The sequence below is a fragment of the Lissotriton helveticus genome, chromosome 8, assembly GCF_964261635.1.
Source record: "Lissotriton helveticus chromosome 8, aLisHel1.1, whole genome shotgun sequence".
Lineage (NCBI taxonomy): Eukaryota > Metazoa > Chordata > Amphibia > Caudata > Salamandridae > Lissotriton > Lissotriton helveticus.
Window position 1 is genome coordinate 1,425,478,378 of NC_136069.1, and position 288,358 is coordinate 1,425,766,735.

Consider the following 288,358-nt stretch of genomic DNA (forward strand, 5'->3'; position numbering starts at 1 on the left):
GTATAATATTTTCTAGGGCTGTGTGTAAAATGTCCTGGTGATGTGTCAGATGACGTATTAAAACGTATGAATCTTTCTAGTCAGACCCCCCAGGATAGAGTGCATGGATTTGCAAATTTAGCGGCACAAATATGGAAATTTAGCAGCATTTTTTAGGCCCTTTACATTACTCATAATCATTCATTTTCGGCCTTAAATCAATGGAATTCCATTTTGAATAGGCAACCTGGCATATGGAACAGAGAAAGCAGCCCACAGGTGTAGGCTGTTATCCCTTGGAAATGCAATTCTCCATTTGCTTTAGTATAGGTTGGTAGCAGTTATCACACCTTTTAACACATTGCGGGACTGGTGTTTGGCACATCCTTAACGCTTTTCTAGCCTGAGAGTCTGAGGGCGCCTCGACACCACTATCGTGGACAGGCCATGGCCCATTGATTAGGTCCGAGAAGGCCCACTGTAAGAAAAATAACTGATTTTGTTAGTATGCAAACCTTTTGAAATCCTACCTCTGCCCATTTATTTTAAAGCTCGAAATTATTCTGGTATCTTCTTCCCACATCCTAAAGCTAACTTCCTGATTTGCAGAAGGAAAGAATATTTGTAAAAAATCCTCTCACGTATGCCTCAATTTGTAACAAACTAATATACAGAATTTAGCACACAATCCCTGGTAACCCCTAGTTTTACTGCAGAATAATTAAAGACACGGGTTATATCTGGCCAGGAACGATATTTCTATTAAGCAGAGGTTACCCAAAGGGTGTGTACACATACATGCCCCCCCTTCTTGACCAAGGTAGGAGCCCATATTTTGCTTTTCTCGGAAATTAGTGATAGCCCACCGAGTCACTGCTTTACATCCCATGGCATGGAGTCCTGTTTATTCAATGATAAAATCAGGACTACAGGTACCACCGTCCAGAGCACACCCTGAACTGGATGAGCTCCCCTGACATTTTTCACACAGAAAACACCAGAGCTCTGCAACAGCCATGCAAGGCCTGCATGCGTGGCTTTTATATTTAAATGTGTTGAGGGAGGTCGCCAGCAACGAAGTAGGGTGAGAGAGGAAGGATGGTGGGTGTGTGGAGGGTGGGAAGCGCAAGGCAGATTAAATAAAGTAGCAGAGTGTTGAACTAATACCGGAGTGAGTGGGGTAAAAGGGACATAGACGAAAAAGAGGCAGAGCTGAAAGTCTGTGTGGTGTGCAGAGGAGAAAGAGAGGAAAGACTAGATCTATCTTGAGCTGTTCTGAAGAGTTGTGATGGGAACAGCAAAACAGATCTAAAAAGAAAACAATCTGGATAACAAGTCAGCAATGCACAAATACATAAATAAAAAAAAATATTTGGAATTTTAGAGCGTGGCTGATTACCCGTGAGGGTATCCAGGCGCTGTTCCGAGAGGTAGGGGGGAGTTAAGTGATCTGTCCAAAACCACAGGATATTGAGCCGACGCCTGGATCCTCAGTTTCAAGGTCGACAACTCTGGTGGTTATGCCACATCCTCTCCCTTTCGAGCAGGTAAAATGACTGCAGACCAAAACAAAATTGAACACAACTGCTTAAACAAACCTAAGGACGTTTACTAAGACAAGAGGGCAGACATTGTATAAAGAACAAGTAAACCAACCCGACCTAATGTAATGCATTAACAAACTTGGCCAACCCTTTGGACAGCAAGGAAGAAGAAACCTAATATAACTGAGAACACACAGACAAGCCTAACCATAAATAACTCTGAGCAAACCCAGTTGACCTGGAGTAAACCATCTAAATTAACCCGGCCATGTGCCAACTAACTAGGCACCCTCTGGCACAACACCAAAATACCAGCCTAACCCACCACCCCCTAAAATTATCTAAGAAAGATACTCAACGCTGTGTAATGCACAAATTACACAACATAACTCAATGGACTGCATAAACATACAAGAGTGACCAGATTGGCATCATCAATAAAACAGCCCAACCCTGTGGATATCACCCCAACCTACGGAATAGATAAAGAACCTACCAATCATGTGGAATGCATGTGGAATGCAAAAGGCAATCCAACCCTCTGAACACAAGCAAATCAGCAGGACTCTGCAAAATACCCCCAAAAAAGTCACACACTCATTAGAACTCAGAAATGAACCACTCTGACCCGGTGAAACAGAAGGTCAGCCCACCTTATAGAACACAAAGTACTAGATGGGAGTCCCACAGTAACCATGATTCATATAAACCATTAAAAAATCAAGTAATTAAAATTGAAAAGGCAGTTTCACCATATGATCAGATGATATTTGGCAAACCAATGAACCACAACAAGGCTCACTTACAATCAGTTCAATGGCGAGCATTGGTGTCAAGCAGCTATGAGTTGATTTCTCAGGCACTTTTGTAAAAATTGCGGCATTTTTACAAAAGTGCCGATTTCGCATGCACTTTTGTAAAAATTGCAGCATTTTTACAAAAGTGCCGATTTCGCAGGCACCTTTGTAAAAATCGCTGCATTTTCACAAAAGTGCCGATTTCGCGGCAAACCGCGAAATCGCGAAATCCTGGAGGGTCTGTCTAGTATATACTTCTCCTTTGAATAGTTTTTTAGCAGTAGTGAGTGCAAGGAATAGGACCTCAGTGCGGTAGCTCCACATGGCTAGAAATTTACAAAAAAGAAGTTACATAAAAAAAGTTATCCAACAAACTACCACCTAAAAATAAACGGCAGTCCCACCGAAGATCATGAATGCTATTAGGGGCAGGGGCTAGTTCCCATTATTCATGAGTATACAGAATTGGAGGTAAATGACCGGGGGTACTGTAGGGTATTCACGATCAAGTAGGGTGCAAACAGTGGCACTACTCTAGCTTAACAAGTGATGTCTCAAACATAGTGTAGATGTTTGGATTTTTGTCTATCAGGTGCCCCTCATGGAATGAGGGACCCTAAGGTGAAAAAATCGTTAAGGTCTTGACCCACTTGTGATATCCAATTTCAATATCTCAAGGACTGGGATGACTCAAACAATGATTGAAATTTAATAGGCATCAGCCAAGGGATGCCAACCTAAGCCCTAGCATGAAAAAAACAGTGTGTCCTCACACTGAAGATAAACAGATAATTTCTGTTTGTCATAATTCTTTGTAATGTGTGTCTTGTTAGCAACTGTACTGGCACGTGGTTACATTAGACCTAGGTAGAAACAACATTTTCAGGCTCGCTCTCTAAACACAATGACATTTGACACACATTCATTTGCATGCACATAGAGGATAATGTTCTTCTAACTCAGTGTGCTTACACTGCCACTTCGTAGGCACTCTATCAAAACACATTGAATGTTCTGTACAAGGGCTAAATTCATCAAGCAAGATGTTGGTATTTGTTTTGGCCACTTAGAGACAGAGCTTTCATAATAGAATAAACAATAGCAGACTGACTGTGGCTTAGGCACGGTAACATAGATGATGTTATTATATATATATATATTCACAGAAAAAAACATAGGTTATAGACCATATATAGTTAGGAATTAGCATTTACAAAACCTTGAAAATTCACTGAAAAAACCACAGGTTATAGACCATATATAGTTAGGAATTAGCATTTAGAAAACCTTATTTTACTCACACAAAACCATTGAAATTCCATATATAGTTAGTTGCACTAACTATATATCGTGCACCCGCAATCCATTGCTGATGATGTCACATATTACATCATTCATGACATGGTCAGTGACATCACTGATGACATCACTGATGACATCTCAAATGACATCACTGATGACATCACTGATGACATCATCCAGTGACTGTGTGTTTCTGTAAAGTTTAAATATGTTTTACATATTGAAGAATGAGTAGATGTATAAGTGTCTGGACGAAGGATTTAGTAGGTGCAAGACTGAATGTATGAGTCAGTGATTAAATGTGTCTCACTGAGTGCATGGGTTAGTGACTAAACTGTCTTAATTTGTGCATCATTATGTCTGTTGTTCTGTAAACTGCTGCATGTGTTGATCAGTAGCTATATGAGTAACTATATGGGTTATTGATTGATTGCCCAAGTATTTGTATGGGAGACTGAGTGTGTGTGTGGCTAGCTCGGAGGTGTGTGACTCTGTGCAGATCAATCTGTACTTGTATCAATGATTGTATAAGAAGGTAAGTATGTGTTAGTATATGTTTGAAAATGTAAGGTGCTCTATGTTTAACTGTATAGACAAGAAAATGGAAGTGTCATTGATTCTTTACAGGACTGACTAGGTGTGTGAGTAACTCCATGGATGAGTGGCAGACTGTGAGTGTCTGTATAGGTGTATGAGTGCATATGATAGTGTTGTAAAGATGAGTGATTGTATGTATGAATGATTGTATGGGTGAATGAGTGAAGGTGTGTGTAGACGTAGCAATCAGTGAGTGCGTATGTAGTAACTAGTATTGGTGTGTCAATGGTTTCAAAAATTATACTCTCTTTTTAACACTGGGTGAAACAGAGGTTATATTAAAATGTGAGGAGATGCATTGTATTGTCACATGAATGATATCATCAGTGATGTGGTCATTGATGTCAAATGAGATGTCATCAGTGATGTCATCAGTGATGTCATTTGAGATGTCATCAGTGATGTCATCAGTGATGTCACTGACCATGTCATGAATGATGTAATATGTGACATCATCAGCAGTGGATTGCGGGTGCACGATATATAGTTAGTGCAACTAACTATATATGGAATTTCAATGGTTTTGTGTGAGTAAAATAAGGTTTTCTAAATGCTAATTCCTAACTATATATGGTCTATAACCTGTGGTTTTTTCAGTGAATTTTCAAGGTTTTGTAAATGCTAATTCCTAACTATATATGGTCTATAAACTATGGTTTTTTCTGTGAATTTCATTGGTTTTTTAACAGCTAATATCTGTAGCTGTAAAATGTATTCTTCTTTAAATCCAAAAATATATTTTATATGTTTATGAATAATTTTTTTTTTTAATATTTTTTTTTCTTCGTTCCCGCTTCGCGAATCGGGAAGCTTCCCGTTAGCTGACCTTGATGCCGCGAAATAGACCGCGAGCCGGTAAACGTTTCTTTACCGCAAGTGCCGCGTTAGAAAACAACATCGTGACGCCTCCCGTCCGCATGACGTTTCACGTTGTCGCGTGATACGTCATATGACGTGCTACGTTAGCGAACTGGTACGCGAAGCGAGTCGCAAAGCGCAGGTTTCTGGAAGCAAACCGGGAGGCCCTGCAAAGCGCTTAACGTAAACACAGCAAGTCATGTGACTTGGTAATAACACTTTTCATTGGTTCATTTCACTTTTGGTTTCCTAATGATGTAAGACTAGGTCATATAATCTAAAATGAACACTTTTGATTGGTTGAGAACTCTTGTTTTTCCCAAATGATGAAAATCCCTCCTTCTTTCCTCACTCTGACTTTCATCATTGTGAGAGAAAGACCCTTTGTGATCACTGAGCAATGGCTTCTTTAGTAGCTTCAGCTGGTGCTTCCCCACCACCTCCACCACATCCAAGGAAGAGTGGACCACCTGCTCAAGTTATAATTCAACAAGAAGAAGAAGAAGAGGAACAGGACGACGAGCACGAAGAGAGGCAGTTTTTGCCTGAGCAGCCCAGGACGTCTCACCGGAAAGAAAACTTCATTTGGCAATTTTTTAAAATTCCCAAAGGTCAGAAAAAAGTAAATGCAAGATACGTAACTTGCCTTATATGTCAAGATAGACTGTCCAGAGGAACCGAGAAAAATACAGTTTCGGAAACTACACAATGCATCGCCATATGACTAGGTGGCATCCTAACAACTACAGTGCTGCACAGTTTCGGAACGACCTAGATAATCTCCCTATTATGGTCAGAAGATCTGTTGTACCGGAAGTAACGGGACCAGAGGGCAGGGAGATGGTGCCAAATATACAAATGAAATTTGGTGAAGTAAAACACACCTGCGTATTTTGCGATGGATTCATTTCCTACGGAGAAAAAAGCATCACTCTGATCAACAGAGCTATTGACTATCATATGCAAGTTTGTACGAAACGCCCAAAATAATAAATACTTCTTTTTTTGTTTTGTTGTTCCTGTTGAGCCCTTTACAATGAATCGTTTTCATTGCCCCCTCCAAGAAAAACCCAAAAAAATATAAAACTTCAGAAAAATTCAAAATAAGTAAAAAAATGTTCCGAAAAATAATAAAAAAAATATAAAACAACAAAAACAATAAAAAAAAAAGTTCTTTTCAGAACTACCTCCCCGTTATTAAAAAATTGGTACAATATTTGGAACTGTGCCAACCTCTATTTCTCTTAGTTCGCTTCCCAGTTCGCTCGCCGGTACGCGAACTAGAAGCGAACCAAAAACAGTAAGTATAAGGGAAGGAAACAGACACTTATGTTAAAAGAAAGACAGCTATAGGGGAGTAAACTAGAGATACTATTACCCGTAATCCACTGCTGATGATGTCACATATTACATCATTCATGACATGCTCAGTGACATCATCAGCAGAGGATTGCGGGTTTTTTGGCAACGTGCCTTATCCACGGTTTAATAACGCTGCCTTTTGCTTTATATAAGTTTTCAAATTGTATGAAATATATACCAATAGGTCGTTATGAACCTTTAGGTAGTGCTTTTCTTCATGAGGTCTGGTCGCTTCCATACACATACAGATGTTTCAAAGATGATCAAGAAGTTTATCTGAATGGAGAGGAATGCACTGAGACGCCAGATCATTCACTAATGTGTAGGCACATACAGTTACACGGTTCATGCAACAAACACCGACCAAATATGGCTTGCGTGTTGCAAGGCACGCCAGTTCCTGCTATCATCCCCACGTTCAAGTTGTTGGAAAATGGTAGTTATTTGATGCTCAATAATGAAGATTGTTCTGAGTTAATTGAAAAGGGTCTGCACCTCTGTACGGGTGTTCGCTATGTGAAGCACGAAAGTTTCCCGGGCCGAACTCAAGGCCACCTCTCTCTGAGACAAAAGAGCTCTTATTCTTGCCATGCCGTTGAAATCTGTCCCAAGGTTGGTATTTGTGGCCAGATTGAAAACTCCCTATGTTCATGTGTGGGAGGAAATAGAACATTTCTGCAGCAAATAACCCGTTCACTTACTGTTACGATAAAAGGAATACTTTTAATTCAGATTTGCCTTTCAATTTCAGCAAGATGGTTCCGACTATCTTTAACGCATCCTCCACAAAGACCCTGGCGCACTTTTTTAAAGTTGTTACCAGTGGTCTCGTGACTTCATTTGAGAAAATCTTTGGAGTCATCCCTGCTTCCTTTCATTCCATTTTCTCCACTCCGGTTCGTGGATTGGCATTTTTACTTGCATTACCAGCGGACGCTCTTGTGCTTTTTTACATTTTTAAATATGGATGTCCCTCCTATGCAACCTCCCACCCTGCAGCTGCTGACACTGTTCCGCAATCGCATGCTAGAATATTATGGCACAATGCCGTTGGCGATATTAAGCACGGCATATGGATTATCTTTTCGATTCTCCTACTTCACCTGTGTCCAGCCTGTATTTCACTGCCTGACCTGTGATTTCGATTGGGCCATTGATTTGTGTCTCTGCGGACCGGTTTCTCCTGACGTCGACTTTAATCAGCTGATGACTCCTATCATTACTCACGAGTTGGTTTGTCCTGGCGAAAGGATTATGGCTGTGGCATTGATGCATGGACTACTTGGTCCCTGGAATTTACTGGCGGCAGCACAGTCTTTCTTGGAACAGAGCTTTCTTGAAAACCCACCGAGCTGTCCTCTGATGGTGATAGAGGATCCGGTGCTGGGAGAGCACGTATGTTCTTTTCCGCTTTTAAATTGGATGGCTGAACTGTTTTCGGATGAAGACGGTGACTTCCTATTGGAGGCTGTTGCAGCTTATTTTGCATACACAGTTATGTCATAGACCTTTTTCATGTTTGATATGCTGAGTACTAGCATTTCATTGACAATTCATTGACTTATTTGTCAAGTTTTTATTATTTACCTTGCCTATTGGCTTAAGACTCGATAAAGTACTTGGCTGTTTTATTTTTCTTTAGCATTAAATTTTCCTAGTTTTTAATGCTTTACCTTGCGGACCGTCCACATATAAACTTGCAATCTGCTCTCATGAGATGGCACTTCTATTATCTTATTCAGTTCGTTTCCGGATCATGGGGAGGTGTCATCTAGGTCCTGGATATCTTTACACCGTGTTAAGTTAGCATGGGCTCATTACCGGTTTAAACGCCATTTTTCCTTTTTTGCAACTTCTGCACACGACACTTAGTTGTTGCTTTAGCTTTCCACCTAGTAGTTCATCGTGGTTTACATGAGAATAATATGTTATTGCTCTACTATCTGCTTTGCTTGTTAAACTATATCTGTACAGCGAGTGCTAAAGTTTCAAGAACAACACGATACAGAATTGTTATGAGGTCTGATCTCCACGACTTCATACTCATAACATAAGTGCAACTTCTGCCAATTCTGGGCATGAGGCGAGTTTTATATTGCTTTGCCGAACACACATACACAACAGTTGATGCGGTTCACATGAAGAGAGAGCTGGTGTATGCTGATGTGATTCCTTCAAATCTAAGACACTAAAGTATGGGCACGCCCTAAACCAACACAAAGAGACCTTCTTAGCAAATAATATAATATGTGCATTAGGGAGGGTGAGATATAAGCAGCCGCGGGCCGTGGAGGGAGTTACGGTGAGGCAGGGAGGCGGGGAGGGGGAGAAGCAGGGTGGAGCCCTCTCTACCTTGCCCCTCCCCCTCCCCGCCTCCCTGCCCCACCGTAACTCCCTCCACGGCCCGCGGCTGCTTATAAGTGTTGCTAACTCTTATTCATTTACAGCATGTTAACATACTGTCACCATTCGCTTTTTATGTACTAGTAACTATGCTGGTAATTTTGCTACTGATAATATGTGTACTTCTATTATCTAAGATACTACGCCTGAGAAGACGGCATTAGTAAATAAACATTTCAAATACACATGTGTTCTTCTTAACTCCATGTTCTGGTTTCTAAGAAATATATAACGACCGACTGTTCATGAGTTCCACGTATCCTGAGGTACTATAAGTTCATATTCTGGATTGTCTAAACATTGAGAGTTTGTTATATCCAATGTGACACTGTACCTAGCTTGCTAAGGAGTTTTTGATTACTAACGTGAGTTTTGGGACACCCTAATTCGCCGAGGTTCCAATCCTCTGTCCACAGTTCTGTGTGAGAACAGAAACCCTGCGACAGGGGCACCCCCGACCCTTGCTGGAGCTTCATCACACTTGCGATACAACTCCAGCAATGCGCCACCTTTACGGCACAGATACATCACGCATCTGTGCTGTTTTTGCCCCATGATGCGCCGCATTGTAAATGCAGCACACCATAGGTGACGGAACAGCGGCACAGAATGACTAACACATCCCTGGTGATGCGCCAGTCATCATAAATGTATCCCTATGCTTCTTATCTTGTTAGAGATGAACCGCCATATGTATCATCAAAGTTTTTTGCATTTCCTAAATAGCGAACTTTAAGGAATAAATAGCGATTCTTTACCATTCCTAGTTTGCGATTAGCTATTTGCTAATTACAAATTACCCATTCATTTCCTTCATTTCCATAGGGCGGTTGGACTCACTTTTAGCTCGAACGGCTGAATGGATTTCCACGAAACTTGGCAAAATTGTAGGGACTGGTAGCCCGATGTGCCTTTGCTATGTCTCAAGATATATGCTCCAGTGGTTTTTACGAAAATTAACTTTGAAAAATATATATTGGGCTACATTGGCCTATATATATGTTGGAGCCCAAATGTAGCCCAATGTAGCCCAATGAAGCCCAATGTAGCCCAATGTAGCCCAAAGATGGCCGCCAGACACACAAAAAAACAAATGTAGCCCAAATATCAGCCAGATGTAGCCCAACTATAGCCCAGTGACAGAATGACCAATCAGCTTCGCAAACCTCCGTTACGCAAAGCGGAGCGCTGTTACAGATATATATCTTTTTTTGAACGTTAATTTCTCAAAATCCACTGGAGAACATATATATTACAGACCTAGCAAAGGCACATCGGGCTACCAGTCCCTAATATTTTGCCAAGTTTCGTGCAAATCCATTCAGCCGTTCGATTATTATTATTTTTTTTTTTTTTTGCCCCGCGGGGCCCTTTTAAAACCTCCACATCAAACCTAGGGGGTCAGCGAGGATCTACTATGCCCCCTTATAGTTATTTCCCCCTTTGTTTTGACCTCCTCTTGTCTCTCGATCCTACCGAGAGACAAGATGGCGGCCGCTACGGACTTTTTGGAATGTTGACAGACGCCGGAGAACCAATCAGCTTCGCTTCACAAAGCTCCGTTGCGCGTAAAGTACGCGAACCGGAGCGCTGCCTGGTCCGCTGTTACAGATATATATCTTTTTTTAAACGTTAATTTCTCAAAATCCACTGGAGCACATATATTGAGACCTACAAAAGGCACATCGGGCTACCAGTCCCTACAATTTTGTCAAGTTTCGTGCAAATCCATTCAGCCGTTCGGGCTAAAAGTGAGGCCAACCGCCCTATGGAAAACTCAATGTTAAAAACACGTTTTGGGACCCCCCTTTTTTCTCGGCCCCCCCTTGACAAACCCCCCCCCAAATTTTCAAGGGCTGCTCAGAAACAAAATGTGCAATTTTCCTGAAAATTTCAGCCAATTCGGTCCACAAACGCCAAAGTTATTAGACATAGAATTTTCAAAAAACCCATAGAGAAAAAATCCTAACTATATATACCTACTGGCGACCGCCAGTAGGTAATATATAATATTGATCCTTGTTTTGACAGAGAAATAGTTCAATGGCACTGAGAGGCCGAGCCATGCCGGAGTTCCAGCACAGCTGATTCCTGTTACCTCATGCAAGGAATGCTGCCTAGCTCTCCAGCAGGACAGGCAGCTTGATGACACTAACCCACAGGTAACAGGGAGTTAGATCCCCCTACAGGGATTAGGCAGATGCACTCACCCTAGACATGATAGGTTGGGATGAGCTAGTCAGGAGTACAATACTTTACAGTACTTACATGCAAGCATGTATTTTCTGTAATCAGCATAATGGTTGAACTGTTTATCTTTTTCACTGTTCTTGTAATGTTAATCAAGATTCAAGATTCAAAAATACTTTATTCGGTTAAAAAACAAGATAACCATGAAAGTAGCATGAAAGGTACAATTTACAAGAGGTAGAATGAACTTTTTAAAAATCACGAAAAGGAAAAGAAAAGCAACAGAATTGAATTCATATATACAATAAAAACAATCAATCTATTTGAATTGATTTACGGCACTTAAAAACTAATTTTAAAAATTCTGCAATCGAGGCAACCATAAAAACAGTTTCCATTTTCTGGCACTCTGTGAATGCTAGGCGGCATCTATATACTTTTAAATCCTTGAGGATAGGGATGATAAGTTTCTTTCGAGGAAGAGTATAAAATTTACAAAAGAATAATATATGTATATCGGATTGTTGGGATACATCATCACATGGACAAAGACATAAATCCTTCGACCAACAATTCATCACGGGGAACGATAATGTCCTAAAGACAATATTCAATCTAAAACGGGTCAAAAGATAACGTTCATGATTGGACATGTAGAATGAAAGATATGGCTGCAATTTTTCTCCACATAGAATGTCCTGGTGGATGGAAACAGTCTTTTTTCTCGCCTCTTCTATGTGTCTCTTTTCCTTGAGGTACGCCATACACAGATTTTTCAAATCTCTTCTAGATATATATTCCATTGATTGTGGGTCCTCAAAGTATTGGAGGCAACTTATTTTTTCAAGAAAGTTTCTAACATAGCCTATCCATTTAAAATCGCTGATATTGTCCAATGCCATAATATCCTCTAAAATAGCCCGATTGACAACACATTCATCATTTGTCCAAACCCTATGCCAAAGGAGAACTGGCTGAATTTTAATGGTATCGGTAACATAAGGTGTCCCCAATTCAGCATGGCATATCATCGTTGCAGTACTTTGGGGTACGGACAGAATGTGGCATAGAAACTTGTTTTCCAAGATCTGAATCGCACTGATGTTTGAATACCCCCATAATCCTGCACCATAGGTAGCTACAGATATACAGGTTGCATTATAAACAGTTAAAATCTCCTTTATGGGTTTTTTACCTAATTTTTTCATAAAGCATTTTAGGGCCATAATAGTCTTAGAAAATAACAAAGATCTAGCATGAATTGCTGTAGTCCATGAGCCACTTTCATGGAACAATATCCCCAGATATGGGAAGGTAGGGGTCCTTTCTAGGGGATTGGAGTTTATAAAGATTGGCTTCACGTGCTTGCTTGTTCTGGACCCACAATACATTGATAAAGTTTTAGAACAATTGATTTTCAAATCTAAACCAAGCATAAAAGTGTTAAAGGCTGTAACCAAAGTTTGTAAAGCCATTGGTGTGCGTGCCATCAAAACAGCATCATCAGCGTACATCAGTGCAGGGACAGGCCTACCTCTCACCATAGGCATGTCTCTGCCCTCCTGCACGAGGTGCTTCTCCATTCCATTTATATATAACAAAAATAGAAAGGGGGCTAAGACGCACCCTTGGCGCACACCCCGACCAATCCCAAATTGTCTGCTGCATTCGCCATTATTCCCGTATCTGACACTAGCAGTGGCCCCAGAATAGAGCTCTCTCAGGAAGCATATAATGGCGTTGTCTACCCCCAATTCGGCCATAATTGACCATAATTTAGTGTGTGACACACAGTCAAAAGCTGATGTTAAATCAACAAAAGTGAGGTATAGACGTTGTTTTTTAACCTTTATATACTCCTGTTGCAAGGTGAAAAGGTTCAAACTTTGCTCTATGGTCCCTAAACCCTTTTGGAACCCAAATTGGAAATCGCTTAACACCCCATTATCCTCCGCCCAGCTTTGCAATTTAGCTAAAATCACTCTCCCCAAAATTTTTATAGAAGAGTCCAATAAGGAAATTGGCCTATAGCAAGTACAATTTAGCCTGTCCCCTTTCTTAAAGATTGGGACTATTACCGATGTAAACCAGGTAGGAATTGGGCTATTTACCAGAGCGGCATTGAAGAGCTGAACCAACAGTGGCCCCCATAATTCGATGTTAGCCTTATAGAGGTCGGCTGGAATACCGTCTGGTCCTGCTGCCTTGCCCCCCTTAGTCGCCTTCAAGCTTGCTGTAACTTCAGGAAGGGTTACAATTAAAGTTCTGGATGTATCTAAATTTAGCAACCCCGCATCCTGGTCTGTTTCAGGGGTTAGTTCCACAACCTTATAAAGGGAGGAAAAATGAGCCACCCACTCATCTTCTGAGATGGCAATTTCTATGCGTGCTTTTTGTTCATGTAAAAGGGGGGTATTAATGACCCTCCAAAAAGCAGCCGGATCCTTTGATTTTGAGGCAGCGCATAGGTTGTCCCAAGCCTCCCTTTTTATCGAGGCCTTCCTGTCCTTCAATGCTGAATTATAGACCTTCCTTGCAATTCTAATTAGGATTACGTCCCGTGGTCTTTTATGAATTGCATGTCTGAGCTTTGTCAAGGCTCTAGTGCAATTCTTATCAAACCATTTCCTATTGGACTTTAGGGAATTTTTCCTTTCAACCCACAAAGCTTCCTTAATTGTACTAGAGATGATATTAAAATGTGTTATTATATCACGATTCTCTGCGTGTTCATCTAGACAGATCAAGAAACTACTCATGCATTTACTCAATATTTTATACTGGAAATCATCCGGGACCAGTCTGCTCCATTTAAGGTTGTAGCCATTTTGGGCACCCAACCTCACGTCCTGGACCATTTGGTTCGGACATTCTCTAGTATCGACTACAGCAAATAGGTTCTCCATTATTAATACTTGTGGCAGATGATCACTCAGTGGTAAGTCCATGATGTTTGCTCTGATCAATCTGCTCGCGGAGCTAAGTGTACATAAACTAAAATCAATAATAGATGAGGCACCCCGCCCAACAAAAGTTGGGGCAAATGTCGTTGTATGATGTGCTAACTCATTTGAAAACCCAAAATTAAAATTAAAAATCATCTCATTTAGTGAGTCGCCTAGTAGGGTATGTTCAAAATGCGTCAAATTGACATCTTGTTCCAGCATTAAACCACAGATACCCTTTTGGCCCTTTTTGCAGAGAGTGCAATTAAAATCACCCCCCCATAATAACATAACTTCAGCCCTCTTGCTCTTATCAAGTTCGTCTTGCATTTCTGAGGTTAGTGTGTCAAGTACGTCCTTAATCATGCTATCTGAACAGTTATTGTAAAAATTAAAAAGAACCACCTTTGGACCCTTCCTTGTATGTATCACTATTTTTTGATAGTAACTAGATCCAGGGGAAAAAGAAATTTTATCGTATACTAGGAGATTAGATATGTATACAATCAACCCCCCCTTGGGTCTCCCATGTACTCCACCCACCGCCGGGGTAAAGTAAGTTTTGTAGCCATTAAGATGTATCGGCGTGGTGGCCCAAGTTTCTTGAAGGGCTAATATTCCCACGTTGGTAATGGCCTCATCCCAGGTTGGATTGGTAATCTTTTGTTTTAACCCAGCCACGTTCCAAAAGAGCACCTTACAGTAATCTTTACCTACAGGTGAAATATCTAGGGTATCCCCTAGACTTCTGACCAGGCTCCCTTGTATAGACACATCCCCCACCTGTATTTCTGGGGTTTCCTCAGACCCTAGACAACTTATAGAATCCAAGCCCACAGGATTGTTAAACAGCCGGACATCTTCCTTGTTCTTGGGGAGTCAGTCCACTGCTTCCAAGCAATCAAACCGGTTATAACACGGAAAAAATGGAGGAAATTGCAGATTGCCTGTCCATTCAGGGTCACAACCTTGTGGATAAAAATAAGGAGGCCTCCCTTTGTGTTTCACAGTGTTCCAACCATCTTCATGCCTCCCATTCCACTGTGTGTTGTGGTAGTTATTATCAAAAGCCTGACCAGTATTACCACCATGGTGTCGTTTGTCCCTGGTCCAGCTCCACCTATTATCCGGTTGTTCACCCTTAGGGTAAAAGTAGGATAGTGACCTAGCCACAATAGACAAACCATAATTTCTTGGGGGCCTCGATGTAATAAATTCTGCGGTGCGAGGATTCTCAAATGTTATCACCACGCAGTCACCGTGTGTCCTTTTTTTATTATTATTATACCCCACCCAAGGAGCCCTTTCAACCATAAGGATGTTACTTTTAAAGGCTGGTGGGAGAGGGTAATTATCATTTAACCAATGTATTGTTTTATTTACAAGTCCCCCATTATTTTCATTTGATTTATTATCAGGTTGGGGGACTCCAGTAAGGACCACAACATATGGGGAGGCTTCTGGTGGTAGATGTATGTTTCTACGTGTCTCCCTTTTTTCAGCATTAACTTTATCCTTGGGAGTTTGTGTGGGTGGCACTACTTTATCAGCTGTGGTTGGGTTTTTAGATGTTAGTGTGGGTTTTGGGGGTGGATTAGTGGTGGGTTTTGGAGGTGGATTAGTGGTAACATCGCTTTTAGCAGCTATGGGTGGTTTGTTCATAGTTTGTTTATTTTGTGAAACTTTATTGTTCGAGTCGAAGCTAGGGGCACTAATATCTTTATGGATGTTAGTCAGTATTTTTTCCAGACATCGTAGCCTAACCTCTATAGGTTCTAAGAGAGTTTTTAGCATAGCAAAGATATCATTATTAACCATGCTTAGGCTACTACTGTCCTCACCCCCTCCAGCTTGATTGTCAACTACCCCACTTAGTTCCAAGATCCCCTCCAAGCTAATATCCAAGATGGTTTCCTCTGGCAGACTTAGTGTTATACCCACACTTGCCCGGGGCCCACCTGCAGTATCATTAATATTGGAGTGAGCATCTAGGTTGGTGCTCACATTCAACGGAATCGGAACCAACTGAGTTGGGTCATAGGTTTTACTAATCTGGGGGTTTTTCCCTTTTTGAGTGGTCGTTTTAATGGGCTTTTGTTTAGGGATTGCCCCCTCCTTCCTCCCCCTTTCAATTAGGGTACTAGCTGTGGTTTCATTCTCGGTTGCAGCCGGGCCATTTTCCAGCAACAAGGAGAGATTTGGGGTTGCCTCCAGACCTTCCTGCGAGGCTGGTAAGTCACAACCCTGGTCCTTATGTACCATTACAAGTGTTTTTGGAGCGGATACATTATTAGGTGTGCAAGCTAGTGCAATATGGCCCAGAGAGGAACGCTTTGCCATAGCTAAGTCTTGAGACACCCTTCTATCCATCAGTATGATCCCTTCATCAATAAGGGCATTTGTGCGTACTATAAAATCATCTAAGGTACCAGTTAGTTTTTTTGCCCCAGCGGCTGCCATGCTTCTGGTCTGTGGGTGGGTCATGGCAAGCCCGAAAAATAACCCACTGTACAGCAGGAAATGTTTATGGCCAATATCCAGTACCAATCTCAGTACAACAGGAACTCAGGGGCTCACAACGGTATGTTACAGCAGGAATTAGCCAACTTACAGTTATGCAGTCTCGATGTCCTTTGGCTACCTGCAACCGGACAGGGTGTCTGGCACAGGCCAGGCTCCTCGGGCCTCTGAGGGCCTAAGAGGGCCCGCCCTTTGCCCGGGCTTCGCCCCGGGTGTCCCGCGACGCGGGTCTCCTTCTCCCTTTATCGGGCTGTCGCTGCGCCCTGCGCCCTGCTGGCGCGTTCCGCGTCACTCCGTCGCGCCGCCGCGGTGCCTGCCGGGAGTTGTGGTCCTCCCGGAGCGGCGGCGCGGTTTGCTGTACCCGGTGTGACTCTCGGTGGTGGGCGGCTTCCTTGACTGGACTGTTGGCGTGGTGTGACTCTCGGCGGTGGCGGCAGGTAAGTAATGGTAGTTCCCCCCGCTTTGCCGGTCTCCTTCTCCCTTTATCGGGCTGTCGCTGCGCCCTGCGCCCTGCTGGCGCGTTCCGCGTCACTCCGTCGCGCCGCCGCGGTGCCTGCCGGGAGTTGTGGTCCTCCCGGAGCGGCGGCGCGGTTTGCTGTACCCGGTGTGACTCTCGGTGGTGGGCGGCTTCCTTGACTGGACTGCTGGCGTGGTGTGACTCTCGGCGGTGGCGGCAGGTAAGTAATGGTAGTTCCCCCCGCTTTGCCGGTCTCCTTCTCCCTTTATCGGGCTGTCGCTGCGCCCTGCGCCCTGCTGGCGCGTTCCGCGTCACTCCGTCGCGCCGCCGCGGTGCCTGCCGGGAGTTGTGGTCCTCCCGGAGCGGCGGCGCGGTTTGCTGTACCCGGTGTGACTCTCGGTGGTGGGCGGCTTCCTTGACTGGACTGCTGGCGTGGTGTGACTCTCGGCGGTGGCGGCAGGTAAGTAATGGTAGTTCCCCCCGCTTTGCCGGTCTCCTTCTCCCTTTATCGGGCTGTCGCTGCGCCCTGCGCCCTGCTGGCGCGTTCCGCGTCACTCCGTCGCGCCGCCGCGGTGCCTGCCGGGAGTTGTGGTCCTCCCGGAGCGGCGGCGCGGTTTGCTGTACCCGGTGTGACTCTCGGTGGTGGGCGGCTTCCTTGACTGGACTGCTGGCGTGGTGTGACTCTCGGCGGTGGCGGCAGGTAAGTAATGGTAGTTCCCCCCGCTTTGCCGGTCTCCTTCTCCCTTTATCGGGCTGTCACTGCGCCCTGCGCCCTGCTGGCGCGTTCCGCGTCACTCCGTCGCGCCGCCGCGGTGCCTGCCGGGAGTTGTGGTCCTCCAGGAGCGGCGGCGCGGTTTGCTGTACCCGGTGTGACTCTCGGGGGTGGGCGGCTTCCTTGACTGGACTGCTTGCGTGGTGTGACTCTCGGCGGTGGCGGCAGGTAAGTAATGGTAGTAATCACATTATTCTGTTTCCTTCTATTGATTATTGCAGTTGAAGTATTTTACTCAAGAAACACAATGCTTCAATAAACATTGAAAAGCTTTACTGTGGAGTTCTTGTGTTTCTCTTTGGATATGCATAAGTTACTATGTGAAACATTTCTAGATTTGTTACCACAATTTCCTTGGGAAGTCAGGGATATGATATTCTGATGCTGCACATTTTTTACCTTGTACGTTTAGGGGTACAGGTAGGGCACTGAAAGCTAGCAAAACTTCAGCCAACATATCCAGATGGTGTGCATGGAATCAGTTTCACACAGTTCTGATGGTTATGTTGTCCAACAAATGCACAGTTTTACGAGAGAAAGTATAAGGCATACGATAATGAAGGGGCATCACTTTCATGGACATTCAATATTCTTTTCATTTCATTTACCTTCATTATGCACAGATATTCTTGGTTCTCGTCTGGTCAGCTGACATGCAAGGTTTTCATGGCAACTGGCCAACTCACTCACCTGTGGTGTACAGGGAAAAATCCCAGTTTCTTCCAGAATTTGGCATTTTCCAGCTCACCGGCCTATGAGCATTCTGGTGTCAGAAAAAAAGTAAGTGCTGAGCCATGAAGTCATCACAGCATGTAGGATAATGTAAACATCCCTTCTCTCTTTTCCCAAATGCAACTAAGCTGCTGACAATATACTGAGCAAACAATAAAAATGAGTTGGTAATTGCACCACGTGCAAGTGACTGAAAAAAAACACTATGACAAATTTATAATTTCTCACAGAATGCAGCAAGCCACCTTGCTCCACTGTGTGAAAGGGCTGCATTTAACATGATACAGCACATTCCTGTCCTTTCATTGTGCTGGTGCACAACGTGATGCCGAGCGCCAACACTGGCACCCTTGCACCTTGGTGCAAGGGTGCCTATGTTGCAGACAGGACTGCTTTTGTGCAGGAAGGGACACCTTTTTCCACAGAAATTATCTTCTGAGGCATTTTAATCTTTCTATGTCTTCTAAAGAATGCATCACTCAAGGAAAAAAGGAAAAGATTAAGAGAAATAAATTGTAAATCAGGGAATCCATGGGTGCAGGCATAGGGACACCCACTCTCCACCCATGGAACCATCCGTCTGGCAGAGTAATACTATGCAGCAATTTTCTCTGCATTGGATTTCTCTAGATTTATCAAGGTGGCCTTGCGTGGCTTGATAAATCTGACTAAGTCGTTTCATCGCCCTTGTGCGCCTTTGCGTGACGCAAGGGTGATGCCACTCAGTGATCCATCTGCCCCCCAGTTTTTTCATGCAAAGAAACTGCTCAGTCATGGTTGAAGAAGGAAAGCTCTCTTTTTAAGTTATTTAAAAAACAAAATGCAAATGCAGTTATACTTTCACATTATTAATAGCATTAAAAACAGAAAAAGTCTAAAAAATTTAAGTTTCATATGACCCATGTGTTATTTCAAGCTAAGCCCATTTACAACACTCCCTTACTCAAAAGAGTGTGTTGAAAAGCGATGAGGGAGCAGCAAAACACCAGGTGAAAAAATCTTTATTTGCTCTAAAATAAACACTGTCTTTATATGCATTTAATCAAACATCACACAGCCCTGTCTCTGAAGGCTACTGGTCCAATAGACTGTCCCTACTTGTCTATCTTTTTATGGTTTAAATGTCTTTATTGATTTTCAACACAGAAACATATCCATGTACATTTAGCTATCATGAAGCAGTAGCGGAACAACAGCACTGGACAGAGCCAGCTGAGGGGGCAAGCCCTGCGTCTGAAATATATGCAGCCAACATCACGTACAAGGAATATGCAGTACAGAAAAATAAAAAAGAGAAAAATAACCCCCTCACCCTTAGAACCCCCCTCCCCTCGTCCAGAGCCCCAGTGTCCATCCCCATCATCACATGTACTTCCCCAATCCATGCATAGTCCTCAACGACCCTCCTTACATTCCGTCTGCCTTAGCTCCGTGAGACGCAGCAGTCTGAGATATCGGGGGCATGTGATTTCTCGTAATTCAGTAGCCAGAAGCAATAAGAATGGGTGCCACAGGTCGTCGTAGGTAGATCCCTCCCCGCCATTGTAAGTGCCAACTTCTCCATCCCGAATACATGCCACAATCGGTGGAGCCAACCTGTGAAAGAGGGTGTGTTGAGAGTGCGCCAGTGTATAAGTATATTTTGTACCGCTGAGCCCAGTGCGACAGCCATCTGTCTGCCTCTACGAGATCTTAGTGGGTAGGTCAGAGTATTGGGAAGACCTAGAAGCACATAGGCCGGGAAGCTTGGGATCTCCGTCTCAAAGTGCTTGTCTACCTCGTCCAACACCTGAGTCCAGTAGGGTCGAAGGTGTACACATTCCCACAACAAATGCACTAGTTTGCCCACCTGGCCACAGCCTCGCCAGCAGGTCACCTCTCTACCCTTGTCTATCGCATGTAATCGCTCCGTGGTATAATACCAGTATGTCACCACTTTCGTGAATGTCAATGTGAGTCCCATGTAGTACGCAGAGTGCCGGGCCTGATAATATATCCCCTCCCACTCCTTGTGGCTGAGCGTCCTGCCTAATTCTCTCTCCCACCGTTCCCTGCCAGGATTATGTGTGTGTGCTTGCATAACCTGTAACATCTTGTAGAAATCTGAGATAAGCTTGGCATCGGACATGCGGGTGAAAAGCCACCTTTCGTATGAGGAGAGGCGTCTATCTGCGCTTGTGCGAACTTGAAATCAGGGTTGTAGACCAACGTAGTGAGTGGAGATGGGAAGGTTGTGAGCTCGTGTTTGATGTTGGTGGCGTCCCATACCTCGAGTGGTACCCGCGTTATGTGTGAAGCATTAAATTAGGGGGCCTATGAGGCTTACGTAGGAAGGGGATTTCCTGCAGTGGTCTGTGTGCCACCGCCTGGTCCTGAAACAACCAATGTTTCTCTGATTCCCATCTACCCCACTCGACCAGATATCACAATTGAGCCGCCTGGAAGTATAACTGGTGATCAGGAACACCCAACCCCCCAGCCTCCGGGGATAGGGTAACCAGCGTTTGCCGCATTCGTGGCTTCTGACCATTCCAGATGAACTGGGCTAAATCGGACTGTGTCTGCCTAATCCATCCGACAGGGGGTCAGAGAGGGAGAGGATCTGCGGCAAAATAGTCATTTTGACCGCCGCTATTTGGCCCAGCCAGGAGAGAGGCTAGTGCTTCCACCATCCCGGTTCGTGCCGAATCTTCCCGTGCAGTATAGCATAGTTAGTATTGAGCATAACGGGGAGAGAGGAGGCCATCTGAATCCCCATATAAGGGATTGTATCTGCCGCTCACTGGATAGGGAACACATTCGGTAAATAATCTCAGGTGGCATGGAACAGCGAAAGGTCCAGGGCCAGTGATTTCCCTGTATTCATCTTAAATCCGTCACTCTGGGCGAAGGTCTCTAAATCCGCCATGGACGCCTGAAGGGCTCTCCTCGGGTTGGTTAGTGAGATTAAGACATCATCCGCATATAAACGAATTTTATGGGTACAACCGCCAAACTTGATCCCTTCAATCTCTAAGTTCTGCCTCATCCTCTGAGCTAAGGGCTCCATGTATAAGGCGAAAAGAAGGGGCAACAGCGGACACCCCTGCCTAGTACCCCTCTCGATAGAAAATCTAGAGGAGGTGTATCCGTTCACTCTCACCGTAGTCATAGGGAATCTATAACAATTGAGGATATAGGTGCGGAACTTCTCCCCCATCCCTGCCCTTTCCAGCACCAGCTCTAGATAGGGCCCGTGGACGCGGTCAAATGCCTTTTCGGCATCTATGGCTAACATCATGTACTCCCCAGGCACCCGAGTAGCCTTCTCAATGACGTGGAGAATCCGTTTGGTGTTATCTGACGTCTAGCGATCCGGAATGAAGCCCACTTGATCTGGGTCAATAAGGCTGGGCATATGGGGGGCAAGACGAGCGGCAAGAATCCCAGTGTACAATTTAAGGTCAACATTAAGAAGGGATATCGGGCGATAGAACTAAATACGGGGCCTATCTTTCCCGGGTTTAGGGATTACCGCTATCGAGGCCTCTAACATGTCCTTTGGTATTGCTCCCAAGTCTGCAAAGGAATTAAATAGTCAAGTAAGGAGCGGGGTAAGCATAGCACAAAACTTTCTGTAAAAAATGGCGGAGAAGCCGTCAATCCCTGGGGCCTTCGCCAACTTAAGACGAGATATAGCGGCCATAACCTCTTCGGTTTGGATGTTCCTATCAAGGTATTTGGCCTGAGCCGCTGTCAAAGATGGCAGGGAAACCGAGTCTAAAGAGGCCACCCCTTCCGAGCCAACAGACTGGTCCCCGGTATAGAGTGCAGCATAAAAGTCGCAAAACAATTCCGCTATAGCGGCATCCTCTGATACGCTGATGCCGTCCGAGCAGACAATCTCTCTAACCCCTTGTTGTTGACGGGCCTCCCTCAGTCTATTGGCCAAAAGGCGCCCACATCTATCCCCCCCATATAGTAAGCGTGTCTTAGTCTCAGGGTTGCAAATTCTGCTCTATCTTGGTCGAGTGACGCTAGCTTGTGGCGTACCGTCTTGAGCTCTCACAACACCCTCAGGGTTCCCATTCTCTGATGCATCTGCTCCAATTCACGGACCTGTTGCGTGAGTTCCTACCTCTTGCGCTGGCGCTCCCTATTGTCTGCAGTAGAGAGAGCAATACATTCTCCTCTAACCACAGGTTTAATCGCTGCCCATTGGGTTGCTAGGGTTGTGTCTGCGTTCACATTATGAGAGAGGTAGTCAGTGATTGTGCCTTGTATGTGTTTCACTACTTCAGCCCTGTGTAAGAGAGTGTCCCTGAGACGCCAAACCCTGGAGGGCTGTGATATGGGTGGGAGTGACGAACACCGGAGCGTGGTCTGACAACAAGGCCACCCCTATCTCAACTGTAATCGTGAGCACATGCATTGGGGCGGAGACCAGCAGATGGTCCAGTCTGGCGTAGGTCTTATGTGTTGGAGTAGTAAGAGTATTTTCTGTCGAGGGGATTGAAACTGGACCAAAGATCGTGAAGTCCCAAGTCATTTAAGCGACCACGTCTCTCTGCCAAGAGCGCACCTATCCGGCGGGAGCTTTGGCAGGATCTGTCCAAAAAGCTGTCAAATACCAGATTCAGGTCACCCCCAGAATGATGTTGCGGTCTGATGTGGCTGTGGCTTCAGTAAGTGCAGAGTGCAGGACCTTCTCCTGGCCGTCATTCGGGGCATACAGAGAGCCAATAGTAAACGTCAAGCCCCCTAAGGCGAAGCGGTAGGTCAAAAGTCTCCACTTAATCTCAGCAACTTTGTGTAATACCTCCCCTTTAAACCGTTGTGCTACCAAAATCGCCACCCCAGCCTTTTTAGTGAAACATGAGGAGAAAAACTGAGTAGGAAACCTGCGAGACCGCAACCCATAACAGTCTCGTGCCAGCAGATGAGTCTCCAGGAGTAAACATAAATCTGCTTGTGTGTTCTCCAAGCATGACAATACCGCTCTGCGTTTCACCGGGGTGCTAAGCCCCCTCACATTGAGAGTTACAATTTTTAGGGTGGTGTCAGGCATTACTACTGTCTATCGGGGTTAGGCTTGTATGTAGGGGACCATGTGTGGCGTCCCTCGTGTTCCTGACTGCTAGGCGGGGACGGCCTGCATGGACATGTGAAGCTCTGCTGGCCCTAGAAGAAAGTCAGACGTGGAGCGCTGGACACCCCCCTCAATCCCCCCAACAATTCCCAAACTGTGCAACATTCTAAGGAAATAAAAGGAAGCAAAAACACATAGTCCATCAACCATGGTTGATCAGAAAAAGAGGTATGGGGTAGATTACCAACAGGAATGTCATCCCCCTCCTGCCAACAACCCAAATCTTAGGAAATCAGACAGTCAGTGTCAGCCCGGTTGGGTGCTAGGGAGGTCCGCGGATAGACCCTCCAAAGCTGACCTCCTGCCCTCCATGACCTCTGCAGCTCGGGGTTTCTTGAGGAGGTGCCTGCGACCCTGTAGGCACCATCTAGGTCTGGAATCATCCACTTCCTCCTTGGGGTCTTCATCTCCACCCTCCAAATCTGACAGTTACACCCCCAGCAGGTGGCAAGCCTCGGACAAAAAACGTAGCTGGTACAGTTTGTTGTTCATGCGAAACACTATTCTAAATGGGTGGCCCCAGCTGTAGGTGATATTGCGCTGCTGGAGGTGCATAGTGATGGGCTTGAAGGTTCCCCTCTTCCGTAAGGTGAGGGCGGACAAGTCCTGATAAAGCACTGGAGTGTGATCTCAGAACTGCAGGGGATGCATCTGACGTGCTTTCTGAAGGATAGCCTCCTTGGTGCGAAAGTCCTGGACACAGACTAATATATCTGGTGGCGGGACGATGGTGCCCTCGGGGGACCCACCCTGTGCGCCCATTCCAGTCGCAGCTCCGTCTTCATTGGCCTACCCAATATGTGATTGAAAAGCTATCTAGAGAAGGCGAATACGTCCTTCGAGTCCGCGCCCATCTTCACTCCTCTGATGCGTATGTTGTGGCGTCGGGACCTGTTTTCCAGGTCCTCAACGTGCGTTCGAAGATCTCCCTGCTGGTCATGTATCCTGAGAATTTCTTACTGAAGAGCCGCTATCTCTGTGTCCTACCCATCGCTTTTACCTTCTAAATCTGCGACTCTCTCTCCAATGCTATCCATATCCCGTTGGAACTCCAGAATGTCTGACGTGAACTCTTGCTTGAGGGTATGGATGTCACTTCTTAGAGCGGCAAACATAGATTCAAGGAACGCCTTGGTGATAGGTTCAGATCTGTCTTCTTTCCCCGGTTTGGGGCCCGAGGACCCAGCCACCGCATCAGAGGCCATTTGATCGGCTGGCGCCTTACCGAACAGGTCTTTAATGGTCTTGTCCTTACGATTTCTGGAGGAGGACATAGCACTGCCCGGCATGGCCCAAGAGAGCCATGTAGTGTCCTCTTCCTCGATCGCCACGATCAGCACTCCCTCAGCAGGTGGCGTCACACAATGTCTCCCACCGATCGGCCAGGGAGGCAAGACTCTCGGGCGCTCCCGAAGGTGCTGTGTGAGGCGGTACCTCCACCACCTACCCTACGTGTAGGGCTCCTTGCTCCGCCGAAGTTCACTTTGGGCCGACATCCGTCCACTCTTCTTCGTGGCACCCTGTCGCTCTCAGCTCGCCCGGACTCCGGCCCCCCCGCCTGCCTCCGTCTAATATCGCTGCCTCAGGTCATTATGGTCACACTCTGCCGTCAGCCCCTGTCTCCAAGGCTCTGGCCCGGCGGTCTCCGATGCAAGGCCAGGGAGCCAGTAGTCCTCAAGCCACGGTGGACCTCGCCCTCTCCTTCATCTGCCTCAAGAGTGCCCGGGGCTATGAGCGCCCGGTCCTGCAGCTCCCCGCCGACCCTCTAACCCCAGGGGGATCTCTCAGGCACAATCCAAGCTGTTTCCGCCACCACTGTCACAGGCAGCCGCCGCACACCCCGGAGGAGAGGCTCACTGGCCGGTCCTCCAACAACACGGCACTGTTATTCAGCCAAAAGCTAGCGGGTCCCCTGAAGCAACTCTGCTCTCCTCTGTAGCGCTCAGTCCAGCAAGCGGCGGCTTCCCAATCCCGGACGCTGCCCAAAGCCTCCAGCCAAACTCCGCTCCACTCACCGGTATCCATCACAGGCCCCTGCGGTCGGTCTCCTCTGCGGTCTCCGGCCCCCGCTAAGCAGTCCACGCAGTAAGACTCAGCAAAAAGGCGCTCCGGGCCTCACTCATGCCCCAATACCAGCCAGGTAGTCTAGTCTCGCTGTGGTATCTGGCCACTTCTCAGGCGCTGTTAGCTCAGATCTCCCGCTCACCGGCAACTCCACCAGGGCCTGCACTTGCCTCCGCTTCTGTCCGGTTTCGGCGGGTCTGTCCCAAAATGGCGATACCACCTCACTTCCTCGCCGTGTTGCCCCGGCACCAGAATAGCTTCGAATCACCGCCGGCCGTACCTCCACAGGGGAATCCAAGGCTTCGGCGCTAGTTCCGGCACCCCGCAGTTCACTAGCCGCGGCGAGTTGTCCCGCAGGCCCCCTCAGTCTGGGCAGGAGCTCCGGAGCAGTACGTCCGCTCACGCCGCCATCTTAGCCACGCCCCTTGTCTATCTTTTTATTGCTTAACTCTCTGTTTGTGAAAGGCTTAAAAAATAACTTGTGCCTCAATAAGTTTGCTGAAATGCTACTCATACACATAAGGTATTGGAGTATCAACCGATCTCTCAAGCAACAGACAACAAGCAAGAGAAAAGTCTAGTAGAATAGGGTGACTACTGCAGGTCGGTGGATAGCAGCACAAGCACCCTGACTGCTGGCGCAGTTGGCACCAGCATTCCTCTTTTCCTCCTCAGTATGTGTTTCCTGGAGTACACTGCATCACAGAACAGGACATGGTATGGCTTCCGGTACCACACACGAGTCACAACTCCGGTGCCCAGCAGCTGTACCTCTCTGTGCACCTTCCCTCGCTGTTGTTCACAGCTGAAGCTCGGCTTGGCAAACCTGCTGCTCTATCCCTGTAGCTCTACAGCTAGCCTGCTCTGCCCACACTTCCACTTCTGTTCAAGAATTGTGAGTGGAGACTTACTAAGGTCCTTAAGTTTGGGTACGCTAGACTGAAGAATTTAGTAAATTAGCCTCCTTTTGTGATACCTTTCGGTTAAAATGTTAAAAACCCTCACCCAGGTCCAGTGGCATGCTTTATCTTCTAGTTCCTCTTCCACCAGGGCCAAAAGCTTTAGTAAAGTTGCAGACCTGCCCACTTACACTGTGCCAGAGTGTGACACACAATCAACCAATGATGAGCAAATAAGATACAGTTGCCGTTAAAACAAGCTGAAAACCAGTGTAAACAGTGGACTTTCAGCTCTTTTCCATAGGGTTTGAACTGTCAATGTCCATTAAGAGGTGATAAAACACCACAGGACATCATCACAAGACTCAGCAACGTTTTTTTCATTTTCTTTGGAAGAGGGAGTTTGGGGCAGGGCTGGGGCAAAAGAGCCTTATAGGTATATCTGGATATGATGCTCTGCCCCCTCCAAGGCCCCGCCCCTTCCTCACATGGTGAATATTTTGTTTGTACTGGCTGGTCCAAAGTTAGTCTTTTACGAGAATACTTTGTGAGGTTGTTTGTGTGTGTTTTATGATTGTTGTTGTTTAAGAAAATCTACCCTCAACTGCTGTAAGTTGAGTGAAAGTTCAAATCACAAAGAAGGCACCTTAAAGTGTAAATGTATAAGGGTGGTCATTGGCTTGAATATTTTATTCTTTACCTACCTGGTGTGTGATTATAGATTAAAGAGAAAATAGGGTGGAATGTTGTGATGCAAAACCCCTGGTAGTCATCTACATGCAAAACACACAAGGTGATGGACGGAATGTTGCACGTTGACAAAACATTCACCCCAGTCACAGATCTGGGTTTAATCCATCAATATTTTGCTCACCACTCCATCCCGGTTGAGACATGGTCATATGCAAATCAGTCTTGCCCCTGTGCCTCATGGAAACAGTCCAGCCCGAACTGCCAAGCCATGTCTTCCCTGGAACGGAATAAAGCATCCTCGGACCAGTTTCTGGCTATCAGCCATCATCAGCCAGGATAGCTCGACTCCAGTGGCATAGTGAGCACGGGACCCATGTCTGGACATACCCTACGAACATAGGGCGAACAGCAAAACAGACAAGGTTATGGACGGAATGTTGCATATTGGCAAAACATTCACCCCAGTTACCGATCTGGATTTAATCCATCCTTATTTTGCTCACCAGGCCACCCCAGTTCAGACATGCCCATATGCAAATTAGTCTTGACCCTGTGCCTCAATGGAACAGTCCAGTCCGAACTGCCAAGACATGTCGTCCCTGGACCGGAATCAAGCATCCTAGGACCGGTTTCTGGCTATCAGCCGTCATCAGCCAGAATAGTTTGACTCCAGTGGCATAGTGAGCACGGGACCCACGTCTGGGCATACCCTTCCCACATAGGGCGAACAGCTAAACACACAAGGTGATGGACGGAATGCTGCACATTGGCAAAACATTCACCCCCAGTCACGGATCTGGGTTTAATCCATTGTCTGCCTGCCCGTAGTAATGCCTAAAAGGGTCAAGGTCAATCCTCAGGATATTTTCCAAACTTCAACCCTAAGCTGCAGTCAACCAGTCAGAGTTGTCAGTCAATAATGAAGGAAGGAGACATGAAACAAAGGCATGTTATTTTTTTATGTTGCATGAAGATGGTCAGTTTAAACATTCTGTAGTACTGTTCAGTGTCAAAAAGAGCACATTTCTTTCACTCACACTTCATCACATTTTATTGTTGACTAAAATCCTAAAGCATATAAAGCTGAATGTTTTTTATGAAAAACAAATCTTTCCTTCTAGCTATGTAGCCAGTACCTGGCAAAACAAATCATAAAACAGACTTCCTAATTTCAGTTCTAGCAGGAAGCAGGAATATTTCTAGAGATGCACAGAAAATAATGTTTCCTGTACTTGAATAAAATCTATTATATACAATCAGTAGAATGTACAAGTGGTCACTGAACTTTAGCACAGAGAAGCATTGATTTCTCCTCTCACGTGATAATTTAGGATATTCATCTTCTGCTGGAAAAGGATTCAAGTTGGAAATAATCTCCAACAATAAGCTCTGCCGAGGCAATCAACTTTTGCGGGGCATTTTGCTGAGTGAACCTACCTGACCTGTTGCTTCCCACGGGGTCATTTGTCGCTGGTCTCCCCTGCCGCCGCTACTCCTTCTAACTACGCGGCCACCGAGCGGGGAGACTTCAGCTTCCAGGTCTCCCTGCGCCCGGATGCAGCACACACCCACTTCCGCGCCCGGAGGTGCTTAAAAACAAGACTGTGCTTCGGTGGAGCGGGGTCTCTGCCGAGGCAATCATCTTTTGAGGGGCATTTTGCTGAGTGAACATACCTGACCTGTTGTTGCCCACCGGGTCATTTGTCGCTGGTCTCCCTTGCCGCCGCTACTCCTTCTAACTACGCGGCTGCCGAGCAGGGAGACTTCAGCTTCCAGGTCTCCCTGCACCCGGACGCAGCACACAACCACTTCCGCGCCCGGAGGTACTTAAAAACAAGGCTGTGCTTCCGCGTCGCGGAATGTGCGCAGGCGACGCTGGGAGAAGCCCGGGACAAGAGCGGGCTGTCTGTGGCCATCCGGGGCTGGGGGAGGCCGGGCTGGGCCACCCCTCTTGGTTGAACGGATTCCAATTGATTTAATTCCTGCCCGGGGTAACCATCCAAATGTCGTTACTGTTTGTGACTTTTCAATCGACATTTTGAATTAGTTTAAGTCTATATTAATTCTTAACAATTGACATTTTTTAGTCCTACTTGTATTTTTCATTTATTTATTATTAGGACCATTATATTAATTTGTCGCCGAAATAGTTGCTCATGCTATTTTACGATTATGAGGAAGAATATCCCTTTGCAGCCTCGCCCTAATACCAAGCAAAGTGCACCCTTAAATACTCCTCTCCCAAGTTTGACAGCAATAGATAAAATGCTGCAGAAAACTATAGGGGTGGTTGCATCTGCCATACAAAATACAGAAAGGCGCCTTTCGCTCCCAAATGGTATGCTTCCTCCCTTGCCCTCTGTGAATGCATCTACGCTCAAGATAAATTCTCAGGACTCAATGTTAGCACCTTCATTTGTTAGATTGCCAAGTGCCCAGTTTATTCCAGCGGACAACGAAATTGTCCCCACACACCATAATTTGTCCCTTGAACCCTGCCTCCTGCCAACAAGATTATCCTTGACACCAACTATATTGCCAACGAATGCAATTGTTGAGCCCCCGCTCTTAATAGAGGATTCTTTAGGGCAGGTGGTGTTGACCTCTCTTCAAGCCCTATCTCTGTATCATTATCAAGGTCAAATAACACCAGCCCACATCTAACTACGAGAGGGTATAAAGCGAGGCGTAAACAAAAGCACATAAATAAGGAAGAATTACCTGTAAAAAACTATAAAGGGAAGGGTACTTCTAAACAACGTAAAATTTCTGTAAACTCAGCTGGACTGAAAGTAAATAGTGGCAATGGTTTGACAGATAATGTTCCTGCTCCAAACATTATAGACAGCTCAGAAGCTGACGAGAATTTCTGGGGAAGAATGGAGACTTTGCTAACAACACTCCTTGAGCCTATTTGTGCAAAAGTTACAACTATTGAAGCCCTGGTAACTAGGATAGAGGAAAAATTGGTTAATAATCCACAGTGCATACAGGTAGAACCTCCAAGACATTATAAAAATCAAAGGCAGTTAATGTAGGTGAGAATTCTAAAAGCATACCCTTGAAGTCGGCCACCCAAGTTCAGCATAAAAACGGGGAGGTTAGTTGAAGATCGGAACCTAAAAACACAGGGGGTAACATTACAACTGGAGTAGCAGATCCAATAGGCCCAATCCGGGGAGGTAGTGATAACAGCAATACTACAAGTATATAAGAAGAGATCGGCTTTGCCTAGAGGATAATGCAAACCTACCCTTACCAATCTTAAATTTACCTCCTGAAGCTACACCAGATACGGTTGTCTTAGCTAATGTCCCAGTTTTGCCTCCCAATGCTTTTGAACATTGGTCGACATTGAGGAATAAATCCCTTCATTTTCTATCTATGAGTCTTGCTTCTGATAACCCATTATTGTTTTCTGAATTTAAGATGGTCAGAAGGGTTAGATGGATAGGCACATTTGGTAAATTTCTGAGCGGCGACTGTGTAATTTTAACATTCCGGTCACCGCTACTGGTACGAAACATAATTGAGAGGGGCTCTACTGGGGCAGTTAATACTGGGGGTATTAACATTCTTATCCTCGGTTTCTTTTACTGCCCCATGCAGCCTGGCAGGCTTCCAGCATCTCATTGCCAGACAACAAATTATATGGGTCCCAACCAAGGAAGATATTGTATCCCGACTTCAAATCCCTTTGAGATCTTGAGTGGTTTAGAGAACAATGATTGACTGCAACCAGTCAACCTCGTCAACATTTCTGGCGGAGTAGCTTATTCTATGTCTGTCTTGAATCACGAGTATATTGGGAATGAGTGGGTGGAAAAGTTTAGTAGCCCGGGGATCAAGGATATTACTTAGGGGTTGGAGGCTTTGGAACCTGGTGGTGAGTCAGTACTCCTGAATAGGACTGGACCATTAACACTAGGTGTTAGGCCCCCTCTTTATGTGCCACCCCCCTTGTATCCCCCTTTATGCAATATTACCTCTTGGAATGTTGCTGGAATTAAGTCTAAAATCGACAACCCACTCTGGCAGGACTTTATCCAGTCACAAGATTTGATCTGTCTCCAGGAAACCTGGAGCAAGGAACCAGTCCACCTTAATGGGTATAAGACTTTTCATACTTCAGCTGTTGAGGTTATGCATGGGAGAGCCAAGGGGGGGTTGAGTGTTTATTTGTCAAACAAACTGAAAATAACAAGGGTCATTGAGCCAATTAAAGATTTTTATTTTCAGCTTTTGAGCTTGGTATTGGACCCAGATATCTCAATTGTCCTGGTTAATCTATATAATAACATTTCTTTGGATGAAGTATCAAATGTCCTTAACAAACTGTCCAAAGCACTATCTTTACAGGCTAAATGTGCTAGGCAAGATATGATGACTCTTTTGGTTGGAAATTTCAATTGTATTTTATGTAGTGTGGCAGAATTTATTTATTTATTTTATTTTATTTTTTACACTTATATGGCGCGCAGCTACCCAAAAAGGGTTTTCCGGCGCCTGTGGCATATGGATGAACGAAGGTATAAGATGGGCATGGTATTTAGCATGTTTGTTTCTGGAACAGCCAAGCTTTAATATTTTTTCGGAACCTGGCGTAGTTTTCTTCTTTACGGATGTGTAGGGGAAGTGTGTTCCACAGAGTAGGCACTTTGACAGAGAAAGATCTTCCACCATTCTTGTCAATCTGAACCTAGGAACAGCGAAATTTGCTGCAGTTTGAGAACGCAGATTTCTCGCTGGTAAGTATGGAGTGGCTAGAGCTTGTAGATAGTTTGGTGCCGTTTTGCATTTGACTCAGGGTTTTAAAGCTGATGCGGTTTTCTACCCTGAGCCAATGTAGGTCATTCAGAAGTTTGGACACTCTGGCAGTTTTTGGTATACTACACAGTAGTCTCGCAGCTGAATTTTGAATCAGCTGAAGCCGTTTGATGACTGCCTGATTTGAGCTGAGGTAGAGGATGTTGCCGTAGTCAAGACGTGATGTAATTTGTGCGTTGACTACGGTCTTTTGGGTGGCGGGGGTAGCATCCATATAATTTTTTTCAGCCACCTTATTATGGTGAGGCATAGGCCTGCAACTTTATTTGCCTGTTGTTTCATTGACAGGGCATTATCAATGATAACCCCTAAGTTTCCTACCTGAGTTGCTGGAGTGGGGAGATTTCCCAATTCGGGGGGCCAATGAGAGGAGTTCCATAGTTCTTTATTTTTTCCTAGTAGGAGGATCTCGGTTTTATCACCGTTTAGTTTCAGCTGGTTGGTGGTCATCCAGCTGAAATTTTTTTGGAGCCCATGTTTGAGGAGGGAAGGAGCTGAGGCTTTTGAATCTGACAATGAAATAATTTGGGAGTCATCCGCGTAGGTCATGAGGGTGAGTCCTACGCTGTCAGCTAGGTCGGCTAAGGGTCTGAGGTACAGGTTGAAAAACAGCGGGCTCAAGATGGAGCCCTGCGGTACTCCATGTGGGGCGTAAAAAAAGATAATAATAAAAGAAGATAATAGATGTGGAGTAGTATGGGAACAGGGCCTGCCTCAATCACATTTTACCCACACTTCTCTGGGTGAACAGCTAAACAAAGTATTTAGTAAGTTTGACCTGGGATTTGTGAACGAAGTTTGTGTGTTACCTTCCCTTTTACCCCCAACATTAAGTGGGAGGGGTTGTTCCTCCACTATCAACTATGCCCTTGTAACTAATAATCATGCTGACAGAATGTATTCTTTTAAGGTCTCAGATGTTGCATTAAGCGACCATTTTCCGCTTTGTATGACCATTTTGTTGCCAAGGGAGACCCTCCCAAGGAGTAACCTTGAAAAAGATAGGTGTGAAAATGTGTCTATTGGTAGTATGAACGGCTACTCGCTACGATGGGCCTTGGTCGATCAAACAAAAATACTTAATATACTAATCGGCAAATGCACGTCTGAGCTAGCAATTTGCTTGGGGGACGATTCTACCCCTGAAATTCTCCTTGCCTCCTTCTTGACCATCTCTATTGAAATTAGGACCTCTCTTACGAGACGGTGTAAAAACAATAGAAAGAAGGGAGGATGGTTTAATTCTAACTGTACTCGAGCTTATGCACTTCTAAAGAAAGAACTGCATAACAAACCCAGAAGTGTCTCTGAGGTTAGGAGACTTAGGAAAGAATATAAACTTGCTGTTAAAGATAGGAAGAATACGTTAAAAGCAGAAGCATGGGAAGCATTGCACTCAGCGTCTGTAAATAATGACAGTGCAGGCAACTGGAAGATTATTAGAACCCCTTTCTTAATGGAAGAGTCCGGCCCTAAAATAGAAATTGCGATCGCAGAGGCGGATTGGATTGAGCATTTTGCTAAAGTATACGAGGGAGAGGTACTCATAACTCCTCCTTGCTCTCCTACTTTTTATCCTGCATCAAGGAATCTGATGTTTACTTTGGAGGAGGTTGAAAATGCACTTCATGCTAGTCAGGGCGGTAAGGCGCCTGGCCCGGACGGCGTCCCCATAGATATTTTTAAAGCTATTATTCCTCTATGGGGTTCCCTTCTGGTCCAGGTGCTTAACGCTAGCTGCCTTACAGGATTTTTGTCCGCCTGGGTGGAGTCCATAATCATGCCCATCTTTAAAAAGGGGGACAGACACGATCCGGGATGTTATAGACCTATTTCCCTGTTGGACTCCTTTACGAAAATAGTTGGGCGGATAATTCTGGACCGTCTTTTAGACTGGGCTAATGACATTTTATTGGACTTGCAATACGGTTTTCGTGCCGGCCTATGTACAGTGGAGCAAGGCTTAAACCTTTTAATGTTGGTGGGAAAGTACACGAGGGCCAAGAAGGGGAGTTTGTTCCTGGCCTTCGTTGACCTCTCGGCCGCTTTTGATTGTGTGGTACATTCCAAATTGTGGGCTTTGCTAGGACAACTAGGGGTTGATGAAAATATTATTTATTTTCTTAAACGTTTTTACAGTAATGCGTCGGCTCGTGTTCGTTACGGTCTGAAGCGGGAACGCACGGAGAAAATCCCAATTAGGAGTGGAGTCAGGCAGGGATGTGTCCTGGCTTCGTTCCTTTTTAACTTTGCAGTGACAGTTTAGATTCCCCATATGTAGCTGGTTGGCCAATTCCGGCACTTTTGTACGCTGATGATGCTGTGCTAATGTCTCGTACTCAAGTGGGACTTCAACGCGTGGTGGATAGGTTTTCCCTTTTTATGAAAGATCTGGGGTTAAGGGTAAACACGTCAAAAACATTCATCATGCGATGTGGTAAGGATTGTAAGACCAAAAGGGCGATTTTCATTGCAGGACAGAAGCTTAAGGCAACTAAACAATTCTCTTACTTAGGTATACTATTCACTTAGAATGAGTCTTGGGTTCAGGCAGTAGCAGCTAAAAACCTTGCGATGCTCCGTTCTACTGCTGCCCTTAGGACTTTTGCTAATAAACTAGGTAGGAGACCGCCTGTTGAACTAATTAAAATATATAAAGCCAATGTGTATCTGGTGCTACCTATGGGAGCGGGATATGGGGTTTTGCTGACCCTAACCCCATCCAGGTAGCCGAAAACTCTTTCCTGAAACATTTCCTCGCAGTTCCTAAGAGCACTCCTAATTATAACTGCCACGCAGAATTAGGACTCCCATTTATATCTGACTTGATCAAGCTTGAGCCTGTGCTTCTATGGCACAGACTGTGGACCAAAGAAGAAACCAAGCTGAACAGGGATATTGTGTCAGATATTTTAAAATTGGATGGAGCAATGAGGATGCCATGGCTGAGTTATATGTTCAAGTTTTTCACTGATATTGGAAAGCCGGAATACTTTTTAAAACCTCTTACTATCTCAGCCATCTCAAGAAAAGATTTGAGGAAGAATGGTTTGTCTTTTCTGGATACCTTAAGGATAACAACAGAGGTTTTAAACCCAACTGTCCTACAACATCAACTGTTATTAACTTCTTTTAAAATTCAACCCTATTTGGTTTATGTTCCTGGCAATCATGATACATTTTTATTAATACGCTTTAGATTTGGAATTTTCCATAGACTGGTTAGTTTTCCAACTATAAATGACTGGTCGCATGATTTACAGCCTTGTCCCTGTGACGACGTGTCACCCCAAAGTACTATTCATGTCCTTTTGTTTTGTAAATGTCATGATTTACCTAGGCGTAGGATTTTACTTCCTCTATTGAGACAGATGGGCCTGCACCAATGTCGTCTGGCCATGTTAAGTATACAATATTTGGACAATGAGCTATGTGTAGAAACAATGACAGCGTTTTTGAAACAAGTGATATTTTTTAGGAAAACATTGATTATGTAATTTATTTTTAATTATAGGAAGGATGTTTTTTATTGGAATTTTGTCACCAATGAATTGTTTTGTACGACATGTAAAATGTATTGAAATGTAAAACATTTTAACGTGTACGCTTTTATGATTGCTTTTGACAATCAAATAAAGCTGTATTTGAATTTAATTACAACAATAAGCTGTAGATTAAGCTAATTAGTCCCCCCACCCACTGCTTTGAACATCTGTTAGTTCTTTTTAGCATTAATGACAAGGAGTAAATAACTATCTTGATTGTTTTGCCACATTTCAAAAATTTACCCAGATTTTTAAAATGCTATACTAGATATTTAGTTACCTTTATTCCGCTCAAGCTCCCACTTAACTTTGGAGATTTAAATCTTTAGGACAGGGAACCACAGCTAAATAAAGCCACCAACTCCTTTGAACAGCCTGGATGTAAATAAAATGTGCTGCCTCATATGCATATAAAAGTATAATACTTTGGACTAGTTCAATATCCACATTTGAAAATAGGCAAATCTGTGTGATGCCAACAGACTGATTTATCATTAATTACCTGGAAATTAGAGTCAGTGTCATTCACACGCATGTTGGCTCTAAAGTTGTGAAATATCACAATTTAAAAAATCTATCAGCTGACAAACTGTCCTCTTTTATTCAAAGGGAACTCAGTAACTGGTAAATGGTAGATTGATATATTTATTTAATTTGAGCTAATTAAATATTCCAATTATAGCAAATCAAATAAATATAAAGTTTGGTTTACAAAGGAGCTTGACCCTTTACAAGACAAGGTGCTTTGAAAGGATAAGATAATGTATATTAATTCCAGAACCCCAGATATATGTAAATTAGCTGTGGATCTGCCAGTCATTATCAGTTCAGTTCATGAAGCTTTATTCGGTGCATTCAAAAGTAATGACCATAAAAGCAGACAAGCAAAATGTTAACAATACAAAAACACATAAGTTAAAAACACATACAGAGTTTTAAAAAATCATGCTCTTCCTGAGTTGAATGGACTTACATAAAAACATTGCAAGAAAAAAGCATTTGTCCGGAGAGTTCAATTCATAAATCATTTTCATGGCATCTTCCACATTAAAAATAGAAAACTTTTTAAAAAGTGGTTTTAAATAAACAATCCTCAAGTTCATGAATAGTGTGCAAATTAGTAAAAAGTGCAGGGTGCTCTGTTTCGAGTAGCCATCGCATGGGCATTGTCCAACCGGCTGTCTCTTTAGTTGTGGAAAGGCCACCAACCCGTGGGCTATCCCAAGCCTAAGCCTCGTCAAAACAAACCTGTGGGCTGGTTTGGTTACCATACTCAAGTACATTTGAAAGCCGTCACTTTGCATGTATTTATTGTTCGAGATAACCGATGTAAGGCGCCCAGTTAGAGCTTCATGTTTTTGAGCTCGGTATGCCAAAAAAATACTCTTCAAGTCCAACTTAGAGTAGTTTCCCACAGAGCCGGGGTCTGCAACTATGTTTAGTCCAAATATCTTTTGAAAGCTATCCACAATATAACCGAGCCATGGTATCTTAAGGAAATTGTCCAATTTCAGGCAGTCCTCAATGACAGACCGGTTAAAAGCTCTCTCATCTATGGTCCAAATGGCCCTCCATAGCAACAATGGTCTTAACGTAATCAGGTCGCTTAAATAAGTAACTCCGACTTCCCTATGGGTTAAATCAGTGGAGGCAGAGACGGGGCACAAAGCAGTTTTTTAACAAAGCAATTTTCTTCCCTTTGTAGGCAGTCAACATTTGAATTACCCCATAACCCCGCCCCATATAATGCGATCGAAATTTTTTTCGCTTTATATATTTGCATCATGTCATTAACTCTTCTATCACCAAGCTTTGATGCAAATGTAAAGATACCATAGGAACTTTTCTTCATTTTAGACCTAACATTCAGTAAGTCATGGGACCAACTACCATCATGAGAGAAAATGACACCCAGGTAGCAACATTTTTCCACATCCTGGACTTTCACCCCATCAATATAAAACACATAGTTTTTCCTATTTCTAGCACCACATACCATGGTATGAGTTTTACTTTTATTAATGACCAGCCTCCGCCTTCTAATTAAATCAGAAAACTGGTCCATCAGCCGCTGTAGACCTATCGGGGTCCTGGACAGGAGCACAGCGTCGTCTGCATAAAGCAGAACTGGGACACCTGTACCACAGATCTGGGGGGCATCTGCTTGGACTGTTTTCAGGGCCCGATCGACTGCATTAATAAATAAGGTAAACAAAAAAGGGGCTAGGACACAGCCCTGTCTTATACCACGTTAAACATCAAAGTTAGGGGTACACTCTCCCCTACCCCAAAGGGCACACAAGTCTGCATTTTATCATATAATCTAGTTAGGAAGAAAATGATAGTCTCGGGTGCGCCAAGTTCCAACAGGACATGCCAAAGAATGGAGTGGTCCACCAGATCAAATGCACTGCTCAGATCGGCAAAGCAAAGATATAAGGTACCAGGCTTAGCCCTGGTATACTTTCCGATAATTAATTCTAAGTTCAGGCATTGATCTATTGTACCACGACCCCTTCTGAAACCGTATTGAGGGTCAACCAGAATCCCCTTTTCATCTGCCCACTCTTCCAGCCTGTACAACAGCACTCGACTCATAATTTTTACTGAGGAGTCTAACAAACTGATCGGGCGGTAGTTACTTGATGTCGCCTTGTCCCCTTTTATGTAAATTGGGACGATGATGGAATCCCCCCAGGTAGATGGAATCTGGGTTGTGACAGCTGCATTCAACGCCAGTGTTAATATGGGTCCCCACACCCCTGGAACTGTTTTATATACGTCCATGGGTACAACATTTGTACCCTGCGCCTTACCCCCCTTACTCAATTTAATGCTGTGTTACACCTCAGCCAAAGTAATATCTAAGGGGACTATGGGCCAGGAACTTAAAACAGTATTAGTAGGAACCAGTCATTATCAAACTTCACCCCCCCTGTAACTTTAGAGCTAGGTCTCTTGACAAAGTCATTTCTATGACTAAATCTATGACGCCTACTGACTGCCCAGGACATCTATACCCTTCACTGTACTTATGAAGAGCCACAAATATCTGGCTACCTGTATTTAGGAGGTAGTGAACTACTTTTTGAAGAAACCATGATACCATTCACATTACATAAAACGTGGGTCACTCGTTTTCAAAACAATGTTCCTGATATGCTTTATCCCTCCAATTACCATTGTTTATCCACTATTCCATGACTTTCCAATGTGTTACAGAACCAGGCTCCCTCAAGTACATGTAAAGGTAAATGCCATTCTTGGGGATAGACAGTTGGACTTCCACCCTTAATAAAGGACTGATATATGATATGGCTGTTGTTCAAACTAGCATTTGTACGTTTATGGACTCAGGGAGTCTACTGCTTTTAATGCTGCTAGATCTCTCAACAGTCTTGAGTATAAAGAGGTCGATAGGGTGAGACATCCAAAAATGGTTGAACTCATGTATTTCACTGGGGTGGTGGTTTTGTTTTCTTTGTCACTGGGGTCCATTCTGCTATGGGTCTGCAAACTGGGCCAAGTACGTCCTTTCTGCACCTGACTCCTAGGTTAGCAATCATTCAAAGGCTTCTCAGGGAGGTAGCGGGATGGGTGAGCTCAGAACTCAATAGTCAAACAAAAGGCACAATAATGCATTGCCCATCCCAGTTCTTAGCTTCATAAATAAGTACTGTAATAACAAAGTGTGAAAGCTCCCGTACCCGATCTCCATACTACCTGATGGTTTGCCTAGAACACAATGTGAGAAAAGAGGTGGAGCCAACGCCATTCGAAAAACCAGAGACATTGAAAAAGGACTCTTTTATTTCAGGACCAAGGGGGCAGAGCCAGGTCAGTAAAAGTGACAATGGACCAGGCAGAGGGACAGTGGGATCCAAGAAGTGATGCAGACATCGAAGTAGCAAAGGAGTAGAGAGGACATAGAGACAATGCTCAATCTGGGCAGCGACTTGACAATGTGGATACCGTGATGACACACGATATCGGGAAGAGGAGAGGAGAATTTGGAGAAGCCACCTCCACTGAAAAGTTGTGAAAAGTGGTGGATGCTGCCAGTGTATGTGCAGAACCCCGCTACAACTCAGGAGAGTTGTAGCTCTGTAGGTGAATGATGCAGGGAAAGGGATGAAAGCGGGTTCTTAGAGAGAGAGATGTTGGGTTTGCTGATTTTTCTTTATTTCTTTAAGTAACAAGTAAAGATCCACTCGAGAAGCACTTAAAACCCGCGGGCATGTTGGGAACAAGGGAAAAGGGCTATTTTATGAAATGGGGGATGGAAAAGAAATGCCACAAAAGAGAGCAACAGACAGCTGTTCTTCCTCATACTATAAGAAACTACCCCAAGATACACTTTACATTTTTCTTTAAGATGACTCGGCCTATCAATCTTTGAGTACTCACTTGTCTCCTCGGGTATACAGAGGTGCTGGGTGATGGGATCTCATTACATATATTACTTACTGTAAAGTTCTCCTGTTTCTCTGAGTGTGCTGGTGCAACCACCTTGCAGTACCTTAGGAGAAAAGAAAAAAGAAGTTATTTCTCCTGCTGCAACCCTCCTCAGGAAAGACGACCTCAGGTAGTTGATAATGACATTGTTAAGACCATTCCCTATCCCCTATATCTTGTTTGAAACCCCTCAATGAAGTCACCATACGAAAATCAGCAAAGGCTCCCAAGCCGTATTTGTGCCAACCCCTCCACACAATGCACTATATTATATTACATATGTCAATGGGGCTTATATAAGGCATTGTGATTTTAACTAGGATTCCTTGGTAAATGTTTACACCATCTCAGGCACCTTCTCCTCGTTCAAGTCGTTTCTCTATTATCTCTGTGATGTCTACCTCAGTTTAGGCATATACATAGGTTAAGCAGTTCATTATGCTAAGTGTTTTGCAGTTTAGTTCAACAATGAGATTTTGTTAAGTAACAGTCAATGTTCCCGTTGCAAGTCATACATGTGTGTTTTGCTGAGTCAATCATGTGTGTGGACCCATTACCTGATCATTTTGCTGGGTATGAGCAGCAATGGAAGATGTTCTCCTGGCCTAGGCCCAGTCTTGTGTACACCTGCTGACACAAGACTGCATGGGCAGCTTCACTTAGGACTTCACCTATGGAGGATGAGCATCACAACCAGCCAACTACTCAGGTGACTGTCCTGGTAGAACACTGTGTCGGAACCAGCAAGTGCTCATTGCGGGCATTTGAGGACTCTGGGGCCAGATCACGAGAGTATGGCCTACAGACTGGGATCATGCTTGTACTTTGACAGCAACAGCATCTGCTCTACTGGATTCCCTCAGACTTGGGCAGTAGCAGCACAGGGCCTTCAGGCATTGAAGGAGTGCGGGACAGCATGTGATTTCTTCTCAGGCTAAATTCCTGCGTGTGTCCCTGTGGGGACCCGATGGGATAACAGGAAACCTTTTGCAACAACTTTAGTCTTGCTCACAATGCAAGTTAGCAGTGTCTAGATGTTCATAATTATGATATACATAAGATGATCAAGGTATCTAAAGATCGTACTTTAGATAAATAGAAGATAGCATACGTTTATGAAGACATGATGTGATGTATGATTGTGAATATGCTAAACTTAATTCTATCTAAAATAGAATGCATGCTCATTAGTGCTGACCACAGGTTGAAGAACTGTGCAAAAGATTAACATCTCTTTCACGTGAGCACAAATGATGTTGAGGTGGAAAACACGGCACAAACCTTAGAGGTGTATATTGGTGAATCATGCATTGTGCAGTCTACCAGATTATTCATTCATTGAAACATGATCTCAAAATTCTGTGCAAAACCTAACATCTTTTGTACTAAGAACACCTTACCACTATTGCAAGACTAGTTATCCGTTGTCAAATAAAGTATAGACATGTTACACGTGGTACGTCTAAAACCAATGTGAGCAAACTACAGACTTCAAACATTCAGCTGTGCAAGCAGCTCCTATTATGCCCAAGAAGGCACATATCTTCGAGGCCCACTTCAGCCAACATTGATTTCCAGTGACATGCTAAATCAAGCGTAATGTGTTGTTACAGACATTTTATTAGGCAAAGCCCCTATGCCTCGTGACTTGTCACACATTTGGGGGTGTTATTGCAAGGTGTAAGTACTAGTGGCAATTTGGGAACAATATTTTTGCAACCAGAAGGTTATTTTGTGAACCAACCTATGCACAAACAGATCAGTATACAAAAAAGGATATTAAAATGGTAGGCATTGGATCTACGTCGAACATATTTATGAGGTAGTTCGCAAATTGCGACTCATTCCAGTTTGAGAAACTCATATGAATGATGGCCTTATACGGTCAGTAGATCACCCGGTCTGTGGCTGACTTTAAAGTGTGTGTTTTTAAAGCAGTCCCCTTTTACAAAGCAAACACCTTTTTATAAAATTCTGTAAGGGGAGGGTATACCCATTGGACCCCTTCCCATTTGCAAATGGGTGGCCAATTGTTTGGGGAAATCATTATGTTTTCAATAGTTTGTACAAAACGTTGATACCTGTGTATTGTATTACCATTTGAAAGAGATGCCGATAAAACACCCCTTACAACTAGTGATTCGTATCTGCAAATTGGTAAATTGATTTAGTCGAGGGTTAAATATACTTAGCGATCTCAACCCCACTAATTTAGTGCTTTGCAGAGCTTGCAACTGCTAAAAATATTTGTACATCTGAAGCTATGTCTTTTATAAATTACATTTGGAATTGGAACTGAAATGCACAGCCAGGGTTGATTGCACAGCCTTGCCTTATTCTTAAATCTAACTGCTTTCTAATCAAACAGTGATATTTTGGATATGACACAAAGTTCAGATTATGAGATCTTCAAATAAAAGACTCGCACCGACCAGAAAATCCCAAATCATGTTGATTATATGAAAGAGAGCCTGAAATTTCTATAACGCTAAAACGTTGATGCAGACACATACATAATACACTTGTGAATTCATTTCATCACTGTATAGGAAGTGGTGAATTTCAAGCATAATAATTTCAACTGAAAGCAATTTTCAATTATAAGATGAGGTAGCTAAAACTGATAGGATTTTTCTGCAGAAAGCTATCCTAATAAGTGAAAGTAGTATTGTGCATTTTAGAGATATACATTCATTCACCAATTTCTTTGCATGGAAATTACCAAGAGTGCATTCTTTTATTCCCAATATTTACATGCTGTATGTTTCACTGCAGAAGGATAAAATGCAAGGAGCGTATATTTCAGATCAATATGACCGGTGCCCAATTTTTTCTCCTTTAACTCACGCCATCCACTTCAACAATTGTATCCTCACTAATTGGAAAACATATTCTCTTTTGATAAAATGTAACGTTTTAGACTCTTCTTTCTAAGGTATATTTTCACTGCCACATGCAGCAAGCCAAAGAAACCATCAGGTGATCTACTGTCACTACGTCTGACTCGTGAAACTGCTTAAATATTGTTGTTGCAACAAATTGCAAGTTATATATTGTTTATCTTCACAGCACAGTTTTCACATGTATTCTATTTTTCTGATGAGCTCTTTCGAAATCAGATGGGCAAGAATGAGGTGTGGAGTCATAAAGCGTGTTACATGATTGGCTACATATGTTTTAACTGTCTGTGACTCATAGAGATATCCAATTCTGATTCACAAAATAATTTCCTATGACTAATTGTATCTTGTTCAGGAGTGGTTATGACTCATTCAAGAATTTCAAGGAGTAAGACGTACTTATTCAAGGTATAATATTAGCAATTTGCAACACTGTTTATCTGTGAGTATGCATGGCTTACTCCTGAAACAAATCAGTAAGTTACAACTGAGCATTGTCCACGCCTACTCACTGAAAATGTATTGTGAATCAGGTATTGATATTCAGGTCTAATTTAAATTTAAATAAGCAATATGGTGCACCTAACCAATTACATGTATTTAATTGGGTCCAAAGTTTGAAAAGAGGCTTTGCGTAAAGGTAAACCTGCATCACGAAGCACTAGAAAACCTATCCTTTTTCTTCCCTTTCCTAACAAACCATTAACAGAATTGCTGCAGTGCCTCAGAGTTAATTAATCTTGTAAAGGTACAGAGCCTCCATCACTGTCCATTTACATGGCTAGGTAACAGCTTTCCAATGTCATGGTAAGATTTGGTGAGAAGTACTTCCAGCAAATCTTCCTTTTCTTCATGATCATCACAGATTGTATTTTTCTGGTTCCTTTTTTTCGTGACTTAGAACACTGTGGGTTTTTACCCCTTCGAAGCAGGAATAAAGTGTCTGTGCTCCCCTTTAGACATAGTTAAATTGACTTACCTCTGGTTGACATAGTAAACTTGCCTACAAGACCCTAGTTTATGGTGTAGAAAATACACCCAGGGTAAGGAACTTAAATTACACCTATTGACTTTAGCCCCCATTAATCTATCCATAGAGGTCGCTAGTAAAAGATACCCTTAGTCTTACCATTTGTAGCCTGACTGCAGCAGCCTAAACATATGTGGTGAAACCTGTCAAAATTGTTATTTTTGACATGCATGAAACCAAACTTCTAAGTATGATTATGTCACCCCTGAATACACATTAATGCACAAAACGTAGAGTGCCTAATATTTAAAAGTGGCACATGTGTAAAATTAAAGTTGACATGTTCCTCTATTGACTAGCACCCACAAGCTGTTTTCACTGGCAGTGTTGGTGTTGAATCCTAGAAAATGTCAAAGTATAGAATATAGACGTTAATCTGTAATTTTTTATAGGAATTAGCTACAAAAGTAATTCAAATGATAATTTTTTATATTTATTAAAAATCCATTGTAAAGGTAAAGATCTCTAATAAACATTTAGGAAAAGTAACTTTTAGAACGTTTCCTATTATTTGTTTGACCCACAGGTAGGGAAATTTGTATTAGCTTACTGACAGCTGATCTGCCATTGTGTAACCATAATGAGCTGTGAAAACTGCTTTCAGAGCAGAAAAAATGACCTGGGTGAGATAAGGTGTGTTTCTTTGCAGGACGACCAGTTAGGGTGTACAGAGGAACAGCATTAACATGTAAAGGGTATGCTCTTTCTTAAGCAAATATAAGGTGAGACCTGGTAAAGGCAAATATTTGTTCCCCAGCCAGGTTGGCTCCAAAATCCAGTGGCAAGACAGCTACACTCATAATCCGTTTGGAGTAATCACAAAGTAGGGAGCAACTCATTACCCTAGGCGCACTTCTGGGTCTTCAACCTATTGGTTAGGGAGGAGCCAGAATTCACCCCCCTCCATCAGTTAGTGCCATCCAAAAATGTGGAGCCTTAATGCACCCTCTTCAGAACACATTTTTGACCTGCGGAAGATTACAAGACAACTGAAGAGAGCACTGATTTCTGTAACCTGAGAGGTGTTCTGAAAGACTAGACGACTTTCCTCCTATACTCATGACAAAAATGTGGATTCCAAGGTTAAGTGTGCTGCCCTCCTATGTGGCTACTTGGACACATCAAGCTGCAGAACTACTTATTTTCCTGGATGACTAGCTGTCTACTCGCAACTGGACCTACACTGAAACCTGCAGAAGGCTTTTGCTGAACTAATCCTTGAAATTCTAAAAGTCGAACTAAAGTTGGGTGAAGAGCTGAGGAAAAAGGCACTTACCCCTGAAAAGATTTGAGATTTATAAAAATTCTAACTTCCAGCCTCCAAAACACTGGGATCAACTACCAAACCTGATCCGGTGAAGGTGCGACTTCACTTGGTTGAAGAAACTGATTTGTCCCACTCGGAGCTTCTCTGTGGTAACAAATCCATTTCAGCGAGCCTGCATCGAGCAGGTATCTGACCCCGCAGAACTCTCTTCAGAAACAGCTTCTACCTTGGCCCACTGGAGAAGTTTGAACTGCATTTAGAGACTTAGCCCCAGGTAGAAATCTTGCTCAGCCAAACGTGCTGAAAGTATCCTTCCAACGAAACCATGTCCCTGGCTGTTAAATTTTACTTTTCCTGATCACTGGCTTAAGCAGATCCTTCCTCGGTTTCTATATGACTTTGGGGAGAAGTCCCCAGATCAAGCCTGCTGCCTTGCCCTGCTGAGAAATTCTGACTTCCATTCAGCAGAATAAGGGGCATATTTGTAGGAATTGTGGTGCAGGGCAGTGCAAGCTACCTTGAAGCACTGTCCTGCATCACAGGGAAAAGGCAGGAATACACTGTATTCAGACAATATGACACATTTCTGTCCTATTACCCTGTTCTGGCACTGTTTTCGTAGCCTACCACCAACGCAGTCACACTTGAACCACAGTGTACGGGTGACTGTGTTGTAGGCAGCATTGTTTTAATGTAGAAAGTGGCACCTTCCTGCAAAAAAAACAATCCATAGAGGTATTTTCCCCTTTCTATGTGTGCTGCAGAATACAGAATGAAGAAAAATAAGGAGAAATAAACATATTTCTCCTCATTAGGCCTCTCCTGGTGAGGTGTATCTTTTTGGCGCATTCCCAGGTTTACCAGGTTTGGTAAGTCAGGAATGCATCAAAAACCATGGGAGTTGTGTGGCAACACCCACTGCATCGCCCATGATATGCCTCCCGTGCACATATTAATGCAACACAGTGATTTGCGCTTTTTTTACAGCCATTCAGAGCCATGCAAAGTGGCTTTGCGTGGCTTCATAAATATGGCTTAGAGGTTTGATTCGTGCATGTATCAAATTGCATGGTGCAAGCATGACTCGAAGCCCTTATAATATGCTCCTAAGTTTGGAGGCAAAATCCTTACTTGGGTCTTCTTGCACTGTGAATTCAACCTAGGGAGTCCTTGTTTGTCCTCAAAGTATGTCTAAGTCCCGGACTACCATGACTATAAATATCATTGGCGCTTAATGCTTTTTGGGGCTATTTTCATTTGAATTCTTTTTTAAAAATGGTATCTCTGTCTTCCCTTATAGGATGTTTGTAATTTTGAAATCATTTTATAACAAAATTACTCTATTGCTCTAATTTGGTTTGGGATTTTCATCAACTGTGGTTCTGACGTTATTCCTGTTTTGGTTCTACATAAATGCTTTACACATTGCCCTAAATTAAGCATGTCTGCTCTGTGTCATTGGTACACGAAGTTTTAGCTCTTAGGTTAAAGTCTTGACTTTTGGGATCACCCTGACAGGATAGTTTTAGTATTTCTTGAGGTGGTCAACCCATCACCCTAAATAATAAACCCCTTTCTTGCAGTACTTTGTCCAAGAAATATTTTGAGAGCATCATATTAAGCAATAAGGCAACAGGAATAAATGTTGAGATAGGTTGCAATCTAATTGAATTGAATTGATTGCTCAATTCGGCCAGTTGTTCTTATTGTATTGGCACGCTGTCGATAGTATCTAGTTACATCGTACTATAAAGAATTACTTTTATAACTTCTCTGACACACCAATGCTGAGTGATTGACATGAAATATACATGTTTTGTATATTATGAAACATCTTTTTATGCATTGTTTCTAATGGCGGCGTATCACATGACAATATCGACCTGGTTGTGCTCTAAAAGGTCGCGCAAAGCATTTAGCGTAGTAGTACAATTCACATAAATAATTTTAAGTGACTTTCTCTTATAAGGCATGGGAGCCCACATACCTTCAATACGAAAAGCAAAACCTATATTCATCCCTTGCTGCATTGCAGCACTTGACAAGAAAAAGCCTCGCTAGCACTCCGTTTTTGTTTATTATTTCATATCGTTGGTCCGCTGCCCGCCCTCCCTTCAGAGGTGAAGTAATCAAAGCTTGTATACTAAGTGCTCCACTATGTGTTTCTCTGTTTACAGTCGATAACGCAATAAAAAATAGTCACACAAACTAAATGACATTTTACTGGACAGCAGGAAAGTAGTACAGCTTAATATAAATCATGTGGCTGCGCAGGAGATTTTTTTTTATCTACAAACACTTGTTGGAAGCCCCAGAGTTTACAGAGAAATTGAAAAAAAATCCGTGTGCTCTTTCTAGCTGAGCATTTTAAATTTAAATGTTAAGCAGATGGCATTTTCTATGAAAGAGAAGGAGCATGTAAATGTTATAGAATGATGAACATCACCTTATCTGCTACTGGCATTTTCTGATCTTTGCTCTGGAAGAAATAATTATTCATCAAAGGAATATTTTTGCCTTGATTTTTATTGCAATTTCAATTTTATTATTTAATTATTTTGATTCCCAATACTTTTAATGATATAAGAAAGAACCATTACAAATTAATCCTGGAACAGATTTTCTTTTATACATTTTTAATTTTGTTTGTATAACCCTAAACTAAGCCACATTAAAAATAAAGTTAATATTATGAATATTCTTATCCCAGGGAGGTATATTTTGTGGTACAAGCAGGCCTTTTGAGCTTTCAATTCGCAAATCTTCCTATCAGCCATTTACTAAACCCAAATAATGTCGGCCTGGCAACATTCCTTTGCAAAAATTACATTAAATGTCGCCCTCCGCAAAAAAATATTTATGCAGAATTGCACGTTATCACAATAAAGGACGATTTTGCTATTTTGCATGATTTAATGGAACGAAATGCAACCTTTCCCAGTTTTGGTATAAGAACGCATTTCGCACGAAAATGTAGCGCAATATCACACATGATTTGAAAAGAGTTCGCTTGAGTGCTCTTCATTTGCATTCTTACCATGCTTCTGCAATAGAATTTTCATCCAAAATCTCAAATAAGCACCTAGGAGTGATGGCTTAATTTTAGCCATATTGCATAATGAACGTAATGAAAAAATCCAGAAATTATACCAGAACTCACAAGCATAAATGAAATTCCGTCTTGTCCTAATAAATGATCATTGTTGGAGAACGCCATTATCAGTTCACGTAGCATTATAGTCCTGTGACTAGAATTCGGCGCAGCATATTTATGAGCACTTTGAGCCCACGTTGCATTTCTTTTTGTGACACAACGGCGGTGCAAACAAATCATATTTATGAGGCCATGCAAATCCATTTTGAGTGGCTTTGAATGGCCTCATAGATATGGAGTAAGACAAGGCAGGCCAAATCGCTGCATTGCTATACTCTGCACTAGGAGCACGGTCCATGGGCATTACAAGAGTTTTTCCACACAACACCCATAGATTTTGACGAATCCACAGTTTTACAAGGGGAGGCGCAATGAGGAGAAATAACTTTTTTTCTCCTTGTTTCTTCCTCTTTCTATGTGTGCTGCATTCTGCAACACACACAGAAAAAGGAAATAGCCTCCCAGGATTTTTTTGGGTGCAGGACGGTGCCCTTTTCTTACACAAAAACAATCCTGAATGCAACGCAGGCACCCTTGTGCCTTGGTGTAAGGGTATTGGCTTTGGCTCTAGGCTGCTCTAAAAGTGGCAGCACAGTGGAAAAGGACAGGGATGTGTCGTATGCCCATAGATTCAGCACATTCCTGCCCTTTCACTTTGATGCAGGGCAGCACAGCAAGGTGACTTGCTACACTGAACTGCGCCAAATCGCCATAACCAGGGCCAGATCTGGGGCGAGCGATCAGTGCCACTGCAACGGGTGTTGACTTGGGGTGGGGGCGTTCATTTTGCAAGTGTATTAACATTTTAAAAGTACCTGCTGCTGTGTTCCTCGCCTCCACCAATTTTCAGGCATCAATTAAAATGTCAAGATAACCATGGGCCCGATTCATAGAACTAATCTGAGACAAAATCCTAAATTTACTACTTTTGGTATTCACAGAAGGCATTTACTACTTTTGGTATTCACAGAATGCACTTACTACTTTTGGTTAAACTTACTACTTTTGGTTAAACTTACTACTTTTGGTTGATTGATTGAATTCGAGCTTCATGCTCTATGTCACTCTTTACTCTCAAACTTGAACTCTTTATGGGTTCCAGGTAACACCATTTTTGCCCCATTCTAAGAATAGGGATTATTTCCTTTCTGGAATTCCAGTCAGCAGTTCAATCCCTAGTTGTCTCACGCTTGGAATATGGGTTGGTGACCCTTGCTTGGCTACCTAAAGCTAGTTTGGTTAAGTTGTCAGGGACCGAGTGGAGGTCCCAAGCGATAATATTGGCGGCAAGAGTCACATTAGTAGAAGAGCAGGAAACTACGGCTGCTAGTAAGAAGACTTGATGAAGAGCTGGGCAAGTGGTGGGACAAATCACGGGACCTCCACTCCGTCCCTGACAACTTACCCTTGGTACGCCTAGGGTTTCCTATGACCTTGGGCCCATCCACCCCAGACTTCTAACGGTGTGCTGCCACACCACTGCCATACATTATCGTAACCTGTCCTGATGATGGCCTAAACACCCCTACAGGCCGAAATGCCGTCGACTTTCACAGCAGAACTCTCGGCGCTCCCCTCAAGGATACCCTACTTGATTACTTTTGTATTGATTATCATTTATTGCTTGGCTATCCTTTACTAATTTTAAATCTCACTTATCCGTTGTTCCGCCCTTCACCGTCACTGTACATACTACCTCACGTGCCACTTGCGCCATCACAATCCTTCACGAGCACTTGTGCACAGTATCCAACAGGTTACATGTCATTCAATGTAACGTAGTGCAACTCTTTGTTTGTTTGATCATATGAAACTGAATATGTCAAATGTGTAATTGCACTAATACAATTTGTTTTGCAAATAATCTCGTCTCCCTGGTATTCCACCCTTCTTGATTTATTTCTCAGCAATTAATTGTGCTAATTGTAATTGACCTCCTACTGACACCCTTTTGAGAAATTGTTGTACGTTACAGATGTTTGCCCTGGGCTCTTTAGGGTATATGGAGTACCTCCTGTAGTCTGATATTTAGGTAAAAACATGAACAGACCAATAAAGTTCAAACTAACTTTCTCCCGCCCAAATATGCATTAGATATGTGCTGGTGATTGTCGTGTGCACCCACTCCAACCCTCAACCTCTTCTAAGAGTTTTTGCATTCCACACATTTCTCAACCCACAACTTGACATCAATCTCCATCTTGGGCCAACAAAAAGTTTCTTTTAACCTTTTTAACATGAAGGTTTGTTCCATTTTACCCTTGTGTGCCAATCATACCAACTTGATCCTTATTGCTACTGGAGGTAGAAACCTCACACCCATCACCATGAGTTGGTCTCCTTTTTAAGATCATTCCTCCACTATCTTAAAATAAGGCTTGACGGCATTAGAATACGTGCTTTCTCTTCTAACACCCCCTTTAATCAACTTTGCTACTCCTTGAGGCTCTTCATCCTTGTCCATGGATTCCATCTATTCCTCTCTAGACACCGCACTGTGCAGATCTTTTAACAAGTCTTCCACACTAGCTACTACCTCCTCAGTAACCAATTCCCCATCTCACTAAGTTTGTCAGGCAACCTGGACAAACAGTCGGCCATTTCAGTCTTCCAACCAGGAAGAAATTCCACTGTGAAATCACATTCCTGCATCTTTACCGCCAACCTAGCAACATGTGCAGTACAATTCCTGATACAATTAGGTGCCAGAATTTCAAGTAATGGCTTATGATCAGTCCTAAGGAGTATCTTCAAATCCTATATTAATGTGTGAAATTAACTGGTAGCCAGCTCTTTAACTAAGCCTGCCTGCTCAATGACAAAGTAATTTCTTTCCATATCTGTCAAATAACAGGCCGCAAAGGCTACAGTCGTTTCCACCTTACCATGGAATTGGCATAAAACACCACCCAACCTGACTGCACTAGCGTCTACTGTCAGGATTGTCTTGAGATTGCACTAGAAAGGCACCAATATCTCTGCAGGTCAAAAGCTCTTTGCTATGAACACCCCTAATCAAACTTCCTACCTTTCCTGAGCAACTCTCTCAGTGGTTCAGGCTTACTTGCAAAATCTCTTACGAACTTAGAGAAGTTTTCTATGATGCCCAAAAATGAACACAATTTCTCCTTATCATTTAGGGTTCCCGCATTGACTATGGCACTCACTAGATTCATCTTTCGTCTCACGCTTCCCTTTGAAATGAGATACCCTAGAAACTCTACCTTGTGTACCAAAAACATATACATTTCTTTCCGCAAGGTAAGACTTGCATCTAACAATTTGCCCAACACATTACACAAAGTGTAAATATGTGTATTTACGCTGTCACCAAAGACCAAAGTGTCATCCTGGAAGCGTATGACATTTTTGACATAAGACAACACATTTGAAATAAGCCTTTGAAATTTGCTGGCTGAGAACGACAAACTAAAAAAGGTAATCTGCTGAAATGGAACACCCCATCAGCGGTAACAAAAGTGATTAGGTGCTTCGAATCTGGGTGCAGCATGACCTGATGATAGCCACTCTTGAGATCTAATGTGGAAAAATAATTACCCCACCAACAAGAAATCTAACTCCATGATGTTAGGCAGGGGAAACTGATCCATGACCACATTCTGCTTTAGCTACGGAGGTCATCACAAAATCTCAAAGACCCATCCACTTTTTTTGTGATCACAACTGGAGATAGCCAATGAGTGTCCTCTACTGGTTTAATGACTCCTTCGCTAATCATTTGATCACTTACCTTTTTAGGTTCATCCCTTGTAGCGACTGGATCCTTTCTGGCATGATGCTTCACTGGAATGGCATCTATCTTCAAGATTTTTTGTGTGCTTAATTTTTAGCTAACCCCAACTTGTTGTGGAAAACTGGTGCAAACTGTTCCAATAAGCCACTCACATCACCCTCTTCTGCTACTATCACCTATTCCAACATTCCACCTATTCCAACATTCCACCTATTCCAACATTCATGGGTTCACAACAGTATTTAAGTCATATTGATGGGACCATCCCAAAATAGGCAGGCCCTCACTTGCTACAAATTTCCCTTGCTTGTGTCACTGCTGTAACTCAAGCCTTGCACTGAAGAACCCATCACACCAATTTTAGCCCCTTGATATTCTTTCAGTATCACATCTGTGGAATCCAACACACTACCAGGCCACACTTCATCATACAACTCTTTTGGAATGATGGTATACAAGGAGCCAAGGATCACCATCAAAGTCATAGCCTTATCATTCACCAAAAAAGCTGCTTTGGGATGTGAACGTCTTTTTGAATCTTCAGATTCTTTGGATTCAATTCCTCCAACACCCTCTGAGTCCACCATAAGAAGTCTGTGATTGATGAGTTTTGCTGAGCCCTCAATTAACGCTCACCTTGCACGTACTAGCAATTTTGTCCTTTTTTCCCACAAGAGTGACAGTCCTTTCCAACGGCAAAACAGGACTTTGAATGCCCTAAATGGAAGTTGCTACCATGTCCGGTGGACCCTGTGGGTCTCGAATTTGAACTCTTGTTGAAGGGCGTGGCTGAAACTCCTAGTTTCTTTTTCACTAGTGCTACTAGCTCCGAATCGCTATCCACCTCTGACATATCTGTGTTGCTTCTGCTGCCCAATTTTTGCATCTCCTTCATACATTTACCTGACTCCTCTACCTCTTTGGCAATCCTAATAGCGTCCTTTAGGGTTGTGTTGGAAGCTGCCCACAGACGGTGTTGTATTTGATTAATATTCCACTGGGTGTTCAATTGATCCCTAATAAGTTCCTCTGTCATGCGTCCGAATGAACACTTCGTGGCCAATTCTCCTAATCTGGCCACAAATTCATCTACAGATTCACTAGGTCTCTGACGTTAAGTGTAGAACGTGTGCCGCTGCATAACAATATTCACGGACTTTGTAAATCCTTTATGCATATGCAACTTGGCTTCTTTATGCATGTCCTCCATTACATATATCCTCAAATACTTGTGGTAGATATTTGAAAATATGTTGACCCTCAGTGCCTAGACATCCAGTTAATAGGGCTTTCTTCCTGAGCAGTGAAAAATGTGATCTCCCTAGTGCCACAACACTTATTTCACAAGTTTCCACCCAGTCTTCCCATTCAATGTTTGTTCATCTTGTTGCATTAAAAATGATGGTATCTCTACTACTGATTGATCAATACTCATGGTAGTTTGAATGAGGAAATAACGGATTGCAGAACATGAAACTATTAACTGTTCTTCCTTTTACTTGTGTGCAATGAGCAGAACCAGCTTTAAACAATTGCAGAACTTATTTTACAGTGTAATCAAAACACATGCCACAAGATGGCAGGTTGGACTCTGCATTTACATCTGTATGCCGAATCTCTAAGGTAATTGACATGGACGTAGCGCTGCTGTATATTGTGGCGTTCAATGCCTTAGAAGAGAGCACACAAGAGGCAGGAGTGAAAGGGCTGCCAAAGTTCTAATGAATGCTGTGGTACCTGAGATGCATGCGGCATGAGCGGCAGAAGGGTGTGGGGCTCCGTGCAACTTCAGCCGCATTGACACATATTTTTTCAACAAAAAAAATACAGTCCAAAATTCACCAGCACACGACGCTGGCTGAGTAGTGGTAGCCGAAGGTTACAGTTTAATGACACACTTGAAAAGTTTAAGGCCTACCGCACTCATCACTGTAAATTGAAGAATATCGATCTGCGACACAGGATTTTCGCTGCGCCGGACACAGGCCTCTGCTTGATCCCGTACTGTCGCCAATAAAATGTTGTCTTTGGTCGTGGAATGAACACAGGGGCTTTGTTTTATGAATATCTTCAGGTTTACTCAGCAGTAGAGAACTATGTCCGTACAGCCAGACACAGCCAGACACCAACAGCTCCAAGCTTCCCAACTGCCCTGGAAACCTCATAGGTCACAATCCCCTGACCATTCCACAACCCACAAGACACATAGAGGAAAGACTATGAAATAAAGTTTAGCCCATTTCCACATGTTCCTCTCTAGAAATGCTAATTTATTATACAGTGTCGAAATATTTAACAGTCATGGGCAACATCAGGGTCCTTGATACCTACATTGGTTAAGACGCCATTATGGTCCACAGTTGCTTGCATATTGATGGAATAGTTGAGGTTCTGACTGTGGGAATTGCATGCAGTAGTTGCAAGTGGCACCAATTTAACACGGGGGCAATGAATTGCTCAAAGTACAGAGGACATTCTTTGGTGTTGTAAAATTCTTGCTTGGTGGTGAATTGTTATTTTTGATGGCATTCAACAAAGATTGCATAAAAGCTGAAAAACACCCTTTGACATACCAACCAACATAGCAGAGGTCTTTGGGAAAGAGCCAGAGCACAACATGTTTAAGAATACCATCATTTTGACACATGAAGGGATGGCGCTTTACCATTCTTTTGCTGGTTGAAGACTTGATAAGATCATCTCCAAAATCTCCAGGATGCTTGGCTTCTTCAAAGGGTATAGCTGAATCATCTCCTCCACCTTGAGATCAATGAAGGTGATCCTTTGTCTGAATATCTGCTCCTTCCTCCTTCGCTGTCGTTGTTGTCATCTCACCAACTCTCAATTGCAAAATAACTGCCATCATATTCTATGGTCCAGTGAACAGCTCAATAACTACTGGAAAGATGTCTGCCACACATCGCATAGCTCTAGCAGTTTCCATTTCACAGAATCCACAAAACTGGCCATTCCACATGATCTAGCAGGTGTCGAAGAGGCCAACTCATTGTGAACTAGGTGGATGGCAGTGGCCCTCATGATAGCAAAAATATGTATTCTCAGACACTGGCGTAGCCCTCTTACCCACACACACTTAGAATAGACAATGGAACTCTTCCGTTTAGCTACCCATGAAAAGATCGTATATAATCTGCAAGACAGGCTCCAGGCATTGGTGGAGGTGTGGGGTCCATGTCTTCATCTACATTACCCCTAGCTGATGGATGTGGGGCGCTATCCAGTTTTCCCATGGATGAGGGTCCAGACTCTCATATTATATGCATATCCAGAAGAATTTGGTGGAAAGGAGTAACATACGGTTGTAGACTGATGATACCATAGGGGACACAGTGGGTAGGGGAATCTGAGGCGCGCATGGAGGACTTAGTACTGTACAGACAGACGTGTGTGAATTCTGCAACACATATAAGAGATACTCACATGTGGTCCAGGGGTTGTTTGACCATATTTACCTTTAGACACACTAGGAAATAGTGGAACCACGCATGTGTACCAGCACATGCTGCTCAGTCAGGACAGTTGGGTGGATGAATGAACTATGGATTGACATAAGGAGGATTGGAAGGAATGTGGGTTGAGCCATCAGGATTTTTTGTGCGAGGGATAGACGTGCCAGCAGTGCATGACAACACCAGATATGGATATGGACAAACAACTATATGCCACGAGAGCTGTGGACATGTTGATTTTGTTCTGTTTTATTTCTGTGTTTGTTTTTGTTACTGCTGTTCAGACTTTATGTTCATTCTGTCTGATTCACACTAAATGGCCAGCGATATGTCTCTTTATCCATTGTATAGCCGGTTTGCAGACTTAATAAAAACATGCTTAACAAAAAAAACAACTCCTCCAAAGTCAAAGGAACCTATTGAGCTCACAAATCCGAAAAAGGCCTCATGGCGCTTGCAAAGTCTCCTTATGAGCTGGTGATCTGGTGTAACAGCGTTATTGATGGTTGAATAACCCCGTTTTTAATTCCCTTTGAAAGTCCTTGTGATCAGAGATGGAGAGAAGCTGGGGCGGGCGCTTGATCCAAATGGCGGATGCAAGAAAAGAGAAGGATCGACCACCATTTCTTGCAGTGCGAATTTGTCGCGGCATAAGGAGATGTTTGGTGCTAGATCTTAGTGGTATGCTTGGATGATACCAGTTTAATTTCTTAGCTAAGTAGCTTGGTCCGGTTCAATGTAAGCTCTTGTGGGCGAAACATAGAATTTTGAATCAACCTCTCTTTTTTTACCGGGAGCCAGTGAAGAATCCTCAAGCTAAAGGCTGATGGGGCACTTGGAGGAAGATTTAAGATAAATCTAGTAGCTGTGTTCTGCAAGATCTGAAGTTTTGAGTGGAGGTCTTTGTTTATGGAAGCTAATAAGGCATTACCATAGTCCATCATGCTTACAATGGGCCCCTGTACCAACAGTTTTCTGTAATCGATAGGAATCCATTGAAAGATTTTGCTTAGTTTCCGCAAAATCCCATAACAGATGCCTATTACAAGGTTTACATGATTTTTCATTGACAGATGATTGTCAATTGTTATTCCAAGGTTGCACATTACTTGTTTGAGGGAAGGACATGGGCCTAGGGTTTGGGGCCACCAGTCGCTGTACCAGTACTTATCAGCTTAGATGAGCTTGCCAGGGTGTTTTAGGTGGAAGGTCTTCTACTACCGATGGCCTAGCAGCATTGCATGCACTTGCGTTTGCAATGTGCAGCATTCTGACTCATTTCCATTGATGCTTAAACTCCGTGGCGATGTATCACGCATTGATGTGTCGGTGAATTCCACTGCATTACTGGTGCCTTGGGATTTGCGAGGGAACAACCACCTTGCATACATTCATTCCTGCTTCATGCAGGCTAATGCAGTGCAGCAATTGCATCATTCAAGTAACAAAAAACAACACAGGAAGGCTCCTGAGTCGCTTGAAAAGTCTCCTTTAAGCCCTTGCATTGCCTTGTGTCACATTGCATTGCTCAAGGGCAGCACAACGGCTTAGTAAAACTGGCCCTCAGTGCATACTTGTGCTCAGCTCTTTTTCTTGTGTAATGCAGTTCCATATATGTTTTCTTGTACGTAGTAATCTGAAGAAGCAGGAACTTTTAGATAAGGTCATCATAAAATACCACTTTACAGGTCGAAACCTTAATTACAAATGGATTTGACAACACAGGGTACAGACTTTTCTTTTCATATTGTCTGAATGTGGCAACATGTCAACAAAGGTTGAATCTCCTGAGCTCAATGTAATAGAACCTTTTTTATATTTTAAAACATTGCAGTACGTGCCAATTAGCTATCTTTGTGTAATTATTTGTTCAAAGCAGTCCACTTAGCAACCCTTAGGGAAGGTACCCAGAACATCAATAATGATTTAGACTTGGAAATGGAACGTTTTCCTTATCAAATCCAGGGTGCTCAGTTAAGCTTTAAAATTCACTGTTAGGTGTGTATTATTATTATAAATTGTCTATTGGGAACAAATGTTAGAAAATGAAAAATACTTTTCCCAAAACGAAAGAAATTGCTCTGATATCCCTTCGGTGTTCTTGGGCTTCTCAGTGAAAGTTATGCATTCCATTGCACTGTGTACATTTACATTCAATTAATCCTCAGCCATTCCTGTGCAATATAAATACCATAAAGTCTCTGACCTTAAAGCCCCAAGCTGTGCTCATTGAAACTGAATGCAATTCCAATTATCAGGAGTGCACTCACTTTTAAGGAATGTTGACAAGCAGAAGCTTATGAGCAGACCGCGTTATGTCTTTAAAAGCATACCTTAATGCTTGATATCGAAATCCATCGTTCACTAATAAGCTTTGCAAAGAAGATGATGTCTGAAAGACCATCTGCAAGACTGGCTGAGGCGAAAAGCCAGCATAATGTATAGGCGTCTATTTGAATAGTATGGCTTATAAAGACACAATCAGGATAATGAAGCTGTAGCAAACAACTAATATAGACATATGATAGAGTGCAGGCTCACCTGCTCGAGATTTTACCATGCTCACCTGGGCCCATAAACCATACACACTTTGAATCAGGTAAACCTGCGCTAAATCAGGATTTTATTTGAACCTTTTAGGACCTATACGTTTGACTTACCAATCCTAGTCACTGGTACCTAGAGTCCTAAGGGATCAAGGGAGTTATCAAGAAAATAGGCAGTAAATAATCATTTGCACTGTTAAAATAACCACAGACTCGGAAAAGATTTAAACACTTTATCTATGTAAATCCTCAAATGTCAGAGTCCATACCAATTTGATTAAAGCGCATTCAATTAGAATGAATATAATCATAGCAAGATGATGCAAAAATATTATGAGACTTTCTTTAAGTATTGAAACATAGGAAGGGTAAGAAAAGGGAAACAGCACAATGACATACCCACATGTACTTTATATTTACCTACAATGGTGTAAAGACCAACCCTCGGCCACGGGGCTGGGATAAAAGGCAGGACTTCTTGTAGTTCAGATGCCAGTAAGACGGCACAGGTGTAGATCCGGACCAGTGAAGATCAAATTAGGATGGATTCAGGATGGAACCAGGTACCCTCGGCTAAGAGCAACGCCAGCGTTACACCCCTCAGAGTTGGACCCCGATTGGGTTAGCGAATCTTCTCTTTCAGGAACCCTGATTGGGTAATCAACCTTCTTCCCAGAACCCCGATTGGGTTATCGATTCTTCTGACACAGTGCTCTGCCAGCACCTTTGCTCCAGAATCTTCTGACAGTGCTCCGCCAGCACCTCTGTTCTTGATCGCCTATTGAGTGTGTTGGGTCAGTGACAGGTCAGCTATTCGGACAAGTTGGACAATCTAACTAGCTAATCCTACCTTAGTATACAATTTTTCAGGGCAGTGTACCACCCCTGATGTTGCTAATGTGTGTATTCCCTTAATTTGATTGATCAAAGGACGAGGAAAGGTCATCACACCACACTAGTTATGAGGTCATTTCATTCAAATATCAAAATTAATGTTCCCTCCCACGATTTTATTTTCCCATGCACTTTTATTCCTCCCAACAATAAATGTTTCAATAACAAATACAATGTATACGAAGATTGGTAAGTTGTTCTTTCCTTTTCGTGGGTCAATAGTTCACTTTCCCAGGCGCATCGCAGGAAAGACTGTCGTTGGCATAGATTCAATGCCATGGCATGTGGACTCTTGAAAATGCAGTTCATGTGCAGTCGCAGGACTCAAGATGGAGTAACATTGTACTTGATTGGTCCAAACATGACCTAATAGCAAAATCAAATAAGAACAGTTTTAGAACAAAGAATACATGAATGCACTGTATACCACTTATCTCTATTCTATTCCCATTATTTTGTTATAACTACAGAGTAAGGTTTTAGGGAGAAGGAACAATTTAGTAAAAGCTGAAATGCAAGCATTAGCACATGAAAACATAGAGCACCTATCTTTAGTTCTAGTGCACAGAAGCAAAGTTTTCCCACCAAAGCAGAAAGTATGTCATGTGAGTGTAACAGACGCATGCGCAGAAAAGTTCCCGCGTTGCGGCGGCCATATTAGGACACTCGAATTACGGTTAGTAAAAAGCACAGAGGAAAGCTTCCCCTGGAAACTAGAAATGACGTGCGGTGCATTATTAGTAATACGAAACATGTTTGTTAGTGTATTACAGTTTATTTCAAGAGGGTTGAATCCAAGCAAGTCTCTTTATAAGTGAAACCTTGCTCCATCACATATATTGCGTATTAAGTAAGCATGGGCGCAAAATCCGTTCCGCTCGTGGATTTTTCGGATTTTCGGTAAATCCGCAATCCGCGAACTCTCGCGGATGTGGCGAAAATACGCAAATCCGCGCGCGGCGGATTTTTTGCTTATGTTCGCACTGCTCGCGGGCCGCGGCGCGGGCAGCAACAATCTCGCACTCGCGAAATTACAAAAATTACAATTGGGGAGGGGTGAAGGAAGTGACCCAGTCTCCAACTTCCTCTTCCTGTCCAGCAAGCTCCTCCCATTGCTTAGTCCATTTCCTGGCCACTTTGAATTCGATCTTGACTGGGAAGGATTACTTTTTGTGGATGCTGCTGGAGATTTGGCTTTGAGGCCTTTTGGATTACTTTTTGATTAGAAATTTGATTTACAAGTAAGTTGATAAGTTGATGTTGTTTGTTTGTGGTGATTTTTGTGTGTGTTTTTCGACTTTTTGGGGTGGGTTTGGGGGCTGGCTATGTGTGGGAGGCCATTTTGAGGCATGGTCCTGCAGGTCCTGGCCATGTGGATGGGGTCAATCGGCCATTTTGAAGTCAGGCAGTGTGTTTTGTGCCCTATGCCCACCCAGTCTGCTCCGATTGCTTTCATTATGCCCAGGGGGCCTCTAACTTACCCGAAAATCGGATTTTAAAAAACTTTTTTGCCTGTGTTCGCACTGCTCGCGTCCCGCGCAGCAACAATCTCGCACTCGCGAAATTGTAAAAATTACAATTCTGCACATGAATTGAAAACTACCAGGCTTAGTTATGGGTGCATGCATGATACAACTGTTTTCTTTAATTTTAACATTATTCTGGCCAGGGCATGGATGGCATTGGATTGTTGTGATTTTTGTGTGTTTTACGACTTTTTGGGGTGGTGTTGGGGGCTTGCTATGTGGGTGGGGGCCAGTTTATTGCCTGGTCCCGTGTGGGTGGGGGTCTAGGGGCCATTTTTAAGCCAGTTTGTGTGCTTTGTGCCATAGGCCTGCACCCAGTGTGCTGTGATTTTATCATGCCCAGGGGGCCCAGAATCCGTCTGTTCGCGGATTTTTCTGGTTATTCGCCACGTTCGCGTCGTGAAGCAACAATCTCGCAATCGCGAAATTGCAAAAATTGCAATTTCGCACCAGAAAACCACCAGCAGGCAGCATAAACCTTCTGAAACTTGATGGATGGCATTGGATTGTGGTGATTTGATTGGTGTTGTTTTTTTTGACTTTTTGGTGTAGGGGTTGGGGGCTGGCTATGTTGGTGGGGGCCATTTTGAGGCATGGTCCTGGCCATGTGGATGGGGGTCAAGTGGCCATTTTGAAGGCAGGCAGTGAGCTTTGTGCCATAGGCCTGCACCCATTTTGCCTTGCTTTCACCCATTTAGCCCAGGGGGAGTCAGTGGTACATGAAACTATAACCCTCTCTGTGTGTGCTCTCTTGGATCAATGTTAAATTCCTGTTTCCCAAAAATTTGGCAAATCCTAATTTTGAAATTTCCATATTGTGTGGTGTGCATGTGTGTATTCATAAATGCCTACTTGCAAACTATTTATTGAAGCGCTACATATGCAACATATATTTACTGATCTTCTTCTGTCTTCGTTTGCTTTTAGGTGCACAAAGTCAATAACTCCGCATCATCGTTGAGCATCAGTGCCAGGAAGAAGTCCTGCTGCGGCCTGTTGTTCCGACATCTGAAGAAGATGGCTCCAAAAAGAGGTGCCCGTAGCTCCTCTTGCAAGAAAAATGTCTCTACTAAGGAGAAGAAGAAGCAAGTGGCACCACTTACCAAGGAGACTGGTGGCTCGACCACTACATTTTGGGGGAAAAAACAAAGGCCCACCATGAGTGCTGCACAGGTAGCCTGTTTAGTAGTTCAATCACCAACGACCAGTGATGTTGGCTCATCGCAAGAAAGTAGCAGCACACCATCAACACAGGTTGTAACTCATCTCACAAGTACTATTCAACAACCAAAGCCGCAACAACAACTGCATGGGCTACTAGTACAAGCACAAGTACATGCGCAAGGAGCTGTCCGAGAAGGAGCTGTCCGAGAAGGAGCTGTCCGAGAAGGAGCTGGCCGAGAAGGAGAAGGCCGAGAAGGAGAAGGCCGAGAAGGAGAAGGCCGAGAAGGAGAAGGCCGAGAAGGAGAAGGCCGAGAAGGAGAGGTCCATGGAGAGTTGCAAGTAGAGGTCAGTGAAGAGGCCCATGTAGCGGCGCATGGAGCGGTGCAAGTGCCCACAATGGTTGTTCTTCCAGAAGTAGGGGCATAGGAGGAAATTGACTTTGGAGCCGGGGTATCATGTCAGGAAGACGAAGGCATTCCTCCTGATGATTCATTTTCTCCCAGCTCCCCACCAAGGAAAAGATCAAGGAGTGTGTGTAGAAGTTCCTCTTCAAGCCCCGCTCCATCAGATGATGATCTGGATCTAGATTGGCAACCATCTCCGACGTCTGAGAGGGAGGCACACCATGAGCAGCGAGAGGTATCAAATGTTAAAAGGAAGGGCCCCGGAAAGCTCATACTTATGTTGTGTATTCCTATAGGTTCTGAATCAATCCCCCTATTCCTGACCCTGTTCTGGTTAAACTAACTATCAAGTTAACTAACAGTCAGCCCATGAGGCAAGACAAGCCCCCATGATGCAGATACCGTTATCTGACGCAGTCACACTACGGCACAGGAACGTGTTATCTGATTAGGTCATAACGCTTGAGATCTAATTAGACAAGCGACATTCCTCCAGCCCCTGATAAGGCATACGACGTTCTCATAACAAATCAAACCTATGACAACCTGGGCAAAACCCTGCGGCCATTGTTTTGATTTCACCGAGAACTTCAGTAAAAGAATGTGCTAACGAGCAAGTCGTATGACATCTTTATTGACGTATCTATGTCCATCCTTACGTCAATCTCGGCACCTTTAAGGTATAAATATTACCGATCTTGCCCTATGCAAACACACGCGTGGTGACGAGATGGAGCAGCCACACTTGCCGAAGCCCAGAAGCAGAGCAGACCCCGCTGGCAGCAGCCCCGCCTTCCTGACGCGCTGAGAGACGCGCTGCTATCTCAAGCCGAGAGACCCAGCACCGGCGCTTCCGGGTAGCCCTCGCAGGCAGCCTGGAATATCGAGACCAGAGAAAGAGATACCATTCCTCATTCATCCTAAATTCCAGGTACAGAACTGAATAACCCCTCACAGAGAATTCTTTAGTTATTCAATTGGCAAAAACAAACTTAACTTAAACTGTAACTTTCTATTCCCGCCCACGCATTAGACTTAGGTCAGGTACACGGGGTAGGCGTATTTAGAAACACCAGTTGAGTACGTTTAGTCAAATGTATATGTGTATGTAAATATATTTTAATCATTTTTAAACATCATATGGCTCAGAAACCATATCAATGTTTTTACAGTATTATTTTATACTATTGCTTTTAATGTATGCACTTTACTTAACTATAAGTATTGCAATAATATCGATCCATTTCTCATGTATGAGAAAAGAGACTGATCAATAAATAACACCTTTTATTGAACACGCCCGTCTCTTCCTTTTCTCTACATTCTGATGAGACTAAGAATGCACGTACTGACTGAGTAAAATAATTGCCTTGTGCTCACACGACTCTCGAGATTGACTCTTGATTAGGGGAGAGCAAAGTTGTCATGTTCTATGGTTGTCAGAAACTAAATCCCTTCTTGTCTAATCAGGGAAGTTAAGTCCTCCTTGAACATTCGAGAAAGTTTCTAGCGAACTCTGAGCTAAGCTGGAAACCCAAAAATTAAGTCTAGTATCGACAGTAGTAGACCTAGTTAACGTCTGGTCTAGGCCTTTACTGCTGTAGGTATTATTCCAATGCGCAGAGCCTATTGGGAAGATAGGAGCTACACTACATGGCGCCCAACGCGTTTGGAAAGGGCGATAAAACTAACGTAAGACATTTAAAGTAACTCAGTCGTGCTTTCTCACTCAGACCCCTTTTCCCATTATACTCCAAAGACGTCTGGAGTGGGTGAAAGGTTATATCCTCCAAAACCTCGCAGGAGGGAACTCCTATGTATGGTTCTTGGTATAGTCAACGTTGAAGGATACACTGTTCCAAAACATTGTGCATCTAATCTCTGTTTCCATAAAGAAACCTGATCTGCAAACAAACATAATACCATCCTGACAGTAAAATGTCAGACAATGATGAAGAAAGAGAAGCAGTTAGATTAGCAGCTGAAATAGCAGCAGCTGATACTGCAGCACTAAATGCGGACGGGGATATAATACTCATCCCGGTCACCAAAAGGAAATCTATAACCTTAAAACTTATAGAAAATGGACTGACACCTAGAGGTGGCACAGTCATATTCGTAATTGAGGCACACGAATATCGGGAGACAGAGGTATATTATTCATGGATACATTTTCCAGCAACTAATGCTGTAACAAAGTACTTCCACTATTACAAAATAGAGGAACCTCCTAATGAGTACACTCCTTTCGAGGAGGTGGAAGTACCACTCAAATTCCAAGAGCATTTGCTCTTATTTGATGGCGCCCTAAAACACAATAATCACATCACCAGGCTCGGTCCTTTAGGTAGACCAGGAGCAACGTGGCCGGTCTTAGCCGGATACACACCACACCCAGACATCGAAGGGATGTCTACAGGAGAGCTGTTAATACAGCTAAAACAATTACTAAAAATTCATAGACAATTAGTACAGTATGTAATGCGGACTTCAACAATTCAGCCAGCGATTAAACTTCCACAGCTGACCCCTCACCAGGGGAACACAATTAAAATTACACCACAGAACATCCAATCCTGCCTAGGTAAAGTTCCGGCTAAACGGGAACAAATACCATTCTGGTTGGCACAGAAAATTACCCAAATAGAGGCGGTGTTTCCTGACACCACCCCATTAGAAAAACACAGGATACTGACTATATGTCTCCCAATGGGAATCGCACCACACATTGAGGACTGTGACACTTGGGGTACAGTCTTTGCTTCCATCTACACAAAAACGCACGGTGTTCCATCCATTTCGGTAATACCAGATGTGCTAAAACAAATTCAAGATGAATACGGTCCAGAACCAGCTTTAACTCTTGGTATGAAATTACTGAAAGACTTCAAGCAGGTCTCGGCTATATTATTAGCCAATATAAAAGGTGAAGCAGCAAACGTGGCGATCCGCCAGAGGTTAAAAGAGACAGATATAGCAGACCAACCAGCTGAAATTGCCAGAATCATAGAAAAATCCTATGAAGAACTAGGTAGAGATAGTTTAGGTGGAATACCAGTAAAACCGCAACTGACTGAAAGTCCAGAAAAAATATTTTTTAATAATAATTCACCAAAAAAGAACTGGGATGGAAACAAACAATCCAATCCTAAAGAAAAGAAATTCCAGTCCCGAGGAAGGTCTCCTAGGCGAAGAGAAAAATCTCCAAACCGAAGACAGAGGTCACCGCAGAGTGACCCATCTGGGAATAGATATAACCTTAGAAATAGGGATAATATTAAAAAACCTGATAGATATCAAGACATTGATACACGTCCCTCTCAATCTTTTCAGACTTCCTCGCAGAAATCGGAAAGAAGAGGACGATCAGAAGAGCACGCCAAGTCCAAAGACAAGGAACCTGCTCAACTAAAAAAGAAATTACAATTTCCAAAAAAGAAGGTAGCCAGTATCAAGGTAGTTAACAATGCCGAGAATACTGAGGACACAACTGAAAAACGGAGAGTGGGCTCAGACAATGCTAGACAGCGCAGCAGAGGTGAGCATAGCTCGCAAAGTCCTTATGAATCATCTGGAGACAGTGGACACGAATGAATATCTTCAAGTGGAAACTGCAGACACCAGAGTTAGCAAACCCCACAAGATATACGAGATAACATTACGTATAGAGGGAGATAAGACTAGGAAAATAAGGGGACTATTTTGGGATAACCTCTCCAAGGGCTATGACATCCTCCTAGCTGAAAAAGACTGGCCACCTGAGTTTGTCAGGGAGTGCCCTCATGGCGAAGAAGTAATTATGCCTGCCTTCTCGAATCAAATCCCGATTCATAAAAAATATACACTTGCTAGAAAGTGGGCAGTGGCCTTAGCACCTGCTTTATATAAAAATCATGTAGGATGGGATGAGGATTCTCCTCCTCACAAAATCCAGTTAAAATCACAACCAACTGCACAAAGGCAGTACCCAATTAAGCAAGAAGCTAATAAACAGGTAAATGAAATACTAGATCAGCTAGAATACCAGGGGGTGATTGAAACTTGCACCTCACAAATGAACAATCCTTTGTTTCCGGTCTCCAAACCAGACAATTCATATCGTCTAGTTTTGGATTACCGACACCTTAACACATGTTGCAAAACTTTTGCAGTGCAAAACTCACACAGTGCTGCACTAATGAATAACATAGTGCGCAAAAAATACAAAACAACCTTGGACATCTCCAATGGATTCTTTTGTCAAAACATAGCACCAGAGAGCAGATATTTAACTGCATTCTCAGTAAATGGCACTCAAAAACAATTCTGTCGGTTAGCCCAGGGGTACAAGAACAGCCCGGGGGTATTCTCAGCGAGAGTAACAGAATTACTACAACTATATGATGATGAAGCATTATCCTATGTCGATGACATTTACTTAACAGATGATGACTTGGAGACTCACTTGAAAAGAGTGAACACCATAATACTTGGGTTCGCTGCAGAGGGTTACAAATTCAACTTTAAAAAGTCCAGAATTGCCCATCTGAAAGTCCTGTACGTAGGATATGAGTTATCAAGTGAAGGCAAAAGCCTGGCTGACAATTTTCTAGAGAAATGTGCCGTACTCCAAGCACCTAGAACACTAAAAAACTTACAGTCAATTCTAGGCTTCCTAAATTTCGGAAGAACATACATTGCAAATTACGCAGAAAGGGTCAAACCTCTTTATGATCTAATTAAACCAGACTTTAAAAGATCCAGTTGGACTCAAACACACACAGAAATTTTGAGATCCTTACAAACAGACATGCTAATTAAAACAAAATTAGAAACACGTGATAACACACGCAATCTTGTGATTCGAGTCATCCCAGGGAGATGCGGATTCACATACCTAACCTCTAATGAGGGAGAAAAGGTACCAATTGCATTCAAATCACACTTGTACACTAAGGCTGAAATGAAATTTAGCCCAACGGAAAAAATTCTTACAGCAACACAGACAGCTATAGCAAAAGAACGAGCCCTGGCACAAGGTAAACGAATAATAATCGTGACACCAATACCAGCCTTAGAGGCGGTAACAAAAGCAAGCATTCCAAATGCTAAAGCACTCCATCCGAGATGGATACAATGGGCTAACTCTCTTGCTGCAACAGACGTGGTGTACGAATTTGATCCCTACTTAAAAACACAAGAATTTCTCCAATATGAATTTGAATGTCCTCCGCCAACCGAAATTCTGCCTCTAGATCACTACGGCTGTATAATATATACAGACGGATCAGCACAACCCGCAGTAGGGGGTAAACAAGCTTACAGTGCTGCGTGCGCGATTGTTAAAGGTCGTTGGCACGAAGGGAAATTTAAACCAACCCTCACTAAAACACAATCCCTAGGAGATTGTACAGCTCAGCGAGCTGAACTACTAGCATTCAAGATGGCGCTTGAAAATACCGATCGAGAATTCCCCACACTCATAGTGTGCGATTCGTATTATTGCGTTCAGTCTTATAATGAATACTTGCAGATCTGGCTTCAGAATGGTTTCAAGGATGCGAAAGGTGGCACAATCAAGCATAAAATGCTCTGGGAACAAGTAGCTCTTTTACAAAAAGAACTACCAAAGACTCACGTGATACATACACTGAGTCATCAACGTGATGGCGTTCACGTTGCAGGGAATTCATTGGCTGATGAGGCCGCGAAGGCAGCTGTGCAAACGGCTTCCGTAGCTGCCGTCACCCGGTCAAAAACAAAAATAGACAGCGAAATATTACAAGCTGTCAGCGCTTCAGAAAAGGATTCGATAGAACCACTCCCTAAAGGCTTTCCAGTAAAATACTCATACATAACTGATGCAAACAATGTTCCTTTTGCTCGAATCCCTGGAGTGGGGGATAGGGCAATTCCAAACATGGAACATAGGTTAGGACTAATAATAGCGGCACACGAAGGGCTTGCTTCTATCCATGCTGGCGTCTCAGCCACAGTATCATTATTAAAACAGAGATACTGGTGGCCACAAATGAGAAGACAAACAAGGAACTATGTTCTAGAATGTGAAATATGTCAAAGAATGAAAGTATCAACGGTGAGACGTCCAGCGCAGACGCCCCTTCTAATCTCGGATAAACCATTAGCCTGTGTTTATCTAGACCACTGCGGTCCCTTACAAAGGGATGGTAACTATAAATATATCTTGGTTGCAGTGGACTGATGCACGAGATTCATATGGATGTGGCCCCAGCGAACGGCTGACGCCAGAACTGTTATAAAAGATTTGCGAGTCTTTATCGGCACATACGCAATTGGCATGCTGCATTCGGACAATGGTCCTGCTTTTAGCTCTCGGGCTTATAAGGAGGCCATGGTCAGCATGGGCGTGCAATTGCGGTACTCTTGTCCATTTCACCCTGAGGGGAACGGAATTGTTGAAAGAAAAAACCGTGACATAAAGCAATCTATAACGGCAAAGGTATTAGGTTCGGGAGCTGGGTGGGTCAAACATCTAATAAGTGTCCAACGTAGTCTAAATAACTTGCCAAGAAATTCTCTGAAGGGATTCAGTCCGTACGAATTATTATTTGGAACTAGGATGATGATCTCTGACCTTGATAGTCAGACTTCAGTGGTGAAAGAAAAAACCTTTGATATCAAAGACCGTTTGGCTATTTTGCAGGACTTAAACAAAACAAGAACAGACCTGAGCAACATACAGTTGAAACAACAGCCAACAACCACTGAAGAATCACCACCTGTCCCAGCAAGACCTGTCTGGATTCCAAAAGTCGGGGATCTAGTCAGGGAGAAGATCGCGGTAAAGAAGGAATTTGGGCCTTCTTACAGAAAAGCAGTTCCTGTGTTGTCTGTCAACGGGACAAGATCAGTTGTACTACCGCCACTTGCTGGAAAAAAGGAGAACCGAGTTGTATCCATCGACCTGGTAAAACCACAACATGTGGCCGATAACAAACAGTAGGCCAAGTGGACTCCCAATAAGTAGCAGAACACCAAGGTTTGCTACCAGTACAGAGGTCCTAACGAAGAGGCTCATCACATTCGAAACGCCTACAGAACAACAAGAAGAACTATGCAACAATGCAATAGAACTCAGACCTCTGAAAACCCAAATAAAGACATTTAGCAGAGACACACCAATCTACAATGAAGTACCAAGTGAAAATGCAAGAAACAAAAATCCTGAACCAATTGGAACAATTGACAGAACTGCATCCGGCTACTTCATAAACTTCGATGATTCCTCTGAAAGCCTCAGTGAATCAAAGACACAGCCATCATCAAAATCCTTTAAAGACAAAGCTAAAGAACTTTTGAACCAACTGAAAGAAACATATCTGATTTCTCCATGGATTGAATTTTGGGTGGGTTTTGGTGCATTTATCCTCATACTTTGGCTCATCATGGTACTTACTTTGGGACGCTTCATTGAGGGAAAATATGCTAAAATGGACACAGCAAGTCAGAACATCAACTTGGTCCTCAAACCACACACATCTTCACACGTCGAGAAAAGAGAACTTTCTTCAGCCAACTTCACAGCCAATCCGATACCTGGTGGGGTAGCCTGGGACAACAGTGACTATGAAATTTATGGTCCGGTCGAGATCCTGAAATATCCACACCAAATTAAGATCTCCTTGAGTGACTTTGCAAAACCAAACTCATTTGCTGATGATTGGGACTTCGAAAGCATTAATAACATGATGTCTGACTTAGTAATGTCTGCTAAATTTACAAAACATGATTATTTGCAAGGTTCTACAAATTATGATAGTATGTATTGCTATAACCACTATGGTAACCATTTTTTGCATAAATCTGCACAACCTAGAAATGTTTTAAATTATAATCAATGGGAACATTGTGCTACACCTCCAAAAGGGAGCTCTAGAACCGTATATGACAAATATTCATACTTTTCAGGTTTTAACACAAGTAATGCTGAAACATTTTATTTTAAATTGTCAAACAAGACAGGGATGAAAACCATGATAACCAACACAAAATTGATTTATTCAGACTCGTTCTTTGAACAAATGAATACTTTTGGATTTGATTATTGGGACAAAAATGTTGATTTGAAAAGTGTTTGGGGTACTAAAGAATGGCAAGTACAGGGTATAGAAGCTTTGTTTAGAGCCTGCATGATCCCAGAACAAATGATATTTTTAAATGACACTGTTCAACAAACCACCTGTCTTGGCTTAGCCAAAATCAAAGATTTAAATAAACCGTCTATTCCAAAGCCAACAATGTTTAGCAATAGCTCTGATACAGATGAAGAGATAGACGTAAACCATATATTAAACCAAAACAGAACACATCCTGATTGGAAACAATGGTTGATCTGGCCCACAGATACAAATAACTGTCAAGACAGATTCCTGAATAAAACACAGGGGTTCAAAATGACCAGGCCAGACCCTAGATATCCCCAAAGACATCACCCAGGGATAATAACAACCTACAGTGTGGGCAAATTATGCCTTCAATGGCTTCAAACTTCCACACTGCCTGAAATTAAGCAACACCTAACTTTACTTACTGATGGTGCTGACTTGCGTGATTTCATTCTGGGACCACGCAAACAGCGTCAAAAGCGTTTCATAGCAGCCTCTGTATATGCAGCATACATTGAGGCCTGGAAGGTTACTCAAATTGAAACAGCAGAAAGAATACGGGAAATTGACTGTATCAATTTGGAAAAATCACTTTCTGTAGTGGACAATGGGTTAATGACTCTGTCCTCCAGAATTTTTTCATTGGACAGCATTGTGTCTTCAGCAATCGATATATTATCGCAAGACTTACTGTTATTACAACATGGTCAGTCACAATTGCGTTCTATTGTACAGCTTGGCTGGACGTTACAAAATCTGCGTTCAGGCTATGTGCCTTGGCGTTTAATCAACACAACGTCACTATTCCAAATCTTTAACCTTACTGATAGACAAATCGGTATGGCGCAAAAGGGTGCTGATTATACAATCTTGAGCATTGAAAAACTTGAAAGATTACCAATGACAATGTCAGAACGACCTGTCAGTGAATGGATAATCCACGGAATCATAAATATTCCTATCTCAACCTTCAGGTTTCAATACTGCCAAAAATATATACAGGCTGGCATGTACGAGAAATTGGGAAAGGGGTACCTTAAAACAACATGGAACCTGCCCTATTCACATGCATGTGTCAGTAATAAAGGACAGAAAGTGTTTCTTAGTGGCAACAATTGTGCTATGTCACTAAGCGGCACGCTTCTGTGTAACGGAATTAGTTTGCATGGAGCCTGTGAAGGGAATTCATACAACCTTTCATGTCACCAGCAAGGCGCACCTGCAACAGAAATAGAACCATTCTTTCAAAGACTCTATAATGGGAGTTACATTCTTATTGTAGACCGCAGATGTTGTAGTCTTATGCCCGGGACTCCTTATCTAGTCACTACGACTGCGAAGGTCAAGTGCTGTGGACGTTCTTTGTTCCCCAGCTCCTTTCCAGACAGGGAGGCAAGGGCATGGCCCAATTTGAAAATTACTTCTATTCGAATAGATACTTTAAGCAGAATGAAAACAGTGCTTCTTCAGACGCCTACAAGGCTCACGTCATCAAAAGAAACGTATGATCTACAAGTCGCAAGGACGACTGCAGAGATACATACATTATTATCAACTAATTCCCCCGTACATTTCGCGGAAATCCTGAGCGAAATCTTAAATATTTCTGATACCACAGGGGTCTCAAAGGTATTTAAGACAGTATTTTCGATGGAATTAACACCATTCAAAGCCATACTGGGTATTTTTCCAGATTTCGTCCATTCGATTTTTGGCGGACTTCCCCTGATCCTGGGACTAATTGCAGGAATCCTATTCTTAGTCCTTATTTTTCGTTATGGCAACCCATGTCACAGATCAAACTCTCGCGACAATGGAAGATACAATCCTAGCCATTGGATACCGGGACCGGATATCAAAAATCCTGGGACTCTCCCGGCTTAGAGACCTGAACATGACTTGGTTTCTATCATTTCGACCAATGTGGCAAAGGTGTGTTTTACCTGTACTAAGGTGTCTGCTATGCGGAGAAGAATGCGTGTTAGACACCTGTCTGACGCTACAATCAGATGCGCCGGTGGATGCAGATACACTGTTGGTTCCTACCAAGGTTCACGCTTTGTGCTGCCCTCAAAGGCTGCCAATCCTGATGACGGCATTCGTGGAATCTTCACCACTACGATTGAAGAGTAGTGAAGTTCAAGATGAAAGCAGCATCGAACAGGTACGACCTTCTGTCAGTAATGCAAATCAGAATGTCAATGGAGACAATCATGCGCACGAATGCATGGTTACACCTATTTCCGACTTAGTGGAACTTTCCCATGAAGCTGTTGACAGTTTTTTCGAAAGCCTTAATGATATGATGTTCTCTCCAGAACAGAAATAGAGACTTTTGAGCAAGCTCGCACACGGCGTTCCCTGAATTCGGCCTTCAACTTTAAAAATAAAGTCACATGAACAATTTTTCCCACCAGTTCACGGACAACAATTTTTTAGCAAGCCCCAAATTATTTTTTAGAAAATTTTCGGGACACTTGTCTTCTGCTTAAAGTAAGAAACTATTCCTAGAGAACTAAGATTTCTATTTTTAGATACTTTATAAACTTTAGTTGCCCGCTGGTATGTTCATAAATGTTTTATTATGTGATGAAATGGTCTCGGACTTCCTTTCTGTATAGCCATATTAAGAGCCATTTCATGTGTATTTCTCAAATACCAAATTAGCAATAATGCATACAAATGCGTGTTTACTTTTGCATTTAATTCATAGCTTAAGTGCATACAATATATATGACTGCAATTTTTCAGTATATTTGAAAATTTCAAAATGCTTTTATGTATTTTGGGGTGGTAAGGTATACACTATACTCTGTAGTATGTTGTACTATGTTATACTATGCATAGATTAGTAAATATGACCATAGTTAGCGTGGAGTGGGTGTCGTGTATTCCTATAGGTTCTGAATCAATCCCCCTATTCCTGACCCTGTTCTGGTTAAACTAACTATCAAGTTAACTAACAGTCAGCCCATGAGGCAAGACAAGCCCCCATGATGCAGATACCGTTATCTGACGCAGTCACACTACGGCACAGGAACGTGTTATCTGATTAGGTCATAACGCTTGAGATCTAATTAGACAAGCGACATTCCTCCAGCCCCTGATAAGGCATACGACGTTCTCATAACAAATCAAACCTATGACAACCTGGGCAAAACCCTGCGGCCATTGTTTTGATTTCACCGAGAACTTCAGTAAAAGAATGTGCTAACGAGCAAGTCGTATGACATCTTTATTGACGTATCTATGTCCATCCTTACGTCAATCTCGGCACCTTTAAGGTATAAATATTACCGATCTTGCCCTATGCAAACACACGCGTGGTGACGAGACGGAGCAGCCACACTTGCCGAAGCCCAGAAGCAGAGCAGACCCCGCTGGCAGCAGCCCCGCCTTCCTGACGCGCTGAGAGACGCGCTGCTATCTCAAGCCGAGAGACCCAGCACCGGCGCTTCCGGGTAGCCCTCGCAGGCAGCCTGGAATATCGAGACCAGAGAAAGAGATACCATTCCTCATTCATCCTAAATTCCAGGTACAGAACTGAATAACCCCTCACAGAGAATTCTTTAGTTATTCAATTGGCAAAAACAAACTTAACTTAAACTGTAACTTTCTATTCCCGCCCACGCATTAGACTTAGGTCAGGTACACGGGGTAGGCGTATTTAGAAACACCAGTTGAGTACGTTTAGTCAAATGTATATGTGTATGTAAATATATTTTAATCATTTTTAAACATCATATGGCTCAGAAACCATATCAATGTTTTTACAGTATTATTTTATACTATTGCTTTTAATGTATGCACTTTACTTAACTATAAGTATTGCAATAATATCGATCCATTTCTCATGTATGAGAAAAGAGACTGATCAATAAATAACACCTTTTATTGAACACGCCCGTCTCTTCCTTTTCTCTACATTCTGATGAGACTAAGAATGCACGTACTGACTGAGTAAAATAATTGCCTTGTGCTCACACGACTCTCGAGATTGACTCTTGATTAGGGGAGAGCAAAGTTGTCATGTTCTATGGTTGTCAGAAACTAAATCCCTTCTTGTCTAATCAGGGAAGTTAAGTCCTCCTTGAACATTCGAGAAAGTTTCTAGCAAACTCTGAGCTAAGCTGGCAAACCCAAAAATTAAGTCTAGTATCGACAGTAGTAGACCTAGTTAACGTCTGGTCTAGGCCTTTACTGCTGTAGGTATTATTCCAATGCGCAGAGCCTATTGGGAAGATAGGAGCTACACTACACTTATGGATCCGAACGTCGGACTTGATGAAGTGGTGCATTCTGATGTTGTTGAACAGGATGACAGCAATGACCTAGTCATCACACACGTCATTCCAGCCACACCGGCCATGCAGCAGACAGACATTTATACCCTATCCCGACGTCATGCTGAGCGTGACCCTGGCGACGTGGCACTGGTAGCACCACCAACGCAGTCAAGTAGTACAACAAGTTCAACAAAACCTACAGCTCCCATATTTTCTCCCCAGAGGGGGACTCCATCCAGCTCGACTCCCTCAAGTAGGGTTGCTGAAATAATTGCCCAACCCAGTAGATGTCTGCAAGGCTCATCCACCACTGCTTCATCTGGCATTGGCAGTATCATCTCGTGCGGCAAAACCAGAAGTTTCCAGTCCCCAGTTTGGAACTTTTTTAGTGTCCATGCAAAGTATGATAACATAGCCGTTTGTTGCATTTGTAAGACTAGAGTTAGCCGTGGTAAGACTGGTACCAACTATGGAACCGGAGGCCAGATAGGTCATCTTCAAAGAAGACACGCTATCGAATGGTTTGCGCACCTAGCAAACATCAAGGGAAAGCAATCCCAAAGGGCAAGTGGCCAAAATATACCCATACTAGGTGTTTCATCTGAAGATGACGGGGAGGTAGAAGAAGCGTCAGACATTTGTCCGGTTGCACCCAGTACCCCTGGCAGCACCACACCCTCCGGAACACATAGGAGGCACACTGAGAGTCTGGGAGACACACCAATGCGGAAAATGTCAACACTGAGCAGAAGTGGGTCGAAGAAGGCATCAGCATCATCCAGTAAATTTGTCCAGCGCACCATTTCAGCCATGTTCTCCTCAGATGCGCAATTTCAACGCAACCACCCAACTGTACGCCTGTATAACACTAAGCTGGCTAAAATGCTAGCGGTGGACCTTCTCCCTTTTTCGTTTGTCGAAAATGTGGGTTTTCTTGAACTCGTGGCAACACTGGCCCCTAAATGGAAGGTTCCTAGCCGGTTCTATTTTGCCGGGGTTGCTGTTCCAGCACTACATAAAGAGGTGCTTGAGTTGGTTGGGGCAGCTTTGCAGAAGAGTGCAGTTCACACTATACACCTGACAACAGACATGTGGACCAGTTGCCAAGCCCTTGATTACATGTGCATCACTGCACACTGGGTCTCCTTTTCAGGGGTTGCACAACAGATAAATGCAGGTGGTGACTTGGTCGAGATTTTTAAGGGTGCTCGTAAACATGCAACATTAGCCATGTTTGGCATGGAGAAAAGTCATACTGCAGTCAACATTTTGGATGACTTTAACAAAAAGGTCTCACAATGGCTGCCCCCAAGAAATTGCAAGGTTGGTTATGTTTCTACTGATAGTGGCAGCAATGTAGTTAAGGCCATGGAGAACGGTTACTATTTCAGAGTGCCGTGTTTGGCGCACTGTATGAACCTTATCGTGCAAAAGTTCTTGAAAAAAGAACTTGCAGTCGACCAAATACTGACCATCTGCAGAAGAATATGCACACACTTCAACCATTCTTTTAAGGCCCGGAAGGAGCTGAGGCGCCAGCAAAATGTACGTAGAATGCCAGTGAAAGCACTTATCCAGGAGGTGGCAACACGTTGGAACTCAACCTTCTACATGCTTGAGCGTCTGCATGAGCTGTTTCCAGTAGTCAATGAGTATTTCTACAACCTGGGTGGTGATACGACAGAAATGATGCTAGCGGTGGAGCAATGGCAGCTAGTTAAAAGCCTGACAGACATGCTTCGTCCTTTTGAGGTCTTCACGCGTGACGTCAGCAGGGAGGACTGTTCTTTGAGCAAAGCTATCCCATTGTTGCTGAAGCTCGAGCACCAAGTCAAGGTGGTGTCTTCAGAATTAAAAGATGCTGGAAAGAATGAAGCATATGAGTTGGCGCAGAGATTATTACATCGCCTAGTTAGCAATAAACGGCTTGTAAATATCAAGAAACAACAGCACTACATTTGTGCTACTATTCTGGATCCACGTTACAAAAAGCCATTGTTTGGCAAAGTAATAATTCCTTTTGAAACATCAAATGTTACAGAGTACAAAGGTTGGCTAGCTCAGTTAGCCATTCGTTTTGAAAGAGAGCGGAAGGAAACTGTAGGAGAACTTGAAGACAGTACTACTAGTGAATCAGCCGGCCATCAGGCGTCCCAAAAAAACACTTCTGCATCTGTGCCTGTGGCAGAAGTGAGTGACTTTTCCTCTGAGCCGTTAACCACACCAGCAACCGTATCATCTGCACCAGGCCCAGGGGATATGTCTGAAGCGGATTGGCTAAGTGAGCTAGGGTTTCCTTGTCCCAGAAAGGACACAGAAGTGCAAAGTACAGGAATTCGGGAGAACATTGTTTCTATGGTGCAGGCCTATCTGGATGACTCAACAGCGGTCAATATTACTGAGGACCCATTGGCGTATTGGCATGGGAAAAGAAACATATGGCGAGAGCTCACCAACCTTGCTATCAATTACTTGTCTTGCCCACTCGCAAGCGTGTCTTCAGAACGTGTTTTTAGTTCTGCTGGTGGCATTGTGACTTGCAAAAGGTCCCGCCTCTTGCCCGCAAATGTGGAGCGGCTCACCATGATAAAGATGAACCAGCACTTCATACCACCAGATTACAAAGTACGAGATTGCACGCAGGAAGAAGACGAGGACACCGACCTACCTGAGGAAAGTTCTCCTCAGTTACCAGAAGTACTACCGACTCAATTTGCAGAGTTTGAGGACGAGCTCTGCTTCCCTGACAGCGAGTTCTGAAAATGAGTCAATAATTAATTAACTTTAACATTAGTCCTTATTCACTTTTATTCCTGTGTGTCTGTCTTTCTTTGTTTAGCAAGTGCTTGATCACATTCACAACAAAACTGTAATCACCCCATCACAAGCAACAACAAGCCCATCAGCAGAACTGTCTTGATTTTGATGCCGCAGCATTCCTCAGGTTCACAACAGTTAGTTGACAAGAACTCAGCCCTGGTCGTCTATCCTCCTCCTCCAGACTCACCCTATCCATTTCCCATAATGCTGATGCCTTGAATCTGCACAATGAAGAAACTTACGTTGACGAGTCCCCTAAAGAGGGACTGTCTGGAAGTAGTGAGTCCTCATTTAAATACATTTTGCTAAGTGTGACTTTTTTGCGTTTGGGTTTACGGGTCTTGGCTGGGCCATTGCTGGCAAGGTCTATTAAGGGATGAAATTGGTTAAGCATTTACTTTGGAAAACATTTGGCCTATTACACGTGAACGTTTAGGCGTTATTATTGCTCGCTTGCCTGTCTTAGGGGTGCTGTCTGTGGGGCTTCTAGGATTTTGGGGTCTGTGAGCACCGCTGCCATATTTCTAATGTTGATATCTTTTGTTTTGCAGAAAATCCACGCCGGGAAACTCCAGTTGGGGCCCTGCTGCAGAACGCTTTAGGACACTGTGAATTACAGGTGGAGCCAGCCCTCAAACACAAATTACAGGTAAGATAAGCGTTTGAATGGGAGGTAGTATAATGGAGTATTCGGAGAGGCGAGAGAGTGACAGTGGTACTAGTAGTAACGTCCTAGGGCTCTTGAATTAACAAACTCTGTGACAGGCATTTACTTTGGAAAACATTTGGCCTATTACACGTCAACCAACACGATGATAGTGTTCAGTTAAATGAACTTACTGCAAAACCACCACCCACCAAGCTCAAAAGTAGTAAAAAAACAGGTATGCTCAGATAAAGTTTGAAAAAGTATATTTTTATATCCCTAACAAAATAATCTCCCGCAAGACCCTCCCTAACCCCAACAAATAAATAGTCATTAAAAAGTCCCCAAAAAACCCAACTCCCAATTCCCACCCCCCAAAAGTCTCTAAAAAAGGGGCAAGGGACACTCTAGGGATGCACAGTGTTGAGTTTGGCCTCCAGGGCATCATGCCTTAGGGCCAGGGCATCGTACTTCTCCTGGAGGGTGGCGTGATCTAAGCGGAGGCCCTCCACCACATTCTGATAGTCTTTCCATTTCTGGACCTCCGCCTCTAGGTCGGACACTCTGCGGAGTGCTCGGCGCAAGCGAGCCTTTACACTGCTGTGAGGTGCAGCCTTTGCTGCTTGGCTGTGGCGTCTGCCAGCACGGCTCCGTTTGGCTGGAGCACTGCGCTTACCGGCAGAACGTGGGGTCACGGAGGAGGATGCAGATGTTACATTTGATGCACTGGACTGCGTGTCGTCCCCCTCCAGTTCCACCAGCCGCCGATATTGGGCAACAGTTGCTTCCAGCCTCCGTTGCCGGGCCAGTACAGCCAGCATACTCCTCGTCGGTTTTGAGGTTTTAGTATCACCAACTATATGAAGAAAGAAAGACATAATATGTAACCAATGCTCTTTAAGAATATGATTAACACAAAATAATTCAGCAGGAAGTTGTGTCACAGTACAACTAGCAACTAGCCAGCGCAGTACAAAACTATTCAGGCCAGTATCATGGGCGTCCGCAGGGAGGGGCAAGGAGGGGCGCTTGAATCACCATTTCCCTTCCCACAACTCACTTGTATCCTTGGTTTGATGCTCTTTCATATGAAAGAGATCTGGCAGAAGCCCAGGCAATATGTCTGTTTCCCTCTTTCTCTCTCTCTCTGTCTCCCTCTTTATGTCTCCCTGTGTCTCCCTCTACCTCGCTGTCTCTCTCTCTCTGTCTCCCTCCCTCACCCTCCCTCTGGCTCCCTCCCTCTCTCTCTCTCTCCTTCTGTCTTCCTCTCTCTCTGTCTCTGCCTCTATCTGTCTGTCGGTCCCAGCCTGCTGTAATTACCATATTGTAATTTGTCACTGGGCCACCACTGGATACACATCATATCCTATCTAAGAGTCAGATAGTACCATGATCCAGCTTACCTGTACTCGCCACCGCCACTGTCTCCTTCCTCACAGTCTGTACTTCTTGGTCCGACTCCTCTTGCGCCGCATTCTCCCCAGAGCTGTCCTCGGACTCAGAGTCAATGATCACCACCACATCCGAGCTGGCCCCGCCACCAGATTTTCCACCTACAAAGTAGATTTAAGAATGTTAGATTACACCACTCACTAGTATTTGGTCTATGAATGAAGAAATGTGAAAACAACAGAAAAATTAATTGACTGTCTACTCTAGTCTAAAGTAAAAATGTCCCTCCTTCCAGGGAAGGTTGTTGTCTTGCTGCATTTTTTTGTCATAATTGATGAATGCTTGATTAATTTTAACACACATCATTTTTCTCTGAACAGACAGAAACTGGACTTCTAAGGACAAGAGCAACATCAACTTCAAACCAGGTGAAAGCTCGGCTCGACCACAAGAAATGTGTTCCATTACTCATCAACTCAGCACCAAGCACTTTTCCATTTCCAACTAACTTTATTTTAATATATGTGTTTACTTAAACTTTTAATAAAGCTTTTAAACTTGAATAGACTCTGTGGTTTTTGGTCCTCCAGACTAGAGTGACTGAGCGAAAGGTTTTGCAATTTTTGCAAGGAGGAGTCCGTGCCGCTGACACTACCAGGTTTATACAGTGTGCCAAACACGCCACTCTGAAATATTATTACTCTGGTCTTTGGTGTCCATAGTTCGCTTTGTGGAGAATTGTCCCTGCAACAGTAGTATTATTGATTTTGCTCCTATCTAAACACTATTTCGAAAAAATTAAATTTTGAACGCTTGGACAACAATAGGTCCTCTATATTTAAATGAAAACTTACTGGGGCCAGCAAAGGAGCACTCGCCGCCCTGGCCTGCATCCTCCTCCTTTGGAGCCACTGCATCCGCTTTTTCTGTCCGCTTGCCCCTGGGAGGACCTGACGTACAACATGAAAGAATGAACAGAAAACATTGATGATTGCTGCTTGCCGATGTCCTTGTCAACCAAATCAAACATTTAGAAAGAACAAGAACCAACTATTTCAGCCAAAATGAGGGCTACAAAGGAAGGACTGCACCTGAGCCTCTACTCTAGGGGCAGATTTACAAGCCCCTTGCAGCTCTTTTGCTCCATTCTTGCGTCAATTTTGTGACGCAGCGCCACAACAAGAGAGGCGCCATGGTGTGGTGTATATTAACAACGTGACGCATATGGGAGATGCATCCCATTCTAAAGCCCTGCGCCATAAGGGAGCGTTCCAGCGCAAGGGAGGGCGTTCCTGTGCAGGAACGCATGCTAAAAGTGGCTATGGGGAATATATAAAATTTCAATCAGTCATTTAGGACAATGATGCGTCACTGAAACCATGCGCCTGCATGAAGCAGACTTACGGCTTGACGCAGCATTGCTGGAGCTGCGCCATCGTTGAAACGCAACTCCATCAATGAGCCGCCTTTACGGCACCGATGCGTAACGCTTCGGTGACGTTTTGGGACCATGGTGTGCCGCATTGTAAATACGGCGCACCATGGGTGGTGCTGGCGTGCCGCACACTTTGCAGGGATGCGCAGGTAATTGCTAATCTGACACTTAGGGGCATACTTACGAGTTCTGAGCTGGACACCTCCAGATGTGCACCAGAACAAATGCGTAACGCAAAACTAACCTTGCGTCACGGCAGATGCGCCGCAATTACAATGCGGCAAACCCTGGCGCAAGGGTAGGCAGATGCGTGACGCATCTCGTGACGAAAGAGAGGCGCATCTCTAGAGTCGCGTTGCAGGCGCGATGCAACTATAGCAATGCTCAGGGCTGCCCAATACTCAACATACCGCATCAGTCCTTACGCCTGCTTCAAGCAAGCAGGCATAAAGAATTGACGTAGCAGCGTCGCGGAAGTGCCTGCGTTAAATCTTGTAGATTTCACGCAGGCACTTTTGCGAGGCGCACAGCTGCCTGACCGCCACCCCCCACCCCCCACCCCCCCTGCATGGGAACGCACCCATTGTGGCGCAGGCCCAGGCCTTAACGTGGCGCATCTCCTTAGATGCATCACGTTGTACATGACTCGCAGGGATGCGCCACGTTTACGTCACTGTGCGTCAGGTAAGGCAGCGTAAACGTGGCACAAGGGGCTTGTAAATCTGCCCCTTTGTGTCTAGCATTACGCAGTTCTGTAAAATACACTCATACATTACTCAGCCCAATTAAATGAACACAAAATAGAAAACAAATAAGCAGTGGCACCGCCACAGAGAAGGAGAACAGTGCACCTGAAATGCACAGAAGATTTTGAAATATTAATTTACCTCTCTTATCAATGTAATCAGCAGCATTATTGCTCTTTGTAAAAAAGTTAAAGCAAACATTTGCAATATAACACAGTCACACAGAGCAGGAGAAAAAACAGAGTAGTGAGTGATGAAAAAATTGCTACTACTACTCACCAAGCCCGGGGACCTCCACTCCCAGCACGTCTAGCAGGTCGCGCTCTCGTTTCAGGATATCGGTCCAGCGGTGGGTCACTTGATTGTAGGTGCGCTGGACCCCCGTGATGTTAAAAAGGGCCCGGCACACCTGCCCCCACCGCTTCCGTCGCTCCTGGCTGTTGGTATAACCAGCAGCGATCCTGCCGCCTGCCGCGATGGTCCTGGGGAGACGGCGCTGCACATAAAAAACGAGTGCGCCCACCTCCTCAGGGCTGAAGATCTCCCGGGGCACCACCATTTCCGCCCTCAAGCGGCCACACGGGAGCCGGGCACGGGCTGCGGTGCCCGTCTTGGGCAGCTTGACAGCTGTCTTCACCATGTTCTGGGCAGGTGTTAGCAGTAAGGAGACAAAATGAAAAAGAATAAGAGTAGGGAAGAAGGAAATAAAAGTTTAAAAAAGTAGTTGAAAAGTAAACAAAAGTAGCCTAAAACACAAAAATATAAAATATAGACCTAGAAAAATAGAGGGATAGAAAAAAAGTTAAATAGATCAAAAAAATATTAAAACAAGCAAAGGATGGCAGAGATATACAGAGGATAGAAACACCATAGCCAGACACATAGGAATGAATGAAAAACAAGATGGCGGCCCAAACACGTGCGTGTAAGTAAGTTCGCACGCGATTTCTCTCGCGAACTCGTGCGAACTTGCATTCGCAGGGCGCTCATTGCGCGAGATTACACATAGCGGGCGGAAACGGAAATACGTCACGCAAACAAAATGGCAGCGCCCATACTCAACCTTGGGGTAACTCGCACGAGTTCGCGGCTTCCACGGTCGATTTCGCACGACGCCGCGCCTCGCGAATAGGGCGAAATTACCGAAAAACGAGTTTTGCAAAAGCAAAACCAACGAGCAGGTGCAAAAGTTCGAGCTCATCATTTGTAACCATTTACCTGTAGTGCTTCCTGAAGGGGCCCTCCAGAATACGGTTGCCTACTTGCAACTATTGTGTGACCCTGCTCTGACAGTCACAGAATAGTTACAGGTATGCCATTGCATCCTGTTATTGCAACAAAAAGGAAAGGGAGCAGACAAGCAGGTGCCAGCCTTCATTAATGTCAGTTGGGGCAGGGCAGGTGTTGTTGTTTGCAAAACTTAGTGCAGGTGATCGTGGCTTTGCCACAATAATGTACACTCACTAGTCAATCAGAGGGTGCTGTGATGACACCGAGGGTGGCATGGGTGTGCCAGCCAGAGGGTGGCATGGGTGAACCAGAGTGCCAGTGTTGACAGAGGATGGCAGTGCTTTGCTTTGCCCCAATAATGTACACTGGTGAACCATAGGGTGCTGTGATGACACAGAGGGTGACATGGGTGAGCCAGAGGGTGGCATGGGTGACCAAAGAGAGTGCCAGTGGTGACAGAGGGTGGCAGTGATGAAGAAAGCCTTGCAAACAGGCTGGGCACGTAGAAACAACAAGTTAGCAAAACTGGCGACCCGACAAGTAAGTTCGCAATTTGCGAAATTGTACAAAACCCTCGCGAACTTGCAGAAACCCGTGCGAACACACACCCCAAAAAAATCCGCAAATCCGCGAGAGATTGCGGATTTTGCGGATTTTCGCAATCCGCAAATACGCAAATCCACAAATTCGCGGATTGCGAATCCGCAAAATCCGCCCATGCTTAGTATTAAGCATACTTGACCTAATCTGTGCATACAATACCACTAGGAGCAGTACAAATTTAAGATATGTTAATTTGTTCTTGCATATGTCTTTAACTATGTGTACATACATAATTAACCCCTTCGCTGCTAGGCCTTTTCCCCTCCTTTGCTAAGCCTTTTTTTGGCGATTTGGGGTAGTGCGCGCTTAGGCCCCTGTAACTTTTTGACCACATAAGGTATCCACGCCAAATTTGCGTCCTTTTCTTCCAACATCATGTGGATTCTAAAGGTACCCAGGGTTTGTGGATTCCTTGGAGGGGTCCCAGAAATTAACCAAAATATAGTGAATTTTTTTTTTTTTCAGAAAAATGGGAAAAACGGGATGCAAATGAAAGCCTCTGGGTTTTCCCTGCAAATGGTATCAAAAAAGGGTTAGTTGGGCTGAAATCTCCATTTTCTCAGCTTTTAGGGAATGACAGTCTTTTGTCAGAGAACCAACATTTTTCACACAGTTTTGGCATTTTTCTGGGACATAGCCTATTTTTGCTATTTTTAGAGCTTTTCACCACCTTCCAGTTAATGGTAGAAATGAGTATAAAAGCAATAAGGGATCCTGGAAATCTATACATTTTCGAAAAGTAGACAAAATTCTGAACTCAAAAAGGGGTCATTTGTCTAAATCCATGAAGGTTTCTTTATATAAACTAACAGTTAAATATTGGAATATTTGAAAATTTGTTGAAAAAACAGCCTTTTGTCTCAACGTTTTCACCTATAACTTCTTGTAATTTCGACAGCTCTTAGAAAGCAATGTACCATTACATTTGGTAGACCTTCCTGGTGTGGGGATATATAGGACTTGTAGTTTCTCCAAGAACCCGATGAACCCAGATCCAAAAACTGAGCAGCAACTTGCAATGATTTTTTTTTATTTACTGGGTATAGAGCACTTATTCTTGGAAAATGTATATGTGGAAAAATCGGTATGAAAGACAACTATGTATTTCTGAATTGGGTACAAATTATAGAGTCTAGAAACAGTATATAATTGCACATTTTAAAAATTGGGAATACTCAGACTAGCATGAGAATTATTGGTCATTTTTGAAAAAGATTTTTTTTTTACACAATGTCTTTCATTGGGAAGGGAGAAATGCATGAAAACTTAATTGGTAATAACAGTTGATTTACAAATCTGAATTACCCTAAGTCTCCCGATAAAAACGGTACCTCACTTGTGTGGGTCGGCCTTGTGCCTGCGACAGGAAACGGCGCAAAATGCAACGTGGTCACACCTCAATTTTGCAGTTAAAAATTGACCCTTTTATGGCAAAGTGCCTACCTGTAGTTTTTGCACCCTAGCTCTGCCGGCACCTAGGGAAACCTAGCAAACTTATACATTTTTGAAAAGTAGACACCCAGGGAAATTAAGGATGGGGGGACTCAACTGCCTACCACTAGGTTTTGTTACCCAGAATCCCTTGCAAATCTAAGAATTTGACAAAAAAAACACATTTTCCTCACATTTCTGTGGTGGAAAGTTCTGGAATCTGCGTGGATCAACAAATTTCCACCCACCCAGCGTTTCCCCAGGTCTCCCCCAAAAAATGGTACCTCACTTGCGTGGGTAGGCATAGTGGCTGCGACATGAAACAGCGCAAAACGCAACGTGTTCGCACCTCAATTTCCCAGTGAAATCTTGCCATTTTTGGACAAAGAGACAACCTTTTGTTTTTGAGCCCTAGCTCTGCCAGCACCTAGGGAAACCTAGCAAACCTATACATTTTTGAAACGTAGACACCCATGGGAATTCAGGATGGGGTGAATCGACTGCCTACCACCAGGTTTTGTTACCCAGAATCCCTTGCAAAGCTAAGAATTTGACAAAAAAAACACATTTTCCTCAAATTTCTGTGGTGGAAAGTTCTGGAATCTGCGTGGATCAACAAATTTCCACCCACCCAGCGTTCCCCCCGGTCTCCCAAAAAAAATGGTACCTCACTTGCATGGGTAGGCATAGTGGCTGCGACATGAAACAGCGCAAAACGCAACGTGGTCGCACCTCAATTTCCCAGTGAAATCTTGCCATTTTTGGACAAAGAGACTACCTTTTGTTTTTGAGCCCTAGCTCTGCCAGCCCCTAGGGAAACCTAGCAAACCTATACATTTTTGAAAACTAGACACCCAGAGAAATTCAGGATGGGGTGATTCTACTGCCTACCACCAGGTTTTGTTACCCAGAATCCCTTGCAAAGCTAAGAATTTGACAAAAAAAACACATTTTCCTCACATTTCTGTGGTGGAAAGTTCTGGAATCTGTGTGGATCAACAAATTTCCACCCACCCAGCGTTCCCTCAGGTATCCCGAAAAAAATGGTACCTCACTTGCGTGGGTAGGCATAGTGGCTGCGACATGAAACAGCGCAAAACGCAACATGGTCGCACCTCAATTTCCCAGTGAAATCTTGCCATTTTTGGACAAAGAGACTACCTTTTGTTTTTGAGCCCTAGCTCTGCCAGCACCTAGGGAAACCTAGCAAACCTATACATTTCTGAAAACTAGACACCCAGGGAAATTCAGGATGGGGTGATTCTACTGCCTACCACCAGGTTTTGTTACCCAGAATCCCTTGCAAAGCTAAGAATTTGACAAAAAAAACACATTTTCCTCACATTTCTGTGGTGGAAAGTTCTGGAATCTGCGTGGATCAACAAATTTCCACCCACCCAGCATTCCCCCAGGTCTTCCGAAAAAAATGATACCTCACTTGTGTGGGTGCCCCAAAGCAGAACAGGCTAAAAATGAATTTTAAAAAAATGTAGTTTTTAGGTTTGCCAATTTAATAACCCCACCTTAGTCACAGGCCTTTGGCCCACCCACACAAGTGAGGTACCATTTTACTCGGGAGATCAAGGGGAACGCTGGGTTGTAGGACCTTTTTGCCCGCATGGAGATTCCACGCAAAAAAGTTAGGAAAAGTGTTTTTTTTACCTAATTTTAACGTTTGCTAGGAATTCTGGGTAGGAATACATTGGGGGACCCATGCATGCCATACATCCCTGGACTCCCCCGGGTGTCTAGTTTTCAGAACTGTTTGGGTTTGGTAGTTTCCAAAGATGCCCGCCAAGCCCCGGGCCAAAAACTCATGGGAACCCCCTTGCAAAACCAAATTGTTTTGAATGAATTCAGTTTTCAATTGGAGAACGTGCGATTCTGGGGACAATATCGCATGGAAATTGTCACAGACAATTTCAAGTGTGCAAGAGATTGTGGACAAAAAACAACAATAGAATTCACCAGAAAGACATGACCATATACTACCATGATTTAACAATAATATCTAAATTTAGAAAGTTATTTATAGCTATAATATACACCTTAACAGAGTTACTCAAAAGTCAAAGATTCAAGCACGGCTATCTATTCCTCAAAGACACACACATACAGGTTGGATTTGGCACGAGGGCGAGTGATGGTTCAGTACATAAAATTTTATTAACATGATATTTCAAAAAAATGAAATGCTCTGTCAATAAATAAATGCATAAAAACCGAACCAGTGACTCGCAACTCGTGAGCTGTAAAGCCACGACAAGGCACCAACAGTTTTACAGGCCATTCACGCCCCTTTTCATTCATGATACAAACCAGACCACTGACACCATCTGGAAGGAAAAGCAACACGTTACAACAATCACAATAAGGGACAAGGTACACCCTACTGCAGAAACAGAAAAAAAAACAAATATTACTGCACAGCCATCTAATCCGCAAGCACACACACATACTGGTTGGATTTAGCACGAGGGTGAGTGATGATTCAGTACATACAATTGTATTCGCAAGTAATTTCACAAAAATGAAATACACTGCGTATAATTGAAAGTATGATTAACTGAACCACTGACTCACAGTTCGTGAGCTGTAAAGCCACGTCAAGGCACCAACCTCTTTACAGGCCATTCATACACCTTTCGTACGTGTGACACATACAAAACATTCACACCGCCAGCCACGGACCCATCACATTTCAACACTCACACCAGCAATCAGCGCCATTCAAGGGCCCATCACTTTCACACACCCACATTTCTGACACTGCAACTACACAAAATGATGGACTGCGTGGAGTGTCACTCAACTAGCAGTGTGTGTAGTGACCAACAGAAAGTAACTACTCACACACCGCCAGCCGAGCGCCAGTCCACCCCCACCACCATCCAAGCACCAGACCATGCACACCGCCAGCCAAACACCACTCAGCGCACACCGACAGCCAAGCACAACTCCGTGCACAGACAGCCAAGTACTACTCCACACACACCACCAGCCAAGCGCCACTCCACACACACCACCAGCCAAGTACCACTCCACACACACCGCCAGCCAAGCACCACTCCGTGCACAGACAGCCAAGTACCACTCCACGAACACCACCAGCCAAGCGCCACTCCACACACACCGCCAGCCAAGCACCACTCCGTGCACAGACAGCAAAGTACCACTCCACGCACACCACCAGCCAAGCGCCACTCCACACACACCGCCAGCCAAGCACCACTCCGTCCACAGACAGCCAAGTACCACTCCACACACACCACCAGCCAAGCGCCACTTCACACACACCACCAGCCAAGCACCACTCCGTGCACAGACAGCCAAGTACGACTCCACACACAACATCCAGCCAAGCGCCACTCCACACACACCGCCAGCCAAACTCCAGCCTGCACACACCACAAACACATTTAGAATTCTTTTTTTCAAAATAACACTAAACAAATGGAAATACCTACAAATCAGCTAACACAAATTCTAAAACTAAACACTTTGCACTAATGCCAATCCTTGAAACAAACTAAAAAAATTTACAGAATGCAGACCAGGCAATTCACTTTACAGCTCATTAAAACTCCCAAAACTTCTTTTGCGTGTGGTACGATTTAAAACAAGGGGACAGACACAATCCAGGCTTAGAAGGACAGTCAGGACAGTACATACGAGACTCCTTCCGCACCCCTCTTCGCCAACAGACTCTGCATCTTCTAGTCGGAAAGTCTCTTGCGGTAGTGGGAGGAATGTATTCAGGAAAGTGGCGATCTTTCAATCTAGCCACATCCTCCACCACTCCAAATCTAGGAACACTTGCCTGCTCCACAAGTACAAGGCTGCCTATTATAGACTCCTGAAATTTAACAAAAGGCATCTTCGTCTCAGGACAATACTTCTGGTACACAACAAAAGCATTAAAGGATGCCAAGTGGAACAGATGGATATTGAACTTCTTGTACCAAACGTACGCCTTTCGAAGAGCAGCATAAGGTTCCAACCTCTGATCTACTCTGTCAACACCACCCATGAACTTATTGTAAGCTAAAATGCACACAGGTTTGCGCACTTCAGCACCCTGACTCCAAACAGGCACAGGTACAGTACTTTCATCGTGGATAGTAGTCAGCATGTACACATCTCTCTTGTCTGAAAACTTCACAGCTAGAAGCTCCCCACATCGCAATGCAGTAGACTGTCCCCGCACAAGCCTTTTGCAAACAAGTTCCTTTGGGAAACCTTTACGGTTACTGCGCATTGTGCCACAAGCAACAGTGCCCACTTTGGCCAACTCCTTGCACAACCGCACACCAGTGTAGAAGTTATCTACATATAAATGGTGGCCTTTGTTAAATAATCCTCTACCTAGTTCACACACAATTTTCTCAGTCACTCCAAAAGTAGAAGGACAACCAGGAGGGTTAATGCTGGACTCCTTACCAGTGTACACCCTGAAATTGTAGACATATCCAGTCTCACTGTCACACAGCATATACAGTTTGATTCCATAGCGTGCCCTCTTAATAGGAATGTATTGCCTAAAAACCAAGCGGCCCTTGAACAATAGCAAAGACTCATCCACTGCAATTTCTTTACCAGGGGCAAAGATCTCAGAAAAACGATCAACAAAGTGATCAAGGACAGGCCGAATTTTAAACAAACGGTCACAATCAGGGTGATCGCGTGGCAACGCTAAACCATTATCAACAAAATGGATCATCCGAAGAAGAAGCATATACCGATCACGACTTATGACTGCTGGAAATATAGCTGTTGCCATCAAGGGACTAGTGGACCAATATGAAGACATTGATGGCTTCCTTAGCAAGCCCATCAAAAAAGTTAATCCCAAAAACTTCTTAATCTCTTCAACATTTGTGGGAGTCCACCGGGTTGCTCTAGAATGGGGCTTGAGGCTGCCACTGTTGTCCCTCAAAAACTGTTCTGCATACAAATTAGTTTGATCAACAATCTCTTGCAAAAACACATCGTCAAAAAACAACTGAAAAAAATGTATTGGCAGAAAATTCTCAGTATTCACTCTACACCCAGGAACACCAGTGAACTCTGGCAATGCCAGCTGCACCATGCCAGGGGGAACTCAGAGGCCATCCCTATCAACGGGGGGAGCAGCCACCCCAGCCTGCAGCCCAGAAGCCTCTTGCTGCTGTTCACCAACGGGAAGCCTAACAGCCACAGATACTTCTGCCTGTACAACACCAACAGAAAACATAGCATCCCCAGAGGGCTCTTCCTGCACTACACCAACGGGAAGCCTAGCAGCCTGAGATGCTTCTTGCTGCACTACACCACCGGGAAACCAAGCAGGCCCAGATGCCTCTTGCCGCTCTACACCAATGGGAAGCCTAACAGCCCCAGATGCCTCTTGCTGCACTACACCAACAGGAAGACTAACAGCACCAGATGCCTCTTGGCGCACCACAGCAATGTGAAGCCTTTTGGGCGCAGGCTGCAGCCCACATGCCTCTTGCCGACGTAAAAAGAAAGGAAACCTTGCGGCCCTAGGCAGCAGCACAGATGCCTCTTGGCCCACTACCGGCACATCAATGTCCTCCTCTACCATAGGCCCTTCATCAGCACTAGAAGAAGATTCATCATCCGATGATTCCATGCGAAGAGAAAACTCACTGCCTGAATCTTCTGCCCCTACCTCTGGGTCCGAATCGGAGTCAGTCTCTGAACCATGGTCAGAGGAAGACTCAAAAAGCAAACCAAGAACCTGCTGAGCAGTAATCCTGCGACTAGCCATTATCCTTACAAAGCAAAAAGACTGCACACACAAGTGAACAACAACCTACACTGTGCAAAATAAGAAGTAAACAAGGTAAGGCTTTCACACAAAGATCTATACAATCCAAAACAATTTCACTCTTACAAAATCTAGCAACACTCACCAGCACCTACTCTGCTGAGACACAGCAAAAAGAAATGATATCCCACTAGAAAGAGAAAAAAAATTACACATTAGAAAAAAAGTGCACATCAAGCGCTAATGCAGAAAAAAAAACACAGAGCCACACAAACTGCTATAAGTACACCGTTTTCAAAAAGACAATCATCTAGGGAAAGTAGTACAAAATACATTCACTTACCAAGCACATGCAACTACACAAGCTGCAAAACCAGCAGTAACAGAACCGCAACCTACAAGAATCCAAACAGCAAAAGCCTGGAACAAGAAAAAAATGGAGAAGAAAAAAAAATTACTACCACATTTCACAAACAATATAACAATTAAAAAAACAACACACAAATTTGCCCCCCAAATTTACAATCGCCCAGATGGGCCATCAAATAGGGCTTAGACCAATTGGTATTAGGTGAGGGTTTCCATCAAGACACTGGTTAATTTTTTGAAAGTTTTTTACTGCCTGACACCTTTGGTGTCAGTCGGTCTTTTGGTCCTAACAGTACCCCCCTCACACGGGGGCAGTAAGAACAAAAAAAGACCAACTAGCACCAAGGGAGGCGGCCAGTAAAAAAACAACCAAAAATATAAGCATTGGAAGCAAGCCTTGCCCAAGGGCTCACTTCCACACCCTACAAAACTCAATTCCTAGGGGCTAGTGGGCCAAAAAACAGAAAAGAAAAGGGCCAATTCGCCCCAAGGGGGGTGGGGGTGAAGCAGAAAAACAAAGCTAAAACAAGTTCCCTCTAAGAAGCAAACCTTGCCCAAGGGGTAGCCGCCATTACAAAAAAAACAATTCCCTGGTGCCTAGTGGCATTTTCTGCTCCCCCCCTGGGGGGCCTATTTGCCAGGGGGGGCAGAAAAACGAAAAGATATTCACAGGCTGCCTGGAAGCGACCCTTGCCCAAGGGGTCGCTTCCTAAAAACTAAATTTCCAATTCCCTGGTGAAAGTGGGCATTTTCTGCCCCCCCCCCCCCCGCTGGGGGAAAAACGGCCCCAAAAAATGGGCCGATTTGCCCCCAGGGGGGACAGAAAATCAAAAACATAAATTATGGCCACCAGGATGCGACCCTTACCCAAGGGGTCGCTTCCAAAATAAAAACATTGCGCCCAAAATAAACCCTGGTGCTAGTGGGTAATTTCTGCCCCCCCTGGGGGCAAAACGGCCGAAAAAACGGGCCGATTTGCCCCCAGGGGGGGGCAGAAAAAAAAAGATATTGCCAGGCCGCCTGGAAGCGACCCTTGCCCAAGGGGTCGCTTCCTAAAAACTAAATGTGCAATTCCCTGGTGCTAGTGGGGATTTTCTGCCCCTCCTGGGGGCAAAACGGGCAAAAAAAATGGGCCGATTTGCCCCCAGGGGGGACAGAAAATCAAGAACATATTTCATGGCTGCAAGGAAGCGACCCTTACCCAAGGGGTCGCTTCCAAAATAAATACATTGCCACCAAAAAACAACCCTGGTGCTAGTGGGGAATTTCTGACCCCCTGGGGGCAAAACGGCCAAAAAAACGGGCAGATTTGCCCCCAGGGGGGGGGCAGAAAAACGAAAAGATAATTACAGGCAGCCTGGAAGTGACCCTTGCCCAAAGGGTCGCTTCCTGTAAACAAAATTTAAATCCCTGGTGCTAGTGGTGGGCATTTCCGCCGCACGATCGCGACGCTGTGTGCGATCGTGAGGCAGAAACGCCCTGCAAAGAGACATCAGGGGAGAGGAAAATCTTTTTCCTCTCCCCTGATGCCTCTTTGCGGCCCTAAACCCCCGCCAGCCACGAGAAACTCCCCTTTTCTCCAGGCGCGCAGGAAGCAAATGGCTTCCCGAGCGCCTGGGAATCCCTGATGACGTCAGCGCGCGCTGTGCTCTTCCGCTGCCATCCCCGTACTTGGAAAGAAAATCGCAGACCCTCGGGGGGAGCGCCAGCGCTTCACCCGAGGGTGGGGCTCATGACGAGCTGGGCTCGTCATCAGCGCACGACCGGTGTGCACCATGACGAGCCCAGCTCGTCATCAGCCCCGCATTTCTCATTTCTTATCATCTTAATTAGCCATATTGTATAAGCAAACCTTGTAAAGCGTGATGAAGGGATTGGCAGCAAAATAATTAATCAAGCGGATGTGTAGATTTAGGAGATTATTTGCAGTTGGGCAGATATTCTACATCTGACAACATTTGGCAGGTATTGTACCTACTGTTTAATTTGAGCCAGTGTTTGCAGGTGGGGGCCACCGGCACTCATTTTTAGGGACTGACACATATCTTTGATCAACAAAATTTGATTGGGATCAATGGAGGAAGAACCAAAAGGCGGAAAGGAGGAGAACGATAAAAAACGTGGCAAAGGGAGATATTAGAGATGAAAGAGAAGATACACGAGAAGAGATAAAGAGGCAAGGAGGGTCTTGTGGTAAATGAAGTGGCCAGCACACTGACCTACGATAATGTCGGCTACGCTGTTGTACACAAACCTTTGGTCCTTGACACCTATTATTTTACAAATTAAGCACTTATCATGCCCAACAAACTTTAAATATATCCCTTTCTGCAAATATGCACCTATAAATCAAAAAGGTTCATCCTAAATGCTGCGATAGCAGAGTAAAGTTGGAGCAATAAGAATTGTTACACTCGTTTTTTTCCCAATTATTGCAGATCACAGGTTTCACACACACTGTGGTCTCGCCTTGGTCCTTATAACTACAGTTTCCACCAGGTTCTATCTTGAGGAAGGCACTTGGCCAAAACAGTATTATAAAGAGCCATACTGTGCACAGCATGTGATTGCAATACCATTTTGGACATTGTTTCGCATTGTATGGCATATATAATAGATTGTATATGGTGCAAAAAGTGAGTTGATACTGTGGACAAATGGCATTTCACCGGGCGTTGTTTGCACAAAAGACAGCAGCTGTAGACTGGAATGTAGTTATTTCTCCTGATCCAAGTTCACATATGGCCAATTAAGCAGAGAGAAAATATGTTACAGCCAACAAATTTCTTAAAAAACTTAATTGAATCTGAAAAGCATGTATCGTTAGGATCAATGGCTTATTTGTATCAGAGGTCGAAGTGGCTGAGATCTGAGGGGCACGGTATACCCATACTTTTTTTATTTTACAAAAACAATTCTCCTACTTTATATGAAAATCAACCCTTAATTCCGACATCTGAGATGTCTCAGCTGAAGTGCAAGAGGAGAGAATTTCTTTTTCTGTGGAGACGAATGAGGGGCAGACAGCTGAACAAGAAACAATCTTGCTTGCCAGTGTGAATGCTGCATGAAAACAATGTGTGTACATTTCGTTTATCTGCAATGTAAAGGCTGAGTGGGAGCCTACAATGGTTAAAATAGATGGAGGCACTCAAAGAGTATTTTTTGAGAGGTATGGTTAAGGTGAGCTGTGGAATGCGTGCATTAAAGGGACAGTTAGAAAAAATGTTTGCACTAGTACAGATTGTATATTTCGTAGTTCTATATTTTGGAAGCACTTTGTTACCTTAAACCAAATCTTTTTGTGCCTATCTTATAATGTGTGTATCACGATACATATTTACAGTGCCTCCTGTCACAGGCTTGGACTTGGTAACAATGAAAAACTCCCAAGTCACAATTCCCCACTTTACCAACCAGTATTCATTGATGTGGCTCTCTGGATACAAACACAGATATCAGCAACAGAGGTTTTGCAACATAAACAAACACTGGCAAAGCCAATAATTCTCATCTTTGAGAGTATTAGGCTTTGGCAAACTTGTATAGCACTGCTGCAAAGCAGCACAACTGGTTTGCAGTGTGACACAAACTAATTTAAAAAAGCACTCTAATTTAGCCAGGGCTAACACGCTTTTTTATTTAAAAGTGCATCAATGATGGTTACAAATTTGTCCTTTTATTATTATTTTTAGACATACTGCAGCAGCCACACTGCTATACAGCATGGCTACACATCATTGCCAATCTTCACAATGCTGATGCTGAACAGCATGAACAAAAGGCAGCAGTATGGGGAGTAGTCTCAAAGCAAGACCTATTGACTTTGCCAATGCTTCTTAGGTCTAAGCACAACATCCATGTGATTCTGAGAAACTCAATATGATGTTTGGCAAACAGTGCAATCACATAAAGAGAACAATTGAGAAGGAAAGGGCTTCTTTAAAGTGTATGTGCCATAGGATAGCACAAAATAGCTAGAAATGTCAAGATATTCAACAAGGATTACAGGGAAGAATGTGTTTTAAAGTAGTTGCTCAAACACAGCACAATCAGCAGAAGGACAGCAATCAAGCTGAAGCAATCAGTACTTGGTCCTTGCTCCAGCCGAAGGAAGAGAAAGTGACACATGCTGGTCAATTAGAAAGCAGCAAATAGGAGTGAGAGTGAAGCTAACAAATGCACAGCAATGGACGGGCCGCAAGCTCCTTGTTCTATACACTATATTTTTCAAGCAAGAGCGCAAGCAGTGCATGCGCTGATGCAGGTGAGAACTAAAATGTGGATATCTCACTGATTAGTTTAACTTGCATTTATTTTTCTTTTGTGGTGTGTGTTATTTTATATGTGGTTACATGAAGGTGAAAGACTAATAAAAATAGTTACAGGATATTTTGTACTTGTTAGCCACATCTTTGATCTCGCCCCCGTTTCCATCCATTTTAAATGAACATTGATTCAAAGTATGTTATGTGGCTGTGAAGTCCGTCCTGCATACACACTAAAGAATCATGAAAAACTTTCTCAATTCCTGGAGGGTAGAGAAGATACTGGGTCGGAGTAACACCTCCCACGTTACATAAAGCCACGAAAATTTACTCCAACTGACCAGGCGATGGTCAATCAAAATGCACTTAAATGGGTGGACGTAAAGAATGAAGTGTAAGGGAAAATGTGTAACTTCACCATCAGGTGAGCAAGGAAGCAATTCCTTTTCGTTTAATTACCCTCACACACCCTAGTGGTGTCAGGCTTCATCATCGGGTCACCCCGACGCCTGTAAGTCGGGGTGGGCTCAAACACAGTTTTGGGAGCTCTTTGAAGTTATAGAAGACCAGGGGGGCTATAAAGATAAAAAACCTCAGACAGATCCCCAGTTTCCCTTTATTCTTGGGTCTGTCAGGGTTATTAAAAACTCTTATAAAGCGGGTCAGAATAGTAGTAATATTTTTTTAAGACCCTAGTGCCAACATGTTTCAGTCCATATGTGGCCATAAATTTCCAGGACTTTCTTCAGGGCAATGGTTGGCCTACCTGGGGTACAGAAAGGGTGGTCCCTATCCTGTCCGTGAATGAAGGGCAGAGTAGCTGCTCCTTGTGCATGTGACAGACAAGTGTATCTGTCATATGAGGTTGTCCATCTGTAAGAAATCAAACAAAGAAGAAGGAAAAAACAACATACAAAATTGTATGAGCAAAAAATGTTATTACCATGTTCTTGTTTCCTAAATACGTGCCATTTGAAAGAGACCGAGCTCACGAGTGCCAAAGGGCTGTGCAACTAAGTAGTGGTCAATCTCTTCCAATCATGTGCCACTCGCATCAAAATCTATACATGACATTGCTATGTGACAGAATATAGTGGGGTAGGGATGTTGCTCGCATACTGACATTAACTGCATGCCAGACTGTGCTTGTTACCAAAGTATCAAACACTATGTCCCCATCTCATTCATCACTCGTGCCATGTCATTAGTTAAAAACCTTTTGCAATGTTGAAATAGCCATAATGGTCATCCTCTCAGATATATATATACATCAGACAGGCATGAGCTCTTACCCAAATTTTGGAAAGTCACCGTTTCTCAAGGGACCGCATGGCCTTTTAGGAGTAGCTCTGTAGTCAAACCCTGTGGTGTGCCCCAAGAGGGAGAAAACAGGCAGTGTAAGGGTCTGATGTAAGGTAAAAGCTCGGAGTGAGGAATCTCACTCTGTGGCGCTAGGAAACAGGGAACCATTGTGACCCCGCATCCCTCCGCACTCAAGATTACTTACTTCTTTAAGAGTCCTGCCCCGCCTCCTAACCTAGTTGGTACCGGTCCCTGGCTTGTGCGAGTAGATATCGGTGACCGGCATATTTGTATACTCATGTAAAGCGTTAAATGGCGTCTGATTGCCAATGCCGCCCACTGCGTGTTGTCACCGCATGCGCGTGACGTTGCGTACGCTGACTAAAAGGATCTTGGTAAATGTAGTAGAGAGCCGGACCTCGCAACTACAGTCTGTATTGTGTTGAGTACACTGATTGTAACATCATGGCCCGGATAAACGTTTCATCTTTCATGATTAATGGAAGGGTCTAGGCACAATATACATATGCATCTGCATATTTCATTCTAGTACTTGAAAAATGCTACAGGCTGCTCCCAATGTGTATATGGAGAGTTGTGTTGTAACTCTAACTGTATTTTTGGAAGAACCCTAAATATGCTCCCTTTCACCAAAAGAAAGCGGGAGATGTAATTATTGTGGGTGGTGTAAATATGCATAGGTCTATATGGTTACTGAACCCATATCTTAGGGTTTTATTGAGGCGTATGTACCCAAACCTTGGGGGAGACCATGGTCATGTGATGGTCAGTATATGCCTAGGCCGAACAAGCGGTAAGAGACATCACTCAGCCAAATAGGACATAAGGTCCCTGGTATATGGTGAAGGGAATGTCACTGGTGAGTGGAGAAAGTTCATCAATTTAATTGACTCCAAGGAAAGCAATCATTGAGATCTACTTCATACACCCACCGTTGTTCTCTTTCAAGGAGTCTGCGCTGCAAATTCCCAGTGCCTTTGACCTATTCTATTATGGTCCATTTCATTTCTGTGTCTTTGTGCCCCTTGTATTTTTAATATGCAGTGAGTTTGGTCACTAATATTGCACAACGTATTGTGCTTCTGTGTTCGCTAATAAGAATCTTGCCTTTGCGGCTGGTCATTCCAACATATGCCAGATCACACGGACACTTGATTAGATATAACACTGCCTCGGAATAGCAGTTGGTGTGTGATCTCTGTAATAGAGAAGGTCAAAGGCACTGGGAATTTGCAGCGCAGACTCCTTGAAAGAGAACAACGGTGGGTGTATCTAGCGCCAGCTAGATACATTAGACACTTTCCCGAGGCTCAGCCGGGAAAGCGAGGAGTGTGCATACATTGTTTTATAAATTGATTGCTAATTTTAATAATTGTGTGCTTTTAAAAATTCTATCACTGTTTTGCCCTGCATTTACCCCACGCGGTGTGTTCTCCCTCCCACACTGCTACCGCGAACCCTGCAGCCGACTAGGAGCTGTTCAGGGACTCACGCGGGCCTAGGCGCCATTTTCAGACCAGTTTGGGGTGACGGTCTAGTTGTTTTTAGATGCCCGCCTCCCTCTCTCCCCTACTTATGGCCACCATCAAACGCCCACGCAGCGGGCGGGCGCAGCGGGTGGGCGCAGTGGGCGCGCCGGCAAGCCCGTCTGCGCCCTTCATCGCCAGGACATCGCCTCTCGCCAGTCCCCCTGGTCGAGTGCTGCCGGAGCCACTTGCTTACGACAGAGAGGTACTTTTAACTCTGAACCCAGGTGGGGAGATGTGTGGGACACTGCCAAAACAACTAGGGGTGACAGGTTTGACCTGTACCGTATGCAACTTTGCTGCCCCAGTACCTGGTTGAGTGAGACTCGCCAGGGGACTGGAGACTCACGTACAGATTACGGTTTTCCAATTAAATGTTAGATCACTCGTTAAACACCATCTGGAAGTACAGACACTCATTGCTGAAGAATCCCCTGATGTGTTCTTTATCTGTGAAACCTCACTACGAGATGACGATATGACAGGAATAGTGAATCTTACGCTCCCCGCAGGATATCTGATTGAGACGCTAAATTGGGATATCAGAGGCGGTGGTATTGCAGTAATTTATAAAGCTCAATACCCCTGTTCCTTTATTAAGGAAGATCTATGTGGCAGTGAATGTGCCCGTTTTAAGATTGCTATTAGTGCACAGTTTACACTCTCAGGCTGTATATCTACCGCCCACCGGGGCCTGCCTCAAAGTTTATTGAGGTTTTGCTAGAAGCAGCTAACTCGCTAGTGGTGGGATCTGCCAACTTTACAATTTTGGGGGATTTGAATCTCCATTTCGATCAGATCCAGGATCCCACTATCCGCAACCTGTTGGCTGACCTGGCCGCCCTACAGCTAGATCTGCTGATTAGTGATGCCACGCACTTGGCCGGTCATATTTTGGACCCAGTGTTCTCTAATATTCCGCAAGTGAAAGTGGATTTGCCTAAGCCTATGGGCTGGACTGACCACTTTCTGGTCAGAGTCAGTATGGAGACTCCTGAGCCTTTCTCGATGGAGGAGGTGAAGAGGGTCTTGAAAAGGTCCTGGCATAAACTCAAACTGAAGGATTTTCATGCTTTCCTAGGGACGTTTTCCCTGGAGGGCTTAGCTGATCCGGAGGTGGCGTACTGTGCCTTTTTGACTGGATCGTAAGAGGTTTGGACGCTCTCATTCCAGTCAAATGGACCAAGGGGAGCAGGTCCATCTCTAATCCATGGCACGGTGAGGCTCTGGGAGCATTGAGGAAGCAATGCAAAAGAGCCGAGCGGACATGGAGAAGGGATTATAAAGAGGGAGATAAAGTAATCTATTTGGCTAAAATGAAGTTGTATCATAAAGCGATTTGTTCTGCACGTGCTATATTCTATGCAGAGGAAATAAAAACTAGCCCTAATCCCACTAAATGCATTTTTAAAATTGTGCAAGAGCTAAAGAATTCTAGATGTAGAATATCTAATCTATCCTCTGCACAGCAGTGCGAAGAACTAGCCATCTTCTTCGTTGAAAAGGTGCAAAAAATCTATAAGACCTTTTCGCAGCACCTTCCCGGTCCATCTGTTTTTTTTTATACTAGGGTTGGTGGCACCACCTAAGCAACTATCCCAGAGATCTCTGGGGATGAGTTAGCTATATTATGCAGGAAAGTGAAAGCGGGTTCTCCATTGGACCCTATGAGGCCGGCTCAATTTATGGAGTCCCTGGTACACTTTCAACAGCCGATCCGCGCCATACTTAACCTGTCCTTTTCCACATCTATAGTCCCTAGGGCTTGGAAACAGGCATGGGTAGCCCCCATTATTAAGAAGCCCTCCTGGATCCGTCAAAACCAGAACATTTTAGGCCAATCTCCCTCCTCCCGTGGGTGGCGAAGATTGCGGAGGCTCATGTGAATAATGTTCTATCTCTGTACATGAGCCAAAATGACATTCTGGATTCATCACAAAACGGGTTCAGGCCTGGCCATAGCACGGAGTCCGCTCTTCTTGCCTCTACTGAATACCTAAGGATGATCCTTGATGCCGGTCAAAGTGCAGCGCTGATCCTGTTAGATCGCAGCGCTGCCTTTGACACGGTCTCACATGACATTCTTCTGCACCGGCTGGAGGCAGTTGGCATTACGGGATCTGCCTTAGAGTGGTTCCGGTCTTTCCTAGAGGAGAGATCCTTTCGGGTTTCGGCACCGCCATACATCTATCAGTCTCACTCTATTGGCCAGGGGGTTCCGCAAGGCTCTGCACTCAGTCCATCTTTGTTCAATCTGTATGTGCAACCTCTGGCAGTTGTGGCAAAAGAGTGGGACCTAGCGCTGGTGTCATACGCGGATGATACCCAGCTGGTCATCACCCTAGCTGAAGGGCCATCTACATCAGCTACTAGGTTTAGAGATGGTATGGCAGCTGTCGCCCAGTGGATGGCAGACAATTGTCTACAGCTCAATGCTAGCAAAACAGAGGTTTTGCTAGTAAGGAAAAACACCGCCCTCTGGAATGAGCATTGGTGGCCGGCTTCGCTGGGCACGATGCCAACACCAAAGCCCCTAGTTAAGAACTTGGGAGTGTGGATGGATTCCTCACGTAGCTTTCAGACCCACACAAAGAGAGTGGCAGCTACCTGTGTGGGCCTGTTGAGAGGCCTAAAACCTATCCTGAAGTATTTTGAGCCATCAGTACGTCAGCTTATTGTTCAAGCCATGATTATCTCTCGTTTGAACTATGCCAGCGTACTGCTCCTGGGTGCTACCAAAGCGGAGGTACTGCGACTCCAACGGATTCAAAACCTGGCAGCGAGAACTCTGATTGGGCTCCCTCGCAGATGCCCTGTCAGAGCAATGATTGGAAGACTGCATTGGCTCCCGATTGCTTCTCGGATTAAATTTAAAGCCCTCGTCAGGGCGTTTAAGATCCTTAAAACCGGGAGACCGGTCTTACTGCGCCCATTGTTGACCTGGTACGTTCCCCGGCGTAGCTTGCGCTCGTTGGGACAACATCTGGTGAATGTACCACGAACCAAACTATGCGGCATAGGAGGGAGCTCCTTCCGGGTGTTGGAGGCTACACTATAGAAATCCCTGCCGGCCCACATCCGTGGAATAGAGAACCTGTTGGCTTTTCGGAAAGCCATTAAAACTTTCCTCTTCTCATCATCATAGGCTGTTGTTTATATCTGGCTAACCTCGAGTACCTGTCTTTTTGATCTAGCAGCGCCGGGACGCCTCTTTGCTGGGGCAGCTGTTGCGCTTTACCAAACCCCTAACATAATCTAACATAACATAACATAACATAACATGAAGTGGGTCTCAATGATTGCATTCCTTGGAGTCAATTAAATAGATGAACTTTCTCTACTCACCAGTGACATTCCTAAAAAGTAGATAAAGCAAAGAAAATACTAATGTTGCACTTTAACAACAATTTTCAAAATAGATGAGACAAAATATTTAAAAATAATTTCCCAAAAGCCAAATGAAAAAGTATAATGTTACTGAAAGTTTGCTATACAACAAGATTCACAACAAGGTGTGTGAAAGTACAACCGTAGAATTTCAAAACTGCACACCGTAGTAAATCTGTAGCTGGAAATGCAAATGGAGACATGATTTAAGATCTTGTGTATGGTGTACAATTTTTTTTATTATTTGCCTATCCATATTTATGCAGGATTATAGCATATTTATGTGTCTTTGCTCCAGTCAGTGCAAGGTCAGTGAAGGCCTACAGGAAAGTTTGTGTGTCATCGGCTTGAATTGTTTTGATAAAGTCAAGAGAAGAGGTACTGTGCAACAATGTGACACAGAGCTGTCATTCATACAGGACAACAATGCTAAAGGCAGTGACAAACAGGTACAGAGAAGCACTAGAGGCCAAGCTAGCCAAGTGCAAGGGAGCGCTAAATAAATAAAGATTTTAACACTAAGGAACAGTACAAACAGGTACAGAAAGCTCTATGAGTGGTGACAGCCAGGTGCGAGAAAATTCTTTGAGCAGAAGCAGGTAAAGCAGATAAAACATTTGAGGTGGTGAAAACCAGATATAGAAAATATGATCATGCTTACCAGAACCTCAGCAAAGAGAGTCCTCTGACCTCCGTGTCAGGCACTGCCACCCAAGCAGAAGCATGGGGTTTGTGCTTATGCGACTGGTGAATCACATTAGACTGACTGAAAGGCTATCAGCAGTGGTCGTAATAATGTCATTTTTCAATGGCTGCTGAAAGGAGTGCAAAGTATGGCACTGCCGCCTTCTTGGAACCACTGCCTTCCTTTAATACTGACAAAAAGCAAGTGGCGACAGATGGACTTCTGGGTCAAAAGGGTTGGTGAATTTATTGATGTGCTGGAAGAAGCAAATGACAAAAAGACCATTAGATATCTAAAATACACAATATAGAGCACAGCAAAGTTCTTTAGGAGACTGACAATTAAATGAAGAAAAACAAATATGTGCACAGTCTTATATGGTCCAAACATAGAACAATCCAAATGAAATATTGTCCACATATGAACATTTCAATAAAGCTTATAGTATCATTGAAATGTTGTAGTCACGTTGATGCAGACAGCCGGCGCATGTTCTTCAAGGCTGTAAAACAAGATGCGAAGTGCAACACCAATGCTATAACAATTGTCTTTGTAGATGGAAACAACTTGGCTAGTATCAAACACACTGTCTATTGAAATTCGTTAATGGATAGTCCGTAATAAAAAGAGAAACAACAACCACCCCCATATTATCTAATCAAGAGACAATACAACTTAGGAGTGTAGCAAGAAAGAAAGTGGATGAGAAAAAGGAAACATGTTTTTCCATCACCAAATTGTTCTATGTAGTTTGTGTAGCGAACATCAGAAATTGAAAAAAGGAAAAGATATCCCCAAAGTATAGTGAAACCTGAGGGAATTAAATACAGTTGGTACCAAAACCAACACTGTGGAAATGATACAAGAGATCATAATAGTGAACAGAAGGTCAGTACCTCGAACGTGGACTGAAGTAGGCACAAATAAGGTCCTTATTCTTCTAAACATTTCGTAGAAGAGTAAAGTAAATCATTGGAAAGGATTGCACTGTCAAGCATCTAAAAAAGAGGAATCAGAAATATACAGAAACACTGTTTATAATTCTGAGTAAAAACAAGTAAGTGCATTACTATTAGAACCCATTCTGTCCTTCAAACAGTTAAACGGTAAAATGTAGTTATTTGAAAATCTAAAACAATACTCTCTTTGAGATAGGTACCAAAAAGTCATACTCAGGGATAATCATATGACTAATACCGAAATTGAAATATGCCTATACCGTCTCTATTGAAAAATCCGCTGAAATATAAATTACATAGAGCATGCCTCAATATGAGAAGGTATCTCCTACCTTGGAGAAGCTTGGGAGGAATGTGCCTCGTAAAATATAGGAGATCAAAGATAAGTAGCTAGAAGGCACACTGCGTGTCAGTAGATGTTTGTGTAGTCTTAGTGCCCATATGTATCACATTAAGGAACGGGAACAATCTGCAAATATTACCAAGATAGTAGGCAATAGAAATACTACATAAAGATCTACTCAATCCCAATGCAAACCCGAGTAGGTGGCCGGAGAACAGCAAAGGGCTGAATGTGTATAGACTTAGAATTGTATGAGCTTGAGCTAAGATTCCTCTTCAAAAGAAGTAGAAAGAGGGTATGTATGGAAAGATTAAAATCAGAAATCCCAATTGAGCCAATTATTCAAAGGACATACCTTAAAAAGTTTAGAGTCAGAAAATTTGTAGACAAATCCAAAAAAAAAACGATGTATAGTAGCATTAGTGGCCAATGAATGCCCCAAATGGGAGACACCCTAAAATAAGCACAAATCTCAAAACACAAGTCACTAAACACATTTAAGATCCATTTTATCGCAGCAGAGCCCTCGCATGGTCTCTGGAGCTATTTCAATATCTAAGATGGAAGTGTCTAAAGGTACGTCGATGTGAACATTAAAACTTGTAATGCAATTGATAATCAATTACCGGAATGCGGAGAGAGCTAAATGTTATGCTCCAACAGTATATCCGTAGTCTGACAGACTCCCACAGTGAAACCCGGAGTGAGGATGTAGTTAAACCCTCATAAGCAAAGTAAACAGACATTTACACTGGTATAGTTTGAAACCGTACTGCCTCTTGGCATAAACATTAACAGTTCCTCTGAGTCATTATAATAACTGTTAAGAAAAGAGAAACCTACTCAATCCGTAAATATGGTCCAGCACGGTAGAACGAAATCCTCGAATGTATGGGGCCCACATGTAAATGTGCATGGACATTGAAAGAGGAGGTGCTGCTAATCAGAAACGGCAAGTGAAACCAGCGCCATTTTAAGAGTGGTAGTGTTCCTGTGTTGTCACCATTAGCAACACATAACTGGCAAAGTATCACATAGGTCCATAAATGTTTGGCATGCAGCAAGCCTATTATGACTAGGCATGCAGTAGAATCACATATTTTAAATAATCCAGTTCCTATTCATAATCTGATGCAGAGTGTTGCATACGTGAATACGTGCAACCAAGTGGCTAGTGCCCATCGGTGCAAATTAGACGCATTAAGACAATGAGAATAGTAGGAACCCCCAGTTTAGGCAAAATCCGGTGTTAAACTGGATTTAATTGAAAAGCAGTGGTGCAGGAGTCCAACGACAAACTCTCAAGCCAGCTCCTTTCCAATTTGTTTGGAATTTCAGTCACAAAAACGTAACCTCATCGCTGCGGCGCGAATTCCGCCGCAGTGCTGAGATTCCAATAGCGGGCGTGGTCATGACGGCTCCAGGCCGTCATCAGCACACGCCCGACGTGACTCATGATGGCCGGGAGCCGTCATGAGCATGGAAGAGGTTAAGTTCCCTACCAGGCTTTTACTTTTAGTCATTTGGACTCAGCTTCTAATGAAAAATGCAGATATCACATTGTTAGACCTGTTAGCCTCTTGATGGTCTACACCCAAATGTTTTCCCTTTGCTCCTACTAATTTGCTGGATTTGTTTTTGTTGGCCCTAGGACTCTTTGCAATGCACTGCTGCTGACTAAAGGGATGTGCACACTCCCTGAAACATAGTCAAATTGCTTTACACCATATTTAATTTACTCATCTATTCCTAGTAAAGTGGTATATCATATACCCAGGGCTGATCAAATAAATGCTACTAATGGACCTGCAACACTTATTATGTCACCAACTTAAGCAGCCCCTTACAACATGTGTCATGCCTGTCACTGCAGCCTGGTAGCAGATCTAACTTTCAAGCTGGCTTTGCAAAATGGCCCCCTTGCCAAGTTGGAAATTCCATTTTTATTACATATATGTCACCCCTAAACCCTATATACCCTAAACCATATATGTGACCCTAAACAGCCCATAGGCATTTGTAATTCAAAAGTTGGACACGTCCTTCTTACGTTTTACATGTCTTGGGAGTGAAAAATTCCTACATTCGTTTTTCTCTACTTGAGGACTAGCTCTCCCTTAGGCTAACATTGGGTTACATTATTTCATTAATTAAGTGGTAACATGAATTGGGAACAGATAAGAAAGTCATGTTTGGAATCTGAGGAATCTGAGGAATTGTGGATTAAAATTCTCCTTAATGGTAAAGCCTGATTTTATGTCACAATTTTGAAATTGCCAATTTTCCTGTTCTGATTATTTGGTGCCTACATGCTGCTCTTGGGTCACATGGCTAGGTGCAGTTGTCCTTAGAGTATTCTTTCTAGACAATATCACAAAGGAGCGTTTCAGTGTTGGCAGGTGGGGCCATCGCTGACTTCATGGTGGGGACAGAAGTGGCACTTTAAAGCCACTGGCTCAGCTTACACACACAGGACTTCACAATAGCCTAATGTGTATAGGAGAGCACAGGACCCATAATGTCTGGGCATACACATTCCACTCGGGAATTGTTCTTTTTTTACAGCTCCACTGTGCAATACACATTGGTACCCTAAATACTAGGGAATGTTGGGACGTGGAATCCTGCCCAAGGTAAGCCCAGGAGAAATGCCTGCCATGGTCAACTCCACTCCATGCAGATAATTCCTCACAAGCTTTAAGTGAGACCTGATGGTCCCCAGGCAAAGACACTTCTGCACCAAAGATCAGCACTCCACTGGAGGCCACACAATATCCTGGGCTCCCAACCCTCCTCACACTCAGCTCCTTCTCCACAGGGACAGGCACAGCTCGCCTATGTTTCTGTGCTCATTCTCCCAACAAATACACCGCTCAGCATTAAAAATAAGCAATTGCCTCATCATATTCGCCAATAGAGCAGCAGCGAGAGCACCAACCCTCCCCCATCCAGAAGACCAAGGACCAGCCCCGTCTAAACAATGGACCTCGGTCCAACCTCCAAGCCAGCATCTCGCAAGATCTCCATGAAAAAAGTGCAGACAAGAAATAGAAAGGATCTCTATACATCCAAAATTCAACCGGGTGCGATTCCCTTCCTTTTCCCCTGTAAAAAGTACTCTCACCAAAGTTCCGGGAGTCGCATTCACTATGATAACCTTCGCACTTGCTCCCACCTCCCCTTCTTGTAACATCCACCATACTGCATTCCCCTTATGGCAATTAAATAACCAATACACACTTCTTTCTTGTTGTGGTCATTTATTGGCCACAGTTTTTATTTTGGAATACAGTTGCAATATACATAACTTTAGCACTTTGTTGGTTTCTCTGTCTCTCTTTCTTTTGGTAGGTTGAATTTTTTTGGTCTCCACTTTTGTGGAGGAGGGGGGGGGGTAGCTTCTGTCCACGGAGTTAGGCTATGCCTCGCTACCTTTCCGGTTCTGGTTGTGGTCTGCAATCCGGCGGGGGCTTGGCTGCGAGCGCCGTCTCCGTTTTCGCTACCCCCCTTTTTCGGTAAGCCACCTCACCCAGCCATGAATCATCTGAAGGTGGGTGGTCTTACCCTCTGGCCAGCTCTCCCAGCCGTGAAGCATCCAAAGGTTAGTGGTCCCATCCTGGCACACCACCCTCCGGTGTGCCTTGTTAACAACCCTAATCCGCATAGTTCTCCGCCAGGCCGACTGGGAGGCTTCCATCTCCCTTCAGTTCCCCCTCCAACTACGCCGTGTGTTGCGCTCCTTGCACCCTGCTAACGCTATGGCGCCCCAGAGGTTGCTCCAAAAGAAGCCCATGCCCTCACTCGTCAGGTGTACGCCGTCTTTGGAAAATAGTTCCGGGCGACCAGTGTGGATGAGCCCGTGTCTTACTGACGCCAAGCCGTTGGCCCTGCAGTATTTGCTCACCGCCAGATTACATTTTTTGCGGGAATTATCGACTGCCTTTTATGAATCCGCCCCGCGTCATTCGTGTCGGCTGATTACCTCAGACCACACTACCGCTGAGTCCCTGAATGTCTTGGCTATTTCCGTGAGCCCTCTCTGTATAGTCTGCAGCAGCGTCCTCCTCCCGAGCTGTGCCGCCCAGGTGTATTATCAGTACGTCTGGGTGCCAGGCCTTTTCTGCCCTCAATTCCTCGAGGGCAGCCGGCAGCTGGTCCCACCTCATCCCCGGCCGGCCGAACCACCGGATGCATGTGTCCCATCCGTCTTATTGCCCCCATCACGCCACCATGTTTGCATCCGGGATATGAATGAGTGCCCTACCAGCCATACCAGGCGTGGTCTCCTTTCTGTTAAAGTAAGGAAAAATGCGTCACTCGTGGTTCGGTCTGCTATGGGTTTGCATGTCCTGTGGGTTAAAGCAGCTGAGGTCCCACATAAGTTTTGTAGGCCTATGACCTCCATCTTCCCACCTCCTTAATGCCTGCTTCCGTCATCCCGTGCAGTACTGGCGTCGTGGCTGCCCCTATCCTAAATGAGTGGGACCCAAATGCTGCCAAATGTAATCCTGCCTTACCCAGAGCGTTGCACCTGACTGTTGTGAATTGGAACCTGCTTAAATGCGTACCGTCCCTGTGTTTGAATAGAGGGCCTTCCCCCGCAGGGCGCACTGTCATGAAGGCGAGTAGGGAACATACCGCGCAACACCCCTGGTCCTTTGTGCAATGCAGGCTTATCTTGGTTCCCTTACCCGCATTGGTCGGTTTTTGACCATTTTAGTAAAATTTTGACCCCATTTGCTGTGGGTGTGACATCGCTCGCCTGTATGCATATCCCTGCTGCTCTCCCCAATTGGTTGGGGCTACCAGCTCGCAGAGGCGGAAGGCCTCAAAGAAGGCGGCGGAGAAGTCCGCCCTGAACAGTACTACCTCGAACTCGTCTGTTAGCACCACCCCACCCCCCGAGGGCGCCGAGCAGTACCCGAAGTCGTGTAAAATCGATGGGACACCTTGTGTCTTTTCTAGGACCTTCCTTCCTTCTCTACCCCTTCATTGCTGCCCTAATGTAGTGAGATGCCACAGGGTGAACCCCTGTCTCTAATTTTGCAAAGTGGGCCACAGCGGCTAAGTGGGCTTGGGCCCAGGACCTGGATTTTCCTGCCTTGAATGCCCATTGAATAAACTGCTCCGCTGCCCTGCGCGTCGCCCCTGAGTTGCCCAGTGAACTGATTCCGCCTACCCTCATCACTGTCTCTGTGTACTTTTTGTAGCTCTTGGCCACTTCGGGTGCGAGTGTCTGGTGCACCAGCTCAGTTAGGTCTGTCCTGCCAGTCTCCACAGCTGCTCTGCAAAAGGGGTCATGCTCTGCTCCGCCCTGGGTGCCAGCCTCCTGAACCTGTCTGTCTGCTGTCTGGACAAGACGTCCGCCACTTTGTTCTCCACCCCCGGAACGTGGCATGCTCGCTCCTCCATGTTGCCGTGCAGCTGTAATGCAAACAACCTTCGCACTAGACGCAGCGTGTCCGGGCACCTAGCTGAGCCCCTGTTAATGGTCTGCACCACCCCCTTGTTGTCTGACCATAAAGTTATTTTCATGTCCCGCATGTGCTTGCCCCATACTGTCAGTGCCACTATGATGGGAAACAGTTCTAGGAAGGTGATATTCCTTGTGATGCCTTGTCTGTGCCACTTGGCGGGCCATTGCCCTGCACACCACCTGTTCTCCAGGGTGGCCCCAAAGCCTGTGCTACTTATGCGTCTGTGTACAACTCAATCTGTTTGTTGGTTATCCATCCCTCACGCCAAATGAATTAAAGTTAGCCAGGAAGGAATCCCACATCACCAGATCCTTTTTTACTTCTGTTCCTAACCTGACGTGGTGGTGTTTTTGCGTGAGTCTGTGTATCAGCTGTGTTAGTCTTGTGGCAAAGACCCTGCCCGCTGGGATCACCCTGGTTGCGAAGTTCAACTTGCCTATTAGTCTCTGGAGTTCCCGCAACGTTGCCTTCTCTTTCCCGCACAAACCCCTGATCTCCCTCCTGAAATTTCCACTTTGTCTGGTGGAAGCTTAGAAGTTCCTGCTACCGAATCCAGCTCTATCCCCAGGAAGGTGATCCTGGTGGCCGGCCCCTCTGTCTTTTCTTCTGATAGGGGGTTCCCTAGCTCTTTTGCCAATGCTCTGAATGCCGCAAGGGTGCTTCTGCATTCGGCAAACTCTGCAGGGCCCGTGAAAAGAAAGTCATCCAAGTAGTGGAGTTTTCCGCCTGCTGGGTGCCTGTCATGCAGTGCCCACTGTACAAAGGTGCTAACAATCTCAAAATACACACATGATACTGAGCATCCCATCGGCATGGCCTTATCTATGTAGATGCTCCCTTCCCACTGGAAACCTAACTTTTGCCATCAGGGTCCCCCGCCCGACACCCTCACTAGGTCAATGGCGTCCTCAATCGTGGAGTAGCTCACTGAGCATATCTCTGAGCTGATCCCATCATTCACTGAAGTTCCCTCTGGGAAGGATAAGTGGTGGATTAGGAGATACTGCTCTTTTTCCTTCTTGGGGACTACCCCTAACGGGGAGATCACTAAGCCCTCTGTCAACTCTGCCAACTCCGCGGGGACGGGGCCCTCGATTCTCCCTAGCCTCCTCTCCTTCTCAATTTTCTTGGTTACCACCCCTGGGTGTTCTGTCATGGATTTTAGGTTTGTCCTGCTGCCAATGGGAAGGGTGCCCTTGAAAGGGATGGGAAAGCCTTCCTGGAAACCATGTACCAGGATTGCTGCATCTGTCTTATTGTGGTACCTGTTGACTAGTCTGTTCAGTTCTGGCACTTTGATGGGGACCAAGCTAGCCTCAAATCTTTGTGCCCTGCTGTGCCCCCTTCTCCCCCTGCTTCTCCCTCATTTCTTTTTATCCTTCCTGTCTCCCTTCTGTTCCTTCTGGCGCCGGCATCCCGCTGCCGGGTGTCTCTCCCTCATGTGGTGCATATGTGTTGGAATTTACATGCCGCCCCATATGTACATTTGTTGGTCTCAAACTTCCAACATATTGCTGGTGGACTAGTGCCGTGCGTGGGTTTTCCAGCGCTGTATTGCCTGTGCATCTGAAATGGTTTACCCCTGCCCTTGTGGGTGTGCCCTGCTCCGACCGTGTACATGTAGCTCACCTGGGGGAGCAGGCTTATATCCCCCCCTTTCCTTTGTTTCCTTGGTGGCCTGCCCGCTGGCTATGCCCCTACTGGTTGGTTCGTAGCCCACTCCCCCTCTCCATTGGCCCGGACAGTCCAGGTAGGGGGGTGTGTGCGAGGGGGGGGGTTGTGGGGAGCATGGGCTGCTTTTGTGCCCTTGTCTGCCAGCGCGCCAAAATTTGGCACGCTGGCTTGTTCCTGGGGGGGAGGAGAGGGGCACGGCGACCATTATGGAGCCGGCTCTCGAGCCCCCACTTCGCGGGGGCAGCCTCTGCGAATGAGCCTGGCCAGGCTGGTTACAAACAGCAAAACCTGTTCTCCCGCAGAAGAAACTGAACAAGAACAATGGGGAATAACATCAAAGCAAGGCAACAAAATGCTAGAAAAGGTACAGCAATGAAATGTTACACAGTGGTCCTCAACCAGAGGATCCAATATCTATTCTGCCCCCCTGCTCCCCGATTAATAGGAAGAAGCAAAAAAACAAAAAAAAAAGAACAGAGCAATATGCGCAAACAACAAATGGTAGTACAGACGTTAAATGCACCGAATGCCGAAAAAATAAATACGTGCACCCGGGAACAATGCATGCAAGCAGAATGCAATCAGCTGCTGCAAGCAGGCCCTGCGTTTCGGGCGCCATGTGGGCACGGAATGTTTCCTTGTGTGCAAAAGGGGCATGAGAGTGCATCTCCTGCTGAAATGAAGCTATTTTGCATTTCACATACGAAATGGAAAAACAATGAATGACTCGGGAGCCCTTCACCCATGTATGCGGGAACAATGGCAGTCCTCTGAAAGCTCCTGCAGTGCTTGCAATGCTGCTGCAGCCAGCCATGCCCCTTCCAGATATGTTGGTCCATCTTCCTGCGACCACACTGCCACCATCTTAACCAGGTGCGCCTCCCTCTTACCGCAGTCGTAGAAGAGAAAAGAAAAACAAATAAATAAAAGTTCAGTGCACTTACCAAATGCATCGTAACCATTGAAGTTATTTTTTGCTTTACTTTTTGCATCACTGCAACCGTATCTCTCCCTTAAAGCCCACTCACACACTGAACCAAGCCTTATTTTACAAGGAGGCTAATGAGAAGCGGTGGCGCATACTGCGGAACCATCCTGCTCTCCAATGCAAGTGGCATCAATAGAATCTCAGACGCGTTTCCAGCCCCTTGGTCCCAAGGGTAATAGGCTCTAAGTGTTATGGCTACCTAATTTGGCCTCCACCATCCTCAGCACTGACCAGACCATGTGGTTACTAAGCATGGGCGTAAAATCCGTTCCGCTCGCGGATTTTTTTGATTTTCGGCAAATTCGCAATCCGCAAACTCTCGCGAATTTGTCGAAAATCCGTGAATTCGCTCGCGGCGGATTTTTTGCTTGGTGATACAATATTGCGGCGCGCGGCGTGGTGCACGGCGTTCACTTTCCGTCATTAAGTGTTTGCCGAGTTGTTTTTCTCGATCATATTTTGCGAGTGCTGCGCCATTTTGGATCTTGCTGCGGGATCCCGCGGGAGTTTGGCGCCCGCAAATACGTAATCGCGGCTTGCCACCTTGCACAGCACGCCTCGCGAGAGTTCGCAATTGCGAACACGTAGTTGCGGCGGACAGGAACAATCTCGCACTCGCGAAATAGAGATTTTGCAATTCAGTACAAGAAATCCACCAGCAAACAGGATGAACCTTCAGAAAATGATGATTTTTATCAGAATCACTCCTCAGGTTGACATTTGCATGGCCTTTTTTTTTGCAAGGAGTCCATTTTTGGGGGGGGGGAGTGCCCCACAGTCTCCAACTTCCTGTTCCTGTCCAGCAGGCTCCTCCCAGTGCTTTCTTCATGTGCTGGTCACTTTCATTTGGACCTTGACCTGGAAGGATTACTTTTTGTGGGTGCTGCTGGATATTTGGATTTGAGGCCTTTTTGACTTTCTTTGGATCACTTTTGGATTAGAAATCAACTTTCACAAGTAAGTTTGTTTGGGGCATTACAGTTGCTGCAACTACAATTTTGGAACTTTTTCAGAACATTAAATAAAATATATTGTGGGTAGCCACAGTATCCAGTAGGACCAGGGTTGGTTATGGGTGCATGATACAACTGTTTTGTTGAATTTAAACACCATTGAGGCCATGGATGGGCTGGGATTGTGCTGATTTTTGTTGTTTTTGTCGTTTTTTTGGGGCTGCTGGTGGGGCCCTTTGCCCAGGGGTGGTGAGTGTTGCATGGGCCTAGTCTTTCTGTGGGGTGTCTTCTTGAATTTAAACATCATTGAGGCCATGGATGGGCTGGGATTGTGCTGATTTTTGTGTTTTTGGTCGTTTTTTGGGGCTGCTGGTGTGGCCTTTTGCCCAGGGGTAGTGGTGCATGGACTGAGTGTGCCTGTGGTGTGGTCTCACTCTCTTTAATGTAAACATCCTGGATGGCATTGGATTGTGGTGATTTTTGGGTGTTTTTCTGTTTTTTTGGGGTGTACTGTTGATGTGGACTGGCCATGTGGGTGGTGGTGGTGGTGGCCATCTTGAGTGCTGGCTGGTACAGGCAACATGTGCTTGGGGTGCAAGGGGCCATTTTGAAGAGAGGCAGTGTCTGAGGCCTGCACTTATTTTGTCTACTTTTCATCCATTATGCCCAGGGGTAGTGAGTGTTGCATGGGCCTAGTCTTTCTGTGGGGTGTCTTCTTGAATTTAAACACCATTGAGGCCATGGATGGGCTGGGATTGTGCTGATTTTTGTGTTTTTTGTCGTTTTTTGGGGCTGCTGGTGGGGCCCTTTGCCCAGGGGTGGTGAGTATTGCATGGGCCTAGTCTTTCTGTGGGGTGTCTTGTTGAATTTAAACACCATTGAGGCCATGGATGGGCTGATATTGTGCTGTTTGTTGTGTTTTTTGTCGTTTTTTTGGGGCTGCTGGTGTGGCCTTTTGCCCAGGGGTAGTGGTGCATGGACTGAGTGTGCCTGTGGTGTGGTCTCACTCTCTTTAATGTAAACATCCTGGATGGCATTGGATTGTGGTGATTTTTGGGTGTTTTTCTGTTTTTTTGGGGTGTACTGTTGATGTGGACTGGCCATGTGGGTGGTGGTGGCCATCTTGAGTGCTGGCTGGTACAGGCAACATGTGCTTGGGGTGCAAGGGGCCATTTTGAAGAAAGGCAGTGTCTGAGGCCTGCACTTATTTTGCCTACTTTTCATCCATTATCCCCAGGGGTAGTGAGTGTTGCATGGGCCTAGTCTTTCTGTGGGGTGTCTTCTTGAATTTAAACACCATTGAGGCCATGGATGGGCTGGGATTGTGCTGAATTTTGTTGTTTTTGTCGTTTTTTGGGGCTGCTGGTGGGGCCCTTTGCCCAGGGGTGGTGAGTGTTGCATGGGCCTAGTCTTTCTGTGGGGTGTCCTCTTGAATTTAAACACCATTGAGGCCATGGATGGGCTGGGATTGTGCTGTGTTTTGTGTTTTTTGTCGTTTTTTATGGCTGCTGGTGTGGCCTTTTGCCCAGGGGTAGTGGTGCATGGACTGAGTGTGCCTGTGGGGTCTCACTCTCTTTAATGTAAACATCCTGGATGGCATTGGATTGTGGTGATTTTTGGGTGTTTTTCGTTTTTTTTGGGGTGTACTGTTGATGTGGACTGGCCATGTGGGTGGTGGTGGCCATCTTGAGTGCTGGCTGGTACAGGCAACATGTGCTTGGGGTACAAGGGGCCATTTTGAAGAGAGGCAGTGTCTGAGGCCTGCACTTATTTTGCCTACTTTTCATCCATTATGCCCAGGGGTAGTGAGTGTTGCATGGGCCTAGTCTTTCTGTGGGGTGTCTTGAATGTAAACATCATGGATGGCATGGGATTGTGCAGATTTTTCTGTGTTTTTCGATTTTTTGGGGTGTATAACTGAACTGATGTTCCTCTGTCTTCCATTGCTTTTAGGTGCACAAGACTCAAGAGAACCACCAGTGCCAGGAAGAAGTCCTGCAGCGGTGTGTGTGTGCAGCATAACGTCACGCGACGTCACGTCTGGACACAGACAACTCTGCAACTCGTGCAACTGCTGCCTGCTGTTCTGACCTGCTCTGAAGAAGATGGCCCCAAAAAAAGTTACCCGTAGCTCCTCTAGCAAGAAAGTTGCCAGTAAGGAGCAGAAGAAGCAAGTACCAAGGAGACTGGTGTGCCGGCCGCCCCTTTTTTTGGGAGTAAAAAAAAAAGTATGCCTGCAGCAGCAGCGGGATCTGCTGGGGACCAAGCTGGGAGCAGCACCCCGCTCCATTGGACTCAGTACCACCACCACCACCACGCCAACTTAAGTCCAAGCCTTTCACTGCTGCAGAGGCACTTAGTCTAGTTGTTCAATCACCATCGACCAGTGATGTTGGCTCATCGCAAGAAAGTAGCAGCAATGTCCCTCAATCAACACAGGTTGTTGTAACTCATCTGAGGAGTGTTGAACAACCACAGCCGCAACAAAAACCACATGTGCAAGTACAAGCCCAAGTACATGTGGAAGGAGAGGCAGCGCAAGGAGATGCGCAAGCAGAGGTGCATGGAGGGTCACAAGTGCCCACAATAGTTGTTCCTCCCGAAGTAGGGGCACATCAGGAAATCGACAATCAAGGCGAGGTATCATTTGAGGAAGACACTCCTCCTGATGATCATTCATTGTCTTCCACACCCCTAGCAAGGAAGAGATCAAGGGTGGTGTCTACATCTTCTTCAAGCACACCTCCTTCTGATGATACGGATCAAAATTGGGAACCAGCACCACTGCCGTCTGAGAGTGAGGCACATGAACTGACAAAGGTAGTTAAGCATAAAAGGAAGCTTGTCCAAAGTCTCAGAGTTATGGAGTGTGATGATGAGGCTCAACAAGAAGTGGCGGATACTGCTGCTGATGAAGACTCTGACAACGACGACCCAGTCATCATAAAGGTCACTGCAGCCCCAGTGGGCATGCAGCAAACAGACATTTTGACCCTAGCCCGAAAAGCTGCTGAGCGTGATGATGATGATGTTGTCGACGAGGAGGCAGTGGAAACACCACAATCATTGGAGTTAAGTAGTACACTAACTCGTACCGCTTCCATATTTCTTTCTCACAAGAAGGGACCTCCATCCACCTCAACCTTAATTAGTGGTGGTGAAAGTGCACAACGTACAAAAGTTGGGCAATCCAGATCCTCCACTTCATCTGGCATTAGCAGCATGACCACCACCACCAGTATCGCTGCCTCCTCCGGCCCCCACAGACACTTCAAGTCCCCAGTTTGGGACTTCTTTACTGTTTGCCCAAAAAGGGAAAAGTTTACCATTTGTACCATTTGTAAGGTTGCAGTTAGTCGTGGTAGGTACCAACTATGGTACCGGAGGCCAGAGAGGTCATCTTAGGAGACAGCACACTGTCCAATGGTTTGCGCACCTAAAGGCGATCAAGGAAGCCCGAATTGGAAGTCAAGAAAACGTTGATGTTTCATCTGATGATGACAAGGAGGAAGAAGACGTGTCAAACACTTCATTTACACCCAGTACCCCTGTCAGCAGCACACCCCATGTGAGGCACACTAAGAGTGTTGGAGCGAGTGAGACACCAACGTGAAAAAGTTCACCAGCGAGCATAATTGGGTCAAAGAAGTCATTATCATCCCGTAAATGCTTCGTCCAGGGCAACATTAGAACCATGTTTTGTTCAGACGCGCCATATGAACGCAACCACCCACTGACGCGTCTGTATAACACTAAGCTGGCTAAAATGCTAGCTGTGGACCTTCTCCCTTTTTCTTTTGTAGAAGCGGTAGGTTTCCTAGAATTAGTGGCAGAGCTCTGCCGTAAATGGAAGGTTCCTAGCCGGTTCTATTTTGCCAGAGTTGAGGTTCCAGCATTAAATGAAGATGTGCTGGAGGTGATTGGGGCAGCTTTGCAGAAGAGTGCTGTTCACACTATACATCTGACAACAGACATGTGGACCAGTGGCGCAGGCATCACTGCACACTGGTTCTCTTTTTCAGGGGTTAAAGCAAAGCTAAACGCAGGTGTTGACCCGGACCAAGTTTTTAAAGCTGCTCGGAAACATGCAACACTAGCCATGTTTGGCTTGGAGAAAAGTCACACAGCACGAAACATTTTGGACGAGTTTAACAAAAAGGTCTTTCACTGGCTGTCCCCCAAAAAATGCCAGATTGGTTATGTTTCCACGGATAATGGCGCCAATGTAGTTAAGGCCATGGCGCTGGGTGACTATTTCAGAGTGCCGTGTTTGGCGCACTGTATCAACCTGGTAGTTCAAAAATTCTTGAGTGATAAAGACAGTTCAGCGTGCGAGGTAATGGCCACCTGCCGAAAAATGTGCAACCATTTCAGCCATTCTTTTAAGGCCCGGAAGCATCTGAGGAGCCTGCTACATGAACGTTGAATGCCAGTGAAAGCACTCATCCAGGAGGTGGCAACACGTTGGAACTCAACCTTCTACATGCTTTAGCGTCTGTATGAGCAGTATACGGTACTCGATCACTATTTCTGAACACTGGGTACAGCTCAGAAGGACCTGAGGATGGATGCGGCGCACTGGGAAATAGTTAAAAGCCTGACAGAAATGCTTCGTCCTTTTGAGGTCTTCACGCGTGCAGTCAGCAAGGAGGACTGTAATTTGGGAAAAGCTATCCCATTGTTGTGCATGCTGGAGCACCAACTGAAGGCGGTGTCTTCTGAGTTAGAAAAAGATGAAAAAAACAAAGACCCTTTTGTTTTGTCGTAGAAATTATTAGAGCGCCTACGTGGTGATGAACGTCTTAAAATGATCAACTCAGAAAAGCATTACATTTGCGCTACTATTCTGGATCCACGCTACAAAAAGGCGCTGGCAGGCCAAGCATTCTTTCCTTTTGCTGATGAAGATGTTAAAAAGTACAAACGTTGGCTAGCCTGGTCAGCCAAGAGGTTTGAAAAAGAACGGCAGGATATTGAAGGAGAAGGCAGTACATCAGCATCAGCATCAGCAGGCCATCCCCAGTCAAAAGAATCCACTTCTGCACCTGTGGCTGTGGCACAAGTGACCTCTCAGCCGTTAAAGACACCGGCAACTGGATCATCTGCGCCACACACAAGAGTAACATTGGCTGCTGAAGAGGATTGGCTATCTTGGCTTGGGTATGGTTCTTGAAAAAAGGTCACAGGCACAGCAAAAAGTAAGCAAAGTGGAGGAACCATTGAGGACCTTGAGTCGATGGTGCAGGACTATCTGAATGACTCAACAGAGGTCTTTCTTAATGATGAGCCATTGGAGTATTGGCATGGGAAAAAACAATTGTGGCCACAGCTCTCCAACCTGGCTATAAACTACTTGTCTTGCCCACTCGCAAGTGTGTCTTCTGAACGTGTTTTCAGTGCTGCTGGTGGCATTGTAACTCCCAAATGGAGCCGCCTCTCGCCCAAAAATGTGGAGAGGCTAACAATGATCAAGATGAATCAGCACCTCATACCACCAGATTACAAAGTACGAGAAAGCACGCCGCATGAAGACGAGGAGGACAGCAACGTAGATGAGGGAATTTGTTCTCTGTTCGGTGACGCTGACCTCATCCTGCCTGAATTCGCAGAGTATGATGACAAACTCTTATTCTTATTCCCTGACACCGAGCCCTGAAAATGAGACAATGAATCAATAACTTTCTTTTTTGTCCTTATTCACTTTTATTCCTGTGTGTCTGTCTTTCTTTGTTTTGCACAGTTAATTTAATTCAAACTTTAATCACCTAATCACAAAAACAAGCCCATCAGCAGAACTGTCTTCACTTGTTTGCTTATTGATTTGAAGGTGCCGCAGTCTACATTCCTCAGGTTCACAAGTTCAGAAGAACATGCTCCTCTATCCTCCTCCTCCAGACTCCTATTTCCTTCAAAGCAGAGGGCTGGATTACGCCCAATGAAGAAAGACTCAGCACTTGTGGAGGTGTTCTACTTCTTTGCGGGTGAGTTGACGGCTCTGGGCCCATTGCTGTGAAGCTCTAATAACGGATAAAAGTGTTTTGGACTAAATATTAGGCGGAAATTTCTTGCCGTTTTTGCTGACTTGCTTGCCTTTGAGGTGCTCTTTGGCGGGGTTCTGGGTGTTTGTGGGTGACTTTTGGGGTCTGAGAACACTGCTGCGACAGTCTAATCTTGATTGCATTTGCTTTTCAGGAAATCCGTGGTGGAAAACAGGAGTTATGATGATGACCTAGCTGCACAGCGCGTTTGGACCGAAGGCCGAGAGATATTGTAAGTATGAGATTTTCCTTTTTGGCTGTTTGGGGGTGTTGTTGCGTGCTTTTTTGCGGGTGGGTTGGCGGGTCTGGGGCATTCCTGGGAAGGTCTAATACCGGATAGAAGTGGTTTGGACAAAATCCATAAGGAAAAGCCTTTTGGCACTTTTTGTAACTTATGGTTCGTTAGGGTTAGCCCTAGCAGCAGGATTGCATGTCTTTCGGGGTGTTCTAGATTTTTGCAACTGGCTATGGATACTTTTGCTTGCTTGCAAGTGGTTTGAATACAATCCACGGTGGGTAAGGGGGTATTTGGGCCTACTTTTACTTTCAAAGTACGTTTTGTCACCATTTTTCTGCTAGGCCTCGTTTTTTGAGATCTGATTGGGGGTCTTCTACATTTTTGCGACTGGCTTTAGTAAGGGTCTTGGTGGGAGCATTGCTGGGAAGGTCTAATTTTGTTCTAAAACACAGTTTACAGTACACCTAGCTTGAGGGGAAAGATCCGCTAAATTAATTTGGCCATACTTATTTATCCTTCAAAAGGTGACTCAGACAGAGTACGCAATTTCAAAAATATTGTACTGTCTATTAGGAAAATCAAAGTGTGACTTTTTGCACCACACAGCGTACATACCTTATATTTATTTATCAGTGGTATTGTAATAGCACTTCCTGTTTTCCGTTCAATAATTACAGGCCGGGTTTCAGTCAACATCCGCCAGGCAGGCAGTGGACAGGGTGTCTTCTGTCAGTGGTCACCAACATTGATGGACGAAGCGTCAGCTGGAATGGAGGAGTGCCGCTAATAAGAGGAATTGTTTGCTGCATGCAACTTACTTTCCAAATTCAACAGGACAACTCCAACAACATACAGATACAGTATCCATTGTTTTCTTCTATGAGTCTGACTGCATTTCTTGGATCTCTCTCTGCTTCTAAATTGATCCCTACAGCCATTCTATAGGTGTTCATTCGGCTAATTTTTAAACCTAATTTAATGTAAGAAGTGTTTCTCTGAGTGCAGAGATAGGCTAGTCAAAACGCTGCAGCCCTGTACTGTCCCATTCTAGTACTACTTACTTTTCAGTAACAATGCATGCAGTAGGGCATGCACTTCCTTTATGTCATTTGTGGTTAGCTTTAGTTTGTACCCAAAGATTTCTTTATCTTCAATTATTGTTTGTCCATGCTGTGCTTTTTTTTTCTTCTCTCAACAAAACCTACCCAAAAAGAAACCCCCATTCCCATCCATTTTCCAAACCCTAACCCTCTTCCCCCGGGCTGTGTGGTTTTGCTTGATGTGTGACTAAATGACATCAATAATTCCACACACTTGCTGGGGAGGATAAGGTCATAGCAACAGGCTGGTGAAGGAATCCGAGGATATATTCTAGACTTACTCAGCTTCAGTACTATTTCTTGTAGTAGTAGGAACCAATGTCAAATAAATTCAACGCAAGTACTAGTTATACTTGCAATACTTTACCATTTGTTAGGCTACATTGTGGCACTGTTCTAGTGTACTGTCACCTGCTATATTCTCTATCGTACCGTAACCGTTGTAATGCTACAGTAAGAACAAACCAGGTTTCGTTTTCTTTTTTTCCATAGGCATGCAACTGCCACTGTGTCACACCACTAGTACCACCGCAATGAGGACATTTCATCCGCCCAGGATTGCCAACCTTAATCCCCATTTCCTGTGGAGCCAGCCCTGGGCCTAGCCCTAATTTCAAACACAAATTACAGGTAAGATAAGCGTTTGGTGGGAGGTAGTATAATGGAGTATTAGGACTAGACGAGAGATTGACGGTAGTACTACTAAATTCCTAGGACTCTTCAGGAAAACAAACTTACTGTTAAACCCCCACCCACCAGACTCAAAAGCAGTAAAAAACAGGTATGGTCAGATAAAGTTTAAAAAAGTATATTTATGTAGCCCTAACAAAATAATCTCCCTCAAGACCCTCCCTAACCCCAACGATTGTCTTTCAAAAGTCCCAAAAAGAACCTAACTCCCAAATCCCACCCCCCAAAAGTCTCTAAAAAAAGGGCAAGGGACACTACACTACTGGAGGGTGCTGGTGAATTTAGCGGCCAGGGCATCATACTCCTTGCAGAGGGTGGCATGGTCGAAGCGGAGGCCCTCCACCAAGTTCTTATAGTTATGGACCTCCTGCTCCAGGTAGGACACTCTGAGTCCTAAGCGGCGCTGGCGTGCCTTGCAACTCCTGTGGGGGGCAGCTGGTGTCTTTGCTGCTTGGCGGTGGCGGTTGGCTTTGGTAGCCCGGCTCCGTACCGCTGGAGCACTGCGCTGGCTGGCAGCCCGTGGGGGCACGGAGGAGGATGCAGCTGTCCCAGTGGAGGATGTTGTGGATCCACCGGTTGACTGCGTGTCCTCCTCCTCCAGGGCCACCAGCCGCCGATATTCGGTGACAGTGGCATCCAGCCTCCGTTGCTGGGCAATTCGAGCCTGCTCCCTCCGTGATGTCGATTTGGAAGGAGCAACTATATGAAGAAAGAAAGACATAGGGGCCGATTAGGATGGCGGTTTTTCCGCATCCTCCGGGCCGGCGGAAGTGTCCGCCGGCCTGGAGGATGCGGAAAAACCGCAGCGGAGACTCCAAAGACCCACCGCCAAATTAGGATGGCTGGTGGGTCTGATAATCTGTCCGCCGCTTTTCCGCCGCGGTCGGAAGGCGACCGCGGCGGAAAAGCACTAACATGTCTGGCGGTGTCTATCAGACACCGCCAGGCATATTAGGATGTCTGTAAATATATGCTTTTCCGCGGCGGCTTTACCGCCGTGGAAATGCATACGGACCTTCACTTCGGGGGCCCGTTGCGGGCCCCCTGGGTGAAGGTGGGGTGGGGGGTGCACATGGGGGGTACCTATGGTACCCCCCTGCAGTTGCGTGCACAATGCAGCAGGCACCGCGCGGTGCCTGCCGCTTTGTGCACGCAAATGCTGTGCATGGATTTTTTACATTGCGGCGGGTGCAGCTTGAAGCTGCACCCGCCGCAATGTTAGAGATAGAGGATGTGACCGCCACCCTGGCGGTCACATCCTAATTTGATCGGAGGGAACGCCGCAGCCCATGCGGACGTTCCCTCCTCCTCAGGGGTCGCGGACGGACTCAAGTCCGTCCGCGATCCTAATCGACCCCTTAGTCTGTAACCAATGCTCCTTAACATTAATAACACAAAGTGATTGAGCCGAAAGTTGTGTCACAGTACAAGTAGCAAATTCAAAGCACAGTACATAACTATTGAGGACAGTATCTATCTAACCTCCCACTTCTGCATCCTTGCTCTAACATTAGTGGGAGTTTAATGAACAAATTCTACGACCACTATGGACTTCCATTACAGTCGACTATGACAGTACACCAGTCTTATTCTTCTTCTTCTCTCTTGTTTAGGAAAATTGGTACGTTATCTTATGCAAGCCGGCAGAATGCCAGCGCAGTGAACTTGCACCCGAGAAAAACAGATGCACATCATGATGAGTGAGACAGACTTGCGTTACTGTACCGGTCCAGTACATGCAGGTGGTGAAGCTATTACTTTTCTATTACGGGTGGAACTGAGAATACTCTGTTACAAGGGCTACTGCTTAATTAATTTACCTTTCGCCCTACAGTGCAAATGAGTACTAGAAAAGGAAAATGAAGAAGCTAAATAATTTGATTATCTATCACTTCACATGGGATGTATTTGATGACATATGGGATGACTTTAGGTGCTTTGCTTATTATTGAGTGAACAGTGATACACCCACACATGAATGACGTACTACTACTAAACTAAAGTTATTATAAGAGGTACGGAGTGTCCACCGTAATAACCGGATATATGCTGTGCTTGCAGTTGCAATACAAACTACTGCTACTATTCATGGTAGTATTGGACAAATTTACAATTTCTTTTCCTTGCCAGTTGCCTTCCCTACACTGGAACGGACGTGCGGGTGCGGTGTTACATGCTCTTCAAGGTAACACTTAGTTCATCCAGTGACCATCTACTCTCTCTAGATACACATATGCTATCTAAGAGTCAGATAATACCATGCTCCAGGCATCCATCCATTCAAAGTATATGCACACATACAGTTTCTGTTTCACCCACCCAGGCTGTTCTCCTTCCACCCATCCTTGCTTCATCATTGACCCAGCCATGCACCATACCATATTCTTTCCTTCCCAGCCACCTCGGGGACCAAGCAAACACATATCATTCTTCTTTGCCAGCCGTCATAAAATGTCTCGTCCTTCCACACTTACTTATATCCTTCTTTCGCTTTTCGTTCATCCCATCCATCAAGTTCATCTAAGATCTTATTGGGATTCTTCTCACCAAAAACTTCACAGCTAAGTCGAAGTACATTTAGAGGAGGCTACTACCTGGTTGATTTATTATACACCCGTGCAGAAAGCACACTATTCAGTCTTCAATCTCAATAAGTAAGGAATATATAGATTACCTCTTCCCGCCACCACCGTGTGAACCCTCACAGGAACGTCCGGCACTTGCACCGCATCCTCCCCAGAGTCCATGTCCAACACCACCACCTCCGCGCTGGCCCCGCCACCAGATGTTACACCTACAAAGTACATTTAAGAATGTTAGAAATACACCACTCACTACTATATAATATTTGGTCTAGGAGGAATAAAGAAATGTTAAAAAAACGAAATACAATGTAATAATTTGTAACTGTATACTCTAAAGTAAAAATGTCCCTTTTTCCAGGGAAGGCTGTTGTCTTGCTGCACTTTTTGGCACAACTGATGAATGCTTGCTTTTTATTTTTAACACACGACACTTTTTCTCCTAACAGAAGCTTGACTTCTAAGAACACGATCAGGGTCAAGCTCAAGTTCAAACCAGGTGAGAGCTCAGCTCGACCACAAGAAATGTGTCCAATTAATTGTTAGCACTAAGCACTTTTCCATTTTCAGTTAAACTTTTACTTTTATGACAAAGTGTATTTTAATAAATGTGTTTAGTTTTAATAAAGCTTTTAAACTTAAATAGACTCTGTGGTTTTTGGTCCTCCAGACTAGAGTGGATGAGCTAAAGGTTTTGGAATTTTTGCAAGCATGAGTGCCTCTGACACTTCTTGACTGACTCCGTACTCTTGTCCTGCGTTGGATAATCTAATCATCATTGGGGATCAATCATCGGTGACTTTGGGAGCTAAATGACTCTGCCACACTATCTAGTCAGTAAGGAGATTGGGGGTTCTTCAAAGTCTGATATCACTGAGGTATGTGGAAAGAAAGTCTACCTGCGCCTATTATAATTGATAAACAATGCACTATTTAGTGTTCATAGTTCGGTTTGTGCAGATTTGTCCCTGCAACAGTAGTAGAATGGATTGTCCTCCTATCCAAACCAAAAGTAAAGTAGTATCTTATTCTTTCTTGGTGGTCATTCACCTTTTTATTGTTGGCAATTGTCAAAGCATAAACATTTAGAAGACTTGAAAAGACATTATGGACAATCCCAGAGGACTGCACTCAGTGCATAGAGCTATTGCTGACTAGAATGGGAGTCCAATGGAATTGCCAAATGTGCAATCTTAGTTAGCTACACAGACAGACTAATAAGAATAATCTAGTAATACCACAGGGAGTCATAGTCGAGGCAGGATAAGAATTTAGATCCAGTCTACAAGAAGATCAAAGACGATTTAGAAAAAATCGAATGAGGAACGCTAGGAAAAAATAGGTACTCTATATTAAAATTAAAACTTACTGGGACCAGCAAAGGAGCCCTCGCCTGCCCGATCCTGGCTTGCATCCTCCTGAACAGCACCCTCCTCCTCCTCCTGTGTCCTCTTGCCCTTGGGGGGAGCTGATGTACAACATGAAAGAAAGAAAGACCAGAAAACATGGATGAGATTTGTCAACCAAATCAAACATTTCAAAAGAACAATAACAAAATATTTTGGAGAAATAGCAAATAGATAGACAACTTTTCCACAGGATATATTGACCAATCTCATATGGTATACTACGTTATTCGTATTGCCTGATTTGCGGACCCTTGACTTTGAAAGTTCCTATGTAACTCACTAAACAGACTACTAAAAAGGTTTGCCTAGGCCTGGCAGGCAGCAGTCCGCAGCACGCGAAGTGACAGACAAAGTCCATCGTGCTTGCAGATCAGTGAATACTCAAACTATCAATCCACCGACCACCACCACTATTTCTTCTTATAGCCATGTGTCTAAAGGAAGTACTGGACTTCAGTCTGTTGGGGCTGATTTAGAAGTCGCTTGCGGCTCATTTTACTCCATTGTTGCGTGACTTTTGTGACGCAGTGGCAGAACAAAAGAGGCGCCATGGTGCGGCGTATATAAAAAGAAAATGACGCATATGGGAGATGCATCACATTGTAAAGCCCTGCGCCATCAGGGGGCGTTCCGGCGCAAGGGAGGGCGTTCCTGCGCAGGAATGAATCCTAAAAGTGGCTGAGGGAAATCTACAAGATGTCAATCAGTCACTTTTAGGACAATGATGCGTGACTGAAACACTGCGCCTGCTTGAAGCCGACGTACGGCTTGATGCAGCATTGGGGAGATAGGGCACCCCAGAGCATTGCTGGAGCTGCGCCATCGTTGGCACGCAACTCCAGCAATGCGCCGCCTTTACGGCACAGATGCGTAAGGCTTCTGTGACGTTTTGGGCCCACGGGTGGTGGTGGTGGCATGGCGCACAATTACTGCCGCATCCCTGCTACTTTGCAGGGATGCGCCGGTAATTGAAAATATGACCCTTAGTGTCTAGCATTACGCAGTTCTTTACACTACACTCATACATAATTTCTCAGGCCAATGAAATGAACACAAAATACAAAACAAATAAGCATAGTAGCAAGCAAGGCTACTGAGAAGGAGAGCAGTGCACCTGAAATGAATAGAAGATTTTGAAATATAATTTACCTACAATGTAATCGGCAGCATTATTGCTCTTGGTAAAGAACAAAGATTTGCAAATAACAGAGCCGGATAAAACAGAGTAGTGATGAAATAGCTAGAAATAGCTACTACTACTCACCAAGCCCGGGGACCTCTACGCCGAGCGCGTCCAGCAAGTCGCGTACCCGGTCCATGACATCCGTCCAGCGGTGGGTGGCCTGGTTATAGGTGCGCCGGACCCCAGAGAGCTTAAACATGGCCCGGCACACCTTCTCCCACCGCTTCCGGCGCTCCCGGATGCCATAGCCGGTTGCGATCTTGCCGCCTCCCAGGATGGTCTTGGGGAGGCGGCGCTGGACGTGGAATATTAGTGTGGCCACCTCCTCCGCACTAAAGATCTCCCGTGGCATCACTAGCTCCCCCCTCAAACGCCCGCACGGGAGCTGGACACGGGGTGCGGGACCCTTCCCCTTCTCAGGGTGCTTCCCGGCTCCCTTTACCATGGTCTGGGCAGAAATGAATGTAAATAATAAAGAAGAAATAGAATAGGGAAGAAGAAAAGGAAAGAGTTTAAAAAAGTAGTTTAAATTAACAAAAAGTAGCAGAAAACACAAAAATATAGAGCTAGAAAAATAGAGGGATAGATAATAAGTAAAATAGATCAAAAAAACTTCAAACAAGCAAAGGATGGAAGAGATTCAGAGAGGATACAGAAAGCATGCCCAGAACCATAGCAATGAATGAGAAACAAGATGGCCGCGCCCGTTCACGACCGCATGGGTAAGTTTGCGCGAGATTTTCCTAGCGATCACGCGCGAAATTGTACTAGCGAGCAGCAAACTTTGCGAGATTACACATAGCGGCTGGAAACGGAATTACGTCACGCAAACAAGATGGCCGCGCCCGTGTACGACCGTTAGGGTAACTTCGCAAACGTATCGCTACAAGCGCCTTGCGAACATGCAAAAAATCCCGCGAACATACACGCCGCAAAAAAAAAAATAGTATATTCGCACGCATTCGCGGCTTCCGAAATCGATCTCGCACGGATTCGCGCCCCGCAAATGGCGCGAAATTGCAGAAAAACGATTTTTGCTAAACTGAAAGCAATCAGCAGGTGCAAAAGTTCAAACTTAACATTAGTAACCATTCACTCTAGTGCTTCCTGAGGGGCCCCTCCAGAGTTCAGTTGCCTATTTGCAACTATTCTATGACCCTGTTATGACCCAAACAGCAGGCTCATAGAATAGCTACAAGTAGACCATAAAGGTCCTGTGAAAAAAAATTTCACTGCAACAGAAAGGAAATTACAGATAAGGAAGGAAGCAGGTGCCAGCCAGACTGAAATTTTCAAAATTACTGACACATTAATGACCCCCAAATTAATTCATGGCAGTTGAAGAAGGGCAGGTGTGCTTGCTTTCACTGCAACAGAAAGCAATTTACAGATAAGGAAGGAACCAGGTGCCAGCCAGACTGGAAGTTTCAAAATCACTGACACATTAATCAACCCCAAATTAATTCATGGCAGTTGAAGCAGGGCAGGTGTGCTTGCTTTTTTTCACCCCCATAATCTACAGTGATAAACAAACCTAATGGGTGGCAGTGAGGATGTACCAGAGGGTGGCATGGGTGTACCAGAGGGTGGCAGTGGTGAAACAGAGGGTGCTGTGAACCTGTGATGATAAACCAGACGTAGAAACAACATAGTCGCGGCCATTGCGAGCCGAAAAGTAAGTTCGCAATTGCGAAATGGTCCACAAATCCTCGCAAACGCTCGCCAACACAAAAAACACAAAAATCCGCAAATCTGCGAGAGTTCGTGGATTTTGCGGATTGCGAATCCGTAAATACGCAAATTTGCGTACGCGAGATCCGCTAGATCCGCCCATACTTAGTGGTTACACTAACAGCAGCCCCCCATTGCGCCCCTCTATCTACCCTGCTCACCTTTAATAATGCTCCCCGAAGCATGCACAACTCTGAGTACCTGTGTGATACATTATGCTGGAGCTCGGTGTAGAGAAAAGAGCCCGATCCCTTGCCTCTCAACATTTAAATGCTCCTGTCCCGGGCACTTCCCAATGACTTCACAACCCTCCTTTGTGGCAAAACAGACAACAGACTCCCTAACTTGGCTCCTGCCAATGGAGCAACTAATGATGCTCCCTCCTATTCGCGGGGGGCCTGGCCAAGACACCTTTGGACTTCAATCGATGAAAAATGACATTTTAGCAGAAGCTGAGTCCTGGTATATATACAGCCAAGAGGAAGGAAGCCCATGGTTTTCAATCCCCAAAGGAAATTTTTGAGCTAACCTTTGCTTTGAAGGACCCTTGCTTGAAATGGTCTTAGAATCTCACTCTTTAGAATGGCTTCCGACAGGTGTGCAACACCCATTGGGCTCACCGGGCTTCAGCCCCCCCCCTCGTCGTGTGTCAGCTCGGCTGAGACAGCTTCGCTGGCTGGCAACCCTCCAATTGCAGCCGCACCCGAGTACTTCACAGGTCTTTAAAATACCATTTACTTGTTAGTGAGGCTTTTGCTGTGTTTTCACCCGTTCTTAAAGCCACTCTGCCTATTGCTGGAAGAATTAGCCCTCCCCAATGTTTTTCAGCCACCCCCGAAATTTGGCTCTAGTTGCCCGCTTGTCTTCCAATATATGCTGATATTAGCAGATTGACAACAACACTCTCTTTTTGAAACATGGAACAATTGCCACACTGATTTTGCTAGTTGATTTGAATTCTGTGAAGTTTTAGCCTGCCATTGTGGGGTATCAGGTGTAGTCACAATCTGCTGCATTGTGCAAATGTGATATTTGGGAACAAGCCAATAAGAACAAACAGGTAGTTGATGACATTTTCTATTTAAACCTTCTTGAAGCATCCCTTGCCTACCCATATATACCCCTGCAAACAAATTTGAGTGTTGAAATCTAGAATTCGTTTCAGAAATTTGACTAGTACTATTTTGGGCTTGTATTTGGTGGAATGTTACTCTAAGTATTTTCTACGCTTCACTCTGCAAAGTTCTTTGTACAGCAAATGTCCTGACATCTTCCTGGTTTTGTCATACATGTGATGGAGCGGTAATTTCTTCTGGCAATTTCTCAATGTAAAACCCTCATGCTACCTCTAATTTACCGCTGAAATAGGTGTTGGGCCCTTCACACAATGTATTACCTTCAGGAGACTTTAAATAAACCTGGACAGTCAAAAATGTAATTATTATTGAAGCCAATAAAGAGAGTTGTTGAGTATTTAAAAGGGTTTTATTTTCTAGTCAAAAGTTAAGTTTTTCTCTGACCCATTATTCATTAGTAAAATATCAATCAGGTTACAGAATTTGGAAAACAGGAAAAATAGCATTAATACAGAACACATTACAGTATGCATATAAGCATTACATGTAGGAAAGAAAATGTGGCGCAAAATACCAGTCAAAATTCTTAAATAGTTTCTAAGAAAAATAGTCTTGCAAGGCTAATCAATAATTAAATAGTTGGCAACAATCTCCCATTAAGAGAAATAAATGCATAAGTCATAAGTCAAATAAAATCTTTTTAGACCTAATTAATTAGTCAAAGCATAAACTTACAGTTTAGCATCTAATTCTATCCTGATCCACTGCGTTCTCTGCTCCTGTCTGTGTCTAAAGAGCAAAACAGCCCGCCCTTCACAAGGCCTCAAAGGAATGTGGCCTGCAGTGCCAAAATATGACGTGCCAGGACTTTGGAAGAAAAAATTCACCAGGGAACCCCCCACCTGACTCTCCTCGGATGCCCAAGGCTGCACCCGTGACGATCTCCTACCTAACCAATAGAATGTTTGGTCTAATCTGTTCCTTCTCTCAAGAGCTCACACGCCCCCATGAAGCCTAATGAGCCTAGTAGCCAAAATGAGCAAGAAGCCAGCTGAGCTAAGAAAGCCAACCACGCCTCCAGAGAGGTCATTATTTATACACAAAAATGTTTCATTGTTCAGGAAAACCTGTACGTGATTGGTCAGCCACAATGGCATGGGGTCTAACCTTACTGACTCATTGAAAATTCTAGAGCATACCAGTTTTAACAAAAGAAGCGCAAATGATTTAATACATTTTATATTTTTGCAACTTTTACTAGGAAAAATGTTTCGTTCTAATTCGTCCTTCCTTCCTTCCTTCCACAGCGCAATCTAGATGGATACTTTTAGCTAACTGGTACATTGGCACAATCACAAGAATGTACTAAATTTAAAGTGTCCTTGACTCCTTTAGGAAAGCTGGTACAGTCTGCGCATGCTCCCTTTTCATTAAAATTGCAAGTCATTGCTGGATTCACAAGCAGCCATTTTTCCTTAGGCCCCAAAAATAAAACAAACACAAAGAGAATATTAATTTCATGTAAATCGGCCCATTATGTTTCCCTCCCTCATACTAATACCCCTTATAAATGTTTACCTAGCCAAGCTATTAGTGTAAAACAGCTTTTCTATTATTTATGACAACATGCAAAATAAATGTGCAATGTGCAACATAGCATTTTCATGTTTTAGTGTAAATTTTAAAAGCACACACAGTTAATATAGCGCACACAGTTATTACAGCACACACAGCAACATGCTTTAATGTTTTAGATGGCTTTTCATGCAAAAAAGCATTTAGCCCCATGTGTAATGTTTGGTGCATTTTTAATTCACACACATTATAAAAATAGGTGTTATTAACTGAAAATATGTATCAAAATATGCAACAAGTCAAAGTCTTTTAAGACAGAAATAGTGAATTTAGATTACAAGGAATGAGCTGGGAAGAGAGAAACACATTCTATTAATCTTCAAAGCTAAAAAGGCCACTTTTCTCTACTCTACAAAAAACACATGTTAATTCAGCAAAATCATTTCAGACTGAATAGGCCTCACTTTCATGTTTTTCATGTGCCATGTTTTTAACTTGCACCAAAATGTGTGTGGCACTTTAAATGCAGTCTGTCTGAAGCACAAAAATAAAACAAAGCCTGACTCCAGATGGAATCTGCTCCATCACATGCATGACTGCCAAAATAAGCTAGCCTTGTGCCAACATTGGAACAATTCTGCACTTTTTGCTTCTAGCACTTCGATAATTATCAGAAATGTGTACTTGAAAAATGTCAGCCTCTGGAGGGCAGTTAAAGTCTCATTTAGGCCTACTTACGGTAAAATGCAAACCCGACTTTGAAATATAGTCACATAGTGTTGCCCCAAAATCCAGAAAATGTCTGTTCTCGAAATTTAGGCTAGACATAGTACCTTAGCCACTTCCACTCAGTAATTGTCATTTGATACACAATCCAACATGGTTATGTCCCGATCATATTTCAATAGATGATCTTGAAGTTGTTTATTTTTTATTATTTTCCCTGGCTCATAGATCCACTGCAAAAAAAATTGATTTACCGGTTTTTCGAATCCTGGGAGTTCTGAAACATCTGAAAGCATTGTGAACATGCATATCTGGTAACTTGGAACCATTAGTACATTTTCTGTTACATTGATTGGTTTCTGAATGATGTGGGAAATGTAGGCAACTGCAGGCTGCCTCTATTTCCCACACCATTCAGAAACCAAGAAGCTTTGTTGTAGTGTCTAACTTCACGCAAATAGTAAATATAGAAAAAATAAAACACTCCTAAATGTGGTAGTCAAACCTATTGTGTATTTACCACACATAAACACACTCTTGTTGGAAGGTAACCTCCCTACCTCATGTGGCATTATCGGGTGCCCTATCTATCACTAAGAGACATACAATACTAAAAGTGTCCTCAAATGGAACCTATTGATGTGGGGTCCCTCTGACTATGATATCCTTCTTACTACGGGCAGACCCAAATGAAAACGTAGTGAGTTAGCTGAAAAAGTTATTTTTAATGGCCCCTCACCACATGATTAAAGACATACAAGGCAAGTGACTGACCCTGCATGTTGTGTTTGTCACAAGCACGACTCAATCAATCAGTCAGGTTTGGTAAAGTGCAACTACTCACCTGTGAGGGTCTCAATGCGCTGGGGTAAAGGAGGCGGCTCCGTTGAGTGCTGATGACTTAGGAGTACAGTATTTTTGTGTGTGCACTACTATGATCCACACAAATGTATTAATTGATGAATTGCTCATACTGAGTTACAAATAACAAAAAAGGAATGCATTAAGAGGATGCCAGTGAAGTCAAAATTAAGTACGTGTTTTTAATTAGTCTATCATTAAAATTTACTTCAATCCAGTCAAAAGAAGTTATCTTACATTTTCAGAAAATTCCCGAATTTGGCAGCTTTGGAATTTCAAACATGCGAATAGATGAACTGTCACATGAACTGGAACAGTTTCGATAAAACGCAAAATCTTATCAGAAAGTTATAAGCACTTCAAGGAATGCTGGATTCGGGATATTATCATAACAATAGCAATCAAATGTTCCATCGTAGGAACAACAACAAGGAACATCTTAATTATATGCGCATTATGTTTTTTTTTAAATGAGGCTCATGTTTGGTAGAGGCATTTATTTGTATTTTTGGTCACTCACAGAAACAGTCTTTTCAATATTGATTGGTTTCCATCAGACAGGATTCTAGGGTTATTTTTGCTATTGTGTATTGTTTGCTTCCATAACCACACTGAAATAACATAATAATTCATACAAGCAGCATAGTCTGCTATGCAAAGTGGTTTCTTATTTTAATAGAGTTCAAATGCAGAACACAACTTTAAAGAAAGTTGGCAAAGACATCACTCATTAATAGATAATAGTTAAGTTGGATTTTAGGTCTGATTGACAGAGCATGCAAGTACATAAGGGAGAGCTACACAGGAAACTATCTAAGGCATGATTTTCTAGAATGGAAACATATATTCAGCCTAAGGAAGTACGATCGTTGTGTGTGATGGTGACAATATATTTTCTCAGGAGAGAGATTGATGAGTAAAAATGGGCAACATATGTTTTCTAGTCTGACAAAATCTGATGAAATGTGCTATACACATATTTTATGACATTTCGTGAGATTTTGTGGGTACAAAGTTTCATCTAATTTTTGCACATAGAAGACAGCACGGGGCATGCTAAGCATCATTACAAATTCGCAAATATTGCACTTGATGTGTTTTACACATAAGGGAACCCACAACACCCCTATATTCCAGCCATAGGATCACTGTACCTCAGTGTCTTAGTGAGTGAATTGATGCCTCGATGGTACATGTGTGAGTAACTGCATATGTGAAAAGCAGTATATATTAGTGTTGGCGTGTATAAATGACTATATGTGAGACTGAGTGATTGTGAGAGTGCCTGTATGGATCAGTGTGTGCTTGTATTAGTTATCGTATTAGAGTGTAAGTATGTGTTAGTATATGTTTAAATAAGTGAGGTGGTATATGTATAACTGTACAGGTGAGTACATAAAAGTGTGATTCATTATTTCCATTACTGACTAGATATGTGAATAACTATCATTTAGAGGTGGTGTGTATAGATATGTGACTGGATATGATAATGCTGTATTGATGGCTGACTGTATGTATGAGTGACTGTATCGGTGAATGAATGGATTTGTGTGTAGACCTAAGAATTTGTTAGTGGATATGTACTAACTGGTATTGGTGTATTCATTTTTTTTTTTTAAATGTTTTTATTTGCATGTTGACAATTAATACAATCCTCCCCCTCCCCCCCTGAAGACCATGTTCATGAAGCAAATTTGTTTAAATCACATAAAATAGACACACGGAAGAAAAAAAGAAAAAAAAGGCAATTTTCCAGAGCAAAATACATCATAACAAAACATCGAAGGGTGAAGCCTGAAATAAAAAAAAGACTGTGAGAACATACCCCATCATAATCCTGTAGGATTCACTAATAACTAGACTAATTCTTCTATCGCCTTAGGTGTATCCCATTCGACATATTGCCCTTAAGCGTGAGCTTGTATCCACTGTAACAAGGTTTCCCAGATTTGCATACCTCTTTGTTTTTTTTATCCCTTTGTTTTTATATATGGCCACCTCTACACTGGAGATTGCAAGTAGTCTAGCCCTCCATTGCGTGAAGGAGGGTGGTTGAGGATCCAGCCATGAGGAGGCTATACACAGTCTCAGCTACGAAAATCAGCCCCTGTTGGTTTGTTGGCCACTCATTTCCAGCCACTCCTAGCAGAATTTCCTCAGTGAGGATGGTGGTTCTTACATGAAATATATCTGATAGGAAGTTAGATAACTCTATCCTAATATTTGTAAGTGCCGGACACGAGGCGAACATATGAATGTCGTCAGCTGCAATCAATGCGCTGCGAGGACAAGTAGTTCCCTGACCGCTCGCCCATTTGGACATTTTATACGGGGTGTAATATAGGGCGAAGAATGTTTTATAAAATTGCGCTTGCAGTTTAATAGACATTAGCGATGTTTGAGCTAGCTCTAACGCACAAACTGGGGTAGTTAGCTGCACCGCTAGATTGGTCTGCCACCCAGCAAAGTGCTTATCTAAATCATCAGGTAAAGTGCTATTAAACTCCTTATAGATCTCCCCAATTTTAGGGGTTGTTTCCATGCACAGATTATCTATGGCTACACTATTTTGAAATTTGCCTCGCCCCCCGTTTTTCTTGCCAAGAAATCCCTAATCTGCAGGTATTTAAAAAAATCCCTATTGCTGATGTTATAGTCATTTCGAAGCTCTGAGAAACTTTTCACCCAATTTGCGGTAAAAAAGCAGCCCAGTTGGGTAATCTCTGCCCTGACCCATCTAGACATACAGCCATCCTGAAAAATCTCTGGGAGGTCGGTGTTACCGTTAACTGGAGTATAGCAACAGAAGCGTCCCATCCCTAACAGTCTGCGGATATTAATCCAGACTTTCCAGATGCTCAAGATAGTCTTGAGTCTAGTTTTCTTACAAAAAAAATTGTCATTGACATGGCGCCATAAGCACCCTTTACTTCTATCCCCTAAAGCCATTTCCTGTGGGGTAGGGATTAGAAGGTTGTTAGAGTCGATAGCTATCATATTCACGCATTATTTGGTCACTGTAGCCCAATAGTAAATGCTAAAGTTAGGCATAGCTAACCCCCCTCTTTCTTTCGGTAGCATAATTCATTTAAGTGCCCTTCGAGGTTTCTTAAATCCCCAAATAAATCTGGAAAACAGGGATTCAATAATTTTTAAAATAGTGCGGAGGAAATTCAAGACAAATTGTTCTAAAGAAATATATAAAATCTGGGTAATACCAACATTTTAATCACATTGCACCTGCCGCCAATAGTCAGATGTAGATTATCCAATCTGATCAGATCTTTTCTGGTGCGCCCTATTAATGGGTCGAGATTTGTCTGTATAATTTTGTCTACCTTGGCGCTTATACTGACGCCGAGATATACAGCCTGCTCCACTACTCTAATGTCCCTCATCTCTACTTTTTCATTGATAACAATCTGAGTTTTCCCTGTATTCAATCTATATCCGGACGTTTTGCCGAATCGTATCGCCTCTTCTTCGACATTTTTAATAGCTTTGTTCGGGTTAGAGGTAACTAGAGCTATATCGTCCGCGTACGCTAAAACTTTTGTATCATAATTAATAATCCTAATAGGTGCCACGCGCGCATGGCTTTCCAGTTTGCGGATAAATTGATCAATATATACCGCAAATAAAAGAGGCGAACAGGGGCACCCTTGTCAAGTTCCCCTCGCGATCATAAAACTCTCCGACATGCTCCCATTTATCATGACGCTAGCGCTCGGGTTGATATAGAATCCTTGTATAGCTTTAACAAATCTATTCGTTATTCCACAGTTTAACATAGCTGCCCATAAAAACTTCCAGGAGACCCTATTGAACGCCTTTTCTGCATCCAGTAAGATGAGGGCCATAGGGTCTCGGTGTATTCATGGTTTTGAAAATTCTAATCTGTATCAGCAGTGCATTGCGGGGACGCGAGTTATAGTTAGCTCAACTAACTAAAACAGGGGGATTTCTATTGTTTTCTATGAGAGAAATGTCCAACTAACTATAACACCCCTGAAACCTATGGTTTTTTCAGTGAATGTCCAAGATTTTTTAAATGCTAATTTCTAACTATAACGTCTCTGAAACCTATGGTATTTTTAGTGAATTTTAAAGATTTTTTAAATGCTAATTTTTAAGTGTAATAGTAGTTATAACAATTTTTTTGTACTGATTTTCTACACTTTTTTAACTGTTTATTTATAATTATTTTATTCATTAAATAACATAATATTTTTTTCAGAAAATCGCAAAACAAATGTTTAAAAAAAAATCATTCTGAAATATAGTTTCATTTTTTGTTTCATATTCATATAGTCATGCACCCAAAGTGTACAACTCATGGTGGGTGTGCGGATTCTAGCCATTTTAGAAAAGTTGTGAAGGATCGATGTACAGTGTGCGACGGCTGCGTGTTTTTCAGTTACATAATAAACATTTAATATTACGTGATGTGCGCAATTGGTATGCGACCAGTCCGCGACTCCTCCTCCTGCGCATTTGCGACACATGCGCATTATGGTATGCGACGCTTGTGCGGTGACGGGTCCTGCGTGACGTCATGGCTGGGTGCGCGACTCCCGCAAAAAATTTTATGTTCTAAAATGATATGTATGTGTCTTTAATATACATATTAGGGCAAGAGATTATCTAAGATATTCATAGAAATAATATATTTGTACTTATAGTAAACTTATATTATGTTTAAATATATTTTCTCGAAGTTGCGTCGGGTGCGTGCTTCGTGAGTGCAGAGTGCGCGGATCCCATGTGACCTAAAAAATAAGATTTCATTGGTTCATAACATTTCCAACTGTAACTATTGAAGGACCCCACCCATTTCAATCATTCTTGTCAGAGCATCTTTAGAGAGACATCTCTTTTCCTACAAGAACCCTTTTTGCTTCTTTTTTGTAATGTTTTTCAAAAAATATCAAACAAAATGGCATCTGGACAGCAGCAGGAGGAAGTATCTTCTGAAGAAGAATTCTTGCAGGAGGCACCAAGTCCACAGAGGCCGGAATCTGTTGTGTGGAAATTCTTCACTTTTCCACCTGGAGAGAGGAAAGTAAATGAGAGAAAGGTGACATGCAAAATTTGTGACCGAGTCCTGTCAAGAGGTAGTGAAAATAAATACTCTTGTGGCACTGCTTCTATGTACAAGCATCTCCGGACCACACATCCTCTCAATATTGCTCAGGAGGAAATGAGGCAAGCTGCTTTGAATCCCTCACCTGCTGTGGCAAGTATGTCTGGAGCGTCCTCAGGAACACCTGCAATGGACATTAGGCCAGAATTCGCCTTTCTCGAGCAACACTGCGTGAAGTGTAAGAAACTTATATGCTTCAGTGAACAGTGGATGCTGTTTGTGCTGTGCAACGCAACCATCGTTGTTGCATTTTTTTTTGTTGTTTTTGGAATGATAAGTAATTACAAAAGTTTCCTGTTTTATTTGTTTTTTTTTTGTTGAAAAAACACCAAATAAAATTGTTCACAAAAATAGAAAAAGTAGAAAAAAAAGTTTTTATCAGAACTACCTTATTTGGTTAAAGAAAGAACTATAATTGCAAGGTAATGTGTGAAAGTTTGGTTGAATATATGTATACAGCATGATTGACTGAAAGAATGCATTAGTAGTGTATGGTGAATTTATAGGTGAAGATTTATGAGGAAGTACTGCAGCGTGACACTGCAAGCGCTTTAGCTGCACAGAACTATGGCACTTCCGAAGCAAAAGGATGTGACATATGTACATGAACTGCTGCACAAACTGCAGTCATGCGGTGACACAGGCACCCTTGCTCCATGGTGCAAGGATGTCTGTGTCATGCGGAGATTGTTTTTGTGCAGGAAGGGATACCTTCCTGCACAAAAACAATCAGTGAAGGCATTTTCCTCTTTCAATGTATGCTGTGAAATGCAGCATGCATTGAAAGAGGAAAAAATGAGAAATGAAAACAATTCTCCTTGTTGTGCCTTGCTACACCAACTCTAGGATGGCGCAGCATTCACACACATCTCCAGATTAACGATTTCTCATAAATCTGGAGTTGTCTTGTTCTATGGGTGTTGCGTGGGAACACCCACAGCAACACCCATGGAACGCCCCTTCAACGCAAAGTTCTGTGTATGAAGCGGTCGTATTTACAAGGAGTCGAAAAAACATGCAGGGTGGCTTTTCCTCTGCTTGTAAATATGAAGGAGTGCCTGGCGCCATCACTACGTTACAAAAAGTGACGTACTGGTGGCGCAGGGTGCTTGTAAATCTGCCCCATAAGTGTTTAGGTATTGGCAGACTGATACAATAAGATTATAGTGCTGGATAGGTGATTGAGGAATTGCATGAGATTGACAGGAGGAATCCTACGCTGCATGGGTACTACTTCAGTATTTAATGGAGCGGACCAAAAGTATGTATCTGCTTAGAGATTTGTAGGGATTATGCATAGAATATTTTAGATGTACTTTTGTTGGTGCCTAGGTCTTAAGAATACCACTAGTAACTGGAATGATGACAGTGCTGCAAAGAGAGTGAACACTTAATTTATAAGGGCTTACGTATTGGTGGAGTGATAGGATAAGTAGATAATGGTAGATAAGTGATTAAAGAAGTGCATGGGACAGACTGGACGATTCCTACCCTGCATGAGTACTAACTGGGTATTTAGAAGAGTGTATCAATAGTATGTAGCTAGTTAGAGGTCTGCTTGGCTAGTGCACACAATATTATAGCTGTACTTGTACTTGTGTACTTGTAGCTAGGCCATTCCATAAGTATTGCGGGGGCGCGAGTTATAGTTAGCACAATTAACTATAACGGACACATTTTTCTTGTTTTATATGACGTCTATGAAACCTGGGATTTTTTCAGTGAATTTCTGAGGTTTTTTAAATGCTAATTTCTAAATATAATGTCCCTGAAACTTGTGTTTTTTTTCAGTGAATTTTATATATATATATGTATTTAATCTCCTCTCACTTTTACAAGGAAGGAATCAGCACTCAGGTTGTAGTATGGAAGTATTTAATCAGCAAATGATGTGATCCACGCGTTTCGGCTCGTGCGAACCTTGATAACGATACAATACATCATTGTAGCATCCTTATTTAAATGTACAAATGCCTAAAGTTGCCAACATTAACAAAGGACTACATATTACTTTAATCCAAAAAGCTGGCGGCCATATTGGCCTGGTCACGATGTGAACATTCAGGAATTGATACAATAAAGAAAAGAAAACAAGTGTTAATATAAACACAATGTCATTTCAGCATATCTTGCCCCGTGACCGCCATACCTGTATGTTCGTCAACGTGACTTATTCATAATAAACATACTTAGGATTGCAAACAACAACATAAACAATGGACTACACATTACTTTATAGTAATTATAATGGTTCTTACTAACCCTGAACAAAGTACTATGCTACGCTCACATAGTTTGTGAAGTTTGCTCTACTTCGCACCATGCGAATTGCCTGTAGCACAGTGCAAACACGCGTGACGTAGCGGTAATTTTTTACTTGCTCGCAATCCTCAACGTCAAGTTGGCGACCGCGAGTGAGCAAAATGACATCCCGGCGAGACTTTTTCCTCGTTCGCGATCAGCAACATCAAGTTGCCGATTGCGAGCTTGAAAATAAACCTCCCAGCGAAATTCTCAACGTGGGGAGGTCAGGTTTCTCATTGCGAGTGGTCGCATATGCCCCCGACCGCACGTGATGAGACACTACCAGTCCACGTTGAAAAAGCTGCCGCTCTAGTAGAAATCTACTTGAGCGGCAGAAATCGACCGCTTGTACTGTGCAAGATGCGGTTCGCACTGATTGCACAGTGTGGACAAGCATCCGGGGCTGTGCAATCAGTGCGAACAGCATTTTGCACAGTGCACTACGCAGTTCACGTAGCTACACGTAGCTCTCGTAGTGCGAAGTGCACTTCGCGTAGTTACACGTAGCGCTACTATGCGAACTACTCCCAGGATTAGCTCTTACACGAAAGACAAGAAAAAAAGGGGTGTTATTATACACACACTATCCCTAAATAAAGTTCTCTTGATTATAGTTACATTCCATTCACAGCTCATTTGAGATGTCATGAGTGATGTCATGAGTGATGTAACTGACCATGTCATGAATGATGTAATGTCTGAGGTCATTAGCAGTACATTGCAGGGGCATAATTATAGTTAGCTCAGGTAACTATAACTGCTGAATTTCACTGGTTGTGTATGAGTGAAATCAAAGTCTAACTATACTGTCCCTGTAATCTTTGTTTTTTCAGCAAATTTCTAGGTTTTTTTTAACGTTAAGTAAGACACATATCACAATGGATGGTGGGGGTTGGAAGCACGGCCTGGCATTGTGCTGCCCCACCCAAGCTTGCTGCTCCTGCCTTCCCTCCTCCTAGCCATCCATTGTCCAAGTCCATGTACCTGCTCCCTTATTACAGCCCGGTGGGGCCGTTGTTCTGGCACTGGCCTTCCCACCTTCTCTGAACAGTTAGCTTTCTTTCTTCAGCACTAAACATACTTTCTATGGCAAAGTGAACCCCCTAATTTTGTTCTTTTGCAAATTAAATGTTTTAAGTGTTACCACTTTATTCCACTAAAGATGGCTTCAGGTATGCCATACGTTTGTCATAAGTAAGACTGTTAGCGCTCTAGTGTTCTTTAGAACACTCTGGGACATTCTGTCATTGGGCTATACTTAGGCTACATCTGGGTGCTATTTGTGCTACATTTGGGCTCTTTTGTCTCTGGTGGTCATCTTGGGAGACTTATTTGTTATGAAGTTTCCTAATTTCCTCATTTACTACAGTCTCCTTAGTAGGAAATACTTTCAGTTTTTTACTTTGATTTCATCAAGAAGGCATTCAGATGTGTCACGCATTTGCCATAAATTCCGAATGTTAGCACTCTAGTTACTTATTAGATCACTGTAGTAAAGCTACTGCTCACCAGGGAAGTCTGCTGCTGGTATTGAAAGTGCATGTTTCAGTCTGCTTGTCAGAATTGTTTTAATGAAATAGAAGAGGATATGAGAAGTCACTCAAACTGTGCCCTAATTTTTCTTTCTGCAGCACTAATCATACTTTCTATGGCAAATAAACCCCCTCATTTTGTACTTTTTTAAATTAAATGTTTTAAGAGTTACCACTTTATTCCAATCAAGATGGCTTCAGGTGTGCAATACGTTTTGTCATAAGTAGGACTGTTAGCGTTCTAGTTGTTCTTTAGAACACTCTGGGAAGCTGCAGAAGAACACAAAGGAATCAACTGACAGTCTCTGCCCTTGTTGGATGTATATGTTTTACTGAGAATGCCAGACTTCATTCTCAGATGACTGAGAAAGAAAATCTGAGTTTACAGAAAGTATGTTCTCAGTTTAGCTTATGGATCACCTTCCAAACTTCTGTGGGAGAAACATGAGAAAATAGTTTTCTCTCAAACATGATTCATGCTATCCCAGCAGAAGGCTTTTTCACATGGTAAAATCACCTTAGAACACATCACAATTCCTAAAATGAGTATGGTACCATCAACAAATGATTTATTATGTAACTAAAGTCTTAAAACATTTTATTAACTGCAATGCTTTTTAATGAAGTGCTATCATGTATAATGGTCCCACGATGGCTGCCAACACTTCTTGAATGAAGTGCTGATAGCCAATCAGATCTCACGATGAGATGTGTGGTTAGGCTCCGCCAATATAGATATATTTCTTTTTCCATTAATATTGAAAAAACTACTGAAAGGGTTAACGCCATTTAACAAATAGGGCTCTTTCTGAACCAAGGGCTACCTTTTTGCCAAATTTGGTGTAATTTTCTTCAGCAGTTCGGGCTGTAGCCGTGTCTAAAGTTTCCTATGGAAAGTTGCAGGGAGAAAACACATTTTGGGACCCGCTTTTTTCTCGGCCCTCGCTTGCCGAATCACCTCTGGACTGCAGCAGGCCATAAGTTTTGAAGATTTCTCGAAGATTCGTCAATCAGCACAAAAGTTATTGGGAATAGAATGTTGCGATTTTCCTATGGTAACTAGGTCCTAACTATAACTACCTATTGGTGACCGGCAGTAGGTAATATGCACATATATAGTCTCTCTATATATAATCAATTGAAATATATCTCCCTCTCACATACACTCACTCACAATGCAGTATTGATATACCCCCTCACACCTATATACCTACTCACACAGCCACTCAGACACCGCTATAGAAACTCACACACCCACTCACCCACCCATACAGCCCCCCTCACACACCCACTCACTCATTCACCATCACAGCCTCCTATACATCCACTCACTCATCTATACAGACACTCATATAGGTATTCACTCATCTATACAGCTACTCACACAGGCACTCATACAACCACTCACACACCCATACAGCGAATCAAACACCCACTCTGATATGGATACACATACAGTATAGTACTTTAAGTTTTGTGGTAGCTTACTATATATATTTAACTCTCATGAACTTTTATGAAGCACTCAAATTTAATGAATGATATAATCAGTGATGTCATCAGTGATGTCACTGACAATCTCATGAGTGATGTAATATGTGAGATCATAAGCAGTGCATTGCGGGGGCATACATTATAATTAGCTTAGGTAAGTATAACTTCTGAATTTCACTGTTTTTTTATGAGTGAAATCTGAGCATATCTATAATGTCTATGTAATCTTTGTTTTTTTCAGTAAATGTTGATGCTTTTTAAAATCTATTCCCTAACTATAACAACCCTGTAACATTCATTTTTTTCTAGTGACTTTCTTATTATTATTTTTTTTGCCTAAATGTAACCTATAATCTTTCATAGTGAGTGTGTGAGACAGTTCATGAGTGTCTCAGGGTGTGTGTGAGTGAGTGCATGAGTGTCTCAGCGGGAGTGTGAGTGGGTGCAAACACCCGCCTCTTACCTCCAGCAAGTCTGACATAGCAAGATTGCTGAGAGCTTGTCAGAGGCCCTGCCTTTTTGTGCATCACTCTGCAAAAATGCCTACTGGCGCACTACTGATTGGGGATGAAGTCCCCTTGGATGCTGAGGGGTCTTGGTTGCCAAGAAGTGTTCCTGTTACCTCTAGTAAGTCCCATACAGCAGATTGCTGTGCAGTCATCAGAGGTCCGCACCCTTCTACCTTACACTGCAAACGTGCCTCCTGGTGCACTACTTGTTAGTGGATAAAGGCCACTTGGATGCTGAGGGTTCTTTGGGTTCATAACCCCTCCTGTTACCTTCAGTAATTCCCACACTGCAGGATTGCTGAGAGCTTCTCAGAGGACCTGCCCCCTTTCTGCAACACTCTGCAAACATGCCTTCTGGCGCACTACTGGTTGGGGATGAAGTCCCCTTGAATGCTGAGGGTTCTTGGGGGTTAAGAACCTCTTGTGCTGTCTCCAGTAAGTCCCACACAGCGGGACTGCTGAGAGCTTATCAGGGGAATTACCCCCTTTCTCCACCACTCTCCAAACGCATTTCCTGACACACTACTGGTTGGAGGACAAAGTCCTCTTGGATACTAAGGGTTTTTGGGGGCCAAGAACCCCTCCTGTTACCACCAGAATGCCCCACACAGTGTTATTGCTGGGATTTCATTGACTGCCCTGACCCTTTTGTCCATCACTTTGCAAACATGCCTCCTTGCCCCTCTGTAATACAATAATTTGGCCAAGGGAGGTGGTGGTCCCCTGGGCAATTCTCAGCCCTAGATGGGGATCCCGTGCACTCCCCCTTTTTTTTGTAAAGCCGACATGCCCCCAAGGCCTGGCCCAGTATTCAAAACATGAGCCTGAGCGCACCTTTTTTTTTTGTATTTTAAATTTTTGAAGGGGATGTGTGACTCCTTTTTTCTTAAAAATTGCTTTTTTGGCACTGTTGAGGTACCGGCGGGAACCCATGACCAGGGCTAAGGGGTCAGGGTATTCCTACCCTGCCCCCTCTTCTTATTTGTAAACATAGTTTCTGGGACTCGGCTGAAGGTTGCGGCGCACAATGGCTGCCAACACTTTAGATTGTGTTGCCTTCATGTCCTTACTTATACAAATTTGAAATCTTTTAAATAACTTTAAAACTACTGAATGAAGTTACACCAAATAACAAAATGCACTGTTTCTGGACCCATAGATAGTTTTCTGCAAAATGTTGTGTAATTCCTTCCAGCAGTTCAATTTGTAGAAGTGTTCAAAATGCCCATGGGAATTAACATGGGAAATGCACAGTTTTTTAGTCCCCCCCCTTTTTCTCAGTCCCAGCTCAACTGATTTTCCGAAACTTTTTAAACCCAACTAGAAACAGGGGGGCAGTTTAAAAAAAAGTCATGAATATTCATCAAATAGTGCCAAAGATATAGGCAAGTCAAAAAACACTTTCCCTAAGGAAACAAGGTTGCGCATGTGTGTATTGTTTATTTTGCAAAAAAGCTAACATATAAATTCCATAGAGTGCAAACTCAAGCAGCCACTCTAGCGAACAAAAGTTCCACAAGAAACCTGCATTGACAGTACTTCATTGGCATCCGATGGTATTTAGATTTTTATTCAAAGTTGTATCGACAACCACAAGGTTTTCTGCAGCTTACACATTACTATTTCACACAAGGGCCCCATGGTCGGTCAGATCATTTGTCCGCTAAAGCTAGGGTGCAAAATAATGCACGAGAGATTTTGTGTACAAAGGCCAAAGACTTTGAAAGACTTCAACTCAATTTTAAAAGCTGAAATATAATTCCCCACTTAATGAGTGTACTAAAAACCAATTTCTTTAAAGAAGTCTTAATATTAAATTCTGCTCTTTAAATGTGCTTCAAAAAGCATGTTCTGCCGGAGCTGCAGCAAAGTTAAAACACATGATCTGCTGCCACCTCGCATACCTGAAGCATTACCCCCTGCAGCCTCTTTTATTCCATCTTCCATTACCCTTATCCACTTGTATTCCACCAACTTGCCTTTCTGCATGAGCATCTCCTATCTGTTGTATGTAATCATGTGTGAGTACATCTACATCTAGGAGTAACCATAGCCTGACCATAACATAAGTGACGTATTTGGCACAAGAGAAAATATCACACAAAATACATGAATAACATAATACGAAGATACCCCTCTTCCCAAGGAAGGTTGCCGACTCCTTTCATAACACTTAATAACATTTTCATAACTGTCTCGATATAAATATTGATTCCAGGTGAATGGTGCGACACAATACTCATTGCTAGGTGGCAAACAAGAAACTGTCGGAGATTTCAGAAATGGAAATGTAATTAATAGAAATCTCAGTAATGGATTATGACCCATATTTGGGATGCACACAAACACAGCTTGTGTCTTACTCACCTGATGTAATCACATATTACAAACGGTGCTCCAAATCATCTTCTGCAATATAAACTGCTGTAGAGCACGACTTGTGCCAGCACATTAGCTAATTCAGGCAGAGCTCATTTGCACTGGGAAAAGACCCATGCGGAGTGTTTTACCATCTGGTGCTGGCAAATTTATATTTTCTGTAAAATGTGACACTGATTTTAGAGGAAGGCACAGTAGTTCAATATTTTGAAATAATCTGAACTGAAAAAAACTCCATGAGAATGAAGGGGGATTTTCTTATTTTGTAACTTAAATTCAAACGTCTCAAATAGAATTACAATTGGTAAGTAAAACCTATGTGGCTATAAAAAGGAAACTTAAAAATGTAAGTAATTTAAAAAGAAATCTCTGATATACTTCATTTAAACTATTGAAATGCAAAAGGCGTGCAGAATATTTGTGTGTGAAAGAACGTGGAGGCATATTATCAAGGACGGCGCTAAAAATTATTGCCGGTTTAGCGGCAGAAAACTGTCGCTAAAACGGCGATAATGGGCTTGATAAAATGCCCTTGAGAATTCCAATAGTGGTCCATGTTCTGGTGTGAACATGGGTTTCTATTGGAATTCTCCAGGGCATTTTATCAAGCCCATTATCGCCTCTTTAGCGGCAGTTTTCTACTGCTAAACCGGCGATAATGTTAATGTAGTTCTTGATAATATGCCTGTGATTTATATTATTTAGCAGTTAGCGAAAATGATGTGTTAACAAAAGAATCACCTTCTACCTAAAATAATGTACCATTGTTGATAGCGATTCAAGGCCAAGGTCCACACACTGGCCAAGCCAACTACATCACATTTGACTTTTCTGTTATAAGGCTAAGGTTTCTAATGTGTTTTCCCTGGTAAAGTCATTTTGACGAGTTCCCTCAATGCCCTTGCACCATCTATATTAATATAATAATGAGAGAGCCCAAACACTAGAGGCGGGTAATCTCAGGAACCACACCACCAATCACAACACCCAATACAGCATTGGAAAGGGCAGTTGAAGCAGAAGGACATAGGCTATGCAGACGCCCACCATATACATTTAAAAGGTAAAAGAACCGTGCCAGCAAAGTAGTCCCTTGTGGGTGTGTCTGCGTTGTGATGTGGGCGTGGGCTGGGGGCGTGACAAACGCTGGGGGCGTGTGGTACATTCCGCCCTTCATGCCATGTCTCATATCGTGTGCTAATCCCACCCTGCTCCCTATAAATACCCCTGCACTCCATAATCATAACCCACCCTTACTCCTTAAAATACCCCAACACCCTTAAACACTAACCCATCTTAACCCTATAAATATACCCTGTACCCCAAAACCCAAACCTATCCCTAAACCCTAAAAATACCCCTGTACCCCAAAACCCAAACCTAGCCCTGAACCCTATACATACCCCTGGACCTCAAACCCCAAACCTACCCCTGAACCCTAAAAATACCCCTGTACCCCAAAACCCAAACCTAGCCCTGAACCCTAAAAATACCACTGTAACCCAAAACCACCCTGAACCCTAAAATACCCCTGTACCCCAAACCCAAACCTACCCCTGAACCCTAAAAATACCCCTGTACCCCAAAACCCAAACCTAGCCCTGAGCCCTAAAAATAACCCTGTACCCCGAAACCCATACCTATCACTGCTCGTGCCTGGGCCTCTCTGCAGTGGGCCTGCCTGTGGAGGAGCTGCTCCGCCGAGGTCACGACGGTGGGGCTTGTGCTCTTCATGTGGTGCCACAGGGGTCCCCGAGCGGCGCACCTATCCCGCAGATCGACTGGGCCTGTGGCATTCCTCCCTGCCACTTTCTGCTGACCCGGTGAGTGCAATCTGTGGGCGGTGGTGGGGATTGTTGTCCCAGGCTGTTTGTAGGCATTTGTGTGGCCCAGATTCCCGGGAAGAGACCGTGCCTGCTTGAGCCTGCCTGCGCCTGGAGGCCCGCTGCGGGGCAGAGTGAGCTCTGTATGTGTTCTAGGGCCTGTGCTGAGCACACTACCATCCTGCCTGGACTGTCCTGGGGCTTCTGACTTTAGGCACTGGGGCCCTCGCATGGGTCTGATATGTTGTAACAATAACTGTTCAGTTGCCTCTACAGCACGGGAGACACCATCTGACGCATATGTCAGCCTTGATTGACTGTGTTGATACCGCAGCCCACCTCCTGTGTTCTCTTGGGGCAATGCTTGCATGGGAGTGATGATTGCCATCGCTGTACCCTTGCACTCCCCATTGACCGGTGTGTCGCTCTACAGTTCTATCCCTCACCCGAGTACTGTGTTTGATGCCAGTGACTGAGGGATATTGTCCTGCGGCCTGTCCTACCATTGCTTGGTGATTGGGAGCTGTGCCTTGACACCCATTAGAGGAGGCTGGGGTACCTAAGCTGGCGAAGGCAGCCAACTGAGATTTGGTGTGGCTTGTGGGTGTGGTGGCCCGCCTGGTCTGGCCCTCCGTTCCCCACTGCGGGCGAAATACCTGGCCCCCGTCGCCTGTGTCCCGTCTGCGTATGCTGTGGGAGATTGCTATATCCCAACTGTTGGACCGCCTTCTTGGCCTCGTGAGATCCTATGATGGCCTAAGGTAAGATGCCTGCTGCATACTTTAAGCCGTGTACCCTTTGTAAATACGCTGGAACAGTGACCTTGGGGCCCTCACTGGGTGGCCCGGAAGCCCACATTCCGGACAATGCGGCGCAGGTGGCAGCGATCAGGCAGTCACGAAAACATTGAAGACCAAAATTGGTGTGGCCGGTACGGAAGTTATGCTGCTTCAACAAGATCTCTGGAATGCTTTGCAGAGTATCACAGAGGCGGAACCCCGCATCTCGGACGTGGAAGACACAATGGGCACGTTGACAAAAAAAGGTCTACCCTTGAATCACTCATTTGAGGCCTGGCAACACGATTGGAGGATGCAGAGGGACGTGCTTGGCGCAATAATCTCTGCTTTATTGGATTTCCAGAGGGATGCGAGGGTAACAATGCAGAAGAGCTCCTCGCCATGTGGCTAAGAGGTTGGCTAGCACCTGACACGCTTTCATCCTGCTTCGTGTTGGGGCGCGTTCATCGTGCGTTGCTATAGAAGCCTTCGCCAGATGCCCGTCCCCTCCCCATCATTGCCTGTCTCCTTAATTATGGAGACAGATATGCAATACTACAGCAGGCAAGAGAGAGGGATTCATGACTCTCAGCGCCACTTCATCTTTCCAGACTACACTAGGCTTGTACGGCAGTGCAGACAGTCCTTCTTGGAAGCCAAGGATCGTATTCGAGGTCCATACTCCTTGCTGTATCCGGCTTATCTGCGGGTGGCGTACCAGTCACGCACCTATTTTTTTGAGTTCCCGGAGGAGGTGTTCCAGTGGCTTGAAGAGATGGTGCGGATTAAACCCCACACCCCACCCAGAATTGACTCTGACTCATCGTCTAGTGGAATGGGACGTGGCCTCCCTGGAGCGGTTGACAAACTGCGACATCATTCACAATCTAAGAAGAGTTCCAAGACTCGCAGTAAATCCAGTAAGTGACTTTCTGAAGATCGCACAGCACCCTCAGCATCCTGAACGATGTAGCTCCGAGAACTGTAACTATTCACTCTAACATGATACCTACTGTCTGTTGTATTGCAGGCTTGTATTGTATATTGAGTCCCTAACATTCAGTTGTTTCACTCTTTATGGGCAGGAGACTCTTACGTGGGATCCCTTGGCTGCTCATTGCCTCTACCCTCTTTTGGGGTTTTGGCCTGGATCATGCTGCGACAGACACTTCCATGTTCTAGAGGTATTGGTGTGGGGGGTTTGTTGGGGATTTCATGCGGGGATTTTTGTTGCGTTTTATTATTGCCACTATGTCTTATACTATGTGTGATTCTGGGATTGCTACTGTCACCCTCTTAGCTATGTTCCCCTTCACCTGCCACTCCCAGTCATACCGCAAAACCTAGCTGGGGTCGGGGGTAGAGTGCTCCGGGTTCAAAGTTGGAATACAAATGGTCTGCTCAATAAGATTAAACAGGAAGCTGTGCTGCGCCAAGCTAAGCGTCACAGGGCAAGCATTCTATTCCTGCAGGAGACCCACCTAGTAGGTACCAAGATACCTTGTTTGGGAAGGTTTAGATTTGCACACACTCATCACGCCGGTTTCACTAGAGACTCCCAGGGGGTTGCAATCCTTATACATTGCAGCATCCCATTTGTTCATAGCCGAACATGGTCTGACCCCCGGTGTAGATTCATTGTGGTGTATAGGACACTGTATCAGGAACCCATTGTTTTAGGTAGTGTCTATGCCCCCCCCTTTTGTGCTCTTTTGTTGAAAAACTGACGATGCTCTGGACTGAGCTCCCATTGGGATTGACCCTGGTTCGGGGAGATTGGAACGATGTTATGTCCCTGTTGCAAGATAGGTGGAATGGTACGGGCTGAGTAGCAGGGACCCAGGACTTTACATTTTTGCCCCTAGTTCAGGGAATGGGATGGGTTGACATATGGAGGACTCTACACCCCACTACATCTGCATACACCTATTTCTCTGGAGCTCATGAGTCCTTCTCTTGCCTCAACTAAATTTTCCTTTCAGGGGCGCACACTCATATATTGTCCGCGGCTGAAAGTCTCCCTAAAGTGTTATCATACCACTCACCTCTCTCCTCCTATCTCAGGCACTCTCAGTTGAGGTGGCGTTTGGAGCCTTGGCTGTTACGTGACAAAAAATATAGATCAGAAATTCAATAATCCCTAGTTGATTATTTTTTACTAAACACAGGCATGGTGGAATCCACAGTTATTCTATGGGAGGCAATGAAGCCCACTCCCAGGGGTACGGATCTTGCCTTTTGTGCTGCGAAACCCTGACGTCACTGTGACAAATTGTTACAAATTGAGGCCCAGTTTCTCGATCTGGAGCGCGCAGGTAGAGACATGGAGGGATTTATCGTGCACAGACACATGTTGAATGTACAACAGACATCCGCCAGGAAACTCCTGGATGAGGCCTGGCTTTATTGGACCGCAACACCCGTAGCTGGGTATACCAGTGGGGAGACAATTCTAGTGCCTTGCTGCATCATCTGTATCAACAGATGCTGTGCCCTTAGATGCTCCCATGCATACACGGTCCCTATGGGACGGTTCCTACGGACCCGTTTGTCATTGCTGATTGCTTTACCTTGTATTTTGCGGACTTGTATGCTCCCCATGAAGGTCTCCCTGTGGTACTTGTTGGGAAGTTCATCAATGATTTTCTCCCTCGGGCCATATCTGATGAGCTGCATGACGCGCTGGATGTACCTTTGTCAGTAGAAGAACTACTAACTGCATTGCTTGATAAGCGTTTGGGAAAAGCGCCGGGCCCGAATAGCTTCCCCTGTGAGTTTTTCAAAATATATCACTCGCAACTGTTAAAACCTAACTTGGCAGCTCTTGAGGCCTCTGCGGAGGGTGGTGGTCTCCCACCGGATTGGCGGCATGCATAACTTGTTGTATTCTTAAAGCTGGGTCGTCCTCTGCAACAATTCTAGTTCTACTGCCCGATCTTTTTGCTCAATGTGGAAGCCAAACTGTTGGCCAGGGTGATCACCAACCGCCTGGTTCCGCACATTACGAGCCTGGCCCCCCTGGATCAGGCAGGCATTATGCCTGGTCGAGCCACGCGGCACAATATCAGGCATGCGCCTACTGCGATAGCCGCAGTTGATAGACTTGGGGACCCAGCCGCACTCCTCCTGGCGGACATGAACAAGGCCGTTGATTCCCTTAGTTGGACATATCTCTTTGCTTTGCTTGACCGTCTAAACATTTGCACCTGGTTACTGAATCTTATCCACCTACTACATAAGGACATAACCGCCTCAGTCTGTGTGGCCTATTTTGCTTCCAGGAGCTTTCCCATCAGACGAGGGATGCACCAGGGCTGCCCACTCTCCCCATATCTCTTTGCGCTTGCTATGGAGGCGCTTGTGGTTTGGATTCGAATAGATGCGCAGATGCGCTGTTTCGAATGGGCACCGGGAGTCTCGGATTGCATAGCGCTCTATGCGGACAATATTTTGTTTTTACTCACGAATCTCGCCCGGAGTGGTCCGCGCCTTCTTTGCAATATGCAGATCTTTGGCAAGAACTCCAGCCTCTACATGAACCGGGGAAAATCATTTCTTTGGCCACTGAGGGGTGGGGATCGGTTGGGTGACTGGCCGCGGCCACTGAGGGGTGGGGATCGGTTGGGTGACTGGCCGCAAGAGGTAGTGGTGGTCCCAGATGGCTTTAAGTATTTGGGCGTCTTTCTCTTCGCACCTCATACATTGACATGGACTAACAACCTTGCTCCACTGTGGGTACAGGTGAGTGACCAGATGTGCGTATGGTCTTACATGCCCCTGACTGTCATTGGCAGGTCTGCTATTATTAAAATAGTTTCCCTACCTCATCTTCTTTATCAATTGCAAAATCACCCCAATCCAATCAAGCCAACGTGGTTTCATCAATCAAACACTATTCTTGCCCGATTTCCCTCGGGGGCGGGGCGTCATGAGTAGTGCTGAGGACCTACTCCCAATCCACGTATTCCGGTGGAGTGGCCACCCCTGACGTCCAAGCGTACTACATGGCCTCACATCTCCTCATCCTCAATGACTGGTGGCACGGCGACTGCGGAGATCCGGCGTATGCTGTGGAGCGATACCTGCTGGGAGACAATACCCAACACATGGTTCTCTATTCAGCGGCGCTGCTTAAGGGGCTACCACCTGCCACCGCCACAATCTTGAGGATATGGAAGTCTGCGCTTTTCCAGATGGGTTGGTGGGGAACACTCACCAGAGAAACTCCATTGTGGAACAGCGGACAGTTCTCGAGGTTGGGGAGCCATTTGGATAGACACAGTGGGGGCAGTTGTACACGGCTGCACCCTCAAGTTCTTTCTTGACGTACAGATGGAGTATGATATGCCCCATACGCAATTCTACTGCTACCTTCAATTCAGGCATGCTTTTACCCCATACATATCCTGTTTAACGGAGGTACCCGAATTTAACCTAGTTGAGGCAAAAGTCTTTATGAGAGAATTGGGAGACCGTAAGATAACCAAAAATATACCTTACACTTATCGATAACACACCTACCACCTTACATTAAAGTAGAGAGGCATGGCAGCAGGCTATGGGTCCCCTAGAAGAAGACGACTGGGTGGAGGCCCTAGAGTCACTGCGTGGTGCAGCAATCATGACCCGCCTGCGTCTTATCCAATTTAAATATCTACATAGAGCCTTTTAGACCAGACACAGACTGTGGCATGCTGGCATAATTGCATCCCCACATTGGTTACGATGTGGGTCTATGGAGGTTACCTTCCTGCATACCGTGAGGTCCTGCTCCACACTGTCGCGGTTCTGGAGGTGGGTGTTTGTATGTCTATCTGAGGTTTTGTGCTGGGACGTTCCTTACTCTCTGAGGCTGGTCATGCTACATATTACAGAGGGTCTGGGTGGCAACAGGTACAAGCGCCACCTCTTATTTCTAGGCCTCTCATTGGCGAAACGAGACATTGCCCGAGCCTGGAAAGATGAATCACCATCGTTGATGGAGGTATGGAAAAGGGGTCTGGACTTTTGTATGGGCCTGGAAATCCTGGTCTTTGGAGTGAGGGAGTGCCCTCGGAAGCACTAAAAGATCTGGAAGAGGTGAGCTGACTGTAGGGGACTATATCTGGAGCCCCTCGCCTGATGCTGAAGAACCATTGTTATGAATCCAGCCGACTGGAATACGCATAGTACACATGTTAGATGTGGCTGCTGGTGGCAAAGGCTCTCCCTTTATATGAGATGCCTATGTTTGTCAAAAAAAGGCAATATGGCACAGTTATTTGTTTTTCTGTTATTATTACTCTTCGTAATTTATTCTTTGTATGATTGATATCATGTCATTGCTGTAAATGTTGATATCCATAATTGTTATCTCCTATCTGTATTTTGGGTGCCCTGCAAGGCATTCTCTTTGTCTTGGCTAGCGACAATGAAGTTATGTTGAGAAAAAAGTTAAAATTGATGCATATAAATACAAAATTTGAGTTACATGGTATCTAGTGCCTGAACTAGGAAGATAATGGAAAAAACTAATTATATATAAATGACCATAAACATGTAATGACAAAAAGCAGATATTTCAAAGTCAATGAATAATAAAAAATCTTCTCAAAGTAAGAGGGGTCAGAAGGGAGTTCACCATATAACTCAGTAATATCATGTGTGTTAAAACATGTATCGCTTTGGAAGTGAGGTATATCCCCAACGGGGATGAAATGGGGAGGGGTAAGGAAAAATTAGGAAGGGAGAGGATGAGGGCAGAGGAAGGAGGAAGGGGGATACGATGGGACATCTGTCACACCGATAATAATAAAATCAATAGAGGGACCCAAAAGGATGTTGAGCTGCTAAATCACGAGTAGAAAAATCCAGGTAATTATCCAAAGAGTGCCATGAATTGCTAGCGATTGAAGACATAGAATGTTTACCTACAATAAAAGTGTGAGCTCCTCGAAGATATGACACCCTAGCCTACCAAGTATGGTATGATAGAAGGTGAAAAGACTTCCACTTCGTGAGAATAATCTTGACTGCGATGAATAGGAGCAAATCTAATAATACCAGATCTATATAACCAAGAGGTAGAGGGGGCAACTGTCGCCCATGGTCCTTACATAATCATAGGAAAGGAGTGAATGATAGGTGTATTAAAGATTATAGACAAGTGTGTCTGTATAGGTTCCCAAAAGGAGCTTAACAGTGTACATTTAAAAACATATGTTGATGGGTGCCCGATTTTATATTACAATTCCAACGTAGATCGCTGTCTCGAAAATGCAATTTATGCAAGCAAGCAGGAGTCCACTGTGAGAGATTCCTTGTGAAGAATTTGTACTGGATCAGTGATTATGCAATTTTGTTACATAGGGATAAGTTCCAGATTAGTTGCCTGGTATTATGGGAAACGTGTTTTAATATATCTTCTTCAAAGTGATGGGACCATTTAACAAAGGTAATTATGGATTGTGGATAATATTAGAGTAGACCACAGAGGGAGAAGTGTAACAGTAACCGAATCTGTAGAAAGGATCACTTTGGAAAGTTTGTTGAGCTGCTAAATCACGAGTAGACAAATCCAGAGATTTATCCAAAGAGTGCCATGAATTGCTAGCGATTGAAGACATAGAATGTTTACCTACAATAAAAGTGTGAGCTCCTCGAAGATATGACACCCAAGCCTACCAAGTATGATATGATAGAAGGTGAAAAGACTTAAAGTTTAACTTTAAGTCCCAAAAAGAAATAACAATCCTTGTTACTGAGACAATATTTTTTGGCTAGGAACTAATCTAATACCTTTAGAGGCCCACTGGGAAGCCATATTAAAATCAATTTCAGTAGTGAGTTTAGGCTTAAGCCATAAAGATGTCCATCTAGATTTATGAATGGGTTCGAGAGTCTTTTATAAGAAAATCCAGCTCTGTTATCATTCCATAAAAACTTCAAAGTGAGGCTATCAATTTCATGATAAAGGAGGATGAGATTTTTAAAATTAGCATAGAAGACAGGAAATGAATAATTGGAGTTATCATCATTTTAAGTGTTTCTAATATAACCCACCAGGAAATATATTTAGGTGACCAGGAAGGCAATAAATCCCTAACTTTATTTATTGTGTGTGGTTCATTGTAGCATAAAGTATCTGTACGGTCCCTACAAAACCAAATGCCTAGATTTAAAACCTGAATCTCCTAAGTGTGAGGGAAATCCCTTTGGTTTATGCACAAAATCTCCACAAAAAGAGCCCCAAAATATCTTCAAAGTCTGGTGCGTCCATATTGTCCTTCCCGTGCACTTCGATCCGCCACAGCAAAGAACTTTGTACTTCCCAAAATTAAATTGTCACGTGTAGGTGGCAAATCCTTTTCTTTTTTGGGACCCACGCTGTGGAATTCTATGCCATTTACGGCACGAAACAAGACTATCTATATGAGCTTCAGGAAAGCCTTAAAGACCTGGCTGTTTAACATCTAAAACATGTCTTATTTACAGCAGAACCACAGATTTAGTTCATGTATGCGCCGGGAAACCCTTTGTGGGTAGCTGTTGCGCGTTATAAATGCAATAATAATATTTTTAAAAAAAGACATACCGGACTCAGTGGGAACACTTCCGTCTGTCCTTTATTAAGAGTGTAGTCAGAAACAACTGAAAAATTGTGAATAATCTTTAAAATAGAGGGATTGCCTATTGAATATCTTCTGAAAAAATAAGGACTACATCCGCATAAGCAGACGTTTTGAGAATGGGTGTTGCAAATTGAAACCCTTTAATCTCAGGATTCAGATTGAACAAGTTGAGAAGTGGATCAATGGATAAAAGAAAGAGTTGGGGTGAAATTGGGCACCCTTGTCTTGTTTGTTGGTGGAGGTTAAAAAGGAGGACGTTATGTCAATAATTCTGATATTAGCTTTAGGATGAGCATAAAGGGCCATGACCATATTAATAAAAGAGTTGACAAGTTTGTGAGACCCTAAGACCAAATGTAAAAAAGGCCAAGATACCTTATCAAATGCCTTTTCGGCATCAAGGACGATCAACATAGATGGTAGTGAGGAGAGTTTTGCTTTTTCTAAAATATGACAAAACGTATGAATGTTGTCCCTAGCAAGCCTACTCCTAACTAGACCTGTTTGTGAGCCATGGATGAGATTGGGAATGTGAATTTCTAGTCTATTTGCTAAAAATCTTAGCAAATGTTTTTGCTTCCATATTTAATAAGGAGATGGGACAAAAGTTTTTTGGCTCAGTATGATATTTACCTTCCTTGGGTATAACTACTATATTGGCATTCGGTGTCGGTAACCGAAACTTTGCCTGATAAAACATAATGGTCAAACATCTCTTTAAGATATTTAATGATCGAAGAAGTAAACATTTTATATAAGACAATGGGATAACCATCTGGGCCAGGAGCTTTCCCTGAACGAGTAGCCTTAATAGCCTGAATAATCTCTTCAAATTCAATTTGCTTACCCAATTTGAATTTGTTGTCATCCGATATAGTGGCATTAGGAAGAGAATTAAGGAATTGTTGGCAAATATGCTTATATAACTGTTGTATGTATCCTGTCCTTGAAAAGACAAAAATAAATAATAAAAAGAAGAATGACCCATAACTAGAGCCTCACCAAACCAGGAAAGAACGTGTGTAGATGGCGTCACTTGCAACTTCAAAATGACGTCACTACCCCCCATATAAATAAATGTAAGAAATTCAAGCTGCATTGTGTGAAAAATTTTAAAGGCTTACAGGAGTGGCAGGCGACATAACACAGAGGAGACTAGGTATTTTAGTTTGGTGATACTGCTATCTAGAAGACTTAGTTCATCTCCAATAAACAAGCCTCCATGGCATAGTCGTTTTTAGGGAGATCGTTATGCTCCTGTGTATATCTCTGGTATTGTGAAGCAAGAAGTGAAGCTCCAGTTATGGGTCATTCTTCTTTTTATTATTTATTTTTGTCTTTTCAAGGACAGGATACATACAACAGATAACACTGTATATAGACCAAGACTTGCTATATTTCAAGCTGAAATCACAACGCTAGAGAGAACAAGCATTAAGTGAGGATGTGTATAGGATAAACAGCACAAGTATATAGCGCATGGGCTAAGGTGGCAACTCTGTATGAGTCCACTACACAGCGCATGCGTTCAATGAATGTGTCAAGATTAGATCCACAACCCAGGGTCTTACAGGAGATACTCTGTGTTTTATAATTCCTAGTCGTTTTAAGTGTCATATCTGCTCTTAGCTTAGAAACACAATATTGATTAGTCAAAAAGTCAAAATTAATTGAGGGACATCATTGAAATGTATTTTTCTATTTTCCTCTCCTCCTAAAGTGATCTCCCTCTCCTTGAAGGGCGGGGCCTCCTATACCTGAGTTGTAACCGGGTGAGGTGAGGTTTTATCCTCGTACAAGACAGGTGAGCATATTACCTGAATGAACATGTGCTTTTTAAACACACATAATTCATAGATACATGGGAAGTGAGAATTAACCGAGAGGTTCCTAGGTATGGATAAAAAACTGGGTAGGAGTTTTTACAATTGATTTGTCATCGCACCTGGAGTACAATGTGTTTTTCTGTCATAGGTGTCAAAGGCAATCCGCTTGTACAGATGAGCGAAGACTTACAAGGTTGTATTTATTCCAACTTTATAAAAAGCATTTTTTCACCTAAATGTTAATGCAGTAGCAATACAGTTTTTGTGTTTACGTCCTGAAGAAAGCCTATGACAAACAGTCAGGAAGATTGAAACATGTCAACCATATTGTGAGGCAGCCTATTTGTTCAAAGCTGCTTCTGCACTATTTTTAATCGGGATTAGGAGAGATTTTTTAACTAAAAGTTTTTTCTCTTCTAATTCCTTTTTAATTTCACTAACACGCACTGCACAATACATTCCATCATCCAAAAACCCATCATCCATGTTTGATGTCTAGCACTCTGAGAGTTAGTGGTCTTTACTTTGCTTCCTCCCTGTGTGATTGTTGTGACCTGGTCGAAACCCGATCCACATGACTCTCCTCTGTGATGTAGAGGTGTGGTGGTGGGAAGGAAGGATATCCAAATGATGACACTGACCACACAGGTAATTGATGGAAATCCTACTACGTTTAGGTTTTTTGTGGTACTCCTGGTGTGATTTGGTAATTTTGTCTTATCTCCCATATATAGACCACCAGACTTAGTTGTTGTTTGTAAAAGTGCTGTACAGGGGAATAGTCTGACATTTTTGGTCTCTAAATATTCCCTAGGATCATCCTTCATATTTGTCGTTTAAGATATCAAGCAATTCCCCAGCTCTATTATATAACAATAATTGACGTGATTTCTGAGTGTGCACTCCAAGACACGCTCTTTTGGTAACTATGGAATTAAAAGAATATTTTAATTGTTTCATTTCTTGCAAGAGAGATTTATCACAAGTATGTCTATAAAATTCCTCTTTTTGTTTAATATCATCCCCCAGGGACTGTAGAGTTCTTCTAATATTGATGTTTCTATTGGACATTTTTTTAATAACATGACCACTTATCGTACACTTAAATGCATACTAATGACACAAGATATAGGGTAGCAGGGTGCAAAAACTGAAAGGCATGGCTGGTAGGGCACAACAGGTGTTTGCACGAGAACCCTCATTCACCCGAGGCTGACATGCTTCATCATTGGGTTCCTCCAACACACTGGGACCGCAAGTACCCAGTGTAGGCTACAACTTCCCCTCAGGGAAGGAGCGGGAGTGTTTTTAAAAAGCACGTCAAGTTTCAATACCTCAAGGGTAAAAGTGAGGGACAGAGTGCAACAAAAAAGTGTGTGCTAAAACTATCTCAGTAGGGACAACAACCTTTATTATTAAGTCCTACAGGATATGGGTTAAAAGCAATGTGAGACAGGTTATGGCTGTATACCCTGTAATGTGGTCAACATGTTTCTGCCCTATTAGACATCCAAGTTCAAGGCATTCATCAGGACCAAGATCTTCAGTCACTCTGCTTAAAAAAGGTGCAAAAGTAAATATAGAAGATACTCAGGCCTCTACTCTTGACCAACCATGCATGGCGGTAGCCATCAATTGGGTTGGTCAGATGGCCCTATCAACAACGTGTACAGTCTGACTCTACCATCTACAAAGTCTCTCACCACATAGATTCCTCTTACGTGTCGAGGTGTCGAGGTGATGCTCCGTCAAAGCCTCTGGATCTGCATCCTATAGAATTATCAGAGAATCCACTGAAGACTCATTTTCTTTGAAGAAACCCACAATCTAATTTTAAGTTGCTTAACTTCAGCATCATCTTCCAAGATTTCTGTGTGTAGACGCCAATTAAAGGGCCATTTTGTATCTGTAAGGCTAAGAATGAGTAACAAAACTGCAGCATTGTCAGAGACAAAGATTCGATGTATCATGACTTTCGTTGTATTTTTTAAAAGGGAAGCATCAACAAGAAGGCAATCAATACAAGAGAAGATTGAAAGGTGGGAGGAGAAAAAAGTGAAATCGCTACCCGTGGGATTATGGAGTCTCCAAGCATCCAAGAGAGAATGTGGCACAGCTAAACTAAGCAATTGCTTATGTGCCCTAGGGGTATACAACGGTAACCACGCATTTTTTACAACGCGGTACCGTTACCACGCTACTTTTACCACGCAAGTCGTTACCACGACTTGCACTGGGGGGCGCTCCAGGATAGTAAATAGTTTAATTTACTATCCAACTCCTTTCCCTAGAGTCCACGGGGACTGGAGTTGGAATAGTAAATTAAAACATTTACTATCCAGCGCCCCTCCACGCAAGTCGTTGTAACGACTTGCGTGGTAAAAGTAGCGTTGTAACGGTACGCGTTGTAAAAGTACGCGTGATACCGTCATATATCCGCCCTAGGATGTCGAAATGTAAATACAGAGTGCCTATCCAAACTAGGGGTGAGAAGAAGATTAAAGTCTCCTGCAACAAAAGTTTTTTGTTTATCGCATGCCATACTTTTGGGTCCTCTATATTTGGGGCATCATAATATGTAGATCCTCCGAACCATTAGTCAATTGTGTAAGTAACTATCTCCTGCTGGTATCATGTTGAGCTGCAATTATAGATAAGCCAGATTGTGTTTTTAAATAAGAGTTGTAATCCTGTTTTTCTTCCCAGAAGCTTCAGAGCAAGTGACATCTAGCACTCAATCTCTCCTCATAAGGAGGGCGTTCTTAAAGCCTATCTCAGTCTCTTGAAGTAGATTCAACTCACCAGACAAACTCTTACAATAATCTAGAATCTTGGCCCTCTTTACTGGATGATTCAAACTCACCATTAAGGGAAACTACATTTATACCGGCCATTTATATATGTAGTTTGGAAACAGTAGATAAGTCTGAGTAAGGGGTTCAGTGACAGCCCAAAAATATTTTAAAAGGAGAGGAAAGGAAGCAGATGTCCCATTAATAGAGTGTGGACAAAGGAGAGGAAAAAAGAATAGGGGAAAGGCAAGAGGAATCTAAGGCATTCTAGATATATCCGGAACAACATCCAAGCCATGTCCCACCAGGGGATGTCTGTAAGAGACGTGTTGCATGGGAAATCGATGTGGATGAGCAGCAGCAATGCCCACCATCATCACAGTAGAGAACTCAACCATTGAGAATCCATAGAACAGGGGAAAGCAGCGGAACAAATGTTGCCATCATAAATGCATAACCACAACAATCATATAATAAGGGTCTGGCATCAGAGAACATATGTAAAAAGATGACATTGAATAAGCGTACTATTCATATCTGTAATAGCATATAAATTTCAATTTATACGCACCCCTTCACATCTGTAAAAACATTCATATAAACACCAATGTTATAATTACAATATCATCATAAAATAGCGATGAGATATAAAGTAATAAATATGTGCATCAAGTTCTAGAGATACATTTCATAATGACATAACATTTAATTAGTGCCGCAGAGAGAAGTATTTGTGAAAAATACCGTTAGAAAAGAGCCGATACCGACAGTGGCACTTAAAGCAGAGCAAAGTAAATATAAATACTATCAAGAGCCCTTATGTAAATTATAGAGCACTTCATTGATCAACTGTCTTGGAGAAGACATATTCTGGGTTGAAAAGTTGAAACTCTGTGACCTTGTTCTATTTCGAAGTCATTTTGAAAGATAGTTGTAGAACATTTGGTATCCAAGTAATCAAGAAATCAATCACTGAAGGAGCAGAATTCTTAATCACCTCCGGAATTCCAAACATACTGAGATTAATTCTGCAATTATGACCTTCCTGTTCTGTTAGATCCTTTCTTAAAGATGTGATAGAACACTCCAAATTTTAGATGTGTTTTGCTTGCTTATTCATATAATTTTCAACATTGCTTAGTCTGTCTGTGTATTAGACACACATGATGAAAGCTCTTTAAAATCAATATGAATCCTTGCCAACTCCACCTGAAGTAAGTCTGTATTCGTTTTTGTGCTTTGAGATATATCATGTACTGTGTTGAACTTGAGTAATATAACCTCTAACGTTGAAGCAGAATCAGGACTACCATTAACCAGTGATTCTGGGATAGGTAGAGAGTGTTTGGAGCATTTCAGATTCCCCTTGAAATTACTGTCTTTAATGTTACCACTTGTACTTTCTGCCATTGGGTACACTTGTAATGACCATGAACAGGTAACCTTGGTATATTCTCTGAAAAGTAAGCAAGGTAATAAAAATAAACCACTGAGATTAGAGTAAATAATCTAGCTGATATGCGTAGTGAATCACCGCCTATACACTATCAATCCCTTGCCCAAAGGAGCACAGGAATCATTCATAAAGAGAGAAGCACCATTGCTGCCATTTTCAATGACTCAACCACTGAATTTTCTCTGGTTATTAGGCAAGAATTATCACCAAACAGCAGAAAAAGCAGAAACTTCTGGACAATATGTGGTAAATTACAAGCACTGAATGGTGTCTCATCAGCAGGACTAGAACCTGTCAGCAGGATTTGCACAACACAATGAAGCTCCTGTCAGAAGCTGCCATATTGGAACATCCAATGGTAAAATGATCAAGTACTCCGAGCACTGATGAATCTAAATTCCATGACCTGGGGTATTATTATAAAACGGATGAATACAGTACCTCTGTCTCTGCACAAAAACAAAACTGTATACCTCCACACTATACTCAATCTTCTATGCGTAGGTTAGGAGCTGACACAGTTTTCGCAGAGGCGGGCCACCGAAGGGGGCTCAGGAGCCATTGCCATAACCCGTCGGCGAGCCCCCAGTACAGCTAGGCGGGGGCAGGGGATTTGGCGTGAAAACGGGGTCACCCAGCAAGAGGCAGGGGAAGCCCCGAAAGGTGTCCAGCTCACCCACCGTCGCATCGCGGCCAATGGGGGGGTCAGGCGTCTTCTGAACCCCGCAATGAGGGGAGAGTCCCGAAGCACGAGAGCGGCTCGGGGGGGCATATAAGCGCTGCTTTCCCAGGTATGCTCCTATCTACAGGAGCTGGGGGAGCAGTACGGCGCACCGAGAATCTTGTTGGTGCACGACGACGCGACGCCGTGCAGCCCACGTGGAGGACCAGTGGAGAGGAGAGAACGCGACCTGAGCCCACCCGCTGCGCCCCAGCTGGTTGGATGAGCGGGACGGTTTGCGGGAGACGACCGGCGGGAGCCTAACCTGCGGCGCTCAGGGCCCCCTTGATAGAGCGACCGGAGCCCACCTGGTGCCCACCAGCTCCTGTGCAAAGCACCCGGTGGGAGCCTAGTCCACAGCGCACTGAGACCAGCGAGAACACGACCGGAGCCCACCCGGTGCGTCCTAGCATATAGGGAGGTGCAGTGACAGCGTGCAGAGCGTCCATCGGGAGCCTACCCCTCAGTGCACGTTGATCCCCCTCGATAGAGGGACCGGAGCCCACCCGGTGCATTACGGACAGCCGCCCACCGGAGCCCACCTGGGGGGGGCGCGTGCCCAGCAGAGACTCGCCCGCCACAGCTGGAGCCCACCCGGTAGGGCGGGAAGCAGCGACACAACACCTGACATGACCGGAGCCCACCCAGCGTGTGCGGGACTGACGGAGAGCCCGGTGAATCAATCGGGGCCTATCCTTCGGCAGCGCCAACAGTTCCTGAGCAGTGCAAACACCCCCCTTTCCCCACACCTTACCTGATCCAAGGGGCTGGGGATAACGGGAGGAAAGCGCGGAGCCCGCCCGGCAGCACCATCAAGCAGAAGAGGAGTGCCCCGCTGGCCCGGGGAACTCGAGGGCAGCACCGTCGGGCACCCTCTAGTGGAGGAAGAGGGTGATAAGAAAAAGAAGCAAAGACAACAAGCATTGGCACAACAAGGATTTCGTTTTTTGTTTGGGACTTGGTTTTGGTGCACAAGCACAGCGGCTGCACCCCGCCAACACAAGCCACAGCGGACAAGTTTGGTGCAAAGACATTGGCGGCGGCACCCCGCCCAGCCACACAGGAAGCGCTCAGTAGCAGCAGAGGTGGCCCGCCCAGGATGGATGGCCAGGAAAGGGGGCACGCGAAAAGGCCAGGACGACCTGAGCGACCTGCTGAGGAGAATCCGCGCAGCCTCAGAAGTGCATGGGGACGGATGGTTACAGGAGCACATCGATCGCGAACCAGAAGAGGGGACGAGTGAGACACGGCGCAACAGAAGCACGCCACCAGCGGCCAAGAGGAGTAGGAGAGTGCCAGAAAAGCTTGCGGATGCGGCAAAGACCATGAAGGCACCGAAACAATGGATCCAGCCAACTGAAGCCAGCACGGCGGCAGTGGGACCGGAAAAAGGGACCAATGAGACACCAACCAGCGGTGAGCATATTAGCGCAATTATTCAAGTATGTTGCAGGACCATGGCACCGCTGTTATTAAAGGGGTTAGGGGTGCAGAACACAGGGTCGGCGGGGGCGCAGACGAGCTCAGTACAGGGGCCCTTGCGGCCAGAGGGAGATACAACCCCGCAAGGAGGAGAAGCCACAGGGGCACCTTGGTACTTAATCATCCCAGGTGCGGTGCGACAGCACCGGATATGGGAACAGACCGCCAGGGGTCACCCACGGCAGCGTGGGGGAACGCCCATCTCCTGGGCAGACCTCCCACCATAGTAGACATATCTGAGGCCTACGCAAAACCTTCGCCAGGCCCCGCATCCATGACCACCAGGGCCACCCACCTGGCTAGCCTAATTCCCTTGGCAGTAAAAGAGAGAATATGCGGAAGGAGTTCATAGATATCTTCTTGCTACTAGAAATACATGCCACAAGAAGGAGGAAGATAGGAGGGAGAGGAGAAGGGAGCGGAAGGAACGGACATTCGACAATTGGTTAGATGCATTCTGGCTAATGGCATGCATCATAGTCGAGAAATTACCGCGCTGCGCAGCCGATCTATGGCTTTTTGAGGCGAATGCGCAAAGGCAGCTCCAGGGCGAGGCATGGCTAGAATACGACAAGGGCTTCAGGCTAAAAATGCAAACACACCCGGAAATGGAATGGAATGAAGAAGACGTTTCAGGTTTCATCCATAAAATGATGGTAGCGAAGGAAGCTAGGTCATGGGGGGGGAGAGAACATCCCTTCCGTGGATCCTTTCAAAGAGGGAAAGGACGGCCATTTCAAAAGCACAAACACTTCAGCGCAGGGAAAGGAATACACGCAAGTGGGCCACCCACAATATGCTGGAAATTTGAGGCCAACGAATGTACATATGGGGCAGCATGTAAATTCCAACACATATGTTCAACATGCGGGGGCGGGCACCCGGCGGCAAGCTGTAGGCGCAAAGATGACCCAAAGTGCGACAAAAGGGAGAAAAAGAAGCAATGAGGCAGACAGAGAGGCCAGCGAGGGTGGAGCGCGACAGGGGAACACCCCGCTAGCATGGTCCCTCATCAACACACAACGATTACGCGCGCTAGCCAACAGATACCACAATAAGACAGACATAGGAAATATTGGTACACGGATTTGAGAGAGGTTTTCCCATACCATTCAGAGCCCCCCCCCGACCCCACCTGCGAGAGGAATTTGAAGTCAGCGATGCAACATCCTGGGGTGGTAGCCAAAAAGATAGAGAAGGAGAGGCAGTTGGGCAGGATTGAGGGCCCCCTCCCAGCCACAGTAGGCGAGGAGTTGGTCATTTCACCTCTGGGGGTGGTACCAAAAAAGGAGGTAGGGCAATTTAGACTGATCCACCACTTGTCATTCCGAGATGGGTTGTCAGTTAATGATGGGATTGAGTCGGAGGTGTGCTCAGTGAGCTACTCCACGATCGATGATGCAATAGACTTGAAAAGGGCAAAAGGCAGCGGCACGCTCATGGCAAAGGCAGACATCGAATCAGCATTTTGCTTACTCCAAGTCCACCCCGACAGCTTCCACCTGTTAGGTTTCCAGTGGGAGGGACAATACTACAATGACAAGGCAATGCCAATGGGATGTTCAGTGTCATGCGCTTACTTCGAGTTATTTAGCACTAATATTGAATGGGCACTACACGACAGCCACCCGGCAGGCGGGAAGCTAAATTACCTAGACAATTTCTTGTTTACCGGCCCAGCGGAGTCCCCCGAGTGCCAAGACACCCTGGGGGCATTCATCAAGCTAGCAGGAGAGTTAGGGATCCCCTTGTCCAAAGACAAGACGGAGGGACCAATGACCAGGATCACATCCTGGGGATCGAGCTGGAGTCAGTCTCTGGGACGTCCAGGCTCCCCCCCCCCGAGAAGGTAGAGGACTTTAGACGAGAGATAAAAAGCCTGTGTGGGCACGAAAAAGCCACACTGAGGGAGATACTACAGCTCATTGGGAAGTTGAATTTCGCTACCAGGGTCATCCCAGCAGGCAGAGTGTTCGCTAGGCGATTGACACAACTCACGTGAGGCCTCACCCACAAGCACCACCACGTCCGGCTGGGGCGGAAGTAAAGAGGGACCTTGGGGTGTGGGATTCCTTTCGAGCAGTCTTTAACGGGGTTCTAATCTGGAGGGAAGGCTGGCTGACCTGCAAACAGATCGAGCTGTACACCGATGCGTCAGGGAGCACAGGGTTTGGAGCAATCTTGAGGGATAAGTGGTGCGCGGGGCAGTGGCCTGACAGCTGGCACAGGCAAGGTGTAACAGGCAATATAACATTCTGGGAACTCTTCCCTATTGTAGTAGCTCTAGTAATTTGGAAGGACGAGCTCCGGAACATGAAATTGACCCTATGGTCTGACAACAAGGGCGTAGTGCAGGCAATTAACAGGGGATCGGCCAGGTGCCTGGACACACTGAGACTAATGCGACGTCTGGTTACCTTGCAGCTGGAAGGCAACATAGATCTGCGGGCAAGGCATGTTCCAGGGGTGGAGAACGAGATAGCGGACGCCCTATCCAGAGCCAAGATGAGCAGATTCAGGGAACTGGCGCGCAGGGCAGACGCAGACATGACCCCCTTCCCGCCGCAGCTGAAGAAACTGGCAGGGTAGACCTTTCAGAGCTGATCACCCACTCGCTAACCCCCGGCACAGCAAAAAGGTACAATAAATATGTAGCGACAGTGATGAGAGTAGGGGGCATACAATCTCTGGCTACCCCGGGAGACACGCGCAGGGCGGCGGGGCAACATTTTTGGATGGGCTTCGAGGACAAGAGGTCTAGGTCACGGGCACAAGCCCACCTGGCAGCCGTAGTGCACCACGCAAAGTTGGAAACAGGGCACAACCCAATTGCATCCCACTACATAAAGACAGCAATGAAAGGCTGGAGGAGGAGGGAGGGAAAGAAAGTGGATACAAGGCACCCAATAGATTTCGAAAAACTGGGGGCACTGCTAGGGGCACTGGAGAGCGTAGCATCAGGCGAATATGAGCGGCTGCTCTTCAGGGCAGCATTCACCATGGCCTTCTTTGGGGCATTCCCCATTAGCGAACTGGTGGCCCCCACCAGGGAGGGCCTAGACGAGCACTGCTTACAGGCCAGTGACATAACTCCAAGGGTCAGGGGAGTGGAGTTGGTGCTGCAGCGGTCAAAGACAGATCAGGCTGGAAAGGGGACCATAGTCAGTTTGCATTGCATCCAAGATCGGAAACTCTGCGCGGTATGCTGCCTGTTTGCTTTCATGGCAGTACGCCCAGAGGGCGGTGGCCCCCTACTCAAACACAAGGACGGGTCCCATCTGAGCAAATTCCAGTTCACAGCAGTAATGCGCCTCGCACTGAGCAGAGCGGGCTTGCCACCAAGGGGCTTTGGGTCCCATTCATTCCAGATAGGGGCAGCCACAACAGCGGCACAACATGGGATGTCCGAGATGGGAATACAGGCAGTGGGGAGATGGCGCTGGCGCGCATACAAGACATACATGATGCCCCAGCTACTATGACAAGTAGGCACGCGGGGTAAGCAAGAGATTGACCGGTCGCTTTCCATTTGCCTCAACAGGGAACAGACCCCACCTGCTTTGGGTGGTGGGCCACTCATTCATCAGACGGATGGACGCCTAGTGGAAAAACAGGGGACGCTCGCTCGGGCCAGACCACGGTACACGTGCTTTCGTTGGTTCTCAGAAGCCTGCGGGAGGAGGCGGGGCGCCACCCGGACGTCCTGATCATACATCTCGGGGGGAACAACTTGGCCAGTTTGGGGCGGAGGGCCCTACTCCTCGGTATACAGAACGACTTGGCAGAAACCTCCAGACACCTGGACGTCCTGATCATACACCTCGGGGGGAACGACTTGGCCAGTTTGGGGCGGAGGCCCCTACTCCCCGGGATACAGAACGACTTGGTAGAAACCTCCAGGGCATTCGGGCGCACGACAATTATCTGGTCCGAGCTGATCAGCAGGCAGGAATTGCAAGGGGCGGAATCATACAAAGGGGACGAGAACTCTAGGAAGAAGTTAAACCTCACAGTGAGCAAGTTCTGCAGGGCAATTGGCCTGGGATCGATCAGGCATGGGTTGATACACACGGGCCGCCCGGAATACTACGCCAGCGACGGGGTGCTCCTCTCCGAGCAAGGTATGGAGATCTTCTGGAACAACCTGTGGGGTGCCATGGTGTTGGCAGGCTGTCAGTAAATATAGGGGGGCGTAAGGGGGGAGCCGCAGGAAGACGGCTGCCTCCCTGATGGCTTGGCTAAGGGCTAAGCTGAGAACGGTTGGTACGGAGGCACACCGGAGGGCGGTGCGCCAGAATAGGTCCATTCAACTTCAGCTGCCGCACGGCTGGGTGAGGTGGCCTAAGGACAGCGACTCTGGGATGCCTCACGGCTGGGTGACATGGCTACGAAGGGAAGGGGTAGCAAGCAGAGACGGCGCTCGCAGCCCAGCCCTCGCCGGATGGCAGGGCACAACAAGGTCGGGCAAGGTAGCGAGGCGACCTAACTCTGGGACAATGGATATCCCCTTTCCGCGCAGAGGAAGCGCAAGAAAGTCCAACCTACAAAAGAACCGCCCCAGAAGGGCCAAGAGACAATAGCAAGGAAATGTATGATGACATAACATGCAAATGCAAGATATACCTGTTTCCTTCTAACCCTAATAAACTGCGGCCAACAAATGACCACCACAAAGACAAGAGGTGTAGTGGCTTTCTTGGCGGGAGGGGAAGTGCGAAAGGAGAAGGTATTGGGATTACATGTGGGGGTGGGGCAGAGTGCGGGGGTTATCACATCCTGACATAGTTACAATAGCAGAAGCCATTTCTTGCCACTGCTGCAGTTGAAACACACCACGGACATCCAGATAAAAACATTTGGAGCACGAGAATCACTCTGCAGTGTTCACTGACCATTCTACCATTCTCCGCAGTCCAGAGGTGATTGAAAATCACCTGAGAAATATATTAACTTGAACGTCCGCACCGGAGATGCTGCAGAGCTCAAGCAGAGGCAGCCATCTATGCTGGGCGTCAATGTAATGTATAGGCATTTATATAGCGCACTACTTACCCGTAGGGTCCCAAGGCGCTTCGACCGCTGCGAAACCCTTCCTGGCTTCCCTGAGAGATGGTCCCTTAATGGGTATCTCCAGGGTGAGACCAGGCATCCCCGGCGGTCTGGTGGGGCCGTTAGTGAAGATGAGGCAAGCTAATGCCCAGAGTTGCCGAGTGTGATCGCTGATCAGAGTGGGCACCGAGGCGAGAGAATTATCGAGTCCGCTGACCCTGGTCCAGAGACCTGCCGTGCCGGGAATCGAACCCTGGTCCCGGGCCGTCCTCTGCTCTCGGGTCTGCCGCCTCTAACCAGTGAGCCACACTACTTCAAGCCACGCCCCTTAGAACCATTAACTTTAAAAGTTTGAAAAATAAATAAATATTCAAGTAAATACATGATGTGCATGAAATGAATAACTCTGCATTTTCATACCACAAAGCACACAGAGATTGGAAAAAAGTGTGCAGTGAGCTTTGATTTGTTTTAACTTTCAGTTTAGGAACGGGAGTGCAGTGTCCGAAGCTTCAGTTGTGGATACCCTGGGAGCATTTTTAGAAAAATGATTTCCAAGCACTGCATAATTGTATGTCTGCAAGTGCAAATCGTCAGGTTACTATTCATAACTGAGCTCATGAATGAACCCTTAGTTCGTTAGTATGTCAGAATATCGATAACAAAACCATCTGACAGGTAGACGGTGTCTTAAATATCGTTTACAAAAATATATTTCCATTTAGGAACAAATTGTCACTTATTCACTCCAATAGGAAAACATTTTCAAAACAATATTTAAGGCATGATATTTTGGTACCATACCTTTTGTTCACTTTACGAATGTTAGAATTTTCAGTGTGGCTCGATTCTGATGGGATGCAGTAGACTGCGAACTGGAAATGACTGTTTGTCACAGCTAGTAAAAATTATCCCTGACACAAGTAAATATTAGGGGAGTACGAAATGTGGGTAATGACACAGAAATTGGAACAAATTATGCAAGTTTATGTGTAAATGCAAATTAGAATTTGGTGTTATGTTTAAGTGCAAAATGTGCCCATTTAGCGCACAAGAATGCTTGTAGTGCTGAAAAAAGTGCATAAAATACATAAGCCTAGCAAACAGCAGCTGGTCGCGTTCGTCCATTCACGGTGTTCCCATACACTCATTTTTTAAATATCAATGCGAACAGCATGCAATTACAGGATATGGCATAATAGCATAATTCTGGGAATTACAATAACAAGCGCAATGCAAAATTACCAAAATTATTTATGAGTACACCAGTGTAACAGAAATGTCACCCAGGCCTAGACAATATTAGATTTGTATCATATTCTACAGTGCAAATCTCCTTTAAAACACGAGGGTTTTAGTTGGAGTATTGTAGCAAAATGTTATAGCACAAATAATTGGCAATAGTCCTTTGCACAGGTGATCCTGGGTAGAATAGTATAGCAGTGTTTTCAATCTTCAACTGAGCATTAAGGAATAACCACTGCAATTGGCATTTGCACACTAATTCCTGCATTCTGTTTTTAATCTTTTTGCAGCCATCTATTTCCCAGTGCATGTTTTGATAGGATTGTCCTGGTGAACTATTTGGAGGAAAAGGATCTATGAAGTGTTGTGTCCAAGCAGATCTTGTAAGGCCAAATCGGTGAGTAATTGCCCATAACTGCCAAATCAATATTTTCTCAAAATATTGCATGAAGAACTTAGATGTAAAAGTGTCAAAAGTACACCTACTATGTTTGCTCAATCAATCAATCAATCAATCAATCAATCAGAGTCTTCATCTTATATTACTACTCACCCATGAGGGTCCGAGAAGATTGACGCGGATCGAGGGTTAAAACAGGGGTGCGTTTTAGCACCTCTGTTGTTCAATCTATACACAGCAGATATGGAGACAGCCTTGTCCGGGGCAGCTCTAGCCACTCCAAGGATTGGTGGAACTAAAATCCAGTTCATGCAATATGCTGACGACCTCGTTCTTCTGGATGATACCAAGATTGGCCTGCAAAAGGCGCTGACCGCCCTGGCAACCTATAATGTGAAGAACCCGGCTGGTAGCTAACTCTTCCAAGTCAAAGATAGTAATTTTCGGCCACTACCCAAACAAAAAACTAGCCAAATGGAGGCTCGGCCATCTGACTTTGGAAAGCTCACAGCAATACACTTACTTGGGTGTCTGCTATCACAAGTCGGGGCGTCCTGGTGCCCATCTAAAGAAAATCCAAAGCAAAGGGAAAACTATCACCTATGCGCTCTGCAAATTACAAGCCACTCTACACAACCCATCGACAAAGGCTATTCAAAGAGTACTTAAAGCAAAACTAATGCCGGCCCTCAATTATGCCCAACAAGCGTTCCCGGGTAAAATTAATAGGGAACTGGAAAAAATTAACTGCAGAGCGTATAAGAAACTATTCTTACTACCGAAGTGCACCAGAAACACTCTTGTCCGCCTAGAAAAACTGGAAGAGATGGCTGCCCTGTGTAAATATCACTATCTCACAACGGTGGCACAAGACAAATCACTGAAGGCAGTCCTGAAATACATCTTTACGGAACCCGGGAACCCTTGGTCAACCACCTTCACCATGGCGAAGGAACTCCTCAATCTCGCCACTGATCATTGGAACTCCGAGCTAGTTGATTATGTGGCAATTAAAAATACCATCAAAAAACAAGTTTGCATCCGCTCCCGGGAAATGGATATGGAATCACTGGCAAAACGAGGTTTCCAGGAGTCCCTATGCCTGCCGCACATAGTTCATAATCCCAAACATTATCTCACGCAGGCGGTGGGCCGCCCTGCCCTTCACAGGATCTTAGCCTACAGACTACACCCCCTGCCTACCAAAGAACTATACGCACTCGAACGGACTGGTCGGGGAGTTCCAGAATGCAGGCTCTGTAATTATAAACGAGAGTCGCTGGCCCATCTATTACTTTGCTGCCCGGCCCTGCGTGTAGCACGAAACCTTTATCTTAGGCCAATCCTACGACAAACGGGGACACGTACAGCAAAGGAGGCGGTCCATCAACTATACACATTGACTATAGTAAAGCAAATGGCCTCCTTCGGAAAGTTTATCCAACAGACACGGGCCAAGCTGATGGCTACCCAGGGCATAAATGATTAAAGACCTTGCAGTCGCAGGCGGGGATGCCCTTGTAAAGACACTATTCTTTGGAGTTTGCCAGTGCCCAGGGACTCACTATACAGACTTACCAGCTGACTAACTTGCTGTTTTAACCTTTTTATAATTCTGTACCTTGTTTTTAATGTGTTTTTTATGTAATGGTTTTGAGTAACCAAACAATAAAAATTAATCAATCAATCAATCAATCAAACCATGAGGGTCTCAAGGTGCTGGGGCTGCGGTTCAGTCGAAGAGATTCACGAAAACATTTTCTTATTTCTACATTATTGGGCATAGAGGAAGCCGACCTATTCATCCATAAAAAATGCCGTTAAACATGTGTCTTGATTGCTGTATGAACTATTCACATCATGGAGATTCTTCAGGTCAACGTTCCATCCTCTGCACAAAGGGACAACCGGGCAAACAATTTATAGGGACATGATAGGAAAATCTGGGGCGATTAGTTTGGTCTACACTAGCCCCTGTTCCCTATGTCTGGCTTCTGCACTGGCACTTACCACGTGGTCTGACCTGTTGTGCATATTCTACATTTTAATAATTGAGTAATGACACATGGAAAAACAAAAACAAAAAGCATGTTTTTTACGTGGCCTTCATCAACTTGACTTCACGAGAAACTGAAATGGTATTTGTCTTAGGGTGTTTCTGCAGTCCTTATTTTCTCGTAGGCCTCATGACTATTTTAGACTTACAAGCTGCACCCTTGTCGAGTGTCACAAATATTCACACGTATCCCTGATAATTCAGTTACTTGGGTCAAAGCCCTGCCAGCAAAGCATGAATATTGCTGATGAAAGTCCATTTCATTGCCAAATCTTAAGAGGCGAGGCATCTGTTTACTTGTTGCCTTGGAGAATGTGGGGGCCACGAGGCTGTCCTGTCACTTCGAATTCACACACAATTATTGCTTCATCTTCATTTCCAACATTAATTTCTACAGTGCATAAGGGATTCTTGAACTAAAATGGGAACATGAACGGCCATGAAGAAAATTCATTTGGCACAGTCAATGTAAAGAGACGTCCAGATGGCGACCACTATGTATTCGTTAACATTGGTGATCAGCAGAAAGAAGGGGGTTTTTTAAGCCGAAAAATAATAAGTATTTCAAAGAAACTGAATTATTCCAAGAAGGAGCAAACTACGAGGAAACGAGAAAAATCATGATTTACTGAAATGGGTATTTAAGACAACATCGAGTCCAATTATTGCATGCATAAGTAGGCATTTTGTTTTCTCGCCTCCCGTAGAGCATTTCGTTTCTCATGGCCGTATGAATCTCATTGCAAAATTATTAGTTTCCCGGGCCACATAGAATTTTCATAATGCCGCGCTCAGCCCCACTGCTGTGCTGTTGACACTTTAACATCCGGCAGTATTTCTATCACAATAAAACGTGTAACTAGACGCTCTCAACAATACAAGCCTTAATGCGACGTGTTTATTATAATATGAAAATTGCTAAGCTAATCTTAACATGATTAACAATAGGATTGCAAAATAGCTTCTTCGGGAAGATAATTATACATTTTAAAAAAGCACACGGTTACATTTGAAGTAATCTAATGACATCGCTGCAGGTGGCACTCGGCGCCTGCTGTTTTATGTGGTTCTGTGAACGTATTGGCATTCGGCAGCCTTTGAGCAATAGGGCTAAAGAAGGCGGAGAAAACATAATTGCAACTTCACCGAAGCATGAATGTGGTCCAATTAACAAAACTGCAAAAGCTGCACACATGCTCCTATTTGGTTTTTCATTTCGAGCTCTTCAACATGCTGCCGGTATTACTTCACAAGAGTGCTGTGACTGGGTCCAAAATGCTAGAACTGTAACCTTCCTCCTTTAGATGAAGCCGAGTTCTCCTACTGTGCTCAGAAATATTCCACATAGTTTTACAATGTACACGTTGTGTTTCAATTCTATTAAGTGTTGTGGGTGGTTAATTGTAATTCATCAGACTTTCATGATTCGGTTGATCTACAAAACAGATAAGGTTAGCAGAAGTGGCAGCTCAATAGCTTTAATTCCCTTTGACAACACATAGGCTTTGACACAAAAAATATTAAATTCTCCGGCTTTGGCATTTTCCGCATAATTATGTATTTGCCACATTATCCTCCATCTGCTGCATACTTTGAAGAATTTGAAAACAACATATTGGTTTCTACATCAAATGGATCAGAAGTTACTAAGAAAAAAAGTGTCGCATATGATGACATTAAGTGGCAAAACATTAGCAAAGATTAACTGGTCACCTTTGAGTTGCTGATTGTTGCTGAGTTGAAGTGCTGTGCTTCTACTAATAAAGTCAAACATTTGGCCAGACAGAATATGTGTGTCTGAAAATGGCAGCAGAGTAATGTAATGCTGCCACAAAATGTGCCACATTACCCCGCATAATGTGCCTTTTCTTACTACGTAATTTACTTAACTCTACCTTTTAATTTGGTCCTCCATTGTATCGCTATTACGTCGTTCCTACATATGAGGGGCCTCTTCTTTCACCCTTCTTTGGACATTTATCCCTCAACAGCTTCCAATTTTCTGCAGCCTGAGGGAGCCTCCACCAACACTGACAGCAGGGCTACTGGACAGGCCCCAATTTGCATAAATGTATAGCGCCATCAAAGTCACTGCCAACTCCATCAAACGAAATTGGCATTACATTGCTGGTGCTGGCTAGTCTCCCTTGTAAGCTTTGTGTGTGGATTGAGTATGCGGGGAGGACTTGCGGCTGTGCCTGAGACTCGCCAAAGGAAGGTTTTGAGATAGCTCAATCCATGCAACTAATGTGAACAGAAATTTCAGATAATCTGCCACTGACCAGGAACAAACCCAATCATCAACATTCAATTCTCAGACCTCAAGCCACTATAAAAGAGAACCTTAACATGTACTTAACACATTTTGACTCAAATTTTCTACTAAGAAAGTACATTGTTGTCGAATTTTTTCTGATATGTCTGCTGTGAAACTCCTTTATTTCATGTCCAGGGGGCGCAGGCGGCAATAGTCTGAATTTATGGTATTAGTAAAGGGCAAATTTCATGTTTACAAATCTTGAAGAAGCTCAAGAAATGTTGCAATCTATCTCTACCCTGGGAGTTTAAGAAAGAGAGAGAGAGAAAGGGAGGGTCAGGGAGAGAGCAGAGAGGGAAAGAGAGACAAAAAGGCTGAATTATAGCCAGAGAGATTCACTATTATGTATTAGCGGGGGAGGTGGTGTGGGTTCCTCACTCAAGGTGCTTCAACATGGCACCCAGCAGGAGCGTCCATCCAGGTTCTTTGATAAGGGGGATTGAGAGGAGCACAGTGAGCTATTCCCCTCTGTCCAGGGGTGGGGTGCCAGTATGAGGTTGGTGGTGGAGGTACGGGATATTCGAAAACAACAGAATCATAGATAGGACAGTTGTTTGAAATAAAAAACGGAAACAAATCATAAAATGTTGTTGGTCTTTTTGAAATGGGGGTGGAAGTATGTATAATTTTGGACAATGTAAACAGGATATTGAATTACAAAAAGTATAAAGTTTACTTAGGTGCCTTACTTCTTTTGGATCTCAAATATTATTTCTTCAAGAGACTCACCTAAAGTCCAATTTTCCAAAATGACACGTTCCCAAGAACAATGTAAAGGCATATTTTGCTTCTGATGGGCTGGCCATGATGGTTTTGCAATTTATCCTGGGCGAGGGTAAAACTGGGACATACTACAGGTCCAGAGAGACCCTTTAGGTTGGTGGATATGGATCACAGCTGGGGTAAATGGTTATGTTCACAATCTCATTAATTATTATGTCCCGACAGTAGACAATCCAAAATGTATTATAAAAATTAATGACCTGATGAGAGGAGTGGTAGGTTCAACAATTCTAGGGGGGGGGGTTATAATTATATCCAGTGTTAGAAGCTGGAGTTCCCGCGCACACCACTGTCAAGTGCGTGACCCGGTCCCCCGCTCCCACTTTAGGCCAAGAGAAGACACCGTCCGAGACAGCCCTGCTCATCCCTTTAGTAGCTTGACACGAGCAGCCAGGCTAATCTCCAAGGCACAAGTGTTCAGTATGTGCAACCTCACCCACAGCTATCTCAATGATGTCACCACAAATGGACTCCACACGAGTTTGTATAAAACAAGTATACTTTATATAAAAAGATATACAAAATGACCACACGATACAACTCCCGCATATATACACTGGGTGATATAGTGTCTGGTGGAATTTGAAAACTACCAGTACCATCGGGGCAAAGAATAGGGTTGAACAAAACCCATAAGATATCAGTCTGACTTTGTGCTCAATAATATCAATCCGGATAATACGTATCACTCAGCAAAACATGAGATATATGGGGATGATAAATTTTAAGATGGTATGAACAACCACTCCTGTTAAAAGAAGAAACTATACCGGTACCACTGTCATTTAAAAGATACATAGAACGTACTTTGGGAATATCATCCTTACTACAAGATCCACGTGGAAGTCCACGCTCTATAAGACAGCATTAGTTCTTTTAAAGAAATAATCAATTGAAGGCAGTAACCCCTTATGAAACAGTGTCCTGAAGAAGGTGGCCCTACATCTAAAGGTTTAAACCACCGAAACGCGCCGACGCCTATGCCAAAAAGAATCCAAAAAACGCCTGGGAACCTGTAGACACATGGAATTCCTGTATTAAGTGTCCCACATTAAACGTATAGGGATATTGGATCAAATTAAGGTTTAACTAAAGTAACAGATCTACTTAGTGAAAAGGGGTAACTACAGAGGTTCTGACTTTATGTCATGTTTTCCTGTTTAAATGTATATGCAGTATCTTTCCGAAATTTTAAATGTAAATTGGAGCACTTTAATGCAGTGAAAAATGGTGCTGATGTCCCCCAAATATCTTTTTTTGATAACCAACTTTTATTGTTTTATAAAAGAAAATAAAGTGACAGCACAAACATTGCAAATGGATGCATACCATGTCCATTAAGGGCAGTATAGACCACAGCCATAATGAGAATAGACAGGTGAGCCATCAAGACTGAAGAGCAATACATATATATTTATGAATACAGGCGGGGTGGGTTTAATACAATTCATTTAGCCATTTGCCCCAGACCCTATTGAATTTTGCTGGGCATCCGCGTGCCTCAAATAAGGGTTCCTCCTGAGCAGGGCACCAATCTACTCCCCGGCCCCATTTTCTTATTCTAGGGTGGTTGACCTGTACCCAGGCTGCTGCAAAATCTCGTTTGGCCACAGCAAATTACGTCCCAAAGAATTGTTTATCTGCTCTTAAGCCATCCAGGCAATCTAACACTCCATGGATGAGGCATAAGGGATCATGGGGACCTGCCAACCCAGGAACTGTGTGAGATCAGACTCTATCACTAACCAGAATGGGGCAAGACTAGGGCACGACCAAACCATATGGTAGAAATCTGTCGGAGTGTAGCCACAGCGTGTTCAGTCCGGGGAAGGATGCAGCCCTGCTTTATGTGGACATGCTGGGGTGAGATAACCTGTATGTAAGTAATAGAGTTGATTGAGCCTAAGTTTGGATGAGGTAGTAAGGGTTTTGGGAGCCTTATGGGGGGTTGCGCCAATCCCCATCCTCCAGGGGGCCCAGCCATCCTCCCAGAGGGCCTGCATCGGGGCCAGAGTTGTCGGTCCATTGTTTACTAGGGAGCAGTATATCCGGGACACCCCTCCCCAAATTTCCCATCATGATTTGCGCTTCCAACGGGCTAAATTCAGGGAGTGGAGTATCTGTTGAGATGAGCGTGGTGAGGGCGTGGCAGAGCTGCAAATATTTGTAGAATTGAGAGGTGGGGAGGTTGTAGTGCTTCTTTAGGTCAGAGAAGTCCCTAATGTGATCCCCCACCCACACACCCCCCAGGAGGTATATCCCTATATGGGCGCACTGCCGGAGGCCGTGAGGGTTGCCACCTCCCGCAACCATAAGCCCTGCCAGAGAGGTGTGTGCTGACTGAGTTGTTTGTCCCCTCAGGTGTGTGGCAAGGTCATGCGCCAGTCCACCAGGACCACTCTGGTAACTGGTGGTATCGCCTGGGGTATAGAGGTCCCGTATAAGTACGCTTGGATTTGGAGGAAGTCCAGTTCCCTGAGGTCTGTTTTGTAGGCTGGGTCAGACCACCCCCCCAGTGAACCAGTCTTGGATGACGAGGAGCGTGGCGGCTAAATAGTATAGGTGGAGATCGGTCATACCCATTCCTCTGTCAAAGGGTGGAATGTTGCATCGGGGTAGGGCGATATGTGGCCTGTTACCTCCCCACAGAAACCTCATGAGCACCCCGTCAAATTTTCTAAACCAACTGCTCAAGAAGTGAAAGGTGGTGTTCTGAATGATATATAGAAAGCGGTGGAGGACCATCATTATGAACAGTGCCCTCCTCCCGAGGGGGTTAAGTGGTAGGGTTTGCCAGCTCTTAAGGTCTTCTTTGGCTTTCGTGATCAGGAGGGTGATATTTATCACCCATACCAGCTCCGGGAGCAGAGCCACCCAGATCCCAAGGTACTTGAACAATTGCCTTCTGATGGGGATAGTTGATTGCCACTCAGGGGTAAAGGAACCAATCTCGGCGACGTACTCGTAGAGCTCTACAAGCTGATGAACCAACAGGTCTCTGTAGGCCGTATTGTATTCATTCACCCGGCCCGGTCGTTTTCACAGGTCTCAACGAAGAAATGGCCCCATGTACCTCCTCTGGGGTAAAGGGGAAATCTAGATCTCCTGTTTCCACTGGGATCTGGGTCCCCGTCTGGCCAAGCATCTCCGAGGGCGTTGCCTCGGGGTGCGAGGGGAGTACAACTGGTCGTAGTTATCCACCAATGCCAAGTGCCATTGTTTGCGAGGTGTAATGGTTGACCCCAGCAGTATCACAGATTTCGGGGATTATCCTGTTAGCTAGGGGGTAGGAAATCAAGTTATGTAACTGCTTCCCGTTTTTCTTGCCCCAGCCACAGACTCGGTCCACGGAGGAGCGCCACAGTATCTTGACCGAGTCGAGGAAGATCTGTCTTATTTCTTCTCGAATGGCTGCAAGCTGCATGTCGTGTCCGACTTAATCAGTGTCAAAAAGGGTCTTTTCCAGCCGTGTTGCTTGAGTCTCGAGCTGGGTCAGGCAATCAGACCGCACCGCCCATTTCGCGTGCACCAGGCCCCCGTTCATTCCCCGGATAGTGGCTTTACTGGTCTCACATAGTGTGATCGGGCATGAGACCGAGCACTGATTAGTGAGAAAATAGTGACGCAATTCCTCCTCTATCGCTTCTTTGGACTCCTTGTCTTGTAAGAACCACAAGTTCAACCTCCAGACCATCCAAGGTCCGGCTGAGGAGCCACCCAGGTGCAATGACAGGGCCGAATGGCCTGAGATCCCCCGGGGAGGATCGAAATAGTGGAAATGCTTTGGCGATAGGGAGCAGGTAGAAGGAGTAGGTCAATGCGAGAGTGTGTGTGGTGTGCCACCGAGGTATGGGTATATTGAGTACCCCGAGGATTAAAGACCCTTCAGACATCACCCAAGCCGAGGACGGCTGACCAACCAGACAGCTTCTTGGCGTGAGCCAGTCTCGTCGGGGAGGGTGAGCCAGTTGTGACAAGAGCTGGTTGCATAACTTCATTAAAGTCACCTCCAATTATGGTCTGACCCAGGGGCAGGGCTTAGATTATGTGTGTGAGGCAGTGAAGGGTAGAGGTGAGTGTTGCAGGTGGGACATAAACAGAGACCAAGCTCAGGGCCTTCCCTTCCAACTTACTAAACACGGTCACGTACTGACCCTGCTCGTCTATCACTATGTGGTTCGGGGTGTAGGGGAGCCCTCTTCATATTAAAATAGCAGCATCCCCCAAATATTTAAGGAATAACTTATTGTTAGTTTTGTTAAAGGGGGAAGAATCCTCGCGATGTTCACTCATATAGACCTATCAGTCTCTTAAATTTTGATTATAAAATCTTAATGAAAGTCTGGGCCAACAGAATTACACCTGTCGCCAGACCGGCTTTTTGCCAGGATGGCAAATGTCTGCTAATATCACTTTTCAATTACATGCTATTGATTTTTATTAATACTAATCAGATACCTGCATTCATAATGATGGTCAAAGCTGAAAAAACATTCAACTTTGTTAACTGGGATACCGTTTTTTGCACTCAAAAGGGTTAGATTTCCCAGTATAATCATTAATATTTTATATAATATATACCAGGATGCACAGGATCAAATTATTTTGAACTCCTGCATGCTCGAAACTATAGATATAAATCTGGGAACTCGTCAGGGCTGTCCCATATCACCCGTACTTTCTACCTTCTTCATCGAGCAATTGGCAGCCAGGATAAGGGCTAATCCGGGAATTAAGGCCCCAACGGAAGGTATGGTTAAGCTCAAATTATTTGCAGACGATATGGTTTTGAATCTCAGGTCTGATGAATTTTGGGTGAGTTTGAGCAGTTTCAATCCATTGGAGGGTACACAATTAATCATAATAAAACAGAAACCCTGATGTTCAACACCTCAGGTGATAATCTCCCTGGTAGGTTTCATTACTCAGTGGTCTCAATCAATCTGATTCTTTATCTAGGAGTTTATGTAACTAATTCCTATGCTGAACTTTATAAGCTGAGTAATGAGGTTACCTTAATCAAAATTAGGAATCTTCTTGATAGATAGTCTCTTCTCCCTTTTACTTTTATTGGCGGGGTCGCCCTCATCAAAATGTCAATGTTGCCTTTATTAGTATTTTTATTCATGAATTTCCGATAAAAATAAAGTCAGACTATTTCAAAGAGCTGGATGTTCTTTTTTCGTCAGTTTGTCTGAAACTAAAAGGCACGCAGAGTTAAATATCCAGACCTACAATTAGGAATAAATAACGGGCAATTGGCATTATCTCAGATATGTGTATACTACAAAGCTTCCCTCCTTGACTTCTTGGTTCGTATATCGGATTCAACGGCATTTTTAGATGATTATGTTAATAATAGAATGGCAAAGGAAGCGGGATCACAGCTTCCGGTCTTCATAAAAGAGCCTAAACTCCCAAAAAGAACAAGGTATAAGACATTACAAGACCTGCCTACTAGAATCCAGTCTCTTTATACTACCACCGCGTCAAAGGCAGGGCATGAATATCTCCAGTTAAAGGAACTTCAAGTTTTAGGTCAATATGAGTCCAATCAATTAAGGTTTGTGAATGTAAATTGCATCGGAGAGCTGGGCCATTTTCTTCTGGGAGAGAGGTGTTTCTCCTTGCAGTAAATTATAGCAAGGTGTGGGGATCGTAGTATGCCGGTTTTTTTGGATTCATACAAATTACCCACCTAGTGGAAAAGTATTGTCTTGTTGCTCGTTCCAGACCATCACCACTACTGGTCTCTCTTTTTTAAAGTTAGGCTGAGTGGTGTGACTAATTGGTATGGATCTCTGCAGAGTCAAGGAGAAAAACATCTAATAAAGAATGTTTTGGCAAAAATTTCCCGCGACAACGCAATGCTTTTTATCCAAGGTCGAGTAGCAGATAATCTTGCAACTTGGTAGTAAAGCCTTGAGGGCTGCAAATGTCAAGTGTATGTGTCTTTACTTTCATGATGGATGGCATATTACACCCCTAAGGCCCTACACAGAATGTACCCAAAATTGGAAAATAGATGTTTTAGGTTCCAGCAGCCAGGTGGCTTTATACTTTCTTAACCTGTCCACTGTTGGCTCAATTTTGTGAAAAATAAACTGCCACCCTTAGTAAAGGCTTACAGGGCTAAGTCGACCCGGAGCCCGCAGAGGCACTTTTTGGTTTGTCAAAACAAAAGTTACCGTCTTTAAATATTACAGCCAAGCAAGCATTTATTTTGATCACCTCTATGGTGGCACAATCCCCTATTCTGCTGAACTGGAAGATACGTAGAGTTGCCACATATTTAGAATGGCATAATGAAATGATCTGCACAGGTAAATTTGAAGAGGCCTATGCAAAAAGGGTTGGTGAGATCAAAGGTTTACGAGGGTTTGGAAATTTATGGAACAACTCGAGGAGTAGAGGGTTATTTAGAGCTCTCTGGGTAGAGCGTTCTTCTGATTGTATTAAAAATTCCTGATGATTGGTGGTGGAGGAAAGGAAGGGAAGCACTATTCTGATGTGAGTTGGCTGCATCTAGAAAATATATCAATAATTTGCACTTGCCAGAGATATTTACAATACCATACTTTTATTGAGGATAGGGTGGGGCATAGGTGATCAATGCCATCTCTCATTCCTGTAATGTTTTAAGATGTTAACTAAATGTACTGTCATTGCACTCCACTTTATCTTTACATAATTGTTCCTCGCTGTTCATCCCTTCATCATTTTACTATGCAGTTTATTGCTTTTAGCACTTCAATAACATTGATTAGATCCTTATTTATGATACAATGAACTACAGTACAATTTTCTGCTGAAAGGTAGGGATTGTAGTAGCGGTCTAGTTCTTCCCCGAGAGGGCGGAACCGGAAGCCGCTTCCAGGAAACGGAAGTCGGCCATTTTGTGGTTGTCGATCCGGCAGAAAGAGAAAGTGCGCGCTGCCCCGGCGCTCCGTGAATAAAGAGCTTCTAACTCTTACAGTGGCTCTTGGCCATTTATATAGGCAGAAACGGTCGCTCCCCACGCTCCCTCGTCTTTGGGTATCGTAGTACACTGCTCGCATTGCTTTCAGAATAATTGGTGCCTGTTCGGTATCTTAGCGCTCTGTTGCTCACTGCTGCCAGGATCTAATTTGTGCATTGCTCGCATTGCTTTAGAAAGTATTTGTGCCAGTATAGTATTGTAGCGCTCTATTGCACGCATTGCTTCTGAAAATATTTGTGCCAGTATAGTATTGTAGCGCTCTATTGCACGCATTGCTTAGTATAAATAATTAGTGCCTTTCGCTTTTGTTTTTGCTGCCATTTTGTTGTGTGCCTCCTAGCCCGTCTCTCCACCCCGCTCCCGCCTCCCAGCTGCTCCTCCCTCGCTCCGCCCCCCCTCCACTATCAACTTATGACGGAGACATGTGCGCGAAGCGTTCACGCGCTGCGGACGCTCCCAATGCGTGCCGAAGGCGCGCCAAAGGTAAGGCCGTCTACGCCCGTCCGCGCCTGGACCGCGCCCAGCGCCAGACCCCCTGGTCCCCGCAAAATCCACACCTCCCGCATAACGTACGACGCCGCATCCCTCTCCGCACTCAACCCCGCCCGTCTCCCAGTCTGCTACCAAGCTGCCCCAGGACACACCCACGGACCCTTCACTTGTCACTCCTGCAACTTCAACAGCATCACTAAGCCCACAAACAAGAAACAGAGCTCCGACACCAACCAACTTAGGTGCATCCTGCTCAACACCTGCTCGGTCCACAAACACGCCACTGAACTATGGAACCTACTTGACACCACAACACCGGACGTCGCCTTCCTTACAGAAACCTGGATGAACGCCTCATTCGCGCCCGACATCACCATAGCCATCCCGGACGGCTACAAGATCATCCGAAAGGACCGCATAAACCAAACAGGTGGAGGCATTGCCATCGTTCACAAGAACACCTTCCGCATCACGACCAGTTCCGACGACATCTTCGCAGCTGCCGAACACCTTCACTTCCAGATTCACATCGACCCTAATACCACACTCAGAGGCACCCTCATCTACAGACCACCAGGACCCCGCACACAATTCAGCGAAGACATCACCGACTTCATCAGCCCACACGCCCTCCCCTCCGTGGACTACATTCTACTAGGAGACCTCAACTTCCACTTGGAAAAAAACAACAACAGCAACACCACTACCCTTCTGGACAATCTCGTCAATCTCGGACTCAAACAACTGGTAAACACCCCCACCCACTACGCCGGACACACACTCGACCCAATCTTCTCCTCCAGCAAGCTTATCTCATTCAATAATGCCACGGAACTCCTTTGGACGGACCACAGCTGCATCCACTTCAACTACAGAAAGACGACCACCCACAACAAATCCCCCGTAGAAACTGGAACAAAATTACCTCCGACCAGCTCACCACATCGCTTCACCTTAACCCTCCCACCAAATCATCGGACCCAAATCAAGCAGCCATCAACCTCACACAATGGATCACCCGCAGCGCTGACAAATTAGCACCTTGAAAAACCATCAAAACAAGCCAGGTAAAAAAAAGCCCCTTGGTTCAATGACGATCTTAAGAAATCCAAAAAGATCTGCCGCACCCTCGAAAAGCCTGGCGTAATAACCCAACCACAGACAACATGACCGCCCTCAAGAACGCCACCCGCATACACCACCAGCTGATCCGATCCACCAAGAAATCCGCATATAAGGACCGACTCGACAACAACGCCCACAACAGCAAGGAACTCTTCAACATCGTCAAAGAGTTTACCAATCCCAGCGCCAACACCAACGATATCTCTCCATCTCAAAACCTCTGCGACTCTCTAGCCTTGTTATTCCACAGCAAAATCACTGACATACATAACAGCTTCGGTGACCTCTTCACCCCCCTAACCATCGAACCAAAACACCCCACCACCAACCTTTACGCCTGGAACCCAATCAGCACTGAAGACACCAGCCGTCTGATGAACTCCATCCACTCCGGATCGCCAACCGACCCATTCCCCCATCACATCTTCAACAAGGCCGACTCCATCATCGCAGCCCAACTCCGAGACATCATCAACTGCTCTTTCAACACCGCTACCTTCCTGGAAAGCAGGAAACGTGCCGAACTCAGCGCCCTCCTGAAGAAACCCACAGCAGACCCCACCGAACTTAAGAACTACCGCCCCATTTCGCTCCTCCCATTCCCTGCCAAAGTCATTGAAAAAACAGTCAACAATCAGCTCGCCGCCTTCCTCGAGTCCAACAACTCCCTCGACCCCTCACAGTCCGGTTTCCGAGCCAAACACAGCACCGAGACACCCTCATCGCAGCCACTGACGACATTCGAACACTACTTGACAACTGAGAAACAGCCGCCCTCATCTTACTGGACCTCTCCGCAGCATTCTACACAGTCTGTCATAGCACCCTCATACAACGCCTCAGCAATGTCGGGATACAAGGAAAAGCACTGGACTGGATCATCTCGGTCCTCGCCGGAAGAACGCAGAGAGTCCGCCTCCCCCCATTCAGATCTAAGGCCACTGAAGTCATCTGCGGCGTACCACAAGGATCATCGCTCAGCCCCACCCTCTTCAACGTTTACATGAGTCTCCTCGCATCCATCGCGCGCCAACACAACCTCAACATTATCACCTACGCAGATGACACCCAGCTAATCCTCTCGCTCACCAAAGACCCAAACACCGCCAAAACCAACCTACACGAAGGAATGAAAGACGTAGCAGAGTGGATGAAGAACAGCCGTTTAAAACTGAATTCAGACAAGACAGAAGTCCTCATCCTAGGATCATCCCCCTCTGCCTGGGACGACTCATGGTGGCCACCGCCCCTGGGCAATGCACCCAAACCAACGGACCACGCACGCAACCTGGGCTTCATCCTGGACTACTCCCTCTCGATGACCAGACAAGTCAACGCCATCTCATCATCATGTTTCAACATCCTACGTATGCTCAAAAAGGTCTTCCGATGGATCCCCACCGAAACAAGAAAGACGGTCACCCAAGCACTTGTCACAAGCCGACTGGACTACGGAAACACCCTCTAGGCCCGAACCACAGCCAAGTTACAGAAAAAACTCCAACGCATTCAGAACGCCTCCACCAGACTCATCCTAGACATCCCCCGCCACAATCACATATCTGGTCACCTGAGAGACCTCCACTGGCTCCCCATCAACAAGAGAATAACGTTCCGTCTCCTCACCCACGCACACATAGCACTCTACAACCTAGGACCCTTATACCTCAACACGCGCCTGACCTTTTACACCCTACCCGCGAACTCCGATCGTCCAATCAGGCCCTTGCCGCGATTCCACGCATCCAAAGGTCCACCATGGGAGGAAGATCTTTCTCCTACTTAGCGGCCAAAACCTGGAATTCTCTACCCACCCACCTCTGCCTCACACAGAACCACCTCTCCTTCAGAAAACAACTCAAAACTTGGATTTTTGACAAGTAAATAACATCCCCTCCCTCAAGCGCCTTGAGACCCTCTGGGTGAGTAGTGCGCTATATAAATTTTAACTTGACTTGACTTGACTAGGCAGCGACTCCTCCTACAATGGCGACGAGGATGGGATACGGCTATGTGAGGACAAAATAAACAAAACGGCGCAAATTACAAAAACGCGACGTTCAACGTTCACATGCGGTGCAGAGCCCTACCAGACACACAAGAGGGCAGATGTCACTAAAAGGGTGAGAGAGCCACCACGGAGCATGCAAGAAAGACTTGGAGCGCGGCAGAGGGCGAGAAGCGGCGAAAGGGGGCAGTAACAAGGCAGCCCTCAGAGTCCAGCACTCCAGTCGGGCCGGACATAGAGGAACAACCAGAGGTACACACCTGGCAACTCCAGAAAGAGGAGGTACGGGGGCACGAGTACACCACAGTAGCAAGTGCCACCGTAGGGACACAAAGCACGCCCCTGGCCTGGGAAAGGGGAGCACAGTAGTGGGTGCAGACGCACAGGAATCCCTACCACGGCACCACGCCGCTGAAAGCTGGCGAATCAATCGACACAACGTGGGGAACCCAGCAAGAGAGGCGAGGCAAGTCGGCAGGTTACCCTGGACGCCAGGGGTGCAACGGGAGGAGTGAACAGCGGACAAGACCAAGAACGCGTAACGGACGCGAGGCAGGCGCCAGGAAGCCCGCCCAACCACACCGTTCCAGACCAGGAAGCCACGAGGGAGAACGGAAAGATGGCCGCACCATCCTCCTCCCTAACTAACATGATGCCCTTCCTGCCAAAGAGAGGGGAACCCACGATGCCGCGGGAGGACTGGAAGAGATATTTCCTGAACTACCTGGAGGCATTAGAGGAAGAGAGCGAGGCGGAGTACTCCAGTCCCAGTAGGAGGAAGATTCTCCTGCATAATCTAGGGCCAGAAGGTTTGAGGGTATTAGACAATTTGGTGAAGGCCACGAGAGATCCGACAGACACAGATGTGTTCTGGCATGCGATAGAAGACTTGGATACGCACTATAGGCCGGTGGTATGTGTTGCCATAGATCGGAGTCATTTCTTCCAGAAAAAGCAGGAAAATGGAGAGACCATAGATGAATACGTTGCAGCGTTGCAAAAATTAGCCCTTACCTGCAAATTTGGAACCCTGCACGACGACTTAGTAAGAGATCAGATTATCATGCATACGACCAACACGACAATACAGGAGAAGCTGTGGGTGAATGGCGACACATCGCTCAAAGAAGTTTGGGCATTGGTCAAGAAAGCAGAGCTCTCTAAAAGATCTGCGCAGGCGGCCAGGAAGGAAGCAGGAAACACACAAACGGTGTGCAGAGTGATGGTGCACAACAAGGGAGACAAAACCAATCATCGAGGCCCACCCAGATACACACACACCAAGTGGGGCCAACATACAGCTGGCACGTTGAAAACGGTGAGCGGAAAGAGACGGTTAAGCTGCTACAGGTGCGGAAGCACCTCTCACCTAGGAAATGACAAAGTGTGCCCGGCATTCAGGGCGAGATGAGCGTTCTGCAACGTGTATGGACATTACGAAAAAGTGTGCAGGCGTAAGCCCAAAGGGGTGGCAATTAAATACATTGACCAAGGCACTCCAGAGGATGAAGAGACACAAGCGGAAGAAGAGTACCTAGAGGAGCTCTTGTACATAGACGACCAAGACCTAGATGTGGATTGCAAAGGATCCAGCAGGCCAACACTCAACATGAGCATTGGAGGTGTGAAGGTTGACATCGTAGCCGACTCGGGAGCTCCCATCACAATAGTCCAGAGAAAAGTGTGGGAAGAGAAATTCCTGAAAGACATAAAGGAAGAGTTAAGACCAATGGACGTGAGACCAGTCACCTACACGGGGCAAAGAATACCCATGTTAGGATACTGCCTGTTACCATTTGAATTTAGAGGAAGGCGAGCATACTGCAAGTTGTATGTGGCAGAAAAAGAACCCTCGGTCCTAGGGTGGAAAGATCAAGGCGCTCTAGGGATCCAACTCAATCCAGGAGGAATAGAGAAAGTATTGCTTATGGATATGGAGGGAGGAACAGAAATTGAATCATGGAAGAGAGAGTACCCCCAAGTGTTCAGCGGAAAGATTGGAGAGCTAGCCAAGTTTAAGCACATGATATGTCTGAAGGAAGGAGCTACACCGGTGAGCCACAAAGTTCGGAACATACCGTTTCGCTGCAGAGAGGCCGTGCAAGAGGAGTTGGACAGATTGGAGAAAGGAGGGATAATCGTAGCGATTGAGAGTGCAGAGTGGTTGTCGCCTTTGGTTGTAGCACAGAAGCCCAACGGCAAGGTGAGGCTGTGTGTGGACCTCAGGGAATTGAACAAAAACATTCTAGTTGACAAATTCCCACTCCCACGCATTAACGAGATGCTCGCGAGGACGAAAGGAATCAAGTGGTTTTCTACAGTAGACCTGTCCTCGGCCTACCATCAAGTAACACTACACCCCAAGTGCAACCACCTCACGTCCTTCATAACACCATTCGGATGTTATAAATTCTTGAGAATGCCGTTCGGGTTGGCATCAGCAGCGGCGGTGTTCCAGAAACTAATGCACCAGCTTTTTAAACAAGTGGAGGTAGTTCAGTACTTCCAAGGCGACATTCTGATAATGGGAAGGTCAATGCCTGAACACAACGAGAAAGTCCACACTGTACTGAAGGTGCTACAAGACAATGGCCTTACCGCTGAGTGGGCGAAGTGTAAATTTGGGAAGCCGTCAGTGACGTACCTGGGGCATGAAATTAGCGAGAAAGGAATAGAGCCCAAGAGAGAAAACATGGAGGCGATAAGGAAAAGAAGGAAGATGTCAGATCATTCCTCGACATGGAAAAGAAGGAAGATGTCAGATCATTCCTCGACATGGCGGAATTTTATAGCAAATGTATCCAGAATTTTGCTACAAAGACACACCACATGCGTCAACTGCTAAAGGAGAGAAACTGATTCAAGTGGAGCGGAGAAGAGCAGGAGGAATTTGAAACCTTGAAGAAGGAAATGAGCGAGGCCATTCCTCTCAAGGGCTTTGACCAAGGGGCCAAATCCATACTCACGACTGATGCCAGCGACCGTGGTTTGGGAGCAGTCTTGATGCAAAGGTCGGACAGTGGGGAGATATCCACCGTCTGTTTCGCTTCTCGAACACTGGCACCGAATGAAGAAAAGTTCAGTGTCATCGAGAAAGAAATGCTGGCTGTGGTGTGGGCGATGGAACGCTTCCGGCAGTTCCTGTGGGGAACCATGTTCTTAGTTCGCACGGATCACAAGCCGCTGATAAAGGTACTTACATCAAGCGGTCATGCGCATGCCACTCCTAGGATAGCAAAGATGGCCTTGAGACATTTAGACTACGTCTATGAAGTGGAGTATATACCAGGCCACAGGAATAAAGTTGCAGATTTTTTGAGTAGAGCGGCAGCTAAAGAGAAAGCAGAAGAACAGGACTCCCCGGGATGGGAGGGGTACATGGTAGCTACTCTGCAGGACGTGGAACAGGTGATCAGTGGACAAGAATGGACTGAGGCATATCAGAAAGATGAAGACATGGAGGCCATAAAGGGATATGTGACACATGGATGGCCAGAGAAAAGACACCAAGACGACAAACTGAAGAAATACTGGGAGATAAGAGATGAACTGTCACTGGGAGAGAATCCCATTTTCCTGTTGAGAGGAGACAAGATCGTTCCTCCCCAAGGATTGGTAGGACATCTGTTGGCAATCCTACATGAGGGACATCAAGGTATAAGGAGGAAAAAAGCCTTGGCAAAACAAGCATACTGGTGGCCTGCCATCGATACCCAGGTGGAGAGGTATGTGAAAGAATGCGAATCATGTGCCAAAGCAGACAAGACACAAACTCTTGTGAGACCACAACTAGGCAAGTTCCCTATTCCCAGCAGCCCCTGGGAGATGGAGTCCATAGACATAATAGGACCCATTCTGAACATGGAGGGGATCCAGAAATATGCCATAGTATTGGTGGACAGGTACTCTAAATGGCCTGAGGTGGAGGTGAGAGAAACGGTAGACACTAAAGCGGTACTGGCATTCCTAAACGCGCTCTTTGTGAAGGAAGGAATCCCCAAGATCATTACATGCGACAATGGGCCACAGTTTATTTCTGCCAAATGGGAAGCGTTAATGTCCAGAAATGGGATTGACGTACAAAACACTCCCATATACCACCCGGCTGGAAATGGACTGGTTGAACGGTTCAACCGTGTCATAATGGGGACAATCCAAGCGGCCATAAGCAATGGAAAGGATTGGGAAAGGGAGCTACCCAAGATGCTCTGGGCATACCGCATCACTCCTGGCAGCACCGGATACAGTCCGTTCAAAATTTTGAGAGGACGTGAACCATTCACAAGGGACAACATGGCATGGAGACAGATGGTGGTGCAGAGTAAATGGTCTCCTGCGATTGTGAAAAGAAATCTAGAGAGAGCGCAAGAGACATATACAGAACATTTCAACAAGCGACGAAATGTACATCCAGTGTCTCTGGAAAAGGGAGACTGGGTGAGAGTGAGAGTGCACAAAATCTGAAGGGGTACAGGGGGAGGGGAAATGGGCGAGGCAGCCCCCCACTCAAACAGTATTCAAACAATTAATGCCTCACTCATTAATACACATCCAAGTACAATCGTAGACCCGGTAGAAACACAATTTAAATGCTACCAGAAATAAATGTTATATAACATAAATTCCAAGGTCTGGACGTGTTCAATAAAAATATAATCACACAGGAACAGCACATTCACCTAGAAAAGTGTGAAGAATAGAGAGAGCACCTCACGGTAGAACAACCCGAGGGGGTTCCCGGTTGATGATTACCGGTATACCCACTTCTCATCATTGGCAACTCTCTCTATTGTGAAAAGACAACCATGCACTCAACAGAAGAGTAGTGCGGACGTGAGAATAGTGAAGGAAAAACACAAATAGTGACCAACGTATCAAACCACTGATACCTGTTAGCAGTGTCAAAAGTACACTCAACAAAACCCCAAACAAACCACAACACCAAGAGAAAAATAAATCATATGTGTAGTGGTGCTTTGCTTGCTATTACCGTTTTATTCTGATGCAGCAGAGCACTACTTAATTAAAAATGGATATTTCATATACCATAAAAGTTCCTTTCCTCAAGCCGACATGTTTCATCGCTCCTTCTATGGCGATTTCATCAGGGCATATGAGGGGTTTATTATTCTCAGTCTTTTCACGGTCCGACCGTCCGAAGCGCCGGAGGGACGCGGCTACAGTGACTGTGATCAGTTCGAGTCACGGTTTCGGACACGTGGACAGCTGACACGGTGTCCTGAGGAGTGACGCTGGTATGTGCTGACGTAGCGCACTCCAGGTCCAGTACAGGTTGAAAAGACTGAGAATAATAAACCCCTCATATGCCCTGATGAAATCGCCATAGAAGGAGCGATGAAACATGTCGGCTTGAGGAAAGGAACTTTTATGGTATATGAAATATCCATTTTTAATTAAGTAGTGCTCTGCTGCATCAGAATAAAACGGTAATAGCAAGCAAAGCACCACTACACATATGATTTATTTTTCTCTTGGTGTTGTGGTTTGTTTGGGGTTTTGTTGAGTGTACTTTTGACACTGCTAACAGGTATCAGTGGTTTGATACGTTGGTCACTATTTGTGTTTTTCCTTCACTATTCTCACGTCCGCACTACTCTTCTGTTGAGTGCATGGTTGTCTTTTCACAATAGAGAGAGTTGCCAATGATGAGAAGTGGGTATACCGGTAATCATCAACCGGGAACCCCCTCGGGTTGTTCTACCGTGAGGTGCTCTCTCTATTCTTCACACTTTTCTAGGTGAATGTGCTGTTCCTGTGTGATTATATTTTTATTGAACACGTCCAGACCTTGGAATTTATGTTATATAACATTTATTTCTGGTAGCATTTAAATTGTGTTTCTACCGGGTCTACGATTGTACTTGGATGTGTATTAATGAGTGAGGCATTAATTGAGAGTGAGAGTGGCCACATTAAAAAGAAAAGGAGAAAGCAAATTCACGCCACCCCTTCAAGTCATAGAACCATATGCCAGGTCGGCGTTGTTGAGTGATGGGAAAGTATGGTCGCAAGACAGAATGGCGAAGTGCAACAAAATCCTAAGATGGGAAACTGAAAGCGGGACAGAAAGTGAAGAAGGTATCCAGAGAAGTGATGTCAATGGAAGGATACCAGAGCAAGTTGGAAGAAAGGAAGAGCAAGTAGAGGAGATGGCTATTGAGGAAGTTGGACACAATGAAGAAGGTGCAGACAGAAGCGAAGCTGCAGCCAAGGGCATGGAGGAAGAAAGGAACAGAGAGAGACAGGACAGAATAGGAGGTGCATCGAGCGGCCAGCAGGTGATGCCGGTTACCCCGAGAACCCCGAGAGACGGAAAGGAAACGGAAGGGGTGAGGACACGAGCAGGACGTATGGTGAGAGTACCCAAGAAGTTCGAGAACTGTCATATGGACATCTAGTAAGACTGTGGGAATTGTTTGATCAATTGTTAATGGTTAAAGGGGGGAGATATGTAGTAGCGGTCTAGTTCTTCCCCGAGAGGGCGGAACCGGAAGTCGGCCAATTTGTGGTTGCCGATCCGGCAGAAAGAGAAAGTGCGCGCTGCCCGGCGCTCCGTGAATAAAGAGCTTCTAACTCTTACAGTGGCTCTTGGTCATTTATATAGGCAGCGACCCCTCCTACAGGGATGAGCTAAGCCAATTTATGATGACATCTTACTTTTCGCTGATGTCTTATCATGATCGAAATGTCTTGCTGTTACAATGCACTTTATTCTCCTTTTCATTCCAAATCAAGAAACTCTTAATAAAAAAACTGGAAGAAACAAAAGAAACTACAAATGGAATGTAGTGTTCCATGAGACAAAATGTATCACTGAATGTACTGTTGTTACACTGCACTTTATTCACCATTATTTTTTTTTTTGGCAGGCCGGAGATGATGTGCCCACCATTTTGATTGATACCTTTATTATTTACTAATTGATTTTTTTCTCCTAGTGTCAAAGTTATATTAGGACTTATAATGTATTTACTGGGTTATAATACATATTTCTCTATTTTTGTGTTCAATAAAAATAATTTAAAAAAATATATATTTTGAATCAATTTGGGGAAAGAAAGAAATTTGCTAAAACATCACAACACGACTTTGATCATGGTCAAACATTGCTACAACATCCATAAAGCATACTGGATAACACAGCACGGAAACAGCAGATAATGGCACCACGCTATAAAATGTGCAGGAACTCACAGTTCATACAATATAATCATCTGACCAGTCATTGTATTTTCTAGTGGTGAAAACTATTAATTCGATCCTATGCAATATATCTCATTGGGATGAGGAATACACTAGAACCAAGCCTCTGGGCATCTAACTAAAAGGTCTTTATAAGAGACAAGAAAAAAGAGCTACACTGCCTTGTATTCAAATCAACAACAAAACACAATGGTTGGTACTGAGAAACATAAGACAATTAATGAATGAATGAAAAGGTTTTATATAGCGCATGGCTACCAGGGTGCATCCCAGCGCTGTAGCGACAACTAGAGTTGACATGCCCCCTACAGAAAAAGCCAGGTCTTTAGCTGTTTCCAGAATGTGAGATGGTTGGATTCTCTACGAAGATACAGCAGAATGGTGTTCAGAGTTTGACGTTGTTGTATGAAAATAGCCGGCCGCCACTTCTGGCCTTCTTGCTCCTGGGTACAACTGCTAAGTGGGGCTCATCTGAGTGGAGTCTTCTGTTAGCCTTATAAGGTAGGATCATGGTTTTGATGATAGGTGGTCCACTCCCTTCAAGAGACTTGTGGGCAAGGCAGAGAACTTTAAAATTGAGTCTCTCTTGCACCGGGAGCCAATGAAGGGCGCATAGCGCAGGTTTTGCTGAACAACAGATGTGGGTCCCCATGAGTAGTCATGCTGCGGAGTTTTGGACGATCTGCAGTTTTGTGACCACTGAGTTTGGGGCACCTAGGTAAAGGGCTTTGCCATCATCTATCCTTTCAAGAATAAGGGCCTGGTAAGAGAGGAAGCACTTAGCATTCTTAGCAAGCCGTAACATGATGCAGCAGTCTTCCTGGCTTGAGCTTTAAATGTGAGGTCTTGATCTAACCAGATGCCTAGAATTTTTATGTCTGTTTTTGGGGTCGGTACCGGGCCCATACAGGCTGGCCACATGGTACTTGATTTAAAGCTTAGATGGTTGCCGAGAAGCATAAGCTCGGTTTTCTCACCATTAAGTTTTAGATGGGACACACTCATCCACTTAGCAACTTCCTCAAGACAAGAATGGAGGTCAGTGGGCGTCTGGTCGACCTGGTTCAATTTGACAACCAACTGTGTGTCGTCTGCATATTTTACTATATGGATCGCCAAGGGGGATATAATACCTTCCAGTGGGGACATATAGACATTAAAAAGGGTGGGACTCAGGGATGAAAACTGAGGGACTCCACACTGAAGGGGGATAGGTTTTGAAAAGGTGTCGCCTTCAAAATCTGGAAAAATCTTTCTTCTAGAAAATATTGGAGCCATAGTAGGGTAGTGCTGTTCACTCCTGTGCTCCTGAGAGGGTGACTCTAAATTGGATAGTTTACCGTATCGAAGGCTGCCCTCAGGTCGAGGAGTATTATGGCAGACGATCCTCCTGAGTTAAGGATCTTTCTTGATTCTTCCACCACCACTAGTAAGGCGGTGTCAGTGGCTTGACGGGGGCAGAAGCCTATTTATGAGGGGTGAAGCAAATTATGGGACTCAAGGAACGTGGCGACCTGTTTCAACACGATTTCACTGATTCCAGGAAGGAGCGAGATGGGACAATAATTGCACAGGTCGGCAAGGTCCAAATTAGTTTTGTTAGCAATGCTTTCACCCGTTGCCCTTTTCCACTCGGGGGACCATACCCGATGCGAGGGAGGCAATAATCAGGCTGGTGATGGTGGGGGCAACTGTAGGCACTACCAGTTTCAGAATGTTAGGTGTTACAGGGTCCAATTGACGACCCAGATTTAACTGAAGATATGATAGCTAGGAATGACTCCTGAGTCAACTGGGTATAAGTCTCCAGATAATGTTCATTTTCGTGCTGACTTGAGTCCAAAGGCTTGATTATAATATTACTGTCTCTTTGGGGAAGACGCTTGAGAATATTTTGTACTTTGGTGGAAAAATATTCAACAAGTTCATTGCAGCAGTGTCCCAATGGATCTGGTGCTACCGGAGGGTTGGGGACTTAAGTAACTTTTTAGCAATGAGAAAAGTTTCTCTGGGGGAATTGGCCGCTAGTGGCCTGGGCTCTTTTTATTTCTGCCTTGTATGTTCCAATGGCCGCCCTGTATTCCTGTTTCTTAATGGGTGAGAATTCGTTCCTCCATATCCTTTCCAGTTTTTTGCATTGTTGTTTTAGGATACGTAGTTTAGGGGAGAACCAGGCAGACTTGTTGGGTCCTGCTTTCTTCTGGATTGATTTCTTTGGGAGCACCATGTTAAGTAATCCCTCAATCCAGTTTGTAAGACTTTTGTTAGCTGCAACTGGATTCAAATAAGAATTCGGTTTGCTATTTTCGAGTTGCTGAGTCCACTACTCCAAGGGGAGTTTGTGCCAAGGACAAATTCGTATTCGTGTTGACTGGGTGTGTGAGGCAGTGATAAGTGGGGACCAAAAGAGAGGGATTAAAAAATGGTCTGACCACAGGATGGGGATAGGAGCTTTCCCTTTTATTTCCCCCAAACAAGAGAAAATAGGGTCGAGGAGGTGACCTATAACATGTGTTGCTTGGGGGACCTTCTGGAGCAGTTAACAGGCCATAAGGTCTCAAGCTAGTTTGGTCGCCGTTGATGCAGTGGGGTCATCAATGTGCAAGTTAAGATCTATGAGGAGAGTAAAGTTAGCAGGAGTACTAGCAAGATTAATGACTGTTTCCAACAAGGATTTCCAGAATTGGCCCGTCGTCCCAGGTGGGTGATAAATCAAAATACCTGTGAGTGAAAGTAAGGGGGTGAATTCTATAGAGAACTGGGTGCTCTCGCAGTCTGATAACAGACTTCCTAACAGGCTGCAGGTCATATAGTCTTTGTAAATAATAGACATATCACCGCACGTGCCTGTCATTCTGTCTTTCCTCTGGATTAAATATCCCGGAGGAAGTGATTGGACAATATCCTGCTCTGAGCTGTCAGTGAGCCAGGTCTTCGTAAGAAACAGAACTTCTGGATCTGAGCCTTTTAGCAGCATTGATATCCCAGTTGTGTGTTTGGGCAGGGATCTGCAGTTAAGCAGAAGTAATTTCTAAGATTTCCCAAATGTTGATGAGGGGAGAGTGAGTGAAGTGAATTTAAAACAATAGTGTAAACACCTGTCTTGATGCTCCTCAAGCGAAATGGAATGGGCACATGTGGGCCCTGGGGTTCTGTTTAACTGTTTTAGCTGCAAACTAGAATAGCAGAAACCGTCTGGTGGTGAAGAGACAGGGGTTCTGGCACCGGGGCCCATTCAGACGCAAATGGGCTTGCCTTTGGCGCCCTGCACGGACGCGTCATCTGGTGCTTTTCAGGGCGTCAACTGTGCGTCGGGTCCAGCTGCTAGAATGCTGACCCAGTGCCTACAAGTGCTTGAGCCCCTACATGAGCTTTAGCACAGCTCCCCCGTGTACCCTCCACCCGAGTGTTGAACACAGCTCCCCGTGAACAGGTAAAACTATTTTTAAAAAACAATTTAGAAACAAATAGCAGCAGTTGTTTTTAAAACTAATGGCAGCAAACAGTGAGACAATCCAGTTTCAGCAGGGCAGTAACCCTTCTAGTTACTGCTGCGCTGTCGCATCATCCAGCGCTTTTCAGGGCATCAGCTGTGCGTCGGGTCTAGCCACTAGAATGCTGACGCAGAGCCTACAAGTGTGTGAGCCCCTACCTGAGCTTTAACACAGCTCCCTGTGTGCCCTCCACCCGAGCTTTGAACACCGCTTCCTGTGAACAGGTAAAACTATGTATTTAAAATGATTTTAAAACAAATAGCAGCAGTTGTTTTCGAAATTAATAGCCGCAAACAGTGAGACAATCCTGTTTCAGCGAGGGCAGTAGCCCCTCTAGTTACCGCTGCATGATTGCATTATCTGGCGCTTTTCAGGGCATCAGATGTGCGTCGGGTCCAGCTGCTAGAACGCTGACCCAGCGCCTACAGTGCATGGGCCCCTACCTGAGCTTAAACAAAGCTCCCCATCTACCCTCCACCTGAGCTTTGAACACAGCTCCCCATAGCTCATCCATACCCAGCTAATAATTCTGGGTATGAAGAATATATATTCTCACCCATACTCAATGGTAATGCATTTTTGGAACTCAGCTCGTACACAATTGTCATCAGATTGTAACATTCTGAAGTGGCCAGAGTTCTGGGCTCAGCTCTCTTTAAATGCACAGGAGCAAACTCAGAACAGGAAATGGAATTAACCACATGGGCTAAGCCAAGCATGGTGTTTCCATACAGCGTAACACTGCTTTCCTTGACCACCCATATGCCTTAACCACGCATATGCATGGTTAATGCAGTCATGGTATAGTTGCAGAGAGTGGATAGGTGGGGACAGGAAGAGGAAGGATCAAAAAATGAGGACTGGGATGCAGCTTGGTAAGTAGGGATTGGTAGGGGGTATTTTTTGACCAGGTGGCTGGTTTTAGGGCTCAGGGCAGGGGGAAGAGCAGTTTTCAGGACAGGGGGCTGTATTAGGGCGGTTAGGGGGGCTGGGGTCGGGGTTGTTTTTTTGGCGAGGAGCTGTTTTTGGGCTCAGGTTGGGGGGCAGGGGTTGGGGTAGATGTTTGGACTGGGGTTGTTTTAGGTCTCAGGGCGGGGGACTGGGATCAGGGTAGTTTTTTTGAGCAGGGGCTGGGTTTAAGGGTTTAGGGTGGGAGGGTCTAAGAAGTTTTTAGGGCTGGGGTGGGGTGCATTGCTGGTTTTAAGGGCTCAGGTTTATCCAGAAGAAATAAAACCTAAAAGGAAAAACCTAAAACATTCCAAATCAAGACACACTTGATAAAAAAAACTGGAAGAAACAAAAGAAGCTACAAATGGAATGAAGTGTTCCCTGAGAACAAATGTACTACTGAATGCTGAAAGTGAAAAAAAAAACCTGAAAACGATACCAAAAATGTTTTAGATAAGTAATGACCATGCAATGCAAACACTCTGATCACCATAGGAAAACACTGAAGTATTCCTCTTTGACAACACACTATGCAACATTTGGAATCATCCTTCTTATTCAAAGAAAACCTTTTAAATAAATGTACACTCATAGTGTAGGGCAAGTCACTTTATCACAGAGACATTTCCACTGCGCTATAATAGGACACATGTATTATCTCTTGAAGAAACCACACTAGACCCACAAAACTTTATAAATCTCAGACCTCTTTCTTATGAAAAGTTTGGAGAAAAGACTTATGAACCTCTGAAAAGAATACAATTCCAAATGTATTGGAAACACCCATGTTTCTAATGAGGCTGTAGACCCCACTACAATGCAGAGAAAGCCAATTTCTTAATATTTGATGAGACTCAGTGTATTAGTGATGCAAGTGATCCCCCTTCCTGTTCTGCTACGTTTCCCAGTGATATTTATAGAGAATGACCATGTAATTTTGTCTAGGCATACTATGCAGATAACTAGGAAGGACAGTACCGAAGTGTTTGCCATCCATCTGTACAGTGAGCAATCATTTTGCACAAGTAGGACTGTACAAATCCTCTACTATTCTGCTGTCATATGGAGGACACAAGGATCTACATTATCTTCTACATAGTTTAAGCTATATTTGGATATAAATGTAACAGATAGGATGCCTAAAAACAAATATGCTAACCGAAAATAAGGGTGGGCTTACACAGATATGCTGGAACCAGGGCAAAGGTAAGTAAAACAATATTTCATTGTAGATTCATTTATAGTAAAGCAATTCCTTGGTCTGCAGGTGATATAACCGCTATCTATTATGACACATATATTCATTTTAGTTTTGCAAAACAAACATACACTTTAGTTTAATTGCAAAACAAAACAAAAAATAGGAAAAAAGGTTCTTATTACAGTTTATTTGTAAGAATTGATAAATTATCCAAGACAGTGCGCAGGCAGGCATCACACTGCAAAATAAGCAACTGTTTGACAATTGCATATACATAAGGAGACACATGATTTTGATTCCAAGGATTACCTACAAAAGTGGGGTCAATAGAGTATACAAATCATCTGTAGTTGATAGTATTTCTACCTCTCCGTTGCTGTGAGGTTCTCATTAGATCAGGGAATGTTAACTAAGCAATGAATTCAAAGAAACGTTAGTATTTATAAAAATGATGAAACATCACAGTAGTGGTTCAAAAGTAAAACAAGTTAGTGGAGTATTGTGTAGGGAAGGAGGTTTACACAGGCCAAGGCCTGTATATTGTCCTGAAAAAATAAAAGTGTGCTGTCTCTTTCTTATGTAGGCACAATGTTTGGAGTGTCCCAGCAGTGGACATCAGGTAATTTTCCCCATAGTAACCCACTTTCTCCTGACACACTCCCCTACCAGGATTTTCCAAATGGGGAAAACAGGAGAGGAAGTTCTTTCTTTTTTGATGTCTTATCTTAAATTGAAAGGGTTGATGGGAAATAAACCATCTAAAAACTCAAGTGTTGTTGCCCTTGTTCATGCTTATCCATGTAAAAGGAGCATGATCAGTATAATGAATAAAAGTGCACTCTTCTAAGCAGTACCTGAGTTTCTCTTTGGCCCACTTAATAACAAGACATTCCTTTTCGATGGTAGGGTAAGCTTGTTCCCTGGGAAACAGTTTTTGGAAGATAAATATTATGGGGCACTCATCTCCCTCGTCATTGGTTTGAGAGAGGACAGCACCCAAATCCACCTCTGAGGCATCTGTTTGAAGGATAAAGGGCTTTTCAAAGTTAGGGGACAACAGTACCGGATTGGATGTAATCACCTATTTTAATTGGAAGAAGGCATCCAGGGTTTTAGACGGTGGATATCTAAACTCATGGTACTGGAATATTTTTAAGAAGATCGATCAAGGGATCAGCCATCTTGGAATGGTTGGGAATGAATCTGTGATAGTAACCAAAGAGACCTAGAAAAACTTTGATCTATCTCTTATTTTTTGGAAAGGGAGTCCCTGTGGTGGCCTAAACCTTTTTCTGTTTGAAGTTCAATTAAGGCATTTCTCCATACATATCCTAAATACTTGACCTTACTGTGAGCGACTTTTGAATTCTTAGCATTGATATGTAGATTTGCATTGAGAAGTCACCTAAAACTGTTTGCAGGTGAACCAGATGTTCTTTACATGTTTTGCTAAATATGACTATATCGTCCAATTAGGCTGAGGAGTAAGCTTGATGACTCTTCAAAAGGAAATTCATTAACCTCTGAAATGTTGCAGGGACCCCATGCAACCCAAATGGGAGAAGATTGAGCTGATACAGACTATAGGGGTGGAAAAGGCAATTTTATCTTGGTCTTCCATCTTGAGTGGTACATGCCAGTAACCCTCAAAGGTCAAGGGTAGTTATAAATCAGGTTTCCCCTAGTTTCTCAATCAACTCATCAATTTGGGGTAATGGGTACCCATCGAACTTTGTTATGTTGTTGAACTCTCTTAAATTGATACAGATGCTTGTGGATTGTTCAGCATCTCCTAATTTCAACATTGACTTTATTTCATTCTGGATAGCCTGTCTCCTGGCAGCAGGGATTCAATATGATATTTGTTTCACTATTACTCCATCTTTAGTGGGAATGGAATGAACTGCCAGATGGGTCCTACCCAGAATATCGGAGAATATTGAATAAAACAGGCTTGACATTTTTAGAAATTATTTTTTCTGTACGCAAGACAGAGCGTCATTAATGGATAGGTTTCCTAATGTGCTTGGGTTAGTGTCTACAGGGGTAGAGCACAACCTGCTTTTGGAATGGGCCTATCCATTTCTTTAACAGGTTAATGTGATAGGTGTGTTCATTATTTAGGGATAAACACAGTTTATAAGTTACTTTACCAACCCTTTGAGTTATGTTGAAAGTACCCTGCCACTCAGCTTTCAGTGTTTTCTCAGATTTGTGAAGAAGAACTAACACCCAATCCCCAACCTGGTTTTCTCTCCTTTTTCCCTTTATCATAGATGTGTTTCTGATGTCTCTGGCTTTTCTCTATGTTGGCATGAGCAAGTTCTCTTAACTTTCCTATTCTAGATCTTCAATTAATAGACTACATGCCTCCTCTTCATTATCTTTTTCCCAAACTGCCTTTGTGTTCTCTAAGAGGGTACGTGGGTTTCACCCAAAAAGCAATTTAAAGGATGAGCATCCTAGACTAGTTTGTACTTGTCCTCTCAAGACAAACAAGGTCTGAGGTAATAACTGATCCCACTTTCTTTCATCACTTGAAAACAAATCTGTAAGAGTCAGTCAAAGGGAATCATTGTACCTCTTGACCAAATCATCAGACTGGGGTTGATAAACTGAAGTGTTAATGTGTTTGATATCTAACTGTTTGAGTTTTGTTTTCATTAATTGTGATAAAAATGGAGTACCCTGATCTGTTAGAACCTTAGGAAACCATATACGCAAAGGATCTCAACCAGATGTTGTGCTATGTTTCTAGTAGCGGTGTTTCTTAAGGGTATGAATTCAGGGTAACAGGTGGCATAATCAACAATCATCAGAACGTATTGATACCCTCTCAAAGTTCTAGGCAGAGGCCCAATCATATCCTTTCTCACTTGGTAAAATGGAGCAAGTATGATTGCCATAGGCTGTAAGGAAACAGGTGGAAGATAATAAGATTGTTACCACTGGAAAGTCTCACACTCCTGGCAATATTTCTTAATTTGAGCCATTATTCCAGGCTGATAGAAATGCTGTAATAAAGCCTGTGTGGTCGAACAGGGCGGTCACCCATGTATGATTTATCCGGAGACTCGCATAATAGCAGGGCCCCATTTCCTGGGTAAAGAAAATAGAATGGGGAACATAGTTTACTTCCATCGGTTCTTCTTCTGTTTTCTTATTTTTGCTAAATCTAGCAATTTGACCCTACTCTTCGCATTCAAAAAATTTGGCACCGCTGTTGGTTGGCATCTCTGCATTTATGGGGTGTGGCTTTTGTACATCCACCAAGTTCATTTGGGTCTTTTTTTATTTATATTAAAGAAACCCATGGAGTTGTATTTATGATCTTTCTAATTATCAGGCTGATGAAATTGTGATTGTGACCTGGAAAAAGTTGTAGCCATTGCTATTGCCTGTTCTACCATTAACTTAGTATGTTGGGGAGAGGTTTTAGCCTAATGGCTAGGGTGGTCCACCTCAAATCTGGGGAACCAGTGTTGAGTCTCAACAAGGACGTGCAACATCCTGTGATTCTGGGAAAATCATTTAATCTCCCAGTGCCTAACAAAAATGAAAGTGTCCTCATGTAACGCAACTGGTGCTTGTGTAAAGCGCTCTGATGCCCGATGCCGTTGGTCAAGTTTGCGCTATATTAAACTCTGTAAAAAAGAGAAAAGAATGTTGGTGGAGCAATTTCTGGGTATGTATGGGAAAAGTTTCCACATACTGATCCAGATCCAATTTGTTCATACTCTCTTCCCTACTGACCTCTCGTGGTTTAAGCCATTTGTCAGCCACATTTTTTTTTAAAAATCTTTTTATTGAATTTAAATAACAGAAAACATAGAAAAGAAAACAGAAAACAAGGCAGTACATTACAAATGTGTCATTTCGGCGCTGGGGGGGGTACATTTTCAAATCAGATGTCAGAAGTATGTGATGAGATTGGGGACGGGGGAGGAGATCAGGAAAAAGCGAGATATCTAGATACCCGTATAGGAAACATCAGGCTGGGAGGATGACGGGTCAGTGTCCAATTCTGAATGGGGGGGTACATATATCACCACGGTATGCATTCCATTGAGTCCAAATTTTCCCCCATTTGCGGGGCGTGCCACGGGAAACATACACTGTCTTTTCCCTAAGCATGCACCAGTCCATGTTTTGTTGCCACACCAGAACTGTCGGCGGCCTCTGGGCACCCCATAACTGAGCAATGTCTCTCTTGGCAATCATATTACCCAGGGTCACCCATCGAAGCTGCGCTAGGTCATAATCATTGGGCTCCCACACATTCAACAGACACTGTCTCGCCTCAGGCATCGATTGCACACCCGTGACCTCACTCATAACTTCATGCACGCGAGTCCAATAGCACATCACAGCAGGACATTCCCAAAGGATATGGAGAAACGTGCCCACCAAACCACAGCCACGCCTGCACAATCCATCCATAGAGAATCCCATGCGCACCAGACGGGGACCAGTCACGTATACCCTATGAAGAATTTTGAGCTGGACAAACCGGATGCGTGCCGGGATAGCCACTTCCTTCGGGGAAGAGATCGCAGCCTGCCAATCCTCGTCATCGAGTTCCAGACCATCACTAGTCCATACCTCTCGAAGGCTACTCAGTAGGTCGGTTCTGGCATTGATCAACTTTTTGTAAATGAGCGAGATCGTGCTATCAGGGACATGCCCATCTAGTATCCGATCTCAAGCGGGGACGCCTCCGGAATATCTGAGCCCAGGGGAAAGACAGATAATACTGCATGTCGGATTTGCGCATATCGAAAGGATTCTCTATCAGTCAATTCATACTCAACTTTCAGCTCCTCAAACGTCTTGATTCTACCCTTGACCCACACAACATTCACCCTGCTGATACCGATCACATCCCACTTATCGAAACCCTTCGACTTCCAGAGGGATCCAAGTCTCTCCGACGCATAAAGCGGGGTAGCACGAGTCGGCTTATCAGCCCAGCCCAGGGCCGCTGTTGCGCGATACCACACCTGCACTGCTGTCCCAGTGGGGCCCGTGAGAGATTTGCCAGCAGATCTTGCGTACAGAGCCCTGTTGTAGTCTCCACCGGGCAGCAGCCATCTATCCATCTCAAACGCCGGGCTCGGCAAAGGACCGTAAGTGCAGTGGTTGATGGCCCCCAACTGAGAGGCCCAATAGTAACGGCGGATGTCCGGGAGCTTGATACCCCCGTCATACCACGGGAGCGTCAGCTTTGCAAGAGCGATACGAGAACGGCCCCCCCAAATCAATTGTCTCTGTAAACTTTCAATCTCACGGAAGTAGCGGGCAGGCACAATATCAAGTGTATTTTGCAGCGCATAAAGGAACCGGGGGAGCGACATCATCTTAAACAACGCCGCCCGTCCCAGAGGAGAGAGAGGGAGCCTACCCCACGCAATCACGTCAGCACAGAGGCGCTGGAGAGGGGGCAACAAATTGCGTTCATAACGAAGCACAGGGTCTAAGGTGATAAAACTCCCCAAGTACTTGAATCCCTCCCGCACCACCGAGATAGGACATCCGCGAGGCAGGAGAGGAGCCTCACCGTAGAGAACATAGACGCAAGACTTCGACCAGTTGATGACAAGACCGGAATTTTTACGGAAAGAAGTCAAGACGTCAAAAAGGACAATCAACGACCTCCGAGGCGATGTAAGATACAGGAGTATATCAACTGCGTATAAGGATATCCGATCTTCAAACTCCGGAGTCCATCTAATGCCCTGCAAGGACGGTTCCCATCTCAGCCACGCTGCCAATGGCTCCAAAGCAAGGGCAAACAAGAGAGGAGACAAAGGGCAGCCCTGGCGCGTTCCCCTACCGAGAGCAAAGGAGGCTGAGACACGACCGTTTACCACCACTTGGGCTAAGGGGTCGGTGTACAGCAGTTTCACCCAGTCAATGAAGGTAGGGCCAAAGCCGAATTTAGAGAGAACCGCCCAAAGATATGGCCACTCCAGCGTATCAAACGCCATGGTGGCGTCCAGTGACGCCAAGACGGCCGGTTCACGCAGAGTTGCCGCCCGCGCAAGGACTCCATGCAAGCGCCGGAGATTCAGTGCCGTGTTGCGATGGGGTATGAATCCGGATTGGTCCGGATGAACCAGATCGCCTATGACAGTGACCAAGCGGTTGGCAAGCACTTTGGCCAGGATCTTCGGTTCAGCGTTAATCAGTGATATGGGCCTAAAGGAGGCGCAGCGGTCACGTGGATTGCCTTCCTTGTGAATCACCACTATGGAAGCCAATCTTTGATCAGGAGGGAGGGAGCCTGCCTCCAGCGATTCCAAAAACATCGACCGTGGATACGGTGCTATCACATCCGGACGGAGCTTGTAAAGCTCTATAGGGAGCCCATTAGGGCCCGAGCCCTTCCCCGAGCGAACCGAGCGGACGGCAGTCGCGACCTCATCAACTGTAGGCAGAGCCTCTAGGAGATCCCTTTCAGGGTCGGACAAACGTGGCTGCGAGATATCGCGCAGGAGCAAGTGGGAGTCCTGCTCAGGTCTATCAGATACCGGGGAGTACACTTCCCGGAAATAGTCAGCGAAACATTCAACAATATCAGCAGGGTCAGTGATACTCACGTCATTCACATCCACAATCACAGGGACCATTCGACTCGCACATTTCCTCTTATCCAGCCAAGCAAGCAATTTCCCCGCCTTATCCCCCACATCATACAGACATCCCTGCTGTTCTCTGCTCATCTCCTTCGCCGCATCAGTCACCATCGCCCTATACTCGAGTTGTTTTAGACCCAAAAGGTGCAGCCTCTCCGGGGTGACCTCGGACTCCAATTCCCCCTCAAGAACGGTGATGTCATTTTCAAGACGGACAACCTCCTCCCGCCAACGTCTCTTAACATTGCCAATCAAGGAGAGGGCCTGGCCCCGAATGACAGTCTTGTACGCTTCCCATAACGTGACAGAGGAGGACACAGAACCCACATTTTCAGCAAAGTATTGATCAATCGTTTTAAGTAGTTCCGCCCTGACCTTGGGATCGCGGAGATACCAGGGGTTTATCGGGGCCACTCTACCCTCCGATCCCAAGTGAGCGTCCACTACCAACCAAAGTGGGGAATGGTCCGAGATGCCTCTAGCTAGATGTTTCACCTCCCTTACGGAGGAGGCCTGGGAGGAGGGCATCAGCACATAATCAAGTCTCGAAAGACTGCTGTGGGCCCCCGAGTGAAAGGTATATTGCAATTGCCCAGGATGAAGCAAGCGCCAGCAGTCGGTAAGCCCTAGAGCCTCCAGGAAGTCCCCCAACCAGGATTGTGACTTCGCAGTTTCCCGGGGAGGGTAGCGATCACACATCCCCGACACTACAGAGTTGAAGTCCCCGCCCACTACAAGCAGACCCTCGGGGTCTCCCAAGATCACTCTTCCCAGATCCGCATAAGTAGTAGTCTGGAGACCCGGCGGTACATATACGGAGAGCAGGGTAATAACCCTCCCCTCCCAGCGCCCCACAATGGCGGCATACCGTCCCCTATCATCAAGGATGATGTCGTCAACAGCAAGAGGGAGGGAGCTCCGAACCAGAATGCCCACCCCTCTGGAGCCTGAAGTGAAACCCGAGTGCGCCAAGAGACGATAGCCACACCTATTCATGGCATGGCACGTATTGCCAAGCAAGTGCGTTTTCTGAAGCAGAACCACATCAAGGGACAAACGTTGCAACAGCTGCAACACCACGCCCCGCTTGATCCTATCCCCCAACCCATTGACGTTCCAACACAGTAAATGGAGTCCCCTACCCCCATCCCAAAGATCAACCCCATCCCCACCCCACACCGGATGCAACACTATACAGCAGGAGATCATCAATACTATGCCTTGAAGAAAACAATGAAACATGAACTGCAACCCCCCGACCCCCCAAAAGATCCCGTACAACACACCCCCACCCCGCACCCCTGCGTAAGACTCAAAAGCCACCCCAACTTGCAGTGTGCCTGTCGCCCTATCATACAACTATTCTACGAAAAGAACCCCAGAGGAGGAAGACTCACCCACCCCCCCGCCCACACCCCAATAAGATAGCATGTTAGCAAGCAATAGTGGTGTAGCACCAAACCACAGCCGAAAGTCAATACGATGGACCGGGAGCCGATTCCGCCCCCTATTCCTGCTCCGCCGGGCCTCCTTCCGCTCCACCGGAGTGTCCAGAGTGTTCAGAATGATATGGTCCCGGAGGCAGCGTGTCCAGCCAGTCATTTGCCGCCCCTGGATGATCAAAGAAAAATGTTCGTTCATTGTGCACCACACGTAGCCGGGCCGGGAAAAGCATAGCATATTTCATGTCTCTTTTCTTTAGTCTCTTTTTCACCCCCTGGAATCCAAGTCGCTGTTTCCGAACCTGCTGGGTGAAGTCCGGGTAGAAGCTGACTGTAGTGTTCTCATAAGCCGTTGGACCAGATAGGCGTGATGCTTGCAGGATCGCATCCCTGTCACGAAAGCTAAAGATCCGAGCAATGATTGGTCGCGGAGTGGCCCCCTGCTTAGGCGGGCCACCCGGGATCCCGCGTGCACGTTCTACAGCAAAAAACTTGCTAAGGCCCTTGGGTGCTAGATGATTCAGGACCAGATCTTCCACCAGCAGGTCCACCGAGGATGCTTCCGATGTTTCCGGGACACTGACCAGACGGACGTTGTTCCGTCGTGCACGGCCCTCAAAATCGTCCAGGCGTCGAGTAAGATAGTCACGGGCGGCTCGCAGGTTACCGACCTCTGCCTGTAAATCGGAGACGTCAGTAACAAGACTAGTTGTCTTTAGATCGAGGGATTTGACCTTTTCATTGGTTTTCCCAAGGTCAGCCCTGATCAGGGTAACATCGATAGCGGCGGTATCCAACTTGTGCACCAGGGCATCATACTGTTGGCCCAGTGTGGCCTTCATCCCGGCAATGCCGCCCATGACGTCCCTCAACGACAGGTCTTCATCCATTGGAGAGTCTTCTCCAACATTGGCCGGGGATTTAGTCGACCCACCCGGAGAGCCTTTGGCGAGGGTGTATCTGTCCATGACATTCGACTGCACGGAGCCTCCTCGCATTGCCGGTCTGGTCTTGCGTTTCTCTCCCTCAGGCTTGGCGGCCATCTTAGTTCGTGCGCCCCGAAGGGTAGTCTGAGACCTAGTAAAAATGGCTAAACTCGATGCGCCCGCTGCAATTCGGAAAATAAGATGGGGACCTATCACCAGGTGATGAGTAGCTAGGGGCCGAGTCTCCAGTTGTTGAATCATGGTTAGGTTGAAAGCAGCAAGCCGGGGCGATTGAGACAAAGTCAAATAGGTCTAAGCGCGAGAAACAAAACTGAAAGTAGACGACCGGGCAAGGGAGGCTCGCATGCTCCGTTGTTGTTCAATTACTGTCCGGCTGGCAGAGAAACCGGGCCCGGGGCAGTACCATGGAGCAGGCCGGAAATGTTCAAGAGTCCATATCTTCGGCTCCCGAGGTCCGAATCGAAGTCCGAAAACGGATAAACGATCAGCAGGGCCGTGCCAGTAATAACCCGTCCTCTAAGTCAGGATAGGGTACAGGATAGTCGGTGGAGGTGGCGAAGGTCCGGGAGCCCTGAGCTCACGCGACCATCTTGGGTACGCGCTAAGCTCCTCCTCCTCAGCCACATTTTTTAATTTGCAGAATAAGGTCTTTGGAGTGTCTCCAGGTGTTCCTTTTCCTTTCCTAATCTGAATCCTGTATGTTTCTTCACCCACTCCTAATCTGTCAAGGAAGATTTTGTTAATATCAATGTAATGTCTATCTCACCTATCGTTGGCAGTCTGATATGTGGCTTGAGTCTCACCGGTCAATAAAGGATCTAAATAGAAGGAACGCCTCTCAATAGGCCAAGCACTTGCATGTTCTGCTCTCTCAAAGTTTAATAAGATAGAATCTAGATATTTTCCCCGAAGGAGCTTATGAAAGGATATGGTAGGTCCTATAGACTTAGCACCTCTAACTTGGGCTATCCTTGAGGTCAAATATAATTGGTTCTCTGAGACGTTGCTTAAATGTTCCTGCTTGAGCTATATAGGCATCCCAGAAAACCACGCAATCTGAATATGCTATGGACATGGTTCACTCCACAGCCCATTTGAGTTTACATTGTCCCTGGAGGACTTGTTGGATAAGATTCACCATCATGTATTTGATGCTTAGGTTGCCCGTGTTCTCCACCACTTGTCGCTTGGCAGATACAAACTCTTTAGGCTTAATATAGTTGATACCAGGGATTAAGGTTTATTAAGCTGCTCAAAACAGAGTTGTTAAAGAAAAGTTATATTATTGTGATAGCTGAACCGGATGGAATGTCAAATTTATAACTGTGCTGACAACTGTCAAATCATCATCCAGATAGACAGCTCCCCGTCTGCCCACATAAGAATCCAAAAACATCCTAAAATTCACTATTAACTGGATGACAGCCAACTCCCTCAAAATTTAGATAAGACAGAGGTATTGGCCATCACCACAGATTCCAACCCCTGGAGTGATCTCTTCTTGCCACAAGAGCCTGGTCATCAAAATTGATGCCAAGCTCTCCATGACCCAGAAAGTGTCGGCAGTAGTGGGAACATGTGTCAGCATGTTAAGACAACTGAGGAAACATGCCCCCCTCCTTACTTTCGCCACACTCAGAATGGCCTTATCAGCCTCGATACTGTTGCGGCTGGACTAGGGAAACTCCCTATATCTCGGCCTCCTGGGTAAACTAACAGCGAGATTACAGGTCATCATGAATGATGCTGCCAGACTAATTTACAGAGCGCCGAGGTGAACCCACGCCACCCCCTTCTACGTCAGCTGCAGTGGCTTCTGATCAGACAGAGAACAAAGTTTAAAGCCATCTACGGTCAAACCCCTAGCTACATCAAAGATCGGGTTACCAACTACACCTCTAGCAGGGTACTATGTTCCTCAGAGGCCAGTCTTCTGGCCTGCTCCCTCTTCAACCTTTCCTCTAAAGGAGGAAGGGCATTCTCAACTTCCCTCCTCCCATCTGGAACAGCCTGCCGGAGAGTGTACGTAAGGAAAACGACCTCCTCCTGTTCAGTAAAAAGTTAAAAACAGCTCTTTTTCAGAAGCCTGGGGCACTATCTAAAGCAAGTGACATCTCCCCATGTGCAAAGGGTGGGCTCTCTCACAGTGCTTAGAGACCTGAAGGTGATAACGCACTCTACAAATGTGAATCACAATTACAATTTCAATGTATCTGTATCAGTATAATTGAAGCCTGTCTCTTCTTTCTTTTAGGTTCACCTCAAGGCACACTTATTGAAAGCCAAAACACAGGTACATTTTAGGTTCTTTAGAGTATACTCTTTTTAGTAACTCTAGCTTACATCACACCACCCTTTACCTGGTCTCGCAACCTCACTCAACAGACTTGTGTGGCTCTAGTTTCCTGCAGACAGATTCCACGCGGACTCTCCTTTCCTTCTTCATGGCTTTGAAGTGTTGCGACTCACTTAGACTTCTGGTTCCACTCTCCTTTGGGGCACCAGTTCGTCCTCACTTTCACTTGCTGAAAGCTTTAATTCTGACTGCCTGGGTTGTCCTTCCTCTCTTTCCAGTGTTTCCTGACTAAACTCCTGAAAGACTAAAAATGTTTTGTCTCTTTCTTTTGTAGGCACGATGTTTGGAGCTGCCCAGCCATGGACATCAGGTCAGTCATCCCCCTAGTCACTCCCTTTCTCCTTTTAGTGAGCCTCCCAGCCGCTACTATACTTTGTATCGCAGTCAACTCCCTGGGAGGGCTCAGACTGGGGATTATTTAATAAAGGGTGACATCATTGCACGTGGCTGACGGCACAGACAGAGCACTGGTTTGGACGTGCCTTATTGCTGTGCTGCCGTTAGTAGTTAGGCCTACCCCGAGGACTCCCTAGAAGATGGTTGTAACCCCGACCGCATTCCCAGGGAAGTCCCTTGTTTGCACTCGCCAGGGACACCCTAGGACTGGTGTTTCTGGGGTATTACATTGGCGACGAGGGCGGAATAGTGGCCCGCGGGCAACCACGTTTCTTGTGCGCTGGCTGGCCCTTGCCTTCAGTCGGGTTGGCGAGTTGCAGCCGGAGGCCGGAGACAGTGGTGGACGCCTGGCTGGTGGAGGAGCTCCAAGTGGTGGGGGCTGTTTGAGCCTATGCTGTGAAGGGGAGCATGGCCTGGTGAAGACAGTGGCGTAGAAACATCTGTTTCCGCTTACCCCAGCAGTGCGGTGTGTAGCACCCAGCGGGGATGCCTGACTCACTAGAGAGGGAGGCTGCCCCAAGTGGGGGGGCGGCTGGGGGACGGCCGAGTCGCACGACTGCGAAGTCCCTCCCGGAGTTCAGTCAGGTTGCGGACCCCTCGACGGCAGCTCCACGCTGGAAGAAGTGGTTGGGTCAGCTGGAAAACTACTATGTGGCCACACAAGAGACTTAAAATGCAGCGAAGAGATTGTTGTTGCTGTTGATGGGTGGCGATGAGCTTTATGACCTGGTTCAGGACCTGCCGGATAAGGGTGAAAGTGACGACTATGCAAAGGCGGTCCGGGCCCTGAACTGCCACTTTGATCCGTAAGTAAACCCTGATTTCGAAGATTTTTAGTTGAGACAAGCGAAACAGCGGGCTGATGAATCGATCAACATGTTCTTTATGAAACTGCAGAAGTTGGCCAGCACGTGGATGGGGGTCAATCGAGCCTTTGAGACACAGGCCCAGCTGATTGCGGGGTGCAGGTCACTAGAGCTGCCCAAATTAATATTACGCCAGCCAGGGATCACGTTGGACGAGATACTTGTACTGAGTAGGTCACATGACCTGGCGGATGCGCACGCAGGCGAGATGGAGGCAGCGTCGGCGAGAAAGTCAGCGGGAGCACAGCCGGTGTTCCCGATGGCCATCAAGGAAGAGAGGGTCGGGGCACTCAAGAAATCCGATGGATGATGGGCTGAAGCTGGGGCCAAGCAGGAAGGAAGGCACCAGAAGCGTGAGTGTCGGAACTGTGGCATGTGGGCGCATGCTCCAAGAGTGTGCCCAGCCCAAGGAAGACAATGCCTCAAGTGCAACAAGTATAGACATTTCTCAAAGGGGTGCCAGAGCAGGGCACAGCAGGGGAGAAGGAAGCCCCCATGACTGATATTCACAAAGTCAGCTAAAACCGTGCAGGAGGAAGAGGATGGGAACAGTCGCGATCAACAGTTGCCAGCCACGGTGGATGAAGAGGACAATGTGTTTGTCATTTCACACATCAGGGGGGTGAATACCCCAAAGAGACCCCCGCCTATATGCCAAGTGTGGATCTAGGAGTCATGTATGCGCGCGCTGATATTACTGGGGCATCCTGGATGCTGCACAAAACAGGAAGCTCCACCTGTGGCCTCGGTTGATGCTGACTACCGCCAAAATTCTCACGTACAGAGGAAGCACTCCAATTCCACTACAGGGCGTCATCGACACAGAAGTGAAGTACAAGGACAGGGTCACTGCCACCCGATTCTATGTCACCTGCGATCAGGCCGGCTCATTACTAAGCTGCCACAGGGCCAAGGATTTGGGGCTGGTGATGTTTGCGGAGCACATACACCAGTCACAGGCAGACAGAATTCTTGAAGAATTCCCGGAACTGTTCAAGAGGCTGGGTTGCCTGAAGGGAGTTGAGGTTCAGCTTCAAATCGATGAGTCTGTCAAGCCAGTAGCGCTCAACCACCGTAGGGTGCCCTTCCATCTAAGACCTCTGGTGGAAGCCGAGCTGGACCGGCTGGAGCGAGATAGGGTGATTGGGAAGGTGTCCAGCCCTACGCTGTGGGTGTCGCCACTGGTGATAGCACCCATGCCGAAACATCCTGGGGCCATCAGGTTGTGTGTGTATATGAGGCTGCCAATCAAGGCTATCCGCCGAGAGAGACACATCACCCCGACCCTTGACGAAATTATAACTGATTTAAATGGGGCACAATGGTTCTCGAAAGTGGACTTGAACTCGGGATACCACAAGTTGGTGCTGGCAGAAGAGAGCCGATACATCACCACTTTTTCCACCCATGTGGGACTCTGTCATTTCAAAAGGCTGAGCTTTGGGGTGTCGGCGGCAGCGGAGGTGTTCCAGGAGGCAGTTCGAGAAGCGCTATTGGGCCTAGTGGGAGTCCTCAATGTCAGCGATGACATTCTGATTTTCTCAAAGTCGCTGGAGGAACACCATGGGAGATTGAGGGCCACTTTGAAGCAATTAGAGGAGCAAGGCCTTACTCTTTACCAAAAGAAGTGTGAGCTCTATACCAAGGAGGTCGAGTTTTTTGGTCATTGGTTCTCGGCCCAGGGGTCACAGGTGGATCCGGTTAAGCTGGAGGCCATCCGGATGGCTGCTATGCCATCAGAAGTGCAGAGCTTCTTAGGGATGGCCAATCACTGTGGGCGATTCAATCCTCGGTTGGCTACTATATCGGAACCTCTAAGACAACTCACCAAAAAGGACAGAGTGAGGCAATGGACGGAGAAGGAAGCACAAGCATTCGCCGATGTGAAGGAAGTGCTGCTGAATGGGGCAACGGTGTCCTATTTTCAGCGGGAGCAGCAACAGGGTTGATTGTGGATGCGAGACCAGTGGGACTTGGGGCAGTGCTCTTACAGAGGAATGAACAGGATGAGTGGGTGCCTGTTGCGTATGACAGTTGAGCGCTTAACGCCGTGGAGACCCGCTATGCACAGATCGAGAGGGAAGCATTAGCCATCCGGTGGGGTTGTCAACATTTTCCCATCTACTTGTGCGGACACACGTTTACGGTGGTGACGGACCACAAACAGCTGGTGCCCCTCTTTGCAGGAACGGCTAGGAATGGGCCTTTACGAATTGAGAGAAGGGATGTGCAAATTCAGCAGTACCGGTTCGAGGTGGTGTACTGCCCGGGGGCAAGCTACCCCACTGACTATCTGTCGCAACACCCTCAGGCGCTGAATGGAGTCCAGGGACCAGAGGTGGATGAAGGAGCCGAGGTATTTGTGAGGCAACTACTGGAAGAGGCCCAGCCCCAAGCTCTGCTGATAGAAGTCATCTGGAAGGCGTCGCTACAAGATGAGTATTTACAGGCAGTGGCCCGAATGCTACGGGACCACCGGTGGAAGTGGTTCCTCCGTGGTAATGACCGCAGACGGGCTGATGACAAAGAGTACTGGGAGAGCATGTGGAGGTGTTGAGAAGAACTGAGTGCTGCGGGGGACAGCATAATCTTGAGAGGCCCATGGATCACATACATGCTGCCCTATGAGACCAAACAGTGAATCTGGCGCACCAGGGACACCAGGGGGTCAGGAAAACCAAAGCTTGTCTGCGAACAAAAGTGTGGTTTCCCGGTGTAGATCGGCTGGCGGTGACACTTAGTGGAGACCTTGAGGTGGAGGCCCCCAGATTCCGAGCGGGTCTTGTGGCAGTAGCAAGCTGGCTTCGGACCAACTGCCTTCAGTTGAATGCCACCAAAACTGAGGTGTTGGTATTAGGGAAGCACGCTGAGCTATGGGGAAACCAGTGGTGGCCACCAGAGTTGGGCGTCACTCCGATTCCAGCCTCTGGAGTGAGAAATCTAGGCATTTGGCTGGACTCTGCGCTCACTTTTATGGATCACACCAAGAAGGTGGCTGCCACGTGTTATGGCATCCTGCGGGGTATAAGGCCGGTTTTAAAGTATTTTGATCCCCCTACCAGACAGCTTGTGGTCCAGGCATCAATTCTATCTCGGCTGGACTACGGCAGCTCGCTGATGTTAGGGATGAATCAAGCAGAGGCCTCTAGGCTCCAAAGGGTGCAAAACGCCGCGGCACGGGCCATTGTGGGCCTCCCCAGACATTGCTCAGTGTCTGGTACTATCGTGGCCCTACATTGGCTCCCGGTCAGACAGCGAATTAAGTTCAAAGCGCTGTGTCTGGCCTTTAAAATTTTGAAATCTTCCTCGCCGCCGGCACTTGCCAACTTACTCACTCCTTATATTCCTTTGAGATCCTTGAGATCGGAGGCGCTCCACTTGGCAGTCTGCCCCCGTTTCAAACTGAGCAGAATGGGTGGCCGCTCCTTTCGGGTGCTTGCGGCAGGGTTATGGAACTCGCTCCCGGTACGCATCCGAGCTCTTGATGACCTGCTCGCCTTTAGGCAGGCGATTAAAACCTTCTTGTTTCCCGTGTCCGAATAGTTGCCCCTTTCTTTTATTGTGTGTTATGTTATAGTGCCTGTCAAAGCGCCAGGACGCCCCTTTGCTGGGGCAGCTGTGCGCTATAAAAATATAAATAACATAACATAACACAGTGGAGGACAAAGTACGGAAGTGCCATGCGTATTTGATAATGGGTGCTGACACACCAGAAGTGTCAATCCTGAGGGAGGGTCCAAGCCGATCACCCTGGGCGAGGGTGAGTTTGGATTTTGGGAGTTTTCCGGATGGAAGGCAAATGATGGTGTTGTTGGGCAGCCATTCCAAATTCCCCGAAGTGGAAGTAGTCGCATCAACAGCTTTTGAGTGTCTCCAGCCGGCTCTTGAAAAGACCTTTGCCCTGCTGGGGCTGCACGAGAAGATGCAAACAGACAATGGGCCACCCTTCCAACGACAGGAATTTCGTAAGTTTCATGGCATAAGGCATCAGAAAATAACACTGCAGGGCCCAAAGTGAACGGAGACATAGAGTGGTTCATGAGGACTTTGAATGAAGCCCTGAGGATTGGGGTGGCTCATGGTAGCCATTTGGAGACCTGCCTGCACCAGTTTTGAGGGCCTACCGGCAAACGCCTCGCTGCATGACCAAATGTGCACCCCACGATTTGCTGTTAAAAGGAGCTGTGCGTGATGGGATACCCAGCAGTGAAGTATGGACTCCTGCAGTTTTGGATGTTGAGAGATCTCAGACTCACTGCCAGAGCAACAATGAACGAGCCAGTAAGAAAAGAAAGGCTCGGCCAGCAGACATCCAGGTGGGAGACTATGTGGTGGGAAAAGATCGACACCCAGGGTCCAAGTTCCGCACACCGTTCGAGTGTGACCTGTGGAAGGTGGTGAGGATAAAAGGTACTCTGGTGGTGGCGGAGAAGGGTCATCAACATATAGCCCGGAAGTTGGAACATGTCGTGGTTCAAGAAGCCTTACGGTTCGGGGGAGGGGGTTGTGGAGCCTGAACTGGAGGCGTGGGAGGAAGGACACACCGAGGTGCAAAGAGAAGATACCCCGTCAGTTAGTACACCACCCGAAAGACCAAGGGAGGGGGTCAAACAACAGGAGCCTACCCAGAGTCCTGACAGCAACCCCAACGGCGCCAAGCATGGAGAAGAGCGGAGCAGGCACCCTCGCTATGGGTTGCGTAACAATCCCGCACCGAGCACTCGGTTGCGAGACTTTGTGCGCTAAGGGCACAGGAAGGAACGTCGGCCAAGTCAAGCGCTGATGGAACGGGTGCAGGGGGCGGTCTCTGTCCGTTTACCATGTGACATTGCATTTCATGGTTTGTTCCACGTTCCGAGGATGGATGGGATGTAGTGAGTCACCCGTCCGCTATCATACATTGTATCGCAGTCAACTCCCTGGGCTGGGTTCGGACCAGGGAGAATTTAAGAAAGAGTGGCATCAGCACACGTGGCTGACGGCACGGACCGAGCACTAGTGTGGACATCCTTTATTGCTGCGTTGCCGTTAGTAGTTAGGCCTACCCAGAGCACTCCCTAGATGATGGTTGTAGCCCGACTGCATTCCAGGGAAGTCCATTATTTGCACTCCCCCAGGGACACCCTAGCACTGGTGTTTCTGGGGTATCACACTCCTGACAGCCATTTAATGTCCAAATATCCATAGGGAGAAAAAGGGTTACATTGCTTTGCAGAAATACAGTTCCAAAAAAATCAGCATTCGGCCGCAGAGAAAATCAACCTTACCTAACAGTTTTGCAACCCTGCCAAATACCATGCATCTGCATTTAGACTAGCGCATTTTAATGCTGGTGTCTGCATCACCACATTAAAATGCATTGGTCACCCATACGTTGCTCTCTGACACACTTTGGGAGATCAAGATGCGCTCTAAATATACAGCACTGAATTTCTACATTGCTGCTTTGATTTGAAGAAATTTAGGGCCAGATGTAGGTAACCAAATACCAGTCGATAATGGACGAAAATACCGAATTTCGGCTGTTACCGACCGGTATTTGGTGTTTGAGATGTAGGGGCCACAAAATCGTACGAATCGGTAAATTTACCGAATCGGTAAATTTACCGAATCGGAAATTTTCTGAATCTGCAAAATTACCGAATCGGTAAAATTACCGAATCAGTAAAAAAGAAATGGGAAAAATGACTTTTGAGATGTAGGTAACCTCTAAAATACCGAATTTACATGAAATTCGGTATTTAAGAGTCTGTATTTACTATGGATTCCAATCATGTGGTAACCAGGTGCAGGCTATAGAAAAGGGCCTAAAACACAACTGTTTGACCAGAATGGCAACATGCTATGTGAATGCGAGGCGGCTACGGCTCGAGCAGGTCTACAGGCAGAGAATCACCATATTCCAACTGACTGAGATCATACAAAGGTACAGGCTACACCCCCAAACCATCTTGGAGCTGATCAGGGACCTGCACCCACTGTTGGAGCACCCAACCCCAAGGGCGCACGCCATCCCACCCCATGTGCAGGTGCTGTGTAGCCTACACCTGCTTGCCTCTGGGAGTTACCAGAGTGTGGTTGCTGCGGTAGGTGGGGTGTCCCAGAGCTGCCTGTCACGTTATTTTAGGAAATTCCTAGAGGCCATGATGCAGAGAATGCATAATTACATCAGCTTCCCTGCAACGCACGCAGAACAGCTCAGGACCAAGACAGAGTTTTATCAAATGGCACATTTCCCCAACATCATTGGCTGTATTGATGGCACCCACATACCAATATGTCCACCTGCGGCCACAAAGTACATTTATAGGAACAGGAAGTCTACCCACACCATAAATGTACAGGTAATCTGTGATGCAAAGTACATCATCACGGACATAGTTGCAAAGTTTCCTGGAAGTACCCATGACTCCTACATCTTTCAAAACAGGGGAATATACACACGCCTGACAGCGGGGGAATTTTGCGAAGGATACCTGCTAGGTAAATGACTGTGTGGCACTCCCTTGATACATATTGCAGATGTATATGAATGTGTGAATGAGTAATGTCTTTTTCTGTTACTTATAGGGGACAGTGCATATGGGGGCCGATCAACCCTTCAACCCCCAGCCTGAGGAGATACAACAGTGCACACAACTCTACCAGGAACAGTGTGGAGTGCACCTTTGGGCTGTGGAAAAGCAGGTTCCGCTGCCTCCACAAAAATGGAGGGGCACGCCAGTATACACCAGTGACCTGCTGCAAGATGATTGCAACCTGTGCAATGTTGCACAACCTTGCCATGAAGAAGGGCACCGAGGTGGAATTATCTGATTATGATGACCATGATGACCTATAAGCACTGCCTGAACCCAACACTTCTGGAGTAGCAACACCAACAGATGGCAGACACAGACGGGAAGAGATCACACGCAACTAATTTTAAGTAAGTGAAGAGACACAAACAGGTGGAGTATGCACCCAAAGTAGTTTAATTTTGTCACTACGCAGGTTACTAAAGCAAAATTGTGCAACACAAATTAAATACATTCAATGAAGTCAGTCCTGGGTCACTACCCCATTTAGTGAAGTACTCATTTGCGTCCACGCTTAGCACTGCCAGATGTTTGTGGCTGGCTGTCTTCGCTTGGCGTTTGAGCTGTTGCCTCACCGTGGCGCCTGCTGCTCCTCCGTGTCTCTACGCCAAGGGGGCTGGCCATGCCGCTCCTACTTGGGCTACCTTCACTCTCCGGCACATCCAAAGAAGCACTTTGTGCTGTTTGTGCATTTATGAGCAACTCAACAGCACTGTTCATCCTAGCCATGCCCCTTGACACCTCATTGCTATTTTGAGTCAGTCCCTCCTGCATGTTTATGCATCTTCTGCATAGAAGGGAAGTGGCTGTGGCCAGGCGGTTGATGGCTTTATTTTGTTGTTGTGCACGCTGCTTCTCCTTGCGCCTTGATGTAAATTCTTGATCTAGTTTTGTGCACAGAAGCTGCACAGATTGTGACATGTCACGTATCCCTGCAACCATCTCCTTGTTGACATTAACTAGTTCCTTGATGCCCTTCCCTATGTTTTCCATGTTGTTGTTTAGGCTCCTCATTTGGCGTTGGACAGACATGATGGCCTTTCCCTGCATCCTTTGGATTCTGACCATGCTCCCCTCTAGGCCACGGAACACACTGGGAGCCTCCACAAGTGCTGCTACACTACTTCCTCGGAGCCTGCGGCGTCTTGTACCAGTATATGGGCAACCTCTGCGCTGGCGTGCAGTGTGGCAGAGCTACCTTCCTTAGGCAAGGTGTGTGTGTCTTCCCCCTCAATGTCACCTGCTGATGACTCCATTTCCAATAGTGGGGCAACAACATGCCTCCTGCTCTGTTGTGATGCAGGTGTAGTAACAGGCAGTGATGCAGGCATTTCTGGGGATGACAATAACAGTGGTGATTGTGAACGTTCTGGGGACGCATGCAACTCCGGAGCCATTTGTGTATCATGGGATGGTGGCTGTGTACTTGGTGCACCTGTGTCCTTTGATTCTGTCTGTGCGCTAGGACCTGCCTCCTGGCTCTCATCCCTCTCTGGGGCCGTGCCTTCTGTCTCCCGGGAACGCTTGCGAGATGTCTGACCTGTGGATATATGAGCGTACATTAGCTAACCGCTACTGCCTCACAGCCACTACAATTAAATGATTTTCACTTGAACAATATACATGTTGCCTGCGCTTCATTATGTCTGAAAATATTTCCCTAACTTGGTGGTTGCTGTGCTGTATGACATGGTCTTTCATTTAATGACTACATGTCCCATGATGCATTGCTCCTGTATAGTGCTTGCTGTTCTGGACTGGGGTTTAATGAGCCACATAGGGTAAAGTGAAGGATGATGGGGTGAGGGGGATTGCTGTGCATGCATCTTACCTTTTCTGCTGCCAGCTCTGGCTGAGCTGTCTACATCTCCCAGTCCGCAGACGCTTTCAGGTTCTATGGTTGAACCCACCATCTCGTCCAGGTCAGTAAGGGGGGTGCTGGGTTCTTCCCTCCACCAGTTTTTCTTGCCTGCTTGTGGTGTTCTGCAAGTTTCTTTTTTGTCTTGCTCCTGAGGTCGTACCACCTCTTTATAAGATCCGCTATATCTCTGGGAGTCACTCCAACTGCATTCACTTTTTCTTGGATGTACAGCCAGATATTCCTTTTGCAAGATTCTGCCACTGTGAGGGACTGCCTGCCAAATAGTTGTTGGTGCTCCTTAACCACCTCCTCCACAAGCACCTGCAGCTCCATGCTGCTGAATTTCAGTTTCCTCTTCCTCTCTGCCTGGTCTTTGTATGTGCTACTTGCCATTTTTCAAATTCAAAAGTGCACAAAACTTTTAATGCTGCTCAGGGACTCAGCTCAGCTCCAACTGCCTCTCCAGAAACTTCTAATTAGTTGCAGCTGCCTGTGTAGTCACTTCCTTGTAGGGAGGATGAGGGTGGTAGCACCTGATTGGCTGCCTGATTTAGTTTCACTTTTATTTCCTTACGCGATTCGGTATTTACCGAATCGGTATTTACCAATTCGGTATTTACCGAATCGGTATTTCCAATTCATTCCTATGGGCCAGAAGGGCCATAGGAATGAATGGAGAATACCGATTCGGTAAACACCAATTCGGTAAATACTGATTCGGTAAATACCGATTGGCCAATTCCGATTTTTACCGAATCGGTAAAAAATACCGATTTTTTACCCACATTACATTTATCGATTTATAAATACCGATTTGGTAAAATTCGGTATTTAAGAGTCGGTAAAATTGAATTACCTACACCTGGCCCTTAGCCTGCTAGTGCTGGGTCTGTAGGGTTCCTTGTCATGTGTATACATGGTATATTTCACATGTGCAAAACAGACTGTGCTCACTTTGCCAGCCCGGCCGGCCGGTTCTGAGGCACCTATGTGACTGCTGGATCTTCCACGGGTGAGTCTGATCATTGGGGGTGCACTGCCACCTCTGAAGCAGCTGGCTAGGACAGTTTACTGCCAGCCTTCTCTGTCTCTTCCTTGGCAGCCATGGAATGGAGCAGCCTGTAGTGAGAACCTCATGAGCAGCCCATTGCATGCATCTGGGAGAATATGAGAAATGGCCCGCATGGATTCAGTGGCAGACTGCATGCCGTAAAACAATGTGTTGAGGTCACTGTGAAGAACTAACTAGTTAGAAACTCCATCCGGTATCTGAATTTGTCAATTCTGACACATACATGAGAGAATCATTTCTCATGTATGATTTTTTTATAATGATGATTACGTTTGTTTTCGTTTTCAGTATGTAAAAGCTAAACAGGACTATATGTAGCAAAGCAAAAGGGAGTCACAGGCGAGCTACCTAAGTGCAGTATTATAATTTAAGAGCTTCACCCGTAACTGAGGCTTAACTACAATGGCCACTTGTCTTGAATGAAAGACACATGTGTAGGAGTAAGAAAAGATAGCAATATTATAGTTTACACACTTTAGGTGCTTTAGTGCAGGCGCGGAGGAGCCAGGGCCAGACTGGCTGTAACACGCATCGGGCGTTTCCCCATTGTGCCGCCAGGGTGGGGGCTGTTTTTGGACCCCTGGGAGGCAGTTTTTGTTATTGGGAATGGTTTTATCAGCCCCCTGTAAAAAAGAAGCAGCTGGAGCGTTTTCCACACGGAGTCCCCCGCCCGCGACAGGTAGGACTCAATAGCCAGGGCTGGTTTGCGTTTCCCAGAACACTGATTTGTTGCTGTCCTGAAATGCTATTTTTTTTAAATATTTATTTCTTTGGTAGTATGTTGGTATTTTATCTCCATGGTTCCTAGATTGTAGTTGTCTAATTTTGTACATTCATTTGTGAATTGGTGTTTACATATGCAGACATGAGTTTGCATTTTAGAAACAAATATTAGATGAACACAGATCTTACATTTCACAGTGTGCACGAGTGAACCAGAGCTTGTATTTATGACAGTGTGTGCACATATTTCATAGTTTTAAATGGCAGGTGCAGATGTGTTTCTTTGCCTTTTTTAAAAGTCTTTTTTTGTGTACTACAATAGGGCAGACCCACTGTGAGAGTGCATCCATTGTACCCTACTGAAGAACACATTTGGTGGTGTTCACTTTTGGGTATCCTTCATGGCTATGCCTCCCCCCAGACGCAAGAGGGCACCTTGGTTGGAAATAACCTGTGCTGTGTAGCAAGCATATACAAGCGGGCACTGGTCCATGTGGTTTAAAGTGGGAAACTACGGGTTTCATTCGGCTACCATGTTAAAACATGGTGTGCACCTGTCTCTGCTGAGTTGCGGAGGATCTCACATGGGTAGAATGTCAGAATGATTGCATCACCCCCACCCACTGAATAAATATGGGGCAGTGGGTGAGTGGGACATACTGGCATAAAAAAGAGGTCTATGAATTACACAAGGAACATATCAATCCAAAAAGGCCGCTGACAATCACATTTGAAAGCATCGTGAAAGCAGGAATCTTAATCATTACACTTGTTTAATGCAATGACTGCAGAGATTTTGTGTGAAACCAGAGAGAAACACAACTGAGTCCTGCATGGTGCACTGGGAAATAGTGACTACTGTATTATAGTGCTACAAGCTCACAGTCCACGACTAAAAGCACAATCGATACTCACATTGATTAAAATTGTATTACATACAATATAACACAGCAGTGGTCGAAGTGGGGGGAAAAAAGTAGGGGACTGTGGGCAGAGATCAGGGGGCGGGAACACCCGAGGATTAGGTCAGTGGGTGGAGTCAGAGGTGTGGCCAGAAATAACAAATCATTCAAATTTTTAGGCCCACATGCATCATTGTGTCTTTTTGCATTTCTTAATTTGCGAAAAATAAGGAATCGCAAATTAAGAAATGCAAAATGATATGCAGCAATATTTTCGGTATTCTTGTGGGATTCGGTAAAAATCGCATTTTTTACCGAATCCCAAAGAAATACCGATTTCTTAACTTAATTTTCGCAATTCCCATTGATTCCTATGGGCCAAAAGGCCCATAGGAGTCAATGGAAATTGCGAGTGGCACTTAGAAAATTTCATGGGTGCAGGGGGGGGTCCAAAGGACCCCCCCATGCACCCCTGAAATGTACTTTTCAGCATAAGTTACATACACACATGTCCTAAGGACATGTGTGTGTGTAACTTTACAGTTTAAAAAATGCATTTTTGTGCATTTTGAATCAATTTCGCAATTTACCACGAAGTTGAACTTCGTGGTAAATTGCACTTCCAATTTAAATAAACGCATATTTTTCTTTAATGATGCATAGCATTTAAGAAATCGCACAATTGCGATTTCTTAAATGCTAACGCAATTTTAGAAATCGTAAAAAAGATGCGACTTCTAAAATGGCATGATGCATCCCAACAAGCACTTTTGCATTCGCAAACGGTCGATTTTAAGGAATCGCACCGTCTGCGACTGCAAAAATGCTTGATGCATGTGGGCCTTAGTGTTTGTTTGCCATTTCACTACCCAGCTGCAGCTTATTACAGTTATTTAATTCAGCCAATGGATACACGTTTATTTAGGGTTTAATATGAATTATTGACATTAAAATACATTCACAAAATGGGATTTGTTTCCAATCACAGAATGTCCCAAATACGCTTAAAAGTGAAATCACAAGCCATTTGTCTCCGAGCAATGAAGTTTCTGTCATCAGCACTTCTCCCTTTTTCCACAAGAGCAGTTCGAACATGAATGGCAAAATATCCTAGTTTGAAAATGTTTTCTATATAATTATGGCTCTGCAATATTTGCCACATAATGCATCACCTGCGGCATAATTTGATTTTAACTAATACATTGTTTGTAGCTCAAAAGGATCAAAAGTTACAAACAAAGTTGACTTGTGTTTCTGCGAAGTGGACAGCCCTTTGCAAAGGTTGACTGATCTTGCTTCTCACTTCTGCATTTGTATGTTGCACTGCTACTAATAAGGCAAACTATTTGCAGACTGTTATCATGTGTAAAAGAAAATATACATCATTACGCTGCAGCTTTTTTTAGTGCATAATTTAGTCAACAATGCAGAATAATTTTGTCCTCCATTGCTATATAATTCCAGTGGTCCCAAAGCAGGCAGCACTTGTTTAAACTGCTTGTGCATGAAGCAGAGAGACCATGAAGTTTGTAAACTAAGTTTGGTGTGTGTGCAAATCCTGCATCGCTGATCCCTGATGAGTTGCACCAACTACTGCTGAAACAAGGCCAATAGAGGTACTAATGGCTGCATCGCACTGGTCTCAAGGTCAAGGCTGGCTTTAGCGCTGGTGGAGCCCTGTGCAAAAATGTTTGTTGGTGCCCCCAATGACTCCCTCTGCCATGGATTCCCTCACTAACACCCTTCCACAGTGCCCCTCAAGTTACCATAACCACTTTCTCATGCAGATGCATTTGATTTGATTTACAGCACCACTGATACCAGTGTAGGGTGTCAGAGCACTTTACATCACACAAATTAAAAGAGACAATCAATCATATGTGTGTAAATCACTCTATAGGAAATACATAAGGAAAAGTACTACAAGGTGTAGGAGTCACATGACACTATACTAGTAAGCAGTATGGTTTAATAGTGTTTGGTCTGGAGAAACATAAACTCTGAATTTAGAACATAATGCCATGGTTGGGGGTTCTTTTTAATAATCAGAATTGATTTTATCCATATGAACACCCTTTGCAACATTAGGATAATCAAAGACTGGGGGGAAACACATAATTGTCTAATTTATACCTTGCAGTTTGATTGCAGCTCCTAGATGACAGTTAATAGCTCACTGTTCTATGTTAGGAATTTGACTGCAAGTAGGAGAAGGATCTCTCTGACAAAAGCAGTAACCCACTGACCTGTTTACATTATGGCACTTTGTGATCTGCATGGTACATGTTCTTTGCAGCAGGCACATTACCCTCTGCGCTACCTTTCCACGAGTCAAAACTTCCCCTTGACAAAAATCCATCTCTCTCTAGGAAGAACATTAATCACTGGAGTTATCATTACATTTTTATTGTTTCCGAAAATTGCTGGAGGCCAGGAAGGAGGCATCAAGTGACTTTAGATACATAATATACTTGCAATCATGATGCCCCCCACCCAGTCAGTACCTCCAGGAATGGTACCCTTTCCCACCCATGGAAAACAATGTTGTTCGAAGAAAGACGAGAAAACAAAAGTAGCGCTTCACTGGCAAACTTAGTAAAGTGGCGCTAATATGTTTCGGTGAATAAAATCAATCTGCTCATTTTCAGACAACTCTATTTTTTATTGTATTGTAATTACATTTAAACAGCGCATACTACCCCTGATGAGGCGTCAAAGCACTTTTTATGCGATTAGCATGGCACTCCGGAACCTATAAAGGATTAGTGGTGAATTAGTATAGTGAAATATGAAAGTAATTTGAGTAGTGGATATGTTAGTTTGTTACAAAAACAGGAGTGGGCGGGCATTCAGTGAGCTGACTGAAAGTAGCAGACATGATTCTGAGGCCGAGTCTAGCTGGTGGCCCCACACTGCATAGCCCTGGGAAGGGTGTATCACCAACTTACTCCCTCTTGCCACCATGGGCTTATCTACCCCTTTCCCTGCTCGACCTAAGGTTGCCCAGCCCACAAGGGAGTAGTGCAGAGAGCTGGCCAAGCCCTCACCGTAACCACTGACCAGAGGACACACAGTGCCAGTTTTATATTAGGTACTTAAGTATCCCAGGAGTAGTTGTGCCATGCGCTTCCTTGTCATCTACATGAAGGTACCCAGCTACCTGAATACTCGCCACTCGAGGACCGTCTACTCTTAGATCCCATGATTGATAAGGCCATTTCCCTGACTCACAGGAAAATGAATAACAACACCCCAGACTGTTTGGGCCCACTGCAGGAGGCTTGGGAGTCCAATGTGGGTCTCTTAGAGGATGACGATTGGGCTGAGGCCTTACAGACCCCCCGGGTAATAGCTATAAGAGCAAGAATCCGGCTGATTCAGGTCCGTATTCTCCATAGATCCTATGCCTCTCGAATAGTTTACGTCCGAATGGGCACTTGCGAGACTGACGAATGTGTGCCGGGGTGTGTTGACACAGGGTCCTTCTTTCATATACTGTGGTCATGCCCTACGATCCAAACATACTGGGAAGGTATAACTCGAGTAATTATGAACGTGAAGGGTGAGGACGTCCCACTTGATCCAAGGTGGCTCATCTTGGGTGTGACTGGCGAAACAACGTGGCTGCCATGGGCCATGACCTGGCTAGCTCTGGCGGGAGGGGCGGCCAAGAGGAACATCGCCCGAGTATGGGGAGCAGGGACACCCCCCACACTCGCAGCCTGGAAGAAAGACCTCGACTGGTGCTACGGGGCAGAACGGGTGATCGACCAGAGCCAGGGATGCCCACGGAAAGGTGAAAATATATGGGGTACCTGGGCCAAGTATAGAGGATATAGTTGAAGGCTTGAGGGAGCGGGGTGCATTGATGTTGGAAAATTGATGCTGCAAACTATGTCAAGGGAAGGTTGTTGTTGCACAGTTGGCACTTACGAGGAGGTGTATGTCGTGCATTGTGAATCCTGAATTGCATGTCTCTCCGAATCTGCTATTATGAACCAACTATGTACTGAAGCTTGTTTAGGTTCAATAAAAGTTCTTTTTTATAAAAAAGTATCCTGGGAGTAGGTGTGGGAGGTTGGTGTGGCTGCAGCACAAGAGCACACACCAGCTAGGGCCAAACAGAGCGAGCCCTCTGAACAGGCAAACGTAGTATTTCTGCTGATTGACATACAAAAATAAAATATGCTGCAGTTCACCTCTAGAGCAGGTAAGGAAACAAGTCTCTTGAATGGACAATATATTTCATGTATTTGAAGTGTATGTGAACATTCAGCTAATAATGTCCACATATAATGGATATAACATAAAAGTAATTGATAACTTCCCTTAAATTAGCATTAACCGCATGCGTGCGGCCGCTTTTCCCGCGGTATGCGGCATTTTTTAAATTACCGCGTTACATGACGAGCTCAGCTCGTCATCAGCACACGGCAGGTAACGCTGATGACGAGCTGAGCTCGTCATCAGCATGGAAGGGGTTAAATACTGCCTTAATTACTTCCCAAAGGTACTGCTTTGATCGCCCTCAAAATAGTGAAAACACGAGTTGGCCTGGCAGGGATTCAAATGTATGCTATGGGCACGACATGCAGATGATTGCCGCTTGTGCATAACACACTTCGCTTTCTTATCTGTAATAATAATAATAATAATACGGAATTTTGTATAGCGCGAACAGCTACCTCACGAGGAGGTGTCCCGGTGCTGAGAGAACAGGTGTTTAAAGACCGCAGAAGCTGGAGAGGGTAGCATTTAGCGTGGCTGGGTAAACAGCCAGGTTTTCAGCAAATGTTTGAAGCAGGCTTCAGATGGGGCCTGTTGGAGAGTGACGGGTAGTGAGTTCCATAGTTTAGCCACATTGGCCGAGAAGGTTCGTCCGCCCAGCCGGGCTCGTTTTGCTCTAGGGGCTGTCAGTCGCACTTGGTCATTGGATCTGAGAGAGCGGGATTGGGAGTACCTTGGTAGTCGAACTTTCAGGTAATTTGGGCAGTTTCCGTATATAGATCTGAAGGCCAGAGTAAGTGCTTTGAATTTTATTCTACTAGCAACTGGTAACCAGTGAAGGGAAAGGAGGTGCGGAGAGACTGAGTGCTTAAACGGAATCCTCATTAAAAGTCTCGCAGCCGCATTTTGGACCAGTTGTAGTTGCTGTATAAGGTACTTTGGTAGGCCCAAATACAGACCGTTGGCGTAATCCAGCCTGGATGTAACTGTGGCGTGGATTACAGTTTTTCGGCAGCTAACTGGTAGAAGTCGAAGGATCTTACGTAGATTCCTCAACTTGCTCATACAGCAGCCAGCAACTTGCTGTATGTGTGAAGCAAAGGACCACTTATCATCCCATCGCACCCCTAGATTTCTTGCTGAGTGGCTGGGCGAGGGAGCTTGACCCATCTCTGCCGGCCACCACAAATCAGATGGTGGGGGGGTCTTTGCCAAAGAAGATCACCTCAGTTTTACTAGTGTTGAGTTTTAGTTTATTAGTGTTCATCCAGCAGGCTACGTCTTGTAGGCACCCCTTGAAATTTAAAAAGGATGCCTCTGACACTTCTGAGTATGGGAACACCAATTGGGAATCATCGGCGTATGAGATTGCCTTGATCCCCCAATTGGCGATCAGCGTAAAGAGTGGAGCCAGGTAAACATTAAATAAAAGTGGGCTCAAAGCCGAGCCCTGTGGGACGCCACAGCTCAGAGCTTTAGGTGTAGAAGAGACGTCCCTTAATGCCACCTTCTGAGTTCTTTGAGTCAGATAGGACTGTAACCACTCCAGTGCCTGATCCTGGATACCTATCTCCGTCAGTCGAGACAGTAGTATAGCGTGGTCGACCGTATCAAAGGCGGCCGACAGATCCAGGAGCACCAGCATCGCTGAGTCTCCCGAGTCCATCGACCACCTCACTGACTCTGCCACCTCAATTAAAGCTGTTTCGGTGCTAAATCCAGGTCGAAAGCCTGATTGCGTCTCGTGTAAAGTTTTATTGTATTCAATGAATTGATTCAATTGCCGCTGGATAACTTTTTCAAGCATTTTGCCTGGTGCTGCAAGGAGGGAGATCGGGCGGACATTATTGAGATCCTTAGGGTAACAGAACCTATGCCCTAAAGGTGGTCACTAAATCTCTAACAAATGCTTGAGCTCACAGAGAACTCTGCTAGGATTTAACCCTGTGACATACAGATCATGCACAGTGCATTGCATCAAACACACTGACCAACTGAGCTATTCCATTAGTTTGAAAGAAACCAGTGACTTTGATTACACACGGATCGCTGCAGAAAGTCCCTTAATCCACTAAGATATTTTACTATCTGATGCATCTAGCCCGCTTACAAACATTACAATAGCTGAGTGGGGTAATGATTCTATTGAGAAAATCTGCAAAGCAGTTGCAACCCTTAGATTCCAGTGCCACTCTGGTCAGCACAGCTTTTCATCCCTCCAAGGTTGATTAATTAAAACCACTGAGATTGGAAAAAAGATCCAGATTAATTACAGCGTTACATAACAAAAAGTTTGGTGTAGCCAAATACCCTTATTTGTTTGATGATGGGACACTACCTCAAACAATCATTTGTAATGGAATAGTTTCAATAAGTGAGGAGGAGCAAGACATAAAAAGAGGGAGACAGAGTAAGAAAGTTGGTGGGGGCAGCTGCTGGGGCGGTGGCCAGCGGCAGAGCATGAGAGTTATCATTACATCTTTATTGTTGCCTTCTCTGGGCAGCAGAGGTGGGCAGCAGAGGTGCACCTAAAACCAAATTAGGGGGGGGGGGGCTACGAAAAATTACCGCTTCCAGCAATATACAGAGTGGAGATTCAGGGGCTCTAGGAAGAGGTGAAAAGCAACAAAGCCTCATTAGCAAGTAAATGGTCTTTTAAAGACCTGTGAAGTACTTAGGTGCAGCTGTGTGTGTGCCCCAGAAGCTGTCTCAGCCTGGGCTGACAGAGAGGGGAGGGGTGAGGGGTGGGGGGTGGGGGTGTCAATGGGCAATGCGTGCCTACTGGGCAGAGTCCTTTTCCTTCTCTGCCAGTCCTCCCTCCCCGACCTGCCACAAACTATAGGCCTTGGCTATTACTGGCCCTGGGACTCGTGTTTAACTAAGAAAGTAGGGGAACTGACTCGGTTAAATGAAGGAAGTAGGGGCACGCCATGCCCTGGTGATCACGCCCACTTCAATCACTGTAACTCAGGGTACCACAAACCGTGCAGACATAAGGGGCATATTTACAAGCCCTTATTGCCACCACAACATCACTTTCAGTCACATTGTGGTAGTGATAGGGGCCCTGCCCTATTTACAAGCCTCGTTAAGCCACTTAACCTGGCTTAATGCTGTCCTGTAAATAAGACCCCCTTTCACGCTATGCTTAGCGTGAAAGGGTTGGCAGTGGGTGTTGTGGTGGGCGATCCACCGCAACACCCATTGTTTTTGACGCTGCCACCTGTTTACAAGGGCAGTGTAAATAGGTGGCAGTGCAAAATTAAGACCAGGAAAAACCTGTTCTTAAGATGGCGAAACGAACAGAAATGCTTTGTTTCTCCACTTGTTTGCTTTTTCCATGTGTGCTGCCTTGTGCAGCACACATGGAAAAATCAAAACATCTTGGATTGTTTATGTGTAGAAAAGGGACTCTTCCTGCACATAAACAATCCCTAAAAAAATACCATTTTGTGACTTCCATGTGTGCTGCATTAAGCAGCACACATGGACGTGACACAATGGCATTTAAAGATTGTTTATGTACAGGAAGGATTACCTTCCTGTACATAAACAATGTTTCCCCTGCATGCAGAAACCCTTGCACTATGGTGCAAGGGGGCCTGCGTTGGCACTACACTGCTAAGTGTAGTGCCAGCACAGGTGGAAAAACAAGTCTGCCCCATATCATCGTAAATATGGTGCATCCTTGCATTTCTGAAGTGGCGGAGTGAGGCGTTAAGCCATGATGGCTAATGCCCAACTCCCCCACTTCAGTTGTAAATATCCCGCTTGGTGTTCAATTAAAAGCAAATATTACCTTCCTTTCAGAGGTTTTGCAGCAGTTTCAATGTATTTTAACAAATTTCTCATTGCTCAAAAATGTGTAATTCATCATATTTTTCATGTTGAGTGCACTCCATTGCTTGGTTCTACTTGCAGGAAAGTGCCACTGGAAGGGACTGATTATGATGTCAGTCGGAGTTGCCTCTGACCACCTACACATACTCACATTTCCCTATGGGAGCTTGTGCCATGGCCATAAACCAGCTGTAGCACAAGCTCGCAAAGGGAAATGGGAGACTGTGTTCCTCACTGCACCACATAGCAGGCACCTCAGGGTGCCTGCCACACGGTGCAGGGATTAACAGAGGGGCACTATATATGCCCCTTTGGCCCCGACTGGAGGCCGCAAGGAGAAGGGCGCCCTGCAAGCGGACCCCAAGCTTGCTTTCTGACAGGGGTTCCATGTACGAAAGCACGGCATAGAAAAGCCTGTCGGAAACTGAGCATCGTAATCCCAACTATTGAAACGCCATCCAGTGGGATTACGTGATGGTCTCCTTGATTCTGTTGGAGTCCAGTCGGAATGACCGGCGGGTTTAGATTCTGACCGCCTAGATTGTAATTAGGCAGTCGGATAGGAAAAGAAGATCGTAATAGGCCGCTAAATGTCACACATTTTCAGTTGAATGTCACTCATAAGCGCACTAAAAACTATGGAAATGTCACACATAAGCGATCTGAGAACTTGACAGCTTTGATTTTGAAGGTTTGGCCCAAAGCTGTATGGTCCCGAAAACGGAAAAAACAGCCACTGCTATGAATTTGCCTTATTTTGTCTCAATGTATAAAGATGCCACAAATTAAAAATATTACTATTATTATTATTATTATTATTATTATTATTATTATTATTATTATTATTATCATCATCATTATTATTATCATTATTATTATTATCATTATTATTATTATTAGGCTTTCCTGTTTTCAGTTTGTATTTTTGGTAAATTCTGGTGGTGTTTTTCAGTGTTTTCAAGTGATTTTAATACCTTAAAAACAGTTGTTATCAGTGGTTACACATTTTCGCACCACTAAAAACAACAGAAATAGTGTTTTTCTTGTGTTTATGGTTAATTGTGCTTTTATTATTGCTTGCTTTCGGCACTCATAGAACATGGTATATAGACAGTGTGCGTATAGTGTATATGAGGTTCAAATAGATTTTTGCAAATTAAACTTATTGTAGTACACCATACAATACTTCAGTGAGTCTTTGGTCATGTGTGCTCTTCTTTCCTTCCTATGTAAAGGCCCTTTCAACATTGGCACTTGGGAAGGGCAATGCCAAAACAGCCAGTACACAATGTGTTAACTCAGGCCACTGACATAGCTTTCCATGGCAATACAGGTGCACTTGAAGATTGCAATTCTCAGGGAAGGTTCTGCAACATTTGCATTGACCTGGGCGCTTATGCCCTCAGAGTTATGAAACCAGTCAAAAAAGAAGCAGCACTTTTGAAACTTCAGAGGGAATTCCCTTTACTGAAGGGATCTAGGGCCCGATGTAGGTTGGTCGGTAACGGCCGAAAATCGGTATTTTCGGCCGTTACCGACCAGTATCAGAGAAATGGTATGTAGGGACAGTCATTTTACAGAATCGGTAAATTTACCGATCGGTAAATTTACCGATTCTGTAAAATACCAAATCGGTATTTTTACCGATTCGGTAAATTTGAAATGTAGGTGGGACTCTTCAGAGTCCCACAAGCCTTACCGAATCGGTATTTTACCACCAAATCAATTTGATGGTAAAATACCGATTCCGGTGTGCATGCACATGTGTGCATGCACACCTGTGCCATATGACAGGCAGACCTGCCCTTAGGGCAGGTATGCCTGCCACATGGCACCCAAACCTGTTTTGGGGTTGCTAGTGGGTGTCAAAGTGACACCCCCTGCACCCTTGTGGAATTCGGTATTTACTGATTCGGTAAATACCGAATCGGTAATGCCCATTCATTCCTATGGGCTTCAAAGCCCATAGGAATGAATGGGCATTACCGGTCGGTATTTACCGAATCGGTAAATACAGATTTTTACCGATTCGGTAAAAAAAACATCTGGATGGTCCTACATGTCCCCCCTTCATATTTACCGATTCTTAATTACCGAATCGGTAAAATTCGGTAATTAAGAATCGGTAAATGAATCCTACCTACATCTGGCCCCTAGAACTTGTACAGAGTACCACAGTGAGATTTCATTGACTTCAAATGCAATTGGTGGTGAAGGGACATTTCTATGCATCATTGCAAGCCATTTCTCATACATTGTAAAATAAACGTTCCTGAATTGCTCTTCACCATTGCTTTGCTTGCCAAGTGGCAAGCACTCTAAAATGGAACATGTTGCAGTGCCAATTTCACTAAAGGTGTGGCCCATCCTACTCTCAAGGAGATGTTTCTCATCTACACCAATTATGCTGAACACTTGGCAGACAAGGGTGTATTCAGACTCTAGTTTTTATTATTATGTCCACTACAGCAGTTATGTTTCCTGTATAAATCTAATAATACAGTAGACTGTACTATTTTCCCATCACGATCAATATACAACCAAAGATCCTCACATGTCTTTCCTTTGGCATCATCACTCAGCAAAAAGTCTGTAAACGGTTGCCACATGGATAATAATGCGTTCATAGCCCCTTGGACTGAGAACCATCAGCTAAGGGACACAGATGGGATGAATCTTTCTTTGATGCCACATAAAGCACGAAATGATACATATTTGCATATTAGTTCCTATGGATAAGAAAACAGTGCACCAGAATGGACTAAAAAGTGAATAGCATCACTCATTAACTCTGAAGATTGTAAAGTTGCTTTCAGCATACCATCTAACAAGTGACAAGGATCTCCTACAGGGAATCACTTCAGCTCGGGTATCAATTTTGACAGGTCATCACACAACTTTTTCATATACATTGCTGAATCTCTACAAATACAAGCAATATCACTCCAATATTTGTTGAACTTGGAAAGAACCTTTTTTTCCAGAGCATTCCAAGTGACACTGCGTTCCATGTTTTCCAAAAGTCTGGTGTCATGTTTTCACCACTATCCCATATGCTTGGTGATAGCGCTCTTTATACATATTCTTGTCATATACTTGTCACTGTACCTTGCATTGAATGTTTAAAGACAGGTGTTGGCAATTCACCTACTACCAATACTGACCCACTAGAAACTGTGGGCAGATGTGTTAAGGGTTTTTATCCATTGTCTGTGGGTAAATGTGATGACACATATTAGGAAAGATTCTTATGAAACCAACCATTTTACCTATCAGTGAAAGAATCACACACAGCCAAAATATCAAATATGATTTTGATATTTCCTGATTCTCTACAGTTCATAAAATAATTAAACGAGACCTAAAACATGCTTCTCAATCCTGTATCTTTAGACCAAAGACCACAAATATGAAAAAAACAAAAGGAAGAAGAAACACTATTTTAGTGGCATCCCTAAACAATAAAACTCAAGCAGAATAATGTTAGCCCAGTCTTTCTTAACGCTAGCTAGTATAACAAAGTTGCATTGTATTGGCCCCTTCATGTAGAAAAAAATGACTCTTTCACTCTCTTCTCCCTTTCTTTGAATGCCATTTAGTTTGTGGTTGTGCAGGTGTTTTTTCAGTGCTTATATGTTTTCACTGGTGAGGGCTATTTCTCTTTCAGTGGGGTTTTATCAGTTATTATAGGTTTAACCCTAAAACCCCACAGCCTAATTATTATTAATATTATTAATATTATTATTCTTCTCCTTTACCGTCTCTTGAAATGCCTAGGCCAAATGGGCTGCGTTTATTTCCATGGATACTCTATTTCATATGAAATTATGAATCTTTAATGAAGTTAAGCATGCAGGTGAACACAAATACTAATGCAAAAGCAAATACAAATACAACTACACGAGCACTACACCAGCACAAACCGGAGTAACTGACTTAAAGTTGCTCTTGAAATTATTAGTGTCATTTTTAATTAGTTGCATTTTAATTTAGTCCTGTTGAATGTAGAAGGGGAAGGCATGAGGAAAAAGAATTCACCTTCCCACTTTTTTCTCGCAGGAAAAAACATTACACAATCAAAAAACAGAGTATCTTATTTATAGTCCTTACACCATATCGAAATCAGGTTGCTCCTATAATGGCAAAATCCTCTAGTTTCACACATAATGAGTGTTATAGCTACTGCCGCCCATCATTATGAAGTTATTTGGCCCAAACTACACTTAGAAAACCAATGAATATATGTCTACCTTATACTGCCTGCAGTGGAGGAAATGAAGAGGCTCCCTCTGATTGCAATATTGGAAGTTATTTCTGAGCCAGATCTGGGATCCGTCTGATCAACTGAATTATGCTGAATTTACACTGATAAATATATGGTAGGTGGTATTGCACTCTGTCCTCAAATTTGACCACTTGATCGATACGTGTGCTGCACTAGATTGGTGCCTGCTAGAACCAACAATACAATGAATCTGGCCTGGGATCACTAGATCACCAGGACTCCAGTGCGCACTAACTAAATAAATATTTTCAAAGTTTTCGAATTATTGCGTTTTAATCCATATGCTTTGGTTTTTGCATCATTTCATTTTAAACACATGAAACGTAATCAAATGCAATATATATGTACAAAATATACAGTTTACATATCATATCAAACATTTTCCACAAATCTTTATACGCAACACAATTATGTATACAACCCAATGCATTTCGGGGTTATGAACCCCTTCGTCAGGGGCCTATGAAAGGAAAGAGAAAAAGGAAACCTATTTAATAACGATGCTTAAAGAAGGGTAATTGTTTACTGTGTGAGTTAGTATAACATTTCCTTACCTAAATAACTGGTTGCAAACTTGTTGCGTGGTCTACATAGTTTAGGGAGGATCTAAAAAAATATATATATGATCAAATAAGTATCCATACTAGCGCTAGAAACAGCACAAGATATCACCTAGTGCTTATATATAGTTACCTCACATCCGGTAGTTGAAAAACGACTACCTATAAATAAATCAAAAACATGGACCTGCCATGAGTAATCCGATGAATCATAGTCAGTCAACCACAAGGGGTTATCGGTCAACCACAAGGGTTTATTTGCCATATAATGAGCACAAGGCTCTATGCTCACCTCAAGGTCTGGGCTTCTTATCAACGATGTTATAGGGAAATCTAACAAAATAAAAATAAAAAATAGCGGGCGTTGAGAAATCTCTTATACGTGGAACCACCCTGTTACATACTGGACAGTTTCAAATTCAAAATATGGAACGTTATTTTACCTGCGAGTCCTTTAGTGATTCACGGAATCTCGCTTACACTCGGTTGTCTCCTATGCTACAAATAAAATGAAAGCTGCGTTTTAGTGTCCGGTAAATAAAACTGATAACCATAAGGTTCACAAAGCTCTTCTTACAACTAAGGGCTTACCGAAGGTGTGTAGACGGTGGCGTTTTCTCGGCGTCCTCCCTCACTACTAACATCGAGGACAGGAGTCCTTCGTTTATGTTAATACAGCGAACCTAGCTCTTCCAGAAAAAACGGACTAGAACATTGACCGATGGCGGCCATATCAAAAGGTGGTGATTCACGTCTAGTTACCTATAAGTTACAAACTAACGAGAACAAATTAGGCAAATGGATACATGATCGTTGCTCATAAAGTGACTATATTCGAAAGATACACGGAGTATTTCCTCCTATTAACAACGAGGACAGGAGTCCTTCGTTAAAGAGGATATTGGTAACCTGATGCTTCCGAGATAAAGAACAGACACAAGCGTAAACCGATGGCGGCCCTATCTAAAGGGATATTCTCAACTAATTACCTATGGGTTATTAACTAACGGGAGCATATTGAACAGATGGCTACATGATTATTGTAAATGGAAAGACTACATTCAGATAATACGTAGAATCGTGTCTACTCATTCTATGGCCAATACAGGTGATAACGGATAAAGATAAATAAAAAAAGGAGAAAGTAAAGATGATCAACCAGAAATCAATTAGTCATATGCACATTCGTTTGTTGTCAATGTAAATAATCCAAACAACGATTAAATCATTTCTGAAATCACTATGCGACACTATGTATATTCCAACATATTCAAAGTACCACTGTGCAGGTTATACCCTGTGGGAAATTAGCTGCAATCTCTAATATGAACTAAAGGAAACATATCATATCCAATTTGTCATTGAGCCCATCTGGCACAACAAAAGAATGTGCATATGACTAATTGATTTCTGGTTGATCATCTTTACTTTCTCCTTTTTTTATTTATCTTTATCCGTTATCACCTGTATTGGCCATAGAATGAGTAGACACGATTCTACGTATTATCTGAATGTAGTCTTTCCATTTACAATAATCATGTAGCCATCTGTTCAATATGCTCCCGTTAGTTAATAACCCATAGGTAATTAGTTGAGAATATCCCTTTAGATAGGGCCGACATCGGTTTACGCTTGTGTCTGTTCTTTATCTCGGAAGCATCAGGTTACCAATATCCTCTTTAACGAAGGACTCCTGTCCTCGTTGTTAATAGGAGGAAATACTCCGTGTATCTTTCGAATATAGTCACTTTATGAGCAACGATCATGTATCCATTTGCCTAATTTGTTCTCGTTAGTTTGTAACTTATAGGTAACTAGACGTGAATCACCACCTTTTGATATGGCCGCCATCGGTCAATGTTCTAGTCCGTTTTTTCTGGAAGAGCTAGGTTCGCTGTATTAACATAAACGAAGGACTCCTGTCCTCGATGTTAGTAGTGAGGGAGGACGCCGAGAAAACGCCACCGTCTACACACCTTCGGTAAGCCCTTAGTTGTAAGAAGAAGTTTGTGAACCTTATGGTTATCAGTTTTATTTACCGGACACTAAAACGCAGCTTTCATTTTATTTGTAGCATAGGAGACAACCGAGTGTAAGCGAGATTCCGTGAATCACTAAAGGACTCGCAGGTAAAATAACGTTCCATATTTTGAATTTGAAACTGTCCAGTATGTAACAGGGTGGTTCCACTTATAAGAGATTTCTCAACGCCCGCTATTTTTTATTTTTATTTTGTTAGATTTCCCTATAACATCGTTGATAAGAAGCCCAGACCTTGAGGTGAGCATAGAGCCTTGTGCTCATTATATGGCAAATAAACCCTTGTGGTTGACCGATAACCCCTTGTGGTTGACTGACTATGATTCATCGGATTACTCATGGCAGGTCCATGTTTTTGATTTATTTATAGGTAGTCGTTTTTCAACTACCGGATGTGAGGTAACTATATATAAGCACTAGGTGATATCTTGTGCTGTTTCTAGCGCTAGTATGGATACTTATTTGATCATATATATATTTTTTTAGATCCTCCCTAAACTATGTAGACCACGCAACAAGTTTGCAACCAGTTATTTAGGTAAGGAAATGTTATACTAACTCACACAGTAAACAATTACCCTTCTTTAAGCATCGTTATTAAATAGGTTTCCTTTTTCTCTTTCCTTTCATAGGCCCCTGACGAAGGGGTTCATAACCCCGAAATGCATTGGGTTGTATACATAATTGTGTTGCGTTTAAAGATTTGTGGAAAATGTTTGATATGATATGTAAACTGTATATTTTGTACATATATATTGCATTTGATTACGTTTCATGTGTTTAAAATGAAATGATGCAAAAACCAAAGCATATGGATTAAAACGCAATAATTCGAAAACTTTGAAATATTTATTTAGTTAGTGCGCACTGGAGTCCTGGTGATCTAGTGATCCCAGGCCAGATTCATTGAATTTACACTGATGCCATTTTCTGACACCGGGAGACTATTCAGTAGCACCTGAACATTGTCTCCTATCTGTTGGGAGCAGCAGTGTGCGGCAGTGGCGTAGCAAGGGAGCAAGGAGGCGTGGGGGCGGGCCATCCTGGGCAGCACAAGCTTTGGGGCAGCACACCCTGCTCTTAACTGCGGCTTTCATGGAAATCACCAGCATCTCCCCCCGCTCAAACACACAGCCGGGAATCGGCAAATGCAGAGGCCGTCACGGGGAGCCATAGGTCTAGCTCCACCACTGCTGTGCAGGCGGTAAGAGGACTTTCTCATTTTCCAATCCAACTGGGTTTTAAACAAAGGCCTAATTTAAAGGGCCATCATCCTTTCTTTTGTCAAGCATCATCCTGGCTGGAAAACATCTGGATCTTAAAACATAGATACCAATGCAACAGAGGGAAGCAAAGGCACACAGCTTATCACTTCACAAGTACTTATTGGGTGAAATTTAGATATTAAGGCTGATTTTCTACTTTATCCAACCCCATTTGTAAGCGATTTGCATGCACTTTGATGATCTTACAGCTCTCTTCCAGAAGAAATCGTAAGACTTTCCTCAAGGATCGTAACTTCCAGAAACATGAGGCAGAAATCTGTCTGGTGTGTGCCATAAAAGAGACATCGTTATCAAACCTCATACCTAAATTTCTTGCTGACTCAGCAGGTGTTGGAGTGGGGTTCAATTCCTCAGGCCACCAGAGATTGGATGGCGGTGGTGATCTCTGGTAAAGTACAAGAACTCAGTCTTATCTGCATTCAGTTTCAAACAATAGCCATACAACCACATACGGATCTGCTTCAGATTCTTTGAATTTGTTGAATGATGCTGAGGAGTGCTCTTTGAGGGCAAAAAACAGCTGCATGTCGTCTGCGTAAGAGACTACCTTCACACCCCAGGATAAGATAAGGGTGGCTACTGGGGTCAGGTAGAGATTGAAAAGCAGCGGGCTCAAGGCCGAGTCCTGCATAACACCACACACCAAAGGCTTTGGTGAAGACGAGAATGGTTGTAAAAAGACTGTTTGAGAGCGGTCTACCAAATAACACAGAAGTCATGAGAGTGCCACTACCTGCACGTCCAGATGATTTAGATGCTCCAGTAGGATCTGATGTGAGGCCGTATTGAATGCAGGTGACAGGTTTAAGAGTACTAACATGGCTGAATCGTCACTGTCTACGGACTCTCTCACTGATTCTGAGATTTCCAAAAGTGTGGTCTCCTTGCTGTATCCTGCTCGGTAACCCGATTGAGAGTCGTGGAGGAGGCCATTAGTTTATTCAAAGTCAGGAAGCAGATTCTGAACTACCTTCTCGATTATTTTTGCTGGGGCTGGCAGCAGGGAATTCTGTCTGAAATTACTAAGCACACTCGGATCCACATTCGTTTTTTTAACAGAGGCCGTAGTATTGCTTGTTTTTAGGCATCTGGAAAAAAGCCCAATTTTAAGGAGGAATTCCATATCTAGTTTAATGTAGGATTGAGCTGTGGCGTCATCATTCTATAGAGGTGTGAGGAACACAGGTCCATAAGTGAGCCAGATTTACATTTTTGAATTTCCGCCATTGAGGCCTACAGAGAAAGAGGGAGAAATTCTGAGCACGATATGTGGGAGTCAGCGGTCAATAGTTCCTGGTTAGCCAATGGTCCAACATTCTGAGGGAATGAGGAATAGGGTTTCTGGATTTTTTCCTCAAAAAATACAACGGACTCATACAGGATGTAAGTGAGGGAAGAAAGGTGCCTTCAATGGCTTCCAAAAGTAACAAGCAGATCTCTGTGCCAAAAGCAGTAACTCACCTATCTATCTACGTCAGACACAAATCCGTGAACTGCATGTTACACGATGTGCTTTGCAGCTGGCACAATAACCCTATATACTACTTTATGAGTCAAAACTTCAGCACTGCAAGAAACCTAATATATTCCCTAAAAACTATTTCACACCATTCATAAAAAATTATGCTTGGTACCTAGTCACGACAAACATATATTGATCTTTTTTAAACACTGTAAATTATATGGAGTAGTCCTACTATGGTCCACGGTTAATCCCTGCTTCTCATAACCATGTTGTCTTTTTATTCATGGAGTGAATAACTACTTTCTCATTGTTCATGTATGGTATGAGAGGCCTAATAACCCACAGCTTTTATAACTGCAAGTCAGTGATGAAACAAAAGTTGAGTGGCCCCCCTTGCAAAGTACAAGGAGGAGTCCCCCCATGCTTTGGACCCAGTCAGGGGCTCTCAGGCCAGTTGCCCACCATCCATGCAAACTGCTGGAAGGGGCCTTCTAGAGGCCGGGCCCCCCACACCACTGGGGCTACGAGGCTATTGTTACGCCACTGCCCCAAACCTTACCCACCACACATCCAGTACCTGAAAGGCTTAAGAACAACTCACCAATCTGCCACATAGGGAGCACAATGTATTCCAGTATCTGTAATCCATGCAAAAAGTATGGTGGGTGCACAAGCATTATCACTTATTGTAAGCGGGTAAACGCTTGTGATTTCATTGTTCCACAAACGTAGCTCATGCACTCTTTATGACAGGGGCTGTTTCTCCATAAGGGCAGTGACCCCCCCCCACAATTACTTCGCACCTGCAGCCTATTTCCTAAAATATTACCGTTTTTAAATGTAACAAAAGGATCTGACCAATCATTTCTTTATGTGTAAAAGCTGCAATATCACATTGCAACAGAGGAGGGCTCCCTGGGACCGTATTGTGTATGTGTCAGGCGTGGGCTGTTACAACCCGTCCTTTCACAGACGCAATACATATCTGATATGCTGCACTAGGGTCAGGCAGTGCAGAATGTGGATAATGGTGAATTGGGGCCTGTAAGTCATGTGCGATTATGCCCCATCAGAAGCCATGATAAAGGAAAAAGAACAGCCTTAGTTACCTATCTATAGTTGTCGATTAAGCATACGGGTGTGATCCTCACTCTGGTGCCGTGTTTGTTTGTTCTGGAAGTCGGGGGCGATGTGCAGAGGAAACTGTGCTGAGGAATACCCTGGTTAGGTTTCCATGTTGTATATATATATATATATATATATATATATATATATATATATATATATATTCACGCTCCAAGGTTGTCCACTTGTGGAGTCCATACAGGACTTAATTGTGTGCTTTCCGTACTACACTTCCCAGAAGTCTCACTGGAGCCTCCCATCGACGGGCGAGTTATATAATTGGAGAAGTGTAGCGGGTGCGCACACCGCTTCCGTTAAAGCCCCTGAAGAGAAGCAGATGGAGCTTCGAAACGCGTCGGGCAGATCCATTACGGAGCGGCGTCTACAAGCGGATCCCCGTCCTCACCTACACATAAATAAAGCTGCTGCTCGCGTGCTACTCACATGGTGGACAACCTTGGAGCGTGAATATATATATATATATATATATATATATATATTATATATTCACCAGCTCCGGTTGTATAGAAAAGGCCAGTCACGTTCGTCAGGTGGTTCGAGCCAGGGTTACCGGTCACCCATAAAATCCAAACACAAGGTCCATCGATACGAACACTGAAGTTGCTGGTGCACATAAAGTTTATTACAGGCAGGAAACAATGTGTTTCACCTCTCAGCTTGATCACGTTTCAGCCGTTGTAACATCAAGTGTCCATTTTACCCACTAATCGTGATAAACATAAAAGTAGGACTAATCACCCAATCCCATGTTCAAACAGTCTGACAATATGGCGGCCATTACTAAAGTGCATATTTTGCTTACAAGAAATACATTTTACTTGTGAAAAAGTACATCATATCTCACTTTTCGACTTGATGGTAGGTCTGGGTAACTTAATTTCATTCCTAATAAATTATAGAGCAATATAATCGCAAAACCACGATTTTCATTGAAATTTCAACATATGTACACATCACTGTGAATACTGTGATAAAATGATTCGGCATACACATATCACCCTCTTATATCGGATTTTAGACATAAATTTATTAAATGATGTCTCCTTATGAAAACAAATAATAAAGTTGCATCATTCAAAAGTTCATTTTAACGATCAAAAAGATGTATAGTCGTAACTATGCATCAAGTGCGTTCCTTACTGAGACCTAAACCATGCCCCAGTGGGCAAGGTACCGCTTTGAAAGAATCTTGTTCAATCCGATTTTGATAGTGTTGTAAATTTACTCCTAGCCCCAGTGGGCATTGGTACACGCAGTGTCTTAGAGGTCACATGCATTGTGCTAGCCCAAAAATGCTCTGTCCCCCATTTCTGACCTTCAACCATCAGTTTGCCAGTTTTAATTTTCAAACCATTTTCAGACCGTTGTCAAAAAATTACCTAGAAAAAGTTAAAAATGATAAAATCAGACGACTAAAAAGGCAAAAATGCAGACAAAGTAATGATAATGTAAATCAATCTCATTCAGCAAGGTGTATTGCCAATTCTTCATTAGAATTTAAACCCATCAGAGTCTGACATTCAAAGTCAATTATGTACCTTGACTCCAGTTTACGCAAAGTTAGTTCTCTGTTGCCACCTCGACTTCCATGATCCACCATATCTATAACCACCATCCTCAAAAGATTTTCATTTTGAAAGTGCTGGTCATAGAGGTGAGAGCTATGGGATACTGTTGATTGTTGTTTTTTATCGCCCGTACATGCTCCTTGACTCTTTTTTTGGCTCTGTGGATTGTGCTACCTACGTACCATCTGTTACAAGGACAGATAAGTACGTAAAGGTTTGCGGATGGTAAAAATTCTGCCCGTTGTAGGAATAGTCAAAGTTACACAGTCTGTACTTTTACGACATGCTTTACAATTGCTGCAGCATCTGAAGCCTCCTTTCACTACGTTCTTAACTTTGCTTACTACCGCATTGTGGCTTAAATCATCCTTCAGAGAGTTACACTTTCTGAAGGTGATTTGTGGATTAGCGTTTAAGTATGGCTTCAGGTGCTGATCTGTTAAAAGAACATGCCAATGTTTACCAAGAATCCTCCTGATATCACTGGCCTGTCCTGAGAATGTAGTTATAAATCTCTCTTTGGCTTCATCCTCCAATACTTTATTGGGATTGAGCAGTTCATTTCTAACAGCAGCATCCGCTTTGTCACAGGCTTTTTTGATGGTGCTGTTCTTGTAACCCCGTTCTTTAAAACGGTTGCACATAACTTCTTTTTCCAACTTGTAGGCAGATTCAGTACTGCCATTTCTCCTCGCACGGAGTAGCACCCCATAAAGGATACTATCTACCAAATTTCGGGGATGCAAACTTTTCGCACTGAGAATACTGTTACCAGCCTTCTTTTTCCGAAAAAGGCTAGTATTTACAGTATTTCCCTGAATCTGCACCTGAACATCAAGAAACTCAATGGATGTTTTGTGGATCTGTTCGGTGAATATCAAATTTAGCTTGTTTTTATTTAGTTCCACCACAAATGTCTTTGATTACTCTATGCTCCCATTCCAAATCATAAAGATATCATCGATGTACTTAAGCCACAGGACAACTTCGTTGTTAAATTCCTTCAATTGCGTGGACACCTGCTCCTCCCACCAACCCATAAATAGGTTGGCATAACTGGAGGTGAAGCAGCTGCCCATCGTTGGGCCCTGTGACTGTCGGTACATCGTGTTATCAAACATAAAAAAATTATTTGTTAGGCAGAACTGAATTCATTCAACCAGCATTTGTGAGTGATGCAACAGCGAGATCGATCTTGTTTTCAGAAAATGTTCAACCGCTGTTAATCCAAGGTCGTGGTGTATACATGTGTATAAACTGCTCATATCAAGTGTGACCAGAGTATAGGATGGTTCCCACTGAATGCCATCAATGATTGTCAAAAAATGGGTAGTGTCTTTTAGATAAGGAGGAAGAGCGAACACAAAGGGTCGTAGGTAGTGATCTAAGTATCGTGATGTGTTCTCAAGTAAGGAACCCATCGATGAAACGATGGGTCTCCCTGGTGGGTCTGTGGCATTTTTGTGGAGTTTGGGTAAGAGATACAAGATGGGTATTTTTGGATGTAAACACCTGAGATACTTGTACTCTTCCCATTCAAGTAGTCCTTTGTCTCTGTAATGTTGAAGCATGTTTTCAAAAGTGGTGTTCGATTCCTTAATTTCTATTGGGGTGGCTTTACTATAACAGGTGGTATCTCCTAGTTATCTTAATCCTTCTGCTAGATATTTGTTTTTATCAAGCACCACCACATTTCCCCCCTTGTCTGCATGTCGTATTACTATATGAGTGTCATTTTTCAATACCTGAATAGCCTCTCTTTGTTTAAAGGAGAGATTTTTCTTAGTATTGGGAATATTCTTATTTCTCAATTTTTTGATGTCAGATAACACTCCTTTCGAAGAATTCCACTGCTTCACATACAACATTAGGAAGAAATTTAGATTTAGGATTAAAATGACTTCCTGGATTAACACCCACATTGGTCATACTGTTGTCAACAAATTCTTCTCTAATGACATCACCAGAGGAGATAATCTCCAAAAAGTCGACATCATTGACATTTAAATAATTTAAGTCCACATTATCATCACGTGGTCGAGTGTTCTTAGGATGTAATTCAAACCATTTTTTGAGTTTCAGCTTTCTGGAAAAATAAAACAAATCAATCCTGGTTTGAGTATAATTTAAGTTAGCAGAGGGACAAAATGAAAGACCTAGTGCAAGTACTTCAGTTTCTTGAATGGAAAGTGGTCTATTAGAAAGATTTATTACCGTCATATTTGTGCCTTGCTGCCCCTTCTTAGCACTCCCACAGGCGATTTCTCTACGCTTTTGTTTTCTGATCTTGGCTTGTTTATTCCTCTTGCACTTCCGCGTCCTCCTCGGCCCCTTCCCCATTGGTTTCCCTGTTCTTGTAGGGTTTCTGTCTGACCTTGGTTGAGCACTTCGAACTGTAATAAAACATTTTTTTTTTGTTGTTGTTGTTCATTGCTTGTGGCTTGATTCAAACCCACTGTCGAGATATCTGGTAAGCTTCCATCCGATGCATCACTTTCACTTATTTCCACCTGAGGCATAACCGCAGGGCTAATGGTGTTTATCGCTCCTGATTTTGCAAAGAGATGATCATATTTGCGGTGAAAGGTGAGTGTTCGCCCGGATTGCTAATCCTTATAGACTCTGAGGAATTTGCGTTGCTTTTTCATTGTAATTTCCTCCTCCAATTTTGTCATTTTGTTCTCCAATCGCTTCATAAATTCATCCCAAGCTTCCTTTGACATTATTGGGCTTATTTCTGCTGTCAAGGTTGAAATTTGCTCCAGCAGTTTGCTTCCATCCCTTAAAGCATATTTCACTAATATGCGCATCATTGTGATGGAGCAAGATGAGGAATTACCTGCCCATTCCTCGAGCATTACTGGGCCCGGGTCTTCGAACGTTGGAATGGTGAAGATCCCTAGGCCACGTGGTACTCTCCCTACCTCTATGTATCTTTGGAGGGACTCCGCCTCCCCCATTTCGATAATTCTTTTTCATGAAGCTTTTCCAGTTGGCCCAACAGTGTTTGTAATTTTATCTCCTCACTGATGTTGGTAACTTGAGCAGTTGGGTTAATAATTGTACCACCTTGCATCAAAAATAGCTTGTGTGCAGCTGCCTTTCTTTTCGAATCCAACGCTGCCATAACTCTACGTTAAATGATGTTTCAGCAACTTCTGCCGATTTGGAGAGCGTCCTCTCCTTTTGATATCTGCTCCCGGACCCCAGCGGGTGAAACAGGAGTAGTCCACAACCACCCGCCGTTCGTACTCACAATGGTTTCATCAGCGATGTCCCAGAGTTTTTTGATTGGCATTTGTGGCGTGTCAGCTGCTCTGTTATTGTAGTTCCTGCCTTGCCGTACTGTTCACAATTTGTTATTGCCAGAATTTCTAAAGCAGAATTACACACGGATCGGCTTCCTCGCCGCTTCCGAGTACTGGCAGGCACAACCCACACGGGGAACGGACCGGCTTCTATGATACGTCATATATTCACCAGCTCCGGTTGTATAGAAAAGCGCCAGTCACGTTCGTCGGGCGGTTCGAGGCAGGGTTTCCGGTCACCCATAAAATCCAAACACAAGGTCCATCAATACGAACAGACGTACTCGAACACTGAAGTTGCTGGTGCACGTAAAGTTTATTACTGGCAGTAAACAACGCGTTTCACCTCTCGACTTGATCACGTTTCAGCCGTTGTAACATAAAGTGTCCATTTTAGCCACTAATCATGATAAACATAAAAGTAGGACTAATCACCCAATCCCATGTTCAAACAGTCTGACAATATGGCAGCCATTACTAAAGTGCATATTTTGCTTACAAGAAATACATTTTACTTGTGAAAAAGTACATCATATCTCACTTTTCGACTTGATGGTAGGTCTGGATAACTTAATTTCATTCCTAATAAATTATAGAGCAATATAATCGCAAAACCACGATTTTCATCGAAATTTCAACATATGTACACATCACTGTGACTACTGTGATAAAATGATTCGGCATACACATATCACCCTCTTATATCGGATTTTAGACATAAATTTATTAAATAATGTCTCCGTATGAAAACAAATAATAAAGTTGCATTATTCAAAAGTTCATTTTAACGATCAAACAGATGTATCGTCGTAATTATGCATCAAGTGCGTTCCTTACTGAGACCTAAATCATGCCCCAGTGGGCAAGGTACCGCTGGGGGCAGGGTAGACACACCCTGACCCCCAAGGCCCCAAAAAATGTTGTGTTTTTTTTTTTTTAATCGCGGGGTACCCGTACCCCACAGAAAAAAAAAAAAACCTGGGTTGCTATTTTTTAAATTAGCCCCCTGGGGGACCAAATCCCGGGGGCATATTTTTAAAAAAGTGTGGGGGGCCCAATCCCCCCACACTGCCCCGGGGACCGCCACCACCCGGGGCAAAGTCATTATCTAGCGGGGGCACACGCCCCACCCGCAGCCCCGGGGACCGCCACCCCCCATGGCAAAGATATTAATGATGGAGGGCCTCTAAGGCCCCCCGAGCCCCGGGGACCGCCACCCCCGGGGCTTTTTTTTGTTGCAGAGAGGTGTAAAAAGGGGTGTGGCCTCTTTACACGTCTCTACAACGCAACCCCCTGGCGCATACTGGAGGTTCCTGGTGGGCTAGTTGGCCTCCATGGACCCCCAGTATACAAGGGGACTTAATCCCCTAACTTAGAACGCTGTTTGCACAGTGGTGAAGGTAGGGGGCGGGGCTAGAGGTGATATGTGTGCAAACATGTTCTGTGGTGCGTTTTAAGTTGGGGAATTAATTCTTCTTCAATCCAGAGGTCCCCTAGGGGCCAACTAGTCAAACAGGTACCTTCAATAAGCACCACGGAGCTGCCTGGCGCATACTGGAGGTACCTGGTGGGCTAGTTGACTCACAGGGGACCTCAGGATTAAAGAGGAATTAATTCCCCAACCTAAAACGCGCCACAGGGTGTGTTTGCACACATGTTACCTCAGGCCCCACCCCCTTCCTTCACTATTGAGCAAAATATTCCTGTAAAATCAGCCGAACTACGAATTCCGATTTACTCACCTGTTATCACGAAAGACCTCAGTGCTGCACCTCTCAGCCCACTATTTATCCTGAAAAGTAATTCTAATCGTAGTTACAGTAACTTGAATTTCCTTTCATAGGCTAACATTGACATGTTTTACTTGGAAATTCCTATGTGTGGAGTTTTGGAACTTAAAAAAATTCCTCTAAAATCAGCCGAAGTACGAATTCCGATTTACTCACCTGTGTTCAGGAGAGACCTCAGTGCTGCATCTTTCACCTCACTACTGTTCCTGAAAAATAAGTTTAACTGTACATACCAGTAACTTGAATTTTCTTCCATAGGATATCATTGCCTGCTATATAAAATCTCTATAAATTAAAAAAATATAAAACAAATATATATTACAATTTCAATATTTTTAAAAACATTTATTTTTCAATTAATATAAAAAATATGTAATGTAATTTAAAAAATAAAATATCTAAAAATAAATAATTTAAAATAATGTAGTAAATCAATATAAAAAATATAACAATTAAATAATACATTTAAAAATTATCATTTACAAAACCTGTGAAATTCACTGAAAAAACCATAGGTTTCAGCCACGTTATAGTTAAAAATTTGCATTTAAAAAACCTTAGAAATTCACTGAAAAAACCATAGGTTTCACCAGCGTTATAGTTAAAAATTAGTATTTAAAAAACCTTAGAAATTCACTGAAAAAACCATAGGTTTCACACACATGATAGTTAAAAATTAGCATTTAAAAAACCTTAGAAATTCACTGAAAAACCATAGGTTTCACACATGTTATAGTTAGCTGGACATTTCACTCATACAAAACCATTGAAATTCCCCCGTTATAGTTAACTATAACTCGCGCGCCCGCAATGCACTGCTGATGACGTCACATATTACATCACTCATGACATGGTCAGTGACATCACTCATGACATCACTGATGACATCTCAAATGACATCACTGATGACATCACTGATGACATCATACTTTTGAAAGAGTGACAGACCTCGTCTCAGCGTAATAGCGTAATATAACCCTTGATACACACATTCAAAAATAGAAATTAAAATTTTCAAAAAAAATGGAAATACCACTTCCAGTTAGAACAACCTATTCAGTAATTCTAAAATCTACATACACATCCAGTCATTCACTAACAGTTCTATATAGGCACTCATACATGTACTCACTCATCATATGTACTCATACACCTATACATCTTATTACACACCGACACTCATCTATAGAGTTACTCACACACATACTCACACATGCAAATAAACTATCAAACATCCATTTATTACTTACTTCTTCAGAATCGTACACTTACTTACTCTCTTAAACAATCAGGTATAGAAACACATACTTATTTATACATGAACTCTTACAATCTCTCACTCTCACATATACTCACTTATATACATCACTTATATACATCAATACTCACATATACTAGTTTAAAACATATGTAGTTACTCATAAAAGTACTATTGAGACAGTGATTCACTCACTAACACACCCATACACACACTCATCCACCCATACAAGTAATACCCCCACCAAACCATACAGACACTAATACTGATACTCTAAAAACCAACTAATAACCCATATCGACACTCATGTAGCTAGTCACCAACCCATGCAGCCACTTATACACAAAGTGAGACACTGATACATATATTTACATATTTAAACATTACTCGCTAATACATGTATTCACTGAGATACACTTAATAAGTCAGTTATACAATCATTTTTACAAAAAACCCCATCCATTTAGACACTTATTTACACATTTATTCTTCCATCGACCTTTAGATATATATATATATAAAAAATATTTATTTTTCAGAAAGACACACATTCACTGGATGATGTCATCAGTGATGTTATCAGTGATGTCCTTTGAGATGTCATCAGTGATGTCATGAGTGATGCCACTGACCATGTCATGAGTGATGTAATATGTGACGTCATCAGCAGTGCATTGTGGGCGCGTGAGTTATAGTTAACTATAACGGGGGAATTTCAATGGTTTTGTATGAGTGAATGTCCAGCTAACTATAACATGTGTGAAACCTATGATTTTTCAGTGAATTTCTAAGGTTTTTTAAATGCTAATTTTTAACTATAACGTCTGTGAAACCTATGGTTTTTTCAGTGAATATATATATATATATATATTCACTGAAAAAACCATAGGTTATAGACCATATATAGTTAGGGATTAGCATTTAAAAAACCTTATTTTACTCACACAAAACCATTGAAATTCCATATATAGTTAGTTGCACTAACTATATATCGCGCACCCGCAATCCACTGCTGATGATGTCACATATTACATCATTCATGACATGGTCAGTGACATCACTGATGACATCACTGATGACATCACTGATGACATCATCCAGTGACTGTGTGTTTCTGTAAAGTTTAAATATGTTTTACATATTGAAGAATGAGTAGATGTAGAAGTGTCTGGATGAAGGATTTAGTAGGTCCGTGACTGACTGTATGAGTGAGTGATTAAATGTGTCTCACTGAGTGCATGGGTTAGTGACTAAACTGTCTTAATTTGTGCATCATTATGTCTGTTGTTCTGTAAACTGCTGCATGTGTTGATCAGTAGCTATATGAGTAACTATATGGGTTATTGATTGATTGCCCAAGTATTTGTATGGGAGACTGAGTGTGTGTGTGGCTGGCTGGGAGGTGTGTGACTCTGTGCAGATCAATGTGTACTTGTATCAATGATTGTATAAGAGAGTAAGTATGTGCTAGTATATGTTTCAAAATGTAAGGTGCTCTATGTTTAACTGTATAGATTAGAAAATGGAAGTGTGATTGATTCTTTACAGGACTGACTAGGTGTGTGAGTAACTCCATGGATGAGTGACAGAGTGTGAGAGTCTGTATAGGTGTATGAGTGCATATGATAGTGTTGTAAAGATGAGTGATTGTATGTATGAATGATTGTATGGGTAAATGAGTGAATGTGTGTGTAAACATAGGAATCACTGAGTGCGTATGTAGTAACTAGTATTGGTGTGTCAATGGTTTCAAAAATTATACTCTGTATTTAACACTGGGTGTAACAGAGGTTATATTAAAGTGTGAGGAGATGCATTGTATTGTCACATGAATGATATCATCAGTGATGTGGTCATTGATGTCAAATGAGATGTCATCAGTGATGTCATCAGTGATGTCATTTGAGATGTCATCAGTGATGTCATTTGAGATGTTATCAGTGATGTCATTTGAGATGTCATCAGTGATGTCATCAGTGATGTCATTTGAGATGTCATCAGTGATGTCATTTGAGATGTCATCAGTGATGTCATCAGTGATGTCACTGACCATGTCATGAATGATGTAATATGTGACATCATCAGCAGTGGATTGCGGGTGCGCGATATATAGTTAGTGCAACTAACTATATATGGAATTTCAATGGTTTTGTGTGAGTAAAATAAGGTTTTTTAAATGCTAATCCCTAACTATATATGGTCTATAACCTATGGTTTTTTCAGTGAATTTTCAAGGTTTTTTAAATGCTAATTCCTAACTATATATGGTCTCTAACCTATGGTTTTTTCAGTGAATTTCAATGGTTTTTTAATAGCAAATATCATAAGCTGTCGAATGTCAAGTACGTGGTAAGTAAAAACATTTTCGTGTTTATGCACACTGATCTGCTTTGAATGCTGCCCCCCCTCCCCCTCATTTCTATTAGGAGTACTCTCTCTTTGCAGATAGTGAAGGGTAGTTAACGCAGGCCTTTGCCCCCGTTGTAATCCGTCGTGCCTGCTTCTCTCTCCATTTGATTGATTGTTATCCAAGCATTTACTGTTTTAGAATTGGTTCTCTTTGGTTCATTCTCTATTTACAAACAAGCACAGAGTCGCAATACTCTGTTTAGTCTTTGCAGATAGTGAAAAATCGTGTAAAAAAACAAAAGGAATCGAGCAAAATCAGTAGGCCACTAATGGGATCTCTTTTTGACCTCGCTAAAATAGAAACATTAGGAACAACCCCTCATGAGAAATACGAAACTAGTGAGATGAACTGAGCTCCACACCATGATGGCTGCAAGACAGCTCGGCACCGCCACCCACCCCGCCCAAAATAACGATAAACTCTATGCAAATATTACAAATATATACAACACACCAGCAAAGTAACAGGGTAAAACATTTTATTAAATAACTATTTACATAACTATTTTATACTTTTTGTTGCCCGATCCGGCTAGCTCAATCGATCGAGCATGAAACTCATGCACTCTGATAATTCAAAGTTTTGAGGAGTGCTTGTAACACTGTCTGAAGCCTATTTGCACTTGCTACAGCTTCACTATTCTCAATGTAAGTGGGGGCTGTTTGAGGACGTGACTGCATTTGAAAACAATGTGATGCGGTGCCACCCTGAACCGCTTGACGGAGGCCCCCGAGGAACGGTGTCATGGCGCGGACTCGGAGGGGGCGCTTGGCTCCGGCCCCCTCTGCAAGTCGTGTTGCCCTGGTGTGGCCTGAGATCGCCCCCGACATAGGTGGCCGGCTCCCGGGGTCAAGCGGAACTTTTTGCCTTTTGGTGACTCTTCCATTCTTGACCTTGTCCCACAATCCGTTTCACCTAAAGACACGCTGTAGTGGGGCGCCCCTTTACCGTTTCAGTTGCCATTCCGCCCGCTTTTGCTACACTGTGCCTCTTCCGCTATTCAGCTGTTTACCGCCTGCGCTTTCGACTACAGCGTCTCGCTCACCATGTACTTGAGTTGCTCCCGCTCTTGCGGTGCAGCGATAGGCGGCTGCCACAGGACTCTCAAAATGGCGGCCGGCTCTTCAGATTTGGGCGTGATCCACTAAAATGGGCCTGCAACACCTGGGAACTCGGACGCTTGTCTGCTAGAGCTTGGGCTCCATTCTCGAAAGCGTCCCCTCAGCCTTGAAGATTCTACAAAAGTCTTGGGGGCCCCCGACTCCCGCAGGCTTCTGGTGGGGAGCGGCTAGTATGATTGCTCGTGGAATGGCCACGACGGAGCTACGAAATGGTGGTGCTCTCATGCTAACGCCAGCTTCAGTCTGAAACATCCGGAAACACTGTAGACTACCAATTTGATCAGTTCCAGTAGCGCCCCAACGTGACCCGGTAGAGAAGAACTTGCCCTCCCCTCTGTGACTGATGGTTCTTGTTGCCCGTCCCTTCTGTTGTCATTTAACAGAACTATTTAGCCTGCTGAAAGGGGTTGTGTTCCGACCGCTGGTTGGTGGAGACATTTTGACTATATTCTGGACCTGCGATGTCGCGTAATGCGTCATATGACGTGCCGCGTTAGCGCATCCGGAAGTGCTCCGGTGCGCGAAGCGCAGCTTCCCGGAAGCGATCTGGGGCACGGCGCGCAGCGCGTAACGTAAGCATAACAGGTCATGTGACTTGTTAATAAAACTTTTCATTGGTTCATTTTACTTTTCTTATTCTAATGATGAAAGGCTTGGTCATATGACCTAAAAATTACGCTTTTTATTACTTTCGAACATTATTTTTTCTTAAACATATGTTATAATGTTGCAGGCTAATGTACTTTCCCGGAAAATGTACAACTGTCCTGCAAGTAAAATATATTCCTTTTTCGAGAAAAAGGGCGTTTCTTCGTCCCATGACGGAGCCGTTGAGCAAAAGAGGCTCGGCCTGCTGTCTTAGTCGCCGATACGCCTGAATATCAGATTCTTATCGATCACTTTATGTTGCAGAAGTAGAAACACAACAGCCCTTGACCATTTATCTTTACTGCGTTCCTGCGTATTATACCTTTTACCCTTCATGTAATTGGACTGCTTTATTTCACTTGCCTTTTACTGATTCTAAAACAGTGACTATTATTAAAAACTTTACCAATGTAAATACTACTACCATGTTTTCTTTTAAAAACCTTTATTGTGAAAATGTCAGTATACAAATACTGGCCTATAACCACGTGGGCCGGCCACGGAGCAAACTGTAATCATATATGATGAGTAGACGTTTACACTGTAGAGGAACGTAAGGGGCGGGCCATTAGGTTGCAAGAACTAAGGTGTCTAACAGTTGCGGAATCGGTGGACGTACATTTTATAATTAAAATACGACAGAGCCAGTTACAATAAAATTATCTAGATATACATTTGCGGGCAAGTACCATGGGTGACGTTAATTCGAACTTTCAATAGTACAGTAATCAATAACACATCAGAACTTAATATCAATAGGGATGTCGAAATATTCAATCAATTCTCGTCCCCGCCCGCCATGTGCTTCAAAACTGCATACGTATCTCGTGATTTCAAGGTTCAGCAACCAGTACACAACAAGGAGTTACGAGTCCCATTTATTCCGGCGCCATTTTGGGCGAGGACGGGCAGGTCCAGGATATAGTCAAAATGTCTCTACCAACCATCGACTATGATGATGTTCATATGCTGTATTTATTAGAGTAACACTCATCTGTCCACATGAAATTAATTTGCCACAATCTAAACATGTCATTTTAATCTTTCCAAAGTTCTTCTAAATATTTGGGACCGGTTCCCTTGCCTCTGATGCTGTCAGTGCCACTTCTTTGGTGAATGTACTGGCAGGTCGGGGGTTCTCCTCCAAATCTCTCTTTTGTGCAGCACTATAATTAATCGGTGCCACCTCTCCATATGACGATGCATGGTATAGTTACCATAACTATATATTTTTTCGGTTCCTCTGGAGAGTACATCGTGGCAGATGAGGCAGGTAACGTACCGCGCATTTACCTTTTTTGCATGTAGAGGAAAGGAAAAAAAATTCGAGCGTCCGAGTTCTAAGGTGTCCCAGGGCCATTTTAGTGGACCATGCCCAAATCCAAAGAACAGGCCGCCATTTTGAGAGTCCTGTTGCAGCCGCCTGTCGCTGTAGCATCAAGAGCGGCCGAAACTCAGCTGAATGGCAACTGAAACGGTAAAGGGGCGCCCCACTACAGCAGATGAGCCTCCACCTGGGAAGGCCCGTTCACGCCGCCTCCCCCCCCCTTCGGGCACCCCACGCCGTTATTCGGAGAAGGATTGTAGGATGGCCACACCAGTGCGGCAACTTGCTAGACACCACCTCGGTGCCAACCGAATCTCAGCGCCTTGTGGTGTCTTCTATTCAGAAAATATTGTTGTGCTGCCTTCGGCCTATTCGCCGCAAGTGCGCACGCAACTCAGCTGCATAGCGAGTGAAACACCAAGGGGCGCCCCACTGCAGCCGAGGAACCTTCATCTTGGGGGCGACGCACAGCATCACATTGCTTTCCAATGCAGTCAGATCCTCAAACAACCCCCACTGACTGACACGAACTCACAGGCCAACGGAGCGCCCCACGCCGACTTTCGGCGCAGCATTGTAGGATGGCCACACCAGTGCGGCAACTTGCTAGTCACCACCTCGTTGCCATCCGGATCTTGGCGCGTTGCGCTGCCTTTGGCCCTATTCGCACATCGGTCCGCTGCTGACGCCATCTCACAGGCCAACGGGGCGCCCCACGCCGACTTTCAGCATTGTAGGTGGCCACACCAGTGCGGCAACTTGCTAGACACCACCTCGGTGCCATCCGGATCTTGGCGCGTTGTGCTGCCTTCGGCCTATTCGCACATCGGTCCGCTACTGACGCGAACTCACAGGCCAACGGGGCGCCCCACGCCGACTTTCAGCATTGTAGGATGGCCACACCAGTGCGGCAACTTGCTAGACACCACCTCGGTGCCATCCGGATCTTGGCGCGTGGTGCTGCCTTCGGCCTATTCGCACATCGGTCCGCTACTGACGCGAACTCACAGGCCAACGGGGTGCCCCACGCCGACTTTCAGCATTGTAGGATGGCCACACCAGTGCGGCAACTTGCTAGACACCACCTCGGTGCCATCCGGATCTTGGCGCGTTGTGCTGCCTTCGGCCTATTCGCTCATTGGTCCGCTACTGATGCGAACTCACAGGCCAACGGGGCGCCCCACGCCGACTTTCAGCATTGTAGGATGGCCACACCAGTGCGGCAACTTGCTAGACACCACCTCGGTGCCATCCGGATCTTGGCGCGTTGTGCTGCCTTCGGCCTATTCGCACATCGGTCCGCTACTGACGCCGCCTCACGTGCCAACGGATTTTCTACTCTTTTTATACCCTATGCCGCATAACAGGTCATGTGACTTGTTTATAAAACTTTTCATTGGTTCATTTTACTTTTGGTTTCCTAATGATGGAAGGCTTGATCATATGACCTAAAAATAACACTTTTCATTGGATGAAAACTTTTTTTTTTTCCCAAACGATGAAAGCCCCACCTTGTTTCTGGATGTTTCAGACTGAAGCTGGCGTCAGCATGAGAGCACCACCATCTCGTGGCTCCGTCGTGGTCATTCCGCGAGCAATCATGGCAACCGCTCCCCACCGGAAGCCTGCAGGAGTCGGGGGCCCCCAAGACTTTTGTAGAATCCTCAAGGCTGAGGGGACGCTTTCGAGAATGGGGTCCAAGACCTAGCAGACAAGCGTCCGATTTCCAAGGTGTCCCAGGGCCATTTCAGTGGACCAGGCCCAAAAAGGAAAGAGCCTGCCGCCATTTTGAGAGTCCTGTGGCAGCCGCCTATCGCTGCACCGCAAGAGTGGGCGCAACTCAGCTGAATGGCGGATTTTGACACAGTGTACCAAAAGCGGGCGGAATGGCAACTGAAACGGTAAAGGGGCGCCCCACTACAGCAGACGAGCCTCCACCTGGGGAGGCCCGTTCACGCCGCCTCACCCCCCCCCCCCCCCCGGGGCGCCCCACGCCGTTATTCGGAGCAGCATTGTGGGATACCAAAACCAGTGCGGCAACTTACTTGACATCACCTGGGTGCCATCCACATCTCAGCGCGTTCTGCTGCCTTGGGACTATTCGCACAACAGACCGCTACTGATGAGCCACCACCCGGGACGCCCCACGCCGTTATTCGGAGCAGCATTGTAGGATACCCAAAACCAGTGCGGCACCCAGGCAACATCACCTGGGTGCCGTCCAGAACTCAGGACGTTGTGCTGCCTTGGGACTATTCGCACAACCGACCGCTACTGACCATTGTTCCTTCTTTTTTCCTAAAAATGTTTAAATGTTTTTACTGTTTTTGTTGCGTTGTTTATATTTATACGTTATTAAAGTTTTATAATCCTACTACTTTGTTGGAGTGCTATATATTTTTAATGTGACACATAATTGTAAAAACTTTGATGTACAAATAGGCATCCCTGGAATCTTCCGCTTCAGGCTCGGTTCCCTCCCCAATCACAATACAGGATGGTTTTCAGATAGTAGGAAGGCGTGTGGTGTGACGGATCTCATCGGGTGGGGGCCTTGATCTACTGTAACTCCTTTGAAGAGGGGTGATTCTTTACAGCTGGGGCCATAAAGTACATCTGCAGGGCTACCTGATAGCCTGGGACTGGCCTGGACAATCGGACACAGAGGAAGAGGAGTGTCAGAGGGTGCGGTAGTGAATAGGGCGAAAGGGAGGTGTCGGGCGGGCACAGAGTGTGATTCTCAGGTAAGAGCAGCGCAGATGGGGGGAGGTTTATTGCCCATGCATAAGACAGAGAGCGGGGGTGACCAGTGCCTGGGGGAGATGCTTGCGAGGGTGGAGAGCCATGCTAAGGATCGACAGCGTGCAGAGAGTGGGTCTGGTCAAGGCATCTAAAATGGCTGCCGTGCACGACAAAAGTGTGGCATTTAAAAAAAGGCAAGATGGCGCAGACAATGTTTTTCAACACTTCCTGATTTCCTTCGAATCGAACGTTAACAGACGTTATCTCTCCCACACTACCGGTCCCCCTGGGCTTAAACGCCGAGATGGTAGGGACTGCATCCCGTGGAGATAGGCCGAGACGTCACTCAGCAGAAAAAAAAGTAAAAAAAAGTCTATAAACATACAATAAGTTAAAAGTCAATCATTCTTGTTTCCTTGTAGTACGCTCCCCAGTCCGCTTCCCGTTACGCTAACCGGGCGCACCCCACCAAAAAAAACCTATGGGGTCAGGGAGGATCTACTATGCCCCCTTATGGTCATTTGCCCCTTCGCTTTGGCCTCCTCTTGTCTCTCGGTACCGAGAGACAAGATGGCGGCCGCACCGGACTGTTTAGAATGTTGACACACACCGGAGAGCCAATCAGCTTCGCTGCGCGAAGTTCCGTTACGCGTCAGGTACGCGAACCGGGGCGCTGCCCGGAGCGCGCTTACAGATATATATATTTTTTTGAACGTTAATTTCTCAAAATCCACTGGAACACATATATTGAGACCTAGCAAAGGCACATCGGGCTACCTGAAAATTTTGCTAAAGCATCGAGTGACCTTTTGTCAGTTTTTATTTGTCCCCACAAGAAAACCTTAAGATTTCTCCGGATCACAGCAGAGTGACATTAAAGATGGTGGTCACAACGGCACCGGTTATCTCGAGGAGCTCTGCTGGTCTTTGAAAACGCTTAGCCTCAAGGATTTGCCACAACTGATATCACCTATTAAAAGCTCTAGCGGTGGCAGTGAAGCCTTGAGTACTGATGCAAATACTGGAAACAATTTCATCGACATGGAAGATGGTGAAGAATCTATAACAGCTCTTACCTCACCAGTCTATGAATATATAGAGTTTCTGGAGTTATCAGCCTTATAGGCTATCATCGTGCAACAGCCGCACACAATGTCTAATGCCGGTTATGTCTCAATGGACCTCAGTGACTTTCAAGATTTCAGAGCCGCCACTGAGACCCACGAAAATGATGAGATTAGTAAAAATCATTATAGAGTGACCCTTGACCCTGAATCAGGTATGTCGCTCCTCCACGTCGCACAGCACCACCTGTGTGACCATGTCCCCCTGCTCTGTTTTGGTGCCTTTTGCTTCTTGAATCTGTTGTTCTGTTTTTTGCCTTTCTGTTTTTCTTGATTCTTTGTCAAGTTTTGTGCCTTTTACTATCTTCCCTCTGTGCCCCTTTTATTCGCCACTGCGTCCCCTGCGACCCCACCCCCCTGCCTGCCCATTTTTTGCCCGCTCCTGCCTCCCAGCTTCCCCTCCCTCCCACCTCCCCTCATAATGGTGGCCGCTGCACGGTGAGGAGAGTGACACTGGACCCTGACTCATGTAGGTCGCTCCTCCACACCGCACAGTCCCACCTGTGTGACCGTGTCTACCTGTTCTGTTTTGGTACCTTTTGCTTCTTGAATCTGTTGGTCTGTTTTTTGCCTTTCTGTTTTTCTTGATTCTTTGTTCAGTTTTGTGCCTATTGCTATGTTCCCTCTGTGCCCCATTTTCCCGGCCCTGCCTCTTCTGCAGCCCCGTCCCCCTGCCTGCTCATTAATTTCCTGCTCCCGCCTCCCAGCTTCTCCTCCCTTCCACTTCCCTCACAATGGCGGCTGATGCGGCGAGTGCGCCAAATGCCCGTCCATGCCTGGACCGTGCCCAGTGCCAGACCCCCTAGTCCCCGTGAATGCACCGCCGCCACTGCACTGTCAGCACCCTCCTCACTCTCAACACCGGGTGACCACACACCTGCTTATTGGCCACCCCAAAGCACACCAAGGAACCCTTCTCCTGCCGGAGCTGCAGCTTCACCAGGCTCCGAGCCCCCAAACCGCCCACCATGACAGGGCCCTACCACCTCAGATGCATACTACTGAACACCTGCTCCACACACCAACATGCCATTGAACTCTGGGACCTGCTTGACACATCCTCCCCGGACGTCGCCTTCCTGACAAAGACCTGGATGAATGCCTCCTCGGCACCCGACATCACCATAGCAATCCCGGACAGCTACAAGATCACAAGCTGGGGCCGCACCAATGGAGTAGGAGGTGGAATCGCCATCGTCCACAAGAACACCCTCAGGGTCTCAACCAGCAATGACAACATCCTCAACACCGCCAAACACCTGCACTTCCAGTTCTACACTGACCCCAACACCAACCTCAGTGGAACTTTCATCTACAAACCCCCCGGACCACGGCGTCAGTTTAGTGACTCCATCCCCGACTTCGTCAGCACACACGCCCTTGTCTCCACAGAATACATCCTCCATTTTTATGGGATACAGTGTCTGATAACATGTCTGGGGATGGGTTAAGGAAGCTTTATTGCAATGCAAGGGGGTCATAAGCTTTGGAAGTGCCGAAGCTCTGTTTAGAAGGGCTCAAGTTGAAAACGAGCTGGTAAACAGAGCACAGGTGAAGACCTGGTTATTTGGGAAAGAGGCGTATTCATTTCACAAGTCAGACGGGAGGCATATTAAGAAGAGAACGACTATCGTTAATACACAGCTAGATAATCAATGGCAGGCAAACATAATCAGTCTTTAAGAACTAGCAAGTATAATAACGGCATTTGATATATATTAACGATAATGGATGTATTGTGCAAGTAAGCCTTTGCAGAAGTGCTAAGCGATAAAAGTGGTGCTAGCATCTCCACAGCCTTTAAAACCATCTCCACGAAAGGGCAAACGTTGCAAACAGACGCTGGAAAATAATTTTTAAACAATCATTTTGAATCAAACACAGAGGTAAAAGCTGTTGTTACAGAGCATTTTATCAGAACTTTAAAATCTAAGATGTGGAGATATTTAATGGCCTACAACACTTAACAATATGTGGATGTTCCTCAGGCACTTATAGATGCTTATAATGCTAGTTATCACAGAACCATCAAAATGTCTTCCGAAAGTTCCTCAGCGATATGGAGAACAGTGTATGGGGGCTGTTTCCCTGCCAAGATAAAGAAGCCTCTTTTTTTAAAAGAAGAAGATTATGAAAGGGATTCAAAGATGAAAGGGGTCTTTACGAAGGGCAACCAGCAGACTTTCAGTAAATAATCATTTACAGCCGAGAGGGTGGAGCTTAAAGAAGGTATATAGATTTACAGGTTAAAAGACTACGATGGCGAAATGGTGTCAAGTGCCTTTTACATGGAAGAGTAACAAAAGGTACTGGATGATCCACACAAAGTTTACAGGGTTGAAAAGATTCTGCAATAGAAAGGCAGTGGGCTAACAGACAGACCTTTGTTTAATCGAGGGGGTGGTCTGAGAAATCTAATAATTGGGTGCTGGCTAGCTCACTGCAGGGTGTGTGAGTATGAGGGTCTCTCTGAAGGCGACAATAAAGAGACAAAATCATTTTATATTGCCTCGACTGACATGTTCCCCCATAATCACATTTCTAATTATACTGTGAAACTGGCTAAACCGATGGACATAAAAGGGGACTGGGAGGTAGCCCTAACCAAAATACACTACCCAGGGCCATGGAATACATTTACAATCTTCAAGGACAAATTTACTATAAAGCGTGATCAGGACCCCTTGACCATCCACTCTCGCTTTCCTCACTGCCATTACTCCAGTTTTGCATTGGTTGTAGAGGTCATCAACAAATTGATAGCCAGCACTGAAGCATAGTTGAATATTCAGCTATCATTAGATAATGTTAGAAGGAAGGTGTTTCTTAAATCTTCAAATCACACCACAGAGTTTAGCTGTACAGGTAAACTGATAAGAATTTTAGGAACAGTACAGCATATAAAAAGCCTGATAAAGCTGGCCCCTATGTTCCCTAATTTTAGTGGAGGGTTCTGTACACACTATGTGTATAGTGACATTGGAGAGCTTGCTGAGAATCAGGGATAGTTATTCACCATTATTGAGATGGGTCCAGGTGAAGGGGAAAAACAACACAGTGATTCATCTTCAATATATCAAACGTGACTACTTAGCAATTTCTAAAAAAAACCATTTTGTCAATATGACAGTCAAGATGTTCGATGGTCAGTCAGTGCCGGTGTCCTTTAAAAATGGGAATTTTTTTGTTAACATTTATTTTAACCCTGGGCGAAGCACTACGCTCCGCTCGCGGAGTTTGCAAAGTTTTTGCAACTTCGCACTACGCGAGCGGCACGTAGCACAGTGCGAACATGCGTAGTGCAGCGTAGCGTAGTGCAGCGCTCATTTTTTGCTTGTTCGCGGTCCTGAACGTCATGTTCGCGACCGCGAGCAAGCAAAATGACATCCCGGCGAGATTCTCAACGCGAGGAGGTCAGGTTTCTCATTGTGAGTGGTTGCGCATGCGTTGAGAAAGCTGCCGCTCGAGTAATAATCTCCTCGAGCAGCAGAAAACTACAGCTCGCACTGTGCAAGATGCCGTTTTCAATGCTTGCACAGTGCCGGATGCTTGTTCGCACTGTGCAATCATTGAAAACGCATCTTGCACAGTGCGAACATGCTACTACGCAGCTCGCGTAGTGCTACGTGAAGTTCGCGTAGTGCGAAGTGCACTTCGCGTAGCTTCGCGTAGCGCTACTCCGCGAACTACGCCCACCCTTAATTTATTTAGGGCCACAACGCGATAGGGACTTTTAAGAAGTTATCACGGTGATCATGAAAACATACAGTGACCCCACTCTGTACACAGACTATTAAAGACACCAGGCCGGATATGGACAGCCCACATTTTTTCAAGGGGCTCCTGTTATGTACGAGACAGGACTTGGAGGCTTTTTATTTACTTTGATTAGAAGAGATATGCCTTTCTTTAGAAGAGGCTATGAAATTGCAAAACCCCACTTTAAAGCGGTGGCCTCAAATATTGCTCTGGATGTGGTGGGATCTGTGACTTCAGCTGCCGCCGAACGCATGACAGGTCATGCACAAGTATTAAAAGGAAGCAAAGGTCTTTCCGGTGTAGGGGTCCACAAGCGCCCTCTTAAAAAAGGAGGCACTCTTCCAAAAGCACTCACAAAAGAAGATTCATAAGATGGAAGAGATCCTCAAAGAACAAGAGAACACCCACTAGCGTAAATGTTTTTAAAAACACAACAACGTGAAACATGGCCTTCGTACGTTGCACATCGGAAAATTTGCCAAATCAGAGATGGATTTGTTTTCTCTAAAACCCACTCACACCAGTATAGAAAACAGTTTTTTCATGGAAGTATCACCTCTGACAACTTTGACGCCGTTGGCGCCAATAGTCTTTTTTGTGTCAAGGTCTACGGATATAAATCTTGACCTCAACAATACTCTGTTTCATCTTGTTTGTAAAATTTGAAAAGCAGACAGTGGCAACACATGGGCTGCCATTAAAATGGTGATGATTGCTTACCCCATCGTGATTAACCCTGGGCGGTGAACTACGCTCCGCTCGCGGAGTTTGCAAAGTTTCTGCAACTTCGCTGTTCACGAAAAACGCAAAGTTGCCGAATACTACGCAATCTACTGCGTAGTGTAGTGATTTTTCGTCCTCGCATGCTCAATATGCGTTCTCGCGGGCGCCGTAGAGACTTACCGTGATTCTGCGTTTGCTGAACCAATTTTCTATCCGTTCGCATGCTCCACGAGGTTTGGAATCCGGCCCCATGATCCTGTGAGACTGGCGGCAGTGTAGGTAAGATTGTGTTCCTGAACACGCAGAAACTACAGTCTGGCAAAGAATATCTCTCATTTTGCTCAGATAAACTCCTCAGATTGTGGTTTGGCTGTAGTCTTTTGTGCAAGGAGTCCTTTTTTTCTACTCTTTTTTTCAAGAGGAAGGAAGTGCCCCTGAGTCTCCAACTGCCTGTGCCTGTCCAGCAGGCTCCTCCCAGTGCTTTGATTGTGTGCTGTTCACTTTCATTTGGATTTGGAGCTGGAAGGATCACTTTTTGTGTATTTTTGCTGCATCATATAATTGGATTAGATTTATTGAGAACTTTTGGATTTGAGATTTTATTTTACAAGTAAGTTGGAGAATTGGTGTACATGTTTGTTTGAGTGGTTTTTTTTTTACCTACACTTTTCTGGGCATTTCATCATTTTTAAAAATTAATGTGGGTGGCCTGTACGTTCAGTCGGGGCCTAGATGTATTTCTTTGAAATTTCAGCCAGTAGGCCCAGAGGTACCCATGACCCAGGGTCCAACCATGTTTCTGTGGTGTCTGTTGAATTTCAAGTTTAACATCATGGGTGGCATTGGATTGAATTGCAAAATGTGGGTTCTGGAGTGGAATTTCAGTTTTTGTGTGTGTGTTAATTAGATATGGCTTTTTAGCCAGTGGGGAGCCCTAGGAGTTCAGCTCCTGTAGTTTTGGCAACTCTTCTTTGCGCGCTCAATCTGCGTGTTCGCTATAACGACTTTTTGTACAGATCGCGATGCTGAACACGCCAAATTTGCAATCTGGTGAACAATATCTGTCGAGCTGCATAAAACCTTCTAAAAAATGATGATTTTGTTCATTTTGCTGAAAAAAATCCCCAGGTTGGCATTTGGCTGTAGATTTTGGAGCATGAAGTCCTTTTTCTTTTTTTAAAAATGTTTTAAAAGAGACTCCAACTGCCTTTTTGATGTAAGGTATTGAAGACCACAAGAAGAGGTAAGCTTGATATATGCTTTATTGCAGCACAGAGATTAGTAGATCAGCTCCCTGTCTGACCAGAGCTCCAACTGCCAACAGGGCAAGAGAGAACTCCAGAACCTGGAACACATGGTGAGATCTAGAGTGCTAGCTCGGGAGGGAAGCAAAGCACTGTACAACATATCTCCCTTCCTTGCGAGGGAAGAAAACACAGGAACACAGAAGAAAGAAACATTAATGAACATAGTCATTCAAATATACAGGAGGGTGGCGGGAGCGAGAGCTCCTTGATCGGACATCAGGTAGGGAAAAGGAAGAAAGAGTAGGAGTACAAGGTACAGATGAAGAAGCAAGAGAAGTAGAACTGGAATCAATCACAGAACTACTATGATGGGTACACAAGGAAGTGGAGGCATCACCACCACCCACCTCCCCCCGACTGGTTGACAAGGGAATAAGAGATGAGGAATTACCAGAGGACAATAAATAACCATTACAACCATCCCCTTTGGCAGGAGTGAGGTCATCAGAAGAGGAGTCTTTACATTTCTGGTAGAGAGCTACCCTCCGGTAATTCCAACTCTCACCATTGGCCAGTAAGATGAAGTTGGGAAAAACTTTCTTGACTTTGTAGGGACCTCTAAATTTGCCAAGACCCTTGGTAAATCTACCAGGCTTAACCTTGACTAAGTCACCCACGGAGATGGGCAAGGAAGCACTGCCATGGGTAAAGGGAACATCACTACTAGAATTCAGCCAAGAAGGGGTCAACTTACTCACTGGTGTGCGACCACGCATAAGCTCAAAGGGAGACTTTTCACCAGACTTGTGGGGTGTGGAGCGATAAGCCCAGACCAGTTCTTGGACACGCTCATCAGAGAAACAGCCAGACTCCACAAACATTTGAATCACGCCCTTAACAAGGCGATTCACCCTCTCACAGAGTCCATTGCCTTGTGGATTATAAAGACTCGTCTTCTGATGTTTGATACCACAATCATTAACAAAGGAAACCATTTTTGAGGAGGTGAGCTGAGTACCATTGTCTGAAATGAGGACAGAGGGGTACCCTTCATTGTTAAATATGCTCCTCAAAAACTTAATGGTAGCATCGGTGGTAATCTCCTTTACAAACTGTACACACAACCACTTTGAAAAACAGTCAATAAGAACAATTGCGAAGCGGTGATCATTGGGAAGCTCGTTCATGGGGCCTATAAAATCTATACAGACACTATGCCAGGGCGTATTCTCAAAGAGAATCTTGTGAGTGGACTGGGAGCCTAGAATCTTGAGTCGCTTCTCACCCTCCTTGCAGAAGCTACACTTTAACACGCAATCTACAGCCTCACTATCCATAGAGGGCCACCAAAAGTTCTGTTTGACACGGCGTTGTGTAAGACTTTGACCTAAATGACCCTCGTGGGCCAAGTCCAGAATTCTCTTTCTTAACGAACTAGGGGGGACAAAGCGATCACCCCGCATTAGAACATCCTTTCCCTCTAAGGAGAATTCATCCAAAATTTTCAGGAAGGGTCTGACGGAAGGACTGACAGTGCTTTCCCTCCTAGTACCACTTGATATGAGACTGATAACGGCCTTCAAAGTCAGATCCTCCTCCATGCCCTTGGACCACTCATCACGGGAAAAAGTACCACCACTTACTGACAAGACATCTTCTATAACAGCAACTGCAAGGTCATCCGACTTGACATCAGAACTACGATCAGTGCAAGGCATGGGTAGCCTAGATAGACAATCAGCTTGGATGTTTTTCCACCCATGAATAAATTCTATCTCGCACTGAAAGTCTTGCAAACGAGAGGCTAGTCTCGCTAACCTCGGAGAACCCTTACCAGCACCACCAGGGGCTAGAACGTTAACAAGGGGTTTGTGGTCGGTACGTAAAACAAACTTATAGCCCCACAAATAGGTCCGGAAGTAGCTCGTACCCCAGACCGCGGCAAGTGCCTCACGTTCTATCACTGAGTAGTTTGACTCGGAAGAGGACAAGGGTCTAGATGCGAATGCAATTGTTTTTTCAACACCACCATGTCTCTGTAAAAGAACTGCGCCCAGACCAATGGCACTAGCGTCCACCATCAAGATGGAGGACCGAGTAGTGTCAAAAGGGGTGAGGACATTTGCGGATTTGAGTTCCTTTTTAATCAGTTGAAAACAGGACTCATGTTCTGTGGTCCAACTGAACTTGACACCCTTTTTAAGTAAAGATCTAAGGGAAGCTGTCTTGGAAGAAAAATCCCTTACAAATTTCGAGTAGAACTCAATCAAGCCCATAAAGGATCGAAGTTGATCCTTATCAACCGGGGAAGGCGCTAGTTCAATAGCTTCAATTAGATTCTTTTTGGGTTTAATGGCCTCTTCTGACAAACAAAAACCTAAATATTCTATCTCTCTCAATAGGAAGGCACACTTCTCTTTTCTTAAGGTCAATCCAGCCTCATCTACCCTGAGTAACACATCGTGCAAGATTTTGTTGTGTTCCTGTAGTGAACTACCATAAATCAAGATGTCGTCTTGAAAAAACAGTACTTTATCAAGACCCTTAAAAACTTCAGAGACAAGCCTCTGGAATACACTAGCAGCTGAGACTAATCCAAAAGGTAGTCTGGTGAATTGGAATGTGCCTTCGCTGGTAATAAAAGCGGTTAAATGCTTTGAGTTATCATCAAGACATATTTGGTGTGTTTAAGGTCCAACTTACTAAAAAACCTTGCTCCTCTAAGGGTTGACACCAATTCGCCGATGTTAGGGAGGGGAAATACATCGGCCACAACGCACTTATTAAGGGAACGAAGATCTACACAGAACCTGATCTTGTTGTCCGGTTTCTGCGAGATCACAACAGGCGAAATCCAAGGAGACGCCTCGATGGGCTCGATGATGCCTCCTTGTAGCATCTCCACAAGAGTAGCCTTAACTTAGTTGCGTAGGGCAAAGGGCACTCTTCTTACCTTGTGTTGTACAGGTGAGCTGCCATCCTTAAGGATTATGCGATGAGAGTATCCAATAAGCTCACCTAGCTGGTCCCTAAACACTTTTTTTTTTCTGACCAATATATCTTCCACAGATGAGGTCTCGACAATTGAAACAGGGTTATTGGACCTGGGATCAACTACAATGTGCAGATCGTATTGTTGATGACGGCCTAGAATAGCTGGCCCATCTGCTGATATATATATCTTCCCATATGCCGATCTGCCTTTGAAAACAATTTCCGCTTCAAAGAAACCCAGCATGTTAATTCTCTCACCCTGGTAGCCAGACGGGAAAATATCACACGTTTCCAGGGTTCTTTTTCCCCATACCTTTTCCATCAAAGAAGTGGGAATTATGGTCCACTTTGAACCGGTATCGACCATGAGTGTAACAATTTCTCCGTCAATAACAAAATCATCTTTGAAAGGATTACTCCTCTGGTTGTCACACATGCACACTGTGTCAGTCAAGACTAATAATTTGTTAACATCACGTCTCAGAGAATCACACTCATTAACAACTGTAACCTTTGAGTTATTCTTATTCCTACACATTTTAGCAAAATGTCCTGTTTTGCCACATCGTAGGCACTCTTTGTTGTTAGCAAAACAAAATTTTCTATCTGAAGGATGAGAAAAGCTACCACATCTTGAACATGTTTTCTGGTTGTTCTTGATATAAGATGTCTGTGGCACATTCTTTTTCTGAAGAATGTAGCCTTTCTTCCTGACGATTGCAATGGCAGCAGATTCATCATCGCTATTGTCGCTAATAGAATTCTTGTGAGAGACTTCAGCCACTTTGGATTCCAATCCACTTTTTTGTAGTTCCCTCATACACTTTTCGCTCTCTTCTACTACTTTGGCCAATTCTATGGTGACTTTCAATGTCGGGTTCTTAGTTGCCCACAAACGTTCTTGCACTTTTCTGTTGTTGGCTTGAACAACTAATTGATCTCTTATTAGTTCATCTGCCATCTGGCCAAAGTTACACTTAATCGACAACTCTCGTAGTCTTGCCACAAACTCGTCAATACTCTCTTCAGCTAACTGTTTGTTCTTATAAAACTTATATCTCTGCAATATGAGATTCTCCTCTTTACCAAAGCGAGTTTCTAATCTTGATACCGCCTCTTTAAACTCGTCAAAATCAGCTTGAGACCCTGCAGGTAGAACTTGTGGAAGATATCTGAACAAGCGTTGCCCCTCTTTACCCAACGTGGTCATTAACAGTGCTTTCTTTCGCTTGGGTGAATAGTCTTCCCCATCTAGGGCTTCAATATAGTTATGGAACATGACTATCCAATCCTCCCAAGGTATGTGAGGATTACCTGGCTCTGACAGAAATTGAGGAGGAAGAGCAACATTGATCGATTGGGCCATCTCTTTAGAGAGTTATCAATTGATCCACAAAACAAGTATACCACACAGCAGGGCAAAATTAAGTTATATCGTTAAATAGTTACTGTTATTACAAGTGAATTGTGGTAGATTGTTGATGCTTACTAGTTTATTACGGGCGTATCCAACGATGTCAAAACAAGTATCTGTGCAATGATGAGCTTTCAGGCTGAAATGTGCGTTACTACGCAAGCGCTATGTGCACTCCGGCAATTGAAATGACGTTCTCTTTTTATTTTCCGTTTAATGTGCGCTGGGCGAGTGTGCTACGTTCCTGTATTTGTTGCTGTGTAATCAGGGTAACGGCACCAAGATGGCCGACAACGTCGTGCGTGTGTGTGACACGTCAGACGCTTCACGTTGATTACAGCGTGAGACTGCGCGCAAAGGAAGACGCGCTCAGCGCTCAGTGACACAGCGTCGCTAGGAGACTCACCGGTAAAGATAGCTGGTTCTGGTGACGCTGCTGAAGTCCGAGGACGTAGGCTGATGACGTGGCTGTCGGTGACCAGTTGCTAGGAAACGTAGTTTCAGACGTTAGAAGAGACGACTTCATACACTGTGCCGAAAGTAGGAAATCAACCTAAAAATCCGCAAATTTTCACCAGGAAGTCGCTGTCGTTGAAGAAACGGAGGCGATACTCCGTGTACACGCTGTAGATCTTACGGGGTTCTTTAGGGAGTTGATGTGCTTCTACTTCTCTGGAAACCGATTCAAGCTGCAGCATTCAGGAGGGAACAGTGGTCAGACGCTTCTCCAGACCAAGTCGCCAAATGATGTAAGGTATTGAAGACCACAAGAAGAGGTAAGCTTGATATATGCTTTATTGCAGCACAGAGATTAGTAGATCAGCTCCCTGTCTGACCAGAGCTCCAACTGCCAACAGGGCAAGAGAGAACTCCAGAACCTGGAACACATGGTGAGATCTAGAGTGCTAGCTCGGGAGGGAAGCAAAGCACTGTACAACACTTTTCCTGTCCTTTGTAAGTACTTTCATGTTATTGTATGTGGTCTGACCATGTGAGTGACGGCCGTTTTGTGAAGCCAAGCATTGTGCTTTTGTCATGGGCCTGCATTGTCTGTCTTCTCTTTCTTTTCATGTTGTTGTGGGTGGCCAGCCATTGTGGCGGCGGCCATTTTGTGGGACCATCCACTGTGCTCTTGCCATAGGCCTCCAAACTTGTGGCCTAGTCTGTCAGTATGCCCAGGCTCCCAGAGGTATTCATCAGGGGTGCTTGAAGCAACTGTTTCTATGTTGTCTGTTGAATTTAAACATCATTTAAGGCATCAATGGCATTGGATTGAATTCCAAAATGTGATTTTTGGGGTGTAGTTAACTTTTTGGGTGTGTGTTGAATAAATGCCTTAGTTGCATGTGTTGTGTGTAACTTTCCAACCTTTTTAGCCATGCAGACTTTCTTTTTTGCTTCAAAGCTGTGTTGTGTAACAGGCATCCTTTGTTTGGCCATGTAGTGATATAGGCCTGCTTGAGTTCATTCATTGTATGTACTTTCTTGTTATTGTGGGTGGGCTGACCAAGTGTGTGTAGGCAATTTTGTGAAGCCAGGCATTGTGATTTTGCCATTGGCCTGCATTGTCTGTCTTATATTCCTATTCTTTTTTTTGTGAGTGGCCTAGCCATGTGGTGGCGGGCATTTTGTGGAACTAGCCACTGTGCTTTTGCCATAGGCCTCCAAGCTTGTGGCCTACTCTGCCAGTAGGCCCAGAAGAACTACTCATCATCAGTCATCATGGGTGCATGAAAGTTAAACAACTGTTTTCGTGTTGTCTGTTGAATTTTGACATCATGTATGGCATGGATGGCTTTGGATTGAATTGCAAAATGTGGTTTTTGGGGTGGAATTTCAGTTTTTGGATGTGTTTCAAATAAATAAGGCTTTTCAGCCAGTAGGTAACCCTAGGAGTTCAGCTCGCGTAGTTTTGGCAACTCTGCACAGCGCAACAACCCGGACTTACAGTTTTTGTCTTCTTCGCGCGCTCAATCTGCGTGCTCATGCACGCAATAACGACTTTTTGTACAGATCGCGATGCTGAACACGTCGAATTTGCAATCTGGCGAACAATATATCTTGAGCTATATAAAACCTTCTCGAAAATGATGATTTTGTTCATTTTGCTAAAAAACTCCTCATGTTGTCATTTGGCTGTAGTTTTTGGAGCATGGAGTCATTTTTCTTTTTTACATTTGTTTTTTAAAAGAGAAAGGAAGTTCCCCAGAGACTCCAACTTCCTGTTCCTGTCCTTTGTATGTACTTTCTTGTTATTGTGGGTGGTCTGACCATGTGGGCGGTGGCCATTTTGTGAAGCCAAGCATTGTGCTTTTGTCATGGGCCTGCATTGTCTGTCTTCTCTTTCTTTTAATGTTGTTGTGGGTGGCCGGGGCATTTTGTGGGACCATCCACTGTGCTTTTGCCATAGGCCTCCAAACTTGTGGCCTAGTAAATGTAAATTGATACTTGTATAGCGCACTACTCACCTGCAAGGGTCTCAAGGCGCTTGTACGAATACCGCTGTGGAACCCATCCTGGTTGAGGTGTCCACTCCTGGGCACCCCCAAGGTGGAGGCCAGGCATCCTTAGTGTTGTGGGGGCCGTTGTGGAGATTAAGCAAGCTATTGCCCAGAGTTGCAGAGTGGGACTCCATGATTGGAATAGGCACCGAGGCGAGAATTATCAGGTCCGTGGAATTTTGAGCCCAAGACCCGCCGAGGCGGGGAATTGAACCCTGGTCCCGGGCTAGACCTCTGCATCAGGGTCTGCCGCTCCAACCATTGACGTTTTTCACACAAAAATGCCGCCCCACCTTATTTGTTAGCTCTTACTTATAAGCAACACATCAATCCTAATTAGATATGTTCGGTATATTTATTTTTACCTTTTCTTTCAATACTTTTTGAAAACAATCTTTGGTTTTATGTCAGAGTAGAAACACAACACATATAACATATACATACATCAACTTAACCATAACATTTATCAAAAAAAGGAAACATTACTAAATAAAAGTACATTCACTATACACAACATAGCATATATATCTATTTCCAACTGTTCCAAAAGGCAAGTCACAATTCCTCGCCTAAATGACCATCAGTGATTTGAAATATGAGGAACAGTAATGGACACAATCACAGTTAGAAAGAGATATCAAGACACATCAGTTCTATGAGTCAGTCGTTATTAATATTTTTTAGTTTCCATCTCCTTTTTGCCGACGCGTTTCGAACTCCATACAGCATTTATGGGTTCTCCTCAGGGCCTTGTCACTTCTATCTGCATGTGTGTAAGGAAAAAAGAACACTGTTTCAGTGTCTATTCCCATAGCCTCATGTTAACATTCCGCTTATGCTACCTTTAAAATCCATGTTACCTTAACTGTAGCCAGCCGTGGTTATCCTATGTCTGGGTCTCGGTCTTTGGAGCTGCAATCTAAGGGACATTCAGAAATCCCGTTTAGTGTCAGTCTCACTACTCACCCTGCGGTCACTTTTTGCAAAAACACTGCAAAACATACCTTCAATTTAACTTAAAGGTCCGTGTACGGGCGTCTCCCTATGGCACGGTGATGCTTTTGACCTAGGAGGAAGGCAAAATCGATTTACTACTAATGGGCTCATGTCAAATCTCACCCGTGTTGGATAGCTTATTGCCACCTTCATACCTGATGCGGTACACCGCGGGCCTCGGGGACGACTTATATCCGTTTCGCAACTTTATCTGAAATGATCAGACTCCCGTTATGTGCACCGCGCACTCACTTCCGTGTTTTTTTCTCACTCCGGTTCCTGTACTGTTTAAAAGATAAACCGGTGTGCATTTTAGTTCCCATTACGGGTGTCATTCTCGGTATACGCAACTAAACCCCTCTCCGGGCTCACCTTCTTTTGTGCAGCTTGCTTTTGCTAATCCGGACCTTCCTTATGTGCCCCGCACACTTACTTCCGTGTTTTTTCTCTCCGGTTCATGTGCTGTTTAAACGATAAACCAGAGGTCATTTTTAGTTCCCCATTACGCGTGTCAGTCTCTGGATGCATAAATACACCCCTCTCCAGGCTCACCTTGTTTTGGGCGGCTTGCTCTCGCGAATCCTTCGTTCACTGTGGAGGGCGGCGGCCCGATTGTCTAGTTACTTAAAGCGGTCACATGACCGTTTGAATTCTGGGATATGTAGTTTTGCGACTACCTATGGGCCCACACCAATTTGGGAACAACGCTGTGTCCTTCACTCAAAGAGGAATTAACCAAACATCAGTGGAGCCCCACACAATTCTCCCGTTACAATCTAGACACCTCAGAAAGGGTATTCAACCCATTTTGCGTACTGTTAAATTTCAAAATGAGGTATGCCTCTTTTCTAAGGAGTGTATCTTCAATGTCAATAGGACCTTTGCTGCCTGATTGCATTATGGTACATAGAACAGTCCATTTAAAGTCCATTTCGCTGTGGTTTGAGTCCAGAAAATGTTGGACCATTGGCGCGCTCACGACCTTTTTTTTAATTCTTGACCTGTGTTGGGTGATTCGGCTGTTAACCTGTTGCGTCGTTTTTCCTATGTACATCTTTTGACAGGCGCAAACAACTGCATAGACCACGTTCCGTGTCTTGCAGTTCGAGAAGCTGTTGTTTTTGCATTTTACTCCCCCGTGTTCAAACTCTGACCCTTCAATTGTGGAGTCGCACGATATGCAGTTTCCACACTTGTGGTGCCCTTCTAATGGTTTCAAGCCCCATCTTGAGAGTAAATCGCTTTTTGGCTTGGGGGTTAGTACATCCGCTCTGATTACACATTGGCCAATGCTCTTATTTTTCTTATAGGCGAACAAAGGTCGCGGGAACGAGCATTCAAGTTCCTCTAGCAGGTGCCAGTTTTTGTCTGTCTTCTCTTTCTTTTAATGTTGTTGTGGGTGGCCGGGGCATTTTGTGGGACCATCCACTGTGCTTTTGCCATAGGCCTCCAAACTTGTGGCCTAGTAAATGTAAATTGATACTTGTATAGCGCACTACTCACCCGCAAGGGTCTCAAGGCGCTTGTCTGAATACCGCTGTGGAACCCATCCTGGTTGAGGTGTCCACTCCTGGGCACCCCCAAGGTGAAGGCCAGGCATCCTTAGGGTTGTGGGGGCCGTTGTGGAGATTAAGCAAGCTATTGCCCAGAGTTGCAGAGTGGGACTCCATGATTGGAATAGGCACCGAGGCGAGAATTATCAGGTCCGTGGAATTTTGAGCCCAAGACCCGCCGAGGTGGGGAATTGAACCCTGGTCCCGGGCTAGACCTCTGCATCAGGGTCTGCCGCTCCAACCATTGAGCCAGACTTCTCCACTAGTCTGCCAGTAGGCCAGACTCCCAGAAGTACTCATCAGGGGGTGCTTGAAGTAACTATTTCTATGTTGGCTGTTGATTTTAAACATCATTTAGGGCATGGATGGCAGTGGATTGAATTCCAAAATGTGGTTTTTGGGGTGTAGTTAACTTTTTGGGTGTGTGTTAAATAAATGTCCTTGTTGCATATGTATGTTTTGTTGTGTAAATTTACAACCTTGTTAGCCATGCACATTTTCTTGTTTATATTAAAGCTGTGTTGTGTAACAGGCATCCTTTGCCTGGCCATATAGTGATATAGGCCTGCTTGAGTTCATTGTTTTCCGGGCCTTGCCCTTGTGCCTGTGATGAGTGACCATGAGGCTGGGGGCCATTTTGTGGTGGTAGTTTTAGTAGTGTGCTGTTTTTGCCACATAGGCCTGCGTGTCTTTCCATTGTTTCTCTTGGCTTACTGCTTCCATCCCAATTGCCAGCTGCAGGTCCCTGATGCTGCATCCATCCCACATGATGCACACATTAAGGCCAAACAGGTTTCACTACATTTTTATTTGTATTCTTTGCTATTCTTATTCTTCCTGAGTCTACACAGTACACTAGTAGTAATTAAAATTAAAGCACAACAAATTCCACGATTGACTGATGTTCTTCTGGCTATTTTGCTTTTAGGTGCACAAAAGACTGAGGAGGCCGTGTCTGTCATCATCGCCCGTTGTACTGCCAGACAGACGTCCTGCTGTTGTACGCGACTTGACATGTGGTGTGACCTGACCAGACATCTCTGCAACTGGTTCAACTGACCGCTGCTGACATCTGAAGAAGATGGGCCCAAAGAAAGAAGGTCCCAGGTCCTCCAAGACCAAGAACGTTGCTGAGAAGAAGGAACAGAAGAAGGAAGTGACACTTGTGGGTTTTCCCCCAACACCTTTTTTGGAAACCCAAACATTACGCCTGCAGCAGCGGTGTCCGGGGGGCAAGCTGGATGCAGCACCTCCGCATCCGTGGGCCCAACCCACCAACCCAGGCCCAAGCAGATGAGTGTGGAAGAGGTAACCAGCCTAATGGTGGAAAGCAGTGATGCTGAGCCTGACCTATCTCAAAGTAGTACACAATCAAGGCTGGAGGGAACACAGCAGATAAGTGGTGAACAACAACAGCCACAACCACCGCCCGCAATAGTAGTTGTTGTTCCTCCCGAGGTAGGGGCAGTTCAGGAAATTGAGCCTCATGCAGAGGAAGAAGAAGAGCCACTCATTCAGGAGATCCATTGTCTTCCTCCCAGCCAGGAAAAGGAGGGTTAGACCATCGAGTTCTGCAACAAGCATCCCTTCTGATGATTTAGATTTCACTTGGGAGCTACAACAATCTGAGCATGAGAAGGAGACACATCCCAAGACCAGGCTAGAGAAGAGGAAGGTTCCAGAAAGCCTTAGACTTATGGAGGTCGATGTAGAACAGCAGGATAACGATGATGAACCAGTCATCACGAACATCTCTCCCAGCCCGGGACATAGAGACAAACATTCTTACCCTATCCAGAATGGCTGTGACTAGAAGGGATGTAGCACACATACCTCCAACACAGGTAACACCAACACGACCTCCAGCTTCCATATTTACATTAGCAAAGGGCCGGCAGTGTCCTACATCCAGCACAATCACCACCTCAGCAGAAGTAGGTAGTGATACTGCACAGCCGCAGAGTCAAATTCAACACACACCCTCCAGTTCATCCGGCATTGGAAGTGGTACCTCCAGCAGGAGATAAAAGTTAAGCTCCCCAGTGTGGGACTTCTTTACAGTTAGCAAAAAGGTGAAGAACATTGCCATAGGCTCCATTTGTCATACCTCTGTTAGTCGTAGTAAGCTTGGTACAAACTATGGTACTGGAGGCCAAATGACCCATCTGAAAAAACACCACGCAATCAACTGGGAGGACCACCTTTGTTGCAAAAAAACTGGAACCATTGCTGTTGGTGGGGATAAAAGAGTAGAAGGTCCTCTCACGGTGGAACAGGAAGAAGAAGAAGAGGGAGACATTCTTTCTTGTAGTGGTACACAAAGTAACCCTGTCCACAGCACTGCAGTGGTACCGCCCACATCCTCAGCAACATCTCAGTGGCACAAGAGTAAGAGTCAGTCTGAGACACCAAGGAGCACTGCAATGAAAAAAAGTGCGGTGATGAGCCTAACAGAAAGAAATACCATGCAGCCTACCATTCTTAGCATGTTTACTAGGCTGGAGGGGCAGTACGAACGCAACCACCCAATAGTACGTTTGAACAATGCGTAGCTGGCTAATATGTAAGCACTAGACCGTCTCCCTTTTTCTTTTGTTGAAGGGGTGGGTTTTCTGGAATTTGTGACAACTATCTGCCCAAAATGGAAGGTTCCCAGCCGCTACTATTTCACCAGAGTTGCTGTTCCAGCACTACATCACAACGTGCTGGAATTGCTTGGAAAAGCCTTAAAACAGAGTGCTGTTTAGAGTATCCACCTGACAACAGACATGTGGACCAGTTGCCAAGCCACTGATTATCTGTGCATCACTGCACACTGGATCTCTTTTTCGGGTGTTAGAGAAAAGATATCTGCAGGTGTTGACACTGCTGAGATTTTTAATGACACTCGTAAACATGCAACTGTAGCCATGTTTGCTATGGAGAAATCTCATACTGCTGCAAACATTTTGGATGAGTTTAACAGCAAGGTCTGTGAGTGGCTGACACCAAGAGGGCTTAACATTGGTTTTGGTGCCACGGACAATGGCAGTAATGTAGTTAAGGCCATGAAAGATGGTGGCTATTTCAGGCCCCGTGTTTGGCACACTGCATTAACATTGTTTTCAAGACTTCCTGAAAAATGAAAGCAAAGTCAGCAAGTTACTGACCAACTGCAGAAGAATATGCACACATTTCAACCATTCTTTTAAAGTCCGGAAGCAGCTGAGGTTCATTCAACGTGAGCATAAAATGCCTGTCAACGCACTCTTCCAGGAGGTGCCAACACGTTGGAATTCAACTTATTACATGCTTGATTGTCTGTTTGAGCAGTACATACCACTTAATGCTTATGTCATGAAAAGAAGATTAGGGGATCCTACTGTGAAAGCCATGACCGTTGAGATGGGCCAATGGGACCTCGTTAAATGCCTGACAAAAATGCTACTTCCTTTTGAGGTCTTCACACGTGAAGTCAGCAGGGAGGACTGTGCTATGGGCCAAGCTATCCCATTGTTGTACATGCTAGAGCAACAGCTGAAGGAGGTGTCTGAAACATACGAAGGAGTGGATGACAAAGTAGACGCATATCATTTTAGCCATTCGCTTATCTGAAAATACAAGGATTCAAAATAACATTGTGTTGACATTACATTATTGCCAACATTTTGGGTCCACTTTACAAATTATTTCTGAACAGTAATGCAGTAATTCCTTTTTCAGAAGTGGATGTTGCCAAGTACAAAACTTTGATAGCTGTGGAAGCCAGTGATTTTGAAAACGAATGGCTCATAATTAAAGGCCTGCCACCTCAGGACAAAGCAAGTACTACAGGGCGCCCAGAGTCAAGTTCTACTTCAGAGCCTAAGAGCAATGCATTTGCCTCCCAGCTGTTACCAACACTACCAACATCAACAACAGCACCAACAGGATCATCAGCCACATACAAAAAATAGGTAACTGATTGGTTTCTACGGAAAGGGTTTGGTAAGTCCATTGCTGATGCAAAGTCAAAAGAGGCCAAGCAAATCGGAGCACCCCTGAACAATGAGTGGATGGTCCAGGCCTATCTGGATGACACAACAGAGGTCTTCATGGAACAAAGCCCATTGGTGTATTGGTATGGGAAAAGAAGCCAATGGACAGTGCTCAGCAGGCTGGCGATAAAGTATCTGGCTTGCCCTGTCGCAAGGGTCACTTCTGAGCATGCTTTCAGTGCTGCTGGTGCCATTGTAACTGTGAAAAGACCAGTCTCTCACCCAAAAGCGTGGAGAGGATAACCATGATCAAAATGAATCAGCACTTCTTTCCACCGGAGTACAAAATACGTGAATCAAAGCAGGAAGAAGAGAGCGACTTCGAAGACATAAGTAGTGGGTTACATGACCTACTTCTGTCCGAACCACCAGAGTTTGAGGACGAGCTCCTCTTCCCTGACAACTAGGCTTTCAAATTGTTACTTTCTTCCTTCCTTTCTGGTTCAAATCAAATTACAACAAATCCATCACCACCGTTTCAATTCTTTTTTCCCTATTGGAGTTGCACGTCCGTGCATTAACTGAGCACTCCACTCCTCAGAGTCCTGCTCCATATTCCTGACTCGCCCTAAATACAATTCCATCAAGCCAGACATTGGATGGAGAATAGTACAATAAATGTTGCCTCTAACAGTCCCTCCATAAGAAGTGAAACATACGTGACTAAAGCTATCTTCTGTTTTGTTTCAGAGCCGAAACTCATCACTGTCCTAATGCTACTGCCTCTGTCTGCAAGCATCCACAACTCTTTACTGTAAGAACTTGAGCAGGCATCCAAAAGTAAACTTATCACTGTCAGAAGGCTAGGCATCTGATCTGACAGCAAAGAGAAGAGCAAGATAGGTAATGATTAATGAATGATGCCATGCATTGCATTGGATGCTTGCTGACTCTGAGCGAATGTGCATAAAGTCGAACTATACTAGTTAATCTACAAAGTAAAAGTGACTCAAGTGACAGTCAATGTTTCCTTGTTGTTTAATAAATTAACCACATTGTACTCCTACTACTGCAGGTGCAGGCCAATATCCGTTGCAATTTTTCAATATGGAGTATGGATGGACTTCATCGAGTCACTCAGTACAGACTGAGTTGGTGTTGGACAACACATACACATACCACACCATGATGATGACCATACTATCTTTGCACGCAGTCAGGCAGTTGCATCGGAGATGACTGATGGAATAACTGCGTTTCATGAACTGGCATAAAGGGTAAACAATACACAACAATTCAACAAGAACCACAGCAGACCTAAGCTACATGTCCGTGTAGTGGTGGAGTCGAATGTAGTGGTATGACTGACAGTGGTGCATTGATTTAGTCACTTGATGTGGAAAATGCTAGGGTGCTGTATGTGCCTTTTGTCTGGCTCTGTCAAAATGTAAGGTAAATGGAGGTTGGGTCACGGCCCGGTGCCATGGACCTGCTCTGTGCTGGCTCCTGTTCTGTTGTTCTTGTAGCTTAATGCTGTGTATATAGAGTAGACATGATGTATCCAAGCCGCCTCAGTTTGAAAGTGTTCTCGCTCAAGAGGCTTGTCTTAATTGATGTTTTTTTTAATTCATTTATTTTTCAATACCCCTTTTGTTTTTCCATCTACACTTGCAGGCCAGCCTTTACCCAGTGCTATTATAATGGGAGCAACAATTCACGCGTACCATACCAATCCGCATCAGGCAGGCAGTGGCACCCAAGAATGATGTGCAGAGTGTCGATGGAAGGGAGGACCAAGATGAATGACGAGATGCAACTCCACAATTGGACCTGGATAGTACAATTACTTTAGTATCATTCATCATCGTCTTTTAAATAATTTGATTCCTTTTTTCTCCTCAATCATTACGACTGAGTGGTGTTGTGTTGTTTTTTGTTTGCTAATTGATCCCTACAACTATTTTAAAATTTTCTGTGCTAGCTTTAAAAGTAAGCCCGGTACAGCATATAATTTAATTTGTGTCTCTCTGAGGACATACAGGCAAGGCAAATTTTATATAATACTGCTGCCTGTACTGTCTAGTTGTGTAGTAGTAGTTAGTAAGTACTACTCATTAACCATCAAGTTATCTTCATCATGCATGCATTTCTTTTTTCTCCCTTTATAGATTTATTGGATAGTGGATCATGGTCATCATCCAAGAATGTGTTTTACTTTAGTTGTGTCCTTGTGTACTGTTTTTCTTTGTCAACCCTTTCCCAAAACCCCCCTTCCCATCCATTCATCAAACCCTAACCCTCTTCCCCCGGGTTGTGTGATTTATATTGAGGTGTGATGTGACTACATTAAATGAACACCAACTATTGATCACACGCTTGCTGGGGCAGATGTGGTGAAAGCACCACTAATTCAATTTCAAGGCAGGGCGAGGATATTCTTCTGCTTGCCCACTCATGCTCAGTTTATGTACAATCCATTTTTTTTTCTAAAGGGACCCACCTAATACATCATAATTAATTGCCGGCATTTATTGGATTCATCATCAAATTCAACATCCTACCATACAGCAGTAAAGTTTATGAATTACGATTGTGTTGAGTCACTCACTCAATACAACTACAGTTTATTATAACTTCTTAACTTGTTGTACTAGGCTGTTCCCACCACCATTGTTTGATTTTTCTTTAGCAGTTGCAATATTGTTTGTTTGGAAGTCATCTTCTGTACTGTACTAGTAGGGCAAATATAACTCAGTGGGGGGTACCGCATCTATCTGTTTGTGCGTTACAAAATTTGCAGATTATTTAAATCCAACACTGGCTGCTGCCCTGCAGCAGCTAGGAATCCATGTGATATAAATACATTTGTAAAACAGTAACCCCCCCACAAAACATTAACATCGTATGTGTAAGTATAAATAAATATAATTTATTACCCTATCAAAAATAAACTATCCCACACCTGACCCACCCCTCTCCCTAACCCCAACTAACGTCCAAAACGAAAAAAGTCCAAACAATGTCCAGAAACCCCAACACCCAATTCCCATCCACCAACAAAAGTAATTAAAAAAAAGGGCAATGCAACAGGGTCCTTCTAGATATGGTAGGCTTTATGGTGTTTTTCCACCATGATCTTAACTTGCTCCTCTAGCTGGTCCTCTAGCTGTGCCACCCGGAGGAGGATTTTGCATCAAAATGCCTTGCAGTTGCACTTGCATCCAGGGTTGGGGGCAGCAGTGCTTGAAAATTTGTGGCGGTGGGCAGCTGCCTGACCGCGTGTCGTACTACTGGAGGCGGGGCCTGGCTGGGGCCAGGGTCATTGGAGGAGGCTGCAGCTGCTGCCGCCTCTGCCTCCTCCTCCTCCTCAGACTGAGCCACCAGCTGACAGTACTCTTGGCAGATGGCCTCCAGTTTCTGGCACCGGACCCTGACTGCCAACTCCTTCCGCAATGGTTTTCCATTGGAAGGAGGATCAATATCAAGAAAGAAAAAGAATTGTAACCAATTCTCTTAGCAAAACAGTAACACAAAATTAATTCAACAGATAGTGGCACAGTAGCACTGGCAAGCGCAGTACATAACATTTGTGATAAGTATCTATCCTCCCACTTCCTCTGCCTCTAAAATGTATTGGAGCTTTTCAGGCATTATACTAGCACTAGTATGGACTCCAGTACACAGAACACCAGCCTTTTTCTTATCTCTAGTTTAGCTAAATTACATAACCTTGTTGTAGCCGGCATGCCAGCTCAGTCAGCTAAGCTTGCACCCAAGACAAACATACGAGTCATGACGCAGACTCCTGTTACTTTTATTTACTACTGTCTGCAGGTGGGGAAACTCATATTTTTCAATTATGGGTGGCACTGGCCATACTCTCTCTGTTACATGAAGGGCAATTACTCAATTTCACTTTCACTTTGCCCTGGCTACTACAAAAAGGCAGATTAATATTATATATCAGATTCAAGGATCATTGCTTGTATATAGAATGACGACATAAGGTTAGTACAGTAGCGGTCAGTGGTGGGAGTGCCCGCGAGTGGTGAAGTGGGGAGGGGGAGGGGCAGGGTGGGTGGTAGTAAACTCTGGATTGTGGACAATTACTGCTAAGTAAACATATAAATAAATAAAAGTTATTTAGTTGCGTGCACTGCACCATAATCCATAGTTTCTTTCCCCTACCCTGCCCCTCCCCCTCCCCACATCACCGCCCGCCAGCACTTCCACCACCGACCGCTACTGCATAAGGTACTTTGTTCATTGATTGTGTAACCAACACATAGGGCAGCCTTTGCAGGCTGGCTGCCACAATCGAAAATAAATCAACATAGGTAGGGGGTGGTCCTCAGAGTCAGAGGAAGGCGCTTGATAATATATATATGATGTGCTTGCAAACTACTGAGTCAACTGTATTCTGAAAATACTACTTATATATTCCCCTCCGCTTTGCTACTCTGGCACAGTTTCTTTTACATTCTCCTCAAAGTAAGACTCTGCATCCAGTGACAGTTTCCACCAATGCTGTCTATGATGAATATATCCAGGCATCCATCCATTAACTCCTTCGCTGCGGGGGTAATTCCCTCGCTGTGCTGGGGGGGAGGGGGCATTCTCATGACGAGCTCAGCTCATCATGAGGCACGGCGCCCCTGTGCTCATGACGAGCTGAGCTCATCACAGGTGCACCGGCTCCTGTTGAAGGCTCAGCACAGCAGGGGAATTCTCCCCACACCTGAGCGTTCCACGGCTCATGATGAGCTGAGCTTGTAATGAGCACCGGAGCACCATGCCTCATGACGATCTCAGGTCGTCATGAGCATGGTAAAGGTTAAAAGTAAATGACTATGATTATTTTTTATATATCTCTTAACAAACCTTAGTTGGTTTCACCAACCACCATCCATGCGTCCGGTCCTTCCTTGCTTGCCTTGGCTTTGAGTTTGACCCATAAACCCGGCTGATGATTCTTCTTGCTATCTAGTATCCGCCCATACTGTGTTGCCCACCCAGGCAGGCATCTACTTTCACCTTCCACCCATCCTTTAACAAACCATGCATCTGATCTGATTCCTATCAGCCACCTATGCATGCTTCCAACATATCCTTCTTTGCCAGTCATATCACATCTTGCCTGTCCTTCCTCCTTCAACCCTTCTTTCCCTTTTTGTTCAACACATCCATCAAGGTCATCTGATCTGACTTTTAGTCTTCTCCATAAATCTTTCACAGCTTAGTTGGAGTAAGATAAAAGAGGCCATTGGTTACTCAACTCATGCCAGGAATGCTTTTGCTAATGCATTGCTAATGCTAAGTAAAGGGTGTCTTCTTCATCTGTTGTATAATGTTCACTACAACTTCATACTTAATAAGACTCACAGTACAGTGAGGAAAGTGAACACCCTTCCAGCTAGTAGTAATGCCATTAAGTAATGAATATAACTTACCACTGCCTGCCACTGCTGCTGGCTCATCCCCTGTAGTTCCTGCAGGTGCCGCATCTCCTTCCTCCTCCGGAATGGCAGCTTCGCCATCGCCGCTGGCACCGCCGGCACTTGTGGTTGGTACTGGTAGTGCGCCTAGAAAAAAATATACACATTTTTAGATGCCTGTACACCTCCCCCTATTTTATTCGGTTTCACTAGGAAGATTGAAAAAAACAGTTAATAGTACAACATCAACATGTACAAGATACATCATCACTAGTTCAAATCGGGTACTAGAGTAGAGCCAGTAGACAAACATTAGTAGTGTTATGGTCCCTAGGGTCATCTCTAGTCCTACTCTACTCTTTGGAAAGTTAGCCTGAGCCATGTAACCATTTTAGATTCATTACTACTCTTTTGTGCATGTTACTTCGCAGCTTGTTATGCAGTAAGCCACCTTTGAGTCCACATGAGTGTTGCGTACAAGTGAAGAGGTCGAAAACAAGCCACTTTTTTTATGGAGTTCGGTTAGTACGTATTGTTTGGCCATAACATGTTACACTTTTTGGCATGACTACGAAATGCTTGCATAATTAAATTTTTCTGTCTAACCCGCACCATTTTTCTCATAATAGGTGGAAGATTCCCTTCTACAGACCAGAGATTTGCAGAGCTTATGATGCATGTAACCAGTATTTCTACTTTCTACGTGAGTGGTCTCCCAGAATTCACACAGATCATTTGTCTTCTATCATGCACTTGTATCAAATGTTTACTGTTTTAATCTTATGCATTTTGCTGTTGGAGCTGGCTGTAGTAATTTTCATAGAACAACGTACAGAGCTTGTTATTTGAAAATAAATAAACCTTTTGAACTTACGCATAGACTCTGTGGTATGTGGACTTACACGAGTGAGTGAGTGAGCGAAAGGGTGTTATGTTCTGGGTTGTGTAATCATTGGGTATCTTCGTGTGGGGGTTCGGGACCTAATGAAACACTATAGCTAGTCGGTCAGGGGATTTTGGGTTCTTCTGACTGAGGTGTCAGTAAGGTCCAACCTCCCATCACCAACATCCTATTTTCTTGTGCATAGGTTTGTATGTGGCTGTGCAGAATCCCCACAACAGTAGTTGTATGTTCTATCCTAACAAAAATACTAGTCAAATATCTGGTTGGGCATTTTGTTGGTGGGAATAGTCAAAGCCTCAAGATTAAAGAGGACAACCCAAAGGACAGGACCCAGTCAGCTAGAGCTATTGGTCAATCTGAGTTTTATTCAAAAGATAACCTAAATAAAGAGTGGCCATCTGGGCAAGCTTAGCTACCGACAGACTAATAGTAGTAGTACAAAGAGTCAAACCAAAGGCAGATAGAAGGAACTTAGAGGCAGGGATAGCCAGAATTTGGAAAGAGATAGTCAAGGTCAAAGAAGCTTTTGTAAAAAAGAAGAATTAGGACTGGGAAGTGGAACCATAATTAATAGGTTGAAATAATAAAGTGCAGTAAATGTTAGGGAAATATAATTGTTAATATTAACCACTGGAGGACTTACTGGGGCCAGCAGCAGGGTCCTCGGTAGAGGAGTGGTCCTCTGGTGGTTGTCCCGCCGACTCGGACCCCGTCTTCTTGCCCCTGGGTGGTGCTGATCATGTAAGATGTAATAAAGAAAGAGACAAACATTAATGAGTACTGTGAAACAAATAAATCATTAAAAAACACTCAAAAAACATATTAGAAAAGAACAATGCAATAAAATTGACCTATCTAATCAGATCGACTACTGGCTTGCAGGATTCACAGACTGTCTACTTATTTATGAACACTAATCCAATGTTCCATAATCATTCTGATTCCAGAATACTAACGAAGCCTAAGTACCACCTGACCTAGACCCCTATTCCAGACGGGTCAATTGTTCAGTAAGTCCGCATTTCTATTTTTTTTTACTACAAAAATGTATAGATGAGTTGGAGGACACATGCATACATTTGTGCATACACCAAATTGTTGGTTGGTTGTGTCTGATGTTGTTCTGCTACTGACTGACACTGCTAAGCCTACCACTCACTATGCAAAGTATAAAAGGTTCTACGGAGGACTGGGGTAAGCAGCACTCAGTGACAGAGGAGGCGTCACGCAGACTGTAAAAAAATATGAACTAATACTAACTAAACCTAGTATCCATCCACCACTATTTCACAGGAGGACAATGAAAGGACTAGAGTCTCTCCAGCAATAGCATTACCTAACTTCAGTTCTCTAAAGTAATTCTTACATTAATCAGCCCAAGCTAGTGCAAAGTTGCTAACAAGTAAGAGTAGCGCCGAGCACCTGTGTCCTACAATCACAGAATATTTTTTATCGTAATTTACCTGCAATGTAAATGTAAGCAGCAGTGATCTTGTTATCCGTCAAAACATTATACACAATACTTATACTACTATATATTAGCTTCTCACCAAGCCCCATGACCTCGACACCTAGCAGGTCCAACAGGTCCTGCTCACGGTCTAGGATGTCTGACCACCGGTTGGCCAGCTGGTTATTGGTGCACCGGACACCTGAGCAGTGAAACACTGCCCGGCGCACCTTCGCCCACCGACGGTGACACTTCTGGGTAGGGTACCCGGAGCCTGGCCTGCCGCCTGCTGCAAAGGTCAAAGGGTGGTGGCACTGGATGAAAAAAACAAGGGCGGCCACCTCCGCCTCGCCAAAAAGCTGCCGGGCCTGCACCCCTGCAGGGCGCATCATGCCACAAGGCAGACGGCTCTTGGGCGCAGGCGCCTTGCCCTTGGAGCTGCCGCTAGTGCTGCTGCTAACCTTCGCCATGGTTCTGGGGTGTGTTGGAGGCAGAAAAGAAACGTTAGAAGGAAAAAATTAATTTAGGGAGAAGAAGAAGGAGCTTAAAGAAAGAAGTCATATAAAACAGTAGAAAAGTAAAAAAAACACACAGCAAAAGTAGAAATAAAATGCTAAATATAACCTAGGAGACAGAGAAAGAGAGAGATGATAAATAGAAAATGCCAGAAAAACAGTGAAAAATCTAAGGATTGAGGGAGGATAGGCCCAGAACCTAGTATAGAGTGAAAAACAAAATGGCCACGCCCATCACGACTGCGTGAGTAAGTTTGCGTGATATTTCCCTGCGAGTATGCACTAATCATCGCGAACAAGGAAATCGCGTTCCCGAACATGACATGCGCAATGTGAACACGCTATACACGACCCGGAACAGGAAATAAGGCATTGCGAGCGAGCGGGACAATTAAAAACCAAGATGGCTGCGCCCATAAACGACCGCATGGGTACGTTCGCGAGATACTATCCCCCGAGCATGTTAACAGCATCCCGAACATGCACAATGCGCTCCCGAACAAGAAAAATGCATCCCGAACGGGCACGACAAGCAAGTACGTATGCTCATGAAGCTACGCGTAGCTCACGTAGCGCAATAACATCTTCGCGTTGCTTCGCGTGGGGCGACTACGCAAACTACGCCCAGGGTTAATCATGATCATGTTTAATCAGGTGGCCATTACCCTCAACTAATCAAGCAAAGTGATAACATGTATGCCTATAGTGCCTACTTCGAGAGTATTCTAAATTACAGTCACAATGCCCGGGAAAACCCAGTTTTCAGCAGGGCTCTTCTACAAGGATACTTATGCCCTTTTTTGAAGACAAGGAGTTGGACAGTGACAATCAAGGTTTCATATACAGAGCAAGCTTTGCCACCGGCAGTATAGAGTTTGACCTCCTCTGGCATACATATTCAGACGTATTCTTCAAAGATAAACTGCTCATCAACGGTATTGATCTTAAGATCAAACTTAACAACAGCAAGGACTCATTCTATCTCATCAGTGGGGAGGTAGAATGGAATAAATTAGTCATACTGTCAGTTACTTTGCTTGTAAAAGGAGTACAAGTGCCCCCAAACATCAGACTGGCTCACGTCGAAATCTCAGAGCTATCAAAGCCAAGTACGCTGTTGAAAGATTAGCTCTGAAGATATACAGCATTCCATCCAGTACTAGATTAACCAGAAGCAACATTTATTTTTGGGGCAAAAAATCGGATTATCATAAGCTTTGTCAAAAACATGGCTTTTAGTGTCTCTATACCTCAAACCCTTACAATTTCAAACATTACGGCATCAACTATGCAGCATTGTTCCACGAGGGGCAGTGTTTCCTTCAAAACCATACACATCCAGCTTTGGAGATGCAAATCTTTTCAGGGAATGTCTGGGCTTGATTTCAATACCCGGGAAGCACCTGCATGCCCTGGAGTTGTTGTGTCAAGAGGAAGATATGGGACGGGCTACCATCTTTTCACTTTCAATCTGACCCCTAACATGGAAGACGGCGACCACTACAGCTTGATGAGAAACGGAAATTTAAAAGCAGAAATACGTTTTAGTCAGCCCTTGGCTACACCTGTGAAGATGGTTGTATTCTCTGTAATCAACAACATTATTCAGATGAACGACAGTCCGGTACAGATTTGTTTGACTATCTTTAAAATATTGTAAAATGGACAGTGTTCGGATTTGGGATTTCTTAAGCTGTCATAAACACGCTAAGAAATACTTAAAAAAAGTTTTTCAAAGCAATATGCTACCTGGTGAAATAGGGTCCGAAAAAGCCTGCACCCTCGTCTTTAACACAGATTGCACTACATGAAAGGAACTCACTGGGCAGCCATGTTTATAGATAAAGACAAGGTTACAGTGTTTGACAGCATAGCAGCATTCCCCGAGCATCGCATCTATACAAAACATATATTTAAGTATGTAAAAAAAGCTGCTCCGACGGTGGAGTATATCAAAATACAGCTACAGGTTTTTTTAGCCACCACATGTTAT